General features: G+C 42.1%; 6 protein-coding genes, 1 long non-coding RNA gene and 1 pseudogene across 29 annotated transcripts; 4 read left to right on the top strand and 4 right to left on the bottom strand.

The window, feature by feature from the left end:
• The first annotated feature begins 13,711 nt into the window (after positions 1 to 13,711).
• LAMP2 (lysosomal associated membrane protein 2) lies at positions 13,712 to 51,484 on the top strand. 3 transcript variants are annotated; one of them, XM_044763096.2, is made up of 9 exons: positions 13,712 to 14,094; positions 24,915 to 25,033; positions 25,953 to 26,166; positions 29,759 to 29,917; positions 30,869 to 31,074; positions 31,858 to 31,980; positions 35,630 to 35,693; positions 36,097 to 36,261; positions 48,441 to 51,484. In XM_044763096.2, the coding sequence occupies exons 1-9, from the start codon at positions 14,031 to 14,033 to the stop codon at positions 48,581 to 48,583; spliced, it is 1,257 nt and encodes a 418-aa protein (XP_044619031.1). In that variant the 5' UTR covers positions 13,712 to 14,030; the 3' UTR covers positions 48,584 to 51,484. The 3 variants fall into 3 exon arrangements, with proteins under 3 accessions (XP_044619031.1, XP_014686832.2, XP_014686833.2); XM_014831346.3 differs by having other exon boundaries at positions 13,794 to 14,094; positions 45,649 to 51,195; XM_014831347.3 differs by lacking the exon at positions 48,441 to 51,484 and adding an exon at positions 38,790 to 41,252 and having other exon boundaries at positions 13,798 to 14,094.
• Positions 51,485 to 60,308: 8,824 nt separating this feature from the next.
• Positions 60,309 to 62,539, bottom strand: LOC123282655 (testis-expressed protein 13D-like). Its single transcript, XM_070501784.1, has 2 exons — positions 61,667 to 62,539; positions 60,309 to 60,758 (listed from the first exon to the last, which is right to left on the bottom strand). Exons 1-2 carry the CDS (start codon positions 62,537 to 62,539, stop codon positions 60,309 to 60,311), a joined length of 1,323 nt encoding a protein of 440 aa, XP_070357885.1.
• A 22,088-nt stretch (positions 62,540 to 84,627) lies between these two features.
• On the top strand, positions 84,628 to 89,839 carry LOC139042673 (chloride intracellular channel protein 1 pseudogene; annotated as a pseudogene).
• A 144-nt stretch (positions 89,840 to 89,983) lies between these two features.
• ATP1B4 (ATPase Na+/K+ transporting family member beta 4) lies at positions 89,984 to 111,223 on the bottom strand. Of its 10 annotated transcripts, XR_011499677.1 has the most exons (10): positions 110,971 to 111,223; positions 106,772 to 107,027; positions 102,564 to 102,692; positions 102,199 to 102,303; positions 99,079 to 99,275; positions 98,377 to 98,433; positions 96,068 to 96,163; positions 95,219 to 95,345; positions 94,998 to 95,094; positions 89,984 to 90,250 (listed from the first exon to the last, which is right to left on the bottom strand). XR_011499677.1 is itself a non-coding variant. In XM_044763970.2 (9 exons), the coding sequence occupies exons 1-9, from the start codon at positions 111,031 to 111,033 to the stop codon at positions 95,072 to 95,074; spliced, it is 1,053 nt and encodes a 350-aa protein (XP_044619905.1). In that variant the 5' UTR covers positions 111,034 to 111,223; the 3' UTR covers positions 92,071 to 95,071. The 10 variants fall into 10 exon arrangements, 9 of the variants coding, with proteins under 9 accessions (XP_044619905.1, XP_070358491.1, XP_014686849.1 ...); XM_044763970.2 differs by lacking the exon at positions 89,984 to 90,250 and having other exon boundaries at positions 92,071 to 95,094; XM_070502390.1 differs by lacking the exon at positions 89,984 to 90,250 and having other exon boundaries at positions 92,071 to 95,094; positions 106,784 to 107,027; positions 110,971 to 111,147.
• Positions 104,916 to 210,224, top strand: TMEM255A (transmembrane protein 255A). 9 transcript variants are annotated; one of them, XM_070502383.1, is made up of 13 exons: positions 104,916 to 105,991; positions 126,831 to 126,955; positions 163,704 to 163,813; positions 172,263 to 172,405; positions 180,483 to 180,523; positions 180,696 to 180,758; positions 182,953 to 183,042; positions 188,036 to 188,104; positions 189,544 to 189,615; positions 190,025 to 190,113; positions 197,777 to 197,939; positions 203,233 to 203,376; positions 209,959 to 210,224. In XM_070502383.1, exons 1-13 carry the CDS (start codon positions 105,841 to 105,843, stop codon positions 210,115 to 210,117), a joined length of 1,419 nt encoding a protein of 472 aa, XP_070358484.1. In that variant the 5' UTR covers positions 104,916 to 105,840; the 3' UTR covers positions 210,118 to 210,224. The 9 variants fall into 9 exon arrangements, with proteins under 9 accessions (XP_070358484.1, XP_070358485.1, XP_070358487.1 ...); XM_070502387.1 differs by lacking the exon at positions 104,916 to 105,991 and adding an exon at positions 111,246 to 111,382; XM_070502384.1 differs by lacking the exon at positions 189,544 to 189,615.
• On the bottom strand, positions 190,128 to 225,626 carry ZBTB33 (zinc finger and BTB domain containing 33). Of its 4 annotated transcripts, none has more exons than XM_044764273.2 (3): positions 225,489 to 225,626; positions 219,978 to 220,332; positions 190,128 to 193,443 (listed from the first exon to the last, which is right to left on the bottom strand). In XM_044764273.2, the coding sequence occupies exons 1-3, from the start codon at positions 225,557 to 225,559 to the stop codon at positions 193,432 to 193,434; spliced, it is 438 nt and encodes a 145-aa protein (XP_044620208.1). In that variant the 5' UTR covers positions 225,560 to 225,626; the 3' UTR covers positions 190,128 to 193,431. The 4 variants fall into 4 exon arrangements, with proteins under 4 accessions (XP_044620208.1, XP_070358483.1, XP_014686839.1 ...); XM_070502382.1 differs by having other exon boundaries at positions 225,480 to 225,615; XM_014831353.2 differs by lacking the exon at positions 190,128 to 193,443 and adding an exon at positions 212,613 to 217,605.
• Positions 225,627 to 225,633: 7 nt separating this feature from the next.
• Positions 225,634 to 232,341, top strand: LOC106824846 (uncharacterized). Its single transcript, XM_070502396.1, has 2 exons — positions 225,634 to 226,233; positions 232,226 to 232,341. Exons 1-2 carry the CDS (start codon positions 225,634 to 225,636, stop codon positions 232,286 to 232,288), a joined length of 663 nt encoding a protein of 220 aa, XP_070358497.1. The 3' UTR covers positions 232,289 to 232,341.
• A 5,362-nt stretch (positions 232,342 to 237,703) lies between these two features.
• On the bottom strand, positions 237,704 to 242,766 carry LOC139042674 (uncharacterized). The gene is made up of 2 exons (XR_011499678.1): positions 242,458 to 242,766; positions 237,704 to 241,456 (listed from the first exon to the last, which is right to left on the bottom strand). It is a non-coding gene; the product is annotated as an uncharacterized lncRNA (long non-coding RNA).
• Positions 242,767 to 253,819: the final 11,053 nt, after the last annotated feature.

The following is a 253,819-nucleotide window of genomic DNA, read 5'->3' as shown; positions in this document are numbered from 1 at the left end:
TGTACCACCCTGAGCTAAGGAGAAGGGGGAGGGGTCTGGGGCTTCAAAGGGGAGGAGGACAATTCACAGGAAGATGAGAAGAGCAAATGTTTGGTAAACAACTGTCTGCCATGCCACGCAGATAAGAATTTCTGTCTCTGGTAATAGCTCTCTTCCTGGTACAGGAGCCCTATCCAAATTCTTTCTGGCAGTTAAGGGAGAGGTAAAAAGCTTTTCCTGAGTCTGCTCAGTTTTAATTGCCTTCAGCTCAAGACAATCCACATGCCAAAGTGGCACATTTTGGGGTGGCATGTTTTGCTCCCCCTCATAAGTTTTTGAATTCTTTTTTTGTTTAAGGTAAAGCACGCCTCAATTTTTTTCTTTAAAGTTTGGGAGTTGAGATTTGCCTACAAATGTATGTTTGAAAAACCCCCAAAACTATTGTTCTAAGCATCTTTTGTGTTTTATCCAAAGCGCTTCAACATCCCATATATCCATAAGTACCTAGACCAGTAAGAGGAGTACTCTAACTCCACTCCCACTCATCCTTTTCCACTGAATGGAGGAGAGAAACGTGGAGAGAACGGGCAGCCACTAGAACAGCAATTAGGATTGAGGAGGAGGGGGAGAAAGGGAGGGAGCACCAGGGGACTAGAGGGAAGTAAGAGTGTATGTGCCCCCAAGTGCTTACAGCTCGGCCAGTCAAAATGAAATCAAACCTGGGTGCAATATTAGACAGGCTGATTCGAAGTCGCACAATGTCTTATTCTTTTGTAGCCCTCCCCCGGGATCTGCTCTAGCATTAGCACAGAGAAGAGAATAAATTCATTCATTCAACAACAGTTACTGAGTATCTAGTACGTACCAGGCACTGTTCTTGGTACTTAGGAGATATCAGTGAACATAACAAACATGAATCCCTGCACCTTGTGTCATTAGCATTTTAAGGGGAAAGACAGCCTCTAAACAATAAACAGAGTAATAAATAAGTTCTATTTTATGTTAGGAGGAGATAAGTGCTATGAAAAAATGAGCAGGAAAAGAGAATTTGAAAGTGTGTGTGTGTTTCAGTGTCAAATAGGGTAGTCCGGGTAGGGCTTATTAAGAAAGTTACAGGTGAGCCAGCCCTGATGGCCTAGTGGTTAAAGTCTGGCATGTCCAGGTTCGTTTCCCAGTCGTGGAACCACATCACCTGTCTGTCAGTAGCCAAGCTGTGGCAGCAGCTCACGTAAAAGAACTAGAAGGACTTACAACTAGGATATGCAACCATGCACTGGGGCTTTGGGGAGGAAAAAAAAAGAGGAAGATTGGCAACAGATGTTAGCTCAGGACGAATCTTTCCCTGCAAAAAAAAAAAAGTGACAGGTAAGCAAAGACTTGGAGGAAGTGAGAGACTTAGCCATCTGGATATCTGAGGGAAGAATGTTCCAGGCAGAGTAAACAGCTAGTGGAAAGGCCCTGGAGGGGACAGCTAACACGGATGGAGAGAAGCAAAGCTTATTAGTTAAATGAGTCAATGGCTAAATATATCAATTACAAAACAAGGTGTTAGCAAGTATGAAAAATACCCTACCCATACTGCAAATTGAAGGTGCGAGTGCTTGAGCAACTGCTGAGTTGGAAAGAAGTTATCAGATGAAGATGGTTCTAGGTAGGCTTCTTGGAACTTGAGTGGTGGAAGGGAGGGGAGGATGGAGAGGGCATATAAAATGGAGCCAGGGCCTCAAACTGTCTCATCATCATTGCCCAGACTTGCAGGTGTCTAAAGGGCTAGATGAGAAACCTAAGTCTTGAGACCATTGAAAACTGGCATGTGCTCTTATTCTGGGACTTTTAAGGCAAAGGAAGCGAACAAACCTACCAAAAAACAAAAATGACAAACTACATTTTCCATCAAAATCTTATAAATCCTAACTTCGGGGCAAAATGCTCAGGGATCCACCTCTTCTTCCCTAAAACCTGCTAGTCTTTCATATAAGAGTGGCAATAATTTTCTGTTGTTGCTTTGACAGATTACTCCAAACTTGGTGGCTTAAAACAACACAAATTTATCATCTTACAGTTCTGGAGGTGAGAAGCCCTATAGTCAAGCTGTCAGCAGGGCTGCATTTCTTCTGGAGGCTCTAAGGCAGAATGCATTTCCTTGGCTTTTCTAGTTTATATAAGCTGCCTGCATTCCTCATCTTGTGGTCCTTTTCCTTTTATAATATTGCTGCTTTTTGTTTCTTTATTCACTGTAAATTCCCTCCTCTAACAACTACTGAGGCACAAGCAATTTCAGAAAGCTGTGGGATCCAAGTTGGTAGAGGGCTTAGAGTTCATCTTATCTAACTTTTCTTCCCATGCTGAAACTCATTCTACATTTTCTAGGCAAATGCTCATTCAGCTTCTCTTTAAACACTTATGGTGACTCAGAACAAGTCACTATGAATTACTACTCTTTAAGGTCTTCTTGTTAGAAACTCTTCCTTCCTACTCAACTGAATCCTGGCTCCTTGTAACTGCAAGCTAATCTTTCTATTTTCTCTCTGGAGCTCCACAGAATGCTGTCTTCCCTCTTGCCTGTGTTCACCCTATCGGTATTTGAAGATGACTACCCCACTAAGACTTCTGTTCTCCAGCCTGAGTATATCCCCGTGGGGAGATTTTCCAGTTCCCCTCCATTCTGGTCTTCCTTTCCTGGAAGCTCTTTAGTTTAATGTCCCGAAACCGTGGCACCCAGAACTGGATATATGACTGGGGCAGAGTCCACCAGGATACCACCTCCTTTGACTCGAGCTTTCTACCTAAGTGGCCCAAGCTTGCACTTTGCACCTTCTTTATTAAAAAAAGATTCACACTGTTGACTCATATTGAGTTTGTCGGTGATAAGAACCTGCAGATCTTTTTCACATGAGTTTTCACCAAGTATGGTCTCTTCCATCCTGTACTTGCGAAATAGACTAAAAAAACTAAAACCAGTCTTTATCTGTTTAGTTTCATCTCACTGGTTTGGACTCACTATTCCAGCCTGTTCCACATAATTAGAAATCTTGATGCATTTGAATTTGAATCATTAGAATAGCCTGTGCTCTTAGATTTGGATCATTTGCCACGTTTATGCTCACTTCATGTTCAGGAAAGTGTCCCTATCATTTGAAACATGACTTTCTTTTTCTTGTCCACACTTATACTTACTTCTTAACACATTGGAAATTAACATTGTCTTTCAGTGTGAATCATCAGTTTAACACTAAACCAATCTTGTTTCTTTCCTTTCTTTAGAGCAGAGGACCATAACTGTTTTTCTTATATCTGACTTATAACAGCTACAGATTAATTTTCTGTCAAAAGAATATTTTTAAGCCAGTGAAAAATGGAGAGAGAATTTTCTAGATATAATTTCATTTAGAACAGAGTTTCTGAAAATGTAGCCCACACACCACATACATCTGAATAACTTGGCTATTTTCTAAAACTGCAGATCTTGGGCCCAACCTAGACTCTTAGATTCTCTGATAGTGAGGCTCAGCAATTATCATTTGATATAAACCACAGGTTATTCTTACGCACACAAGTTTAAGAACCCTGCTTCAGGACTTCGACACAGTGATCTATAGCAGTGGGTCTCAACCCCGGCTGTACATTAGAACCATCTGGAGACCTCTTAAAATCTCTGATGCCCAGACCACACTTTGTATTAAGTCAGAAGATCTGGGGGTGGGACCTTGACATCTGTATGGTTAAAAGGTTTCCCAGGTGAGTCTAATGTGCAGCCATTATTGAGAAACACTGATTTATATGTTCCACAGTATAGATTTGAGGGTTAAATAATATTTAATAACTTGTCAAATCTCAAAAAACACTTTGAGTTCATAAAATGTCACCTGTTTACTTTGAACTTTGAATAACAGGTTTCTCCAGCAATCTGAAAGTTCACTTAACACCACTTCACTTTTATGAAAAACCTACATTAGTACCTGTTTTTGTTAACTGAAAGAAATCTGAAGATGATTTTCGCTTTCAGGAAAAAAAAGCGAAAGGTGAAAATAGCGTTCAGGGTTTGTTTTGCATTGCGCCATTATAGAGGCTAAGCAGTCAAGCACACTGTCAGATTTCAAGCCTTCTACATCAGCCACATCGGCCACAGCAAACGACAAAGCTCGGCCTTTGACATGGAGGCAGGCAGACATAGAAGGTGTAGACGTTAGTGACCTGCCTGCCCTGATGGGTTCAGACAGAGATGAGATGTTAAGAGATGACCCTCTTCCTCTCTCCTACACCTGTCTCCAGTAGCTGCCACCACCCCTACCTCCAAGGACTCAACCTAACACAACGTCACCACCACCACCACCTCGCAGCCTTCCAGCATGCTTGCTGTCTTCCCAATTCTGGTCAGTGAACATGCGCTGTACAGACATTATTTCTACTTTATATAGGCTGAGTATTTATCATATCATTCCTGCTTTACTATATGTTAGTGTTATTTTAGGGTTTATGTGTTATTTAGTATGATTTGGTAGGCTATTTTTTGGGTACAGGAATGCTCAAAATAATTTTTTTTTTTGCAGGGGAAGATTCACCCTAAACTAACATCTGTTGCCAATCTTCCTCCTTTTTCTCCTTCTTTCCCCCGCCCCTAAAGCCCCAGTACATAGTTGTGTATAGTTGTAAGTTCTTCTGGTTCTTCTATGTGAGCCCCTGCCACAGCATGGCCACCAACAGATGAGTGGTGTGGTTCTGCAACTTGGAACCAAACCCAGGTCACCAAAGCAGAACGTGCTGAACTTTAACTGTCAGGCCATCAGGGCTGACTCTTCCAAAAATTTTTCCCATATAAATTAATGGGAAAATCCCATATAAATTAATGCCATTTCAGCTTACAAAAGGTTTCACAGGAACACTCTACTTTCAGATAGAGGGGGAAGCCTGTACTTGTCCTAGAGTGAAAACAAACTTATCATTGTGAGGAAAGATGTGAGATGCCTCTTATTCAGCACTAAAAGTTCCAATAGTAATTGCCATCGTTATTATTCAGATAAGTAAGTTTGGTGACTACTATAGGTGTAGCACAGTGTCAGGCTCTCCTGGCAGTGCTGGAGATAAATACACTAGTAGAAGCCGTGTTCCTCAAGGAACTTCGTCTAGTTGGAGAGTCAAAATGAACCTGAGAGAAGCTAGTGTGAAAAGTTAAACAAAACCTCATTGTAATGAAGTACTGAACTGTAGGGCACACGTTAAACACTAGTTCCGAAGCTCAGCAGAGCAGGAGGTGGATGAGGTCTGTAGGTAGGGTTTGAGTTGTGTCTTGAAAACATTTCAGGATTTTAATTGATGGTAGAAAAAATGGACAGCTTCCTGAACGAAGGATGTTAGTTCAGATGACTTCAAATGCAAGCAAAAAAGTTCTCCAACTAACAGTGACTTAAGCTCATGTGGATATTTATTATCCCACTTAGCAAGAAGCTGGGATGTGGGCAGTCCCAGGGTTTGTGTAGCAACTCAATGATATCATCAATATTTTTGTCTTTTTGCTCTGACATCCTCAGTGCAATACTGATATTTTCCCATTATGTTTCCAAGATGGCTGCCATAGCACCAAACATCACATCTAGTATCTCCAAGAAGAGGTTAATGGAGCCCTTTGCCACATTCATCTTTTTCAGAAAGGAAAAGTCTCTTCCAGAAGCTCGCCCAGTGTCCTCCTCATGTCTCATTAACCAGAACTAGGTCACTTGGTTACCCCTATATCCATCATTAGCAAAGACTTGCACGACTGGCTTAAAGCAATTGTAATTCATCTCTTGGAGCTGAGCACGTTTTCACCCATAACATAATCAAGGTTCTGTCACTAAGGAAGTAGGAGAAATGAGTCTGATAGGCAACAAGCCGTGTCTGCCACAGATGTAGTGTGAATGAAAACTTCTGCAGCAACAAGGAGACCAGCCAAGGTAGAGCAGAGAACACATAATGTGAAAATAAGATTGGCTTGGTAGAGAGAAACTAGATTGCGAAGGCCTTAAAAGCCAACCAGAAAAATCTAGAGCTAATACAGTAGGAAAGGGAGAGCTATTGAAGGGTTCTGAGTGGAGGAAGATGTGATAAAAGCAATATTTGAGGAAGAACAATGTGACATTGGTGTGTAGGATGGATTGGAATCAAAGAGACCAGTTAAACAATGAGGGCCTGGTCTAGGGTGGGAATAGAGTGCTGAGGACGGATTCAAGAGAGACAGTAAAAGAACAATCAATAGAATTTGCTTAGTAGCTAGTTTGGGGTATGGAGGCTGATTAAAGATAACGTCAAGACATTAAAGAGAATGTCTAGAAATCTTTGTAAGGACAAAGGAAATTGAGAGGGACACTTGTCTTGGGAAACAAGAGAAAAAATGAGTTTCATTTAGGATATATTACGTCTGAGGTGATGGTGAGCTATTTGAGTGGATATGTTCAAGCGGCAGATGGATTTTCAGAGATTAGAAATAGCACAACAGTAAAATGGCTAGGAACATGGACACGGAAGCTAGACTGCCAGGGTTCGAAGCCTGGCTCTACCACATACTAGACATGTTACCATGGCAACGTTATGAATTGAATGTTTGTGTCCCCCCCCCCAAATTCCTATGCTGAAGCCCTAATGCCCAATGTAATGCTTTTTGGAGGTGGGGCCTTTGGGAGGTGGTTAGGTCGTGAGAATGGAACCCTCATGAATGGGATTAGTGCCCTTATAGGAAGAGACATGAGAGAGATGATCTCTCTGCCAAGTGAGGACACAGCAAGAAGGTGGCTGTCTGTAAACCAGGAATAGAGCCCTCACCAGACACCAAATCAGTGGCGCCTTGATCTTGGCCTTCCCAGCCTCCACACCTATGAGAAATAAGTGTTTGCTGTTTAAGCCCCCCAGTCTATGGTGATTTGTTATAGCAGCCCGAAGTGACAAAGACAGGCAAGTTATTTAAACTTTCTGTGCTTTAGTTTCCTCATCTGTAAAACAGAGATAATAATACCTACTTTATAGAGTTGTTGTGAGAATTACATGAGATAATATATGTAAAAGGCTTACAACAGTCCCGTGCGTATAAGAAGTGCCAGCTATTGTTACTTTTTGGGTCTCGTCAGCTTAGAGGTGATCCTAGAGGCCTGCTATGGATGTGCTTTTTGAGTGTTTTGATTTGAGCTGCTATTTTTAGAGCAAAATACACCAGAATCTTTCATTCTCAGCCAGCCCTTTTTGGAAACCCAGAAATTCCCTAGGATTTTAGACTGTTACAGCTGACAGTGATCCTGGTGATTTTCTAGTCCAATGTTTCTTGTAATTTTTTAGCCACAGAGAAAACTAGAGGCATTGTGGTTGGTGTGGGGTGAAAGGCAGGATGTCCTGCCCACCTAATCTCCTCCTCGCCCGCTCTGAGATACCTCCCCTGAACCCAAGGACTCCATGGAACACACTTCAAGAAACACTAATGTGGTTCAAACCCTTAGACATTAGAGGAAAGTGTCATTAAGTGGCCAAAGAGATTAAGTGGGCTGAAAAGATCACAGAGTGAGTAGCGGCCAAACCGGGATTAGAAAGCAGCTTTCCTGGTTTCTATGCTGAGGAGAGTGAGTGACTGTTAGGTGCAAGCACCATGCTAGATGCGGCAGTACAGGGGAGCCACCTCAGGGCCCTGGGAGACCCATCACCTAGGTTTTATCTGGGTGGTTGGTGTCTCCATCCTGGTTTACAGGTTTTCAGGTGGATGTTTCTGCCCCTGGAAGCCACCCTGGCTCTCGGAAATCACTGTGTCTGGGGAGAAAAGATGGGGAAATATGGATGGAATGAAAGGGGTGGAATCAAGTGAAGTGTACTTATTTTTCTTGACTTCTATTAAATCCCTAGTGAAGGGGTTGGCCGGAAGGACCGTCTCCCTTAAAGCCCATTGTAAAACCAGCAAGCACTCATGTGAACAGTCAGCCGGAAAAGGGAATAAATAACATCTGGAAGAGTGAAGTTGCTAGGAAACTTACACATGTCAGTTCACACGAGTGCTAAGGTCTCCATCTAATAAATTCTGTACGAGAACTGAACAGGGCCCTCAGTGTTTTCCTGGCCTTTCTCACTGAGATGAAACTTTAATGACGGGGGCCTTTTAGAGCACAGGATTTGAGCCAACAGAGAATAGAGCACTAGACAAGAAATACAGAGGTAAGAGCTCTATGCCCAGCTCTGCTGTCTACTTAGGCAAGCAACTTGATCTCCCCAGGCAAAATGAAAGGGTTGAAGCAGACAAGGGCTCTTCTGATTTTAAAATGTCTATCATTCCATATCAAAAGTCTGCAACAAGTGGCTGCCATCTTATGCCAAAGAGCTGGCTGTAGCCTTCTCAGTTACAGGTGCAGTGTCAGGTTGTTGTCGTCATTAATAGTGTCATAAATGGGAGGTAAGAATTTCTGAATCTGAACCCTCTCCTCCAAACCCCTACTGCAAAGGAAAAGAACAATATAAGACTATTTCCTAAGCAATACATCATTTCACAATTTTGTGGGTCATAATGTCCCGAAATCACTCTCCTTCATAATCTACTGAGTTGAAAGAGAATGTGGGGATTACAGTGGAGAGATAAGTAAGGCTGACGTGCAAGCGTGTTTTTGAGAGAGAGAAAGAGAGAAAGGGAGGGAGAGAAAGCGACAGAGAAAGACTCAGAAAGAAAGAGAGATAAAGAGAGCCATACAGACAAGGAGAAAGTGGTAGAAGCAGAAGTCAGAAATTTGTCAACGGTCAGCTGGCTGGTCTAGTGGAAAGAAAGCTTGAATCTTGCCACTTTCCCTGATGTGACACAGAGGGAGAAAACCTGGGAAATATTCTACTGTGGAGATCATTCCGCCAGCTCAGCACTTAGGTCTCCAAAAGCCAGAACCTATTCTTTGATCTGCCATTCATTCATGAATTCCATAAACATTTACTGAGCACTTACTATGATAATAGATTGGTGAAAAAAAATGCCCATGTCCTCTGCCCTAAAGACGCTCCCAGGCTACTCTGGGGTCTGGGCCAGTGAGCAGACAATTACAGCGTGATGAATGCCCTGATGAGGGAAGTCCAGGATATTAGGGGAGAATATTGGTGAACTCCGCCTAATTCAGCCTTGGCTGGTTAAAGAAGCCTTCTTTGGAGGAAGTTCTGTCACCTGAAGGAGAAGCAGAAGCCAGTTTGGTGTTGGAAGAGGTTGGAGGAGAAAGAATGTTCTAGGCAGAAGTAGGACTACAGATTATTTTAATTTTCTTCTTTGTGCTTAGCAGTGTTTTACAAACGTTCTTCAGTGGACATACATTGCATTTATATAGAAAGAATTTTAAAATAGAAGGACAGCAATGGCCCTCCTTTAATCAGTGAGCACCAATGAGAACTTCCTTGGGTCTGTGACACACTGACAGAGAGAGAAGGGAACACTGCAGTCACGACTACTACTAACAGCAACAAAAATATTTCTTGAGTGCTTACTACATGTCAGCGTTTCCCATGTACCTCATTTAATCCTTACAATAATCCTACATGATTGGTACTACCATTATCATCTCCATTTTATGGTTGAGGAAACTGAGGCCCAGTGGTCACACAATTAGTAAGTGGTAGAGGCAGGAATCAAATCGAGGCAGTCCAATGCCAGAGCCCTGGCTCTAACTACTACACTATTCTGCCCCTCTTTAAATGATTAAAGCAATACACACAAGAGCCCAACTAGTGTTTTAACTTCGCCCTCTTCTAAGAAGCAACTTCTTGCCATCAGCTGATTATGCCCCTCTCTCCTCCAAGTCCGAGGGGCGGGGCAGGGGAGAGTCTTCATTTGTCTGTGAAGCGAGAGATCAGATGTACGAAGAACATGAAGTGACTTTCCTAAGGTTGCATGATCCTCTGATTGCTGAATGGGTTCCAGAAATCCACTTCAGCATCACAACTTCTGGGCCCCCCTTGGCTCTGGCCGCACGAGCAATGCTTATGCTGTGGCAAGTTTCCAACCTTCAAAACACCGACGTAAGTCTGAATGGTTTATTAAAATTCCCTTCTATTAATGGTGGTGTTCTGGGCTACAATTCCTATGTTGACCACGTGGTGATGCTGCAGGCAGATCTAGGGATTTGGGATTTGAGGAGGGGTTTAAGAATCTTTCTATGTCTATGAAGTGTGGTCCAGTCACACAAGGACAGGTTACGCAGCCATTTAAAAGAATGAGGTAAAGCCACCTGACTTTCAAGGAACATCTTCAAGATACGCCACTAAGTGAGAAAAGCAAATCACTAAACAATGTATAGAGCATGCTCATATTTGTCTAATTAAAAAAAAGAATATAAATATATATATTTATATTTCTGTATATAGGTACATGCATAGTTTTTTCCCTGAGAGTATGAAAACAGAGGCTGTTAGCGTTATTACTTTGAGGAGTTGGACTGGGATCCAGGGGAGGGGAAAGGGGTTTCCTTTCCATTTTATACTTTTTTAAATGGATGTTTTTAATGATTTGCATTCATTAATTTAGAGATCACTATTGCAAAAACAATCCAATTGCTGTAAAAATTTAAACCCTGTAGAAGTTAACAAAAGTCCCTTCTCATCCACCCCTTAGTGCCATTCCCCGGAGGACGAGTAACCACGGATACAAGTTTGGGACTTTGTTACTCAGATTGTGGTTTCCAGAAGAGCAGCATCAGGATCATCTGGGAAGTTGCTAGAAATGCAGATTCTCGTGCCCCACCTCAGACCTGCTCAAACTCCATAGTGGGGCCCAGTAATCTGTGTTTTAAAAAGCCCTTTTGGCTATTTGGATGCATGCTCAAAGTTGAGAACCATTCCATTTTAGCAGGTTAGACCAGATCTTATGGGTGGTGGTTGAGACGAATCCTGCTGGGGAAAACTATAACTCAAAATGGCCCGTCTCCATTCACCCAGTGAGCCCTAGCTCAAGGGTTGGCAGCCCCTGGAGCCCACTGTGACCTCTCTGTTGAGGTTGAGCATCACAGTTTGGAGGCATTACCCAGAAAAGGTGGAAAAGGCTAGAGAGAGAAGAGTATAGGAGAGGAGTGCAGGAGAAACCAAAAGGAGAGTGAGTAGGGAAAGGAATAATGGCAGAGAGAGAATGCAAATTAAAAAATAATCATATGATGGCAAGTAGATGACAGTAATACCTCAGGGTACTCATTCATTTATTTAATAAGCATTTATGTCCATTTCCTTCCTTTGACCCACACATTTCATTGTCTATCATTTACGAAGTCTGATCGGGTTGTTATTCCTCACACCACTCAGTGTGTCCACGTCTAGGGAAGTTTTTGCCAGTGATTCCCTGCTCCCTGGCCAAAAAGTCATGAGCTCTCAAAGCTTCTCAAAAGAATTATAATCTACCTATGGTGGTAGGGACCTGGGGGCTAGGGGTGGGGTGGGGGGGTGACTGAGGAGTTTTGCACACTGGGGAGGTATGAGGAGGTACGGTAGGAGAGGAAGTGCACAGAAAAGCACACTGGATGCAGCAGTATCAACAATCAAGTCAACAGATGTGAAGCTCAGCTCAGAGGGGAGCTCACAGAGCTCCTCAAACACCGCCCTAGTCCCACATACAGATGTGCGTCTACCGCAGAAGAGCCTGGTGCAAGCTCCTACAGCTGGGCTGAGGTAATGGGAGACAGTGGGTACAAAAGACAGTAGTTCTCACAGTGTTTAGGGGAAAACAGTAAACTACTGTGAGTATGGAAGCTCAGACCAAACCAAGGTTTGAGAATTTTTACTATTTATTCTGACAAAGTACTCACCATTTACCTACCACTTCCAAAACATGGTTCTGTCTAAGGAAGATCCCTGTCCCGGTCAAGAAACCAGATTTATTTTTGTCAGGGGAAAAGGCTGTGATGGGGGATTTAGCTTATAAGGCTACTCATATCTTACTGTGCTCCAGTTTTTTATTTGATGACATCTGCAAGAGGTTAAGGGCAACAATTTACTAAATCTGATATTTGACTAATTAGCATTTACTTTATAGAATCCTAGAACTGTAAAGCAGGGGCCACCTTAGAGATCGTCTCTGGCCCATTAATGTTGCCTTGGGGAGTTTTGAGAAAATACTATGCCTGCGGCCCACTGCATACCAACTGAATCAGAATCTCAAGGGGTGGGACCAAGGGGCACCTCTAGTTTTAAAGCCCTACAATGATTCCAATATATAGCCAGGATTGAGAAACAGCTCTAGTCTCACTATGTTATTTTACAGATAAAGATACAGAAGCTCAAAGAGATGAAGCTACTCACCCAAGGCCACGCAGCTAGTAAGTGGCATCTCACACCCAGCTCTTCTGACTGCCAGTCGGATGTTCTTTCTACTCTGCTCTTTTGTCTCTTCTTCTAGAATTTAGGGTTTTGCTGAACATTAAAGTTATGCAATTTACAGTTGAGGGAGAAGGGACAGAGCCCATCAGTAAGGATTGGCGGGCCGACTCCTGAGCGCTCAATTTAATCATGGGTTCTCCAGGACATAGCTCCTGCCAAGTCTTATTGATGGTGGGGCAGTCAAACGACCTTCTCTTGCTAAAGGCAGTGCCTAATGCTGTTGTGTATATTAGTTCCTCATAGAGCAAGTCACTTGCTCATGACTCAGTTTCACCCACGAAGGAAGACATTCGTCAATAAGTGTTCTCACTTTCAGGAATTAATCACATTAAAGCAAATAATAGTGAGGGTAGATCAGTGGTTCTTAACATTTGAGCCATGGAGGGTGTTAGGGGGAGGAGTCACAGGTCCTGTTAGAACTGGTAAAATCTATAAACTTCCCCAGAAAAATACACATACATAAATGTTGCATGTACTTTGTGAGGATTCACAGACATCACCCCCAAGTTCATCCACTGACACCAGATTAAGATCAGGACTAGATGATTTTGAAACTCTATTTTAGTGTTTCTCAAAGTGTAGTGCAGGGACCATAGGAATCAGAATCACTCGGGGTGCTTGTTTTAAAAAAAAGCAGATTCCTAGGACTGCCACTGACCTACCATTTCCAAATCTATGGAGAATGAGGTGCAGGAATCTGTATGTTATTAAAAATCCCCAGATGCTTCTTTTAGAAACCGGCATTTGAGAATCAGTGCTTTATCCCAGTTTGAGATTTTTATAATTTTTGAATGCTTTCATTTGTTGAATATTTTAGGTTTCATCTGTTCAACTGTCAAGTATGCCAAATAGTATGTTTAGTACGAACTCATTAAAGAATGTTTACATGTGTATATACATAGGAAAAACAACTAGAAGGGTGAATGGATGGGTAGATAATGTTTCTCTCTAGGAATATGGACGATCTTTATTTTTTTCCCTTTATCCTTCTATTTTATTTCTCTTTCTCATTTGTTTTTCTTTCTGTGTTTAAAGAAGACTTCCTCTTTCTGAGTTCAATTTCGCCATCTGAAAAACAGGGTGTTGTAACTAGATGAACTTCAAGGCCACATCCTGCTCTGGCAGTCAGCGACTCTATACTACCCTCTAGCTCCTTTGTCCATTTCATTGCATGAACTACATAGGTAATAATAGTGTTTGGCGAATAATCATGTATTGTTTTCGTATGTATTATGTTGTGATGCCTAGCAACCATTTTTACTCCAACAAAATTATTCTCTTCTTCCTCAAGGAGTCGGAACTGAAATAATCTCTACTGTCTACACCCCCCCCCCAAATTCATCCTGTCTCTGTTGCCTTAGAAAAGGCCGTCCGCGCTTCTCTCTTAGGAGCATAAGAACGAATGTGAACCAAAAAGCCAGGGCGTGGTCTCCCCGCCCACCGAGCCTTACAGCACCACCCCTCTCGCCGCTTTCGAGCGCAGAGATTGGCTGAAGACAAGAAAGAGCCACGCCCCTAGTCTTGTGACCCGCACTGGAGCGCCTAGTCCTGGCTTCTGCAGCGTTGTGGTCGGTGGTCAGCGGCAGTCTTTCCTCAGTTCCGGCGAGCCTTTTTCCTGGTGTTGCTGCTCTCGTTGCTGTTGCAGTTGCCGTCGCAGTCGCTGCCGTCACCGCCGCCGCCACAACCACCGCCACCGCCACCTCCTGATCTGCGGGATCATGGTGTGCTTCCGCCTCTCCCCGGTTCCGGGCTCGGGGCTCGTTTTGCTCTGCCTCGTCCTGGGTGAGTTGTCGGGCCCTCCTGCCTAGTCCCCCAGCCTGGGCCCGAGGGCGCCTAGTTCAAAGGCCACAACCTGAAAGACTGGTCCGGGGGGAGGGGTTGAGAGGCTGAACGACTGACACTGGGCGGCGGCGCTTGGCCCCGGGAGGCGAGCAGTGACCTAGAGAAGGCCTGACCAAGGGCTGGCGGGGAAGAAGGGCCCGTGAGAGTAGGAATGGGCTGGTAAGGGGGGTGGTCGCCGAGGGAGTAGGTAGGGAAGAATGAGGAGTGGAGCAGATCCGGGTAGAAAGAGTAACTTGGGAAAGATACTAAGCAGTGAGCGTAGGAGGACAGTACGTGCAGATTCTGGGGTGGCAGAGACAATTAGGAGAGTCCTGGTTTCCTATGATCACGGAAGAGTTTTGAAGATGGTGGAAAACTGTGGGGCCAGAGAGAAAATTGGGAAGGGAAATGAGACTGTGCCTGCATGGAGAAGCTCGAGGGAAGGGAGGGGCGGATATGATAGTAGAGTCTGAGGGGCAGTGAGAGGGTTGGGGGCTTTTGTGGGTAGGAATTTGAGGCTGTGGAGGAAGGGTGATCAAAGAGATGAGGAATGATGCTGGATTTGAGTTGGGTAGTTGGAGTTTTGAGGGAGAAGAGACTTAAGGTGGCTGTGGCAATTTCCAGGCGAGAAAACTCGGACCCAATCTCTGGAGACTGAAGGGATCAGTGGGAACTTTGGTGGGGAGTGAATATCTGCCTTGGAGGTGTTGAAGGTGGTGGTATTCTTCCAATTTTGTTGCTTCCTCCCAGCCAGACCCAGACAAAAAAATCCCCAGATGGTTCGGTTGGGCGGGCCTCCCAGATTTGAGGTTTGGAGGGTGCTATATCTGTCTTGTATATTGCCTCTTGGCCCTCAGAAGCTCATTTTATTCTTCCGTATCACACAACTGGCCTATTATCTCGTTTTTGGAGGCGGAGGGTAGGTAACGGCCTAAGGATTGGGTTGTTTCCAGGTCCTAAGAACTGGCGCCTTGCGCTTTGCCTCCTGCCACCCCCTCCCCCGCATGAGCAGTGGTTCCCTGCGGGCTTTAATGCCTGAAGGGTGAACTTTGATCAGAAAGTCTCTTCTTGACTTGATTCCTCCTATGCGTGTCGATGCCCACCCACACTGGCACTTGGAGTTTGTGACCTAGTAAAAGAACAGAAGGAACAAACCAAATGGAGTGGAGAGGAAATAGATGTTTTAGGGATCTGAGAAGGCAGTGAGAGGTGCACGTTTTGTAATTCACATTTCAGTAGGACACAATCAGCACCTTAGGACAGTGGATTCTCAACCAGGGGGCATTTGGCAATATCTGGATGCATTTTTGGTTGTCACAACTGGGGATTGCTTTTGACATCTAGTGAGTGGAGGCTAGAGATGCTCCTGAACATCCAACAATGCAAAGAGCAGCACTCTCCCCACCCCCAACATACAGCAAAGAATTATCCACCTCAAAATGTCAGTAGTGCCAAAGTTGAGAAATCTTGCTCCAGAGCCATGGCGTTGGAAGGGTTCTTGATGTAATCTAGTGATTCTCAAGGATCTTTTCTGGGAGTCTGTCAGATGAAAACTATTTCCAAAATACTATTAAGAAGTTACCTGTCCTTTTCACTCTCATCCTCTCACCAGTGTACAGTGGAGTTTTCCAGAGGCTACATAATGTGTGATGACATCATCACTCTCATGGCTCTGATGTTGTGTTTTATTCACTTCTCAGCTTTAATTTCTGATATGGCAAATACCAATAGATAGAACTTACATAAACCAAAGCTCTCCGAGGTTCTCAGTGGATGAGTAAAGGGCTCCTGACAGCAAAACATTTGCGATTCCCTGATCTCGTGCAGCTGTCCACACGGTGCCGGAAACTTCTGTAGCCCTTCTGAAAGGGGGCCATGGAGGCGATGCTCAAGCACAACTGGAAGCTTTAGCGCTGCCGTGAAGCTCTTCCTGAGGGCCGAGCCACCCTAAGAGAGCATTGTTTGCAACGAAAAGCACCTTATCAGTGACTCGAACACATCTGACCAAGACATCTGTTAATCAGTAGTTCACTGCCAGTTGAATCTGCACAAACACAACAGTGTTATTGTTTAGAGAAAGTGAAAAAAAATAATAGTTGTCCTACTTGTTGGCTTTCGTGTCATTAAGTTTTTTTTGTTTTTGAATGAAAGCTTTTTTTGTTTTGTTTTTACAAAAGCAATGCTTGCTCATTGCAGAAAATAAACAGGCAAAAAGCACATAAAAGAATCCGTCGGCTCATCTGCTAGTTTGCCATTTATTGGTTGGGACTAACTAGATTCATGCGCTTGGAAGATTTCCAGGATTGATTCTCTCCACTTACAAGTTCAGAACAGGATTTGGAGGAGCAAAAGTTAATAATGTACGTAGATCAGATTTTTAAAAGGAACCAGGGTAAAATAGAAACCGTCTCTTCCACGCAGCTGCTTTTTCTGACAGCTGTTGGTTCAGTCTGGAGCTCAGGCTCCTTCCGTGGCCTTCTAAGAATTGAGCAGGTCTTTAACTGCCTGGTAGATTTTGCACGTTACTTTTATATATTAAAATGGATACCAAGAGTAGGTGTTTGAAAACTTAATACGTATTTGTAAAGCACCTCTTATGAATCTCGTGCTTTTCCTGGGTACTCTGGAGGGTACCAGTGAAGAAGGATCTGTCTTGAATTTATGGTCTGGTTAAGATGAGCGCTCTGGCGGTGCCAGTTTCACTTCGTAACTGTCTGTCTCTAGCCCAGCTCCAGCGGTAACTTTTAAAAAATAGCTGCTTTAGAGTAAGTATAGAAAAGACTTCTTAGAGTCTATGTATTGGTCTTTTTCTCAGAGATTAAATTATGCTGATATTTACTTGAATGAATTATAACTGACTAGAGAACTTTCTGGAGAAAAGCTGTATGATTTTTTTCTGAAGAAAAGCCATATAGAGGCATTATAAAGAGAGTGGTCAATGAAAATCCTTTCCTAGTGTTATTGCCTCACTGTGTTCCCTTTGTGATAATCATAGATTTCAGAATTCTTCTATGGTTATTGATTTTTTTTTTTTGTGGGAAAGATTAGCCCGGAGCTAACATCCGCGGCCAGTCTCCCTCTTTTTGCTGGGGAAGATTGGCACCGAGCTAACATCTGTGCCTATCTTCCTCTATTTTGTACATGGGACTCCCGCCACAGCATGGCTTGATAAGCGATGTGTAGGTCCACACCCAGGATCCGAACCAGCAAACCCTGGGCCGCTGAAGCGGGGTGCACAAACTTAACCGCTGCGCCAGTGGGCCAGTCCCTGGCTATTGATTCTTATAACTAATTTGACTTCTGGTTTTTATAGAGTTAAGGCTTTTCTGTGTGGGAAAAAACCCATATAAATATCCTGAGTGTGTGCTTCACTGGTTGGAGCCCCTCCCTCCCACAAAGGTTTATTAAATGCCTGTTGTGTCCTAGCCACTACACTAGGTGAACGGGATAGATGGAGCAATGGATAAGACAGATGAGGGCCCTCCTCTCATGGAGCTTACATTTTAGTAGAAGACAGCCCCACAGGTAAATAATATAATTTCAGATAGTGATAAGCACTGTGAAGAAAATGAAGCAGGTAATGAGGAAGAAGAATGAGCAGATGATAAGAGTGGGTGAGAGGGGATGACCCTTGACAAATAAAAATGGCAAGCAATAGGATATATTGGAGTATCTGAGGAAGCCATTTGGTATAAACCTAATTCAGCCTGACTTTGCTTTTTCCAAAAGGGCTTGACTGTGGCCGAGGAGCATGCATTGTATATACATTTCCTATGGCAAGAACAAAGGCCCTTGAGATAAAGGTGCAACTTCCCTCCCCCTCCCAGCATCGGCATTTCCTTAAAGATTACGCATCTTTCCTTAGGCTAGGAGCTGATTGCAGTGCTCACCTGTGACCACTCAGCTGGAGACAACAGACCTGCCATCCTGCTGTGTTCACAGAGACAGCAGACCTACCTGCTATTTCCATCAATTGCTGTGCCGACAGAGCATTCTCACGACTATTGTAAAAGGGCCATTCAATCCTGTGTGAAACATCCTGTTTGGGGGTATATAACCACTCTGCACCCCACTTCCTTGGTGTTCTTTCTTCCTTCAGGAAGAAAGGCCCCGGGCCATGGTCCTCAGATTTCAGCTCAGAATAAACTCACCCAAATTTTCATTTATAGATTGGTTATGGGTTATCTTCGTCCACACCCTCCTTTACAGTATGTAGTCGGAAGGCCGTCTCCTGTTGTGGGACGTTTGAGCAGAGACCCGAGGGGTGGAGGAAGGAAGCCAGCCAGGTGACCATCTGGAGGAATAGGAGTCAATCTTGTCTTTCCCAAAGTCTTAGGTTATTAGGCTAGCCTGTTTTCCACTCTTTTTTTTCCCTTCCAGTACTAGTCAGGCCTCCCTTATGGTATTAGTCTTTGAGAGCGGAGACTATCTTGTGTACTATTTCCCATTGCCTGCCTACCGCAGGGCCTAGTAGATGGTTAACCCTCAGTAAATTTTTGTTGAGGGTGTACATTGGTGGGCATTGGGGACATGATGGTGAACTAGACCAACTTGGTCTCCTTATTCTTCTGTGAACCTTAAATTATGTTTTGCAAGAAGTTTTTTGTGTCTTTGGCTTGAGAACTTCAAGGTTGGTGCTAAGCAGTACAGATAATTATAAACCAATTTACTAAAGTATAATGTCATATAATAATGCTAGTATCTTGCCTTTGTACCCTTTCAGATATACCAACATAGTAGTGAAGGTTCACATGGAAACCTAGGAAGTCCTTGATGAGAAAGAGAATAAGGTTTTCATAAAGCATCAATGTCTCCTTTTGGAGGTGGTGTAAAAGAGAGAAAATGTGCATTGAGATTTTTCTGTGGCCTTACCACATTTTGTTAAAGTGATAGCTTTGATTCCAAAGTTCTAAAATTATTCTAGCTATAATAGAGATACTTGAAAGGACAGGCTTATTATTCATCCATTAGTCATTGGTTATCACATCTGCAGGGATTATAGATAGTCCAATGGTTCCCACAAGTGCAGCTTTCTTCCCTTGTGTCCCTGGGTGGAATTTGAGGTCAAGGATTGTCTCCCAGCACTGCAGCTGATTTAAGTGATCATTGGTGCAGGAAGGCTGCTTCTCCTCATGTAGTCACCAAAGCATCCCAGTCATAATTTCCTATTGAAGTGATCAGAGATCTCCTCAGATCCAAGAGTGTACTTCATAAACATTGTTGGTATGCTGTGCGTTGCAAAAGAATTCTGGAGATGTGCCAAACACCACTCAGCAATAAGCACTTTCCGTTAGTTGAATACTGTTGAATCTTACTTCCTTACCCACTCTCTGACCTTAAAAAAAAATGAAATTATTTTGTGGCTTAAAATTTTATTACTTTTTTAAAAGAGATTTACCAGAACTCTAGAGTATTAGCAAGAAAATGTGGTGATTGCACCATATTAGGAATTGTAAATGAGGAACAGTTAATCTGATTTAACAAACCTATAAATAGAGAAGAGAGTAAATAGGTATTGTGTGCTTATGTCCTGCTTTGTTTTTTTAAGACCCTTTGCTCAATATCATTCTGAATTGACAAGTTTGAGGACAAGAGTCCATGCCTTGATGTGCTGAAAGTAAACATATGCCTAAAGTTTGGGAAGGATCCCTTTAGGTGCTGTGTTTACTGGAAGAGAAGCTTGTAAGCTGGATTCTGCTATTTGCTTGGCAAAGTTAAAGTTCTCTTAGCTCTGAAGGGTTTACATGCTTTTGAAGAACCTATTCGAGAGATCCACACTACAATCCTTAGCAAGGTTGACTTGCCCGGAGTCTCACAGCTAATAAATTAGACTGCTTGATTTGAATTCTAGCTCTTCACCTCCAGGGATGGGGCTTTTTTTTTCTTTTAAAGATTTTGTTTTTCCTTTTTCTCCCAAAGCCCCCTGGTACATAGTTGTGTATGTTTAGTTGTGGGTCCTTCTGGTTATGGCATGTGGGACGCCGCCTAGCATGGCCTGACAATTGGTGCCATGTCCGCGCCCAGGATTTGAACCAGGAAAACCCTGAGCCACCTAATTGGAGCACGTGAATTGAACCACTTGGCCACGGGGCTGGCCCCCAGGGATGGGGCTCTTAATCGCCTCATTATATTGCCTCTTAGATCATTGTTTGTTTTTTTAATCAGTTTTGTTTTACCATCAGTAAATTGGTTTTGTTTACCACTACCCCATCTTGTTTACAAATGTATATTTTTCAGCTACATTGGGTCAGATAGACTTGTAAAAATCTAGTCATTTTTTGCAGTATGTCATGCTTGGAGAAATAATTTCTGAGTTCTAAAAGAACTTATAAATGATCTCTTTGGAAACAGGATCGAGAGGATATTTGAATTTGAGAAAGTTGATTTTGAGGTATGCCTTTTTCTTGGGAGAATAAACTCTCAGCTCTATAATTACACACTCTAGGATATATTCAGCTGTGGCTTTTTAATGTCATAAAGCCTTTTAAAAAAAATGGTTTGGCTATTCTAAAATCAAGCACAGCAGTAGGGATGGAAATGGCTTGCCAGAAGTTTTTTACCAAAGTGTGAATGTTTCAACTATAAAGTTACCTTCTGGGAAAAGCATTATTCCTAGCTTGAAATCTGTGTCAAAATTTGTTGAGAAAATTGACTCAACAATTTGAGTTGAGAGAGTATCCAGAAGACCGATAGGGTAGGTTCCTGATTTGGAAGAGCGAAAAGATTGGCCTTCCTGTAATTAGATTAAGCCATATTTCAGGTCTTTATTGCAGGGTATTTGACCTTGATATAATCGATCAGTAGTTATTGAGAATCCAATATGTATTCCACACTACTAGGAAGAATAGGAGACAGAGGAAAGATAATAGACATGGTCTCCCCCACCATGACACTATGATGGATGATATTCATATAAAAGACACACTCCTAGGGGCTGTGGCATAGATAAGATCTTCTGTTTAAGGGAGCATATTAGAATTCAAATGAGTGGCAGAGACCTTATCAAAAGGGAATCTTGAATCTATCCATATGTATCATTCATTCATAGACTTTGGTACTTTTTTATTAGTTAACAAATCACTTGCTGTATACTATAATTTTCCATGGCACATCAGTTTGTTGCAAAGTGACAGTTGAAAACTGCTGTTTTGGAGCTTATGACAGTAGGGAAGACAGGATTTACATGCGTAAAATAACTGAATAGTTCAGGATAGTATAAAATATACTGAAATGTGGGGACATGCACTGTGACTGCTGCTGGAGGGCCTCTCTAGTCAAGGAAATCTTTGTGGAGAAAATGGCGGCTGAACAATGGAGAGCAGATCAGTCCAGGTTCTTAATTGTAAGCAACAGAAATAAAATCTGATCCATTTTAAGCAGAAGAGGAATTTATCATTATTAAAAAGATATTGAGACATGCATACTCCTTTGACCTCACAATTTCATTCCCAGATATATACCCAACAGACAGCCATACACGTGTTCACTGATGTGTCCATTTTAATAGAACCAAACTGGAAACTGTCCAAATGCCCATCAACAGTAGCATAGATAAGGAGTGGAGTATTCACCCAGTAATGGAAAGCTATACAGAGTGAGAATGGACCAACTGCAGTTACGCACAACAACCTGGGTGAATCTCACAGACAGTATTGACTGAAAGAAGCCAGACACGAAAGAGAGCATAGTAAAAGATTCCGTTTACATCAAGTTGAAAAGCAGGCAAAACTAATCTATACTGGTAGAAGTCAGGATCGTGGTTGCCCTTGTGAGGGAAATAGTAACTGGAAGAGGGAATAAGGGGACTTCTTGGAATGTTCAGTTTCTTGACACAAGTGGGTTCATTTAATGAAAATTCTTTGAGCTGTATACTTGATGTTATGTAAACTCCTTTCCATATGTTATGCTGTGTACTTTTCTGCTGCATGTTACACATCAATAAAATTTTACTTTATAAAAAATATATTAGGTAACTCAGAATTACTGGAGCTCCTAGCTGTATATCCCAAAACCTGGTTCAGTACCTCAGATCAAGGCTACTGAACTGTACTGCCACTGCCAAGCATTGAGCTGCAGCTTGCAGCGCTGGCCACGGCCACTGCTAGCTCTGCAGCCTTGTTCCCTGGCAGCTTGGTCCTGCTGTAGCTACTTCCACCTGAGGTGATAGTTCCATTCCTGGCTCCGTTCTGTTGCTTCCTATTCAAAATCTGGGGTGGATGCCTTTGTTAGGCAGAGCCTAACACAAGTGCCCATCCTTGCTACAAGACAGGCTGGGAAAGCTAGAATCCAGCATTTTCAGCTTTTATAGTGGGTGGTGATATCTGCCAGAAATTTTAAAAAAGGCAAGGTGGGAGGGTGGATATTTCGGATTTTGGGGAACCGAAAAGAGTGAAAACCTTCCTGAGGTTGAACATTTAGGTCAGTAGAAGAAAGTAGATTTCAAATGTTGGGAACAATAAAAGCCTAGGGGTAGAGGTTGAATAGAGCATGGCACTGGGGTCCAGTGGAACAAGTTTAACCAGATCAAAGGGTGTGTTCTGGGAAGATGGTTTGAGAGAAGTTGAAAGACTAAGATGGGACAAGATTAAGGATTACTTTGAAAGTCAGGCAGAGGAATTTAAATTTAATACGGGAATTTGGGAGCTAGTAAAAGTTTTTGAACAAGAAAGTGTCCTGGGAGGAAGAGGTATTTAAGGACCATTAAGGCAGCTAGGAGGCGTCTGTGGTAATTTAGGGCTGGAATGGTGGGGTGGGAGTAGAAATAAAGGTGAAGATTGGATTTAAGAGAGAATTTGAAGGACAAAAATCAGTAGGACTTCAAGAAGCGAATGAAGTAGAAGCTAATTCTCAAACTTTTGAGCCCGAGTGACTGTACGTGGTTCTGCCTTTCATTTAGAGCTAGAGAGGCTGAGAAGGAGACCAGTTTGGAGGAAGTAGAAGGGTGAATTTTAGTTGCGAAATTGTTGAGTTTGAGATGATATGTATTTGAGTAAAAGTGGTCCCTGTGCCGTTGGAGATATAAACTGGGAAGCAAAGTAAGCTATGTGAAGTGAAAAGCTCTCACAGGGAGAGAGGCTGTGATGGGACTGGAACAGAATGTGCTGAGCCCTCAGGGCATTTCTCAGTTCTCATGTATTATGGGTTGGCAGGTAGACTATTTTGAATTTAATGTAGTGGTAAATTTGAAGCACAACCTGTGCCTTCTACTTCATAAAGCCTCACTTCTCCCACCTGGGCACACGTTGATACCATTACCATTTTATGCTAGTTTCTTTCTGTTACTCTAATATCTTTGGAAAGGAAATGATTAATACATGTGAGACTTTTCTTGGTTATTTCTGATAGCTTTGAATACAGGGAGAATATGTTAAAGCTAGGGACTTGAAACAAGACAGAGAGACAGCATATGAAAAGCACATCTCCAGTTGTTAGAAAAATTCTAAGCTGGAGTTCTCAGCACCACTACAGGGTAGCCTTGGATCAGTGATGACAGCTCCATTTCATATTGTACTTCGTAAAGAAAGGCTGTAAAACCTACTTAGGCCTCACAAGGTCTTTTCGAGCCTTAGCCAAGATATTTAGGCACTGTCAGTAACCACAAGCTGTAGCATAATATTCAGGCTTGGCAAGGCAGCCCGGTCTCCCGAGCATGGTGGTAGGCTTTTGTGTACGACTTGAAAGCTGTTGCTGAGGCACGCCTTCTTGGTATTCCTCTTGGGACTTGATTCTCTGTAGTCTGTAGCATGTCCTTGCTTGTAGATGACGCTGGATTGCTCAGATATCATTAAAGGATCTGTAGCTGTCTTAACAGGAAACAGCTCACCCCTTGGGGAGTGTGTAAGACAGTGAAGAAAATCCTTCGGTGGTGGCCCATCATTTATGGCTGCTGGTGTGTTGGCTGGTATCTAGTATTTTGAGTCCTCAAGCTCTTCAGTTTACTAGGTAATGTCCCCGTGTTTAGCCTGGTTTGGAAGATCGGAGTCAAGTTAGCTGAAAAGTCCCAAGGCTTTTCTGTCCCCGAAAGGTTTCTCTGCCTAAAGAGGCAGCAGGTTGAGAACGTGGGAAGTGACTTTGAGTCCATGTCGAAAGAGTCATCACCTTTTTTAATCAACTGGATTTTAAAATGAAATAAAGTGATGAATGCTGCATTTATTATAAAAGTTAACCTTTTGCTTATGGATCTAACAGCTTTTGTAACTCTGTTCCTTTGGTCACACGGTACACATGCTAAGAGCTATCCCACATCTTCACCTCAGAAAAAAGCGGATGCCAGGACATCCGTGTGTCATAGGTGATGTAGCTTGTGGCAGGATTTAAAACAACAAGAGCGTAGAACATCTATCATTTCTGTAGAGAAAGTTTCCCCAGCTGGTTTGAGAGAAGCAGGAGTTTAATATCCCTGTCAAGCTTCCCCTTACCTCATTTACCTTAGAAAACAAAAGTCCTAGCAGACAAACTATAATTGCCTAAAACAAAACGAGTAAGGCACGGGTGAAGGTGGAAATGATTATTGGGAGGCAAACGGCAAATGTCACCAGTCTGTGCCATTACCCAAGCATCCTAGGTCGAGTAACCATTCTCTTGAGAAGGAGTGATGCTAACTTTATCAATAGGATTCTGCTAAAAGTACAAAGAAAAACAATCACCAAGATGCCATATATATTAAAAATCCTGTTTCATTTTAGAGCTTATCACACTTGAGTGGTAGATAGAGCTTGTTTTTATTTTATATATGTTTTTGTAGTACAATTTTAAAATCTTATTCTTTTTAATAAATCTAGGAGCTGTCTCATCCTATGCACTGGAACTTAATTTGACAGATTCAGAAAAAGCCCTTTGCCTTTATGCAAAATGGCAAATGAATTTCACAATACGTTATGAGACTACAAGCAAAAGTTATGTAAGTATTTTTCTTTGAGTTTTATAGTGGGAATTTAATTCTCTTTTTCATTCTTTACATACATTTATACAAATAAGATTTCATATGTTAACTGACTTAACACTTAAATTTTCTGGGTTTTTGTAAACATAGACACTTGAAGGTATTCTGTTTGGTGTTGGAATGAATATTTTAATTCATTAGTTCTTTGGAGTTTTCTTGGAGTTGATTTAGGACATGTGACCTGAAGACTATATAGTGTTCAGGTCTAACTACTGTAATGTTTTTTACAGGTACTAACATCAAAGCTTGTCCTTTTTTAATTTAGTTATTTATTTTTGCCTGAGGAAGATTAGCCATGAGCTAACATCAGTTGCCAAACTCCCTCTTTTTTTTTTTTTTGCTTGAGGAACATTAGCCCTGAGCTAACATGCATGCCGGTCTTCTTCCACTTTATATATGGGTTGCTGCCACAGCATGGCTGAGGAGCCATGTAGGTCCATGTCCGGGATCTGAACCCACGCTGCTGAAGTGGCGCATGCAGAACTTAACCACTGTTCCACAGGGCCAGCCCTTTGTCCTTTTTTTTTTAATAGCTTGCTATTAAAATCTTTTTGGGAGGTATTCTCTCAATCCTTTTACCTTCTTATTTTCTTTTAGTTAAGGTCCTGCCTGCTTACAGCCTGATTTAAAAAAAAAAAAAACAACTTAAGAAGAGAAGTTCAGGCCCATTTTTCTTTTCCTTTTAGACATACATGAATTTGTCCAGAGGATTGGTGTGTAGCTGGAGAATCTGAGACTGCTTTCCACAGCAAACCAGGCAGAGGGCAAGCTGGCCATGGGGGATGTGTGATGTAGGCTCAAATGGCACACTCTGCCTAAATGCTCGGTGCTCAGTACTGTCTGTCTGTGCCTTACCCCAAACTTCTTTTTCTTTTAGAAAACTGTAACCATTTCAAACCTTGGCACTCCAACATACAATGGAAGCATTTGTGGGGATAACCAGAATGGTTCCAGAATAGCGGTGCAATTTGGATCTGGTTTTTCCTGGATTGTAAATTTTACGAAGAGTGTGTCTGTTTATTCAATTGACAGCATCTCATTTTCCTACAATACTGGTGATAACACCACATTTCCTGATGCTAAAGATAAAGGTAACCTTAAAAATTGGATTTGTGTTATGTTCTCTTGCTCTTTATTAATAATAAGAAAAATGTAAATAATCGAAAAAATCATCCTTATGCATGTCTGTCTTCCTAACTAGAATGGAAACCTCATGTCTTTGTATCCCCCAGCCCCACGTGTAGCACAGTGTTTGACAAGGTGATGATGATTTGCCGTCATTGTACAAGGTGATGATGATTTGCCGTCATTGCTTGACTACTTTACTTTGTACCAGGTAGCACCCTAAATGTGTTACCGGCAGTGTCTTGCTTAGTCCTTAACAGCAAGCCTGGGAAGTAGATATTATCCTGACTTTACAGGTGAAGCAAATGAGGCTTGATGAGAGTAAGTGGCTTTCTCAGAGGTCACACAAGCTAGTAAGTGGGTGAGCTGGTGTTTGAACCAAAGTCTCTTGAGCTACAGAGTTCATGCATTTTATTATTATTTATCTTATTCAGTAGTGGGCACTCACCAAATGTTGTGTGAATGAGAAAATCCTTTATACTAATGACTGTTTTAAATGTGTACAAGTTCAGTAACTGAGACCAGCAGAAATGCTTCATCTTCAAATCTTTTTACCATTTAGATAGGATTTTGACTGAAAAGTTAATGATGATTAATTAAAGGTAAAATGACTGAAGTCAACATTTACTGCTATTTTTAGACAATTTCAGATCAAAATGAACTTGAGAAAGCATTGACAATTAGGCCATCCTAGTAACTACTAGAACTGAAATGGATATTAAGATAGTTTGAAGGCATGGATAATAGAGATTTCAATTTTGTTAGGGATATAATTCTCTTCTTTCTCCCCCCTCCATCGAGATGGGGTTATGGTGTTTTTAGTAACTTAGCATTTCTCACAGATAGTATTTCATTCTGTCTCCAGAAACATAGGTAGATGAGCTTCAGTTGCCTAGACCTGGGGATAAATGACTCATTTGGATTTATGGATATCAAAAGATCATATTTTAAAGACCCAGAAGTGAATGAGCTCATGTAAAACTTGGAAGGTATTGCAGACTTAAACTTGGAAATCTCATCCTAGTTTTTTTACTTATCTCTTAGCTTGAGAGGATAACTAAAGCAGGTTTGTTATTGCATATCTTATATATTCAGCTTTCTGGCCTACATTGTCTTTCAGAACTAGTATAAGATTTGCCCCTCACTTTCAAGGGGCTTAAAAACTAGTTGGAGAGGCAAAGTGAAATTGTTTTCCTAAGTTATATGGAAACATTGGAAAGCATTGAGATCAGTGTAAATTGTTGTTGTTTGTGTTTGGGGGGTGGAGGGTTCATGCATCTTTTCTGACGATGTGAGGGGAGCTCTAGACCCTCTCTCTCAAAGTACAGAGTAAACTTTGCATATGGTACATAGTCCCTGAGTCCATCTGTGGATGCCTGTGGTTAAGAGTGCCTGATTTAAACGTTGTTCTCATGAGTGGTCCTGATTAGGAGCAGAGAGAAAGGAGAGGTCCATGTGCGTTGGAGGAGTGAGAAAGTTTGGTAAAGTAGGACCTGAGCTGAAATTCGGCTAATGATAGAATTTGGGTAAGCAGAGAATTTTGAGCAGAGTATTTCCAGCAGGGGGAAGCATAGTTTGTGCAGCGGTCATTGGAGAGCTGCCTGATTTTAGAGGCTGTGCGTGTAGCAGAAGGAAAATCAAGTTGGCTAGGTGCAGTGGGTCTAAATTATAAGGGGGCCTTGGAAGCCAAGGAAAGGCATTTAGCTCGATGGGGTAGGCACTGGGGAACCATTTAGGTTTTTAAGCAGGAGAATGATATGACAAAAGCAGAGACAGTAGTTTATAAAGAATGTTCAGCAAGGTGAATTTGGAAGTGAGGAGACGGCAGGCAGAGATGCCAGCTTAAAAGGCTGTTAGAGTAATTAAGGGATGATGCAATGAGTGCCTGGACCAAGGGGGTAGTGGGAAAAGCAGGTGGAGTTTAATCTGACAGATTTGATGGAGAAACTATGGACTCTAAAATGTTAATGCCTATCTCTCCCCCTTTTTGTTTTAAACAAGGGAGGATGCAATTTTTTATTACTAGCTTCTGTGTAATATTTGAAACTATTTGAAATTAAAAATGGCTTCCTAAATGGACTGTTGATAATGGTTTTTGAAATAATTTAGTGTTTTATTTTTAAGCATCTGATAATTGAAGTGATTTTAAAGCTCCTGTTTTCTTTTAAAAAAATTTTTCGTGATTAAAATACAGAAAAGTAAAGGGAATAATGTAACAGACCCATGTGTACCCATTACTCAGAATTAATGCCAGTTTTCATATTTGCCTCATCTTTTTATTTATTTAAAGAAAGAAAATCTTATACTTGGTTTCCTCTGTACCCACACCCCACTGCCATTTTCCTCCCTGCCTCCCAAGAGGCAACCACTCTGACAAATTTTGGGTGTAGCCTTCCTGTCTTTGTGTTTATATTTGACTAATATATATGTTTATCAATAATACATAGTTTTAAAATGATATAATTTTATAGCGTAACTCCAATATATCTACAACTTGTTTTTTTCAGCCATTTGTTTTGAGGTCATCTATATACAGCCAGTTCATATTTCTCTTCACTTATATTAATGGAGAGAAACAGTTTTAGAGAAAAATGCTCTAATTCATTGGTTAAAAAAAAGATCTCCTTTGGCCATTAGGGGGTGCCAAGGCAGCATTACTTGGCTGCCTTGCTTCGTAATGGAGAGGCACAGAAGGCAGCCTATATTAAGGCCCGTGAATACCTACCTTCCTTGCTGCTTCTCCAGAAGAAACTAAGCCATTTCGGTGGATAAGTGTGATCATGATCTTTGGAAATTTCACTATAGACATTATAATAAAAACTCTGTACAGAATGGCTGTAATTTATTGCTTTCACATTCTGAAGATTTCCTGAAATTGAATAGTCTTTAAATTCTATCCAGGAAGATTCCAAAAACTCATTTTAGTGACTTTAACTTACTTTAGGATGGTAGCACAAAAATAAGGATTTATTATGAAATCCTTGAAGAATCCATCTCTCTTCCTTGTTTGGTCACTAAGTCCTATCGATTCTCCCTTAGACGGGTGTTTTCAGTTTGGCCTGTTTGTTGTTTTCCTATGGTCCCTCACCACCTTAGTTTAGGCAGCACCCCCTCGCGTTTCACCTTAGCTAGGTCATCAGCCTCCCAACGAGTTTCCCTCTTAAATGACTTTCCTTAAATTTTTCTCTTCTGCCTATCCTCTACAATTTGGGTATCTTCCTTAAAATAAATTATATGTGTGATACTTATTTCCAGCTTTAAAAACTGAAGGTAACCTTTTATTGCTAACAAAATAAAGCCCAGCCTGTCCTTAGATCATAGAAGATGCTTCAAATTGTGACTACTTGCAACTCGTCTTTCCTTCCTAACCCCATCACATCTTTCCTCTTAATCCCTGTTTGAGCCGCAGTGAGTTTGTCGTTCCCTGAACATGCTATGTCCTTTGTCACTTTGGGGATGGGATGGGGAAGACAGAAGAGGAGAAAGTCTGATATATATTTATATTATTACTGTTCTCCTACCTTCCTGGAAACAGCTATTGTTAATCTTGTTTTACAGGAATTCTTACTGTCAATGAGTCTGTGGCATTCAAAATTCCATTGAATGACATCTTTAGATGCAATAGTTTATCAACTTTAGTAAAGAATGGTGTTGTCCAGAACTATTGGGATGTTCATGTACAAGCTTTTGTCCAAAATGGCACAGTGAGCACAAACGGTGGGTAAAGTATTTCCATACTTGGGTCCTGATTTAAGATTGGGGTGTAGCTGGTGGCTTTAGTTGAAGTCGTTGTCTGAAAGCATTTATATATTCAGACTTATTCATAGCCTACATTGGACTGTAAAGTTTTTATAAATAGTAGTAATTCTTATTCTTGTGGAACTTGCTATTTTAAGTTTATGATGTACATGTTGTGGAGTGGTCTTTTAAAATGCTCTACCTATAATGTTTTCAGCTGATAAAACCTAATCTTTGAACAGATCCTCAAATAGTTTGATCATCAGCTCTTTGGCTTTTGATGATCCAAGACCAAAGCTTAGAAATTAGATTTCTGTGTTCTAATCTTGAATTTTATAAGTTGATTTTGTAACTTATATATGACTTTATGGAAATGCAGTAATTTCTTATTCACCAGTTCTGGAAAACTACCAACACTTTGTAAGAAGAGGTTGAATTGCCTGTGATTTGCTTTAGGGTAACATAAATAAAAGGTTCCTTTGTATTTAAATCCTTTAATGATTTCTAAACCTTTTTTCTGTTAAACACTATGCTTCCTCATAGTGGTTGTATACCGGCAAGAAGAGGGCAGGCTTACATAGGGGTGAAAAGTTTTCAGACTTAAATCTCTGATTTTCACATCAGAGGCAGGTGAAGTTCTTTGGAAATAAAGAGAATTAAGGGTCTGAAAAGATGAATGTGTGGCCATGTGTGAGTAGATAAAGTGTATGTCTCGGAGCTTGTCTGCTGTGTCATAACTCTTAGAGATTGCCTGCATATGAAGCAGCAGTTTGAGAACCTCTGCTTCATCTAGTTGAAAATAGCCTGCCAAGGTATTCCCTTCCCTTAGTATAACCCTTTTGGACTTCTATTGTGAGAAACATTTTTCTCTTCCCTGGCCTTATGATCGAAGGAAAAAATCTACGTTATTTTGTCCTTTGTTTGTTTTAGAGTATCTGTGTGAGAAAGATAATACTACAACCACAGTGGTCCCCATCGTTCCCACCACCGTGCCATCTCCTACTACAACGTCATCTCCTACTACAACACCCTCTCCAAAGGAAAAACCAGATGTTGGATCTTATTTGGTTAAAAATGGCAGTGATACTTGTCTTCTGGCTACCATGGGGCTGCAGCTGAACGTCACTCACGATAAGGTATGCTTGTCTATTTTTATTGATACGTTCTTTTTGTATCTCCTTTCAAATAGGGTATATCCTACTTTTAGTCTAAGAGTAGTGTTACTAGAATGATTCCATTTTAAATGGAGATTTGATGTTGACTTGTTGAGGTATGATTAATTTGGAGTTACTGTAACCATGAAGAGTTAATGTCGCTGTCAAGGTATTGTCTTGGCTAGCAGGAGACCTAGCAGTTTAAGGGACTCTTTGGGGTTTAGATTCTGTTTACCATCAGTAGATCAGAGTACAAACAGTTGATCTTTATTTCAGTCAGTTTAAAATACAACTCCTTCACACTTTTATCTGCAATGCGCTGTAGGTTGATACGCAGAAGCAGTGCAGCTCTTTCTCCAGCAATTCGATGACTAGGACCGTATAGATATGCTCAAGTACACAACAGTACGTCTAGTTGCAGTGTCCCACTGAGGCTACAGAGGGCGTGCCAGTGAGCAAATCCCGTTTCCAGAGTCCTGCGACTGAAGCTAGACAGATGGCTCTTGTGTGCCATAAAAACTGTGTGTTTTCATTTAGCTCTTTACTGAGGAAGCTTCTCTCTTGTTTTTCTTTTTTTAAAAAGTCGTCTGAGTCATAGCTTGAGGGCCTGAGCCACTTTGTTTGAAAGTAAGACACCATAAACTTAAGTATCCAGACAAAAGGATTTTTTGTTCTTCACTGAAATTGGTCTTATTAGAGTGTAAGGTTTTGCTATATAGACTTTTATGATGAATCTGTACCTCCCCCCTCTCTTCTTCCCCAAAGGTTGCTTCAGTTATTAACATCAACCCCAATGTGACTGGCTACAGTGGCAGCTGCCATCCTCAAACTGCTCTACTTAGGCTGAACAGCAGCAACATCAAGTATCTTGACTTTGTCTTTGCGGTGGTGAGTAACAGATTTTTCTAAAATTGAGTTCATGCCCTTAGAACACGTCTGAAAGTCTAAATAGGTGTGTGTGTGTGTATGTGTCGGGGGGATGTTTAGCTCTGTTTTCCATTTCAACACTACTTATCTATAAAATGTAGTCCATCGATTCCTGTTAATATCTTAAGGTCACCTCGATGGCCTGTGGGCTGGACTCTTGTATTAATGTTCACCAAAAGTGGCTGTTCTGTTGTTGTATAGACCTAAGGGTAGGAACAAGAATTAACCCACATCAAAAAAACTGTCTAATCCATCCATATAGATATGTGTAATAATGAAGTGTGTGTATATATATAAAGTATCTATGTAAAAGATATACAGTAATTTCTACAGTATTTTTCTCTTTTATTGGTTGGAAAACTCATGTTTGTCTGTTATAATACTTTAGGTTTTTTGGAGGCTATACTATTTGTAATTCTATCGGTAATAATAGCTAACATTTATTGAGTACTTGCTATGTACAGGGCTCTGTGTAAGTACTTTGCATGCATTAATTCATTACATCAGGATAGTTTATAATGGCAGCATTCAGGTTTTTGTTGCTCATGCTTGTATCAAGGGCTGAGCCCTAAACAGAAGGTTCCAGGTTAAGTATGCATGTTCTACTTCTTGTAGCATAAATTAATCATCGAGGACCTTTATTTCCACCTTCTTAGAAGCAATTATTATTCCCATAATTTTCTGAGGGGGGTGTGTACGCGTGTGTGTGTACACATTAGAGCAAATGGGAATGGGAAAGAGAGGATAGCTATTGGTGAGGGAAAATGTTGAGCTACCAACAGTTCTCAAACTAAGAGTTATTGTTAAGTGGATAAAAAACAGTTCTACTTTTAAATCAGATTACCGTATCTAGGGATGGGGAAGTACTCTTAACATCTGATATATAAAAAGTAGGTATATTGTTATTTGTTTCATGTCTGAACTTGGTATCTTGAGTCTAAAACCTTTGTTCTCTATGGAATATGTGCTGAGTAATTGAGGAGTATATTAGGCAATTATAGTTTAGAAAGGTTTACAGAAATCTTCCCTTTTCCAGCACTTAAATCATTCCTCGGTTATAGTACATGCATGGCCAGTGAATTAGTACTAAAAACGTCTAGTTAGGCTTGTCCTCTTCAATGCAGTAAGAGCAGGCCTCCCCAGACACATTCTCTTTTAAAGTTATCTCACAGGGATTACATTGTAGTCAATATGAATGAGGAAAGTAATATTTTAGGTTCATTCCCTTTTGAGTGATTGAGTTTAATCTTTCTAGCTGTGGTAGGATCCTAAAAGGAACATGATTTCTCCTTAATCTCATGGGGAAATATATAATAATTACAATATTTAATTTGCCCAGCAGGCTATTTTAAAATGCTATCCAAAATAGTGACATTTTAACCATGCTACAAGCACTTTGAAAACCCAAGAAACTCCTGCAGTGTCACCAGAGTTCAGTGGGGCCCATCTCACCTTCAACCCTGTCATAATAGATGCTTCTAAGGAGAATCTATTGAATTCGAGTGTGTTCTGTGCAGGATGCTATGGTGGGATACAAAGAAGAAGGCCTATATCTTTAAGGTGCCTACACTTTAGTGGTAAAGATAGAAATATATAAATAATTACTGTTTTTTTGTAGAAGCCTTGAATGCCACGCTGAGGCTTTGGAACTTGATTCTGTGAGCAATTAGAGTACTGTGGAAGGTACATACAAAGTGGGAAGAGTGCTAGACCAGGGGAAAATACAAAGTGCTATGGGAGTATTGAGGAGGGAGTGGTTAATTCTGGCTCGGGGAGAGTCAGGAAGGTTTAATGAAAGAGCTGGCATTTGAGCTGGACCTTCAAGGATGAGTCAGATTTGTATGTGTGGAGATAAGGGGCCTAAGAGGGAAAGTACAGGTTATCCCTGGATAAGGGAACACAAGACCAACTGGGAGAACAAGGCTTGCGGCGTGTTCAGTGAAAGATAAGTGTGGAAAAGTAGTTGAGACAAATTGTGAAGAGCCTTGAATGCTGCGCCAAGACATAGGCTAAGTAGGGGAGAGATGTAGTGAGGTTGTCAAGTCGTCCTTTATGTTTCCTCCTGAAATTTTCTGAGTCTCTCCCCTCAGTTTCCTTTCCCACTGCCTTCGCCCTGATTCCAGCCTGCAGTCCCTCTTACCTGGACTGTTCACACAGCCTCCTAACTAGTCCCTGCTCTTTCTCCTCTCCCCTAATGTTCTGCATCGGTTTAATCTTCCTGAAGCACAGCTCTTCCTCCAAAACCTTCAGTGGTTCTGTTTTGCCAACAAAATAACATCTCAATTCCATGGCAGGGTAGTTCAAGCCGCCTCCGCCCCCTGTGCAGTGTAGCCTGCATATCCAGCGTCTTGTTTCCTTCTCTCCCTCTTCATGAATCTCATGCTCCCCTCACCCTCTTCCCTGTGCACATCCAGTGAGGCAGGAAAGCATAGTAGTAACCAGTACGTAGGCTCTGCAGCCAGACTTCTTGGGTTCAAATCCCAGCTCACTGACTACTAACCATATAGCCTTGGGGAAAGTTACTTAACCTCTCTGCGCTTTGTTACCCCATCTCAGGATGGGGTGTTGTGATTGTTCAGTGAAGCCTCATATGTGAAGTTTTAAGAACAGCGCTTGGCACTCAGTAAGTTCTCAAATGCCGGCGTACTTGTGATTATGCTTATTTTCTGACTACCTTTGCTCATGCTGTTGCCTTCTCCAATACCCTTCTCTGCTTGTTTCCTAATTGAATCCTACCCAGTTCAAATGGCTCATCCCTAAGCTTGTATTACTTTTTTTTTTATTAAGATTATGATAGTTAACCTTGTGAAATTACAGTTGTACATCATTATTAGTCATGTTGTAGGTACATCACTTCACCCCTAGTGCCCTCCCCTCCCCCCACTCCCCCTTTCCCCTGGTAACCACCGATCAGTTCTCTTTGTCTAGATGTTAACTACCACCTATGAGTGGAGTCATACCCTAAGCTTGTATTACTTTTGTTCCTCCCCTAGTTAGAAGTAACTTATCTCCTTTTACTTTTCTTAACTTACTTTCTTTTTTGTAATATGGTTATTTATTTATGTGTTTATCTTATTTTCCCTGGCGGATTGCAAACACGGTGGAGGCAGGATCCCGGTCTGGTTTGTTTTGCTAGCTCCCTGAAGCACTAGATATGTTACCTTGTGCATGCTAAGCCCTGAAATTACTAGAATGACAGGTTGATCAAATGAGTGCTTCAGAAAGATAATAGCAGCCAAGGCGAGATTCGAGCTGGAGAGGCTGAAAGGCGGGGAGCCCAGTTACAAGGCTCTCCTGATCCAGACTAGAGGGTGGTGAGGGCTCAGCAAGTGACAGGACGAATGAAATGGAGGGAATAAATTGCCGAATGTCTAAGAACCACATGACCACGCCTCTGGTCCAAAAATTGGAAACAAAATGCAGAGAGAAAGGGTTTCTGTCACGGTTTGCATTCTCTTTACTTGGTTGCAGTTGTATTAGACTGGCCCAGGTCTAATACCGGCTTTTATCTTCTGGGTAATAGTATTAGATTGCTTTTCTTCTGTAGATATTAACTGTGCCTGTAGACAGTTGTGATGTGTTGATTAACTGGAAGCTCTTTTTCAAACAGAAAAATGAAAACCGGTTCTATCTGAAGGAGGTGAATGTCAGCATGTATTTGGCTAATGGCTCTGGTAAGCAAAGCATTGACCTCGGGGAAAAGAGTGTGGGTGACACTGAAGGAATAGAAACCATAATTGTCTTGTTACCAAATAGTGCCTTATTTAATGGAACAGAAGATTCCATGGGAAGATTGTACCTTGACCACAACTTAAAAATCAGTAACTTAGAACTATGAGGCACTTCTGCAGCATCCCATATTTTCAAAGTATGGTAGATAATGGTTAAGGGTGGGACTGATTTTTAAAGTATAGAAACATCTATAAAAAGATGAAGAACCTGGTGATCATAAGAATTGCTTTTTGTGGGTAGACCCTGTACCCCAGGCTCCCATACTTCATTGAAAAATCTTGAGGACTGTCCCCCTTTTTATGTTGATAGGATAAGAAGTTACTAACATGTTTCTTTTCTTTAAAGTTTTCAGCTTTGCAAATAACAACCTTAGCTACTGGGATGCACCCCTGGGAAGTTCTTATATGTGCAACAAAGAGCAGACTGTTTCAGTGTCTGGAGAATTTCAGATAAATACCTTTGATCTAAGGGTTCAGCCTTTCAATGTGAAGGATGGAAAGTATTCTACAGGTAAGAGTCAAGCAAGGTTTATTAATAATTTATATCCTTATGTTGACCAATAGGCGGCTTTCCCTTTGAGTCTTGGCAACTTAAGCATTGAAATAGAGAAGTAGAAATTCACCTCACCTCTGTTGTGGAGTTCTCATAGCCTGAGCAAGTTGTGCAACTATATTTGGCTCATCATTTTGCTCCAACCAGATTTTTTTTTTGTGATCTGAAAACGGTTTGCAACAAAGTTCTTAAAGCTAAAAACTGACAGAAGCTTTAAGTGAGCTTTCGGGTAGAGCAGTCCCTCGTAGGTTTTAGTTTGTGAGGAGGATGGCACTTGTAAGCAACAGCTTTGAGCATCTTACATCTGCTTTCTTACGGCCATCTTCTTGCTGGAAACATTTTCATATCCAAATAAAAGCAGTTTGGTGTTATTTTGTTAAGACAAAAGATTGCGGTAGCAAAGCCTCAAATATCGTGAATTATGTTTTGACCAGTGGATTGATCTGGAGAGTTTTAAAAGCATGTGCCAATATGAGTGAGGCTTTTTAAAGATCTACTCAGGGCTAATGGTGGTATTTATCAGATTTTTAATGAAACCTTTGTGAAGGGCTCATTACAGGATGTTTATACGAATATGAAAGATGCATTTGGCATTACAAGATTAAAATTTGCATGAAGAAAAGAAAGTACATAAAATTCCTTAATTGACTTGTCCTTTTAAACTGATTACTTAAAATTGGGGGTTTATGGATCGCAACGCTGCTGAGCAGAGCTATTCCAGTCATCCACATCCTTTTTAACAATTAATTCTACGGTTTTGAAGGAAATGTGGAAGCTGTGTTTCAAAGTTAATATGCTGTGAGCCATTCAACTGCTTTTGCGATAGTGCTGAATACCTAGCCTCACTTGGCTGGGCCCAGATAAATGGGACTCTTCACCCTACCGTTCTTGTGACTGGAGAGGTTAATCACGCTTAAAAAATTTTTTTCAAGAATTCATTTTCCCTTTTGTCAGTTTTACTTATGTACTTCAATTATTTTAATCATGTAATAGTTTTATTTTTAAGTCTTTATCTAGCTTCCCTACATCATTGCCCTAATTTTAGGCCCAGATTTGTGTTTAGAATTTAAAATTATTTGCAGTGTAATATCAGCTCAAGCCTGTTGCCAGCTGTAGTAGAGATGAGCTATGTTCTTTCTCGAATTTGAAACTTTGGTTTTTATGCACATAGAATTAAAAATGTCGGTCAAAGGAGTATACATTTCATACTGATCACAGAAGCATAATCTATTTGTGGAACTAGGTTCTTGACTATGGGTGCCTAGAAATACAACACGCTGTAGTACTGGACTGCGTCGAGGAGGAAATAGACTCACAGCGAGGTGAAAGAGTGCTGATTAGATTTCACTGGATCGGACTACTCTCTAGAAATAGAAAAGAATAGTCCCTGTGGGCAGCCAGCCCCAAGCACATTGATAAATGTAGTGAACACACTCAAATTAGTGAGAGGTCCCAGTTTCTTGACTTTTGCAGCCACCAAAATCATATACTCCAAGTCAGGGATTTACAGACTTTCTCTGTAGAGGCCCAGACAGTAAATGTTTTAGGTTTGGAGGCCACACGAGCTCTGTCACAGCTGTTCAGTTCTGCTGTTGTAGCACGAAAATAGCCATAGGCAGTCAACAAATGAGTGTGGCTGAGTTCCAGTAAAACTTTATTTATGGATACTGAAATTTGAATTTCATGTAATTTTCATGTGTCACAAAATATTCTTCTTTTGTTGTTTTTTCCAACCATTCAAAAATGTTTAAAAGCCATTTTTAGCTCTTGGGCCAGATTTGGCTCATGGACTATCTCTGCTCTAAAGGAGTTCAGAGCCAGCCTGGCTGTTCTGATCCCATGATTAAACCTTCCTGATCTGTTCCTAAAAGACATTCACTCTACTACTAAGAGGTTACTCTGGCTAGATTAGCTCTGTTCATTTCCAATAAAGTAATACCTCACTTCTGTTTTGGAAAGGACTTGGAATATAAACAAAGAAACACAAATACACATGTATTTGTTTAGTCATAGATATAAATGAGTAAATATGTATTCATATATATGAATATCTGTATATGCACATACATGCATAATGAAAGGACAGATAAGTTTTAGGATTTTAATTCTAGAACAATCCATAGTTTTCTGTAACTTTATCATTAAAATACAGTCATGGGACGCATAACAACGTTTCAGTTGATGATGGACCGCGTATATGATGGTGGTTCCATCAGATTAGTACCGTATAGCTTAGGTGTGTAGTAGGCTATACCATCTAGGTTTGTGTAAGCACACTCTGTGAGTACATAACGACAAAATCACCTAACGACGCATTTCTTAGAATGTGGCCCTGTTGTTAAGTGACCCATGACTGTATACCTGTCTTAATTACTTGAAGTTGATCTTGTAAGAACATTTCTGACTTTTGAATCAACATCTTTTACTTTTGGACATTCTTTTTTGATTATACTCATTATTTGTTACACACTTTTTCTCACCTACAGCCCAAGAGTGTTCGCTGGATGATGACACCATTCTAATACCAATTATAGTTGGTGCTGGCCTTTCAGGCTTGATTATCGTTATAGTGATTGCTTACCTAATTGGCAGAAGAAAAAGTTATGCTGGATATCAGACTCTGTAACACTAATCCATCTCTGGATTAGTGATCTCTGTTACAAAACAATAAAGCAAGTACAAGTTCCAGTATGCAATACTGTTCAATTTAAGGTATATTTAGTTGCAGTTCTGATCTTAGAATGGATGGTATGGGGGATTTTGAACTTAAATAAAAACACCCCCAAAACTATAAACTACAAATTAGTCACGTGATTTTGGGTTTCCCCTACCAAGGAATTTAAAGCTGTTATTTCTACAGCAAAAGGCATGTGCAAAATCACCTGGATTATAGGTTCTATTTTATTGTCTTGAATTACTACTTCGGTGTTTTCACTTTGGGTATTCTGACTAGAAATATACAGTTGAAGAAAACCAGTTTTTAAAAAGAAATTATTTCTTGCATGTAGTCATATTGAGACGACAAATTCTGCAGTGGATTTGTACTTGCTCCTTTTGCTTTTTTTTTGGTGATTTTGTTTGCAGGTGAACTTAGCTGCTTTGGCATGGCTGCGTATTTGACCTATGAGAGATAGGCCAGTAGGTTTCAACAGGGTCTGGTCTAGTAGTGTTATGTTCTTAGCAATGAGTGCTTTTCTAATGCCTTTTGAATACATTTGTATTCAATGTGGCTATAATGACAAAAGATAAAAAAGCTTTTTAAGTTTTAGAATAGGTGTTAATCTTATTGTTTAATCCTTTTTAAAAAAACTGGATATTTCAATCTTTTAAATTGCAAGACACAAGACTATTCCAACTGGGCATTTCAATCCATTTTCTAGGTGCTTTAGAGATAATTGCTAGGCAGTGCCAGTTTCGGGCATTAGTCCTTTGTACCCGTAAATTGGCCTCTACCTGCAGTGCTAAGATTAATGTAGGTTTCTCTTTAGCCTTCCAGTATCCTTGTTGGTGGTAGTATGTTTTCTTCTTTTCTTTTCCTTAAGAAGAAATGCCAGTATGTCCTAGAACCTAGATAAAGAAGTGAACTTACACTTCTTATAAAGTAACTTGCACCTAACCCAAAAGTCTTGGTCTTCTCTTAGTCCATTAAAAGGTAGTTCTTTGTTTCCAGCTTGCATTGATTGCCACAACATTTACTAATTTGGCTTTCACATTTAAGTGGTTCTGTGCTAATCAAAACTTACATTATTATTGTTCATTATGGTAGAGTCATTATTAATTCATGTATTTTGTGTTCAGTTTTGTGCTCTGGGGAGATGCACCAATTGTCCATTTACTGTGCACCACCTAATGTTTATATGAGAAAGCAAAACATTTCAGCCTGATAGTTAACACATCAAGTAGTTCTTGCTGCTTCTGAGAGATCATTTTTATTATTGGAATGGCTGAGCAAATATTAAAAAATTGTTAATATGCAGCATATATGGAAGGTTCCTGTGTTTTTGTGTGTGGGAGATTATGTGTGTCCCCCCTCCCCCCCATTCACTAGAAAATGAGATCTCTGGGTTCCACGATATTATTGATGTTGAATTAATTTGATAGATTACCTACATGCACACACGCGTGCACACACACAGACAATTGCGTATTAGCACATGTATGTCTGTAACTATCTTTCGAGTTATATTGGTGTGATAAATATTTTCTCCCACTTAAATTTGCTCTCCATTTAGAGTAGCCTGAAAATCTTACTGACTCAGGATCAGACTCTGACTAGTCTTTCTCTTAAAGCTACATTGAGCTGCGTTGCCAGCTTAAGGTACTTTTTAAAGACTAAATATAAATCTAATTTTTAAAAATTATTTTTTATTTAAATAGTGTTTTAATGTAAGATTGTTAACCTTATAAAAATGGATAATGCTTATGAGAACGTGGGCCTTAGATATTTCTCATGAGTCAAAACAAAGCAGCTTTTTTTAAAAATAAAAATTGGAAGCACAAGTGGGTGGCACTGGCTTTACGCTGTTAATGTTTCTAAAAGTTTCTAAATTTAGATTACATACCTGATTCATATTAAAATACCTCTAATTAGCACTGTTTTATAGAAAATCTGACTTCATTGAATATTTTTGTACTTTACGTGGGCCAGTTTGTATACTGTTATTTACACTATTATTTCTTATAGCCACATTCTTTGTACCTTTTGTAGTTTTCTTTGTTTTAGTGGGTTTACACCTTGATAATCTAACATGCTATTTAGTTCTAGGTGTGTTTCATGTTTTAGCATTTGTATAAAGAAACTGGTCCATGTAAATACTTCTCATGTTTCTTTTTCAAATGTTTAAACCACTAGTTGATGTATGGTATTTCTCTTTAGATATTTGCTTGTTCATTTGCTCATCATATTGCTTCTAAAAAAACAATAAAGGTTCGTTTATTTCGTAAGGAAATTTGCTCACATTTTTTCCTGTTGGTTAAAGTCAAGATTTTGTATACTACCTAATGGCAATTTCTTCCAAAAGGAAAAACTTTAAAAATGCTTAGAAGTAGAACTAAATTATTTGCAAAATGTTCTGTGTATTGCTGTCTGGAAGAGTCATCCCATACATAGGTCTCTACTGATGCTGGGCTGGCTCCAGAATAAGAATCTCACCTGGGAAACTTGTTATAAAAATTCAGATTCCAGGCTCCATTCCTAGAGGATTTAACTTAGCAGGTCTGGGACAAGGCGTGTGCGTGCGTGTGTGTGTGTGTGTGTGTCTGTGTCTGTGTGTGTCTGTGTGTCTGTGTGTGTAAGCGCCCTAGCTGAATCTGATGTGTAGCCAATTAGGGAACCAGTGATCTAGACTATTTATTTCATAGTAAAAGCTTCAGAGTATCTCTTTGTACACTTTTCTCAACTCCTAAATTTAGACTACTTATAGTGTCTATACATAGCAGCTGTATATTGCAGCCATGCAAACCAAACTGTTGATCCGAACCTAAATAGGATTGTGGGCAATCTCTCTCTCAGATCACCCTAAAATACTTGAACCTTCCAATTTCCAAATACTCCCAGTCACCTTAGCATATTACACACAAAAAACTTAGCAACCTGGCTAGTAACTTTCCTCTGGATTACCCAGTTAAGCCATGTGACTACCAGTTAATCATCACAGCTCCCGACTCTGCTACCCTGTGACTTTGGTCCAGCTTCTTAACTTCTGGGGCCTCAGTTTCTTCATCTGGGGGCTGAGGGCTTTAAAATCCTGTTACTCTTGTTTCTTTGAGTGATAGTTTCCATTGCAATGAAGATCTGAGTATTTTTAGAAGGGATGGTAAGAAGCTACTTGTTATGTATCAAGAACATACTTTACATACAGTGTAAAAATGCACCATCTGAAGTTTCTTGCATTTTTCAGGAGGAATTCTTATCAGACTCAGATATTTTTAAGATTATAGCATTTCATCTCAGTTTACTCAGGTAGATGATGTTAAATTGTCTTGGGTTCATCTTTCTCCCACCCATCTCCTTATCTTTTACCCTGCTAGCCAACTTTCTGCATCAATAATTACCATATCTTGTTTTTGAAACTAGCATAGACATGTTTGGTTGATACTGGGTAGCTTCAAGTATCTTTTCAGGTTCATGTGATATACTTCAAACAGTTTGACTATAGATCAAAAGGTATGTAATATAGAATAAGATGTCACTTAAGAATGTGGTTGTTAACGCTGATTCTTCCAAAGAGAAATTTTGACAGTTGGTTAAGAGGAGTTTTATATTTTGTTAGAAATGTATATCTCAGTTTTCCAACTCACACTGAAAATTGTATTTGAAAAATTTCTGAACTAACAGAAAATTGAAGATTAACAGTATTTTTTAATCTACGTGAAACTTTTCATTGAAATTTCAATGGCCGTGAAACTTATCTTTAAAAATCTTCACTGCTTCTGTGACTGTTAAACTCTTCCACAAATACACTTTTCCTTTCTCCAGAAATATTTTCAATATGGTCTCAAGTGTACATTAGGCAAATGATCAGAATATAGAATGAAATTTTCTTTTCTTCGGGATGTGAATCTATTAAAATTCTTGTTTCACCAAAATTTATTTCTGTTACCTAAAGAATTTTTTAAAGTTGAATTCATAAAATCCATAGTTATTATAAATTAATACTTCATACTAATTGAGAGCATTTTAAGTAAGTGACAGCATCTGGAAAGATCTTTATATTAGCGGATTGCCTTTTTGATTTACTCTGGGAATATTTGTCTTACATGAAAGCCTTATTGGCAGTATTTATGAAAGTCGTTTTAGTACTAGGGCAAATACCCAATTGGAGAAAGAGAGGACTGTGAATCTGTTGCCAGAATAAGAAATTAATCTACTAATGAATTTTTTAAAAACCAAGTTATATTAAATCCAAGGCATAATACTTTATGGTACGTGTCACCTAATAGTTTATATGCTGGGTGGTAATTTGGGAAATTGAAAGGGAGGAGCTAACTAGGTGCTTTTAACATCATATATTCACAAGTCGCATCTGGCAACCTCAGCTATCTGGATTCTTGACAGAACCAAGAAGCAAGTAAAAAAGATCGTTGAGCTGGCGGCTAAAGTCAATGTCACAAAGTCCATGAACTCCAGGATTGCATCTTGTTCTGTTATTGCCCCAGTGGCTAGCAAAAGCCTGGCACATTTCTTAAATGCAGGCACAAGCAGAAGTGCCTTGCAGCCTATTCGTTCTTATTTTCGACACAATTCTAATAAGCGTAATTATCTGATTTATCAATCCCTGGTAGATTGCAAGCTAGGAGGAGAACTGGGACAATAAAAAATAAGGAAATGGAAAATAGTGAGAAGTGGTGGTTCAACACCTTAGCCTCCTCCCTTCTCTGCAAACATCTCCATCTGCACCATTCCTTCCTCCTCTCCAGTCTCAGGAGGTTTTCTTTTCCTGGTCAGTGCTTCTGGAATCCCATTTTTCCTCCCTCCTAGGAGGCCTTGTACCGTTCAACATCTTCAACCTATAAAGTGCTCATGGCTCTTTCCCTCATGCTATAAACATATTTAAGTCTCTTGCAACTTGAAGATACCCTTTCTTGACAGTGTCCCCCTTCTAACTACCTCCCTATTGTCCTCTCTTCTAAACTTCTCATAGTAAGTGTACGTTCTCTATCCCATGTTCTTGATCTCCTAACCAACCACTTCCCATTCACTCCTAAAGCTGCAGCAATTTGACTTATAGCCCCCCACCCTCCATATTGCTAGATCCAGTGGACATTTCTCAGACTCCTCTAATATTTTACACTATTCTGCCATGCTAATTGAAACTGTTTCTTTCTTTGGCTTCTGTGGCACCATTTTCTACCTGCCTTATCTACTTCTTTTCCTGCTCCTTTATGCCTCAAGTATTGGTGTTCCCAAGGGTTTTGTCTCTGGTCCTCTTTTTGTTCTATTTGCCCTTGCTGAGAAATATCTTTGTCCCTTGTTTTAACTACCACTTAGGTTCATCAACCACTTGGTTGGGACACAGGCCTCCTAAACTCAGCAGATCCAAAATTGAACTTCTCTCTCTTCCACATAGGCCTCTCCACCCTCCCCATACATACAAAAACAGAACAGTTAAATGAAAAATCAACCCCCCATGAAAACAACTACAAACAACTGAAATGCATATATTTCTCCTGTATTCCGCGTCATGATGAATGGCACCAGCATCTACATAATCACTCAAGCATGGAATTGGAAACCATTCTATTATCTCCTCTTACCACATTGCCTATATCCATGTGATCAATTCTGCCTTCTAATTGGATCTCTAGTCCGTCCCTTCTGCATCTGCACCTTGCTAACCCAGTTCAGGACCATATTATTGGTCATCTGGCTTCTAGCAATAGAGCTGCCACCAGTCTTCCATCTGCAATAACTTCTGAAATAAATATCCTGCTGCATTTTTTTTTCTCAATAAGTATAAGGCCAAACTACCTAGCATACAATGCCTTTGCGAGCTGGTCCTAGTACTCTTTTTCTGCTACTTTTCCAGCCAAGAGTACCTCTTGATCCATTGTTCTAGCTATGCCAACCTGCTTGCATTTCCCCTGAAGTGCCGTGTTTTCTCACCCTCCATATTTTTGTCTGTGCTATTTTCTATACCTGGAATGCCTTTCCCCCATTACCTGCGTAGTTAATTCCTACTCATTCTTAAAAACTCAGCTGCAGTGTCACCTCTCTCAGAGTATGTCTTGTGTAACAAAGCTGAGTTGAGTGTGCCTCTGAAACACTTCCATGACACTTTGTGTGTTGCCTGCCCCTATTATGGCACATTTTGAAATTATAACCATTGATTTTCTTGCCTGACTCTCACACTAGACCGAACATTTGAGGCAAACAGTTACATAATCAGGGCCGGTTTGTGTCTTTTCCCATACTAAATGACCGTAGATTGCTATGCATTGAGTTCTTATGTCTGCTTTGTGTAGTTTTCCTTTGGTTCCAGGTACTGTGCTTCTTTAACATCATAAGCTTGCCTCTGAAAGCTGACAGCCCTGATCATCAAGGAAAGGCTAATTATATTTATCCATTATCTTCTGTTTAAGATATATGGGAAGTATGTGATCATTTTGTATATCTTTCATCTAAAATGACTGCATTTTGGGGGTACTTAAAAGTGTATGATTTGGTTATTTGGAAAATCACTTTTGTGGAACATCTCATTTGCTCGTCACGAATGCCAGTGACTTGTTACCTTGGTGTAAAAAACAAATGTGTGTGTTGGACAGTGCTGTCATTTTAATTTAAAATTTACAGATTTGAAATTTTGTCACTGTTTCTGTTCTCAATTGTCCTTTCTCCACATCTAGCTCAAGACTGCAGAGCAGATGACGACAACTTCCTTGTGCCCATAGCGGTGGGAGCAGCCTTGGCAGGAGTACTTATTCTAGTGTTGCTGGCTTACTTTATTGGTCTCAAGCGCCATCACGCTGGATATGAGCAATTTTAGAACCTGCAATCTGATTGATTATATCAAAACACATGCACATAACAAGGTTTTCTTGCCTCTCACTTTTGAAACACTTTGCTCTTTAAAGATTGTGTTGAAACTTTAATTCTTAAATCAGTCCCAGCATTTTGAGATAAGTCTTTATTAATAAAAACTGTTCTCTTTGATCAACTTAAAGTAAAACATTGTATTTATTGGTCCTGAAGACAAACTTGTTAAAAAGAACATCGGTGCGCAATGTTTTAAGGTCTATTTTAAGAAGCCTTGGCCAAATTTTGATCCTAACCTAAGATGCCTTAAACTTATTAACATGGCCATTATAAGAATAAAATATATAACTGTCTCTTAATTGAATTAATAAATATTGTCTCACTCCCGGTGTTCTGTTTCAGTGTATAAGAACTATCCTGATTTGAACTCAGCGCTGTGCCTTTGCATAGTTCATTAAATAAATCTTGACGCGGCGTAAACGCCCATCAGATATGCTCAGACTTGGTTTTCGGTTGACTGTCCTCAGGACCATCAGCATTTTTTAGGTTACGTGCTGATACCTTTGAGTTCAAGCTAAGGATGAAGTCAGTATCTCAGGCTTGTGATTTTTTCCTAGGTTAAAAAACAGACCCAAGAGGCCACAACAGAACTTAAACTAGCTTCAGAATTAGAGTCTTAAAAGTACTGTTTCTTTTTCAGCAATATAGACTGAAGAGATTCAAGCATATTTAACCACTTGCCTTTTTTCCCCTTGTGTTTTTCTCTTTGGATGCTTGATTAGCATTGAAAGATAGAAATATTCTATGAACTAATTAGGAGATTGTGTTGTGTTTCTCTACCTCATCTTGTTGATCTCTAGAGCATTAAAATCTGTTTAGTGTTGTCATCAGACTGGTACTTAGGAAATGTAAGCTAACAGCAATCTCAGAAGGGAGGCAGTGAAGCATAGCACTAGCCTCTCGCTTCTTCCAAACAGCCCCTGTGGGGCAGAGCATAGATGGGAGTGTAAAGAGGAGCTGTTGGCATCAAAACGAGCTTGGTAATCAGCCCCCGTTGAAGCATATTCCGTGTTATAAGTGCGGCACAGATATTGAATGTATAGACATGTAAGAAGGAAGCTTAATAGACTTGAGGAGAGTTTCACATTGAAGTGATTGTTCTGTTAATTCATTCTGTGTATATATTGGTTCGTTCAGGATTTCTGTAGCTCACTGATTACAGGATCTTGGTACCCAGCTATCAGTCTCTGAAGGCTTTCAGTAAAATATATAAATCCTTTCACCAAAGGCTAAGGTCACTGAAATTCATATTATATACTCAGAGCCTTAGCAGCTTTTTTAATGAATGACAGAAGTGCAAGGGGAGGAAAAAATAAAATTAGAGGAAAATGCAAGTTATTATTCAATCATAAATCACACCAAATAGCACATTTTATTAATTGCATTAGACTTATACTGGAAAGGACCTTAAAGATTATTTACTCTAACCCCATAATTTTACAGAATGGGGAATGACTTCACTGAGGTTACATATCTAGTAGGCAACAAAACCATTATTAGCATTTTGATAAAAATTAACCCAATGAAATCTAGTTACTCACTAGAAAAACTAGTTTAAACTTGAAATTATGAGATCAGAATTGGACACTTTGACTAAATAACACGATATCAGCTTTGTTTGCGTAAGTATTTTTTAAAGTACTGCATATTGACTTTTGCAGTAATAGTGCACTGAGACACTCCTGTTTTGATCTCTGTTTGCTACTTCAAAACCTAAACCCCCTTGGATGAGATCACAAACATGGGAGGAAAAAAGAAGGGAATGGACACTTGTTGACCACCTGATGGGCATCAGATGCTTTAGAAATATAATTATATTTAATCCTCAAATACCTTATGATTAGGTATTATTATCCCCCTTTTACAGATTAGGAAAGTGAGGCCTAGTTTAAATAGCCTGACCAAGGTCCTTTAGCCAATAACGGAAGGAGTCAAGATTCAAACTCAGTTCTGTCTGGATCCAGAGAATCTGCTGCGCTGCACATTGCCTTCGTGGTGGTCCGATGGAATGGACTGCTATGTATTGGATTCTGCTGTCATTCTTCCAGGGCACTGCTTAGCTGCAGAGGATTCTACATAACCTGGTAGCTACCTAATGCCCCAGTGAAAAAAATTATGCTGCACTTTCTTGATCCTAAGTCCTTTTTAACTTAAATTTTATTACTCATACAGAATTCTTATTTATATTTTAATGATCGTTGCAGCGAGGGAGAGAGGAGTGGGGGAGATACACAGGCATGGTTGTAAGTGTCGATGACAGCTCTTTTCCCTGGTGCGCTCAGACAATTAAACATGAAATCTTCCAATATTAGGGAAGCTCAATTCTGTGTTTTGGACCCCTTCCTGTTCTTCCCTTCACTTCTGTTTTTTGTACTGAGGAATTAGGTGTGATTTGAGATGAAGTGACAATGAGAGATATAGGAGAATCAGTTGCTTAGAAATATTTGGGTGGATATAGAGAAAATAAGAAAATTGGCGTAATGCTATAAAAGACTAATCTGTGTACACTTTCAAAATGCTTGTTTCTTGTTTGCTTGTTTCTGCCTAATTGCATTCCTTACTAATTTCCTTTCTTTGCTTTCTGTCTGTTCTTTTCTAACAGCTGAAGAATGTTCTGCTGACTCTGACCTCAACTTTCTTATTCCTGTTGCAGTGGGTGTGGCCTTGGGCTTCCTTATAATTGTTGTCTTTATCTCTTATATGATTGGAAGAAGGAAAAGTCGTACTGGTTATCAGTCTGTGTAGTCAATTCAATCTAGTGCTTTTTGTTTTTGTTTTTGTTTTTTTTTCAAACATCACCAAGCTAGATGACAGCCACATTTATTTATTTTGAGGAAGATTAGCCCTGAGCTAACATCTGCCTCCAATCCTCCTCTTTTTTGCTGAGGAAGACTGGCCCTGAGCTAACATCTGTGCCCATGTTCCTCTACTTTATATGTGGGACACCTGCCACAGCATGGCTTGCCAAGCAGTGCGTAGGTCCGCACCTGGGATCCAAACCAGCGAACCCCGGCCTGCCAAAGTGGAACATGTGAACTTAACCGCTGCGCCACTGGGCCAGCCCTAGTGCTTTTTGTTTTTGCCATCAGGAGTTATGTTTCCATTGGCTAAAAGCCAGGAAATGCTGTGCAATTGATTAAGATATGCAGACTAACCTCAGTGAGTTGCTAGCTAACTTGGGCGTGAGTGGCACTTATTTAAGAAAAAAATGTATTAGGACCGTTTTTTTTTCTTCCTTTGTTAAAGTGTAATTGAAAGAAAAATTGTGGTGTAGAATATGTTTTTTTTTAAGTAAATAATGATTTTAAGCCCCTGGATCCAATTATGAAAGCATTTCTGCTGAAGTATAATTTTATATGTTGTAGTTACTTGTATTTTGCTACTTTGACATTACTTGCAAAATCAAAGCTGTTAGAGAATTTAACTTCAGAAAATAAATTCAAGAATAGAATGAATTATTTTTCATTGATGGCAAACATAAAATTTAGTTTGTAATAAGATTTCCTCTCCTCACCTTCTAATCAGGATTATTTAAATCTATTTAGTGTTTTTTCTGTCAGTTTAAAAAAAAAGGAAGTGGCTTCACAGTATTGTGTTTAATAGCAAAAGCCTGGCTGTTTGCTTCATTACAACTGTATTTTAACAAGAATGTCTCTTTTTTCCTTCTGGAGTTTGGAATATATTGATTATCTCAGACTTGACATTTTTTTTGCTGAAAGATGAAGCAAGATCTTCACCTTTTCATTAAGGTGTTGATATAGAGTGGGTTATGGTTTTTTAGGGTTATGATTTAGATTTTTGTTCCCTTGGAGCCTTAACTTGTTCACAAAGTTGATTCATCCTCCACTAAAAACAGAACAAAAAACAAAAAAACTTGTACACTTTGTGTGCCTCCTACACTCTCCCATTCCCTCTGTGAATAAGTTCTGATATTTTTACTGTGTTGCTTTCTTTTTGCTCACAGCAGCAAGTGCTAGTTCTAGAGGCTAGTGCGCCCTGAAGTGTCATCAGTCAGATGGCTGCCAGCCAAAGCTGGACTGGGATTATTCTGTAAATGTGTTGGTCTTGATATAGATTTATATCCATGAAGGCACCTCTGATGGCTCTGGCCTCTGGAGTAAGGTACTAGAGACCACTCATCCCGGTGTCTGCTTGATTGGCTAGGCTGTTGAATTGCCCTTTCGTTTGGAAGCACAGTGTCGTATTTCTTGGGGTCCCACATGATTGCTTTGCACACCTGTTATTAGCATAAGGCAGACGTTTATCAGGCTATTTTATCTCTATATGACTAAAACCAAAAGTTTCCAAAGATCTCTGCTTTTAGCTCAAAATGTTCCATGGATTAAAAAATTAAGCGTAAACCTTAAATAAAGTTTGTTATTAAATCCAAGGATTAAGTCCCAAACTACCTCTCAGCACAAGGCAGATGCTCGCCACTGTGTTGGTGCCATTAACTGATGCCAGAGCTCTTTGCCAATCATTGGAATTAGAAACTTTTGTTAAAAAGAAAGAAAAGACATCAACATCTTTCTTCACTGTTCGTCTATGTGTTCATCTCGAAAGCATGTGTTCCAAACTGGAGTAGCAAGTCAGATTGCTCAATTACACCTCCCTTAGAACGCTCTAGCTCTGACTTGCAGACTCAAGCTCTCCACGATTTGCTAAGTATATAAAGAGTGTTTTCTTTTAAAATCTCCTGTGAAAACAATTGCTTATTTGTTATTTGGTCAAAATGATGGCACCATAAAGAACAGTGGCTTCATTTCAATAAATATTTTTGAGATGAATGTCTAGAAGCCAGATTATTTAAATCAGCTTGTGACCTTGTTAAGTATGTGAATTGGAAATACAGATACATTCAAAATTATGGGTTCATTTAAACGTTTTCTGCCATTTGGGTAGGAGACTAATATCACTAATTCTTCATTAGGTATCCTGGCTGTTATCCTAGAGAATTAGCAAACATATGTTTAATTCTTCTTTGAGAATTAAGATTAAAATACAAAATATCAACAGAGTTAAAACAAAAGCTGCTTCAACTCCAATAAAATACGGGAAGCCCCAAATCTATGACCTGAGTATTCAATTAGCTAGGCTCAGTGAATTCATTTTTATGTCAGTACAGCAGTGGATCAGACAGTAGGACTTTGAACTCATGAATATAAAGAATTGGTTTTTACTGAAGCTTCTTTGGAAGAACTGATCCTTGCTGCTGCCTAAAGTTTTGGATATATCAATTTAGTGAACTAATTAATACCTGCAAAATAAAGCATACTGTGGTACTCCTGTTTGATCTGATATGTATGATTTTTAGATTAATGGATTAAAAAATAATAAAGATCATACAATCCATATCACTATGGATAAGTTCATTTTTCTTCCATGTGCTCAGCCTTAAGAGCTTGGATTGATTTGTTTAATCTAAGTTTCTCAAATTCTAGTCTCTTGAATTGTCAGTAGGAATCATATGATCTCATAGGTCTGCAGATTAACCAAGCGCCGTCATTAAGAAGGCATTAGAAGCTTTAGTACAAACACTTCAAATATGGGGGCCTATGTGGCCCTGAAAATTCCAAGAAAACATTGAAAATAAAATATGGAAACCTAACGAATGTAAGAGCTTTCTAATAAATGTACTTTCAGCAATGTCTGTGTGCACTGATGAACTGTACTCATTGTTGAAGTTCATTCCATTCTGAGCAAGATATGCCTCAGGGATAAAGCAGGGCTAGAGGGAGAACTGTCCATTCTCTGAAAATTCCTGACAACCCGGCCTAATGATCAAAGGTTATATGATTGGATTAAATGACAACACACTTCTTTTTATGTGAGGGAGTTTTCTGATTGTTAGACGTTTAACGGCTTCTAATTAAGTAAAAAAAAAAAACGGCCACACCTTGCATTTGTGGGACTGGTGGGGGAGTTCTCAATAGAACCTGTCTTTCTTGTCTCAGCTTCTTCACTGAGCTTCTTCACAACTCTGCACCTCACAGGGCCTCTGAAAGATTACTGATGGCGAAAAGCGTGCTTCTCTGTATGTTGCTGTGAGACTTACTGGATATCTAAAAAGTCAACTTGGAGGCTTTTCTTTTTAAGTTCAACGTGTATACTCTGAATGCTAGAACTGCCTTTAGAACCTGAGGAAATGTTTTACTTTCTCTTTGCTTTTACTGTCTTACTATTTTGCATATGTATTTTTTATTTTGCATATATATTTTTTTTGAGGAAGATTAGCCCTGAGCTAACTGCTGCCAATCCTCCTCTTTTTGCTGAGGAAGACTCGCCCTGAGCTAAGATCCATGCCCATCTTCCTCTGCTTTATCTGTGGGACGCCTACCACAGCATGGCTTTTGCCAAGTGGTGCCATGTCCGCACCCGGGATCCGAACTGGTGAACCCCGGGCTGCCGAGAAGCGGAACATGCGCACTGAACTGCTGCGCCACCGGGCCGGCCCCAGCCTATGTAATTTGATGGCGGTGTAAATTTAAGTCCCTCTGTTTCAAGGGGTAAGCATAATGGACAGGATGCATCTGCAGTAGGAAGAAGCAGCTGCAGTTCTGTTAAGCAGTCACCATGCTGTGCACTGTACACGCATTCTTTCATTTAATCTTCACAGCAACTCTTTGAGCTTGGGTGGTATCATTCCCAGTTTACAGATGAGGTAACTGAGGCTTGAGTTGGTTACTTAACCAAAGTCGCACAGGGAGTAAGTGACAAAACTGACATTTGAGCCCAGCTCTGTCTACCTTCAAAGACCATGCTCTTAACCACTATGCATCTTGGTTTCTAAGAAACAATAAATTTTTTAAAAATGTACACCATACGTTAAATGGTAACAGAAATCTGACTTCTGTACCCTTCTATCCTGTACGTAATCACCCTGTAAATGTTCTTCAGTATTCTTAAAATAACTGGCGTTTTGTCCAGCTCACTCAAGGGACGGATGGATGTTGTGGCAGCATGCCTTTTGAAAGATCAAACCAAGGCCAGTTTGTGCTGTGCCTCATCAGTAATGTTAAGCCTTGAATGTCACTTTTTTCACAGTAGCCTCATCTAATTATTCTGATCACGTATCATTATCATTCTGCCCTCAAACTGTTCTACACCATGAATCATTTTGACTGTGCATTAGTGTGTTTAAGAGACTAAGTGGAACTGTCTCTCTCCTCGCTTTCGCTCAATTAATGCCACTGCCACCCGCTAGCTGTCCTGTAGCTCCCCCCAGCTTTAAATGCAGTGTAGCCATGACACTCAGCAATCCTTGCTAGGTGGTTCTGAGCCCCAATACGCAGTTCCTATTCAGATCTAGAGCCTTTTGAAAGGATTTCAAGAAATCCTTACCCATATACTTAAAGTTTCCAGCCATAATCTGGAGCGCTCCCCCTCCCCACCTCATCTACTTTCCTGTACTCACTCCACTCCAGCCATACTGGCCGGTGCTCTCACTTCAAGGCCGTTGCGCTTGCTCTGCCTTCTACCTGGAAAGATCTTGCCCGAGCTGTCCTCATGGCTCACCCTCCCATCTCATTCAGGTCTCTTCAAATGTCACGCAGTCAGTGAAGCATTCCCTGACCACCCTATTTAAAATAACACTCCCACCCCTCACCACTTTCCATTCCCCTTACTCTGTTTCACTTATTACTTATTACCTATCACCATCTGATGTACTATGTATTTTCCTTGTTAATCTGTATTTCATGTGTGTCTTCCACTAGAAGGTAAACTTCATGAGAGCAGGAATTTTTGCTGTGTTTACTACTCTCTTCCAGTCCCCAGAGGAGTAGTTCCTGGCACATAGTTCACATGGAATAAATATTTGCTGAATGGATGAGTGGTCGTCTTGTGTAATAGTTAAACATTTATTCAGCCCTTTAATACCTTGTTTTATCAAATCTAAGATGCCATCAATTGTAAGATAAATACTGCTAATTGAACTGGTTGTGAGAAGCCTACTGGTTTCAAAGATGTTAAAATGTGAGAAAAATGTGTATCTTAGAATTGCTATGTACCAGGAAGTGTGGAGCCTGCTATACGTGGATTCTGTCATCTGCCGTTAATCCACTGAGTGCATCTGGGTTTCAGACCCAAGCAGCCAGGGCCAATGTCCTTAAGCACTCTGCCATTACAGCCTCCCTTTAGTACAGCATATTGGTTCTTGTGTCATTTTCAATTCCCAAAACAGAAGTCTGTATCTATGGTTGCTATAATTTTCCATTTTAAAGCGGACAGAATATTTAATATTCAATTTTCTTTCTTTTAAATGCTATATAGTGTAGCATGGCAGGTGTGTCAGAACAGAATGTGAATCCTGGCTTTTACCACACAGTAGCAGTGTGAGCTCGGACAAATTACTTAGCTTTTCTGAGCCTGGGTGTCTTTATCTGTAAAATGGAGATGATACAACTACCTATCTTGTAGGATTTTAAAGAGAATTAAATAACATGATGCCTCCAAATACATAGTAAGCAATAAACACGAGCTTTTTTTATGATACACATCAGGATCTTTCTAAAGATGATAGACGTCAAATGTTTAGACAAGATCACGGAAGGAGGAAGTGAAGAGAGAATAGGGCTGAGATAAAACCTTAAGGAACAGAAATCCACTCAAACTAGGTTTAAAAAAGAGGAATGAATTATGAGGTTATAGGGTTGCATAGAATCCAGTTGAAGGAAGTACATCTGGGACTCAAAGGAATAGAGTTATAAAGCTTCAGCTGAGAGAATAAACATGTGATGAGTACCAGGCAAGTTTAGAAAAAGATGAATAATGAGTGATAACTTACACTGCATTTATTAAAATGTGTTAGAAAGCCGGAATCAAATGTTAGATGGATATAACAATAGACCAGTTTAACAGACAAGATACACACACAAGCACACACATTAATATCAATATGTGTGTGTGTAGTTGGTATTTGATACAGATGTTCTTTTCAGATCAATGAGGAAAGAACGGTGATGCTGAGATTGTAGGTGAATTATTTTGGAGAAAAATACATTTAGACACCTACCTCACAATAAGTACCAAAATAAATTCAAGGATGGTTAAAGAGTTAAATTTTTTAACTATAAAAGATATAGAATCAAATGTAGATGGCTCTATATCTTATCTCAAAATAAAGAAGACCTTCCTAAGAAGAGAAGAGAAAGAAGAAATGACAGTGGAAAAGAAAAGATCTTCATATGTAAGAATTTAATTCTCCTCACCATCAAGATGCCACCAGACACAAATTTGAAGATAAACTACAAACAAGAGAAAATACTTGTCATCTTAGGTATGACAAAGGGTTAAGTTAATGTCCTTACTATCAAATAGTCAGTCACAAAACAAGATAAGATGAATATTCCATGAGTAAACTTGAATAAGGCATGACAGCCAATTCATAACAGAAGAAATACAAATGGATGACTTGAAGAAATGTTCCATCTTCCCAGTAAGCAAAGAAAGAAACATTAAAACAAGACAGCTTTCAAACTGATTAGATTTTTTTTTAATGATAATAGTCATTCTTGGCCATGGTAAAGAAAACTGTGCACACTAACATAATGTTGAGAGTGAAAATAAAAATTTGAAAACAATCTAAATGCCCAATTAGAACTAGTTAAGTAAATTGAAACATTGACATGACAGAATGTTCTGCAGCCATTTAAAATCACAGTCTCAAATAATATAAATATGAGACTCTGCTTGTGTCTGTTAAGTGAAAAACAAATGTTGGAAAGAAATATGTACCATTATTCTGTTTTGGTAAATAAATCTATTTTTAATCCTGGGCTGCCAGAAAGATGAACAAGTGTGTCCTAGGGCAAATTAAGCCTGAACTCTCGCTGGAGGCAAAAGTGACAAAACTGAGGCTGTCCTACTTTGGGCACATCCTGAGAAGGCAGGACTCTTTGGGAAAGACAATAATGCTGGGATAAGTAGAAAGCAGCAGGAAAAGAGGAAGACCAAATATGAGATGGACTGACTCCATAAAGGGAGCCATAGGCATGAGTCTACAGGAGCTGAGTAGGGCTGTTGAGGACAGGACATTGTGGACATCACTCATTCATAGGGTTGCCGGGAGTCTGAGCCGACTTGGCAGCGCGTAACAACAAAATAAATCTATGTCTACATCTATACATCTATAGCTGGTCCTCTGCCGCCCAAGAGGTGCTTCTCCCCATCCCTACACCTTCCCCCATGCTGGGTGCAGAGTCCACCACAGGAGGGGTAAAGATTGGAGCTACTACTACAGTTGAGGAGGCTAAAAAAAGTATGTACCATATCCTGTTTTGTTATATATGTATATGCATATATGTGTATGTGTGTATACAGAGTTATTACATTAAAAGATAAACAGCAGTCACCACCAGGTTTTGGGATTGTGGGTGGTTTTAATTGCTTTTCACATTTCTGTTTTGGTGAATCCAATTTACTTTGATAATCAGAAAGGACCGCAAGAAAATGATTTCCCAAGGGAGTGGGTTTTGCATCTCCTTGCCTCTCTCTTGCATTCTGCTCATAAATGAAAGTTGGATCCGTGAGAGGACAAAGCTTCCACTCCTACCAGATATCAGGACTCCCCCTTCATTTAAAACATGTTTTTGTCAAAGAAAAAATCCTTTGTTTTACATTGTTTATTAGTCCAGTCACCTGGCCTTTACCATGCATCATTAGCTCTCTTGCCTGCCAAGGGATGCAGAGGCACACTTGTCATTAGTCTGTTGTTGCCCCCAGTGACACCTGAGAGGCGCTTCTCCCCATCCCTACACTTTTCCACAGGCTGCCTGCAGAGGCCCCCACAGGAAAGGGGCCGGTTGGAGCCACTACTTCTGTAGTTGAGACGAATGAGAGTGGAAGTGTTGCTGGCAAGGGGCTCTGTGGAGGTGAGGCAGGGAGCATAATCAACCACTGCATGCTGCTCCATCTTCTGCATGTCTGTCTCTGCAGGTTTCACCTGGCTGACACCTCTAGGAGCCATGTCCACAAACCTCTTCTTCCAACACCTTCTTTTCTAGCACCAATACTCCACAGCGACCAAGTCTGACTCTTTTGCCATCTCCACCCACTTTCCTCTCCACCAGACTGCCCCTGTGACTCAGAGTCCTTCCATTATAGTCAATTCTATTGGTCAAGGTATTGACAGACCCTGTTACCTGCTATTAATTGGTAAGGGTAACAATTGGAGGCACTGTGATATAGTAGAAAGGCCATGGAGTTTGGTGCCAAGCAGATTAGGGTTAGAACCCAGGCTTCACCAACACCCAACTGAATAACTTTGGGTAAATTATTGAGTTGCCATATCTGTAAAATGGAGTAAAACATCCTCCTTGAAGAACTATTGGTAGATGTCTCTATTATATCCATAGTTTATAGAGCTGTGATGGTCACCAGTGGAATAATGGCCACACAGTGTCACATGGTAGGTGCTCGGTGGTATGAGTAGGCACTCAATGGGTATCCTTTATACCCATGAACCCATCATCACAGAGCAGAACCCTAAGGGTAGGGAAAGGGAGCCAGCACTTTTTGGGGATCGGAGCAATTCAGTAGCTTGTTTGAGGTCGCACAGCTAGTAGATGGCAGAGCAGGTATATAAACCAAGGTCTCTCTGGCTCCAAAGCCTAGGCTCTCCCCTTAAACAACTTACTGGCTTTACCTGCACGTGCCCAGCCCAGAATGAAGGGATAACTGACAGCCAACTCCAACGATTCTGGCCAAAGATCCATGCAGGTTGCAATGAAAAAAGTCAGTCCTGAAATATTGGGTAATCACATTGAGCTATGGAAGAGCTGTGCCCGGGGATGAGTCTGCTTTCATAGAGATCTACAGACATTCAGTGGACATCAGAGTGTGTTGTGAAGCCCTAAATGAATCAACCTGGAAGAGGTCTGGGGTGATTTTTTCACACTACACTATGAGTTACAAAGGTTCTCAAACTTCAGCGGGCATCAGAAACACCTGTTAAGTCTTCACCCCGAGAACTTCTGAAGTCAGGAATTCTGACTCAAGAATTTGCATTTGTAACAACTTCCCAGGTGACCCTGATACTGCTGGTCCAGAAACCACACATTAAGAAGCCCCAGATTAGGGGCTGGCCCCGTGGCTGAGTGGTTAAGTTTGTGCGCTCCACTGCAGGCAGCCTAGTGTTTTGTTGGTTCGAATCCTGGGCGCGGACATGGCACTGCTCATCAAACCACGCTGAGGCAGCGTCCCACGTGCCACAACTAGAAGGACCCACAACGAAGAATATACAACTATGTACTGGAGGGCTTTGGGGAGAAAAAGGAAAAAAAAAAAAAAGAACCACCAGATTAAAATGTACTATAATATTCCCAAGTCTCATCTGGTCCCATCCTCCCTAAATTCCAGGGAGCTATCAGCACACACAAAACCAGTCTCTGACGCAGAAAACCTACCTCTAGGCTGACGTCCCTTAATGGTCCCCTTCCTCCCCAGTGCCCTCCCAAGTAACCAAGGCCTCCTGGTCGTCAGGGCTCCAAGATAAGAGAGTAAGCTGGTGGGACAGGATCACTTCTGTTCTCTGCCCCATCCCTGACTCTATACCAAGCAGGTAGCCAGACTCCACCCCACTTTGTCCTATGAAATATTTATCTCATCAGCAGACCATCTAAGCTTGGCTGTTTTCTAGAATACTGAGCACCGTGATGGGGTTATGCATAGGAGGGAAGGAACAGTGCCTTGCAGGGCAGAAATGCAGGAAGGAAATTTCTGCTTGTGGGGCCTCTGGGAGACAGGGCTTCAAGAAAACGGCTTCTTGGTGCAGATAAGGCGGCTTGACCCCAGGCATTAGGGCTCCCAGTCTAGGCAGAAGTCCTCTCCCCACCTCACCGGTTGTGTCCCACGAGCCCAGGAACTGCCGAGATGCCCACCTTCAAGGGACCATGAGGACTTGGACAGTGAGGGGAGCAGGGACAATCACAATGAACTGAAGACCCCATAGAAGCCCCTCCCCTCCCATTCTTTGGTAACCCACAGGAAGAGGGGGGGCCCTTCAATAGTGAATGAGATTGAACTTTCCTTGACCTCAGTGGGATAAAAGGGAGATGCAGATTTAAGCTGCCACCTCTGAGCAAACCTGCCCTGAGAGGCACACTACACAAGACACAGCAGGCAAGCGCACACTCTTTATTACTAGCTAGAATCAGAAAACTCCTGACAAAGGTTGAGTTTGGTGAGCCGGGATCTCATGGGGGAACTCAGGACACCTTTTGTTCAGACTGGACGCTGATCTAACTCCTCCCAAGCCCCTGGGCTTCACCTGCCTCGGGGGAGCCCACAGAGAACACACCAAGTGCAAGAGAAGGGGCCCAGGGGCGTTCTCAAGAGTGCCTGTCCCAGTCCAGTTCTGTTTTTAATCCAGTTAGTCCTCCCAAGAGAAGCACCATCCACAGCACGATGTCAGTCCCAGGAATCCATTTCGTTCTTCATCCACTCTTGACTGGAAAGGACCTTGGGATGGTGGTGACCTGAGCCTGAGGGCTCGAGTGTGTAGCCAACACTCCTCCGGCACTGTCCTTTAAGGCAGTCACCCATGGGAGCTGGTCCAGTGGCATAGTGGTTCAGTTCATGCACTCGACTTCAGCGGCCCTGGGTCCGCCGGTTCCGATCCCAGGCATGGACCCACACACCACTCATCAAGTCATGCTGTGGCAGCATCCCACATACACAATAGATGAAGACTGGCAGAGATGTTAGCTCAGTGACAATCTTCCTCAAACAAAAAGAGGAAGATTGGCAACAGATGTTAGCTCAGGGCCAATCTTACCAAAAAAAAAAAGTCATCACCCAGTGGTCTTTCAGACAACCAAGAGAATAGCTGTCCCTCTCAAGGGAGGAAATCAGCCGAGTATCAGAAAAGTCCTGCCTGCACTTTTGTTAGGCTACTTTCTCCATATTTGCCATTGCCCATTCATCTCCACTGGGAGTAATCTGATGAGCAATTCAGTCATTCAAGTCCTGCTATAAAAGTCTCTTTGACATTGCCCCCAGAATTGTAGAAATGAATCTTGACATTTTTTCAATTGGATTCACCCAATAGCCACACTACATGCTAGGCAAAGAAGACACCTGGTTTTCACTGTATCTCAAATTAGGCTCTCTCCTGTCATATAACCAAACTCATCCAATTGGGTTATAATGTGTGCACCAGATAATAACATATAATTGTAGTTCCTAACACATACTAGGCAATCAATAGCTATTTGTTCAGTGAATTAATGAATGAAATTCAAAAACTTGCTATAGCCTCTAAAATTTAACACTATCCTTCCAGCCCCCTTTGAACTCTGCTACATCAATCCCTTTTCCACAACAGAAGGACTAAGTTCTAACAAAATCTGTCTGCTCTCATTCCAAGATGTGTGCCAAAATGTCTCATTTTCCCTGATTCCTTCACATTCTTTTTAGCTCTAGCCAGTTGAGGTCTCACTGAAGTGAAAGCTGCTGAGAGCCAGAAGGTATTTCATGAGGATTCACACACTGGGAGCTGGAGCTTCTTCAGCTGCAGACGTAGTTCCTGGAGCTTCCTCAGCTGCAGACAAAGTTCCTGGAGCTTCCTCAGCTGCAGACGCAGTTCCTGGAGCTTCCTCAGCTGCAGACAAAGTTCCTGGAGCTTCCTCAGCTGCAGACGCAGTTCCTGGAGCTTCCTCAGCAGCAGACAAAGTTCCTGGAGCTTCTTCAGCTGCAGACGCAGTTCCTGGAGCTTCCTCAGTTGCAGACAAAGTTCCTGGAGCTTCCTCAGCAGCAGACGCAGTTCCTGGAGCTTCCTCAGCTGCAGACGCAGTTCCTGGAGCTTCCTCAGCTGCAGACGCAGTTCCTGGAGCTTCCTCAGCTGCAGACGCAGTTTCTGGAGCTTCCTCAGCTGCAGACGCAGTTCCTGGAGCTTCCTCAGCTGCAGACAAAGTTCCTGGAGCTTAGAGACACAAAGAAGAGGCCCTCACCTATGAATGTTATAAAAACAAATCAAGAAAGAAATATGAACACTGCTGCAGTTTATAGCGTAACAATAGCATTCTCAAGGAAAAGCAGTGTTCCTAGATACAATGTATACAATGTATCTCATGTTCTAAAAGCATGGTTATTTTCAGCCAAAGACCTGGTACTGTGGGAGAGAAATGGTTAAGGAGAATATAGAAAGGAGAAAAAGAGAATGTTTCATCACATCAGCCTCTCCAGGGTGTCAACCAGTCGGTAGCAGCCATCCTAAGTTCACCACTTGTGAACGCAAATGCAATTGGAGAAATTTTGCTTTAAAAGATTAACATATTCAACAGAATGTCATCTTTCTATAAAACAACACACGTTATATACACACATACATGTATAATATGAAGCTGGGGAAAAGAAATCCCTAGTGGAAACATATTAATGTGTTAAAAAATGGTTATTGCTTGATGGTAGGATAATGAAAATTTTTGTTTCATCAGTTTTCAAATTTTCTATGATGTAAATAAAAGAGTTAGTTTTCGATCAGAAGGGGGCCTCCAAAAATGGATTTCTCTTTGGAATATATCTCCATTCTCTTTCTACACCCCTCAGTTCAGTGAGGAGTTTGTTTTGGATCAAGGCTTCCCACCTCACTTAGTATCTAGATTTTCTTGCATTTGTCACAAGCCAAGTGTCAGGAAAAATTAATCATGCTCTACACCATAGGCAGTCCCAATCCCTCCTCCTGAGGTCTGGGACAAGTTTCTCCTCCTGCTGGGATTCAAAGGCTTTCTTACCTTTTGGTGGCCTGGGCATCTGTCCCTGAGGTTGTTGGTTCCTTGGGTCTCCTTGGCTCCAGCTGTACACTGAGGGGTTTATGAAGTGGGGCATCACAGGACCTTCCTTTTGGCCTTGGCTGCTCTGGTGCCACTGCAGGGCTGTCTCCTCCTGGAACCCAGCTGCAGGCCACATGCCAGGTGGGTAGATCCCCCCGTTAGGCATCCGGGGTGGGAATGCTGTTCCTGCTGCTGCTGCTGCTTCAGAGACTACTCTGGGTAGGGGAGGTGGTGGGTATGGCAGTGGGGTGGGGAATGGCATTGGCAGAGAGGGTTGAACGACCTGGGCCCAGGGACTCGGGGGTTCTGGCACGTAAAGCACACCTGTTGTGGAGGCCATCTGGGCCTCCTCCCTCTGGGACTCGTGCCAACGCTGAGACCTTTCGGCCAGCACCTTGTTCCGTTCCTCTGCAGTCATGGGCCATACCTCGATCCCGAGCTGCGGGGCTCGAGACCTGCGTGCTACCTCCTGGGGCAACCTCTTGGGCTGGAGCAGCTGCCCGCGCAGCACTTCGCGCTCTTCCAGCACCCGCCGCAGGTCATCTCGCGCGCAACGCAACTGCGAGACCATCTTCTCGCGCTCCGCCCGCAGCTGCTGCAGCTGGGAGGCCAGAGCCCAGACTACCGTCTCGCGCTCCTCTACCTGCTCCTGGAGCTGCCGGACCCGGCGCGCCTGCTGCTCCCGCTGCCTCGCGGCCACTCGCACACTCAAGGCCAGCGCGCTCCAGGCGCAGGCCCTCTTGATGGGAAAGGGCACTTGCGGGTCGGCCAGGATGGATCGCAGCTCGTTCTCTATCTCGTTCCAAGGTCTCGAGCAGAAGGTCAAGTAGAAGTCTGGGCCACCGCCATTACTGAGTACCTCTTCGTTGATAAACACGACTACCTCGCTGTGCTGGAAACCGCTCCTGTGGTCCCCTAAGTCCACGGCCATGGCCGCCGTGGCCTAGTCAGCGGACTTGCAGCCGCGGCTGTTGTAAGCGGTGGCCGCCAACTTAATCCGCTCTCACGTCCTGCCTCAGTCCTACTTCAGTCCTTGCCCAGTCCTGGCCTCCTCTTGGGCCTCCCTCCTCTCTCACCTACTCGCTCTCCTAACAAAGAGTGAAGCCGATTCATTTATCACATCAACCCCTAACTTACCACACCAATCCCCTACCCGGGCGACGGGGTAACACGTCAGAAGTATGGGCTCTGGGTCACGCCGCAAAGCGTATTGGGACAAATCTCCCTGGGCAAAGCGCCCCCTGCTCCGCGGGCAAGTTGAGAGGTTGCACTGGGCTCTGCCTGGAACCTACTTTCCTTGGCACAACGCCTCCTACAGGACAGGTCGGCTAAGTGACTGTGCTGGGGACTGCGGTGAGCCCAGAGACAACTCTAGTTTCCAAAAGCCTCTGAAGGAAAACACCCAGACGCGTAGAATGAATTTCTAACCTGGGAGTCAGGTGAGTGGACGCATGGGTGGGCTCTTTTTGGTTCAGCTCCCTCTCCCGTAACTCGCAGTTGTTATATCAAATTTTCTATTGTTGACCTTAAACAAATAGTTATTTCTCCAGCAAAAATGGGTTAATTCCAATCGGCAAACAATTGCAATTTGGGGTCTGCAACCAGGGTGAGCCAGTGCAAACCCTGAGCAACAAGGGGAGGAGAAACTTTTATAGAGGGGAATAGGAACTTGAGAGAGTTATTGTAAACAAAAAGTTCATTGGAGGAGACTGAGAGTTCAAGAAGTGTAATGGCTTTTCATTGGCTGAGTTGTGACGGTCTCTCATTAGCTGAGCTGTTGCTGGGCAAGAAGAAGAATCTTTCTTCTTCCTATCGGGCTCTGCAATCTGGTAGGGCATGCGAGCTCCCCCTTCTGGCCTCCTGACTCCATTTTAAATGAGGTTTCTGTTTATTAATTTTCACGCTATACAGTCTCAAGGTGTCTGCGTTCTTCCCTCCTAGTCCCAAGCAGATGACTGGAGTTCCTCTTATCAAGAAAACCAAGTGACTGAGCCTTGAAGTCCCTTGGCTTTCCTTGCTAAACCTTGTCTTCATGCTCTAGATCCCGGTCCTTCCTATTCCATTTGCTCAGGGACTTCAGTATATCTTATTCCTCCTGTATTTCCTACATCTCTCTCATCCCTTGTGCTACAGGATAGTTTTCTCCCTTATAGAAAACCTGTTCAAGTTTCCTCTGTGCTTAGAATAATAGCCTCCCTCTACCCTGTGTCCTGACCTCTCGCTCTTCTCATTAGAGATTGGTCTAAACTATGTCCACTTCATTGCACTCCCTTCGCCATTCAGTCTGCTGCACTTTGCTTTTCAGCTTCCAAAACTTGAGTGAAAATTCTCTGATAAGGTCACCAGCAGTCCCTACCTCAGTATGAAAGTGAATGGATACTTTGAAAGTTAGTTGTCACATGCTTTTTCAGTAGGGTTTGATTCTGTTGACCACTCCCTCCTTGACACTCCAGCCTGTCTTGGTTTCTGTGACATCAAATTCTACTGATGTTCCTCCTGTCCCTCTGGCTTATCTTTCTCAGTTTCTTTGAACTGCTTGCTCTTCTGCCCACAGCCCCCAAGTTGGTGTTTTCCCAGTTTTATCTTCAGACCCCTCCTCTTTTCATTCTCTATACTCTCTTCAGATAAACTTATTCACTCTCATAATTTTAAATACTACCTCTATCACAACTCTATATTTCTAACTTAGACTTGTCTCTTAATCATCAGATTCATACATTTTTTTTTGATAGGTACTGAACACATGGTAGCTTCACTTGACAAAAAGTGGTGAAAAATACTGGAAAGTTCCCACCCCTCATCCTGGAAAAATAAATGAAAAAAAGTAAATAAATAATCAAGGTAATTATAAATTGTGATATGTGTATGTGCTATCAAGTTAATATATAAGTTGATGTGAGAGATAGGGACTACAAAGGATTTGAGATTGTCCCCTGTAAATAAGGAGTTTAGGGAAGGTCTCTGTGAGAAGGTAACATTTGAGCTGAGACCCAGAACTCCAGTGGCAAAAGTCTTGGTGTAGAAAAGCTTCAGCTTTTCAAGGAATAGAAAAGATCCCGGTGTGAAGAGAGCGTGGTAAGTTAGGAAGGGAGTGGAATGAGATGAGGTTGGAAACAGACAAAAGAGTCATCTTGCATGGGCTCAGAAGCAATATTAAGAAGAGTGAATTTTATTCTAGGTATGAGGGGGCAACATTGTAGTGTTTCTAGTGGTAGTGTCAGATCTGAAAAGTTTTACTCTGGGTCTTGCATAGAATAGAGATTATATGGGATCAAGTATATAAATAGAGATAACAGTTTGGAAGCTGTTGCAGTTGACCAAGCAAAAAATGATTGTGATTTGGCTTAGTCTGAAGTGGTGTTAGTGGATATGGACATAGGGAGAGAGATTGAGAATATATTTTGAAAGTTAAATTGACAGGTATTATAGATTGTTTGGGTGGGGGTTGTAAAGATTGAGAGAAAGAAAGGAGGCAAAGATGACCCTTAGTTTTTAGGCTTGAGCAAGTGGGTGGATAGTGGTACCATTTCTGAGATGGAGAAGACTGGGGGAAGAAAGGAAAAAGCAAGAGTACTGCTTCAGAGATGTGGTCTGTGATGTCTCTTAGTGAGTAGGGTGGAGATATCATTAGGTCTTCTGGGATATACAGGTCTGAAGCACAGGGGAGAAATTGGATTGAAAATATACATTTGGAAATCAACAGTGAATTGATGGTATTTAACAACCATGGATTTGAATGAGATCACTTAGGAAGAGGGATGAGGAGAAAACAGAGGACTTAGTCCTGGGGCACTCCAACTTATAGAAGCATAGCTAGAGTATAGTCAGTCATTAAAAGCACAACAATGATTCCATGCTAATTCCTATCTGACCTTTAAAATCAGATAATTATGATGTATGCCATTTCAGTCATATAAAAATATGAAAAGCCCCCCAGATCATTTTGTATAGCCATTATAATACCAATGAGAAAAATATATTACCAAAAAGAATGCTATTGACCCATCTTGTTTATAAATATAGATGCAAAGAGAGTGTATCAACATTTCTATGTTACTTTTGGTTAATATCCAAGAGCAATTCCTTGTTGTGAGATTCTTGCATTATACATGAAGGAGTATGATAACTCTTAAAGATATATTATGATAAGTTAAAGATGCATATTGTAAGTTAAAGATGTATATTCCACACCACAGAAAAAGTGGATAGGCCCCCAGTTCATTTTGTGAAGCCAATGACATTTTATTTATTATTTATTTAAAAGTTTATTTGACAGTAGGTTATCTATTTATTTATTTATTTTTGAGGAAGATTAGCTCTGAGCTAACATCCACCACTAATCTTCCTCTTTTTGCTGAGGAAGATTGGCCCTGAGCTAACATCTGTGCCCATCTTCCTCTACTTTGTATGTGGGACGCCTGCCACAGCAGAGCTTGATAAGCGGTAGGTAGGTCCACACCCAGGATCTGAACTGGAGAACCCGGGGCCACCAGGCCGACCACCAATGAGATTATTCTTATTTTTTTTGAGGAAGATTAGCCCTGAGCTAACATCTGCCACCAATCCTCCTCTTTTTGTTGAGGAAGACTGGCCCTGAGCTAACATCTGTGCCCTTATTCCTCTACTTTATATGTGGGATGCCTGCCACAGCGTGGCTTGACAAGCTGTGCATAGGTCCACAACCGGGATCCGTAGAGGCAAACCCTGGGCTGCCGAAGAAGAACATGTGAACTTAACTGCTGCACCACCAGGCTGGCCCCCGCCAATGACATTTTAGTAGCCAATCAGAAAAATAGTGTACAAAATAATATAGTACTAAACACACAGACCCATCTGCAAAAATTCTACAGAAAATATCTGAAAAGGGATTGTATCAACATTCCTGTGGCAGATATTGTTGGTTAATAACCAACAGCAAATCCTATTCTTTTTCTTGCCCACAGAACCTCTACATTGCTTAGACAGTGATGTGTCAAGCTGTGGGCAGTTCTCATGATTGATCTCAGCCAATCTTTTTCCCCTTTGTCAGTGATTGGTTTAGAGGTGGGCATGTAACCCTGTGCTGGTCAATGAGACATATCAGGAAATTTGCTTGATGTTTCAGGGAAAGATTTTCCTTTGTGATTAGATAGAGGACCAATGCAGTGAAAACCTTTCACTACAAGCCCTCATCCCTGGGATGCTGGGATGAGGATGGGTTGTTTGGAGTTGCAGAAGTTACCATGAGGGGAGACATGGAAGGCACATGTTGTGACCATCATGCAAAATCAGGGTGAGCCCCCACCCAAAATTTGGTTCAGACGTCAAGACTGATGACACCACATACATGCTAAGAGAGTATAAAAATGTTTATTACTTATGTAATGGAGCTTTCTGGGGAGAACAGCCAGGCCTCCCAAGTTGGTCCAAAAATGGCTTGAGAGAGCAAGGAAAGGAGACTGGCTTGGGATTTTAACTGTAGTTAAGGTTGGGGCTGGGGTGACAGTTCCTGTGTGTGAGCAGGGGCTTGTGTGGTTTGAAACTCCTGCTGGCACCAAAGGAGGAAGCAGTCAGGCTTTTTTATTAGCTTGTCCAGATGTGAGATGCAAGAGGAGAGTGCGAGTTAGGCTTAAAAGCTGTCAGTAGTCAAACATCAAAAAATGGAGTCAGGCTCTTCATTAGAATTCACCCCTGATGTTTGAGTGATGACAAAAATGTACCATGATTCATTTAATTGAATTTGAACTGGTTTAAATAAGCCATTATGTCACTCTATGAGGCCTCTAGTCTATAGCCTCTATGGAAGGTGAAAGTTCCATTGAATGTCCTGTTCAAGAGCCCAGTATTGGGTATTCTGAGAAGTGAAATGAATGCCTTGGTCACTATCAGTAATGTCTGGAACTCCAAAGAGGATAAAGAGTGTTCTGGTAAGGGCTTCTATTGTGGTTTCAGTATGTACAGGCATATGTGACCTTGATTTATATTTGGGGTATCTATGAGGCAAGAGTTCTTTACCCCAAAGGGGAAAACCTTGGACAAGGAATTATTATTGCTGCCATTGGCTGCACCAGAGAGTCAGACTGTCAGCAACAGTCTAAGAGTTTGTAAAATGGCACAAATGGGACAGATTTTTGGCCAGGGAAAACAGTGCTAAGATGCATGCCTGAAGTTTGGCCAATTGTGTTGACCCTTAGGTCTCATCCTTTATCAAGGATGTCCTGGTTAACGGACGTAAAGCAGTAGCCCTCCAGTGGACTTCAGCCACATGTGATGGTGACTACATCATCTGCAAAGTGCGCCAACTTCCACTGTTGTTCACTCAGTTGATCCCAAGGACCTCCTCAGGTAGCCAAGGGGTTTGGTAGAAGGGTGACCTCCTCCAGTACTATGACATCTGGCAAGGAACTGAGGACAGGGGAGGTGAGCCCTCCTGCAGATGGGATATGCCAGAGGGCCTAGGTTTGGTTCTATTCTGTAGCAAAGGAGGCCTTGGTAGCCATGGCAAGCTTGTGGGGTGCTGCTCCCGTGACCAAATGCATACTGGGCAGCTGAATATGGAAGGATATGGACTCAGGGCCTGTAGGACCTCTGTTTCCAGGAAAGCCCAATATGTAGCCAGTAATTGTGGCTCTAATGGCATGCAGCACAGGGCTGAGGGGTCAGTCTTTTTTGCATCGGAAGCCCATAGGTAACTTATGGCCATTATGGGTAGTCCAGAGATTCCAGGGGGCGTGAAAGAAGACTGCTTAAGCTTCTACCATGAAAGGAGTCTAGTGGAGGGGCACTACCAAGAGTTTGTAAAGTAGAGTAGCTGTTGTATTGCAGTTTTGACAGAATCTAGCGCCTTTTGTTGGAAGGGGCTCCATTCAGGATGGGCTGGTTTGCAAATAACTGTGTAAATGGGTTTAAATAAAATTTGTAAATGAGAAATATGTTACTTTCAGAACCCAAAAGGCCTAAAAAATGTTTGGGTTGTTTTAACACTGTGTGAGTTGAGAGGGTCAATAGCTGTTTCTTGACAGTGTTAGGTATGGAGGGACTCTCGGTTTACCAAATAATTTTCGGGAATTTACAGAGGTGGTGGGGCCTTGCACTATGTGCACCCTTTATTTTGAGCCCCCTTGGGAGTATTTGTATGTCCTGAATAAGCCAAATGAATATCCTCAGAGGAGGATGTCATGAATATAATGCCATACCTGTGCCCCTGGAGAAAGCTGGATGTGGTTAAGATCATGTCTGCAAAGATTGTGTGCGATGGCAAGGCTGTTAAATTACTCCATAGATAGCCAGGTAAAGGTGTATCATGTCCTTTAGGAGGTGAATGCAAACTGCAAGTGAGAGGCTGTTGACAAAGGCACTGAACAGAACATATTAGCCAAACCTTCATTTACCACTTGCTGATTGAATGGAGTCAGTAATTTCAATAATTTTGAGTATGGCAGCCTTAATGAATGGGACCACAACATTGAAGCTGCAGGCATGTACTGTGGGGCACATTCATTCTTTCCAAGTTTAAGAACCAGCCAAATTGGATTGTTAAATGAAGGAGCAGTGGTCACAACCACTCCTTCTCTAACTAATTTTTTTTTTTTTTGAGGAAGATTAGCCCTGAGCTAACATCTGCTGTCAATCCTCTTTTTGCTGAGGAAAACTAATCCTCCTCTTTTTGCTGAGGAAAACTGGCCCTGAGCTAACATCCGTGCCCAGGTTCCCGTACTTTATAGGTGGGACGCCTACCACAGCATGGCTTGCCAAGCAGTGCCATGTCTGCACCCGGGATCTGAACCAGCGAACCCCGGGCTGCCGGGAAGCGGAATGTGTGCACTTAACCGCTGTGCCACCAGGCCAGCCCCTCTAACTAGGTCTTGTATAATGGGTTTCAATCCTTGAAGGCCCTATTCAAATTTACATTGGACCTTATTAACTACTTTAACAGAGACAGGGAGAGGAGAAGGTCCATGTGGTCCTATTTTTTAAAGCCAATTTGTAAGTGCCAAAGATTTAATTTTAATTTGTTACTCATTGGGTCAGAGTGTCCATGCCCCCACTATGGGATATTTTAGGGCAATGGGTGCTGCCATCGTGGAGAATTTAGGTAAGGCTATTGTTCTGATAGTTAAGGTGAGGCACAACTGTTTATCCTCTATTTTATGTTACAATAACTCCTCTAAGATTATAGGGGTTATGTTATTCAAATTTAGAAGAATCCTCAGGTATCACTGTAATTTGAATCCAAGTATTCATTAAAGCCAAGGTTTGCCAATTGGTGCATTTCAGCAGATATTAAAGTTAATTCAGAAGTTATGTTGTAGAGGCACAAAAGCAGATCAGTACACTTGCATCTTTTTGTTTTATAAATTATTTTGGTTGGGGCTGGCCCAGTGGCACAGTGGTTAAGATTGCGTGCTCTGCTTCTGCACCCTGGGGTTCACTGGTTTGGATCCTGGGCATGGACCTACACACCACTCATCAAGCCATGCTGTGGTGGGCATCCCACATATAAAAAGTAGAGGAAGACGGGCACAGATGTTAGCTCAGGGCCAATCTTCCTCAGCAAAAAGAGGAGGATTGGCAGCGGCTATTAGCTCAAAGCTAATCTTCCTCAAAAAAAAAAATTCTTCTAGTAAATTTTGGATTTCCAATTGGGTCAAATTGTGGACCTCTGTTTACTTATTTTGTTTCCTCCCCGATATCCAGATTCATCCCTCCCTTCCTCTCTTCCTTCTTTCCTTCATTCCTGGCTTTCTGTCTTTTCTTTCCTTTGTTTTGTGATTACTGGATATATTTTGGGGAAGTTCTCTCTACCCTGCTCATATTTATAAATTTCTTCCTCCAGAGAGTCTCAGATAAGTATCATCAGTGTTAGGGCCTCTTCCATGGCAATGGTTGCTTTATACAGCATAAGGACCTCAAGCTTAAGTTGAGTTAGAATTTACCCCTTCACTGTGCCAGAGGGGTACCATAGGTGGTTTTTCCTATAACCCTGAGGATCAGGATCTTTGTTGTGGCATAGGCAGCAGAAGCTACAACAATAGCAACAGCAATAAAGCCGTTTTGTAGAATCCTAGTGAGCCCTCTGTCTTTAGGAATGTGGATTCAATAATTAAAATATTCAAATAATAGCTGCTTTTCAAATAGTGACTAATCTTGCTCCACATGAGCAACCACCCAATGGACTAATATATTGTACAGGGGATAGTCTTTCCCATGAGTGCTTTAAAGAACAGTAGCCGAGGCCTAGTTTAGGCACACAACCAAATGGTCTCAGGGTAAGACTTTCCCCTGAGCCTAGCATTAGTCACAGCTTCTGCTGGAATCAAGACAGATGATTCATTCTAAGACACACAGATAGCTTTGGGCTAAGACATACAACTCAGGGTCACTTTAAGGAGAGCCCTGATCCCATAACTCCTGTCCCTAAATACCAATTAATTATTGAAACTTCTGACATAGGTCAGTTAAATCTATAACGCGCTGAATAGAACTCAGCAAATACAGCACAAAGCAGCACTACTCAAAAGGCAAGCTAGCCAGCAGCAAGGAGAGTCAGTTAGCAAGTCAAAGCAAGAGAAGACAGACCCCTGGTGATGGTGGTCATTGTTGCAGCATCCTGCTCACAGTATCAATTGTGGACACCCTACAGAAGCAGGATGGAGCTCCACGCAAAATTTGGTTTGGATGTTAAGACTGACATATATCTAGAGGATATGAAAAGTTTATTACTTACACAATGAGGCTTTCTGGGGCAATCAGGGCAAGTATCTCAAACTGATCTGAAAATGACTTGAGAGAGCAAGGAAAGAAGACTGGCTTAGGATTTTTATGGTGGTTAAGTGGTGGGCTGGAGTGAAGGTTCCTGGGCGTGGGATAGGGCCTGTACGGTTTGAATCTATGGCTGGTGCCAAAGGAAGGAGAACCCAGGCTTTCTTATCAGCTTGCCAAGATGTGTGGCACTAAGGGAAAAGGGAGGGTGAAGCCTAAAAGCTGTCAGCAGTCAAACACTGAAAAAGAGCATCAGACTCTAATCCAATATGCTTTTGATGGCAGTGTGGAAAAGTGAAAGAGCTTGGGTCCTTGAGGATGTTATTCAACCTCTGAAAAGACCTTGGAACCACCTGCTCCAAACTTGTAGTGTTGCTGAATAATTCAATGTCTTTATGGTTGGGGATATTTTTAGCTAGGCTGTCTGATACTTGCAGCCAAAATAATTCTGAACTGATACATTGTCGAAGATATAATCAATTATTGTCATTTTTTATATATTCAGAGAATGCAAAAGTGGTTCAAATATAAATAAATCTATCATTGCAATTCATAACAAAATGAATTAAAGAAGAATATTATAGGACATATTAATAATACACTTTAACTGCTTTCATTAAATTCAGCAACTAGCCCCAATAAAGACACAAGGTAAAAGAGAATAGAAAGCACTTACTTAAATACTCCTTACTAAAAACTAACAACAAATATCTTTCCAAAGGGTGAAACACTAAAAACATCCCCAAGATAATCAGGAATTACACAGGAATGCTATTACAATTATTATTTCACATATTCTTGGATATTCCAATAAATGAAATAAAGGAAGAAAATGATTTAGTATAATAAATGTTGAAAAAAAGAATCATAACTTTTTCTGTTGTGAGTATATACCCAGAAAATCCAAGAGACACTAATGAATACTACTACAATTAATAACATTGTAAAGGTTGCTGGATACAATTAAATATAAAAGAAAAATGTTTTCTTTATAGCAGGAATAAATGGAGATCAATAGAAATGGGGGAAATATTTCATTCACCAAAATGACAAATTATAAAATGCTTCATGTCGTAGGTTTGTAATGTGTAAATTTCTTTAGGTTCAGCTACATTTCCCAGAATTTTCTTTCCTTTATATGTCTAGTTAAGGTGGGACACAGAGAAATTATTGTGGGAGACTTGGAGGACACGAGTGAAGTGGTACCCATTTTTGTAGCTTGAACACATTGCCGCTTTCCTCTGACTCACCTCATTGATAAAAGGTAGCAGCTGGTTTGAAAACTGCTCCACCTTCCCCTGGATTATCCTTTAGCTCCTCTGACTCCTGGGCTAGGTGTGTGAGTTTAGTTCTGTGACAAAGTGTCTTGGCCTCTGCATGATACTCATTCCATCAAGGTCAGAGGAAACAAGAACTGACACAGGTTTCAGTCTATCCTTGGTGGCACCAGCTCATGCTCATGGGTTCCAGTTTGTTTTTGTTCTCTCCCACTTCACATCTATGTCCGTCTTGCTTTCCTGACTATCTGCACTGTGGACTTCAATTTCCAGTATCAGATGTGAAGACAACAGCCTTACAGAGACTTCTTAACCAGTTCCCACAATTGGGTAAGGTAAAATCTCTGTAACAAATCCCTTAAACACTATATACATACACTCATGTGCATGCGCACACACACACACACACACACAGAGTAATTCTGCTACTTTGATTGAAGCCTGACTGACACACTTTGAAATAAAATTTAACAAAAAGGGAGGTAGATTTCCACTACTGGCCAAGATGGTATAATAGAGACTGGATTCACTCTCCCACCAGAAACAAAAATTTAAAAATGGACAAAAGATATGAAATAACAGTTTTCACGTCACTGGACATCAAGTAATGAAGGACAGTGATCCCTGTGAAATGGAAAAAAAAATGAGGTGAGCCCCATGTTTGCTCAGCTTACAGCTTGGAGAGAGTTTCCAGGCCATGGCATAAGGAGAGGGAACTCAGGTGGAACATGAAAGACTCCATGAGTTGAGGAGATGGAGTGGAGAATCTGGGGAGACTAAGGCAGGTAGAGTTTGCAAGACACTACCAGATAGGAGAGATGTATACATAGAAAGAGAACTTCAGAGACCTGCAGAGAGTACCCCTGGGTACTGATGTGTGCTCATATGTGAGGAAACTACCCAAGGCTAAGGAATTAATCACACAAAAGGATTGGAACACAAATAGAACTGGAAATGGTGCCTGTTCCCTTTAGCCAGACTCATAAAATCTCATAATTCATGGAACATTGGGTACAGTACTGAGGTTCTTGCCTTGGTAGCGGAGGATATTTAGACTCAGACTGAACACATTTCTCAGTCCACCTAAAATATAAAAGCAAGATCCTAAAAGACCCAAGTGTTTCCATGTAATTTAACTGTGTCTGAGAAAAAAGCTTGGTAATATATATAGGATTACAAAAACAACCAGTATCCAAGAAGTTAAAATTCACAATGTTGGGCATCCAATAAAAAATTACTAGGCATGCAAAGAAGCAGGAAAACATAACTCATAATGAGGTGAAAAATCAGTCAATCAAAAGGCAACCTGAAATTAACACAGATGTTGGGGAATTAGACAAGGACATTAAGACAGTTATAACTATATTCTATATGTTCAAAAATTTAAGATGTGGACTATATAAAAAGATAGAAATCAAATCTCTAAAGATGAGAACTATGTGATTTGAAATAAAAATATGCTGGATGGGATTAGCAGCAAATTAGACATTGCAGAAAAAAAACAGTAAACTTGAAGATATAGCAATGGAAACTATCCAAAATAACACATTCAGAAGAAAAAGCATCCAAAGAAATGAACAAAGCATCAGGGAGCTGTGGGAAAAATGTATTTGTGTAATTGGAGGCCCCAAAGGAGGGAAGTACAGAAAATTTCCCCAAATTTCACGAAAACTATAAATTCACAGATCCAAGAAAATCAAAGAATCTCAAGCACACACAAAAAATTTGAATAACACTACACCAAGGCATATCATGCTTCAATTGCTCACAATGAGTGACAGAAATATCTGAAGAGTAGCCACAACAAAACATATGTTGCATAAAAGGATGACAGTAGATTTCATATCAGAAATAATGTGAGATGACAGGGCAGCAAAATCTTTAAAGTATTGAAATTAAAAAAAATGATTGTCTACTGGAATTCTATACCCAGTGAGAATATCATGAAAGAAGGTGAAATAAATGTTTATTCAGATATACAAAAGCTGAAATAATGCATTATTAGCAGACCTATACTATAAGAAGTGTTAAAGGAATTCCTTCAGGGGCCGACCCCGTGGCTGAGTGGTTAAGTTCACATGCTCCACTTCAGCGGCCCAGGGTTTCACTGGTTCAGATCCTGCGCGCGGACATGGCACCACTCATCAGGCCATGCTGGGGTGGCGTCCCACATGCCATGAGTAGAAGGACCTACAACTAAAATATGCAACTATATACTGGGGGGATTTGGGGAGAAAAAGCAGAAAAAAAAGAAGATTGGCAACAGTTGTTAGCTCAGGTGCCAATCTTTAAACAAAAAAGAACAAACTTAAAGGAATCCTTCAGGCAGAAGGAAAATGATAGATGGAAATATAGATTTACACAAAGGTACAGAGATAATCATATTATATATATTATTTTAATAATAAATAAGATTTTTCTTATTTAAATCTCTTTAAAATATAGTTGACTGCTAAAATAATATTAATAATGTAGTGTAGGATTTATAATATATGCTGTATGACAACAATAACACAAAGGCCACGAGAGGAGAAATGGAAATTTACTATTGTAAGATTCTCATACAATATGTGAAATGGTGTAATATCACATTAAGGTAGACTGTGATAACTTATAAATGTATACTATAAACTCTAAAGCAACCCTAATTAACTCCAGAGCACCCCAATTCAATCAGAGATTCTCAGAGAGTGGATTTAAAAGCAAGACCCAACTATAAGTTGTCTACAAGAAACATACTTTAAATATAAAAACACAAATAGCTTAAAAGTAAAAGAAGGGATGTGGCAATGATTTCTTGGATATGACACCAAAAACAGAGGCAACAAAATAAATATATAAATTGCATTACATTGAAATTAAAAACTTTTGTGCATGGAAAGACACAATCAATAGAAGGAAAAGGAACCTCATGGAAAGGGAGAAAATATTTACAAATCGTATCTCTGATAAGGGGTTAATATCTAGAGTTTATAATGAACTCCTACAATGCAATGATATAAAAAACAGCCTGATTAAAAGTGGGCAAAGGGAATAAGATGGTGGACTAGGAAGTTACAGGCCCTCCTTCCCCTACAGAGACACTGGGTTAACAACAGTATACAGACCAGAATACCTCAGTGAGAACTCTAGAGATCAGTTGAAAATCTACAACATCTAGGCTGTTGTAAAATCAAGAGGGATTCCAGTGAAAGGGATAGGAAAAGTTGTGGCATTTGGTGCCCCCATTCATTCTGCTCTCCCTATGCAGCATAGTGCAGAGTAACCAGGAGGAAACCCTTCATACTGGAGCTCTTCCCTCCAGAAGGAATCAAAAGAATGGACCATGTGTCCAACATTCTGGCTTGTCTGGCACTGCCAGAGGGACTAGTTTCTGTCTTGTCTGTCTCAGAGCACTGATAGGACCAGCGCTAGAGTCTGGAAGTCACTGAAAGTAAACGAGAGGGGCATATTTGAGCTGTAGTTCTGAAGGCAGACACCAGGGGGAGCAAGAGATCAGAAAAGGTTTGAGAGGTCCTAGAGCCTCCAGTAAGGATAATTGGCGAAGATCTTCCCCTGTGAGAAGCCAGCACTAGAAGATTGGGAGAGGTGGTTGTTCTTCAAATGCCCCAATCCAAGTCCCCCCAAAATTATAAGGTATACAAAGAAACAGGGAAACATGATCCAGTCAAAGGAACAAAATGAAACTCTAGACATCAACCTTAAAGAAATACAGATCTATGAGCTGCCTTACAAAAACATTAAAATAACTATCATAAAGATGCTCTCTATAGCTGTATATGTGTACGTTAAAAAAGAAGAAAGATCTCAAATAAATAACCTAACTTTACACCCCAAGAAACTAGAAAAAAGAAGGACAAACTATATCCAAAGTTTGCAGAAGTAAGGAAGTAAAGATTAGAGCAGAGGTAAACAAAATAGAGAATAGAAAAACAATAAAAAAAAACCCACAATGAAACAAAGAGTTGACTTTTTAAAAATATCAACAAAATTGACAAACCCTTAACTAGATTAAGAAAAAAAGAGAGAAGACTCAAATAACTAAGATCAGAAGTGGAATGGGATATTACAACCAATGCCACATAAATGAAAAAGATTATGAGAGTACAATGAACAGTTTACCTACAAATGTATAACCTAAAAGAAATGGATAAATTCCTAGAAACACACAACCTACAAAGACTGAATCATGAAGAAATAGAAAATATGAACGGACAAAAAACAAGTTAGTAGATTGAATCAGTAATCAAAAACCTCCCAATAATGAAAAGGACCAGATTGCTTCACTGGAGAATTCTACCAAGTGTTTAAAGAGGAATTAACACTAATCCTCCTGAACCTTTTCCAAAAAATTGAAGAGGAAGGAACAATTCCAATCTCATTCTATGAGGCCAGCATTATCCTGAAACCAAAGGAATAAGATAAGGATGCCTGCTCTTACCACTTCTATTCAACATAGTATTGGAAGTCTTAGCCAGAGCTATTAGGCAAGAAAAAGAACAGGCATCCACATTGTAAAGGAAGAAGTAAAATTATCTGTTTCCAGATGACATAATCTTATATGTAGAAAACCCTGAACACTCCACACACACAAAATGTTAGATCTGATAGATGAACTCAGCAAAGATGCAGGGTACAAAATCAACATGCAAAAATCAGTTGCATTTCTATACACTTACAACAAACAATTTGAAAAAGAACTTAAAAAAACAATTCCATTTACAAAAGCATAAAGAAGAATAAAATACTTAGGAATAAGCCCAACCAAGGAGGTGATAAACTTGTACACTAAATCTACAAAAACATTGCTGAAAAAAATTAAAGAAGATACAAATAAATGGAAAGACATCCCATGTTCATGGATTGGAAGACTTAAATATTGTTAAGATGTCCATACTACCCAAAGCAATTAACAGATTCAATGAAATCCTGATCAAAATCCCGATGGCCTTTTTTGCAGAAATAGGAAAATTCATCTGGAATCTCCAGGGACTCTAAATAGTCAAAACAATCTTGAAAAAGAACAAAACTGGAAGACTCATACTTCCTGATTTCAAAACTTATACAAAGCTACAATAATCAAAACAGTGTGGTGCTGGCATAAAGACAGACAAATGGACCAATGGAATAGAATAGATAGCTCAGAAATGTACCCTTTCATATATGGTCCAATGATCTTTAACGAGGATGCTAAGACCACTCAGTGGGGAAAGGACAGTCAGTTCAACAGATGGTGTTGAGAAAACTATATATCCACATGTAAGAGAATGATGTTAGAACCTTATCTTACACAATATACAAAAACTAACTCAAAATGAATTAAAAACCCCAATATAAGACCTTCATCTATAAAGCTCCTAGAAGAAAACATAGGAGAAAAGCTTCATGATATTGGACTTGGCAATCTTTTCTTGGCTATGATACCAAAAGCACAGGCAACCAAAGCAAAAAGAGACAAGTGGAACTACAACAAACTTAAAAACTTTTGTGCATCAAAGGACACAATCAACAGAGTGAAAAGGCAACCTACAGAATGGGAGAAAATATTTGCAAATCATATATTTGATAAAGGGTTAATATCTGGAATATATAAAGAACTCCTACAATTCAACAACAACAACAAAAATAGCCTGATTAAAAAGTAGGCAAAGGAGTTGAATTTCTCCAAAGATGATGTACAAATGGCCAACAAGTATATGAAAAGATGTTCAATGTTACTAGTCATCAGAAAATGCAAATCAAAACTACAATGAGCTATCTCCTCACACCTGTTAGCATGGCTACTATCACAAAACCAGAAAATAACAAGTAATGGCAAGGATGTGGAGAAACTGGAACCCTTGCGCACTGTTGGTGGGATGTAAAATGGCGCAACAACTATGGAAAATGGTGTTGAGGTTCCTCAAAAAATTAAAAATAGAGCTATCATATGATCCAACAATCCTGCTTCTAGGGGAGAATTGAAAGCAGAGTCTCCAAGAGATTTGCATGCCCATGTTCATAGCAGTACTATTCTCAATAGCCAAGAGGTGGAAGCAACCCAAATGTCCATTGATGGATGGGTAGATAAACAAAACATGGTCTATACATACAATGAATATTATTCAGCCTTAAAAAATAAGGAAATCCTATCACATGCTACGACATGGATGAACCTTGAGGGCATTATGCTAAGTGAAATAAGCCAGTCGGAAATAGACAAATACTATATGATTCTACTTATATGAGGTATCTAAATTCATAGAAACAGAAAGTAGAATGATTGTTAGCAGGGGCTGTGGGGAGGGGAAAAAGAAGAGTTGTTGTTTAATGGGTATAAAGTTTCAGATTTGCAAAATGAAAAAGTTCTGGACATCTGTTTCATAACAATGTGAATATACTGAACACTATTAACCTATACACTTAAAGTGGTTAAGATGGTAAATTTTATGTATATATTTTTTTACCACAATAAAAAAAACTCTCCTAAAGAAATAATCAGAAGTATGCAAAGAGATTTTAGCACAAGAATGTCCATTGGTATATAATTTATAATATCAAGGAAAAAATGGGTAACAACTTTAATGCACAATTTGGAATTGGTTGAATAAATTTTGATGCATCCATACGCTGGATAGTACATAATACTACTTAGCTATTAAAAGTCATGTTGCAAACAGAAAAAAGGTAATTGGTTAAAGCAAATATAATAACAGTGTAGTGTGGTGTTTATAACATATGTAGAAGAGAAATGTATGATAATAGCACAAAGGTGAAAATGGAAGTATATTGCTGTAAAGTACCTATACTATACATAAAGTGGTATAATGTGACTTGAAGGTAGACAGTGATAAGTTAAAGATATCTACTATGAACCCTAAAGGAATGTCTTAAAAAAACCAAACAAATAAACCAAGCAATATAGCTAATAAGTCAATAAAGGGGTTAAAGTGGAATTATTTTAAAAACTCAATTAATTCAAATAGAAAGCAGAAAAAGAAGAAAGGGAGAACAATGAACAGATGGGACCAACAGAAAACAAATAGCAAGATGGTAGGTTTAAATACAACCACATCAATAATCACATTATATGTAAATAGTCTAAACAACTCAAGTAAATGGTAGAGATTGTTAGGATAAAAAAAAAGCAAGACCCAACTATGTGTGGTCTACAATAAACCCACCTTAAATATAAAGACACAAATAAGCTAAAGTAAAGGATAGAAAAAAAAATACACCATGCTAACACCAATCAAAATAAAGCTGAAATGGCTGCATTAATTTCAAACAAAGTAAGAAGCAGAGCAAAGAATATTACCAGAAAAAAACAAAATAATTTCATAATGATAAAGGCATCAATTTATCAGAAAAACATAACAATCCTAAATTTTTATGTAACTAATATCAGAGGTTCAAAATACATGAAGCAAAAACTGATAGAACTGAAAGGAAAAACAGACAAATCCAAAGAAATTATGGTCAGAGATTCCAACACCATTCTTTTAATAATTGAACAATTATTAAACAGTTAGAAAATCAGTAAACATATAGAAGACTTGAAAAGTATGATTAATCAACTTGACTTAATTGATATTTATAGAACGCTACACCCACAAACATCAAAATACATATTTCGAGTGATCATTTGCCAAGATAGAAAATATTCTGAGTTATAAAATAAATCTTAATATATTTTAAATCATTTAAATAATGTGAAGTATGTTGTCTCACCACAATGAAATTAAATTAGAAATAAATAACAGAAAGATATCTGGAAATCCTCAAATATTTGGAAACTAAATACTACTCTTCTAAATAATTCATGAGTCAAGGAAGAAATCAAAAGGGAGATTAATGTTTTGAAGGGAGTGAAAATAAAAGCACAATATATCAGAATTCTTGCTAAAGCATAAACTTAGAGGGAAATTTGAACATGTTTAAATCTAAACATACTTGGAAATTTATAGAACTAAATGCTTACATCAGAAAAGAAAGTCCCAATTCAATGACCTAAGCTTCCACTTTAAGAAACCAAAAACCTAAGAGCAAATTAAACCCAAAATAATAATTAAAAAACAATAAAAATCAGAACAGAAATCAATAAAGTAGAAAACGGTAAGACAATAGAGGGAAATCAATGAAATCAAAAGCTGGTATTTAAGGAAATCAATGAAGTTGATAAACTTCCAGCCTGACTCATTAGGAAAAAAAGGCAAAAAGCCACAAATTGCCAGTACAGTCATGCGCCACATAATGACGTTTTGGTCAACGACGGACTACATATACAACAGTGGCCCCATAAGATTAGTACCATATAGCCTAGATGTATAGTAGCCTATACCATCCAGGTTTGTGTAAGCACACTCTATGGTGTTCGCACAGTGATGAAATCACCTAACGACACATGTCTTAGAATGCATCCTTGTTGTTAAGTGACACATGACTGTATAAGGAATGGGAGAAAAGATATCACTAGAGATTCATACAGACGTAAAAAAATTATAAAGAAATATTATGAATTATGCCACTAAAGGTGACAATGTAGACTATATTTTGACATACCAAGATATACTGTTTCCTCTAAACCTGGAGCTGAATGTCATGGTTGGTGTTAGAGTTTGGGTTATCCAGAAACAGATGCTAAAATGGAGTTAGGGTGCTTGATGTTGTTAGGTATCAAGGTGAAAGGCAGATGAAGAAGGATTGGGCCAATGGAGAAGCCAAAATATGATACAGGCCAAACAAAGACTTGGGTGACCCAGCGAAGAGCTCTGGAATGAATATTGTCAGAGTGGTCCCATGTCAAATTCACTCAGTTACTAGATGTAGGCTGCCCAGGAAGGGTGTAACTTGGGCAAAGTGAGACTGTGCAGCTGAAGCACACCCTGAAGAAGCTGATAGCTGCATATGGTCTGCTGACTGCCCTTTCCGGAGCTGAGCAGCAAGTCCTTCCTTGAAGAGGGATCTGGGTAGTCTATCTCTTTGTCTACTACAAGGCACCACTTGTGCCGCTTGGATACATTTCTCTCTACGTATATTGGGGAGCAGATTCTACACAACTCTAGAAGGCCTTTCATACGGTGGGGAAACTCAGAAGCGGGAGGTTAACATTACAAACTACAACCGACACTATAGAAGTTGGTCTTGGGTTCACAATTGATAGTTACCATTTTCCTCTACTATCCATTCTAAATTCCTTTCACTCCAGTTACGACCTCTGCTGCCTCAATGGCTTACCTGGACCTTCATCCTTAAAGGGCCTGAGTCTCCTCACCGCCATATCCTTCTCAGACCAGGATTGCTGTACCTGTCCATTTATACTCATAACTTGGAAAATTAGTATCTAGAAATGTTCAAATTGATCACTTGGGTTCCACACACGTTCCCGTAGGGAAACAGCTCAACTATGGCACCCTAGCAGGCTTGTATATATCCACATAGGCCATATAAGCAAGGCTCAATTGGTCTGACTTAAAGTCTTGGCAGAATACCCTGTGATCCTCCCAGGAACATGGCAAGATAGCAATCTTGTGAGGAGCTGTCACAAAGCTATTTCTTTTTTTTTTTTTAAGATTTTATTTTCCCTTCTTCTCCCCAAAGCCCCCCGATACATAGTTGTATATATTTTTAGTTGTGGGTCCTTCTAGTTGTGGCATGTGTGACACTGCCTCAGCATGGCCTGATGAGTGGTACCAGGTCCATGCCCAGGATCCGAACCTGCGAAACCCTGGGCTGCGGAAGCAGAGCATGCGAGCCTAACCACTCGACCACAGGGCCGGTCCCACAAAGCTATTTCTTATCAGCTTCCCTATTTTGTAGGAGGATGCCATGAATCAAGTTCTCATCTACCTCTCTGCTTCCAGTGAGGCATGGGATTATCTATCTTGGCCTCCTTAGTGTATAGCTGCAGGCTATAACACCTCTTAGCTGCAGTTTAGAATTGGCTCCTCCACAGCAGAGTGATCTCTCAGTCTGTTATCTGACCCCTAAGGTTCAAGTGTCATCTTGTGAGTTTAGGGATGTGGGGAGCTGACACTGTGCTGATCTTGCTTATACTACCTATGTAAGTAATAAATAGTGTGTTTCCTTTTGAGCTTTTTTCCTTACTGGCCAAATCTCTGACATAGTATCAAGCCAACCTAGCAGCTGCTTCTGCTTAGAGTCTACTTGATCCCCTGACAATCCCTCCCTGTTTTCATGTGTAACAGTAACCTTACCTCCTCCTGATAATCAGGGTCAATTGACCAAGTTAGGATGGTGACTCCTCTTCTTGCCTGCTGTTTCCTGGGCACAAGGAGATCAAAACGCTCAGATAGCAGCCACAAATTGTAGTTCAATATGAATCTCTTTTTCTCCATTGGATAGAGCAGTGGTTTTCAACTTGTGGCAATTTTGTCCCCCAGGGAGTATTTGGCAATATCTGGAGACATGTTTTGTTTGTCACAGCTAGGAAGAGTGTGCTACTGCCATCTTTGGGTAGAATCCAGAGATGCTGTTAAATATCTATAAGGCACAGGACAGCCCCTACGACAAAGAATTATCCAGCCCAAATGTCATTAGTGGCAAGGCTGAGAAATCCTGGGGTAGAGTGAGCTCCCTTCAGGGCCAGGACCTCTAACCCTAGAAAGTTCAGAATTGCAAAGATGGCAAACACCAAGTCCCCCAAATGTGTCATTGGAAGTGATGGTAATGGCTATTCCTTTTTCCACTTCTTGGTTCCTGAACCCATGTATTCTTATTGAGGACACACACCATGTAAACATGCTCAATTCAATGAATATGTTTTCTGGAGAATAGGACCCTATCCTCAGGGTATTTACTTTGAGTTAGCACTTCAGCTGTTCTTCATCAGGCAATTCTATTACTTTGTCAGGATATTAGCTTTCTGAAAGGTGTCATATGGTATGGAACAAGTAGATCCCATCATCATAGGTCCACTCCTGTATCTCCTTTGCTGTAAAATGCATCCGCTGGTCTAATGCAATGTTATGTGGTATCACATGCCAGTTGATCAAATACTCTGTAAGGTCTCAGATAGCAGTGTGGACTGGGACCTTGTGGTTAAGAAAGGCAAGGCCATACATATGTCCATTTCTGTGAAAACAAACTGCTGGTATGTCCAGGATAGAAGTGGCTCATTGTAGTCAACTTGTCACCAAATGATCAGTTGGACACCTGAAGTGATGGTGCCATACCAGATGCTCCATGTTGGTCTCCTTTGCTGGCAGGTTGGAGACTCAGAGGTGGCAGAAGCTAGATCAGGCTTGCAAAGTATGAGTCCATGCTATTGGACCCATATTTAGTCTTCACCTCTGCCCCTAAGGCCACCTTGTTCATGTGCTCAACATTCCAGCATTGAAGTGGCTGGCTGATGTCAACTGACTAAGTCATTTTGTTTATTTGTTTTTTTAAGTACCTCTTCCATGGTAGACACTCTACGGTGAGCATTGACATGTGATACAAAGATTTTCATACATACTTTGTAACCATTGCCATATGTTCTTTCACATCCCAGACTCTTCTGTCTGCAATCTTCCAATCTTTTTCCTTCTAGGTCCCTGACCAGTGGGCCAGGTCATGTACCACCTCCCATAAATCCGTATATTGTCTAATCTTTTAAAAAAGCCATTATAAATGTATGGGCATATGAATATGCTCAATAAACTAGAGGGAAGATTGAGCATAATTAGTAGAGACATGGAAGATATAAAAAAAACCCAAATTAGGGGCTGGCCCCGTGGCTGAGTGGTTGGGTTCGCGCGCTCCGCTGCAGGCGGCCCAGTGTTTCGTTGGTTCGAATCCTGGGCACGGACATGGCACTGCTCATCGGGCCACGCTGAGGCAGCGTCCCACATACCACAACTAGAGGGACCTACAACGAAGAATATACAACTGTGTACCGGGGGCCTTTGGGGAGAAAAAGGAAAAAAAAAATAAAATCTTTAAAAAAAAAAAAAAAACCCAAATTAAACTTGTAGAAAAGAAAATGAGAATATATGAGATGAAATCAGCACTGTATAGATTAATGATAGATCACCAATTGTAGAGAAAAAGATTGGTGAACTTGAAGACATAACAATAGAAAATATTAAAAATGAAACCCAGATGAAAAAGACTGAAAAAAAGATCAGAATATCAGTGAGATGTAGGAAAATTTCAAGCGACCCAATATATATGTATATTTGGAGTCCTTGAATGAGAGGATGGGGTGGGGAGAGTAGCTGAAAAAATATTTGAAGATATGGCTAAGTACTTCTCAAATTTAATAAAAACTATAAGCCCACAGATCCAAGAAGATCAATGAACTCTCAGCACAAAGACCATGAAAACTATGCCAAATATATTATCTCAATTTGCTTAGAAATAATGATAAAGAGAAAATTTTACAAACAGCAAGGGGAAAAAAGGTTGGTTATGTGCAAAGATTAACATCAGATTTCTTGAAGGAAGAAGCCAGAAGACAGTCAAGCAACATCTTTAAATAAGTGAAAGAAAACACTTTCAATCAAGAATTCTATATTCATCAAAATATTTTTTGAAAACAAAAGCAAAATAAAGACTTTGAGGCATACAAAAACTGAAAGAAACCATCGCCAGCAGTTCTGTACTACAAAACATGTTAAAGGACATCCTTCAAGCAGAATGAAAATGATACTACTTGGAAATCTGGATCTAAAGAAAGAAATAAAGAGCCTTGGAAATGGTAACTACATGATTAAATATATCAGACTTTTTTCTTAGTATTTAAACTCTTTAAGGAATAATTGACTGTTGGTCATAACCATGGCTGAAGAACAACCGCAGGTCGAATTGTTCGTGAAGGCTGAAAGTGATGAGGCCAAGACTGGGAACTGCCCCTTCTCCCAGAGACTGTTCGTGGTGCTCTGGCTCAAGGGAGTCACCTTCAATGTCACCAGTGTTGACAACAAGAGGCAGACCAAGACTGTACAGTAGCTGTGCCCAGGAGAACGGCTCCCATTCCTGTTGTATGGCACCGAAGCGCACACGGACACCAACAAGATCGATAAATTGCTGGAGGCAGTGCTGCGCCCTCCCGGGTACCCCGAGATGGCAACTCCAAACCCTGAATCCAACACAGCTGGGCTGGACATATTTACCAAATTTTCTGCCTACATCAAGAATTCAAACACAACACTCAATGATAATCTGGAGAAGGGGCTCCTGAAAGGCCTGAAAGTTTTAGGACTTGACATCTTTAGGACTTTAGGACTTTAGGACTTGACATCTCCCCTCCCAGAAGAAGTGGATGAGACCAGTGCTGAGGATGAGGGCATCTCTCAGAGGAAGTTTCTGAATGGCATTGAGCTCACTCTGGCTGACTGCAACCTGTTGCCAAATCTCCACATAGTATGGGTGGTATGTAAGAAGTATTGGGGGTTCTCCATCCTGGAAGTGTTGGGGAAAGTGCATCGGTACTTGAGCAAGTATGAGCAAGTGGCCCCTCCTGAGGCTCCCTCTCCCCCCTCCACTTTCTCCACGAAGGCTCTGAGTGGTTTCCACATGGCTACCCAATGGACACACTCCAAAATGGCCAGTGGGCAGAGAATCCTGGAGCACTTATGCAGGGCTGGCTAGGGGGATGAGGGAAAAGGATGGAGGATCTGGGTGAGATTTTTATTGTGGGATGGGGTGGGTAGGGCAATATTTCAGTAACAAAATACAGAATAGAAAAAAGAAATAATTGACTGTTTAAATAAAAATAATAACAATGTGTTGTGGGGCTTATGACATATGTATAAGTAAAATGTATAGTAATAATAGCATAAAGGCTCAGAGGGGAGAAATGAAAGAATACTAGGGTAAGGTTCATTTACAAGACATGAAGTGGTATAATATAACTTGAAGGTAGATGGTGATGTTAAAGATGTAAACTCTAAACCAGTGGTTCTCAATCAGGGGTGATTTTGACCCCTGGAGGACATTAAGTGATGTCTGGAGACATTTTCAGTTTCCCAAACTGGACAGTAGCAAGTGTTGACAAGGATGTAGAGAAATTGGAATACAGAATACATTACTGGTGGGACTGTGAAATGGTGTAGCTGCTTTGGAAAACAGTCTGGCAATTCCTCAAAAAGTTAAACATAAAGTTGCCATGTGACCCAAAAGTTTCTCTCTGTCTATATATATAGATTAGATAGATAGACAGACAGACAGGTAGATAGATAGATAGATAGATATCCTCATCCCCACTAGCAGTCATTCTCTATTCCCCCTCCTTCTAGCCCCTGGCAAGCACTGACCTATTTTGTGTCTTTATGGATTTGCCTATTCTAGACATGTAATATAAATGGAGTCACACATGTGGCCTTTTGTACCTGGCTCCTTTTATTTAGCATAATGTTTTGAGGTTCATCCATGCTGTAGCATGGATCAGTATTTCATTCTTTTCATGGCTGAATGATATTCCATTGTATGGATATGCCACACTTTGTTTATCTACTCAGCAGTTGATGGACATCTGGGTTGTTTCCATTTTTGGTTAGTATGAATAATGCTGCTATGAACATTCATGTACATGTTTTTGAGTGGACATATGTTTTCAGTTATCTTTGGTGTATGTCTAGAAGTGGAATTACTGGGTTGTATGGTAAACTCTATTTTTAACCTTCTGAAGAACTGCCAACCTGTTTTTCCAAAGTGGCTTCAGCATTTTACATTCTCTCAAGCAGTATATATATGAGGGTTCTAATTTCTCCACATCCTCAACAACATTTGTTACTGTTCTTTTTTGTTTTTCTAAAAAAATTATTATAGGCATTGTAGTGGATGTGAAATGGCATCTCATTGTGGTTTTGATTTGTGTTTCCCTAATGACTAGTGATTTTTAACATCTTTGTATATGCTTATTAGCCATTTGTATATCTCCTTGGGAGAAATGTCTATTTAGGCTCTTTGTGCATTTTTAATTGGGTTATTTGCCTTTTTATTGTTGAGTTGTAAGAGTTCTTTATATATTCTGGATACTAGTACCTTATCAGATATATAATTTACAAATATTTTCTCCCATTCTATGTGTTGTATTTTCACTTTCTTGATAGTGTCCTTTGAAGCACAAAAGCTTTTAATTTTGATGAAGTCAAACTTATCCATTTTTCTTTTGTTATATTTAAGAAATCATTGTTTATTCCAAAGTCACAAAGATTTATGTCCATGTTTTCTTCTTTTTTTGTGTGAGGAAGATTGGCCATGAACTAACATCTGTTGCCAATCTTCCTCTTTTTGCTTGAGGAAGATGGTCCCTGAAATAACATCCATGCCAATCTTCCTCTACTTTGTGTATGGGATGCCACCACAGCATGGCTTGATGAGCGATGTATAGGTCTGCACCTGGGATCTGAACCTGCAAATGCTGGGCTGCCGAAGCAGAGTGTATGAACTTAACCACTACACCACTGGGCCAGCCCCTATGTTTTCCTTTAAGAGTTTTATAGTCTTAGCTCTTACATTTAGATCTTTCATCCATTTGGGGTTAATTTTTGCATATGGTGTGAGGTAGGTGTCCAAATTCTTTCTTTTGTATGTGGATTGTCCCCACTACATTTGTTGAAGAAACTATTCTTTGACCATTGAATGGATATAGCACTGTTTTCAAAAATCAATTGACCATAGGGGCTGGACCTGTGGCCGAGTGGTTAAGTTTGCGCGCTCCGCTGCAGGCGGCCCAGTGTTTCATTAGTTCGAATCCTGGGCGCGGACATGGCACTGCTCCTCAGACCACGCTGAGGCAGCGTCCCACATGCCACAACTAGAAGAACCCACAACGAAGAATACACAACTATGTACTGGGGGGCTTTGGGGATAAAAAGGAAAAAATAAAATCTTTAAAAAAAAAAAATCAATTGACCATAGATGTATGGGTTTATTTCTGGGCTGTCAATTCTATTCCGTTGATCCATTTGTTTATCCTTATGAGAGTAACCTTATGTTTTAATTACTCTAGCTTTGTAGTAAGTTTTGAAATTGAGATGTATAGGTCTTCCAGGTTTGTTCTTCTTTTTCAAGATTATTTTGGCTTTAGCATCACCTTGTCAATTCCTGAAGAAAAAAGGAAGTTGGAATTTTGAAGGAATTGTATTGAATTTGTAGATCAATTTGGGGAGTATTGCCATTTTAGCAATTTTAATCTTCTAATCCATGAACACAAGTGTCTTTTCTTTCTTTCTTTTTTTTTTTTTGAGGAAGATTAGCCCTGAGCTAACATCTGCCAATCCTCCTCTTTTTGCTGAGGAAGACTGTCCCTGAGCTAACATCCATGCCGATCCTCCTCTACTTTATATGTGGGACATCTACCACAGCATGGCTTGCCAAGTGGTGCCATGTCCGCACCTGGGATCTGAACCGGTGAACCCTGGGCTGCCAAAGCAGAACATGTGAAATTAACCGCTGCGCCACTGGGCCGGCCCCCAGGTGTCTTTTCATTTATTTAGTTCTTTAATTTATTTCAATAATACTATGTGGTTTTCGGTATACAAGTCTTGCATTTCTTTTGCTAATCTTTTCCTAAGTATCTTATTCTTTTTAATGCTATTATAAATGGAATTGTTTTGTTAATTTCATTTTTAAATTGTTTACTACTGGTGTATAGAAAGACAACTGATTTGTGTATACTGATCTTTTATCTCGCAGCCTTGCTGAACTTATTTATTAGCTTTGATAGTCTTTTAGTAGATTCCTTGGGATTTTCTATATACAAGGTATCATCAGCTGGAGGATTGGAGAGGATGGAAAGGATGTCATCCTCATCCTCCTTCTCATTTATGAACAAGGTTTTTCCTGATGGAAGTCAAATACTTTTCTGATTCAAGTTGACTGTTTTATAAAGGTTGTATCATTCTGTTCTGGAAAGAAAATGTTTTATGCAAGCCAGACTTCTAATGCAGAGTTGAATTTTAGAATTTTTTGTAAAGACAAAGCAGAATTAATCAAGGTGGCTTCTTTCTCTTTCTCTCCACCCTCTCCTTCTTCCGAGCAAAAGGTGTCAACAAAATGCTAGGGTAGGGTGAAGGGTGAAAGGGCTGTTCTTTGGTGATCTTAATGTTAAAATTTTGAAAAGATTTTACTCTAAAAGTTCAGATACAACCATAAGTAGGTGTAGGATTTGACTGTTTGACAAAATGTTGTGGACATCTATTCTATCTTCCACTTCACATCCATTCACCCTTCTTTGGTAACATCACTTCAATTTTCCTCAAGAGAACCACCTCTCACTGACTTTCAATTGAGGCAGATTGAGTGGTACTGATATCACCTCAAGCTCTATGAATGAGCATGTGATTCAGGCCTGGCCAATTAGAGAAATTTCTCTCGTCCACAGAGTTTGGTTCAGCGATGGGCACAGAATCCAATTCAAGCCAATGTGAGACTCAGAATTTTTATTTGAACCATCAGGGAAGAGAAGCTATCTTTTCAAGTGAACATTAGCCTTTAAAGATGTAGGCCTGGCAATGCTGGCAGCCATCTTGCTTGTCTTGATTTGTGGAGCCTGAGAATGAAGCCAACATGATGGAGAACAGAATAGAGAGATGGGTTCCTAATGACATCTTTGAGTTCCTGGACCTGGCTATGCCTGAAGCCAAAGTACACCTGGATTTTTCAGTTACACGATTCGGTAAATTCCCTTTTATCTGTAAGTGAATTTGAGGGTTTTAAATTAATTTGTTTGTTTTGTCACTTCAAGCAAAAGAGTTCTGAATGATATACCAAAGGATACCAAATTTGGAACATATGAAGGAGGAAATTTGAAAAGGGAATGAATATTAAAGAATAGAGAAAGAGTTTCTATAATGGGAAAGCCTAATGCCTGTGATCCCATAGACCCAGAGCAGAGTATGTGTGCATCAAGATAAAACAGTCCCAATTACTGGAGTTGGTTCAGTAGATGGTTCCAGCATTGTACCATGTTCCAAGGGGTCTGCTCACAGAACCTCCACTTGGCGGCTGTGTTAGATATTTCCTATTTGCCCCTCCAAATGTACTCTTCGCTGTTCTATACCCTGCTTTCTTCCTTGGGAGGCTGACCCATATGGACCACAACAATGGGCTTCCTTGCCCTCTGGCTTTTGATTGGGTTTGGCCAATGGAAATTACCAGCAGGAGATCAGAGGGAGGGAGAAAAATCGAGTCGAGGTATTTATTCTCCTGTTTCCCTTCCTCACCATGGGCTAGCTTAGTCCTTCAACAAGGTCACCACTCCTCTCAAGGTAGCCAACTGTACACAACTCAGTCCTTCCAGGTTCTGATAACCACTTCCTACCCCTGTCCCTTAGGGTCTAGGGATGGTAATAGTTCAGTTTCTAGTAGCCTGGGTTATGGTGCTATTCTTTATTGTTCCCCCTACGTCTAAACGTTATAAGTAATATCTTTGTAAATAAACCTCCCTTCCAATTATTCTGTTTTGTCAAGTGCGCTATATATTTCTCGTTGACAAGTATGCTATCTATTTCTCATTGACTGATGCTATGGCCGTACAAGAACCTGCAAGGAAGTAAATCCTGGAGAGTAAACCGCCAGACTGAGAGACTATCACATCCTTCTTAAACCTTTTGGATCTTCCTATCAGGTTTTCTTCCCTCCTAGCCTGCAACGGAAGAACTTTGTGAAGTAGGCAGGGCTATTTAGGCTTTCAATTCCTTTTTCCTTGCCCTTTGCCTCCATCCCTCCTATCTCCCCCAACACACACACAAATGAACACCCAAACCTCTAACTACTGCCTGGATAAAATCACAGTGTAAATCATACTTCTGTATGATTTGGTTAAATTATATTATCATGTTCAAGTATTTTAAGAGAAAATCAGTAACGAAAATGACTCTAATGAAGAACCTAGATGGGGAGAAATATATTGGGATCACGGACCTCCCACCAATCAAACCATATCAGCCTTGTAGTCTTGGGCCAGGGCAGCTTCCAAGGAAAGAAGGGATTCCTTCTGTAGGCTAGCCTCTGAGTCAAATAAGAGAGTGGAAATATTTCTGTCTTACTTGCAATTACCACTAGAGATTTTCTCTGGAAGACAGTTTGTGGCTAAATGTGCCCTAAAGTCACTTAGCCAGGCTTTCACTAAGCAATCACAGAGTTTGTCTTTGGATTTTGGTTCCTTCTCCTCCCCTCAAAGTTTCTCTTAGTGTTCTTCTCCAACACAAACAAACAAAACCATCTATACCAGGACTCAACCTTGATGAAGAAAGGAAGTTTGCTCTGACAAAGTAGTCTTCTGAGAAACCAGAGCATGGATACTGCAAAGTAAAAATGCTCAGAAATGAAACAACTTTTAGTTTTATCTTCCTGTGGCTGAACCCCAAGAATAAAAAAAAAAAAGGTGGAGAGGGGAGAAAAAACGTCTTACGCTAATGGGCTGTCAATTGTCAAATTTTCTGCCCACGTGGCTGCCCAATATTCCTGAGGGAAAATCAGTGGTACAGTCTAGAAAGAGGAAATCATACACTTCTTTTTTATTTCAATTTATTGTTGTCAACAACTCCCCAAAACAATATTAATGTTTTCTACAAGAAGATTCCCAGCAAATAGATGCCTAAGAAAAGTTACTTTAGGATAATGATTTCAGAGGGGTGAGGGATGAAAAACCGTAAGTCTAGCATGGACAAAATCATGAAGGCTTTTGGAAGTTGTATTTCTCATTGACAAGTAAACCAAGTGCATTGCAACAGATGGTATACAAATCAAATCCTGGTACAGCACAGTATAGGGGACTATTTAAATTAATCCACTAGAAGTTTATTGAACTGTTAGATCCAGTTTTAATGAATATATTATAATATCCAGTCCTGTATAATAAAGTGGTTTTTTCATGTCCCAGCTGGCAACCCAAACTATCCTGGTACTATTCAATACTGCTTTGAAATTGTGGACACGATGGATTGCATGGAATGAGAAATACTGTATGACAAAAGATTCATAACTCCTTGTCTGTTTAACAGTCAACGTATTTGACAGGATAATGTATTATGTATAAAGTATAGCACCAGTAATTGAATTCCTGTGAAATGTTAACTGTTCTAAGTCAGATTTGACATATGTTTCAAACTGTTTGGAATATCATTCATTGATTTTTAAAAAGATGGTACTTCCTGGTAAGCAGCAGCTCAGAGTAGAAAGAGCACTGGACCTGGAGTCAGATGCACTGCAGGTTGTTTTCGCTAAACGCTCTCTAATATCCTTTCCAGATCTAATGTTCTATTATCTTTTACTACTGAATCTTGAGAGTTTGGCTATCTGAGGTAATTTTTAAATGGCTTTAAGGTTGTTGTTTTCAAGTATTTTGTTTATTGCTTTTTAAACGTTAGTTTTAAAAATCGAATTTGATAAGGAAAGGGGTTGGGAGGAGACAGTTTCATTGTTTTTTGTATTTTCCAGAAATCTGCTGTTGCATATCTTCTATCACTTGTTAATAGCTGTCAGCCCCTCTCTACTCTGTCAATAAGAGTCGGAAGGAGTTGGAAGGTGTCTAGGAAAGTGATTCCAGAGAGCAGCAATAGTCCTTTCTGCCACAAAGCTTAGAGAAAACACTATCTGAGAGACTAGATTGGTATGGTGTGTTTACATAACTGGCTCAAATTCCCAAGATTAAATAGCTTAGAATTTCTTAAGAGAGTTCACTTAAGTAAATGTTGCTTTTGTTCTCAGGTTTCCTTCTCCCAAACCCCACTGTGCTTACATCTCCACATCAATGTCTGACCAATAAAAATCACACGCCTAAAATATCCAAAATTGATCTCAACATCTTTCTCTCCAATCCTGCTTCTTTCTTGTATTCCCAGTCTTAATCAACAATATCACCAGCCCATCGGTTCTAGTCAAGCTCAAAACCTTGGAGTCAGTCTTGACTCCTCCTTCTCCCTATTGCCCATTTCTCCATCTTGGCCCTCTCCAATCCACCCTTCACATTGTGGCTGCCAAAGTGCTCTTTCTAAAGTGCAAATATGGTCACAGAGCTCCCCAGATTAAAACACTATAATGATTCCTTTTCATCTACTGGATAAAACTCAAAGTCCTCTTGGTACCTGCATATCTCTCTAGCCCAATCCCCTGCCACTTTCTGCCATTCCTCTGAGCCCTTTACACTCCAGTTACATGAACTGCTCACAGTTACCCAAACACACCATGGTCTTTCGTGATTGTGACTTTGCATGTGAAATTTCCTCTGCTACTTTCTCAGCTCCAGTTAGTTACTTTTCCTCATGTTCCCATAGCATTTCCACATACTAGTTTTATAACTCTTCTCACATTATATCGTAATTACTTCTTCACTTGTTTGTCTTCACTACCAGACTGCTAGTTCCCCGTTTTGGGAGAAGGTAAACATTGTACAGGAGATTCAGACTCTGGATGCTTCTAGATGGCATTTAAGCTTGCTTTGGACCCTGAGACATTATGCTATCCTCTGATGCTCGCTTTTTCTCCTTGTCCCAGTCCTCCCTCTGCTGGAGGTGTTAAGAAGCAGTGGAATGATCATGTGGCCAAAGATAAGACAAAGCAGCCTGGCTGATCCACAACCTGGATAAACATCTGCCTCATATCATTTTTTAAGCAAATGAAAAGCTGGCTAATGGACCTTGGATTTAAGGTGGCCTTGCAGGAGCTTTTTGTCTTGCCATGTGTTAGTTGGCTGACCCTGATTTTAATCCCCAGACCTGTAGCTAGGGGTCAATACACCTATCCCTGATGGTCTCAAAGAGCATCACACTACTGTCAAACAAATAGCCCAAGAAGAGTTAGCTGGCGGAGATCTTCTTCCATGTTTTCTCCTCTGCCTGAAGCTGAAACAAACCTGTTTGCAGGAATGTTTGCCTTTTGGATGATTGCACCACAGAGCAAGGGATCAAATACCAATCACATCCATGTGGTGGGTCTTCTTCCCAATTGCGGTGGGTCCCACCTCCCAAAAAAAGTCATAGGGAAGGTTTTCATCTCTATCCCAGAACAATATCCAGTTAGCATTGCTTTCTGTCCTAGTGGAAGATAACCTAGTCTTTTAATCAGTATTTAGTTGCCCATGTAAGGCAGCCGGTTTCTCAAGCACCCCTGGATATAGAGTTCCCTAGGTACGGTGGCTCTAGATATATTCTGGGTTGATCTGATTGGTGATTCCCAGGGAAGGACCTTGCCAGGCAAATTAAAAAAAAAAAAAAAAAGGTTATTTATCAGCCTGGTTGGGAGAATCTCACCTCTAAAAACAACAATGTTTTAGAAAACACACGAATTTACAATCATCATAGAAATTCTCTTTCATGGCTATCGTAAATTTTATCAGATACTATGTTTACACTACAGTGAGACTTCTAGCAGCAAGAATGGGTTTTAGTTTTAAGTTGGGAGGAAAGGAAATTAATAGTTGTCATCAGGAGAAACTACCTTTAAAAGATCAAATAGCTCCCACAATGTCCTTTCATACATATGTCAAAGGCAAGGAACGATGATCTGCTGTCTTAGGTGTCCATCTGGCTGTGTCCTGATTTGAAGAAAAATAATTCAGCTGCTACCAGGTGTAACATGAAATAAAACAGAAACAGAACAGGTGGGAGTGGCCCCCTGAAGTTCTTAGGTTTCTATATTCAGAGTAAAGATTACCCTACCCACAAAACGATCATTGATGACATCATTTATGATGCCTTTGCCCTTCAGTTGGCACTGCACAGGCACCGCTTGGTTCTTCACCACATCTGTAAAGTGCATTGCCACCAGCGGGGAGGTGTAGTTAACCTGTAGGTGGAAGAACAATGAATTCTAAATGTGAGAAGGGGAGGGTGTATGGTGGGGGAGGGGTAATAGGAAGAAAGTGATCAAATATTCAGTGCAGAATGGGATAACCTCCACGAAACGAACTGAGTAAATCCCATGATGCCAAGTCACAAATGGCTAAAGCAACTGACATGCTCTCTCTCCCCAGGACAGTGGGGAAATTACACATTTCTCTCATAAGTCACTGCCAGATGTCTGCTTGTCCTCTGGGGAAAACCAGTTCTAACTCAGTGTGATGTGATTTTCTGGATATCAGACCATGAATCAAACCAGAACTAGTATCTATCAAGTCTTTATGCTAGAGATGGAGTCTCCACTGCCCCAAGGCTTCAAATGGGAGAAACATGGAATTATGCCCAATTATTTGGGCATAACTGAGTGCAATGACAGTGATTTGTTTGCTCCCGGCTCTGCCACTAATTAGCTATGTGACATTGGACAAGACACTTCCTGTCTCTGAACCCTACTTTCTCCATCCGTAAACTGAAGGAGTTAGACCAGACCATATCTGAGATTCCTCCGGATGTGGAAAGGAGTGGTTGTGACAGGAATTGGTAGAGGGACTTCCTGATTCACCCCTCTGTTACTACCTGCTGCTCCCTAATCCTCATAGATCCCAGCCAGCTCTTCCTCTGTCTCTGAGCCCTTTCTGACAGCAAAGACTGAAGGAGATACAGGCTTACGTGAGTCAGTTTGCCGTAGTAAGGGTAGTAGCGGAGGTCAAAAGAAGCCGACTCTGGATAGTAATTGATGGATCGGATGTCGTTTTCATCACCTCTCTGTAAGTAAAAGCAGGTATATGTGGAGTGCTGGGTCACTCAGTGGGTTGGAGCCTGAGCTAAAGGGGCCTGTGCTCCAGGTGAAATCACTGTGTGACACAAAACCAACAGTCCCAAGAAGACCACGAAAGCAGAATGGGGCACAGCTCAGCCCAGACCTATCCCCAGAGAAGTGCTTCAGGGAGAGACTGTGCCTTGGCTTTTCAGTTCAAAGAATACCAAACAGAACAGGCCTGGACTGAGGAGGCCGAAGGTGCTCAGTATGGCTCTGAGCTGGCTCTTAGGGGACCCAGATAGAAGAGCTCCAAAAGGCTTGCAGCACCTCATGCTGCTCTGGTAAGAGGGCCTACCATGCCAGCCCCTTTCCAAAGAATCATACCGGGCCTAGCGCTCAGTCTTGAGCTTTGGAGTTGAGGCAGGTATACGTTGGAACATGTTTAGTAAATCCCACTTCACAACAACTTGCACACTGGATTTACATCTATTGGAAGTCAAACCAGGGGCACAGGGACCTGATGCATGGGGATGTCACCTATAGCGGGCTCACCTAAACTCATGTCTCTGACCACATTCTCTGTAGTGCTTAATTACAGTAGGTGGAGTCAGGAGGATAAGCAAGAGGGGCTCGTTACTGGAAATGATTCAATAAACAAGTCTACCCTCATTATATCATGTCAGGTAGGGGACTGCCCATTCTGCCTATGCATTAGGCTCACCCTAAATAGCAGAGGTCTGGGGGCTAATAAGGGACAAATAGCGCATCACTACTAGCAAATCACTCACTAGGGTCATGTGATTACTTCTGTCAATATAGTACAATCGTTTTTAGTATAAACTGAGCTCTCCTTAATTTATTCTAGTAAGTACCCCATCCTGCTTTCCACAGTGGGTGTGCATTTGGCCAGTATTGATTATTATAGAATGTATAAAGACTCTTAATATTTCTATCTTTTTAAAGGACAGTTCTCAGCAAGGTTCGATGTAAGCTGAAAAATGAATGGCTTCCACTAGGGAACTATAAGTAGGACTCAAGTCAATTAATATGCTAGTTTAAGGCTGAGTTGGTCTTTCCGATTTATTTACATATTCTTCTAAAAAGCAATGAAATTCATTTTTCATGAATGGTCTGTCAAATCAATTCCACTAGTTTGTAGTTACACCCCACATGTGTGCCTATTTACACATACTCATGTTCACGTGAACAGAATGAATGTTCTTACCTGTTCACCTGGCAAACACTCCCTGACCTTTCAAAGCTCATCTTCAGTGTCACCACTTCCCATGTGGAACTAACCTCTCCCTCTTCAATATCCCCACTGCACCTTTCATAGCACCTGTAATACTTGATTGCCCTGATTTCAGAGACAGACTCATATTTATCTTGGCACCCCTACACCTAGCAAAGTACCTGGTGTATAATAAGTGATCAATAAATGCTTGCTGAATGTGGACTATTGGATGAACAAATGCTGCATTTTGCTGCTTTCTGATCACCATCAAGACTGGAGTTTTAGGTATTTCTAGTACTGAGAATGGGATTACCTGGCTTCACATATTTGCAAGACAACTATCCAAGGCTGGGGGTGCAGTTGATGTTATCAAAAAGGAGGGAACCACTGCCAGTTTAAGAAACAGACCCAAGATCTAGGGTTTTTTCCTACAAAGGAGCTAATTGGTACGGATGAGATAGGAGTTAATGGTCCCTGGAAGGACAGTTAATTAGCATATTAATGGAGTTCTGTTTATACTTCCCTTGTAGTCATTTGTTATTGCAACACCCAGTGCCACTGGTCATTGCTGCAAAAAGTGAAATTCAGTTTTAAAATCAGGGACTAATGACTCTAATGAAAGCTGTTTGTTTAGTTCAAAGAAACAAGTAATTAGAGCTAAAAGCAAAAGTGTAAACAGAATCCCAATTAATGGCTTGGCACATTGTTGTTCCCTGCTGTGGCCCTTAGCTGAGGTTCAGTCTTTGGCTTTCACAGGCATAAATCAGCACATACACACACACACTGCACACGCAAACGCACATGAACTGATTGCTTTCTGGAAATAGGGAGGCCTGAAGTTACTAAAGAGAGGTGTAGTTATGAAAAGACTGACCTTTTCCCTAACCCTTAGCCAATCATCCATGGTAAAGCCCTTGGAAGTGATGAACCACAGTTTTGCATGAAACAGATGCACTAACAAGGCTCACTCAAAAGGCACTTTACCTGGACTTTGCAGGAAACCTTCACAGGATCTCCAAGCTCAGGACGAAAGCCTACAATCTACCAAAAGAAAACCAGTGTGTTTTTGTTTTTTTTAAAAAAAGCAGATTTGACAGTAAAAATGGGGCTTTTCTAAATTCCCCTGAGTCATCCCTTCCTTAGGCATATAATCTAGTTTACCCTCTCGGAAATCTTACAAAAAGCAGAAAATATCTTCAGAGCTGTGCACCTCAGCTTACTCCTTGTTGTATTTGTGCCTGATAGTCATAAAATGGTAACTGTAGCAAGATAACCCTGAAGATGTAAAGAACTTTCTGGTTTCCAGAGGGGTGTGCCTGCTAAGGCTCTGCCACACCTAAGGCATGGCAGGAGAGAAGGAAAATGCATTTCTTGATATAAGAATTGTTCCCCACCCCACCCCCATGTCAATCCTCTATTTCAAACAGCTCAGGATGTCATTCCTGACAGAGGGCATCAAAGGGTAGGTTTAGGGGTGTGGGAGAACAATGGAAATAGGATGTGTTCAGGGAGAAAAAGGAATTATTGCTTGATAGGTTTGTCCTGTTGTTTGTATTACTGATGCTATCAGTAAAAATGGCCAAACTTGCAGTATATGAAGATAGAGCCCAAGAGAAATGGAATGAGCATAACCCTCCTACCCAGATCATCCTCTTATCATCGCCAGAGTATTAAGGGCCAATATACCCGGTTCATCTTTAGAAGGATGCAGGGCTGTCCAGTAGAGTAGCCAAAAGTAGGGTCCTCCAGGCCAGAGCAGTTCTTCAGGAAGGAGCGCTTAAATTGGCAAGCTTTCTTGTCCTCATCCTCATTGCCATCTTGAATGAAGTACTGCCCCGGAGGACAATCTACATTCATTTCCTCTTGAAGACTGTCATTATAACCTAAAGTGTGTGCAGGTGGCAAAGGGTCATGTTAGACAGGTGCTACAGGGGAAGGCCATGTTTTCAGTAGCCCTCCTCCCTAGTTTCCTTTCTCCAGCTTGCTTGTGCTCCTCTGAAAGCCCACTCAGTCTGTACTAGGCCCTGTGACCCGGCATTAGGTGCTCAAGGCTCTTCACCAGCAACATCCTTCCAGGAAGCCTTCCAGGCTCCTCTCCTCCATTCACTTTGATTGCCTGCCCCCTTGCTTCTCATTCCCTCGGAACTTCTGAGTATCTATCTCTAGGTCATATGTGGGTTATTTTATTACTTCTATTTTCCATTATTTTTTTCATATATGGTAAATTGTAAACTTGGAGGGCTGCCTCTTCTACTTCTGGCAGAGGAATAGGCACATACAAGACAGATTTTGGAAAAGAGACTGAATTGTGTCAAAGCATGTCATACATAAGGAGGTGAAGCTCCTGGGTTAAATCTCTTGGACAGATGTCCCTTTGAGGTCAATGAGATGCATCTGATGCGAGAGAGTGAAAAGTGTGCGTTGTGGAACAGGAGGAAGTGTGTGTCCTGGGAGGAAGAGGAGGAGATAGACCAGCTCCTCATTCTTTACAGAGGGAAGTTAGCACTGCAAAATAGAAGCTTAGTTTGAAAGACAGAAACCAATGACAACCATAGGGTCTCCACCGAGAGGGTGAGGGGGCGAGATCTTGTCTACTGAGGCCTGAGGCACTCAGTGTTCGTGTTCCTTTACATTGGATGGAATGCAACCTGTGTTCAAGGTACACATATCAGAGAGAGCGCTGAGAGAGGTTATCTGTGAGCTGACTCTTTTGGGTACTAGATGCCATAGAACTGGTCTTTGGAAATTACTGCCTTAGATTCAATTTGGTTCTAAATGATGGAGTCCAGTTAGTCCTGTTAGATCCAGCCCCCAAGCATTCATGTTCCAAGTAGTTCAGTTTGTCAGAGGAGATTGTGCACCTATGATCCACTAGTGCTAAAACTCCAATGTACTACGGGACCCTCATCTAGACAGGCTGTGACTTGGGTTTCATATTATCAAGAAGCACCTGGGAATTTTAAATGTATTCCAATTATGGCTAAGCCTTTATTTTTTCTTTGATAAAACTACATTCAATTCAAAGTTTTGTTTTAATCTTCTTTTTTTAGAACAAGAACGATGTTCAAATAATAACTTTCTAAATAGAAGCTCTAATCACATGCTCATTGTTTCTCCTGAGGTAGTCCCATTAAAAATAATGTGACATGGGTATGACCCTTATTGCAAAATCCCAGTCCACGTGGGAATGAAATTGATACTCTGGGACATCTATTTCAGAGATGTGTTCCTTTTAAACAGGGCATATTTTCTACACTTTAGGAACTAAAACCCCAATGCTTTTCCTAATGTTCCCCACCTCTGCCATCAGGTCAGAATTGGTATTCCTCCATCTACTAGCTTCTCAGAGTGATTTCCTCAGCAGAGATTCTGAAAATGCATTTGCAATAGCTCACAAGCATTTTGAAAGAAAAGAAGATATTGTGCTGGCTATGATGCCCCAAACATTGTTTTTTGGCCCAAATTGGAACTAGATGGACTCAGAAAGAACCCAGCTCCCCTCGTTTTACAGGTGAGGAGTCTGAAGATCAGAGTTACCCAAAATAACAGTGAGCATTACTGATACAAAGCTGAGTTTCTAACTCCTGGTCATATGGCAACAGCAAAGAATTATGAAAAGCAGCACTTCTCAGGCTTTAAAGGTCATACAAATCACCTGCAGATCTTCTTAAAATACAGACCCTCACTCAACAGGTCTGCGGGTGCCTGAGAGGCCATGTTTCTAACACACTCCCAGATGATGTTGATGCTGCTCGCCTCCAGATCATGCTTTGAGTAGCAAGGGTGTCAAGAACATGGATGTGGGTTTAAACACTGGTTCTGCTGCTGTGAGACTTTGGTCACGTTACTTCCCCTTTCTGATCCTCAGTGTCCTCATTTGTAAAATGAGGATGATAGACTCTGCTCTACAGAGGGAAAGTTAAATGACAAAAGTTATGCGTTTAAACAACACTTCCCATCACATAAGAGATTGTTTTCCTCTTAATTTAGTGCACTTTCTACTGGCCACTCCTATCCCCCATTTCAGCCGGGCCAGGACAACCAAACCAGTCTAACTGGCTTTTTATCCACAAATAGGTGCAGCAATGCAAACCCACTAGGGCTCCTCTTTGATAGCTAGATAAATACAGAGCCTTGTGCTCTGTGTTTAACCTTCACCAAGCTGCTGTCTCAGTTTCACCCTGTGGAAGGGCTTCTCAAAAAGCCACTCATTTGTCCCTGAAAATGTATCTGATGATGCTCTAGAGCTAGGCATCTTGAAAACCCTTGCGATCAAAATGTTGGAGTGACTGCCGCCCAGAGATTCTTCCTCTAATTCCTTTCTGAAATGCTTTTCAATAAAGACACTTACTCTCTTCCTTCAAGATTGCTCATCTTCAAGAATTTTCTTACCTTGAGAAAGTAGAGGAGGTAGGAATCTTCCAGTTCTGGAGAACATTATTCTCTTCTCACCACTACCTCCCCCCAGAATTATCTTTTACAATTGATCATTATTGAGCCATCTGGATGTGCCCAGGAGATAAGTAGGTGCTGTAGGATGTTCAAGAAGAGAAAACAAGTTCTCTGCCCCAATGAGCTTATCATCTCTCTGGCGATCTGGCTTGTATGCTTTCAAGGCAATGTACGATAAGAAAAACTAGAGCAGTTTTCATTGTATCTACAGGTGCTGAGGGGGATGCAAGGTAAGGAAGGACCAGGATGGGCTGGGGTTAGTAAGTGTAGGATTTCTGAGCCAGGTGAATTTTGAATTTTGAATTCCCACCCATCACCTTTCCAAAGAGATTTCCACCAATCAGAGGAACTTACCCTGGAGAAAGCCATTTAGGCTAATCACATAATGCTGCCAAGTGTCAGGTTCAGAAACGTTGAAGTTGAAGTTAAGGCTATGGGCGAAGGGTCTGATCATAACTCCTGGCAATGAAAACAGTTCTTGGATATATTAACCCGTTCTTGGGATAATTTTTTTGTATCGATTCCCATGAAACCATTTCCCCCCAGGCAATCAAAATGAAAAGGACCATAATTTGCCAAGTACCATTATACTTGAACTCTTAATAATTGAATCCCTAAGTCATTACCGGGAAGAGCCAAAGTTAATTGAGGCTGAACATGCTGTGCAAGCAGATTTCTGTCCAGCAAGTTCTGACAACACAGGGCATTTGGGCACTCACCAGGAGGCTTCACCCTCTCAGTGAAGGTCGGCATGTAAGGACTGATGGTCAGAAATAGCGTGTACATGCAGAGGGTGATCACAGCAGCCAGGGAGGCATAGAAAAAGAAGTAAATGACTAAAATCAGGCCTGCAGAACAATCAGAGACGAGAGTGGTCAGTGTTTGCCAACAAGCCCTTCCTCCTCACTTGAACTCATGAACCAGAACCAACTCAAACAAACACAAGAGATGGCCTTTTTAATCCCCAGATTCAGTATGTCCTTGCTCATTCAGATTTCACCAATTTGGAATTGGTGAGAATTGTGTCAGAGGTCTAATTGATCACAGTTTACCTTTACAGCATCTCCGATGGAAGGGCTTGCTGAGCAAGTGATGACTGTGAACAAGATTACAGGGGAGTGGAGTTTAGAGTACTGCAGAGGGCAAACTGCTTGGGAGTTCTCTGGGCAACAGTTGACGTCCTAAGTACAAATCATTCTTCGCTATTCATTAAAGCAGGTGCCCTGAAGAGTCCTAGCAGCTTGGTTCCAGTGATTATATGTATTTGCAAGTGATGAAGACAGCGTTTCTTTTCACATAGCCTATAATTCAAACTTTTGATTAATTTCCACTGGACTTGCCTCTAATCAAGGCAAAGTGAGATTTCACCCTACTTATTTTAAATCTTATTCATCTTTAGCAAAAGTTTAAGTGGCTCTGCTTTTCAAAAAGAGCATTAACACAGGGCGGGGAAGGGAGGAGGAGGAAACCATACTTAATTATTGACACTTGCTACCTGTGAGCTCTATCTGTGAGCTTGGGCAAGTTACAGAACCTATCTGCACCTCCAATTCCCTGCAGGTAAAATGTGAAGAAGTTTAGCACTTATCTCATATCCTTCTCTATATCCATAACAAAATCTAAAATTCTGCCTTTCCTTACATCCTATCCTGACCGTACCGCTTCCCAGCTGTTTAATCTTAGACATGCTGTTAGACCTCTCTGGGCCTCAGCTTCCTCATCTGTCAAATGAGGACAATAACAGTACTTACTTCTTAGTATTGAATAATTCATATAAACAGCATAGCACAGAGACTGGCAGATACCAAGTGCTCTATAAATGGCAGTCATCATCCTTGTTATTATGAATATTTTTATTGCTATAGGACCAGAAGCATAATTGTGTGAATTCCTCCTCTGCTGGCTGTATTAGGATTAGGTTTGCCCCTAGACTAGGCAGCACAGGGTGAGGTGAATGAGCTGGTGAGAGACTGCCGCTGAGAAGCTCTTTGCAAGTCCTCCTTACGGCTCCCTCAGGCAACAATATCTGGCTCTGCTCGCAGCAGTGACATGATGTTGGAACTACAGATTTGAATTGAATCATGAACCAGAAACTGGAACAAACCACATAATTTTGCTGTACCCCAAACCAAATTCAAATACTAATGTTTAAATTGAACCATGAACCAAGTAAAATTAACCAAGAAAAAAAAGAGTGGAGGGAGGGAGAAAAAACTTCTTCATAATCCAACTGGAGATGGAACTTTTACGTTTCATAAGATGAACTAAAGCAGAACTGGAACATGAACACATTGTCTCAGCTGGAGTCCCTGGAGAGGAAACAGCAGCACCTGCGTGCCTGTGATACTTGGCCACTGCCCACTGGATGTCCTAATGGGATGTGCCCTGTGCCTCCTCCTCCGTTCCTCTACCGCCATCCCTGTCTTGGGAATGGATCAACAGCTGGAGCCATCTTGGGGGACTGGAAGACTCAGTTTTCTGGATGAAAGGAAATCAACAGAATACAGGTATATTCCCTTGGAGATATCTTCCTTCCTGTCCGGGGTGTGTTGGTAGGAAGCTACTGATGGGAGAATGGCACTAACAATGCATCCCCTTAGCCTTACCCAGGAGTCTGTGCCCTGGAGTCTGTGATGGGCTAACTGTCTCAGCCACAAACACACACACACCTGGCAAAATCAAGCACCGTATCCACCTGAACCCACTGATCCCTCCAACCCTTTCTGCTCCAGATGTCCAAGTTTTAATTGGGCCACTCCTCTAGGTAATCCAGCGTTCTCTCCTGAATGCCCCACCCAAGCTTGGATAGACCTGGATATCTTGGATAGATTAGGTACCCGTGATCCTAACTCTTCACTCCTCCCACCAAAACACCCCATCAGGTCCTGAGGCCCTACTCATCAGGGCCTTGTTCATTGCTAGAGTTCTTGAAGATGATGTGGTGTTCTGGCAAGAGAATGAACTCTAGTGTTCATCCAACCTGGGTTTGAAGCCCAGCACTGCCACTTATTAACTTTGTGACTTTAGATAAGTTACTTACCCTCTCTAAGCCTCAGTTTCTGCATCTGTAAAATGGGGATAATAATATTACTACCTCATATGGTTCTTTTCAATATCCAATAAAATAACATACAGTTCCTAAGAATAGAGGTTGCCCAGCTACCGAAGGAAAAGCCCAGAATATAATAGAAGTCTGGGCGGATATGTTGGTTATGTTGATGTCCAGGCTGGGATAGGGTTAGTAAGTGCTCAAGTGGGCACCTAGTTCTCAAGCAAGAGGACAGCAAGGCACATGCTTGGTGGCCTAGGCATTAACATCACTATTTGCCCTTTGCTCAGGGGTAGCCGAACAGAAGGAAGCCTGAGTTCTTGGACTCTCCTTAGACCTGCTACCCAGAGGCCAGGATATGGCCTATGGTGCAGTGTCTCCACTCTCATATCTTCCTTGGGCACTTGAACCTTTGTGCCTCATCCTCATTTACTGGCCTATTGATTGTTCTCCACAGGAACAATTTGGATCAGCTCATCTGGTGAAGTTCCAATGGCTGGCTGTTTAGGAGTTAATGTAGGGCTCCTTCTCCCAGAATCACACTTGCATTTCACAAGGCCTGTTTTTCCAGTCCTCTTTAGGCAAGGGAGAAACAGCTGTGCCCCCTTTGGACCCCCCCCCCCCCAGTGAGTGTCCAGCATTTGCCTGCGGCTTCCAGAATGTTGGAATGTTCCTTGAATGGTACATTTGTTCCAGTTGAGAGTTCGAGGGATGGGCGGGGTGGAGCTGGGAACTGAGGAGGGGTGAAGGGAGGTGGGTGTTATTCAGAGCCCCACACTTGCTATTCCTAATTCCAGGAAGCAGGGCTAGCTGTTTCACTCTGACTGAGTTGAATTAGAAGCATAAACTACAAGGGAGAGAATTCTCAGCCAAAGGGACCTTTAGGAGGCATGACTATCAACTTCAGCAACCTAGACCCTTGGCACTAGGGTACTTTTATTTTATCCATGGCATCCTCTATTTTTTTCTTTTCCTGTGGGTTAAAGAGTTCCAAACAAGCAGCTGCTCTTTTCCTGGGCTGTGCAGAGTGTGGCAAGTGTGAATTTTACCACAGGCTACATCTCCTGAGGAGAAGGCTCAGCATTAATAGTTCAAGAGGTGAGTAGGACCCTGGGAGAAGAGTGCCGGGGGCGGGGGGAGGGTTGAAGTAAAAGTGGTGGAAGCATGTGATACAAAGAGGAAATGCTAAGGAATGCAATTCTGCCATTGATCAAGCAGTATGGGGGCTTAGCTTTAATTGCTAGAAATGATCCCTTTAAACCTAATTTCTCTGTATACACCATGGGAGTGTAAAGCACCCACAAGCTGGGGCCAGGGGCAGGGCTCCCAGCTCTCCTTCTACTAGATGAAATGGTGAGGCTTTATAAACCCTTGGTCAGGTTAGCAGGGACTTGGGTTTCATATCTTAGAAATAGTCTTCTGCATAGTACTTTCGATTTAAGATTTTAACATCTCGTTGGAACTTCAGGCTGAGCCTGTGAGAGAGGCAAGGCAGGGATTGTTTCTCTCATTTGGCAAGCGAGGAAACTGGGGCTCAGAGAGGGTAAATGATGAGCCCAAGGTCATACAGATAGAAAGTGCCAGGGCTGGGACTTAAAAAATATTCTGTGCCTTTTCAACTTGTTCTTACCGTCTCTGCATTGCAAATGATATTGAGCTCAGTGGATTTCAGCTATGCAGTCAAGTTTGTTCACCTGCTTGGAGTTTGTTCTGATGGGATCTGCTCATAGTGCAGGCATTTCCCTAGGCATTGATCCCTTCACATGAAATCTAAGAAGTTTTCAGACAAGCCCATCCAACATATGGTAAAGGAGTCCTGGACACCAAACCAAAAAGCGAAGGACACCCGACTGGGACATTGGGACAACTGGGACTTACTCCAACTCTGACCTGTTCGGGCCAGAGACATCCTTTTCTCCGGATCCCACAGGTGTTCGTTCACTATCTGCAATTTCTGCCACAAGGCATTGCTTGTTGGCTGCCCCTGACCCTCTTCCTCCTCCTCTTCCTCCTCTTCTTTCTCCTCCTCTTCCTCCTCCTCCTCCAAATCATGTACCACCATCACCCGGGCCTCTTCTTCTGCTTCTTCCTCTTCATCTGCTAAGTAGTTCTGGTTCACTTCATCCTGATCGTCCTGGAACAGTGACAAAATGCAATCCCCTTTTTAAAAAAAATTTCCAACAGCATATCCCACCAGCCAAAAATAAATGGAAAACGACTCAATATTTGGAGATGCTTCAAATTTCCATTTCCCCATAAACATACCCATTGTTACAAGAGGCAAATTTTCTTTCTCTCTGTTCTTTTGGAGGAAACGTCTTTTCTATGACCCATTTTAACCCAATATTCTTTCCATGGAAGTACAAGTTTTATTCTGAGCTTCAGGCATTTTGGTTCTTCCCGTGGGACTGCTCATGTCACTACTCAGTCCTGGGGCCTTGGCCTCCTGCTTAACTTTGTCTGGCCTGTCAGGGCAGAGCTGAGGTCAACACTGGAAGATGTAGTAGTTTTAGATACTTGTCTCCATGATGGCAAATTCCCCATCCAAGCTTCATCCTAACACTCTGTATACTTTCAGCTGCTCAACCTCACCATTCCAAGCTGTGGCTAAAAATAGCTTGGGATAGACATCAGGAGGAGAGCCCAGCTGCCGTACCCCTCCTCAAAACTTAGACTGCCTTCCCGACAGAAGCAAGAGATGGGGGGTCATTTGCTGCTTCTCTGACTGTTCCCCAAGCTGGAACCTCTTCCTGCCTTAAGCTGGTTGAACAGACCACCCGAGGGCTGGGACCCCAAGTGATACTTTCTTAGTCTCCCCTGCCCCCAACTCCATACTCTAGGCAAAAATCTGGGCACGTAGTAAGTGCTCAGCACATACTTTTTGATTGATTGATTGCAGCCATGACTTGAGATCTGAAACTGTAATCTCTGAGTGGTTCTAAGAAAATGAAACGAAAAAAGAAAAGCCCAGACTTCACCAAGTGGTATTTCAAATGCCTCCCAGCCATAGGCTGGAGAGTTGGATCTTTGCTCTTTGTGGGTCTGCCAATGCTCACTGCAGCAGAAAACAAGGCCACCCTCCCTTCTCTCTGCTGTCCAAATCTGAAGAGTGGCGGGGCCTGTGCACCTGTTGGGGTTGGATATGTCAAATGATAGAGGCCAGGGGCTGCCCCCTCCCTGCCTGATTCCTCAAAGGCCGTTTAGAGGACACTCAGCTAAAAATGCTGCCATTAGTCAGGGGAGGGGGGTGGCTTAGAGAATTGGATTGTTTAGAATCAGTAAAAGTGATACGAAATGACAAGGCTCTACTCTCAGCATTCAGTCTGCCCAGCACTATCTAGCTCTTGATTATAAGCACTCTTGAATTGTTCTCTAATTTGTTCCAATGTACAGCTTTATATCACACATCATATCAGAACTGACAGGGCCCTTGAAGATTCACTTGTCCATCTGAGGCTCAGAGAGGGGACAGGATCTAGCCAAAGCCACACAACAAGTTCATGATAGAGTTGACTGTCTCAGAACCTAAGTCTCTTGATAACCTGGTCAATGATGTTTCTCCTCTGTCACATTGAGCACAAGTGCCTAGAGGTGGTTTGCAGATTTATGGAGCACAACAGTGTGTTAGATTCTGTGTTCCCAAGAGATTGTAGGTGCTTATAATCAAGGATTTCTGACTCTGACATGGACTCACAGTGTAAGGCTTAGGAGAATAAACCCCATAGCTCAATGTTGAATGGATTAATAAAGGTTCTTAAACCTCTTTCACTTGTGTGTGAACATATGTACACATGTGACCTCCTGAGCTACATTGTGTGCACTGAGTGGGCAGGGACCATATTTTTCTAACTCCTGATGGCCCTCCACAGTGTGGTGCCCACAGCTAGGTAACCAGTGAATACTGAACAAATGTCAATGGTAACTGCCTGACTTAAAACTCCTGAACCAGGACTCTGGGGGACTCTCACAGAGCATCCTAACCTCAGCAGTCATGTGGACGGTAGTGGGTAGTCATCATGGCCCCCAGAGAATCTACTGCAACTGAGAATCTCAGAGAATTTGAAGTGTAACATTTATTTGTGGAGGAATGTATATTCCCTTTATATTTTCTGAACAACTTTCTTTCTCTCCTTGTTGCCGATATGCCTGCCCTCCACCTCTGCTCCACAGAAGAGGCAGCTGGCTTTGGCTTCAGCCTCATCTTATTTGTAGATATGAGCTCTCCTGATAATCCCATTAAAGATGGCTTGCCATTAAAGCTTTACCCTCCCGGGAAGAATTAACCTTCTCAGAGCTAATTTCCCTGCGGCTCTCACACTGCTGATCTTCAGGAACCTCAAATATCGTTTTTCCTCTCCTCTGCTTCCAGGCATAGGAGGACCCCACATTGTGCAAAAGAGGCACTTTTGTGCAACTAACTATTTAACGGAATCCAGGAGAGAATCCTTTGGTAATGAGAGGGTCTGTTTTTGTCACTTTCCTTAAGTGGCACTGCCCTCATGTGATAGTGCGTGTGAGTGTGCTGGGATATAGTAGTGGGTGTGCGCTGGGGCCATCACGTTGCCCTAAAAGGGAAGAGTCTGAAGGGCAGAGGGTGGCTCCATTTTGAGCACTCTAAATATATAAACATATAAACAAATATATAAACAAACAGTGTGACCCAAAGGATCAATTTGTGCCCTGCATTGAGTAACACCCTGTAAACATTCGAACGGTTGGTTAATTTTAAAAGAGAAATTAGCACACAATTATTCACTGCATCAAATAATTTCTTCTTAAATTTAATCAAGTATTTCCTATAAAGAGCAAGATCCTCTGATGCATTTAAAATCCAAACTAGTTGACAAATAAATAAATTACACACAACACTTCAGCAACATTACATAGAAAGGAAGCCAAGTAAGAAATAGTTATACATGCCCTACAGATTATGACTGCTTTGAGAGCTGGAAGGGACTTTGGGGATGTCAAAAGAATGATTCTACAAATTGTGGCTGGAAAGTTAAGGGAAGCCCTCCGTAGGTTGATATGCGGTTAGAAGAATTCGTGTTTTCCTCTGCTGACTATTGACAGTTTTCACTTAACTCTGTGATTATATAAGTGGCCATTTCCAAAGAAAAATGGATTAAGCTTTGTTTCCTCCTGGGGCTCAGATCACAATCCTCTCTGTGGGATATTTCAGAATATACCTACCCCCCAAAAAAGTACCATGTATGGCATATATTAATGATTTATAGCAAAGTAAATGCATAGAAACTTTGGGTTCAAAGAAATTTGTAATATACCCTGGAGACAAATGGTGACATCAAAGGTGCGTGTGTGTGTGTGTGTGTGTGTGTGTGTGTGTGTGTGTGTTAGGCAGAGTGGGATGGCAGGCAGGGTAGCAATGGGTGGTGGAGGATCAGAGGGTTAGGGAGTTGCGTACTGCAAATATAATGGAAAGAGCACAAGATTAGACGTGAAGAAACTTGCATTTCACTTTGGCTCCTCCACTAACTTGCAAGTCACTACTGTGCTCTGAGCCCCAGCAGCCTCCTTTACATAAGGAGGGGTCTGGAGAGATGATGCCTAGGATTACTCCCAGCTTCTATCTAGGATTCTATGATTTTAGCTATAGTTTGGAATTTCTGCTTTAGAAAAAGAACAGCTGGGTTCATAAGAAGCTACTACCCAAAGGGATTGAGACAGCTGGGTAGGCAGTGCCTTTCGTTTCCTCTTCCCCTTCCCTTCTCACTTGGTTAAATTTCTCGCTATTGAAATGAAACCTCTACTCCAAGACTCCAAATGGTCTGAATTCTAGACTCTCAAGAAAAAAGTTTAGAAGACCTTTTATTCTCTGGCATCTTCCCCTTCCCTTATCTTTGTTCCCCAGGAAGAGGGGCTTCTGCCTTCAATCCAGCAATTTAGGGTGCAATTAGGTGCTGGGAGTCACTGATCACTCTCGAAACTTTGGGCTTCCTTAAACTTCACTGTTACTGCCCATCCCAAGGAGAAGCAGCCATAAGCCAAGATCTATACAACCCCCAACCCACCGCACTAAGAAGGGACAGCAAAATATTCTGCTCCCTGGGACTCACAAGTCTGTAGCGATAACCGTAAGGAAAGGCCGGAGCCCTTCTGGACCGGAGCTGCCTTCTCATGGCTGTTCAGTGGGCAAAGACGTGGCAGAGGCAGGCAAGTGGGTGAGAGTTCTGGAGCTTCTGCTGGTACAGGAGACACTGGTTGCTGGGGACACTTGGCGCATAGTAAAAGTGAACCCTCCTGGCATGAGCCCTTCCCCAAAATAATCTGACATGCCCTGCTCTCATTGGTTGGCCCCTTCCCTGAATCAAAGGAAAGCCCTTATGGAAAAGCAAGCTCATCATTACAGGGAGGGGGAGATATTCTGGGTCACGAGGATGAGCGACTCACCACCACCCCCAACTTCGCGTCTCTTCCCACCCTCTGTCCTCCTCTAGTGCCTGAGATACTATGGGCCCAATGGAAATCGTAAGTTGCATTCTTCTCAATTGAGAGTTGGATATCAGTGTATGCAGGGGGTGGGGCATGGTTGGGAGTTGGGGGTGAGGGGAGATTGCCAAGAATAACTTTCTTTTTTCATAAGGCTGATCTCATGCAAAAGGATCTAGGGTGTCAGGAAAGATTCCCTTTGCTCTCCCCACCCCCCCTCCCCCCACACCAAGCCACCTACAATATTCCTTATTTGTGTCAGTCTACAAGCCCCTTCTATGTGAATTATGCATTCTTATTTTAAAGGCCAGGCTCCTGCTTTACCCCTCCTCACACCAAAGAGGGTGTTGGACATAAAGAAGCCTTTTTCTAGTCCACATGTCAGAATGGCCTCATCAGTCACTGACCCTCACACACACACCCCTTGGAATCCTGGCCAAATTTCTGTAGTGGTTGAGATCTATATTTATCCCTTAGCATCAGGGCAGGGAACAAGCCAGAACTTTGCAGTGTCAGTTTCCCAGACATATATAACTCCTGAAGCTAATGTGGGAATCCAACAAAATAAGAATTAGTAGAAATAGCCAAAACATTGTATAGCATTTTTGGTCTGTTTGGTCCACCCCCCTGGAGCCTGGGTGTCTAAAAGGCCTGGATGGAGTTTGTAATCCTTCCTTCACAAATCACCCCTCCCCCATTACACCCAGGTGGCAGAGAATGTTGCAGATACTGAGATTCTGGGCATGTTCATAACCAAGAAAGCCAGGACAATAGCTTAGATAGATAGATTTATTCATAATTCCATGTCTGGGCTATTCTGATGAAGACAGCTTCAATAGTGATTAATTTAAAATAAAAACTCCATTTACTAGAATGTTACTAATTGGGACTCTTCCTTAAAAGAATCTCCCCCCATACCCTTATGTGAAGAGAAAAGGCTACTCGCAAGAAAATAGAAACTCTTTTCTCTTTTTGGATTTCGATAAAAGCAAAATATATTTCAGGGGATAACCTGGTTTCAGTAGATAGTGAGTTCTATCTCTTATACTCTTTCCACTAGAGCCTTTTGTGTGATTCTTTTTCTTTCCCTAAAGATTGGCACATGAGCTAACAGCCATTGCCAATCTTTTTTTTTTCCTGCTTTTCTCTCCCCAAATCCCCCCAGTACACAGTTGTACATTTTAGCTGTGGGTCCCTCTAGTTGTGGCGTGTGGGACGCCGCCTCAACATGGCCTAATGAGCCGCGCCACGTCCGTGCCCAGGATCCGAACCCTGGGCTTCCAAAGCGGAGTGCGTGAACTTAACCACTCAGCCACGGGGCTGGCCCCTTTTGTGTGATTCCTGATGTTACGTATGAGAATCCTGAAGCCCTTGGAAGCCACAAAAACAAACAAAGGCTAGATTAACTGGTCTTGTCTTACTAAGGCAGAAAAGAGTGTACAGACATGTTAGCAAGATTTCAAAAACCAAGAGCAGGAGGCAGCATTATTCACAACAGCCATGGTATGGAAACAAACTAAGTGTCTGTCAACAGATGAATGGATAAAGAAGAGGTGGCACATATATACGATGGAATATTATTCAGCCATGATAAAGAAGGAAATCCTGCCATTATTGACAACATGCATGGACCTTGAAGACATCATGCTAAGTGAAATAAGTCAGATAGAGAAAGGCAAATACTGTATGATCTCACTTAGATGTGGAATCTAAAAAAGCCAAACTCATAGAAACAGAGAGTAGAATGGTGGTTACCAGGGGCTGGGGGGGTGAAGGAATCGGGGAGATGTTGGTCAAAGAGTACAAACTTCCAGTTATAAGATGAATAAGTTCTGGGGATATAATGTAAAGCATGGTGATTATAGTGTATTATATGTGATATATAATACTGTATTATATACTTGAAAGTTGCGAAGAGAGTAGATCTTAGGTATTCTCACCATAAAAAAGAAATGGTAATTATGTGACGATGGTGGCGTCAGCTAACGCTACAGTGGTAATCATTTTGCAATATATAAGTATATCAAATCATGTTGTACAACTTAAACTTACACAGTGTCATATGTCAATCATATCTCAACAAAGCCGGGGGGAAAAACCCCCAAGAGTGGGATGACAAAGGGGTTTTGGAATAATGTGATCTCAGGTAACAAAATGTTCCATTCTCCAGAATCTCTCATTCCCTAGCATTCTGGGTAATTTGGGGTTTGCTATATACTTAATATATTTGCAATGTATTTTGACAAGAGCCCAGGCTGTCTTCTGGAATGCCAGCTGTTGGGTGGGGTAAAATAACAAAATCCCATAGGATCTCAAAGACAGAAATCTTTATGAGTTTGCACTCAAAAGACTCTAGCTAAAGGAGAAACCGTTACTGCCAATTTTGGAAAAAAAGCAATCTGCTTAACAGTGCAGCAGACTGGAGCCAGAAGTGGCCAATGGGGCTGCAAATGAAGCAGTGGCTACAGAGACAAGAGAGGAGGGAGAAAGGAGAGTTTTTGAACTTGACAGCAGATTCAAAGGCAAATGATTCAAGACTAAAACTAAATATACCTAGTCCTTTAGCACAGGTGTTAGCAGCTGCTTCTATAATCCCCTTTTCCTGGTTGCCTGCTCTAGTAAAACCACATGGTTGCTGATGAGGAACAGAAACAATCTTATGGACTGAGTCTTCCTGTTCCCAAAAGAAGGAAGAGATGATAGCACTCTTCAGAGAATATGTGCCTCTACCACGAGATGGGCTAGTTTATGGCATCTGTTCTTGTGGGCCATTTCCACAATTGTGGGGTGGAGGCGGGGAGTGTGTCCCAGAGTCATCAAAGAGCAGTTGTGTACTTTCCCTACCTAGAGATTGGCTAAATCTCTAGAGAGTCTCTGGAAGGTCATGTGCAGTGGAGCTTAAGAGTTGTTTGCCATCAGAGTCACATCAGGCATTGTTGAGTGCTCTCTAGAACTCCAGTCCCTTCCAGCATTAGTGACCTTGTAGACCCTGAAGTCATGGGTGAGGAATCTCTAGGCCAGCCTAGGGCCTGAGGCTGCCCATGAATGCTGCTCAGCTAGGGTGTCATCTTTGAAGTGCATGGAGGAGGGGGAACTCATTTGGGGCTGCAAAGATCAGGGAAGGCTTCCCGGAATAGGCGGGGTTTGGGCTGGACCTTGAAGGGCAGTCCTTCAAGCTGGAACAGCTACTGCTCAACTTTGGTGATGCCAGTATGGTCCCCAGTGCCCAAAGTTCCACCTCCTGAACAGCTAGCCTCTGAGTAGTGGCCAGCAGGCGTGGCCAGCAGGCTCACTTGCTAAGGCCAGAGGGTTTCCTTGACCTGAATGGTCCAGATAATGGCCCCAGATCCCGACTTCATTGGGTTCCAGGAAGAACCCTTAGCGCATCACATTCCTGAACAGAGTTTCCATCTGTCAAGTACAGTTGTACAGTGAGAGATGCTTTCATTTCGAGGGACTGAGGGCCATGGGTTTGTGACTGTATAAGCTTAGACCCCTAAGGAAAAAAATGAAGGCTTGGGAAATTGTGAGGTCCTTGTGGAAATTCAAGCCTATTTCCAGTGGTTAAAAGGCACTAATGAGTATAATGCAGGCAAGAGACATTGGTTCAAACAAACAACTAATTGGAATTAAGAGAAGAAGTGTGCAGAGGCCCCTAATGAATGGATATGCTAATTGGTCTTCTTTGCTAGCCCCTTGGGCTTTGGCTGTGACATAGACTAGCCTATTAGATGCCTGCTCTGTAATAGCTGCTGAATGCTGGGGCCCTTTATTGCCATGGTAACATTGATGTCTAGAGTCTAGCTGAGCCCCGGATCTCTTAATTTACTACTCAGGCGGCTACAATTCTTTGGGTTTTATTATTCTTCATGCCCCGGGTGCCAGAGTGGCAGTGAATCATGCTTATTCATCCTCTGCACCGCCCACGGTGTCTTTGAATAAGTCAGGGTGTCTCTTACTGTGTGTGATGAGCAGATTATTAAGTTAGAGCCTATTTCTGCCTTAGCTAGACTGATGCCTCTCTGAAATCCAATGCATTTCTCTAACCGCTTGCTTACCTGCTGCATCAAATGGCTTTTGGCAAGCAGAATGATGGCACTGCAATGGGCCTGCAGAGGCCCAGCCTCCCAGAAGCCTTGTGCTTGCTTGGTGGGCAGGGAGGAGCAGAGCAATATAGAGGGGGCAGCACCAACCGGGAGAATGAACACTGGAGACAATATGCCATCAAAAAGGAGCAGTTGGAGGGGGAGAGGAGCCATTGTAGAGAGGGTGCTGGCTGGGAACTGTGGTCCTAGAAGTTTCAGTCCCTCTGGGGTCAAGGGGTAGAGCCTGGGTGGAAAAGGAGTAGTATCCCTTGTTCTGAGCAGCTCCAGAGGGAAGAAGTAGCTCCAAAAGGCTAGAAGATGCAGGGGATGGATTTCCCCTTATTTTATAAAAGACCTCTGTTAAAAAAAAAAGCTGGTCGCAGAGACCAGCTGCTTCCGAAAGTTAGTAAGCAACTTGACACTGGAGCTGCCCAAACTTCGATATCTCAGTATAAAGATGTTCTAAGCATGCACGGCCAGGGGGTAAGGAGTAGGATGGAAGGCTTTGCTAGATGACCTCTTAGGACTCTTCCAACTTTGAATCTTCTGTGTCTATATCTGATGTTGTTTATTATTAGGACATATGCTAAACTTGGATGATACTTTATATGTACATGTGCTTGCTTCAACAGCACATATGCTAAAATTGGGATGATACTCTATATGTGCTTGTCTGTGTCTATCTCCAGACATAGATGAAACTTTGCAACAGGTGCAGAGATATTTTCCTGACACCTCTGTCACTAAGAAATGGGCAACCTGAAACTAAAGATAAATTGTGCAATGAACCCCCAAATTGCAAATGATTCTTGCTAGCAAAAGAGAGTCTTGTTTTTTGTGGTTTTGTTTGTTTTGTTTTTTCCATTTCACTGCAGTGTTTGACTGGGCATTCTCATAGGAGAATTCGTAGACCAAAGAAAACTGTGGGCTACACAAATTTGGAACACCTTTACAAGGCTTTTTTGGTGTGTTTATTGGGAATGGGGTGAGAGGTTTTCTTGAGCTAACTGGAATCAAAAAGGTAGCATTTTTCCCTCTGACAGCCTGGACAGAGAACTGTAAACCTAACGACAGTCAATCAAGGGTGCTAAGCACAGAAGGGGCTGTCAGGCAACACTGGTCTTTTCTACCAAACCCTGCAAACCTGTTTATTATCAAGCAGCAGCATTTTCCCACACAAAGGACAGAGATTTAATCCAACCTGAACCCACTCTGGATTCGGCAAGCACCAGTCAGAAATCGCAGTGGCTCTCAGCTGCCTCTTAAATCAAAATCAAATTCATAAGCAAGAGCTTAAGGTCTCTCCATCAACAGCCCTGCTCAGTTACTCACTTGTTGTAAGACCACAGGAATGCCAATTGATTTTTCTGTTGCACCATCTCTCCACCTTGAAAGAAAATAAGTCCACTGTCCCTGCTTCCTCAGTCTCAGGAATGCTGTGGGCCTAGAACTCTTTAGAAAAAAATGGTGAGAGAATTCTGAAGTCAGGTGGAATTATTGCTCATTAGGGAGTATAGCATAGTGTTTAAAAGCATGGGCTCTACAATTGGAACTGGATTTGAATCCAGTACCTACTCTTAATAGCTGTGTAACCTTGGGGAAGTTACTTCACCTCTCTGAGCCTCTGATAATAATACAAACAAAAAAAACCAACCAACCAAACAGAAATACCTTGTCCTTTTTCAAGGGCTCTTCCTCACAAGGCCAATGACCTGAAGGGTAAAGGGAGCAAGGTCCCTTGGGTTGGAGGCAATGCCCCCATCTGGCTTACTAATGTCTCCCATGCTGGGCACTTGGAGCCGGGCAAGAGGGGGCAGGTATTTGGAAATGGAGTGGGAGGCAATGGTGAAGGCAGACACGCAGAGCCTGGGGTGAGTCAGTATTTTGCAGGTAGATGAGGTTTTTGAGGACCCTCATTCACATCACAACAAGTAAAACAGTGGTTCAAGCTTCAGTGCGCTCAAGAATCACCATAAGACCTTGTTGAATATGCACATTCTTGATTACTCCACAGATTACTTATTAATTTCAAAGAAAAAAATGTACCTTTACAATGAAGAGTTCTAGAAAACACCACCTTAAATAAGTGATCAAATTTAGCATCACCGATAACAAGCAGTGGCATGTGGCCCTCCTGATGTGACACAATGGGAAGTAAACAACATTGTCTCTGAAGCATTCTTGCCGGAGATATTTAATATGAATCTAATCATGAGAAAGCAATCAGAAAAATCCAGCTTGTAAACAAGACAACTGACCTGGACTCTTCAAAAACATCACTATCATTAAGAAAAAAAGCCAAAGGTACTGTTCTAGAATCTAGATTAAAGGAGACTAAAAAGAAAAGACAATCAAATGAAATTCATGATTTTTTTTTTTTTGAGGAAGATTAGCCCTGAGCTAACATCTGCTGCCAATCTTCCTCTTTTTGCTGAGGAAGACTGGCCCTGAGCTAACATCCATGCCCGTCTTCCTCTGCTTTATATGTGGGATGCCTGCCACAGCATGGCTTGCCAAGCAGTGCATAGGTCCACACCTGGGATTCGAACCGGCGGACCCAGGGCTGTGGAAGCGGAACATGTGAACTTAACTGCTGCGCCACTGGGCTGGCCCCAAAATTCATGATTCTTGATTGAATCTTGTATCAACACAAACAGCTAGGATGTTTTGGAGATAATTTGAGAAATTTTAATATGGACTCGATATTGGATAATATTATTCTATCAATGTTACATTTCTTGGATGTGAAAATGGCATTACAATTATGCGAGAGACCGCTTTTGTTCTTAGGAGATACATGCTGAAGTATTTATGTGCAAAGTGACATGATACCCGCAATTTAATTTCAAATGTTGCAGTCACATTCACACACTCTTGTATTACAGATGTGTAAATATGTATATGAAGAGAGAGAGCATGTGTGCAAATCTAAAACGTTAACAATTTCCAGGTGAAGGATACGCTGGTATTCATCAGAGTTTACTTTCAAATTTTTCCAAATAAAAAGTTGAGGGTAAAACCTAAGCCCTTTCCTGTAGCTCCATCCCAGACGTGCCTTCTCATATTCTCAATACTTCTCTGCACCCCAGTTATTAATCTAATATCCTTCATCTCATAGCAACGGGAGATAGTTGGAGTTAAGGAGACATGAAATTAGAGAAAGCTTCAGGAAGGCAGCTACATTTGAGCTTGGCCTCCAGTGATGGGTCTGGATTTTGCCAAACAAAGATAGCAGGGAAAGAACTTTCTAGAAAGAGGTGATGATTCAAATGAAGCTTGAAGAATATAGAGCAGAGGTCCCCAACTTTAGTTTGCACAGAATTACGTGAGGAGCTTGTTAACCATGAAGATTCTCTGATCCTAACTCCAAAATCGTGATTTTGCAGGTCTGAAGTAGGGCCCAGAAATTTGAAGGTTTAAAAAGCGCTAAGATGAATCTGATGCAGGGGTTCGACGACCATGTCTTAGGAAACACTGGCATGGACAGTTGCCTATTCCACATACACAGAGAACTGGCCCTGTCTCTCTCCTTTTCAGCTGAATCTTTCATAGCTGAAATGTCACCAAGGCTGACATAAACCTTCATAGGGAAGTCCTCTGTACTAGACCTGAGATGTCCAATACTCTGCTCACTATCTCCTGCTCAGGAAGGCAAATTGAGTTAGTTGTGGCATAGGGGTAACCTTGACTGTACCAGGAATGGGCCCCACAACTTGGTGACAGATAAGGTAGCCAGATACAAAGAGCTCTGCCTAATAGGATTGATAGTAACAAGCTAAGCCAATCAGACCAGCACTCTGTGGAACTGTTCTTATAGACTATGAAGAGAATTTTCCAGTCAGTGGCAAGAGGAGAATAGAGCAGACTTACAGAGGTAAGCAGGGACATTATATAAGAGGAAGAGAACAAGATGCTGATGACTAGAGCTGTTTTGGAATCTAGTAGTTTTCCAGGCTATGTGTATCGTCACCATAATCTTTCTTTTCTTGAGGTATCCTAAGTGGACCTGTGTTTCTATGATAAAAGGATGAAATTAATGCACCTTCTATGAGGATCCAAGTTCTTAGAGAACTCCTAATGCCCGCACTAAAAAAGAGTCTCTAGGGCATGTTGCCGCTCACCTGAGGAGCTGGCAGGACAGAAACAAGCTGATTGTTTCCTTGTCTCTTGCCTCTTCAAGCAGAGAAATCCTGAACCCACTTTCTCGAGACACTCTCTATTTTATAGATGATTGTGTCCCAAATGCCTCCCTTTCCTGTTGATAGTCCTTGCTTGGTTTAGGATGGTGGAACCTCCAACTTGTGTAGTCCTTTTCTGAACTGTTTTCTCCCCACCGCTTCTGGCTCCAACCCAAGCAGAGCCCAGCTTGGTAAATCTATGCCCAGAAGTCAAGAAATGAAACAATCATCCTCTGTTCAGACAAGGGCAACAGCTGCTGGAGGAGGTCAAGAAGGGGATGGATGAAGGCTGTGGGGAGGTTATTTCCACTGCTTGAAACTCTGCCAGTGGGCCATTCTGCCAGGGGGACCAGCCATCTGTCTGGACTCTGAGGGGGGAAAAACTACTGTCTCAGGCCCAAAGATACAGCCACGTTGTAGATTTTTGATGCAGGGAAATGAAATAAACATTCATGGCCCCGTCAGACTCTGGTACTCCCAGTCCCCAGCTCTTTGCAGTACACCAGGCTTATGCCACTCCTTCACCCTGCCTTTGTAGAAGGAAGCGTGACCTGGCTTGGCATTGACTTTGCCCTCACCTTTGCCCCCTGAGATTCTGTCTTCTAGGCAGGATGACCAGAAGCTGTCAAAAGGAAGAATCCTCATCCTAATGTTCCTACTCCTCTGCCTCCTTGAAACCAGGGTGCTATCCTCTGAATTCACTAAGTTTCCAGGGTAGGGAGAGGAATTCCAGCCCCAGATCTGCTATATGCACAGTATGATGTTGGACTAGTTAGTCACTTAAATTCTTTGGCCCTGAGTTTCCTCAAAGGGCTGTTGTGAGGATAGCATGTAATCACGTTGGTGAAAGTGCTAGACAAGTCATCAGGACTTCTGGTAGAGCAATCCTCTGGGGGCATAAGTGGGAATGGCCTCCCTCCTCCATAGCCTCCTATTTCTCCTCTCCCCGACACTATGCTGGCAGCTGTTGCTCCAGCTTTAGTGAACAGAGTGAATGATTGTTTAACATCCCAACATTGTTGAAGGTAAAAAGAGTTTGTAGATAATGAAAGCAAAAAAACCTATGTGAACAAAAGGGATACTTGGGACTCCTGAGATTAGAAATCTCTACTGAAACCACTTTATACAATTAATTTGGGGGTTAGAAATATATGGAAAACGTGATCATGGGGTCCCACCATTGTACACCCCCTGAAATACCGCCTATGTGGCCCAGGAAGGATATAGGAGGCCTAGTGCCTTTTGATGTAGAGTTTGGCAAATATCCCCAAAGAGCTAAAACTAGCTGGTTATTTATGAAGTATCTAAGGTGTTCAAGTTGTTGTATCCTCTGAGCAGTTCTGTCCAGCAATATGAATCTGCCTGACAAAAGCCTGACTATTACAAGAACCATAGCCCTGGGAAAAGAGCACGACTAAGAAGACAGGATGATAGATTAAGGACTTCCATTAACCCAGAAGGCAGAAGGAAAGACAATTAAACTGATACTTTAAACCCCTTCTCTGATTAATGGGACACCCAAATCATCCAACTTGAAAAGTAAAGTCAGGTCCGGTGACACATAGGTATGGGGGAAGGGCAGAGGGGAATGACATCATACGATGCAGCAACTACCCCTGAACACAGTTCAGGAAGCAACGCCATCCTGGGAAAAGAGTATGGGTTCTGGAGTCAAATAAGTATGGGTATAATTTCTAGTTGTGATACTTTTCACCTGTGTGACTGTCAAGAATTTTGATGGTTCTGAGATTTTTTTCTTGCTTGCAAGCTAACAAGTTAGCTTGCCACATTTTCATGGATGTGGACAGAAGACGTGAGACTCCTGGGTCAGAGATAAGGGACTTTATTTTTCACAGCAATAGTAGTAACCAGAGTGTGAGCATCTTCCTGTGTCAGTTCCCCTTGCCCCCAAGTCTCATAGAAGCTATTAGAAAAGGGCCAGGTGACACCCACACATGCTGTGGGTTGTGTTACAGATAGCAACACTGAGATTAATGAATTTGAATCTTTTATTATGGGCAGTAAGTATGCTTTTCCTTTGCTCCAGAGGGAGACGCTGTATCTTCCAAAGCTGTTCACTATACAAACATCCTTGAAAAAATAGTCTGGAACAATGTCAGTCAGTGTCTCTGCTCAGAAGACGTGCAGAAACATGAGAGATCCATGGGAAATTGTCTCACAATAGTGATTATGAGCAAATTAACTAACCTCTTTGAGGCTCTTTTTTCATCTGTAAAGTGTGTATTGTAATAGTACCTACCTCATGGAATTGTGAAGATTAAATGATTTCATACATGTTAAAGCACCAGACACCTAGAAGATGTTCAACAAATGTTAGTTTTGTTCCTCTCGCTCTCGCTTTCTCACTGCTATTACTAGAAGGCTCTACTGTTCCACACTTCCTGTTCTGGTCCTGCATTCATTCCATGGCTCCCAACAAAGACCTCAGTTTGTTTCTCACCACCTTTTCTCACTCATTTGCTAGTTTCCATCCACATCCTGTCAGGATTTAAGTCTCAGTTAACTAGTTAATTAATTCTTCATTCCTTTAACAAATATTTACAGGACTGCGACTATGTGTCAGATACTATGCTAGGTGCTGGGGATACAGCAGAGAATGAAAAAGACATGGTCACAACCCTCATGGAGCATGCCTTTTAGTTGGGAAGATAGACATTAAACAATTAAATAAAAAATTATTGGTCATCAGGAAAGCATAACACAGAGAAGAGAGGATTATCTCCATTTCCCTCATTTGATCTGTGCTGCCTCACTGAGAGGCACTGTCCACATAAGAGCATATCTCTTAGGACTTTTCCTTGATGGAGTCAAACTTCACTCCTGGGCCCTAACTAGGCAAAAGTTCAGTCTAAACTTGTGGACCAGCTAGGATGCAGAACACTGTCCAAGGAGTGGAGTCCTATTACTTTCCAAGACAGGCAGCAACACTGGTGATAGAAAGGAGGGTCAGGGAAATGAGGCTTCTAGAATCTGCTGAGGACTTGAAAGAACAGATCCCAGGTGACGTTAGCAGAGTCATTCTTTAAGAGAAAACACAGCTGCCAAAGGAGTGTTTGAAAGCAAATCTGTTGGCTTTCACCTTTAAGGAACCTACACAGTGCCCTCATTTTTCACAATTAATTAGCTACACAAACCTTCCTCCCCTTATTCAAAGGTCAGCCTCACCTCTGGCGTAAAAGGAAATGATCATGCACTCCAAACCAGTGAGACATTTCCCTGGTTTGCTACCACCCTTCCTCCTCCCAGCTGAATATTTTTTTGTCTCTCCAATAGGATTGTAAGAAACTTGAAAGTAAGGCCTGTACCTTACACTTCCCTTATAACCCACTTCCACTCCTTTCCTTTCCAGCAAAGGCTGCATCTGTTCAGTGACACAATCTGTTCTCAAAAATAAATAAATAAATGAAAATAACTAGCTAAAAAAAGGAATGATGGTGTGGAATGGTATGGTGTTTACAAACAGATTCATGGTTATTTTATTTATAAAAATTCCCAGACTTCTCTGGTCAGTCACTCTTACGGTATCAACAAAACATTTTTTCCCTAGTATTTTGTGAGCCCAAACAGATTGGTCTCCCTAGTTTCACAGTTAGAAAGTCAGGTGTTAATTTGAACCAATCCTGTGCTAGTACAGTACTGCTAGGAATAGAAGGAAGGAAACATTATCCCTAACTTTCTCTTTAATCATTAGCTTGGCGTCTTTCTTAGTCTAATCCCCTTGATCATGAGTCAGAGACCTTTCCAAGTGGTATGCCAAGGCTTCTGTCACTGTTCCGTCCCTAGGGTACGGGGCAAAGGGTAATTGACTTTAGGGGAGGGCATGAGGGAGGAGGTTGTTACCTCTCAGCTACTGTAACTTGGAAGTCAAGGGGAGAAACCAACTCTTTGGAGAGAAGAGGACTGGAAGGAACTTTCAAATGTAGCAGCAAGGAGACCCTCACAAGTAGGGAAGAGGAAGAAGTTATGACAACTGTAAAAATCACCCCAGGCACTGAATCTGGCTGTTCACTTAACAGGACTGGACCTAGGAGACCTTGAGAAGTCAATAATTCCTAACTTGATTCCAGAGAGGAAGGATGGTGCAATGGGAAAAGCATAGAACTTGAGCTTTGACAGCCCAATATACTTAATTACGTCTAAAGTTAGTGTATTGAGGTACCTTCTAAAAAATGCAAGAAACTGAGAGCACTATAACTGTAATCACTTCTCTCTAGATATTTCCTCCTTTAAAAAATTGTGAAATATAATATACATACAGATTTTTAAATAGACTTCAATTTTTAGAGCAATTTTAGGTTCATTGAATGAAAAGTACAGAGAGTTTCCATATACCCCCTGTCCTCCCACCAACACACACACACCACCTTCCCCACTATCAACATCCCCCACCACAGTGGTACATTTGTTACAATTGATGATCCTACATTGACAAGTCATTGTCACCCAAAGTCCACATTAGGGCTCCTTCTTGGTGTTGTACATTCTACGTATTCTGACAAGTGTATAATTGCATGCATCCACCATTAAAGCGTCATACAGAATAGTTTCACTGCCTTAAAAGTCCTCTGTGCTCCATCTGTTTATCCCTCCCTCTCCCCTAACCCCTAGCAACAACTGACTTTCACTGTCTCCATAGTTTTACCTTTTCCAGAATGTTATATAGTTAGAATCATATAGTACGTAGCCTTTTCATTGGCTTCTTTCACTAAATATATGTGTTTTAGGTTCCTCCATGTCTTTTCATGTCTTGATAGTTCACTTCTTTTTAGTACTGAATACACACAAATTTGATGCAGAAAATATTATTGTGCAGCCTAACGAAAACATTTAAAAAGCTAACACGATAGGGAAACCACTACTCAGGTCAATGAATAGATGATTGACAGCACCCAAGAAATAACCCTTCCCCCATGTGGATTTCTAAAAGACAGCTAGTCTAGACTCTTCAAGATATCAGTGAATAACATGAAAAGAAAGGTTGAGAAGTCTCTTTTAAGTTAAAGAAATCTAAAGAGACAAAGCAACAAAATGCAATATGTGAACCTTGTTTGGTTATTGTTTCCCCACATCCCCACCTCCTAAAAAAGATCCATAACGGACACTTTTGGAGAAATTTGAATATGGAATGTTTATTAGATGATACTATAGAATTATGTTAATTTATTCAAGAATGATACATAATGGTATTGTCGTTCTATAGGAAAATGTCCTTATTTTGGGGAGAGGCATTCTGAAGTATTGAGGGATGAAGTTTCCTGATGCCTTCATCTTATTTTGATATGGCTTAGCAAAAAAATATATATGGGGGTTCCATTTCCAGCATGACAACGTGAGGAGCTAGCTCTGCAGAGAAACTGGTGAAAATTATGAAAAAATACATACAACCATTAAAAATCTCTGCAAATGATTCTAAGGACATAGAGCAAATAAAGAAACATCTCTTCAAGAAAGTGGAGTAAAATTTGGTGAGAACATGGAGAGTCTGTGGTATTTGAACCAAGACCCATTCCCTCCCTCCCCCTTCCTAGCTCTGTGGGAAGGAAACTTCACTCCAGATTGGTGTAGCCAAGAGTACATGGCTCCACCTTCCCCTTGCTCCCCAATTTGAAGGCTGTCTTCTCAGGAGGGGCAAAACATGAGCATTTCTCATCTTACCTTAAGCTACTTGTTGCTGAGGCTAAGATCCAGTGAGTGTGGCCAAGTGTGGCTTCCTTCTTTCACCCAGCCCCCACTCATGGATAGAGGTTCTGCCTTGGGCATGGCACCACTGAGAATACTGGGGCTTGTAAGGTAGTGGTTCCATGCTGGGAGAAGCAAGCCTAGAAAACCTGAGCCTACCGCCCACCATTCCACTGAGCACCAAGCTCCTAGAGTGGGAGTGTCACTCAGAGAGAAGTGTACCATTATCCTTACCCCCAGCTCCAGAGCCAACCGGCTCAGAGATTTTGCCTGGGGGCAGAAGCAGGTCGTAAACAGAGAGCTCTGAATGTCTTCCCAAACGAACTGACTTCATTTGCAGCAGAGTGTGGAGAAATTCCAGTTTAAGGGGGCTCTCAAAAATAGTAGCAGTTGTGGGGAAAGGCAATTGGCAGGAGATTGGTAGAGTCATTGGAGATATAGGCTAAACTGTGGTGCTCCTAGTTTGCTGGAGAGAACCTGGAAAAGAGACAGCTGGGAGGAGCCCTTTTGGGGTCAGAACAAATTTCAAACACTTACCTCAGGAACTGCCCTTTCTTAATCTGGTTGGATCAGTCTGTGGAACAGTTTGTGGCCCAAGGCATTGTTGAAAACAATAGAGCAATCAGCTGACAATTAGTGAAGCTTAACAGCTACATATGGTTGGGGAAAAAGACAAAAAGAACCCTGTGCAAAGGGTGACTGCTGGAATACCCAAGGCCGCACCCCCTTGAGGAGTAACAGCAGAGCCTTCACATCATGGTGGTGATGGGTGGGAGATAAACTTCACGAAACTAATTCAGATGGCCACTAAACCAACAAACAAACAAGCAAAAAACAAAAAACCAAGCAAATACAAATAACAAGCCCTCGAGGGGGGACCAGTACCCAGAGTTGCTACAATGGATTATCTAAAATACCCAGTTTCCAACAAAAAATTATGAGATATGCAAAGGAATAGTATGTATGACCAACACACTGGGGAAAAAAACGCAGGCAGCAGAAACTCTCTGTGACAGTGTTGTGGACTGAGCGTTTGTGTCCACCAAAATTCATATGTTGAAGCCTTAATCCCCAGTGTGATGGTATTTGGAGGTGTGAGCTCTGGAAGGTAACTAGATTTAGAAAAAGTCATGAGTGTGGGGCCCCCATCAGGAATAGTATCCTTATAAAGAAGAAGAGAGACCAGAGCTCACTGTCTGCCATGTGTTTATTGCAGCATTATTCATGATAGGTAAAATGCAGAAACAACCCAAATGTTCATCAACTGATGTATGCATAAATGAAATGTGGTAAATCTATACAATGGAATATGATTCGGCCATAAATAGGCATGCAGTACTGTTATAAACTGAATTGTGTTCCCCTGAAATTTATATGTTGATGCTCCAACCTCCACTGTGATTGTATTTGGACATAGGGCCTTTGAGGAGATAATTAAGGTTAAATGAGGTCTTAATCTGATAGGACTGGCATCTGTCTAAGAAGAGGAAGAAATACCAGAGATTTCTCTCTCTGTCTCTGTAGGCACACAGAGGAAAAGCCATGTGAGGATACAGCAAGAATGCAGCCATCTGCAACCCAAGGAGAGAAGTCTCACCAGAAACCAACCCTGCTGGCACCTTGACCTTGGCCTTCCAGTCTCCAGAACTGTGAGAAAATAAATTTCTGTTCGTTAAGCTACCCAGTCTGTGGTATTCTGTTATGGCAGACCAAACAGACTAATACAACTACTGATACATGCTATAACATGTGTGAACCTTGAAAACATTATTCTAAGTGAAAGAAGCCAATCATGAGATATCACATATTATATGATTCCATTTATATGAAATGTCCACAATAGGCAAATCTACAGAAACAAAGTATATATTATTGCTTGCTTAGGGCTGGGAGGATGAGGACATACGGAGTTGATAGCTAAAAGTATGGAGTTTATTTCTGAGGTGATGAACATGTTCTAAAATTGAATATGGTAATGGTTGCATATATCTGCAATTATACTAAAAATCATTGGAATGCACTCTAAAAATGGGTGAATTGATAGGATGTGAATTATATCTCAGTAAAACTGTTTAAAATATATATATGTATGCATGGAGAGATACAAAGCAAAATGCCAAAATGCTCGCAATTGTTACATCGAACAGGAGAGTACATGTATTAATTATATTAGTCTTTCAATTTCTCCTGTATGTGTGAAAACTTCCATAATAAAAAATTGGAAAAAATAGAAGAAGATTCCCATTTGTTCCTTCCTGATCACTTTCACCTTTCTTCTTCCACGAAATAACTAATCTCCTGACTTTTGTGATAATCGTGTCCGTGCTTTTCTTTACAGTCCTGCCACCTGTGTGTGAGTGAGTCCCTAAACAACATAGTTTAGTTGTTCCTGTCTTTCAACTTTATATACATGGAGTCATACAGTATGTCATATTTGTTCCTGGCTTCTTTCCATCAATATTATGTTTGTAAGATTCATTCATGTTGTTGCATGTAGCTGAAGTTCATTAATCTTCATTGCTGAATAGTATTGCATTGTATGGGTATATCACAATTTTTATCTTTCCTACTGCTGATCAACGTTTTGGGTTATCAAGTGTAAGGGCTATTACAACAATTCTGCTAAAAACATTCTTGTGCATGTCTTTTGATGAACATGTATACACATTTCTGTTGAGTGTATACCTAGAAGTGGAATTGCTGGCTCACAGAAAATGCGTTAGCTTCAAATCTACTAGATATGCCAAACTTTTTCAAAGTGGGCGAATCAAATTCCATCTCCACTAGCAGTGTGTCAGAGTCCCTGTTGTTCAACATCCCTGCCAACGGTTGGTATTTTATAAGAATTTTTTTTAAAAATTTAGTTATTCTCGTGGATGTGTGATGATATCTCAATGGTCTTAATTTGCATTTCTTGAAAGTTGAGGACATTTTTATATGTGTATTGGTCATTTGGATTTCCACTTTTGTGAAGTAACCATTTATGACTTTTTGCCCATTTTTGTTATTTTCTTATCATTGCCCAGCAATTCTGTATATGTCCCAGGTCTTAGGATGTTATTTTCTACACATATACTTTGTGCAAATATCTTTTGCTACTGTATGGCTGAATTTTTAATTCTCTTAATGGTGCCTTTTGATGAACTTTTTAATTTTAATGTGCCCAAAGTTTTCTATTATTTTCACTTTATGGTTACTAGTTTGTGTACTGTTTAAGAGGTTCTTCACTATTCCAAAGTTATGAACGTAATCATTTACATTTTAAAAGCATAATTTCACCCTTCAAATTTAGATGTATAATCTACTTGTAACTGATTTTGGAGTATTAATTGAAGTAAAAGTCCAATTTCTTTTATTTTTCCATGTGGGTACCCAATTGTCCCAGCACAACTTTTGAAAAGAACCATCTGTGCCTCTTGGCTATTCTTTCAAGAAGAACTTGCCATCCAGCTGCAAGAAGTGCAGTTAGCTGTCAGCCTCAAGCTGCAGCACCTTTGGATATACTAAAGCATTTAAACAGGAGCCAACCTCTTCCCAGGCAGCCTCTAGCTATGACTGAGCATAGGAAGCGTACTAAGGCCTAATCCTTTCTGCCTAGTGAGGGGTTTCTCTAATGGACTCTTCATCCAGGATGCCCAAACTTTCACACTCTGAGATTCTCCATGCCAAATTTTGCTTACTCTTCCTTTGTCTTTCACAGATGTTACCCTCCAATAAACCACTTGTACTTGTAAATCCATCTCAGTGTCTCCTTACCAGAGGTCCTAAACTAACAGATCTGCTACCAGGAGTGATCCAAGAAACCAGGCAATAAAATGGAGTTTGGAGTTTGGGAGATGGGATTACTCACCACTGGGCTGTCGATGTGGACCCCATCCCCAGTGGTATGTGGGGTATGGATTTGCCCAGGCACAAGATGGTGGCTCACTTGCTAAAACTTTCACAGGTAGTGTCTTGGGGAAATGGTCCATGGAAAGGAACATGTTAGTGCAATGATTTAGGCTTTTGGGAAATGAGTCAGGGGGAGAAGAGGGAATCATACAAAGACAATGAAATTTGCCAGCTCTTATTTAGTTGCATTGATACCCTACAGCAGAATCATGAAAAGGTGAGGGCTGTTAACAAACAATAAAAAACTAACCGTGAAATCCACAGTGCCTCTTTGGTAGCTTACACAAAAGCTCTTGTCTTCTGCAGAGGAAGAGCAGAAAAAAATCTGAAGACCAAACTCAGGATTTTAAAGAATGGAGGAGCTTCAAAGATGATTGAATGTTCGGCGGAGGCAGGTCTGTTATGCTAAAGGCAAAGCCTTGGTTGGGAAAACTTGAGATACATATGGCTGAATGATCCTGAACATTTTGGCTCCTGTCTTAGTTCATTTGGGATATGATAACAAAGTACCACAGATTGGGTGACTTATAAATAACAGAAATTTATTGCTCACAGTTATGGAGGCTAGAATTCTGAGATCAGGGTGCCAGCATGGCCAGCTGAGGGCCCTCTTGCCAGGTTGCAGACTCCTTGCTGTGTCCTCACATGGTGGAAGGGGCTAGGGAGCTTTGTGAGATCTCTTTTATAAGAGCACTAATCCCATTCGTGAAGCCTCCACCCTCATGACCTAATCATCTCCCTAAGACCCCACCTCCTAATACCATTACAGGGCATAGGATTTCAACATGCGAATTTGAGGGGGACACAGACATTCAGACCATAGCAGCTCCCCAGGCTAGCATTGCCAGATTTGGCAAATAAAAGTTAAAATTTTGCATGGGATATATTTATACTAAAAATTTATTCATTTATCAGAAATTCTAATTTAACTGAGTATCCTGTCAATTATCTGACACTCTTACCCCAGGTCCCTCTGCACCCTCAGAACTTGCACAAGTGGCCCATTCTTTTCTATTAAAAAGTAGCAGCACTCCAACAATGAGAGACAAAGAGGGACAGGGTATAATGATAAAAGGGATACTCTGCCAAGAGGACATAACACTTCTAAATACATATGCACCTAATACAGGAGCACGAAAGTACATAAAGCAACCATTAATTGACCTAAAAGGAGACATTAACAGAAACACAATCATAGTAGGGGACCTAAACACCCCACTTTCATCAATGGATAGATCAACCAGGCAGAAAGTCAACAAGGAAATAGTGGAAGTAAATGAAAAACAGGACCAGATGGACTTGACTTAATAGATATATATAGAACACTCCATCCAAAATCAGTAGAATACACATTCTTCTCAAGTGCACATGGGACATTCTCATGGAGAGACCATATGTTGGGAAACAAGGCAAGACTCAATAAACTTAAGATGACTGAAATCAGGGCCAGCCCAGTGGCACAGAAGTTAAGTTTGCACATTCCGCTTTGATGGCCCTGGGTTCGCCGGTTCAGATCTCAGGTGTGGACCTACGCACTGCTTGTCAGGCCATGCCCACATATAAAGTAGAGGAAGATGGGCATGGATGTTAGTTCAGAGCCAGTCTTCCTCAGCAAAAAGAGGAGGATTGGTGGCAGATGTTAGCTCAGAGCTAATCTTCCTCAAAAAAAAAAAGAGACTGAAATCATATCAATCATCTCTTCTGACCATAATGCTATGAAACTAGAAATCAACTACAAGAAAAAAGCTGGGAAAGTGACAAACATGTGGAGACTAAACAACATGCTACTGAACAACCAATGGATCATTGACGAAATTAAAGGAGAAATAAAAAAATGTCTAGATACAAATGAAAATGAAAATACACCATACCAACTCAGATGGGATGCAGCAAAAGTGGTCCTAAGAGGGAAATTCATAGCAATACAGGCCCACCTTAACAAACAGGAAAAATCTGAAATAAGCAATCTTAAACTACACCTAGCAGAACTAGAAAAAGAAGAACAAACAAATCCCAAAGTCAGCATAAGGAAGAAAATAATGAAAATCAGACCAGAAATAAATGAAACCGAAAGAAAAAAACAGTAGAAAGCATCAGTGAAACAAAGAGCTGGTTCTTTGAGAAGATAAACAAAATTGACAAATCCTTAGCCAGACTCACTAAGAAAAAAAGAGAGAAGCCTCAAATAAATAAAATTAGAAATGAAAGAGGAGAAATTACAATGGATATCACAGAAATACAAAAGATTATAAGAGGATACCATAAAAACTATATGCCAACAAATTGGACAATCTAGAAGAAGTGGATGAATTCTTAGACTCATACAACCTCCCAAAACTGAACCAAGAAGAAATAGAGACTCCGAATAGACCAATCACAAGTAAAGAGATTGAAATAGTAATCAAAAACCTCCCCAAAAATAAAAGGCCAGGACAAGATGGCTTCTCTGGAGAATTCTACCAAACATTCAAAGAGGATTTAGTACCTATCCTTCTCAAACTATTCCAAAAAATTGAAGAAGATGGAACACTTCCTAACACGTTTTACAAGGCCAATATCACCTTGATCCCAAAGACAGACAAGGACAACACAAAGAAAGAAAACTACAAGCCAATATTGCTGATGAACACAGATGCAAAAATCCTCAACAGAATATTGGCAAACCAAATACAGCAATACATTAAAAGGATCATACACCATGATCAAGTGGGATTTATACCAGGGATACAGGGATGGTTCAACATCTGCGTGTCAGTCAATGTGATACACCACATTAACAAAATGAGTAATGAAAACCACATGATCATCTCAATAGATGCTGAGAAGGCATTTGACAAGATCCAACATCCATTTATGATAAAACCTCTCAATAAAATGGGTAGAGAAGGAAAGTACATCAACATAATAAAGGCCATATATGACAAACCCACAACCAACATCATACTCAATGAGGAAAAACTGAAAACCATCCCTCTGAGAACAGGAAAAAGAGTGCCCACTATCACCACTCTTATTCAACATAGTACTGGAGGTTTTGGCCAGAGCAATTAGGCAAGAAAAAGAAATAAAAGGGATCCAAATTGGCAAGGAAGAAGTGAAACTCTCACTATTCACAGATGGCATGATTTTATATATAGAAAACCCTAAAGAACCCACTGGAAAACTATTAGAAATAATCAACAACTACAGCAAAGTTGCAGGGTACAAAATCAACTTACAAAAACCAGTTGCATTTCTATACTCTAATAACGAACGAACAGAAAGAGAAGTCAAGTATACAATCCCATTTACAACCATGACAAAAAGAATAAAATATCTAGGAATAAATTTAACTAAGGAGGTGAAAGACCTGTACAATGAAAACTACAAGATATTATTGAAAGAAATAAATGACGACATAAAGAAATGGAAAGATACTCCATGCCCTTGGATTGGAAGAAGAAACATGGTTAAAATTTCCGTACTACCTAAAGCAATCTACAGATTCAGTGCAATCCCAATCAGAATCCCAATGACATTCTTCACAGAAATAGAACAAAGAATCCTAAAATTCATATGGGGCAACAAAAGACCCTGAATAGATAAAGCAACCCTGAGAAAAAAGAACAAAACTGGAAGCGTCACAATCCCTGACTTCAAAATATACTACAAAGCTATAGAAATCAAAACAGCTTGGTACTGGCACAAAAACAGACACACAGATCATTGGAAAAGAATTGAAAGCCCAGAAATAAAACTACACATCTATGGACCGCTAATCTTTGACAATGGAGCTAAGAACATATAACGGAGAAAAGAAAGTCTCTTCAATAAATGGTGCTGGGAAAACTGGACAGCCACATGCAAAAGAATGAAAGTAGACCATCATCTTTCGCCATACATAAAAATTAACTCAGGGGCTGGCCCCGTGGCCGAGTGGTTAAGTTCGCACGCTCCGCTGCAGGCGGCCCAGTGTTTCGTCGGTTCGAATCCTGGGCGCGGACATGGCACTGCTTGTCAGACCACGCTGAGGCAGCGTCCCACATGCCACGACTAGAGGAACCCACAATGAAGAATACACAACTATGTACCGGGGGGCTTTGGGGAGAAAAAGGAAAAAATAAAATCTTAAAAAAAAAAAATTAACTCAAAATGGATTAAAGACTTGAAGGTAAGATATGAAACCATAAAACTCCTAGAAGAAAATATAGGCAGTACACTCTTTGACATTGGTCTTAGAAGGAACTTTTCAAATACCATATCTGCTCTGGCAAGGGAAACAAAAGAAAAAATAAACAAATGAGACTTCATCAGACTAAAGAGTTTCTGAAAGACAAAGGAAACCATGAACAAAATGAAAAGACAACCCACCAACTGGGAGAAAATATTTGGAAATCATATATCTGACAAGGGGTTAATCTCTAAAATACATAAAGAACTCATACAACTCAACAACAAAAAAACAAACAACCAGATCAAAACATGGGCAGAGGATATTAACAGACATTTTTCCAAAGAAGATATACAGATGGCCAACAGGCACATGAAAAGATGTTCAGCATCACTAATCATCAGGAAAATGCAAATCAAAACTACAATGAGATATCACCTTACATCTGTTAGAATGGCTATAATTAACAAGACAAAAAATAACAAATGTTGGAGAGGATGTGGAGAAAAGGGAACTTTCATACACTGCTGATGGGAATGCAAACTGGTACAGCCACTATGGAAAATAGTATGGAGATCTCTCAAAAAATTAAAAATTGAAATACCATACAACCCAGCTATTCCACTACTGAGTATTTATCCAAAGAACTTGAAATCAACAATTCAAAGAGACTTATATACCCCTGTGTTCATTGTAGCATTATTCACAATAGCCAAGACACGGAAGCAACTCAAGTGCCCATTGACTGATGAATGGATAAAGAAGATGTGGTATGTATATATAATGCAATACTACTCAGCCATAAAAAAGACAAAATTGTCCCTTTTGCAACAACATGGATGGAACCTGAAGGTATTATGCTAAGGGAAATAAGCTAGACAGAGAAAGACAAACACCGTATGATTTCACCCATATGTGGAAGATAAATACATTGACAAAGAGAACAGATTAATGGTTAACAAAAGGGAAGAGGGTTGGGGGTGGGCTTAAGGAGTAAAGTGGCACATATATATGGTGACTGACAAATAATAATATACAACTGAAATTTCGCAGTGTTATAAACTATTATGACCTCAATAGAATTTAAAAAATAATAATGGGAGAAAACCTGGAGTCTATGATGTGCCAGGAAAAAAAAAAGAAATAACACTCCGCCACCCCCCTATGTGAGGAGACACTGCAGAGGCCTCTCCCCCTCAAGTTAACAGGAGACTCCCTCAAGATCTGCCCCTACCTCTTCTCCTGTGGGCAAGCATAGCAGCAGCGTAACCCATCTAAGAACAACCTGGGCCTGATAAGGAAGGACAGGGCCTATATCCCAAATGATCTTCACAACTTAGCTAGAACGTGTCAGCAGGTGTCAGAGGAGTGTTCATGGGACTTGATTTTGGGGGTGCTCAATCAAGGGAGCCATATCATAAGACTGAATAAGGGAGAGTTGATTGATTTGGGCGTACTCTCTGGGGATACAGGATTCAATACTTGTAATAGTTAATTTTATGTGTCAACTTGACTGGGCTAAGGGATGCCTAGGTAGCTGATAAAGTAGAATTTCTGAGTGTGTCTGTGCGAGTGTTTCTGGAAGAGATTAGCATTTAATTAGGTAGACTGATGATGAGATCCACTCTCATCAATGTGGACAAGCATCATCTAATCTGTTGAGGGCCCAAATAGAAGAAAAAGGTGAAGGAAGGGCGAATTCCATCTCTCTCTTCTCGAGCTGGGATGTCCATTTTTTCCTGCCCTCAGACATCAGAGCTCCTGGTTCTCGGGCCTTGAGACTAGACGAAATTATATCACCAGCTTTTCCGGTTCTCCAGCTTGCAGACAGCAGATCATGGGACTTCTTGGCCTCTGCAATTGCATGAGCCAATTCCTACAATAAATTTCCTCATATATATCTCTATATATGCTACTGGTTCTGCTTCTCTGGGGAACTCTGACTAATAAAGATTTTGGTACCTGGAGTAGGGTGCTGCTATAACAAATACCTAAAAATGTAAAAGCAGCTTTGGAACTGGGTAATGGATAGAGTTTGTAGGTAACATGCTAGAAAAAGCCTACATTGACATGAACAGACCATTAAAGACAATTCAGGTGAGGGCTAAGAAGAAGAAGAGAGTTGTAGAGAAAGCCTCAGTCTTCTTAGATAATACGTAAGTGGTTGTGAACAGAATGTTCATGGTATGACATTGTAGAGAGGGTAAAGGTCATTCTGACAGGTCTCAATGGAAATGAGGAACATCTTACTGGAACTGGGAGAAAGGCTATCTTTGTTATAAAGTGGCAAAGAGTTTGACTGAACTATGTTCACAGCCTGATGTTTTGTGGAATATAGAATTTGTGAGCGATAAAATTGGATATTTTGTTGAAGGTATTTCTAAGCAAAGTGTTGAAGGAGCAACTTGGCTTCTCTTGAATGCTTGTAGTAAAATGAGAGAAGAGAGAAATAGTTTAAAGACAGAAATGTTAATCAAAAGGAAAGCAGAAATTTAAAATTTGGAAAATTATCAGCCTACCCATATTACAAAAAATGAGAAAGAATGTTCAGATGAGACCACTTAGGGTGTGGCCAAGAGATACTTTGCTAAGGAGACTTGTATGGGTGTGAGCCATGGACTTAATCAGCCACCCTAGCAGGAAAACAGGCAATTTGAACTGAAGGAGGAGACAGGAAGGAATGAAGGAAAGTTGTTTGACTTAGATTTTACAACAAAGGATGATAGAGCTATTCAGCTGCAAAAGTGTGAATATTCTTCAAGACAATGAAAGAAAGACCCAAAGGCAATTCAGAGATCATCAGGGCTGCCTCCTCAGTTTCAAAGAGGGGGGAGCATTTCCCAGGTTTCAATAGGGCATACAACTCCCACCCAAAGCCGTGGGGGCCATATCCTTGCCCAGTGGAGTCCTGGAGGTAAGGCCACCCCCAAAACCCAGAACAGTAGAGCCACGAGCATGTGATTCCAGCCAGAGAGAGCTGCCGTGTGGTCTGTGTCCAGCAAAGCCATGGGGGCCGAGCATGCTAGTGTGTCCAGAAGGCAAGACTCTGGCCCCAGTAGGTTCAGAAGGCGGGACCTCCATCCCAGAGGGCAAAGCATCAGGTTAAAGATTATTCTCAAGCCTTAAGGTTTAATATTGTTTGCCTTGTTGGAATTTGGACTCACTTGGGACCTGTCACCTCTTCCTCCTTCTGCCTTTTGGAATGGGAATGTCTGCCCTATTCTGTTCCCACCATTGTATTTTGGAAGCATGTAACTTGTTTGATTCCATAGGTTCACAGCTGGAAGGGAATTTGCCTCACAATGAATCATACCTTGAGTCTCACCCATATCTGATTTAGATGGTATTTAGATGAGGCTTTGGACTTCAGACTTTTAAGTTGATGCTGAAATGAGTTAAGACTTTTGGGGCTATTAGGATGGAATGAATGTATGTGCATGCGAGAAGGACATGAATTTTCTGGGGCTAAGTGTGAAATGCTGTGATCTGAATATTTGTGTTCCCCCCAAATTCATATCTTGAAATCCTAATCCCCAAAGGTGACGGTATTAGTAGGTGGGGCCTTTGGGAGGTGCTTAGATCATGCGGATGGAGCCTTCATGAATGGGATTAGTGCTCTTATAAAAGAGATCCCAAAGAGCTCGCTAGCCCCTTCTATCATGTGAGTACACAATGAGAAGGTGCTGGCTCTGAACCAGGAAGAGGGCTCCCACCAGGACACAAGCGTGCTGGCACCTTGATCTTGGACTTCCCAGCCTCCAGAACTGTGAGCAATAATTTTCTATTGTTTATAAACTACCCAGTCTGTGGTATTTTGTTATAGCAGCCCAAACAGACTAATACTCCAGCGAGGACCTTAGATAATGATGCAAACTCGCTGCTAGGGTGACTCCTAGAAACCTGTAGAAAGTGGTGACCCACACTGAGTGAGGTAGAAATGCCTGAGTTGCTATGGGAGATAGTGAAGGAATGGATTAAAGGGCCCAAGGAAGTGGGCATGCTGGAATGAATGTGTTACGTGAGGCTCATAGACCCACTGGAGGCTTATGTTCCATGTAAGGGCTCATGGAACACATCATTCACTAATGCGGTGGGGAAAGTGCTGGTGAGAGGGGCAGCAGCATTACTAGGAAGTTAAGTGGTGGCTCTTCTCTGAAGGCTAGGGCAGATGGTAAAGGATTTGGTTATAGAGCTGGGCTTGTTAATAGAAGCCAAAGTAACAGGGGCCAGGTGGTTGTGTTTAACCACCAGAAGCCAGGAGGCCTCCCTTACCATAAAGCCTGATTAAGTCAGAGGAGCAGCAAGGGGGCTTGACTCTCAGGGAGTCAAGAAGATTAATAGAGCATGGTGTCCCTAGGGGAAAAATAGCCAGCCAGCCAACAAGGATGTATATATAATACATGAGCGATGAATGATCAGGAGTCTGAGAAAACTATGATCCCTCGTCAGGATCCTTGGTCAGGACCTGAGTCAGTTTTAAGACCCAGAACCCATTGACTCAAGAGGTGGCTAGGTCCCCAGAGGGAAGGACCCTAAATCGCCATGGCAATTATACACCATAATACTAACTCCAGTTCTTCCCAAAAGGGACCTATGGCCATTTACTTGGGTGACTGTACACTGGGGAAAGGGAAGACATTTAGAGGACTACTGGACATTGATACTCAGGGACTCAAAGTGTCATCATGACCCCCTTAATAGAGAGAGAGTTATAGGGACATCAGATAATAGAGTCTTGGCAAAAATCCATCTTATAGCAGGTCCACTATGTCTGTAGGTGGTCATTTCCCTGGTCACTGAGTCTTCATTGGGATTGACATATTTGGCAGCTAGAGTAACCTCCACATTGGATCTTTGTCCTGTGGCATAAGAGCTACAATAGTGGAAAGGCCAAGTCAAAGGCTCTGAAACTGCGGCCAACAGCTGAGATAGTAAATCAAAATCAACACCCCATCCCCTGCCCCAGGATAGAGTATGGCAGAGATTGGTGCCACCTTTAGGGATCTCAAGGATGAAGAGATGTTGTTCTCCATTTGATACACCAGTATAGACCCTGCAGAAACTGAATAGAACTTGAAAAATGACTGGAGATTACCGTAAGCTCAAGCAAGTAGTAGCCAATCACAGCTTCAATGCTGGTCATGGTATCTTTATTAGAGCAGATTAATTTGTCTTCAGACACGTGATATATGGCCATTGATTTGGCAAATATATTCTTTGCTATCTCAATCAAGAGAGAGGATCAGAAAGAGTTCACATTTATGTGGAATGTATAACAATATTCATGTACAGTTTTCTCCAGGGATATGTTATTTCTCCTGCCTTCTGTCATAATATAGTTCAAAGAGATCTGGCCTCTCTGGACATCCACAGAACATCACATTGATCTATTACATCGATGACCTCATTGTGCTGATTGAACAGGACAAGCAAGGGATGGCTAGTACTCTGGAGACCTTGGTAAGACACATGTGCTCCAGATTGTAGGAGATAAAGCCTATAAAGATTTAATGAAGTTTTTAAGGCTCCAGTGGTCAGGAGCATGTGGGGAAAGCTCTGTTGAAGTAAAAGACAAATTGTGGCATTTTGTAATCCCTACCACAGAGAAGAAAAGGGCAGCACCAGGAAGAAGTATTTGGGTTTTAGAGTAAGTCATTCCATAGCTGAGAATACTGATCCAGTCCATATACCTGGGGACATGGAAGTCTACCACCTTTGAGTAAGTCAGAGCAGGAAAGGGCTCTTTGCAGCAGAGCTGAACAGTAAAAGCAGCTCGATGCTTAAATCATATGATCCAGCAAACACTATGGAGAGGAAAGAATAAGGAAGGAGAAAATACGTATTGTAGAGTTTATGGCAAGTCCCAGTGGGCTGCTGTTACAAAGTGGGGACAGGGTAGAATATGAATGGGGCTTATGTAATCCGTTTGGACAACTCTTGCTACTCCTTTGTCTTGCTCCATTTTAATTGTTCCATTGTGAATGGACAAGTGCAGCAACCCCAAATTGAGGTGTGTGTGGTTACCAGGGGCTCAGGTTTCTCAGTAATGAGGGTTTTACTGACATCACCAAGTAAGCCACCGGGACCAGCAGAGGTGAGAGCTGAAGGTGAGAGAAGTTTAGGATGGATAGTGAAGGAGGGAGACAATATATGTAAAGCAACCTCAGAATTTTTAACACATACCACTGCAAAAAAAACCCAACTACCTAGAGCACACTACTTGTTTACAATTATTTTGTTTTTAACTTGAGGGAATATAGCCAAAATATTGTGTTCAGAAGTTTCTGGGGTTCGTTCTCTCTCCAATCTCAACTCCTAAAGTGGTTGTGTTATTTATTTGAAACACTATTAGTTTCATTGTTCTGTTTGTGTTCTATTTGGGGTTTCTGCCCCGCCCCCATACTTGTGGAACTTATTTAGTTAGTGAAAGTAGAGCAAAACAAATGACTTTGTATCTTGCTTTTGTATCCAGCAACCTTGCTAAACCTCTACTTATTTTCATGCAATTATTGCTTTGTATTTTCATTGTATTATTTTTTAATACCACCAATTATATATTATTTTTAACCCTTTTTGTTTGGATTTACCCACATGATCAGCAATTCTTTCTCACTATTTTTTTGTGATTTAGACCTTTTTGATATCAAATTTTTGCTTGAAGTACGTCCTTTACAAGACCCTTTACTAGACTTTCTAGGTGTTTGTTTATCTGAAAATGCCTTTATTTCACCATTGTGCACGGCAGATAATTTTCCTGAGTATCAGTTCAGAATTGGCAGACTTTTGTCAGCCCTTTGAGGATATCATTGCACTGTCTTCTGATTTTCATTAGTGCTGTTGAGAAGGCAGCTGACAGTCTGTCTTTCTTTTGTAGGCGATCTGTATTTTCTCTCTGGCTACATTTTTTAATTAAAATTTTTATTGATAGAATTTTAGATTTACATATAGTTGTAAAAAATAATACAAAGATTTAGCTTGTGCACTTTGCCTAGTTTCCCAATGGTAACGTTTTGCAAAAACAATAGTATTATATCACAACCAGGATATTGATATTGATACAATCCACTGATCTTATTCAGATTTCACCACCTTTACTCACATTCATTTTTGTGTATATGTCTCTGTGTGTGTGCATATTAAGTTCTATGCAATTTTATCACCTCTATAGCTTCGTGTATCCACCACCACAGTCAAGATCATAAACAGTTCCAACACCACAAGGAGCCCTCGTGTTGCCCTTTTATAACCACACTTACCTCCTCCTACCCCCTCCCCCATCTCTAAACTTTGGAAATCACCAATCTGTTCTCCATTTCTGTAATGCTGGCATTTCACAAATGTTTTGTAAATGTAATCATATAGTATGTAACTTTTGGAGATTGGCTTTTTTATCACTCAACATAATTCTCTGGAAATTCATCCAAGTTGTTGAGGGTATCAATAGTTTGTTCTTCATTGCTGAGTAGTATTCCATAGTATGTGTGTGAAGTTTTTTTATACTTATTCTGCTTAGGATACATTGTGTTTCCTATACCTATGGATTCAGATATTTCATCAGTTTGGAAAATTTACAGCCGTTATCTCTTCAAGTATTGTCTCTCCTCAACTCTTTCAATTTGCTCTTTCGGAAACTCCAATAAAATTTATATTGGACTTTCTTACTATCTTCTATCTATTTTAACTTCTTTCATATTTATCATTTCCTTGTCTCTCTATACTGCATTCTGAGTAACTTCCCAACTCTATTCCAGCATTACCCTGATACCATAATCATACAAAGACATCAAAATAAAAGCAAAGTTCAGACAATCTTTAGGATCCTAGACCCATCAGGAATATCGATAAAAAACTGAACAAAATTTTAGCAAATAGAGTCCAGCAATATATAAAAAAGGATAAGACACCATCACTAAATTAGTATTCATCCCAGGAATCAAAAGTTGCTTTACCATTTGAAAATCAATCATTATAATTCATCATATTAACAGACTAAATGCAGAAAAAATATTTGACAAAATCCATCACCCATTCCTTATAAAATCTCTTAGCAAACTAGGAAGAGAAGAGAACTTCCTCAACCTGATGAAGACAATTATGGAGAACCTATAGCTAACATCAAAATGAATGGTGAAAGAATGAATTATTTCCCCCTAAGATCAGGAACAAAGCAAGTATGTCTGCTCTCACCACTTCTATTCAACATTGTACAGAGATTCTAGGTCATGTAATAAGGCAAGAAAAAGGAAAAAAAGACATATGGTTGGAGGAAGAGCTACAACTCTATATTCACAGGCATCATGATGTCTGTGTGGAAAATCTTAAGGAATCTACAAAAAATGTTATTAGCACTAACAAGTGAGTAGCAAGGTTGCAGAATATGAATTTAATATACAGAAAATAATGGTATTTCTATATATTAGCAATGAAGACCCTAAAATTGAAATTAAAAACAATGCCACTTATATAAGTAACATCAAATATGTGATTTTGACATAATGAGTTCACAAAAGATGTGGAAGACCTGTGCACTTAAAACTATAAAACATTACTGAGATAAATAAAAGAAAACTTAAGTAAATTGTGAGATATATAATATTAGTGGATCAGAAGACTCAATATTCTTAAGCTGTCATTTCTTTCCAACTTGATCTCTAGATTCAGCATAATCCCAATCAAAATCACAGCAGCCCTTTCTTTTGCAGAAAATGACAAGCTGATTCTAAAACTTATATAAAAATGCAAAGGGGAACTAAATGTCCAAGACAACTTTGAAAAAGAACAAATTGGGAGGATTTACACAATTTGATTTCAAGACTGATTATAAAGCTACAGTAATCAAGACAGCATGGTATTGATGTAAAGATAGACATATGAATCAATGGAGCAAAATAGAGAGTCCAGAAATAGACCCATACATATATGGTCAATTGATTTTTGACAAAGGTGTCAAGGCAAGTCAATGAGAAAAGGACTATGTTTTCAACAAATGGTTCTGGGGCAACTGGATAATAATATGTAAAAATTTGTAATGAACTTCATTCCTTATTTCCACCACATACAAAAGTTAACTCAAAGTGGATCGTAGGCCTAAATGTAAGAGTTAAACTGTAAAACATCAGAGAAAATCTTGGTCACCATGGGTTTGGCAGGAATTTCTTAAACATGACACAAAAATGCAAATCCTATAAGAAGACTATAAAAGAAAAAACAATAAATTGGACTTCATTAAATTAATTTTTATCTTCAAAAGACTCTGTTATGAAAATGAAAAGGCAAGCCACAGACTGGGAGAAAACATTTGCTAAACATACATCTGACAAAGGAATTATATGTAGAGTTTATAAAGAACCCTTACAGTGTGATAATAAGACAAACTACAATTTTTAAAAATAGGCAAAAGAGGGCCGGCCCGGTGGTGCAGCGGTTAAGTTCGCACGTTCCGCTTCTCCGCGGCCCAGGGTTCACCGGTTCGGATCCCGGGTGCGGACATGGCACTGCTTGGCAAGCCATCCTGGGGTAGGCGTCCCATGTATAAAGTAGAGAAAGATGGGCACGGTGTTAGCTCAGGGCCAGGCTTCCTCAGCAAAAAAGAGGAGGACTGGCAGTAGTTAACTCAGGGCTAATCTTCCTCCAAAAAAAAAAAATAGCAAAAGATCGAATAGACACTACCAAATAAGAAATATTAATGGCTAATAAGCACTTGGAGAAATGTTCAATATCATTTGTCATTAGGGAAATGCAAATTAAAACCTCAATGAAAAACCACTACACACCCACTAGATTTATGAAAATTAAAAAGACTGACCATACTAATTGTTGATGGGGATGTGGAGCAACTGGAATCCTCATACACTGCTGGAGGCAGGGATGTAAAATATTACAACTGTTTTGGAAAACAGTTTAGTAGTTTCTTAAAAAATATATTGTATACACCTACCATTCAACCCAGCCATTCCAATTCTAGGTATTTATTCAAAGGAAATAGAGGGATATGCCCACACAAAGAATGGTACACAAATGTTCATAGGCACTTTATTTGGCATAGCCCCAAAATAGAAACCACCCAAATGTCTATCAACAGATGAATGGATAAACAAATTGTGGTGTATCCATACAACGAAATACTATCCAGCCATTAAAAGGAACTAACTACGGATACATACAAGAACATGGATGAATCTCAAAATAATGATGCTGACCAAAAAGAGCACATGCTGTATAATCCCACGTATATAAAATTCTAGAGTGTGCAAACTAATCTAGACTGACAGAAAAACAGGTCAATCATTGTCTGGGGATGAGGGAAAAGATATGTATTAAAAAGGGGCATGAGGAAACTTTGGGTGGTAATGAATATGTTTACCATCTTGATTGTGGTTGTGGCTTCACATGTGTATGCATATTTCAAAACTCATCAGATTATATGCTTTAAACATGGGCGAATTTTTGGGGCTGGCCCGGTGGCACAGCGGTTAAATTCACACGTTCCTCTTCTCGGCAGCCCGGGGTTCGTGGGTTCGGATCCCGGGTGTGGACATGGCACCGCTTGGCAAAAGCCATGCTGTGGTAAGCATCCCATGTATGAAGTAGAGGAAGATGGATGTGGATGTTAGCTCATGGCTGGTCTTCCTCAGCAAAAAAGAGGAGGATTGGCAGTAGTTAGCTCAGGGCTAATCTTCCTCAAAAAAAAAAAAAACCAATAAAAATAAATATGTGCAGATTTTTGTAACCAATTTTATCTCCATAAGGTGCTAGCTATAGGCATAGATACAGACATAAACATAGACATAGATATGGTTATAGATAGTGGTGAAAAAAATAAAAAGAACTTCAGGGAGCCAGCATCAATGACACACATTGCTCTTTCTCTAGTTCACGTCAGGAGGCTTCATGGAGGAGACAGGATTTGAACAGCAGTTAAAAAGATCAGTAAAAGAGACAAAATGAGGGCTGGTAGACCTGATACATGACCAGGAGTCTCTGTCCTGGAGTGGAGAATGGGGCAGTTTTACGCATCCTGCTGGTCTCAGGCTAGGTAGATACACTGAGTATTCTATGTCAGCAAGAAACAAGATGGGAACTACACTGGATTTCAAACCACAGAGGGCCTGGTCAAGGACAAATACATTCTCAAATCCAAGTTTTTCTGATTTCTCTTACCTTTCTTATTGTGCCTTCTCAATCTTCGGGGTCTCTAAATGACACTTAAATATTGTGGTGCCTTACAGTTCTGTCCTAAGATTTATGTTCTTCATATTATACAAATTCTTCCTGAGTTACCTAATCTACTCCAGTGTTTAAAGCTATTCTGACGTCTTCCACGTTTTTATCTCTATACCAGATTGCCCCTTTCTCAGGGAAAAGCTTCCTACTGGATATCTTTACCTAGATATTCTACAGATATCTCGAACTCAAAATGTTTTGTTTTGTTTTTGAGGAAGATTAGCCCTGAGCTAACTTCTGCCAATCCTCCTCTTTTTGCTGAGGAAGACTGGCTCTGAGCTAACATCTGTGCTCATCTTCCTCTACTTTATATGTGGGACGCCTACCACAGCATGGCTTGCCAAGCGATGCCATATCTGCACCCAGGATCCAAACTGGTGAACCCCTGGCCTCCAAAGCGGAACATGCACACTTAACTGCTTCGCCACCGGGCTGGCCCCCAAAATGTTTGAAATTGAATTAATTAGAATGATGTCAGCAATAACGGTGTAGTAAGGACCTCTGAAAATACTCTCTTCCACAAAAGCAATGAGAACCCTGGTAATAATGGTCAGAATCAACTTTTTTAGACCTCTGAAAATTCACTAAAGGCTTGCAGGAACCAGAGAGTGTTTGTTGAAGAAAAACAGCTAACTTGTGGTAAGAACATCAAGCTTGGTGGCATTTTAACTTGCTCTATGCTCATCTCCTTCTCTCCAGCTCTGCAGTATCCTTTAAAACTGACAACCCACAATCGTGTGGAAAACCAAGGGTCTGGCAGCCACTGGAGGAGGCAGAATGGGGTTAGAACTCCTTCAAAGCCCTATACCCATATAACTGTCATTATTTGACTTGTCTGATGGTTCCCTGGAAGACCCCACTCACAGGGCTTATTTTTATTTGACCTGACTCAGAGCTCGCCCAGTGTGAACAGCCTTTTCCCTGAGGGCATTTGTTGAAAACAGTAAGTGGCAATTATTTAACATCATGGCTATTTGATGCAATGGATGACAGTTGGGGCAAACAGTAGGCTAACCGAAATGCTTAAAAGGGAAAGTGGGGAAATGAAAGTTCCACATGGGTTTTGACAACCTCTGACAAATTCCTGGGAATCTAGAAGGCCAGATGCATGTGTACAGCTGTGTGCAGTCTCAGGAAAGGCCTGGAGAGGCCCAAAGCGCCCACCCCTGGCTCATTCTGAGATTCTACACAAGCAAGAAGTGAGGGCTAAGACAGAGTTTCTAATTGTCTGGCTCAGTGTTGAATGCCGAACACAGAACCCCTCAAGAAAGACTGGGAGACATTGATTCCAGGCATTTAAGGAAATCTCTGTCGAATCATTATCTCATCAGTAAGCTAATGAAGCAAAGACTTCAGTGGTCATACATGACAAAGAATACAAACTTTACAGAATTACTTCAGAAAAGTCATTAAACAAACAGCAACAATAACAAAAACAAACAGGAAAACAAAACAAAACATTAAACACAAAACAAACAAAATACCCTAGGCATAAGAGAGAATCTAATTTCAAGAGTTGCCACATTATATTATTGAAAATACACAGTTTTCAAGAAAAAATTATGAGACACACAAAGAAACAAAAAAGATTGGCTCATACACAGAAGGGAAAAGGCAGTCAATAGGAACTGTCTCTGAGGAAGCCCAGACATTGGAATTACTAGAGAAAGACTTTAAATGAGATGTTTTAAATATGCTCAAAGTAACCCAAGTCTACAGAGCTAAAGCAAAGTATGAAAATGATGTCTCACCAAATAGCAATTATCAATAAAGAGATAGAAATTAAATAAATGAAATCGCAAGTATGGAGTTGAAAAGTACAATAACTGAAATGAAAAATTCACTCAAGGGCCTCAAGAAGACAATTGAGCAGGCAGAAGAAAGAATCAATGACTCTGAAGACAGGTCAATTGAGATTTTTGAATCTGAAGAGCAGAAAGAAAAAAAATGAAGAAAAATGAACAGAGCCTCACAGACCTGTTGGACGCAATGAAGCATAGGCTCAATGGGAGACCCAGAAGGAGGGGAGAGAAAGAATGGGACAAAAAGTATATTTGAATAAATAGTGTCAGAAAGCTTCTCAAATTTCACAAAGAAGAAAACATGAAGCTACACATCTGAGAAACTAAACAAATCCAAGTAGGAGAAACTTAAAAAGATTTCACACCTAGACACATCATAACCAAACTGTCAAAAGACAAAAAAAAAGAAATCATCTTGAAAGCAGCAAGAGAGAAGTGACTCATTAGACACAAGAGTTGCTCACTAAGATTGATAGCTAATTTCTCATCAGAAACCGTGGAGGCCAGAAGGCAGTAAGAGGAGACATTAAAAGTGCTAGAAGAAAAAGACCATCGAGTAAGAACTCTATATCCAGGGGCCAGCCTGGTGATGTAGTGGTTAAGTTCGCACGCTCTGCTTGGCCCGGGGTTCACAGGTTTGGATCCCAGGTGCAGACCTACACACTGCTCATCAAGCCATGCTGTGGTAGCATCCCACATACAAAAATAGAGGAAGACTGGCACAGATGTTGGCTCAGTTAAAATCTTCCTCAAGCAAAAGGAGGAAGATTGGCAATAGATGTTAGCTCAGGTCCAATCTTCCTCACCAAAAAAAAAAAGAAAAAGAATAAAAGAATTCTATATCCAGCAAAACTTTTCTTCAAAAAATGAAGGAGAAATTAAGACATTCCCAGATAAACAAAAGCTAAGAGCATTTATTGCTGGCAGACTTGCCATACAAGAAATTCTAAAGGGAGATTTTCAGGCTTAAGTGAAAGAACGCTAGAGAGTAACTCGGATCCACATGAAAAAATAAAGGAACTGATAAATTCAATTACATAGGTAAATATGAAAGACAATATAACTGTATTTGTATTTTTTTATTTATAAATCTTTGTTTTTATCACCCCCTCTTCACTCCGTTGATGAAGGATGAATTCCCCAGCCTAGGGTTATGGGGATGGCTGAACATATAACACCCAACACTGGACAGTTGAGATAGACAGCAGTTTATTACTCACATATACTCAAGACCCAGAGGAGGAGGACACCACATGCCATGCAGGGCCACTAAATGGTTGCACTTGGGAACAGAGTGAACAAACAGGGTCTGTAGACTTCATAGTATCAAGACTTTGTGGTATCAAGAGGGTGAGGTGACCCTTCGTTTCCACAGAAGGATGTGATTGGTTTGTTTGAATATTTTCATGGGCTGGCAGCAAACTGAGGCCTACTACTCAGGGATAAGCAAGAACTGTGCTTGGTCCCATGATAAGGAGAGTTCTTGGTGAGGGGACCTTATCCATGGCAGCAGAATGAAGAGGGGAATTTGCAGTCAGGCTTTTTGAGGCCCTTCTGATTTTACCAGCTTGTCAAGACATCTCTTAATATTAATTTAGGGCTTACATCACAAGTGACGTATTGAATGTCTGGATGTCAATTTAAATCTTGGTCATGATCGAGACTTTTAGGGAGTAGGAGAAGTGCCTCCCTAGGAAGTGAAATAGGCACTTGGCCAGGAGGAAGAGGGCCACATGGTGAAGTGATGATCAAAAAACATTAACTTAAGAGGTGTTCCCCTTTATGGCCATTAAAGGCATTTGAGGGACCTGTGTGGCATTGGTGCAGGGAATGCATGTCCCCAGGGGGCATGAATTTAGACTAATCAATGCTTGTGGCAAAAGTGACACCAAGTGGGGGGTCCATTTGCCACTTTGTCACTTAAATAAGAGTTTTCTGGGGAGCTCAGTGTGTCTTTCAATTAAACCAACTTCCTGGGGCCTATAGGAGAGGTGGAAGTTCTATTGAATGCCTTAAGAGTCAGCATTATGTATTCTGAGAAGCAAAATGAGTATCTTTGTCACTATCAGTGATGTCTATAACTCCAAAGGAGATAAGGAGTATCCTGGTAAGGTCTTGTAGTGTGGCCTTAGAATATGTAGAGACATGTGTGGCCTTGATTTATATTTTGGGTATCTATGAGGCAAGAGATTCCCAGGGTTCTTTACTCCAAAGGGGGCAACTTTAGGCAATGGCCCAAGAGTTTGTAAAAATGTGCAGATGGGACTATTTGTTGGCCGGGGCATCCAATGTTAAAATGACTACCTTAAGTGTGGCCAATTGCACTGACTCTTGTGTGCCATCCTTTTCAGGGACATCCTGGTTAAGGGATGAAAAACAGCAACATTCTACTGAACTCCATCAAGTATGATAACGCAATGCCATCCATAAAGTGTATGAACTCCCATTATTGGTCACTCATTTGATCCTAAGGGGGTCTCCAGGCAGCCAAGGATCTAGGAGATGGTTGATCTCCTCCAGCATCATGGCATCTGGCAAGTGACTGAGGACAGAGGAAGCCACCCCCCCTGTAGCTGAGATCTACTAGAGGGCCCAAGTTTGACCTCGTCCTGTGGCAAGGATGCCTCTTCAATAGCTGTGATGTGTTTGTGGGGTGCTGCTTCCATGACCCAAGGCATAATGGGCAGCTGAGTATAGAAGGTTATAGGCTCCAAGACTGTGAAAGCCTCTGTTTTCAGGAGACCTCAGTACGTGGCCAGCAGTTGCTATCCTAATAGCATACAGTGAAAGGTCTATTAAGGGCAGTTTCTTGCATCAGAAGCCTATAGACAACTTATGGTCGTCGTAGGTGGCCTAGAGATTCTAGGAGGCATGAAAAGAGGTTGCTAAAGCTACAACAAAGGAGTCTCTGAGGGCACTAACAGTAGCGCTTGTTGATTTCAATTTGGACAGATTCTAGAGCTCTTTGTGAGAAGACCCCACTCAAGCTGGGCCAACTTGCAAGTAACAGCATCAGTGAGATAAAGTAAAATTTGTAAATGAAGACTATGGTGCCTCCAGAACCAAAAAAAGACTAAAAGATATTCGACTTGTATTAACATTGTGGATGCTGAAGGGGTCAATAGCTGTTTCCTGACAGAGTCAGAGATGGAGCAGCCCTTGGTTTATCAAATAATTTTCAGGAATGTAACAGACATAGTGGGGCCTTACACTTTATGTGTGGCAGTGGTCTATCTCCTTTTTGTGAGCTCCTTTGTATTTGTATGTCCTTAACAAACATGTCAAAGAAATTTCCTTGGAGGAGGATGTTCCCAATGTAATGTCATATCTGTGTTACTAGAGAAAGGTAGATGCAGTTAGGATCTTGCCTGCAAAGACTGTGAGATAGCAAGGCTGCTGAGGTACCCCATGGGCAGCCTGGAAAAAGTATATTGTGCTCCTTCAGAGGTAAGGCCAAATAGCAGTTGAGAGGCTGTTGAAATAGACACCAAACAGAATTTATTATCAATATCTGTAATAGCAAAATATTTACCAGTTGCTGAGTGGATGGAGGCAGTAATTCCCAAAGCACTGGGTATTGGATATGGGAGCCTTAATGGATGGGACCACAGCATTGAGGTTGCAGTTATCTACTGTGAGGCACCATTCATTCTTTCCAGGTTTAAGAACAGGCCAAATTGGGATATTAAATGGAGGAGCAGTGGGGATAATCACTGCTTCCCTAATTAGGTCTTATATAATAAGTTTTAATCCTTGAAGGCCCTGTTTAAGTTACATTGGGCCATACTATTTTAACTGGGGAATCCACAGCATCTCATTTAGTCAAGCCAATTTTTAAGTTCCAGAGACTTTATTTAATTTTAATTTTATCATTGAGTCAGAGTGTTCATGGCCACTACAGGATATTTTAGGGAAAGGAGTGCTATGACCATGGGGAATTTAGGCAAAATAATAATTCTAATGGTTAAGGTGAGGCATACCTATTTGTCCTCTATTTTATATTCAGTAACTCTCTTAAGATTATAGAAGGTACCTTGTTTAAATTTAATGGGTCCCCAGGTATAACTGTAACTTGAGACCAGTATTGATTAAATCCATGAAGGTTTGCCAATTGATGCATTTCAGCAAATGTTGAAGTTAATTCAGAACCTATGTTGTAAGGGTGAAAAAGCCGGTCAACGCACTTGTGTCTTTTTGCTGTATAAATTCCTTTAGTAAATTTTGGATTTCCAGTTGTGTCAAATTGTGGACCTTTGTTTCAATTTAATTTTTTTTCCCTGCAACCCTGAGGACTGAGCTCTTTGCTGCCATGGAGCCATAAGCAGCAGAATGGGGCAGCAGAAGAGCACTAAGGCCACAATTCTGCTATGGCCCCACTCTTTCCCCTACAGGGGCTTCCTTTTTCTCCCCCTCTTTTTTCTCTGTAAAAACTCCCTGATAATAATTTATATTTCTAGCCACATAAAGCCACTGCTGTCAGTTTCTGTGTCTGCCCAATCACCTGTGATGTGGACCTCCTGGCGGTTAAGGTTCAGGGGCCCTGGGGCCTGCCTCATAGGCAGCTGCCTCCTCCTTCAGGGAATGCCAGTCATTCTTCCCAGAGTTGAGGTCCACATCCAGTAAGATCATTTTGTCTATGGCCTTGATGGGATCTGTCAAGCCCTGTGATCATAAGTTTAGCCCTTTGGTGTGCTGGTAAGCAGCAGCACTAGGCAAAGCCCAGGTGCTTGGCTAAGTGTTATGCATTGAGAGGGCAATTAAGTATGAAATACTCCTTCCCATTTTTTAAAATCATCAGTACTTGGGCCATGGGCCACCGTGGACATGCACCTCCATATCTTTAGGGGTCAAGAGAGTATACACGACAGCAGCAAGAGAAGCAGCAGCACAGCAGAGAAGCAAGGATACTACCCTTGCCTGAACAACAATGACTATTAGGCACCTGGGATGCCAGGCTTAATTCTCCCCAGAATGGTGTCTCCTTCCTTTCCACAAACCTCACAAAGAGGTGTCCCTGGGGCTGTCCTGGCAGTGCACAATCACAAACAAGTTTTGCATGGCTGCCCGAGCAGCTAGTGACAGTAACCAGGCTAGACAGTGTGACCAGAGAGCTATAGCCCCACTCTTGGCAACTGGGACTCAAGTGCCAACTGGTTAGGATGCTGTGTGTGCTGCTTTCACAGGCGGGAGCCTCAGAGACTGCCTGTCAAACACAGGCCAAACCCAATGGCATATCATGGTGTGGCATAGTCAATTAGCAACAATTCTTATCTTGAGGATTAGAACATTTACAGTGGGAAGAGATGACAATACCTGGCAAAGACAACACGGTGCCAGGCAAGCCAAAGTGCAAGTCCACCAACAACTAGCAGTTCTGTCCCAGACAGCATTTGTCATGTGATGGAACCAGTTAATTAGCCATGAACAGTTAATTAAAGTTGACCAGGTGTCCTTGGTCGTGGTTGGCCCATCCTGTTCACGATGCCAATTGTTTTGGTCACCTCCTCTTTACCCAACTGGTGAGGGAGAGATCCAACCCTAGGGTTATGGGGACGACCAAACACACAACACCCAACACTGGAAAGATGAGATTGATAGTAGTTTATTAGTCACATGTACTCACAGCCTGAAGGAGGGAGACCCTGCACGTCACACAGAGCCACAAGGGGTTTGCACTTGGGAACAGAGGGAACAACCAAGGGTTGTGGAAGGCAGGGTTTGTAGTACCAAGAGGATGGGGTGACCCTGGTCCCCGTGGGAGGATGTGATTGGCTTGTTTAAATAATTCTATGGGCTGACAGGGAAGTGAAGCCCACCACTCAGGGATAAGCAGGAACTGTGCCTGGTATCTGTGATAAGGAGGGTTTTTTGGCTAGAGGACCTTATCTGTGTAGGCAGAGTGGGGAGGGGAATGTGCACTTAGGCCATTTGAGAGGCTCCCAATTTTACCAATGTCAAGGCAACACATAATATTAATTTTAGGCCATATGCCGCATTCCTTTTTTTTCTCTTTCTGATTTAAAAGACAACTACATAAAGCAATCATGACAAATCTGTGTTGATGGACGTACAAGGTATAAAGATGTAATTTGTATGACAATAACAACACAAAGGAGAGGGGAGCGAATGGAACTATCTTGGAGCAAAGTTCTTAAATAATATCGAAATTAATTTGGTATTAATTTCAACCAGATTTTTTTATAGGTTAATACGTGAATTGCAATCCCCAGGGAAGCCACTAAGAAAATAACTGAAAATATAGTAAAAGAAACAAGATAATTAAAATGGTAGACTAGAAAATAATCCATTTAACACAAAACAAAGCAGTAATGGAGGAATTGATGAACAAAAAAGACATGAAATACAGAAAACAAATAGCAAAATAACAGACATAAATCCTACCTTTTGGTAATTACATTAAATTCAAATAGATTAAGTACTATAACCAAAAGGCAGAAATTGGATAAAAAAGCATGATCCAATTATATGCTGTCTACAAGAGACATGCTTTGAATTCAAAGACACAATTAAGTTGAAAGTACAAAGATGGAAAAAGATGTATCATGAAAACAGCGAGCAAAAGAGAATTAGAGTAGATATACTAATATCAGACAATATAAACTTTAAGACAAAAATTGTTACTAGAGACAAGGAAAGACATTTCATAATGAAAATAGGGTCACTAATTCAGGGAGATATAACAATTATAAATATATACATACCTAAAAACAGGACCCCCCCATATACATGAAGCAAAAACTGACAGAATTGCAGGGAGAAATAGACAATACAACAATAATCGCTGGGTACATTACTACCAGCCTTACAGACTTTTTTAAAAAAATGAATACTGTGGACAGTTGTATACCAACAAATTAGATAACCTTGATGAAATGGACACACTTTTAGAAAGACACAAGTTACCAAAACTGACTCAAGGAGAAATATGAACTCTGAACAGACCTATATAAGTAAAGTGATTGCATCGGTAATCAAAAATTCCCACCAACAAAAGCCCAGGACCAGATAGCTTCACTGGTGAATTCCACGAAGCATTTAAAGAAGAATTAACACCAATCCTTCTGCTTAAGCTAGAAATCTCCCTTGATTCTTCCCTTTCTATCACCCCTCCCTTATGTACCCTAAGTGCTTAATACAATGCTTGGTACATAGTAGGCATGTATTCATTTATTCAATGAATATTGAGCTCTTACCATATTCCAGGTACCGTTCTAGGCATTAGACCTACAACAGTGAACAAAACAATTCCTAACCTTGTGGAACTTACATCCTAGGGAACAAATGAATGAATGAGTAAATCTTTTAAGCCTTAAATCAGGCACCACTTCCTCCTATGCCCCCTGCCTGGGTTAGGAACCCCTTCTCACTCTTCTTTCGGTATCCAGCATACACTTTTGCCATTGCACTTCATTTTCTGTTCCGAAATTATCTTTTTTACAAATTTCTCTCCCTCGCTTAACTGTGAACTCCTTGAGAACAGGATCTGAATCTTGTTTATTTCTAGGACTTGGCACATAGCCAGTGCTCAATAAGGGTTTGTTCTATACCATTCCTACCCTCTCTGGTTCGATTCCACCTCTAGACTCTCCCACACACACACACACACAACTTAGTGTGGTGAGGAACACTGGTCAGTTCTTTGTTTTTCCTTGATTCCAGGTCTATTTCATACATAGGACACTGGGGTGGTGCCCCTCAGGCAAAGCCTAGGAGTCTTTTTTTTTTTTAAAGATTGGCCCTGAGCTAACATCTGCTGCCAATCTTTATTATTATTGTTCTTCTTCTCCTCAAAGCCCCCCCAGTACATAGTTGTATATTCTAGTTGTAGGTCCTTCTGGCTCTGCTATGTGGGACGCCACCTCAGCATGGCTTGATGAGCGGTGCCATGTCCCTGCCCAGGATCTGAACCGGCGAAACCCTGGGCCACCGAAGCAGAGCGCGGGAACTTAACCACTCGGCCACGGGGCGGCCCCAGCCTAGGAGTCTTGAAGCACTCTCAACTGCCCTTGGAGAAGAGTCTGCTCAGCCCTTTCTTTGAGTTTAGAGAGGGTTGTTGCAGTCATCTCCCTTTTGATCCTTTTGGTCCTGAAAGGCTACCCTTTCCACTGTAAACTGGGGCCTTAAAAATTCCAAGCAGTGCCCTCATCCTGGGTCAGATCCCTGTGGTGATTCTGGGGTACACTCCGGGGGCCTGAGGTGGAAGTTTTTCAAATTGAAGAAACAAAGATCAGCAAGAAAGTGTGACTAGCTCATTCGACCTGTCTCTACTACTGGGAAAACATCTCGAATCATAGATTTTGGTGAGGAAGGCCAAACATAGTCAGCTTGGATGTAAAGTACACCATGTCATTTGAGTATTTGAGTGGTGGGACATGGCAGTCACCTAGGTCTCTGCTGCATTTCCTACCTGTTAGGGAGTATAGTACTGACTATAGAATTTCCGCAAGTCGGTATAATAACCTCTGTGCGTCTAATGGAAAAATAGGCCAAGAAGGGTTAATTACACCAGGGGACTCCAGTCACTTTGTGAGGAGAGGCCATTTTTCATTTCACCTAAGCCTTGAGAACACCTAAGCGGGGAGGGGAGGGATATATGCTTGTGTGTGTGTGTGAATGTGTTGGAGGAAGCTGTCAGTGAAGGCCTTGAAGCTGGGAGGGGGGCACTAAGAATGCTGGATCTAAGGGGATTCAGAAGGTGGATAATAATGACAGGAGGGGGTTAAAGGAGCCGACAGGGAAGACCCTAGGGGCGAGAGGGAGGCTGACAGTAAAGGTCTTTGGAGTGGGGAAGAACTGACAATCTGACAGTGATGACCCTACACAGAGCCATAGAGGGGCTGCTGCTGTTTGCTGAATTCCCTTACTATTTGCTCCAGTGTCCTAGTTGGGGCCCCTGAGCTGGACTAACAATGTACGTGCCCCACTACAATGCCAACACATCAAACAAGCCACCATTAGAACAGGATCATTTTCCTCCAGGCAGCTGCTTGCTGCAATCATTCTGCTGATTAAATTTCATTCTGGAAAGTACTGCACAGACATTAATCAGGTGTCACAGGCACTCCATCCTATAGAGCCAAAGCCTCTCTGACCTTTAAAAATACACCAAACAGTTGCTAGAACACATCTCCCTAGGGAGGACAGGTCCTCGGGCCAGCCCACAGATATCATGCTGTCCTCGCCCCCTTCTAACCGATCTTCCTCTCCCCTGGAGACAGAAAAGGGTAACAGAGACCTTTCTGACGTTTTTGCCTCCGGGACTCGGGTCAGCCTTCCATCTTGATGGTGCCAGCGATGCCCTACATTATGTGGATTTGAAGGTCTGGAAGGGCTTCCCCATCTCAAAATAACCTCCCCACTAGCCTGCTCCACTGCCTGACATTTTCACTGTAAGAAGCACTCCTCCCAGTTAGAACATTGTAGTCTCTAGAAATCCCATTTAAACAAAAGAAAATAAAACTAGCTTATCTGGAAGAGAGAATCCATAAATAATAATGGCACCTTACAATCACAGAGCACGTCTCCTTGCTTTCAATGTACTTTGCCATATGTTATCTCATCTTTACGTCAACCCTGTGAAGAAGATATTATAATTATCCCCATTTTGCAGATATCAAAATGGAGGCTCAGAGAGATTAATTAATTTGGTCAAAGGCCTAGGGTAGAAAATGGTCGCCTGATGCCAAGCCTTAAGCACTCTGTCATGCTAACACAAATCAATACTGGCAACTGAGAGTTCTAAAAAGAGATGTATTTTGATGGGAGTTCAAGCAGTGGCTGAGGTCACCTCCAAGTAGGGTGTTAGAGAAAGGGCCCTGGAGACAATGAGGGTAAGAGGAGGCAGATAGGGAAGTGAGGGAGTGGAAAGCAGCCTGGTTTCCTTCAATTCAGATATTAGTATTAGTGCTCTCCTATTTCTTTGCCCCAAGCTGGTAGGTGGCAAACAAAGTGCCTTATTTCTAGTTGGGCCATTCTGCCAGAAGTAGTGGAGAGCTCCTGGATAGTGGAGGAGGGAAGGTCACGTATTTGTGTTGCCCTGGGTTGGTCTGCCCTTGGTAATGTGTACCAACAGCCTCTGGCTGCCCACTCTCTTCAGGCGGTGCCCATTCAATTCCAGGGCATTAGCATTAAGACAGAGCATTATAACATTGTATCAGTAATGTAAGACAGTGCCCTGTCCTTAAAGCATGTCATTTAAAATGCAGTGTGTAGTAGACTGCAACTTAATTGGAAAGGATGCTTTGGACCATTCGGGATGCTACAGAACATTTGGCATAGCCATTAAAAATTGTTCTCCAGAGCCCAGGAAACTAATTGCAAATGGTTAGGTAATGCACAGCTGATGGAAAGATTTTCCCTTAAACTGATTTCATGGTATATTTACAGGGATGTTTATTGCAGTATTGCTTGTAACCATGAAAAACTGGAACTAAATTAAATGTCTAACCATAAGGGGTTAAATAAGTCTGAAACATTCACACCGTGGAATGTTATGCAGCTGCTAAAAAAAAGGAGGTAAATCTCTATATACTGACATGGAAATATGCCCATGAAATAGTATTGAATTTTTTAAAAAGTAAAGTTACAGAATAATATTTATAGTTTGCTTTCATTTTTGTTCACTATCTATGTGTGGGACTGTGTGTGTGTGTATATATGCATACACTTATATATGCATAGGGAAAGTGGGAAAGTCTGGGAAAATATACAACAGACTTTTAATAGAGATTACCCCCAAAGAGTGAGATTGGTGAGGAAAAGACTTCCACTTGTTAATTCATACACTGCCGTATTATTTGAAATTTAGGTGCATGTTTCACTTTTGTACTTGTTGGCTATTTGTTAAAGGAAGGCAGCTTTTATTGAACAGCCCCTTCCTCATTATAGCAGGATTCTGGGTTCCTGGGCAGAGCTGAGAGGCAGGCATGGAGTCAGGTGCATTTCACCTTCAATAGAACTTCTTACAGGTCCAATTGAACTGCAATGCTATGTTTCTTTTAAACAGTTAAGACACTAAAATACAACCTTACCAAAGGAACCCTCTCTAATAAACAAAGTCGATCCCTCTATTTTATCCTTCTGTTCTGTCTATCCCTTAATTTCCCCCCACCCCACTGCAGGCAGAGTTCCTTTTGTCTTCCCAGACAGGTCAGTTTCCCAGAAAGCTGTTCCTTTCAGGCAATCCACAGAGTAGACAGCCCCCTACCGGTGTAACTTCTGAGGCATAGAAAGAGCAGGACCAGAAAAAGTACTTGCCCACCTGCCGGCACCAACAAGCTTTAATCACACAATGAAAGAGAAGTAGAAATTCCCTTGAGAGAGGAGACGCATTGCCTGAAACTTGTGCTCAGACAAGGAAGACTAAAAGCAGAGCCGTGTGTGTGTGTGTGTGTGTGTGTGTGTGTGTGTGTGTGTGCGCGCGTGTGTATGTGTGTGAGAGAGACAGAGACAGAGACAGAGAGATAGAGAACCAAAGTAGGAGGGTCCTGAGCGGCCCCAAACACACACTGCAGACAGGACAGAGTGCAATTTACAAAACATTCACCTGTTTATTTAATTTGCTTATAAAATAGAATTTGGAGGGTATGGGGTTTTTTTTTTTTTGCTAATTTTAATACTAACACATGCTCATTGAATATATTTGAAAGATACAGAAAAGATAAAGAAGGTAGTCATCTGTAATTCCACCTCCCAGAGATAACTACAGTGAATATTTTTATGACTTTCCTTCTAGTCATTTTCCCCTGCATATATATGCAATTTTAAACAAAATTGGGATCAAACTATGCAAGCAGTTCTTAGCCTACTTTTTCACTCATTATTATGGATATTTCTATGTTCTTAATACTTGAAAACACGAGTGTAATAGCTGTATAATATGTGCATCATACGGCTGTGGTATCATCTAGTCAATCATTCCTCTAATTCTGGGCATTTCAGGTTTTTTCCAATTTTTCTCCTTATTATAAATAACATTGCCATATACATCCTTCCACATAAATCTTAGTCTGGATTTCTCTTTCCTTAGTACAGATTCCCAGAAGTGGAATTACTGGGTCATAGAGTGTAAACATTTTTAAAGGCTCTATGGAGCAGTTTGAACTGGGAGCAAATCTATTGATTCCCAGAAACTACTGAACACAGAAATCCTCTCCAGTCCAAACCAGAACCAAGCAGCTGGACAGACACACCCCCGCCTGTGACAATGCCACATCTAATTAGGTGTTTAATGAATGTTTTTTGATGGGGATAAAGGAAAAGGATGTACCAAGCTCTGTAATTAATTAGAGAAAGGAAACAGGGAAGTTACAGCTTAACTGTATCCTATTCGATCATCCTCACCAACCACCATCTCTGGCAGGTAAACCAGGGCATGCAAACTTTGAGACCCACCAAATGATCCCCCAACACGTTCCTGTGGAATTAAGGCCACCCACCCTCATCTCCTGCCTCTTGTCTCCTGATTAAAAAGTCATACATATGATGAATTTTTCTGTATGGATTTTTTCCTTCAGTAAATAGTTTACTGTATAAAATATGTTAATTATGTTTACTCATTGACTGACCTTGCTCTACCCTTAACATCTTGTGATTATTAACCTCTATTACGTTTATTCTAAAGTTCAAAAAAGCGTTATCTAGCCTTTTCGAATATCAAGATTTCCCTACTATATTCATTGCGGCATGCATTATTGTTCTTTGTTGCTGCTTTATGCCTTCAAATTAGGAAAATGTGAAATTCTGTGGAAAAAAAAGACTTTGATCTTAAAAAGAAACTACCTCCTTTCTGTAGTGAGAAACAGATTGTTTGTTTTCCAAAACTTTCCTATCAAGAATTTACTTGTAGAGTTGGCCCAATGGCGTAGCAGTTAGTTTGCGCACTCTGCTTCGGTGATTGGAGCTTGGCTCCCGGAGGCGAATCTATGCACTGCTTATCAAGCCATGCTGTGGCAGGTGTCCCACATATAAAGTAGAGGAAGGTGGGCATGGATGTTAGCTCAGGGCCAGTCTTCCTCAGCAAAAAGAGGTGGATTGGTGGCAGATGTTAGCTCAGGGCTAATCTTCCTCAAAAAAAGAAAAAAGAATTTATTAGAAGTATGTGTACCTGGATCATTTTGGTGTTTTGTTAATGTTTCCAATGTACTTTGAAATCAGAATCATTTCCTTATATTCATTTTCATATAATTCTCCTGATGCTCTTCATCACACATTAGTGATCAGAAACAAAACGTAATTTCCACTCCCTGCCCGTCGGAGCTAAGTAGGTCTCATAATATAAGTTGAAGGGAGTTTCATTGTGCAAGAATGAACTACTGTTGGGTTTGATTGATTGAAGATGGACTTTGATGTAGTATATTTGAAAGCTATTAAATGCAACTTACAATGCTTAACAAAAATATATTATTTTATTATTGAAAAAGTTTACTTTTTAAAAGGAGCATCTAACTGTGAAAACAAATAAACAAACAAAAGTAAAAGTATGCATGGAGAAAAAAATCTGGAAAATGCATTCCAATCTGTAAACTGATGTTATCTCTGGGGAGCAGCCTTGTGGGGGAGAAGGTAATCTGCTGCATCATGCACCTCTGCAGTTTGGGGAATTTTTACAGTGTCATGTTTTATCTCAGGAAGCAGAAAAAAAGCAATAGATAAAAAGTTTCACGTATTCAACAAGTAATTTAAATGCCTACTATGTACCAGGCATAACTAAGTGATCTTTATAGAAATCGTGAAAGCTAAATAAAAAGAAGACTTTGGGTATGTGCACAGAGAACAATAATGAATACAACAATGAAAACCACGGAGCAGTTGGAGGTCCTAAGGCAGTTGTGGACTGTGACACGGTGTTGCCTGCCTGCCTGCTGGGCCTGCCCTTAGCCTCTGGCTCTTATCTGTGGCTCCCACTGGATGTCTAGCATCCAGCTGAACTCCAATCTGGCTTCTTGACTGGCCCTTCTTGTCAGTGACTGTAACCAGGTGTGTCTTTTTTTTTTTTTTTGAGGAAGATTAGCCCTGAGCTAACTACTTCCAATCCTCCTCTTTTTGCTGAGGAAGACGAGCCCTGAGCTAATATCCATGCCCATTTTCCTCTGCTTTATACGTGGGACACCTACCACAGCATGGCTTTTCCCAAGGGGTGCCACGTCCGCATCCGGGATCCGAACCCATGAACCCCAGGCCGCCGAGGAGTGGAACGTGTGAACTTAACCGCTGTGCCACTGGGCCAGCCCCACAGGTGTGTCTTAAGCACTAAAACATCTCCTTTGCAAAGTAAAGCCAAGAGGCTGTGAGGACGCAGGCACTTTCACATGCTGATGGTGGGAATGTACTTTGCTGAAAATATTTTGGAGGACAATTTGGCAATATGTATTAAAAGTTTTAAAAATATCTGCCTCGATGATAAAAATCAGAATAGTGGTTACCTTTAGGAGGGTTACTGGCTGGGAAGGGGGCTCAAGGGAGCCATCTGGGATGTTGGAAAGGTTCAACATCTTGATCTGGGTGGTGGTTACAACAGTATATGTATATGTAAAAAAAATCATCAATATGTACACTTAAGACTTGTGTACTTTAATATATGCATTGATAAAATGGTTTTTGTTTGTTTGTTTTGCTGAGGAAGATTCACCCTGAGCTAACATCTGTTGCCAATCTTCCTCTTTTTTGTATGTGAGCTGCTGCCACAGCATGGCGACTGCCAGATGAGTGGTACAGGTCTGCGCCTGGGAACTGAACCTGGGCTGCCAAAGCAGAGCATGCTGAGCTTAACCACTAGGCCACCAGAGGCTGGCCTAAAATGTTTTAATTAGAGAAAATATATTTGGAATTTTTGAACCAACAATTCCACTATAATATTGTATCCTATGGTAATAAAAATGCAAAGGTTTAGTTCACTGTGTTATTTATAATGTTGAAAAGTTAAAAACTTTTAAAATATCTGATAACGAGGAATGGTAAATAAATGATGTTCCATCCATTTAAAATCATATTATCAAAAATTTCTTATTGGTATTGGAAAACACTTATGATATAGTATTTGGTAACTAAAGCAGGTCACAGAATAGGAAGAAAACAACAATAAGGTAAAGACAAGAACCAGTTTTGTTCCGTGGTGCTGTGGCGATTTTCCCAGTACCCAAAGAAAATGACTGGCTGACCATGGGAACCAATCAAGCTTCATGGGCAAAATAACACCATCAACTATGGTTCTCTCAGTGAAGATTCTGCTGTTCGTGGTATAGGCACTGGGTACCAGGCATTGACCTAAGGTAGTCTGGTGGGCACAACTCCAACCTCAATAGAGATGTTTGGACTCATTGAGGTTCTCCATTATTCTGAAGCTTCCTTTCTACCCTTGGTCAACTCAAGTCTAGGAGCTGAGAGGTGGGTGATGATAACCAGGGTGGAGACAGAATGGTTGGGATGTATATATAGTATGCGTGTGTGTGCATTTGCGAATACTTGTGTGGCTACCATTTCAAATATGCATGAACGCATGTACATGTAGGTATCCGTGTAGACATGATCCCTTTAGCCCACATTCCCAAATTTGGAATCAGGAAGGTGCTATGGTGGTTTAACTAGTCAAACTGATCATCAAAATAAGGAGATGATCGAGTGCTGTGGCCATTCTCAGGCTGACCGTGTAGAGACAGAGTGCCATGTGGCATTTCTCTAGTGGTCCAAAGGCTTCTGGGAAGCATGGTCACCATTGGTCTGAAGAAGACAGAGAGAAGCAGGCTGCAGCCCCATCGGCAAATGTGTCCTCATGCTATAAAACAGTTTGCAACCTAGGGCAACATTGTATATCGATTAAGCTTGCAATGAAAAGGATTTATTTTCAGCCATCTTAATAATTTCTTCTTTATCAGAAGCTAACCAGGCAGTTTTATAGTAGCCCTCACTGGCATGAAAGACCTCTGCCTTCATCCAGGTGGGCTGCCTATTGGTAAATTTTACTATGAGCCTATTAATGTATAAAATCCACGTGTGTTTTGACATGAAGAAAACCAGAATGGAGCCCATGAAAAATCGCCTCTTGCTTTTTAATCGTCCAGCTCATTCTGAGTTAAAATAAACTTTCTTTTGGAGGAAAGGGGGTCTTCGTGTCCGGCTTGGTTAAAACGTGGGCTTTTTTTTTCCCTTGTCCCCATTCTAGGCCCTCTGCTTGTCCCAGATCCTCTGTCCAGACAAGCACACCATCTCTGCAGAGAAGACTGCTACTACTCTCTGAGCTGCTGCAGCAGCTGCTATTGTCACTGCTACTGGTCTCGAAGTCATTTTTAACTTGACTGAGAGCCTGCTGTGTTCCAAGTCCCATAAGATACCCCCAGAGACAGTATGAAGGAAATATACAGTACACAGTTCTTTTAAATAGCCAGCTCTTCTCATACTTTTTAAAACAGCATTTAGTTTGCGCGCAGGATTCAAGAATATGGATGTTGCATAAAGCAAAGCTCGTCTCCATTAAGGGCACCTCACTCATTTATGGCTTTGATTATAAAGGTCAAATTACATATGCCCTCTGTGTCAATTGATGGGTAATGTGTTTCTCTCTAAAGCGAAAAGGCCTCATTCTGTCCATCGAAACCAGCACAGTAACAAGTTCCTATCTGGCTTCTTTGGGGATCTCTAGCTGTATGGTGGCTGTCAGGGAGCCAAAATCTCTACAGAAGGTGTAAAACAGTCTTTTCCAGCCTGTATAAAAACCTCTTTTCTTCAAGGCTACTTTCACAGAAACAAAATCAGTTAATTATGAAGTACTCCTGAGAAATCAGTGCTGGTTGCTGGAGTCCTTCACATTAAATATATAAGACATTTAGAGTCGCGGGAGGAAGAGATAAGCAAACAGAACTGAAAACAAACATGGTACACCTATAAATACGGGATTTCTCTCTGCCTTTGCGGGGCTTAGGGAGACTCTGACACATAAGCCAAGCATGCTTAAGACGCACACCTCTACAATAATGGTCATCTTGTCTCTATCTAGGACATATATCACAGAGTTCTAAACTACATCTATCTTGTAGGGCTGCTAATAATACCTGACACAGCATTCAGCCTGGCCCCAGGGGTGCCCAAGTTCTTTACAAAGGGCTACCTTTTTAACCTTCAGGAAGCATCTTTTCTTCCCTTGGAAGATGGGAAAGGGCAAGGGCCCTTGGCTCCACTTTCTGGATAAGGAAACGAAGCCTCACAGTAGATTAGCAAGCCAGAGCTGGAAAGAACTAAGTACTCTTCTTCATCCCATCGCCTCTCAGGAGAGTTTTATACTTGATTTTGGCTTTCCTTTTGTTTTGTTTTGGCAAGGGGACATGGAGAGAGGGCTGCAGCAATCAGCAGGCGGAAGTGGTTGGAAGGAGACCTGGCAAGCAGAAGCTGGGAGCTCTCACTGGGACAGAATGGATGCCGTCAAACAGGTAAAGTCCCTGGGATGCCAGGCCCCGAGGGCTGAGTTTCCAGAGGGAGCTGGAGCCCACTGTTAATACCTTGCTCACCTTCCACCTCCTTTGGCCACCAGGCAAGTGTCTTGGGGCACTCCAAGGAGGCCTCATCCTGTTCTGCTGCTGTTTTGAGGACATCAGAACCACCCTTTGCGCCAACAACATAGTAATTGCAGCCCAATATCCTAATGGGGTCCAGAAGGAGGGGTTGGGGAAGGACTTGGCTGTCCTCCAAGATCAGGGACATTCCCACTTCATTCCCAGTTTCCCTTAGCAATCTACAGTGGATCTTTCACCATGACTTTTTCACTCTTTCCAAAGCTACTTGTGTTTTCATCCTGTTGCACTTCTTGGGTCTAATGAATTCCTTAGGTTTTCAGTATGCTATATAGAATAATATTCTTTTCAGCTGCGATAGTGGGAAGAGCATTGACCTGGGGGTCCAACAGATCTAGGTTCAAATCCCACCTCTGCCACTTACTAGCTCAGTGACTACAGGAAATTCTCATCCCTTTTCTTTCTTTCTTTCTTTCTCCAATGATAGCTTCTTTTGTTTTGTTTTGTTTTAGTGAGGAAGATTGGCCCTGAGCTAACATCTGTTGCCAATCTTCCTCTTTTTTTCTCCCCAAAGCCCCAGTACATAGTTGTATACCCTAGTTGTAAGTCCTTCTAGTTCTTCTATGTGGGACGCTGCCACAGCATGGCTTATGAGCAGTGTGTAGGTCTGCACCCAGGATCCAAACCAGGGAATCTTGGGCTGCCGAAGTGGAGCATGCAACTTAACCACTAAACCACCAGGCAGGCCCCTCATCCCTTTTCTAAGACTCAGTTTTTTCATCTGTAAAATGGGATTATTGATATGTCCTCTTCCGGCTTTGCATGGCTGCTATGATGAGAAAATGAGATCCTTTGACATGAAAGCACCTGGAACAAATGCACAAACTGGGGTGCTGATGCAGAATCATATTTGCTGTAGCTGAATCTCCTTCAGAGCCCCCTAGCTCTTAGGGGGCTGTTGGTTCTAGAATTCTCAGATCTGGTGAGTAAGGCTGTGTTCCCTCTCTCCATCTCTGCATAATTTTATACACTCTGGTCACATCCCTTCCCAGCCTTCATCTTTCTAGACTAAAGAGTCTGCATTTGCTTAATCTATCTTTATATGGCTGCCCCTCCCCCCTCTCCCATCCCCTTGATTATAGAGTGGCCCTTCTCTGGATCATCTCCAGCTCCATTATGTCATTCTGAAAGCACTAAGACCAAACCTGCACAACTGTGTGTGTGTGTGTGTGTGTGTGTGTGTGTGTGTGTGTGTGTTCCTCAGCTCTGAACCTCTGACTCTGCCCCCTCCCCAATTATAAATGCTAGAACAGGATGCTTGCTCAAGACCCTCTCTCCAAACTACAGAGAAGGCCCGTTGGCCCCAGGCTGTAGCTTCCCCCTCTTTCTCTGCGCAGCCCTGGCCCCAAGGGGCTAAAACGGCTCCCTGTCTGGCTTGGGAGGCTGGGAGGTGGATAACTAGGATGGGGCGGGGGGGCCGACAGGGAGGGGGGGTGGTCTTGCGCAAGCGCACGCCGCTGCTCCGACCGCCAATGCTGCTGCCTCCTAGAGCAGAGGGAGGCAGGAGAGGAGGGAGGGAGAAAAGGGTAAGGGAGGGGGAGGCAGCACTTGGGCTGCAGCTCGCAACCAGAGGCAGTCTTTCTCAGCTCTCGGAGGGACCGGGAGCGCAGCCGCGGAGTAGGATGCTCTGCGGGGCGCCCTAAGCTGGGGGCGCGTGAAGCAGCTTCGGGGCCGGGGCAACAGGGCAGCTTTCACCATGCATCAGTCCCTGACTCAGCAGCGGTCCAGCGACATGTCCCTGCCCGATTCCATGGGTAAGTCTAGCTGTCCTGCCTAGGGGCGGCCGCGGCAGGGGGTGAGTGCGCTGCCCTCTGGACTGTGAGTGTCCTGGCCGCCCCGAGAGCCAGGGAGCTGGAAGTGGGGCTAGGGGGGTCCACGCGCCTCAGCGTCTGGGTCGTGGACCAGAGCCCCAGGGGAGCGGCCCAGAGGGGGCGGGGGCGACGCGCGGAGATCTGAGCGCCAGGCTTGCGTCGGAGTATCCCTGCCCCGGAGTGCGGGTGTGTGCGTGTTTGTGTGCGTGTATCAACAGACTTGAAGCCGGTGGTAAATCCCAGCTGTTTGGGGATCAAAACACTTGCCTGCAACCTGCGCCTTCGCTTTCCATTCGACGCTACCTCTTTGCAAAGTCCCCATCACTTCTAAGATCTCACGACTAACGATAATTAGAAGAAGCAGGGTCCTTGCCCCCTCCCAACTCTATCGAAGCTGCCTTGAAATTCAGAGCTGCGGGGGGGGGGGGGGCGCGGCTGACTTGCACCTCGCTGATGGGGGGGTTTACGCAACCCTGGGGGATGGGCGGACTGGCGGAGGGGAATTCCTGAGGAATCGCTCAAGACAGCCAGCCCTGCGTCTGCAGCGGCAGGATCAACATTCCTTGAATTTGATTCCTATTCTGCTCCAAATGCACGGAATGTGCGTGTGTGAAAAAGGCGGGGCGGGGTGGGGGGTGGGGGTGGTTCGAGTGAGAACGCGAGAAGGAAAGAGCGAGCGCGAGCCCGCGCATCTTCTGAAGTCAAGCTTTTCCTCTCTGGGTAGAATGGAGGGGGAGGGGGGCACCCACTAGCCTGATTTGGTTCAATACCTTTCTTCATCAAAACTGGGGGACAGCTACCTCCAGGCACCAACTTGGCTGCCCCTTGAAGCTGCTTTTTGGTAGTTACAAACAAAAACCAAACCCAGTCCCCTTCAGCTGTTAGGCACCTTCCCAAGCCCTGTGATTTCACTGGGCGGAGAAATTCATTTGGAGCCCAGGAGAGCGGGAGGGGATTGTCAAACCATGATCCCACCTAATCTCAAAATTCGCTTCGGTTACACTTTAACGAAATTGAAGTCTCTCTTTCCAACATACTTTACATTCTGCAAAATCCCTCCGTCCCTAATTCCTGCCATCCAGTCTGCTCAGGTCTTCTCCGATGAATTTGCCGGAACATCTGGAGGGGAGGGGCCTGGGAGAGGGTTGGACCCCCTATGGCAGCTCCCTACTGCCTACAAACGACTGAGTCGCAACAGAATTCGTTCACCAGAGGGGTCCCAGAAAGTGTTACCTCCTAGATGGTAGAAAGATCCGTATTTTCAATGGTTTTGCATGTTCGGTATAAGATTAGCTCTTTTTTAAGGGCATAGTTATTTGCAACGTGGTACAAATGAGGCCAAGGACTCGGGTCTGAATCCAGAACCCGACAGTACCAGATCCCCCTCCCTCCTGCCAGCTTTCTCTCCGTAACACACGCGCGCGCGCGCGCACACACACACACAATGCACTCCTCACCTTGGCCAGCTGTGGCGCCAACGCAGCCCTGGCTCCCCCGACGCCAGGCTGTGCCCGATGAAGGGCTGGGTGGAAGAGTGCGAGGGTTGCGCAGCGCCCATTCCCGCAGCGGGCCACAACCACCTGCAAACCCGGCCTCCCGCGCTGGGCCGTCTGCCTGTGGGGGAGTGGGCAGGTTAGTGGCCCAGGGCTTAAAGTGTTGCTACTTGCATACAGCTCTGTAGGTTGGGGAACACGATGAAGAAAGTTCTTTCTTGGGCTCTCAGGGGCCCTCAGCCAATCTTGAGTTTCCCGAAAGTTCTGCGCAACAAGAAGCTGAGCGGGTTTTGCCCAGCCCAGACTCGACGCTGAGGGAAAAGAATCATAGATCCCATATAGATGCGCGAGCCTGCTCCAAGCATCGCCTTTTGTAAAGTCCGCAGACCTAGAACACCAGCAAATTCCTAAATGGAGTGATAACCGTGAGTTTCCACAGTTTGGACAGGGGAGTCTCCCTGGAGTTCCCTGGCTCTGGTCCCGCACAGCCCAGGCCTGAATCAGCGTCTAGGCTACGTAGGAACTACTCTTTCTTAACTCAGCTCTGGAAACGCCACTTTCCCTTGCATCGGGGGAGAAGTGTTGGGGGGGGGAGGGTCGAGGGGTTAGTGTTTCAGCCACCAAGGTCAGCATTTCTGAGGGGATTCCCTCTATAGGCAAGGCACAACCGCAGCCAAAACAATAAAATTTGAAACACGTAGACACACTGCACCAGGGTGCCTGCACTCTAGGCTTGCTTCCTGGCTGCCTGGGGATGAGAGCTTAGTCCAAGGCTTGGAGCGGAGCAGGGACTTGCTTGGCAGCTTGAAGATGGTAATTTGACGCCAGCGCCCCTTCATCCCCCTCCCAGCAACCCCCTTCTCTCTTTTGGCAACACCGCCCCCAGGCGCTAAGGGACCTCTACTACAACAGGGCACTCGTTCCCTCCCAACTAACATATTTGTAATTCACCGGTGGCCTCGGATGTCTCCGGTCCAAAAATTGCCAAAAGTGGGGGATTTCAGCACCTTTAAGGAATTTTTGGGAGATTGGTAGAGCTTTGAGGCTCTTGTGTGGGCAGCTACCTGTTTCGACGGATGCACAAGGCTGGGACTTCCTGAGACCCTCCCTGTGTGGCAAAGCTAACTCAGGTAAGCAAATCCCAATCGGTTCAAAAGATCAGCCTGGAGACTTAGCCAGTCATCAACAAGGTAGTGTACAGGACAGGATCCTGCGCCCCCGTCCTTGCTGACTCGGATAGAGAGTACACACCCTATATCAGGGGGGTAGTCAACAACATGTACAGGGTAAAACAGAGGTGAGCAGAGACAATCCTCCTGCCTTCTGGCAACCCACATCTGAGTTCCTGTCAAATACATAATCCTGGAACTGGCGGACATCATATGGATTGTGGACCAGACCCACAATTAAAATCGCAATTGTAGCAGTTACAATTAACATACTTATTCGATAAGGTATATAGGAACTGAGACATGAAATAAGGAGTGATTAGAGTAGAGTGAACTTGATCAAGAAAAACTTCTTGGAAGAGGTGAGTTTTGAGCATGTTTCAAAGGAAGGGAGAGACTCAGATTCAAAGACCGCAGTGCAGGTAGGAGCTCTGACCAGGGGGTGAACCTGGAGGAGGGAGAACCTGGCTCTATTTGGAAGGGTGGAGACAGCAAATAATGGGTGCTTCTAGAGCTGAGCATCCTGGACGTCATGAATCCGGAGTGGAGGTGGGGCACTGCAGAGAGGGAGGGCTGCAGTAGTTCTGCAGGGAGGCTGCTGGGGGCGGAGGGGGCAGGCAATGCCAATGACGAGATTTCAGACTCTCCCACTGCTGTTGGTTGCAGGGGTGGTTGTTGCTTAAACAGAAATACACGGGTGCCAAGTAGCCAGGCTAGTGAGAAAAACTGAGATTGTGACGCTAGTTGGCCAGAAGGCTTTCAGGTCTGGGGAGCCCTCAGGTGAACCCTATTTTAAAAAATCAATTCTATCAGCGTAGCCCATATGTGTTCACTCAATTCCCCCCACAGCCTTTTTTATTAGAAGGGAAGCAATTCTGAGATGTTGCCTCTTGTTTATTCAACAAGTATTGGCCGCTCACTAGATATCAAACACCGTGATAGGCACTGTTTTCAACTACCTGCTGCTTGATTTAACTACCTCATAATGGCCGAGGTTTTTTGATATGTTGATTTACGAAACAAAATCAGAATAAGATGTTCCTGTGTTTAGGGAACATCTAAGGCAGTCCCTAAGTTGTACTCTAATAAGAACAGGGCTCTACTTCTCCCTTCTAAAATAAAACCACCAGGAAAATGTCCTAAGCAGACACATGAGCTGCCTTTTAGGAGCCTTGGCCACGCCTTCAGAGAACAGGTGCGTCTTGCTCTAAATAGATGTGAATTTTAAGTCAAATTGACAGTAAAGATAAATGGAGGGGTGGTTCTTCACTTTTCAAAAGGATTCACCGGAGGTTCCTTAAAATGGCCAACTTCCCACGTGCAACTAGAAATAATTTCATTTTATACAATTATGGTCCTTAGAGTGTAAAATAAAGGATGGCTTGGAGGAGGGCGTGAGGTGACAGAGATAGATATTCAACCCACTGGTGGGACAGTTTTCTTAGGAATTTTATCCAAAGCAAACCCTTTCTGGAGGCAAGGCCCCTGTAGAGCTATGGGATCTTTGCCTGGGTTTCTCAACTGACTGGATTTTCAATTCAGGTTCTAAAGCAGGAAAAAAAAATAGATTTCCAAATGACACCATGTGGTTTGCTGAGTCACTTTTCTGACCTGGCTCCTGTGCTTTTAAGAGTTAGAGTGATTATTTACAAAGGAGACCCAAGAGCTGTGAATAGGATCAAAAGCCAGTTGGCGGGGGAAGGAGCAGGCAAGAGACACAGAAACAATTAGAAAGACTGTGCACACACACTCTCCCCTAATTGAGTCTCTAAGGTTACATGTTTTCCGTGTGAGGCATTGAGACGCTTTCATGTGTCACAAAGATACCCTTAGTGTCTCCAGATGTTCCCTCCCTCTCTTTTGCCAGTTTGGGGCAGGGAAGGGCTGGAGGTGGTGTGAGTGACAAAAGAGAAAGGCAGACAGAAACAGGAGGAGATGTTGGTAAGTTTATGTTAAGAACCCCTCTGTGGAACGTGCGGATTCACTGAGAACTATCTAACATCAAGTGGACTTAGGGCCCCTGGAAATCAAGAGAAAGGATAACTAACTTTTAGGTGAATTGGAGAAATAAATCCTGTTCCCCTACCCCACCCCAGTCTGCATCTCCCAGGCTCTGCTCCTCCTGTTTACCACCAGTCAGCTCGCAATCTGCATCCCAAATAGCCCTCTCACACAAAGGGCCCTGATGTCACAGGTGTCTCGAGTGGTCCTTTATGTTTTTCCCAGGGAGGCTGGAGTCAGGCCCCACAGGAGGAGTCTCATTTCCCAACCCTCCTTACTTCCCCTCCCAGGGAGCGATATGGCGCTTTAGTACGTGGCTGCCTATAAACGCTCAAGCCACTTCTACATTTCAATGTAAAATAGCCTTAGAATAGTATCGTGTTAGAAATGACCCTGATAAGTCACATCCCTCACTTTCGAGGCTGACGTCAGGGGAGACCGCCAGCCCCTCCCACCTCCCTTGGAGCCTTCAGCAGGGACCGCACTGGGGAAGACAAGATGGATGGTGGGGCTAACCCAGGGTGGCACTCCTGACGCATTTCTTCCATAGAAGAGGGGATATCTGCTGGGGGCGGCAGGGCCAGCCACAGCCCCTCCCTCTCACCAATACCAGGCCTCCTGGGTCTCGCTGGTTTTCTTGCCTCTCTCCCTCTTCCTTCATCCCCTCTCCCCTCCCTCCCAGTGGTGCGGTCTGGGCGGCTTCAATCGGCAGCTGCTTCCTGAGGCTGCAGTGAGGCCTCCCAGAATGACGGGGTCCTATGAACAGACCCAAGTGGCCTCTTTAGGCTCATAAATGACAGTCAAGCCACCTGGGTGGGCGATCCCATCATAAGGCTCCCGACTGCTTCATCCTCCCTCTGGAGAACTGGACTCTCTTAGCATTCCCTTATTTGCTTATTTTTAGAGAACTCCTAGGTGGTACTCATCCCTGGTATTTCCTGTTGAGGGCCCTCCCCATGCCAGAGAAATACACGCGGAGTGTGGAGTGGTGCTTGAATCCTTTATAAAAAATGAAGTTGAAAAGCGAGTCTAGATACCATTTTTCTATCTGACTTAAGCCTGTTTCCGGAAAAAAAAAATTGGTTTGCACTATCATGTCTGATAAGCACTGAGTAGGACAACAAGCTTCTCATTATTTATATTTATGTCACCCTCATGTAAGCCTAAATGTATATGAGTTATAATCCTCCCGTCTACCTGCCCCGATACATATCTTTGTGGACTAATAGCCTCCAAACACTTACTTTATTACACACATTTGTTATGTGACAAATCTTGCCAACACACCATTTTAAAGTTTATACATGAGGTGGCAAATGTCAGAAATAAATGGAAAAAAAATCCCAGTACCTGGCTTGGTTCTGATATTTACACTGAAAATGAAATTTCATATCTCCAGCTTATAAAAGCCCTTCTCAGTTTCATATTGGCTTTAAAATATTTTCATTTAATACCTCCACATGTATACTTCCCATTTATCATACACCTTATAATTTGGCCTAAAAAACCACTCCACTAAGTGGGTATGACACATCTTTTATAGAATGCCGAAAGCACAAAAATTTGGTTTGTTTTGTTTTTCTGTAACTGGTAAGAGTTCTTCTGTTCTTTGTTTTCAAACTGGATATGTATATGTATGGATATGTAATTGTAAACTTGGCACCTGATCACTGCAAAAACTAAAGCTCCTTCCGTTCCCCGTAATTCCGCTCCCCAGAGATAACCCCAATTACCAGTTGGAGTAGGAAAGGAGGACCTTCCAAGTGATTTTTGCTTTAAGTCCATCCCTTCTCCAGCCAAAATGAGCAATTTCAGTTTCTCTGTGTGCTTTCAGGAGCCTTCAATCGGAGGAAACGAAACTCCATCTATGTCACCGTGACTTTGCTTATTGTGTCCGTGTTAATTCTCACGGTGGGCCTTGCTGCCACCACCAGGACCCAGAATGTGACCGTTGGAGGTTATTACCCGGGAGTTATTGTAAGTATGAAAGGCATAGGTAGGTCTCAGGAGCTTGCTGGCTACAGACACTCGGGTTCTACTCTGATGGCTTTCAATTCTGTTTGAGTTTCTAGTGTTTGCTCGGTTTTCCTCCTTTATATATCTCTATGTTTATATAGAGAGGCAACTCTGGGCCCGTTAAGAAAAACACTGGACTAGGAATCAGAAGAATCCCAGCTCCGTCCCTGACTAGCAGGGCAATCCTGAGCAAGTCAGCTCGTTCTTGAGGACCTTGGTTTTCTGGTCTCTAGGAGGATGTTACTAACCAGCACTGTTAACCTTAGGCTAAGGTCCTTTCCTCTCTGGGCATCTGCTTTCCTATATATAATAGAGGTCACCTGATCTTACCTGAAATCTGAGGACCCTTGCAGCTTGACACTCTGTGACCAACAGCGCTGATCTCCAAAATGACCCTTCACTCCTTTCAAGAAAATTATGTGGAATATGTACTCCTAAAATATGTATATTTATTCATTTATAAATTATATACATGTTCATAAAACATACAAAAATGGAAATTCAAAAATTATATAAAAATGAAATAAATAATAATTTTGAATATCTTCATACTAATACTAACTAAAATTTCAAAGAATAATAAGCACTTCGTGTGAAGTCTGTCATTAAAGATAGTGGCTATAAATCCTTATTTCAAATACCTACTAGGTAATTTTGAATATTTTTGGCTGACTTCTTATCGGATATAATTAGATCATTATTGGCATCATTGTTTCTTAATGTCGATCTCACAATGTGACTGACAAAAAGCTCATCCTGAGAGTTAGAATTATCAACTCTACCATTTTCTTGTTGCTCACTTGTGCTTACATTATTGGGGTCATCTTCAAATTCGTGCTTTCTCAACAGGAGTCTTTCCAAACCACCTGACCATTTTGTCGGGACTAGTTTAGTTACAACTAGATAAGACAATCTGGGCACAGGTAAAATGCTCCACCTTCAACCCTTTACTGCTTGGAACTTGCCCTTCTCCCACAGGATAGCTCAACTTCTCATCTGACATTCACACTGAGGGGATGGCGCCAGGAGTGGTCTATTTATTGAATATTTGTAACACTTTCTTTCTTTCTTATTATTTTAGATAAACAATATATAGGAAACAAGAGTTTGAATAGTTTCTTTCCAGACTTCAGTAGATTGTTTTACCTACCCCGAGGGTGCATGCAATCCATTTTGGAAACTGCTGAACTCTTTGCATACAAAACCTCATTTTATATCAAATCATCACGTTAAATATAACCTTAAATATATACAATTTTTATTTGTCAGTTATACCTCAGTAAAGTTGGGGAAAAAGAAAAGAAAAGAAAAACAAAAACCTCATTTAAATCTACACACACTACTGTTGAACCCAAAAACCTAACTCTAGAAGTTGAATCATAATTTTAGTATCAATTAAATGACTTCCCAATTATAATTGCTGGAAAGCAGGAAGGAAGTTTAGGATGGTTCATTTTTTAATATATTTTAGGATAGCGAAGAGGTCAGATGTATTTGTTATTGTTTTGTTTCTTGTTTTCTTTTCTTTTTTTTTTTGGAGAAGTGGGGGTTGGAGAGAGAAGGAAAAGGAGGGGAAGGGGTTAAAGATGGATGCCTTTGGCAAGCCCGTGCTGTGAATGACCAAGCCTGCTGCCTGTTGCCTAGGTCACCGATTCCACAGTAAGCCTCCTCAATAGCCCTAGCTTGCTGGGCCATGTGTGATGTGGGCTGGCCCCCCACGAGCTGAAGGCTGCCTGGGGAAGCTCCTCTGCAGCTCTTGGGCCGGCAGCTTAGGGCCCCAGCCGAGGGCAGGTGTCCCACACACACCGTTTGGTGCCCTCTGTTTAAACATGTGATGTGAGAACTCACCCAGTCCACTTCCTGTGGTGAGGCAAGAAAACCAGTCGTCAGCAGAATTGAGTTTTATTTTTAAATTCAAGCAGAAGGGAGGAAAGGTGGGGGTAAGATTGCATTTTGGTGGCTTGGAAAAGCAATTTATAGGGTCTGTGTGACTTTGTGTGCTTCAGGTAGCTGCATTTAGTGAAATATTTTTGACTGATGAGCAAATGCTCAAGATTCAGGCTCTCCATGGGTGAGGGAAAGGTACGCTCTATATCATTTAAGAGTAGGAACTCCTGTTCATGAACCGTGGCTCCAAACCTTCTCTGTAGAATATCTGACTGTGGGTGGCTAGGTTGGAATACATTAACAAAAGAAAGAGGGTGCATGATTGTTGTTATTCGAGTACCTGATGTTCAGCTAGCACTGGAAGTTGAAGCAGTGGGGGCGTGAGTCTGTGTGTGTGTGTGTGTATATTTCACTAAAAGCTAAAATGGAAATGCTAATAGGAGAGCCATCCTGAGAGTGAGCCCCATGGTTTAACCTTTAAAAATTTGCTCGTATAGTTCCTGTAGATTGTTTCTTTAAAACGGGTTTTAATTATAGAAAATGAAAGGGGAAGATTGCAGATTGAAAAGCAGAAAAATCCATTTGAGTTTATAGGTCAGATCATGTTGTAACAAATACAATAACAACTCATACCTCTGAAATAGTAAACACCTGAGGATCCAGATTTATCCATGAATGGGGTACTTCCACTAATTGAATAGTTTGGCTATTAGAGAGTTACTATATAAACTCTAAGCCCATGATTTCCCCACCTTGGTGTGCATATGAATAACCTGGTGAACCTGTAGAAATTGCAGACTTCCGCTCCCTACCCCCAGAGATTCTGATTCAGTAGGTCTGGGTGGGACCCAGGAACCTGAACTTTCTTTTTATGAGCTAACCTTTGATTGAAAAAGTAATACATGCTGAATTTGCGTTTTAATAAGCACCCCAGGGGAATCTAATTCAGGTGGACCAGCAACCATCTAGAGAACTAAAACACAATAATTAAAGTATGCTTAGCAATAAAACCAGAATGAGCATAATGTGGCATTTTATGATTCCGGACCGTCAAATTGGTCGCTTTAAATATAAATTACCATTGTATAGAACTGTAAAAAAATTTCAAGTTATTTGGGACTCTGCTATTTTTGGACTCTGGTTAAATGTGTTAACAATACATGAGAAGTTAAATTTTCAAAACAAATTAGGGAGTGGTTATTGGATTAAAAGAAGACACGGTACAATTTATTTAAATATTGAGATCTTAGGCATTTTAAAATATAATTGTATCTGCATAACTCTAAGTCATATGAAACTTTTCTGAGTCATCTTTATTTTGCCAAATGAGATGCCCTGTACAGTGAGATGCATTATGACGGTGTTAGCTCCTCTGCCTGAGCTAGGATGTGGGATCATCATCCTAAGACACACATGCACACATACATCTTTAAAGGTGTGCTCATCTGTACAGGCTGAAGTGTAAAATTTTTCAAAAATTAAAACCGACAAAGAAAGACAAACTGGCTTAGGATTTTCACTGTCCTCGAATATTCAAGACGTAGTCCGTTCCAGAAGCGTTCTGATGAGCTTTCTGCTCTGGAGGCCTAAAAGAACAAGAGCCTCGGTTGTTGTATAAAGCTGAAAAAGGCAGGGGAGAGGGCCTGCTCCTTCTGTGTACCTCTCTAACCTTAGATCCAGGAGAATGAGACCTCTAAATGTGTTTCCTAAGCAACCCACAAGATGGGGTTGGCCACCTGATCAGTGTGGAAAGCCTTTCATTCTAGCACCTTCTCCCCAGCTGTTGTACTGTTAGAACTAATACCACCCTGGGTTTTTTTTTCAGGAAAGAAACCAGGACTTTCTGCCCTGTTTCCTGGGGAGGTCAGTTAATGGAAAATTATATCAGAGTTACCGTGGGATAGTAGGAGACAGGGACAAGAGGGATCATTCAAAACGATCAATAGTCCAGAAACCTTCTCTAGGCCAGTATGGCTTCAGCTTCACACATAAAGACTCTTTTGATAAATATGTCAAAGTTTGGACTAACTTGAATGCTCAGGAAGTATAAATAGCCTTGGATAGTGTGATTTTGTGGTTTACTATGAATTAGGCAGAAATTCTGTTCATCTCTTGTTGAAAGTGTTTCTAAAATATAGGATCACTCTAAAACAAAGTTCTTACCTTACTTAGTGCATGCATTTCAAAGATGAGACCTGAATCTTGACTTGTTAGATGAGACTTATAATTCTGTAAGGTTCTAACCTTCATTGGCTCTCTGCTGCCTCCTTGGCGTTGTCATTCAAAGCTCTCCAAAGATGCCCTCAGCCTGGTCTCCCATTACCTCTCTTTTGCCAAAATTGTCAGTTTATAGTCCCCTGAACATAACGTGGGCTTTTCTACCTTGATGCTGTCACTCTCCTTGTTCCCCCTGGCCTGGAATGTCCTCCCTGTACGCTCTCTCTGTTTATCCAAATGCTCTGTCCTATCCCAACTTAAAGACACAACTGGGACATTTCTCATCTACTGGGGTCCACGGTGGTGTCTACCATCTTTGAACTCCCTACCGTAGATTCCTCCTACTCATGGTTCCTGGAGAATATTCACATACGCTTTGTGGCATCTGCGGGGGTATATTCTCATTTAGCTTTGTTTATACAGGTTCAAATCCCTTATGTGAACCCTTGGGCCAGATGTGTTTGAGAATTTAGACATTTTTTATTTTAGAAAGATAATACAGTGCATATATCATGTATTATCTAACATCCCAGTGGGGTCTTGAGAAACATCCCATAATCAAGCACCTTCATCTTTCTATGATAAAGTGTGAATTTTTACACTAAGTAGATAAAGATTATAAAATAACCTCACATCAGTTCAAGGTCAGGTTTTGCCACCAAGTTAGTTACCAAAAAAACCTTTTGGTTTTAAGAGCTTTGTGGATTTCAGGATTATGGAAAGGAATTGTGGACCAGTTTACCTAATTATAGCTCCTTGAGGCTGAGTTTCATTGGTCTTGATATCATACCCCACTCCACCTTCTGGCCACCAAATCACAGATCTAGCACAGTGCCTGCCACAGAGCAGATGTCCAATTAATATTTATTGAATGACTAATCCCTCTGAGCCTCAGCACTGGGTGTCCATGGCAGTGGATGGGCATAAGCATAGGTTACAGGGCCCAGTCCAAAAAGAGCCCTTGAATCTGACTTCAATTTCTAATGATTTGTCTTTTTCTTCTACACATGGAGGGCAGCCAAAACAAAGCAAACTGGTTATTTATTCAGGTAATGGGGAATCAAGATGGAGGTCCAAAGGTCTGAACATCCCATGATTCCATGTAGTTCTCGAGGGATGACCACAGAGCTTACCTTTCTGAGGCTTCAGGAGAGCAAACAGTTGATTAGAAGCAGCTGCCCATTTTCAGGAAATTCTGTTGGTTTTTCCTTCTTTATTTTCCACCCCTTAGCTTTTCCTCAAATAGGTCTTTTCACTCCATCCCTGCAGAGAACTTCTTCCGTGGGGGGCAGTGATGAAGACCACTATTCTACTAACACTGGCCACAAAAGCAGCAAAGTGTGACTGAAGGAACACCAGCTGTTAGGGGACCTGAGAACTAGCCCTGGCCCTGCCATTAACTTGCTGTAAGAGGGGACAAGTCCATACAATTCTCTAGGCCTCCATTTTCCTATCTATCAAATGGGAAGGATGTAAGCTCCGCCAAACTCCATAGCATTACTGTGACCAAGATGGAAGGCAGGCAAGTGCTTCTTTAAGTTAAAATGCTTTTCAAATGTAAGGTAGTTTTAGCAACAGTGGTGAGTGCATCAACCTGTCATCCGGGTGAGTGAATTCTTCCAGCCATGACTCAATAGATATTAGTTCCTCACCCGGTAAACTCTACTTATCCTTTGAACCCGTGTTAAAATGTCTCCTCCTCTGTGAAATCTTAGAGCTACCATGTATTCAGTAGCCTACGTTATGCAAATCACACTACATACTTTATCTCATTTACTCTTCACAGCAGCCCTGTGTGGTAGGTACCATTAGGATTCCCATTTTATAGATGAGGAAACCGAAGCACAGAGTGGTTAAGGGACTATCCCAAGGTCACACAGTTTATAAGTAGCAGAGCCTGGAATATAATGCAAAATGAATTATTCTCTGCTCCTACAGCACTATTTATACTTCACCTGTGGTCCTTAACCCACAGTCTCTCTCTTCCTAACTGGACTGTGAGCTCCTGGAGGGCAGGGGCCATGTCTTCTTATTTATCTGACAGATGTACTTAGTGAATGTTAGAAAACTGAATGAATTGGAATGGAGTAGAATGGAATGGAGGGAAAGAGGAGGAAACTGGATGAAGTAACTTGCTGTCCTGGGATTTTTGGTCCCGGAGTGCCTTGTCTTTCCAGTCAATTCCACGAGGCTTCAGCCCACCTCTTCCAGTCACTGACGTCAGAGAGTGTCGTTTAAGAGTGTCAGGAATAGTGAGTGTCTTTGCTTCCCATCTAAGGGCAGAGACTGCTGTTGGGGTTCAGGAGACATTCAGTGAATTTCTGTGGAAACTGATAAACTGCTGAGTAAAAGGACTTATTTGCCATGTAAGGAGCTGCCTCTGACTTTCTCTCAATCTCCACAAGTGGCCCAGAGTGCCATAAGCACAGACTATTCGTGGAATTCTTCCTAAAAAATAAAAGCTGTGGAATATTTTGGAGAGGGAGATAAGATAAAACACAAAACTCTCTTATAAAATAGAGCAGATAATGATAGGATTTTCCAGCTTAAATCAGATTAGAGCTGCTCGCAAGTTAAATGTCTTTAAAAATTGTAATAATAATCACCAGAACAAAAACTAACATTTATTGAGTACTTATTGTGTGCCAGGAACTGTGCAAATTTCTTTGAATGTATCATCCTAGTTAATCCTTACAAAAACCCTATAAGATAGCCATTATACTGTAGTTCCCACTTTCCAGATAAGGAAACTGAGGTAGAGAGAAGTCAATCAGTTTGTTCAAGGTTGCACAAACATAAGTGGAAGAGCTGGGGTTAGAAGCCAGACTAGTCTGATAATGAGGTTTTAATCAGTATACTTTATGACAACACATTTTAATTACACTTAAAATAAGACTGAGTGGGAGACAGGTATAGTTTAACTGTTGAGTGAGGATGTTCTCCGTAGCGTCTTGGATGGCATGGATATGCCCTTATGTACTTTAGCTTCTATTTCCCAAGAAGGGTTGCTGGCTGAGTGGCTCTGCAGAATGAGTCCTTAGAAATTTACATTCCTTCCTTCCTTTCCTTCTCTGGTTTCGGAGACAACCACCCAGTCCCCCTACACTGCCCCCCCGCCAAGCTTTAGCCCAGCACTTGAGTCCATTACATTTTTAAGCCTAGGTGTAAGGCTTGGGGGCCTCAGACTGAAATAGATGCCCCTGTGAACAAAGGTGAGGCTGCAGATGGAAACCCAGACCATTAGTGAGGTTAAAGAGAAATGTAACTACATCGCTGAACTTGTGTTAAGATTTATTGGTCCATTCTCACTGCTTTTTACTCCTTCCATTATTCATCCCCATCAACAGCCATCGGTTAGTGATCGTTTTCAGTTGAGACTGGCAGACTCAGTCCACTAATGGCAAAACCAAAAGGAAAGTGGGGTCTGCTGCACTGAACCATCATCCCAGCCACTTAGACAGGGAAATTGTTGTTCAGGGTTTTACACTGCCATTTCTGTTCACCCTTTAATGAATGCTTTCTGTCCGTAAATGAAGCAGAGATGGAAGAAGAGGTGCATAAGTGCTAACATAAATTACAGTGGGTCAACCACAAATATAGGCTTTCAAAAAGAAGGTTTTGGGTTTTTTTTTTAAGCCTAGGTTAAGGTGCTTGCTGATTTCTAAAGTACTTCCTGGGTTTGATTAATGTGCCAGATGTGTCAAAATTTGCTATTTCAAACCTTTATTTTGAAATCCATGCATCAGAGCGGAAGGTCTCTTTTCAAAAAAATGATAAAGATCCGAATATAATGCGAGCTTTGCACCATTATATGTCTCTTACTGACTCACCAGTCACATGCTAGGTAATGGATATTGAAATTGAAATAAGCAGGCTCTGAAAAGCTATGGTTGACCTTTACTTTTAGTTTTTGAGCACATGAGTTTCTTTTTAGGTGTGATTCATATCTACAAGGAAGAATCGGCAAACGGCGGGGTAAATACTTTTATTGCACGTACTATCTTTGTGTAAGTAACAACTGCATGTGGCTTTAGCGTCTATACCCCAGTTATTCTCCGTGATCCTGAATCACATCCAGGAGCTGGAATGATTGTGTGGTCAGGCTGACCGTCTTCCCACATGCTATGTATGCCACGTTGCTTTGCAGCTCGGCTTTGGATCATTCCTTGGAATCATCGGATCAAATCTTGTTGAGAACAAACGGCAGATGGTAAGTTTTCATTGCTGTAGAATCAAGTTCTTTGTCTGAAAAAGCTTGACATTTATATGAATAAGTAATATATTTCTTAAGGTTGCCCAAATTGGGCCACAAAAGAAACTGCTACTTTGCCTTTTCTCCTAAGCCTCTAGGGAACTTGTTTTAAAGTGACCCTATGGAATGGGACTTGTTCTCATCTTGCCTGATGCTCCCTCAGTGGCATAGCTACTCTCCTTAAGGTACAGGAATAGAATATTCTGGATCTTGCCCTTTGCTTTCCTCCTTACTCCCAAAGGAATACTCCAGCCCATCCAGTCAGGCTATTGTCCTCGCCTAGAATGCCTTTGCTTCTGTGATTTCTGTTGCTGCAGCCCTGGATTATTGGTGACCCTCACAACTTCCTCTCTGATGCATAATCTTTGGGGGAAGTTTTCTCAGAGGGTTCCTGCCTTTTAGGAGATTACAGTCTAGGGGATGTTGACTAAGAGAACAAATATACCGGGGGCACACAGAAGACAAAATAAAATTATGAAGCCAACCTAAAGTATTTCCATTACCCGTAGTTCAAAGCTAAGCATGTTGTAAGGTTGAAAGAAAGGATGAGCATATAACAGGAGGTAAAACCTAGAAATTTCTGTGTCCTAAAGGAGGACCACAAGGGCAAACTGCTGTATTTTCATGGTTCAGCCTGAGAAGCCTTCCTGGAGGGCGAGAGAAGAAGGTACAGACCGAATTGCAAGCATATTGCAGTTTTATAGGCTAGTAAATCAAGACACCTGGTGAGTGGTCAGATGGTGGACTGATTAGGCTCCCCACGTACAAGTCTCTGTGGCATTGAGACTTGGATAACTGGGTCTATTTAACAGAAAGTTTAATCAGATAACGTAATAGCTCCAGTGACAGGGAACTCTAACCATATGTTCTCCCCCAGCAATGTGGGGAATCACCCTCAAGGGAGTTCTAATAGTTCTCTTCTTCTGTTTCACCTGGAGTCCCCCCTGCAGTTGTGTTTGCACTTTGGGCTTAAATTATTCAAAATAACAGGGGAGTTTTAATTGTAGAGCTGAGCATAGCATAGCTAATAATGCCAATTTCATGACATCGTTCATCCATTATTTACCAATTCTCTGTAGTGCTGTGAAGTGAGGTTTATAGAGAGAGGTTTCTGAACAACTCCCAAAGGAGATATTTCCTCCTAACCTGTTAAGATGAGAGAACCTTAGGGTGGCCTTGACTTTTGATTTCCTCCTCCTCCCTGGAGAGCAACTCAATGCCATGCTATTTCCTCCTTGTGTCCCCCAAACACCTCAAGGAAGAAAAACACTGATCCCATCTATTTCTGAGGGTCAACACAGGCAGATGGTGGGCTCAGGCAGCACCTAACCCTGCCCTGGAAACCCCTTGAAACACCTGCCCCCGCACTGGGTTGTAGTGTCACCCTTGTAATGGAAGACAAATTATTAGGAAAATTTCTGTTATCTGACATGATCAGAAAATAGGGCAGTCTGGCTCAAGCAAACATTTTTCTTACTCCAGATTTTTCATATATAACACACAGAGTTGATCAGTTTCAGAGACTTCAATCCTTGTAAAATGTCTTTGACATTTCAGTCTTAGTAAGTTGCGTGTTCTCTTTCTTCAATGCAGAAGGCATGTTGGGTTGTGTGGGACCTCAGAATCATTCCTATCTCCATAGTGCCCACTACGCCATCAAGTAGTGGTATGAGGGATTTAGGAGAACGTTGGACGACGAGTTGGTGAGCACCAGGCTCTTCCGTAGACTAGATGGTGACCCTGGGCACACCACTTACCCATTCTGAGCCTCCAATTCTACAATAAATAAAATAGGGGGTTGGATTACATGATGTCAAAGGTCCAGAATTTTTCCGAGTCTGAGAATTGGAAGAGTCAAATTCCTCCACGGACAGCGTGCTGGATACCAGCAAGCCTCCTCTACATTTGGCGCTCACAGATTCACGGAGTCAATTTCTTAGCTTGCCCTGAAAATGTAAAAGTGCTCCAGTGGCCCCTTCTCTGTCTCCCCGTCTGCCCACTCCCACTCATCCTGCATGACTGAAAAGAGCATCCTCATGGAGTGGCAGGCCAGAGTTCTGCTTTGGCTGGCAGTCTCTTGGGGATTGCCTGGTCTCCAGAAGCAGCAAGAGTGGAAGGCTAACAGACACTTTTGTTTTGTTCCCCCCCACAGCTGGTGGCTTCTATCGTCTTTATCAGCTTTGGTGTGATTGCAGCCTTTTGTTGTGCCATAGTTGATGGAGTCTTTGCTGCCAGACACATTGTGAGTATTTTCTGGGTTAAAGTAAATGTGCAATACAGCAAAGTTTCGTTGAGTATGTACTGGATATGTGCTAAGTGCTGTGAGGGGTACAGAAGAAGGAAAAGACAGCATCCCTGCTTCCAGGAGCATACAGTGAAGATGAGGGCACTGATGGACACACAGGCATCTAGAGAACTGGGTCTAAGCTCAGGGTAAAAACTCTAAAAGCCGGAGTGGTTTATCTTGGACTCCAGAGGTCAGGGCAGGCTTCCCAGAGGTCGTAGGGCTGGAGCTAAGCCTTTGACATGTGGGTGATATTCGGAAAGGCAAAGACAAGGTCATTGGGGCCAGGGGAATGGCTTTGAATTGATGTTGGGAGTGAGGAGATAGGGAGAGAGGAGCAGGAAGCCACATGACTTCCTGAGAGCCTTGAAGGTTTCAATAGCTGACCTCTCTCCCCTTCAACAGCAACAAGAGCAGACCATGAGGAGAGAGTCACCTTTTCTCAGATACCTGAACTTTGCTCTCCCTACGACAGTAGTTGGATAGTAGTGATGTGATTGGGGTCCAGAGAAAGCCCCAGAGCTAGAAGCCTCCGCTCAGAGCCCAGTCCTGGAGTTAAGGTGCCAAATACTTCCTACTCTGGAGAAGCTGTGCCTTGAGAAAGGCCATTTTACTCCTGAAACCCAAACCTGGCCTCTTCTCTGGGGAAGCCTGGGATTCAGAGCATTCCCATGTGGCTGTCCACAGGAGCCCTCACCCCTTTTCCAGTGCTTTCCATTTCATACTATTTCAGACTTCTGGCCTAGGGCTGACTTCTCCATTAGGCACAATAGGCACAGTGCCTACAACCCATAGTACTTTCAGCGTCCCATAAAAATACTATCATTTCTTTTCAAATCAGAAGAAAAATGATGAACTTTTAGATTGAAAAAAACTTTCTCATAGAATATAAATATATTTGTCTTTATACCCAATACAGTCATTAGATCTAATTAAAATAAATAAAATATAATTTTCAATATCTTTTAATGGAGAAAGGGCCCACAAAGGCAAAAATGCCTAAGTCCCAGGGAAGTCATAACGTAGCCCTGATCTGGCCCACAGACCGAAATCAAGAGTGAGCTACCACAACTTACTGAGCCCCCAGAACAAACACAAATACTCATTTTATTCCAACTGGACCAACATTAAAAATGAAAACATCTCATGAACTCGCTGGAAATTTCTTGTCTTCTAAAACAATTGAGTTAAAGCAAAATTGTATTATGAGAATTTTCTGTGGATCAGTGATATTATATTCCATTTCAGTCATTGGCTAATAGTGCAGGTCATCCTAAGGGAGTGTCATAGGTATGGTTGGATCTGGAGAAGGATGATTTGCGACATTATTATTTCAATTTCAACTTGTTCTTGGACTTTCCTCCAAGACATAAGGGTCAGTCCCTTGTTTGCCAAGATCAGAGGAACTCACATGGTCAGTGTTGCTACCCAAGCAATTTCTGAAATGATATCTCAGGCGATAATTTCTGGGCAGGGGAAAGTAAGGGGTGTCCAATTTCCTTTCAGGGCCAGGAACATAAATGTAGGACCCTATATCAGACCTATCCCTTCTGATTTCGGTTGAGAGCTGCCATCTTTTTCTTTTTAAAAAGGCAAATGACACGTCACAAACTTGCAACATCCCCAATCCTACCACACTAATATAGCAATTTTTATCATTTTTGCTTGTTACCCTCGGAATGTATACCTTTTCTTGTAGCATGATTGCAGTCACTTATAGTATGCATGCTATTTTGTATTCAACAGGAGTCATCTTAATAACAATAATTCCCTGTTTTTGTGTAGTGCATTTAGCTTTGCAATGTGCCTTCATATCTATTATCTCATTCCAGACCCATAGCAATCCTGTGAGACAAGTAGGCCAGGCATTATTACTCCCATTTGACAGGCAGTATTCACTCTGAGGCAGTCTCCATGGCAACACAGGCCTAGTGGCCAAGAAGCCTACAGTAGATTTTGATGACATCATGAGCTAAAATGGCTTCCTCTTTTTCCCCTCCTCCTCCCACTCCTAATGTTTTTTTAACAGCTTTACTGAGATGTGGTTCACATTCCATATAATTCACCCATTTAAAGTGTACATTCAGTGGTTTTTAGTATATTCATGGTTATGCGCAAATTATCACCACGTCAATTTTAAAAGATTTTCATCATCCCCAAGAGAAGCCCCATACCCTTTAGCTATCACCACCCTATCCCCCAATTCCCCCAGTCCTAAGCAACCACTAATCTACTTTCTTTCTCTATAGATTTCCCTATATTAATTAACATTTCATATTCATGGAATCACATAATATGTGGTCTTTTCCCACCTGACTTCTTTAACTTAGTATAATATTTTCAAGGTTCATCCACGTAGTAGCATGCTTCATTTCTTTTTGTGGCTTAATAATATTCCATTGTATGGATATACCACACTTTATTTGTCCATTCACCAGCTGGTGGACATTTGGGTTATTTCTATCTTTTGGCTATTATGAATAATGCTGCTATAAACATTCATGCACAAGTTTCTGTGTTGACATTTTCATTTTCCTTGGGTATATACCTAGGAGTGGAATTTCTGGTTCATGTGGTAACTATGTTTAACCTTTCAGGAACTGCCAGACAGTTTTCCAAAGTGGCTGCACCATCTTACATTCCCACTGAAAGTGTATGAGGGTTCCAATTTCTCCACATCCTTGCCAATTCTTGTTATTATCTGAGTTTTTCATTCTAGCCATCCTAGTGAATATGAAGTGGTATCTCATTGTGGTTTTGATTTGTTTTTCCTTGGTACTCCTAATGCTTTTGATCACTGGCCTCAGGCAAAGGTGATGGGGAAAAATCCAAGTTATATTTACTGGAAGTTTCCTCTAATGACCACCTACCTGCCTCTGACTCCAGGCCCTCCGTACCTCCTGCAGTTAGCGGCTTGCTGTAGAGCATTTGATTCAGGAGTTTGGGGCAAGGCTGGATGAATCTTTAGGAAAACTTTCTGCTTACATTGTACCTGTTCTAAGACATCTGCCAGTCCTTACTGACACCCAGAGAGTTTTGAGGAAGGAAACTTTATTAATCTATGGTGATATCTGTTGGCTGGTTTAAATGAAAGGCACATTTGGACCCTAGCACCACTTGGATGGGTTAAAACCAGCCTTTTCTGTTGTTGAGGACCTTTAATATCATCTTGTCCTGTCCTTTGGCTTAAGGGCATATGAGCTTCCTCTCAAAACCTACCTTCTTACACATCCCTCTAAATGTATCTTGTTCCTTCTTCCTCTTGTCTCTGATTTCCTTCCTTTCCTCTCTCCCTAATATAGCCATTAACTAGCCGGGAAAGTCACTTTACCTCCTTATACCACAGTTTCTCCTCTTCCAAATGGATATAATAGTAACCTACCTCTCAGGGTTAGCATGAGGAAAATATGAAATAATGGGTATGAAATGCCCTAAGAGGGTAGACACTCAACATAAGGCAATTTCCATTTCCAGCCCTTCACTCCAACGTTGGTAGCCCTTTAGATTAAAAAGGTTCTGAACCCTGGCTGAGTGACCTTTTCCTACCTCCCACTTGCACGGGTGTGTTCCTCCTCTGGGATCTTAATGCAGACCAGTAGCTAGAGGCAGCAAATGGGCAACCATCACACATGTCTGTCTTCATTTAGGGCAGTTGGTGACCGGATGCTTTTTGCAGAACCAGGAGGTCAGGAGAGCTATGACCAGCACGTCAAGCCTCCCTTTCCTCAGGATAAAAATGACTTCTGTCATTCCCCAAACGTAGAAAATAAACTTTGCCGGGTGTGAACATGAGAACCCTCATTCCTTTCCAACCTGACTCCAGGCTAAGCCAATAGGGCAATGTACTTTCAGAACATTGAGCAGCCAGGAGGTTCATGTAGAAGCAGATGATAGAAAGTTTTAGGTCCTTGATGGGGCAGCAGGCTGGGAGGCAGGAGGCATTCGGGTGCCAGGTAGAGGAGATGCTGAATCCCATGTGCGGGGAAAAAGCAGCCACTAGGATTATTGGAAGTGGCGGAGAAGTGGAGGCAGGAGGGAGGGGGGCAATAGGTAAACTCCTTCTGCCAGGGTGCCTTGGTCAAACCCCTAAGGTCAGTTTGCATAAACTGCTTGTCCTGCCCTAACCTGCTTTTTGGCTGAAGCCCTCTACCGCTTGGGGGATGTTTAGTGTCACCCTGAGAGCGAACAACATCCCCTGCCTGCAAGCTTCCAGGTAGCACTGGCTTCTGTCTGTCTGTTCTACCCCAACCCCCCGGCCTGCGAGCTCCCTCACCAGGAAGCTGGCCAAGCCAGCAGGGTAAATCAACTGTCCTTGAGCCCCATGTTAGTTTTCTGGGCTTTAGCAGTATTTTTGGAGTTCACTGTCTATCTCATCTGCATAATTGAGTGAAAATGGCTCATAGTTGAGTTAAAATCTCAGTAGTTGCCTATCCCCCTGGGGCTTGCTTCCTCAGGCTTTCTTCCTTCTGGAAAAGCTGTAGCAATGACAGCAGGGAGTACACGTCAGCCAGCCCTGGCCCTGTCCCCAGGTGATAATGAGACCTCATTGTTGGAGCTGGGCTCCCTCTATATGGGAGTGCGATGTTGCCATAACCTGGAATTTTGAATCGTGTTCCCTGGGGACTCTGCAAGAAGACAAAGACTAGAAATAAAAGAAAACCAGAGAGGAAATTTCAAGAAACCTATTTCTCAATCAATTTCCTAATTTCTCATAACCAAGTTGCCCAATAGAAAGCAGTTATTAGAACATTTTTATCTGATCCTCACATTTGCAGGCTCCCTAGGTGGGCAACTTTCAGAAATTAACCCAACTTACTGCCTGCTCTGGTGTGTGTGTGTGTGTGTGTGTGTGTGTGTGTGTGTGTGTTCAAATCTTTTATTACCAAGCAGAGCACTTGCTGCTTTATTTCCCAAGGCCAAAACCCCTTCGGTTTGGTGTTTCCCTTTCCAGGATCTGAAACCACTCTACGCTAACCGGTGCCACTATGTCCCCAAGACATCCCAGAAGGAAGCTGAGGAGGTGAGCCAGAATGAGGCTGCATGTCTTACCTTTCGGGAAAATCTACTATTCTGCCTGAAACTCCCTTTCTTTTACTCCTTTTCATGCGCCTAAGGCTTGCTGCTAGGTATCTGTAGTTGATTTCTTCAGTAGGTCAGAGCACAGGCCATGGTCATAGGTTGGAACTTCATGAGGCCTAATCAGATTTACTTTGTTCTGTGGCCACAGGCTGCCCCTCTGACCCCAGCAGGCAGCCTCTCAGTGTGTGGCTTTGATCCCAAGAGGGACAAATGAGAGTGCAGAGGCCACAAGGCAGGCCCCTCCCCTGTCTCTGTGCCTGATGGTTCAGTTGCCTGGGCTCAGTGCCCAGCTGGAAGAAAAGTGGGAGCCCCACCAAGGCAGTAGGCCGGGACAAGGGAGGCAGAGCCTGAGCCCCACATGCAGGAGGGATCAGGAAGCCAAATGAAGGTAGTTGAGAAGTTACCATTGGTCCACTTGGAGGCTCTGGGGAGGCTCGGACTGCCAGCCTGGCCCCTCTCATGACACCTCAATGAGGCCAGTGTGATATTGCTTGAGGGGGCACATGAAAGCATCTCGCTCCCACCCCACACAGTTCTCCTTGTGTTCTGTTTCACCTCATGCAGAACGAGAGGCAGTGGGCAGTGAGGTGAAGCACGGCTGCAGGTGCTTTCGGAGAGCTTTCATTTCAGTACACAATAATCCCTCCCCAACCCAGAGATCCCTTTACTATGAAACTTTACTGTGTGCTTCTGGGAACCTTGACAATTTGGTACTCTATTAACCTCAGGTTGAAAGTTACCCCTCCACCCCTGAGAATAGTTAGAAAAATGGTAAACTTGTGATTGGGAGAAAAGAGAGGCAAGTGGATATAAAATGGCCTCTGCATTGCACAACTTCAGGGGAAGCCGTTCTACAGAAACTATAACGTGAATGGTGCCCTTGGAGTTAGGCAGAGCGATGGCCCTACTCCCAAGGCATCGGAACGAATGCTTCTACTATGGCTCTGCCATCCACTTACCCTCTTTCTCTTTCCCCAGTCACAAACTTACCATTTTTCTAGCTATCCTTGGGTTAGGAGGGAGGGGTAGAAACGTGTGTGCACCAAAGGCAGTCAGTATTTGGATGAATGAGGCAATATAGAAAAAAGTGCCTGTTTACCATGAATATTCTCTACGACACAGCAAAACAAATTTACAAGCACTTCATTGCATCCATATGGGGAAGAGAGCGTAGAAAATTTCTTACAAGTAAAAGATGGTAAATGGAAACTAATCTAAAAATATTTTTGCAAACTCAAGATGAGTAAAATGTCATTGCTATTCTCTTGAATTTCGTCTTGATCGCTTTCTTGTGTTAACTTGGTGACTGTAAAAATATTAATGACTTCCATAGGTTCACTTGTAACCCTGGTCCCCCTAACCCTATTTTTCCTGTATAAGGTCATAAGTTCCTCAACCAAAAATTCTCCTTCCGCGAGGGTTATGAGGAACCTTACCCAGGCAGCTAGAGAGGTACTATTGTACTTCAGAGTGCATGTGATGGTCCCTCTGTCTTCCTTCCCACCTGAGCCCTTTTCTTCCTGTGCCCAGATTCCCCTTCCCCTCGTATCCTTATTTCCTACCATCCATTGTTCTTCCGTCCGTCCTTCCATCCATCCTTCCACCTCTCCATCTCCACCTTTCAGGGATGGGGCACTGAGGGTTGCAGCTGAGGCGGGACGCAAGCCCAGCTACACAGTGACTTGACTCATGCACAAGATCAGCCAGCCCCTGCCCAGCCCCATCCCTCTCATGCGTTGGTGTGTTCATTTCACAGCCATCCTTACTGTCTCCATCAGTCACTAACTCACATTTGCAGTCCCAGAGGGTCCTGCCTCCCATTCCAGTGCCAGCTAATTTCCGCACTGTTGTGTGCCCTCAGGTGAACTGCCCTCACCTCAGTCGTGGATTCTGCACACCTCGCATTCGGGGAAACACTTGCTTCTGCTGTGACCTCTACAACTGCGGCAAGTAAGTGCTGAACCCGCAGACACGAGAATAGTGGTTTGATCACAATAGGCACTAGAAGGGCTAGGATAGGGGAAGGGTACAGGGTAGGGATCAGAGAAGTAGAAGACATTGGTCTGTCAACAGATTTCAGCTAACATGCATTACCTGCCTTCTCTGTGTCAGGCATCATGCTAAGTGCTTTCAAATATTTGATCTCATTTAATTCTTACCTATGATGTATGTAGAATTATTATCCTCATTTTACAGATGATGAAAGTGAGGCTCAGAGGAAACAGAAAACTAGCACAGGGTACACAGAACTTGAAAATGGTAGAGGTAGGGTTCAAACCCAGTTCTCTCTAAGTCCAAGTTCAACAACATTTAACAAATAGATAGGTATTGAGCACTTTTTCTGTGCCTGGCCCTGTTCTAGACACTGGAGATTCAGCAGCAAACAAAACAAAAGTTCTTGCCCTCACACAGCTTATATTTTATTAGGGAAGGCAGAAAATAAACACATGAATATATAATTTGCCAATTGTTGATCAAAGCTCTGAAAAAAAATGAAGTGAAAAAGATAGATAGTGCCAAGGTGAGGAATGTGTATGCTATGTTAGATAGAGTAGCTTGGGAAGGCCTCTTTGAGGAAGTGACATTTGTGCAGAGACCTGAATGATGTGAGAGGGCAACCCAAGTAGATACTTGGGGAAAGAGTGTTTCAAGCAGAGGGAATAGCAAGTGCAAAGGCCCTGAGGCAGGAGCAGGCTTGGTGCTAGTTCTGCTACAACCACTCTGGCTCTCTGCCCTCTAATTGTTAAAATGTCATTTATTCTTTCTTTCAAAACATATTTAGGTACTAGGAATACAGAGATTACTGCTGAGGAGCTCATAGACTAGTAGGGAAGACAGACTTGAACAATTGATTGCAATACAGTGTGATAAATGCGGTGGGGAACCAGTGGATATACTGGGGACACTGGCGACTCAAATGACTGAAAGTCAGAATTGCTGGAGGAACAGTGTCAAGGAGGAGGTGATGTGGGAGCTGAAACTTAAAGGATAAGTGGGGAGTTAGGAAACAAATTGAAAGGGCATGGAGGTGGGGAGGGTATTCCCAGCTGTTGTGAGGTGGGCGTAGTTATATAAAGGGGTAGTTATACAAGGTAGTAGGAGCTGAGGCAGAGCTGTAGTCACAGGTCAGATCATGGAGGGCTCACTGGCCATAGGAATGCCTTTGGACTTGACCCAGTAAGAAGTTGGGAGCCACTGAAGGGTATAGCATGGAAGCTGGATTTGAGAGTGGTTAGAGACTGGAGGCAGCTGGGGGACCACTGTAAGAGTCCAGGCCAAAGAGGATGAAGCCTAGATTAATTTGGTTTGGGGACAATAGAAAGCAAGGAATACCTTTAAGAGCAATTTAAAAGGTGGAATCAACAGTCATGCGTCACAGAGCAGGTGATGCAGAGCATAAGTGAACAGCCCTGCCTGTGGGATGTGTCAGCCAATGCCTGCTCGTGCACATGTTTTCTTTAGACTCTCAGTGCGGGAGTGCTGAGGGCCAGGAGACGGAGGGAGGACGGGAGGAGTTGGTAGAAGGGCCTGGATGGAGCTAGACGGAAAGGGGTTAGATGGATACGGCCCCCTCCTCACCCACTCTCCCTACTCTCAGTATTAGGGATCCTCTGGTTTGAGGATTAAGACCTGACTGTAGGCAGGGAGGAAAGGAGTGGGAACTCACACCAGTCCTTTACCTTCTTCGCTAGCACCAGTCTCATTTCTTGAAAAGGTCTGGCAGCGGAGGAAGTCAACTTAAAGACTCAAATGAGATTTGGGGATTATCTGGGAGGTTCAATTATTCATGTTGTAATAATAACTAACACTTGTAAAGGACTTCCCTCCTTAGCAGCAGTGACTGAGAGCTGGCTGTAATTGCACTTCCTGAGCCCATCCTTCCAAAATGATCAAAGGAATGTAAAATAGGTCCTAGGGGAATTAGGGTTATTTTGCTATCTTTCCTCTTGCCTCCCCTTATTCCTCCCTCCCCTGCTCTGTCTTTCCCTCTCTTTTTACCTCCCCTCTCCTCTTGACATGGTCCTCCATTCTTCTTACTGCTCTCCCGCCTCCTCTGGCCTGCTCCCCTCTCCTTTCCCATTTCATGGCCTCCTGGGGCGGGAGCTGGGAGCTGGCCAGAAACAGGCCTGAGATCAGAGAAGGAGAGAGGAGGCTCGCTGAGAGGGCTAAGTGATTCCTTACAAACACACCTTCTCTCTGCAATTAGGTATGTTTCTGAAGGTTTGAACAAACTATATCCTACTTTAAATTCCATTTAGCTGAGCCCTCAGGTGAATGTTTTTCTGAAAGTGGAGACTCAAGCCCAATTTATCTTCCTGTCAATCTGAACTTCATAACTGACTTTCTTCTTTTCTTAAAGCAAGTTATGCCAGTATTGTCTTCAAGGCTCTAAAGGAATTTTATGATGTGCTGTGCTAAACTCTGGGCTCCCTAAAGGCAGCGAACATGACTTAATCTTATCTATATCCCAAGGCCCCAGCACAGGACTGGGCATGAGTAAAGACCTGATGAAAAGGGAGTAACATTTGTTGAAAAGGAACAAAAAGAGGAACATCCTTTTTACCAGGAAAATAAAATATTGGACTAGGCAACTAAGAGGGGTCATGGGGACACTGACCCTAAAGATCTTCAAGCCTGGAAAAGTTTCTTGCGTACCTGATGCTTGGAGGCCAGCCCTGGGCAGCAAGCAAGGCTGTTCCCAAGTCTGTAGTGCTAAGATTCAAGGGCAAAGCCACTTGAGCTTTTCATCAGGAAACAATCCCATTAAGTCATAAACCAAGGCCGTGAGACTTAAAAGGCGACAATCCTACAATAGAGGGAAAAGATTTTCCTTGACCCGAGGCTTTTTCCAGCCGGCACCGGAGAGACCTAAACTCCAGGCCTAAATATAGCTAGCAACAAGCTTTCTGAGGCACAGAGACTTTAATTTTGCCGAATGCATATTTGTTTTCCTCACACGAAGCCTATTTTTAATCAATTGCCAGCTCCTCCAGTCCATTTCCTGGAAAGGAGGCCAAGAAAAAAAAAAGTGGGAACAAAAACATCAGGCAGTCATTTGTACAGTGCTACGGAAACAGAGCTTCTACTGTCCCCACAAACCCGCAGACCTTCTTTGACGTCAGGGACAGTGAGGTTTTAATGCCGAACTTAGATGATTCCATTTAGCCTTGTGCAGGAAGGTGGCTTTCTCGAGGACACAGCTCCTCAGCAGCTGCCTTTCAGAGTACTTCACTCAGCTTTGAGAGGTCAAGTCAATATCACTGGTTTTCAGTGTGTGACCTAAAGGAAATGAAAGGAAATGGGAGGTGGTTTGTGAACTGCTTCAGCTGGTAATAAAATGAAAGATGATAGCTTACTTTCATTCATTCCTCCCTTTGGCAAACTTTTATTGAGCTCCCACTATGTGCCAGGGACTGTTCTAGAAGAATAGGTATCAATAAAACATAATTTTGCCCTTAAGGAATTCAGTTTACCAGGGGGGGATTGTGGGGAGGGGGTTTTAGACTGATACACAGAATACATATAGTGAGAGAGATGTACACAGAGGTTGTCCATTGCCACTGCCTGTCCACCAAGAGTTGGTGAATGGTTCCAGGCCCCTACTGAAAAGCAGAAGGATGCCCTTCTGCCTTATTCAAGATCTGTTACCTCCTACTTTGTTAATGGGGACTGAAACACAGAAAGGTTATCTGTTTCTCCAGGCACACCCAGTAAGTTGAGAGCAAGGGGGTGAAAGCCCATATTGGGTAATCAATCTCATGATCAATGCAATGATCAGTCTTTGAACTCAATTACTCATTCACCAAGTATCTATTGATGACCTATAATGTTTCTACCACTGTACTAGGTAGTGAGGGAGACATAAAAGAAGTATAAGAGATGACCCTTGCCCTTAGGAAGTTACAATTAGACAGAGACATCATGTCCGCCTTCGCCTTGGTCGTAGCTTCAGCACCCAGCACTGTACTCAGCTTTGAGTAGGCACTCAGTAAACATTGGATTAAATAAATTACTGAATTATTGACATACAAAGTGCCAAACTAAGAAGAACAAACTGTCTGAGGCTGTGGGAGTCCAGGGGAAAGCTAATGAATGGGCACTGGAGTCCCTGAAGAAGGCAGTAGAGAGGTGAGTATTGAAGCTTTGAGCAGTGGGAGAGATTAGGACAGGCAGAAAACAGAAGGCAGTATCTTCCATGCAGGGAGAGAAATCTGGGCAAAGATTTGGAATAAGTACCTAGCACGGCCAATGTGGGGCTTCTGAGGACTGCAGCCTAGTTGAAATGTGGAGTCCATTTTGGAGTCAGATTATGACAGACTGAGGAATTTGGACACTTTTCCCAGAAGGTAATGGGGAGCCATTGAAGGGTTTTGATTAAATGAATGACTTAGTTTTAAAAATATGTTAGGAAGCTTAATTAGGCAATGGTGGGGTCTGGCAGGAGGGCCCTGCAGTCATGGAGGCTTGAGGGTGGGAGCAGTGAGAATGCTAAAGATGGAGTTTCAGAGGAAGCTCTGCCCAGAGACTGAACCAAATGGAATCATGAATCTCAAACAGAAACAAACCGCATTAATTTGCTAAGCCCTAAACCAGATTTAAGTATGAGCATTCTTTTGCTTCACACTTCAGTAAAAAGTATTTCAATAGCTGCTGAACCTGCTCAAACGGAAACCAAACGTATATTCTCTACAATTACTGAGTATTTTAAACAAACTACTAACCTATCTCCATGGTGTGGTCTGTGACAGTAAAGCATTAATGCCTTTAAGAACAAGATTCAAGGGTTTGAATCATGTCCAGAGACTAGCTCTTAGAAGGGAAAAAAATATAGCTACAAGTTTTGCTGGGGGCTCTTATAATGTGCTGGAGTACTGCTTTCATGCATTCTCTCATTAAATCCTCCAGGCTCAGAGAGGTTAAGAAAGTTACTCAGAGTCAGTCAGCAAATAAGTGACAGAGCCGGAGTTCAAATGCAGTACAACTCCAGAGTCTGCTATGCCATACCGCCTAGCCATATGTACTACTAGCCTGTCTTCAGTGAATTAGGAGGTAGGCAAAGATAATTTGAGGAAGTCAGAAGCTGACTCTCAAGCCTCTCCTGTGCCCCTGCAATCCCACACTCACCCCTGCACACAGGCCTCCCCTTTTCAGGGGATAGTCTTTGTACAGCTGGGCCGTTTTTTTGGGCAGTAAGTTATCTGGGCATCCTCCCTGCACCATCCCCAGGACTGAGTACAGTGCCCACTAATAGGAGACAATGTATGCTTGTGGGTGGTCTCTTCAGCTATGTTCTTGAAAATACTGAAATCCCATTCAAATTCTGATGAATTGAAACACCTTTAAAATTCTACTATGGAAGCTTACTATTTAAAACAATGGGTCTCCAATATCAGTGAGCTTGTTAACACAGATTCTACAGCCTCCCCCCAAGAGATTCTGCCAGATTCAGTAGGACTGGGGCTGGGCCTAGGAATCTGCATGTTTAACATCTCTTTCTCAAAGGTGAATACACACACACAGAGACACCCACAGGCACACAAATAATACACTGAACATACAGGCAGTCACGCATACACACAAACACAGGTGATTCTGATGCAGTCTGTCCTGTAACCACACTGATTGCAATTCCTTAAAGAAACACTGATTTTAAAGGATCCTAAGAGAAATCCATCTGTGAGGTTTAAAAGTCTTTCTTGTGTGAATAATTCCTCCCTGATTCATTTTGGAGGTTCACTTTTTTTTTTTTGAGGAACATTAGCCCTGAGCTAACTGCTGCCAATCCTCCTCTTCTTGCTGAGGAAGACTGGCCCTGAGCTAACATCCGTGTCCATCTTCCTCTACTTTATATGTGGGATGGCTATCACAGCATGGCTTGCCAAGCAGTGCCATGTCCGCACCCGGGATCTGAACCGGTGAACCCTGGGCCGCCGAAGCGGACAGTGCACACTTAACTGCCGCACCACCAGGCCGGTTCCTGGAGGTTAACTTTTAATTTTTCTCTTTTTCATTTCAGTGTTCTTATAGCAGGGGAGTCACATGTAATAACCATCCTGATGCCAGGGTATTTGGTTGTGACTTTAGTTTTAAGAATCGCAGTGTTTGAGATTCATTATAGATTCCAGGGGCGAACTTGTAAACTAGTTTGCAACATCCTGGAGGACAGGAACTTTCATGTAATTCAACAGGTATTTATGTAGCACCAACTATGTGTCAGGCCCAACAGTGAACAAAACGAATCAAGTCGCTGTCCTCACAGAGCTCACATTCAAGTTGGGGAGATAGACAGTAATGAAGCAGACACATTAGTAAGGAATGAGTGCTACAGAAGAATTAAAGAAAGGAAATGTGTTAGTCAGCTTGGGCTGCCATAACAAAATACCATAGACTGGGTGGCTTAAACAACAGGCATTTATTTTCTCATAATTCTGGAAACAGGAAGTCTGAGATCGAACTGCCAGCATAGTCGAGTTCTGGGGAGGGCTCTCTCCTTGGCTTGCAGACGGCCACCTTCTTGCTGTGTGCTCACGTGGCCTTTCCTCAGTGTGCAGTATGGAGAGAGAGATCTCGCGCTCTCTCTTCCCCTTTTTATAATGCCACCAATCTTGTCAGATTAGGGCCCCACCCTTATGACCTCATTTTACCTTAATTACCTCCTAAAAGTCCTTCTCCAAATTCAGTCACACTGGGAGTTGGGGCTTCAACATATGAATTTTGGAGGGGGACATAATTCAATCCATAGCAAGCAATGTGATAGAGAGTGACTGGGCTGGGTAGGAGGGGAAGGTGTCTTTGGACAGAGTGGCCATGGAAGGCCTCTCTGAGGAGGTGATATTCGGGTTTTGTGCAGCAACTCAGCTTAGATCTTTATTGGGACATTGTTTTTTGTTTGTTTGTTGTTGTGTTGTGTTTTGTTTTGAAAGAGGAAACACTGAAATCTTTGAAGCCTGAATTTAGATCCCAGCTCTACCACTTATGACCTGAGCAAGTTCCTAACCGCTCTGTGCTTTAGGTTTTTCATCTATAGAACAGGAATGGTGATAGTACCAAGCTCACAGGCTACTGTAAGGATTTGCAGTACTGTCTAATAGAACTTTCTGTGACAACGGAAATAGTCTGTAATCTGCTCTGTCCAGTACAGTAACCAGCCACTAGTGGGGCCCTTAGAAGTGTGGCTGTTGAGCACTTAACATGTTGCTGGTGAGACTGAAGAACTGAATTTTTTAAATTTTTCTTAATTTGAATTAATTTAAATTTAAATAGCCACATGTGACTAGTAGCTACCCTATTAGACAGTGCAGATTTAATGAATTCATATATGTAAAATGATGCTGTGCCTAGCACACAGCAAGTGTCAATAAATGTTATCTGGGATTAGTGTTAGTGATGATGTGTTTCTCTGGTAGGTAGGAGCGGTTTTCTTTTTTTTGATAAAGAGCAATCACACTTTGATTTATTGTAGTGTCTTGCTCCCCGAGCACATTCATGGCTATGATGTCCCTTATGATAGCTCCCCACCTGCCAATCTTTTTGCTGAGTTGCATGGTAGCCAAAGCCCTAGGGGACAGCCTGCTCCCTGGGGACTGACTAGAGTGTGCTTCTCCCTGTCCAGCCGTGTGGAGATCACTGGTGGGTACTACGAGTACATCGATGTCAGCAGCTGCCAGGATATCATCCACCTCTACCACCTGCTCTGGTCTGCCACCATCCTCAACATCGTTGGGCTGTTCCTGGGCATCATCACTGCCGCTGTCCTTGGAGGCTTTAAGGATATGGTAAGGAATGAACTGATCTTCCATTCCACACAGGCCCCTATCTGGAGCCTGGTCAAGGCTAGGAGGTTGGGAGCAATGGGGACCCATGTTGTGAAGGGAAGAATCAGAAGCAATTGCTTCAAGAGTGTAGCTGCCTTCAAATATCTCAAGTTGAGGGAGCCAGGTCATACCATCAGTCTGCAAATATTTCTTGTTACCATGGGTTGCCTGTGTTCTTGTGGCACGTTCTAGGGGCGCGTTGGGGAGGGAGAAGTGTTCTCAATTCTCCTGTTCACACTGGTTATGTAAACGTAGCCTTTCATTCTCCCCACTCCCTTTTAGGAGAAACCTTTTTCCCTAACAGACTTTGGGAGAAATGGAAAGAAAGAGGGTTTTTAGCTACAAGTAAGAGTAATGCTATTCTCCCTCTCCCTAGGAATTCCATCCTGGAGTTTCTCCAGAAAGAGCATCTGGACTCTTTTTTTTCTGCATTTGAAGGGCCACTTCTAGGCTAAGCTTGCCAGGTCTTGGCCTCAACCTCCACCTCAGTATCAGCCTCCCCGCGTTCCCTATCCTCCCTTTCAACTCTTCCGTATTCATGTGTGTTTGTGAAGGCACACCAGGACTCAGCACCCAGTAGGTGCTCCATAATAGTGGGCTCCTTTTTTCTTTTGCTTTTAAAGCATTTCTAAGTATTTATTTGCTTATTTAATAAACCTTGAACTCAAATTATGGAGATAATAGCTTTAGAGCTCCCGTTGTCAACCTGGCTTCCTAATAGAATAGAGTCACCTGAGGTGCTTAAGAAAACCTGGGCCCCTCCTCCACAAAGTCTGACGTAATTGGTCTAAGTTGAAGCCCCGGTGATTCTGATCTGCAGCCAGGGGTGAGTACCACTGCTTTAAAGGAATGTCCCACATGTGTTTAGGGAATTATTTTGTGCCTTAAAGGGGTTTTCCTTTGACCCTAGAAATGAGGCAGATATCCCCTAGGCCCTTGGCTGTTTCTGTCCCATTTTGAGGTCCCTGAGGAACAGAAACCTGAAAGGCAGTTTGTAATTTGACCCTGGACTGTCAAAAGGGTTAGTGATGGAAAGTGAAAGGTGGGGCAGGACAGGGGTAAAAAAACTCTGCAGTTTCGGGCAGCAAGTCCCCAGCAGAACCTGGCTGACTGGAAGTATTGAGTGTTCCTGCTGGTGAACCCAAGCCCAGAGAAATCCTTCCCTGCTCACACCCAGTCTGTCTGTCTGTCTCTTTTTCTCTCCTTCCCTCATACACGGATTTCTCATTCTCTTGCCCCTCCTCTCACTCTGGAAAGCCCAAGCACTGAGGAGTGACGGAAGCATCAACATAGGTGGGGCCTTCAGAGGGAGAAGGATTTCCTGTAAGTTTGGGCCTGAGGGAGCTTTGGGGTGAGAGAGCTTTGGAAAAACTGTTTCTGGGTTGGGGCTTCTTTGTAGAAAAGAATGCCCTTTGTTCTTGGAGATGTTCCCCAGGGGGCAGGTGAAAGCAGAGGCAATGTGTAGCATCTGACCCACTCTGGCTGGAAGAGAAGCTCCCAGGTTGGCCAGTTGAGGAGACGGGACATCAGGACAGGTGTTAAGAGTTCTCTGAATTGTTCTAGAGCTTTCAGATTTGGGTGGCAGAGCTACCCTGATGCACACATGGAGTGGGTAGTGGCTACTTGGTAGGCTCCGTGGGGTTCCTGCAAGGACCTTTGTCAAGAATCAGTTGACCATTGATGTGTAAGTTTATTTCTGGACTCTTAATTCCACTGTGACCTTTGATCTCTATGGGAAAATGGGGTCTGTTAATGATCTGTTGCGAGAGGTGACAGTAATGGCCTTTTACTCTCTATAAAGGGCTTTTCACTCCTCACCAGTACTACTACCTTGTGAGGTAAGTATTACTGCCCCCACTTAACAGATGAGGAAACAGGCCAGCAGAGGTCAAGTCACTTGCCCAGAGCTAAATAGCAGAGCTGGGACTGGAGCCCAGGTTTGTCAGATGCCAGAGCCTTTGCTCTTTTGACTCCATTCCAGCTTCCCCTAACTACCATTTGGATTGCCCTTTCTGGTTGTACAAGTGTTTCCACAGACATTACCTCCTTTGTTTAGTTGCTTAATTAAAAAAAATTAAAAGTGAGATGTTTCTAACTGTTGGGAGCTTCTTTAAAAGTAAAGAAGGAGAGCAAGGGAAGTACTGAGCATCATCAAATGCCAAGCCTAGGAGCTCAGTGCAGGACCAGTGAGGAAAATGAAAGATGAAAGCAAAGATCAAGGGGCAAGATATTTGATTCATGAGGTGAGAGAACACCAGTGAGAGTATAAGATGGGGGCACCAAGGAGGAGCCATTACTTAGGTCACTTTATTAAAATTTCTACATGGTGTAGAAAATCCTAGAACATCAACCAGCTGAGCCAGTCTTTGGCCTAGGTCCAGATGTGGCTAGTGACTGGTGGTGTGCCTCCTCCCTGAGTAGAATGCCCTGGGGTCTGCAGGGAGGCCCAGGGGTGCTGGCTGATGAAAGCCATTCCTAGGGAGTGAGGACAGGAGCCAAGGACTGTGAGCTGGCAGCCTTCAATAGGGTCAGCTAAAAGTCACCATTTCCAGAGTTGTGGGATCCTGAAAGGAAAAAGGACGTCTTCATTCCCCGACTAGAGGTGCTTGATGAAAAGGACCTTTAAGAAGTGTTCGTTGACCAAAGATATAAAGATTTGAGATGAATCTTTAAAAAGCGATTATATCTTGCCAATTTTCTCCTAATTGGTTTCTCTGGTTTGGAGTAAAGTGGGGAGGAATAAAAGTGGCATTCTTTCCAAAGTCCACAATCACTGTCTCAGAATAGACTCAGTTTTGTCCAGGCAAGATTGCTTTTACCATTTCCTGTGCTACCTAGTAACCTTTTGTTTCAGTGGAACTCAGAATGCTCCTGATCAATAATGGGGGTTCTCATAACTTAAGCCCCTGAATTTTAACAGAAATACACACATACTCCTATATGCACACACAAATAGAGACAGAGCCCAAATTTATTGTAAAATCAGAATTATTGATTTAAAACATAACCAGACCATTATTTGGGGGCATCTCTTTTGCTCCTTCCCCGCCCAACTCCTCACTTCATCTCCCTTTTGCTCCCTGGATAGAGAGGGACTGCCCTGTCCATTCTCTCTACATCCTCAGCCCTTGACTCTCTTCTCTTCTGTGGCTTTCCTGTGCTTATTCAATCTTCTTCTTGTGTTTCTTTCTCTATAATAGTCAACTTCCTTTCGAATATTATCCTGACCCCTGGCCTCGCTGAACACACAAAAACTTTTGTAGATATAATTTACATTGTGTGATTATTTCTCTATGGTTAGGCTTAGTTTATTTGCATAGAAGAACTGGTTTCATTTTGCAAGAGCTGGAGGGTGTGTTTTTAATTGACAGAAGGCCAAGGGAGCATGATTTCTAGGCCTTCCTCAGGGATGAAATTTCTTCTTAGAATTCTGGTAGAGAGGTAAGCGCACTTCTGAGCATTCTTCCTCTGTAAAGCGAGCCAGCCCTTGGAATGGTCAAGATCTCAGCCCTCTCCCACACAGTAGAGAGGTTGACAAACATTTCTCTGGTTGTCTGTGAGCTGCATCGTAATGACTGAGGTTTGTAGCTCTTCAAACCTCCTAGAGATGTAAACAGTAACCCACTCCCAGGAAGAGAGCAACAGAACTGTGTTGAAACTTGCTGGAAGGGAGTTTCCCCTGCCAACACCTCAACATGGTTGCCTGTGCCACTGCCAAAGCCTGCCCACACATTGTCATCCCTTGAGAGGAAGCTTCTGCTCTCTGTTAATGCGGAGTAGCTATGTACCAGAAACAAGACACATTGATCTTGCAGACAGCTCTCAATCATCCACACGAATGGAGGAAACATCAATGACATGGAAAATGGCAAAAACATTTAGCCCACACCTTGATCCATGTGGCGCTCATAAGGTACAAAGCACAGTCCTGCTTGGGAACTAATGAGCAATGGTGACTTCCTTGAGTAGTGCTTTGGCCCTGTTGAGAGCAGGACTTCCATCCTGGGTGAGATTAGCTTTAATCCTTGATGGGCTACACATATCACCAAGTTGCAAAAATTATATTAAATTCTTTCTCCATTGTTTTGTTTGCCAAAAAAAAAATCAATGTACACTGCTTAGTCTTTCATGGTTTCTGTGCACTACTAGGGTTTTGCCTCCAGCCTGCAGGGCTGAGGAGAATAAGTACCCTTCATCTTTGCATGAGAGTTCCTTAGCAAAGTTGGAATCTGCAAGAATCCTCACGTCTTTTACAAACTCTTTGTGATTCATCACATTTCTGCCACAGCAAGAGCAGTAGCCTGTTTGGCCTTGTCTATTTGACGTTTTGTATCTTATTTTGTTCTTTTTCTTTTTTGTTTTTAAAAATTATCTAAATAAATGACTTCAACTTTTGTATAGGTTTGAATTTTTCGAAATAAGTTGGGGGAAAATGACACAAGTAATATACATTATAAAATCTTCAGCTATATAATAGAAAGAGAGGCATCCCCATTTACCTCCTAATACTACTCCCTTCCCCGGAGATAACCAGAGTTAACAGTTTGTTGGGAATCTTTCCAGATTAACTTCTTTTCATTTACAAACATACATACATATATAATTATCTAGGCCTTTATTTTTATATAAATTGGAATCATGCTATATTAGTATAACATGGTGGCTTCTTTTTCTTAAAGACTTTATTTTTTTTTTAGAGCATTTTTAGGTTCACGACAAAATTGAGAGGAAGATACAGAGATTTCCCATACACCCCCTTCCCCCACACAGGCACGGCCTCCCTCATTATCAACATTCCCCGCCAGAGTGGTACATTTGTTACCAAGGATGACCCTACACTGACACATCATAATCACCCAAAGTCCATAGTTTACCTTAGGGTTCAGTCTTGGCGTTGTACATTCTATGGGTTTGGACAAGTGTATAATGACACGTATCCATCATTATGGTATCACGCAGAGTAGTTTCACTGCCCTAAAAATCCTCTGTGCTCTGCCTGTTCATCCCTGCCCACAACCCCAACGCCTGGCAACCACCCATCTTTTTATTGTCTTCATACTTTTGCCGATGGCTTGCTTTTTGTTTTTAACTTAACAATTTATCCTGGACAACTTTCTCTGTCACTAAACATAATTCCACATCATTATTTATCAATAGCGACATGGTATTCCATAGTATGGATGTACCACAGCTGATTTAAACATTCTCCTAAGGGTGAACGTTTATGTTGTTTCTTACTTGTGTTTTTCTGCAGAACCCAACTCTCCCAGCACTGAACTGTTCTGTTGAAAATTCCCATCCAACTGTTTCTTACTATGCTCGTCCTCAAGTGGCATCCTACAATACCTACTACCATAGCCCTCCTCACCTGCCACCATATTCTGCTTATGACTTTCAGGTAGGTTTTGAGAGAAAAAGAACTCTCCATTACCCTTGCTCTGGCTCATGCTCTTATTCTCTCCCTAATTATGGAACCACACTAATATGTATGAGGTAGCCGGGCTCTCTATCTCTGATGGCCTTTAGTAGCCTGTGGGTACCAGTGACTAGCTTAAGGACTATGTAGGCAGGCGATGATTGGAGAGATGGGGAGGGTGGGAAAGACACAAGAGAAGAAACAGAGAGATGGATGAAAAGGGGAAAGAAGGAGATAGGATCAAGGTGTCCCAAATTGCCTTGACCTAAACCAAAGAGAAGATGGTACTCACCAGTACATTACGTGGACCCCTGTCCTGTTTAACAGTGACTTTTTCTATTCCTCTGCCACAGGGAGAGACCTAGTCCTATTCCTTAGCACAAGAGCATTCTGAGCCACGCAAAGGTTTGGATCAAATCTGTAATGAGGAAGAAGCACCTGCCTTTTCTCCAGACTTACTAACTAGGACTACACAGAGAAAACATTTTTTATAACACCCCTCCTCCCATTTTTTCCCTTGTTAGCACATGGGTCAGAAATACTGTTACCAAATTTGCACTTTCCCCTTTTCCTTTTGAGCTGAGACTAAGCACAGAAAAACAAAACCAAAAAAGGCACTTAATTAAAAGGAATTCTTTGTGTGCAGACACTGGACTAGGCACTTCAGGAAAACAAACAAAATCGTCTTTTAGGCATTTACAGTGATTGTAAAGCCTTGACCATGGCAGACTGGGATTACACTAAAATCTGGTTAATTCAAAATTTGGGGACCAAAGGACATACCTTTTAAGGGAGGGAAGCTCATACTGAATTTGCTTCTATTGACTAAGAGCCCATGAATGCTCCAAGGGGACATAAAAGCATGAGTGTTTGGGGGTGCTTCCAATTAACTAGCCAGTTTAGAAGTACAAAGCCCTTGGGCAACCTAATTTCAGCTGCAGATTAACAAAATAGTTGAAACTGAAAAGTCCCACGTAGTTGAATAAAGTGCAGTTTTGTTTGGTTTGGATACTGTTTGGGGAAGTTGAGGACACTACAGTGCAATAGTAACATATATAGTGTGAACATGGACTTGTTCACTGTTATAAAATACAGTACTAGAACAAGGCATCCATTAAAGCTTGGAAAAAATGATGTTAGAACTTGGTGTAAAGCCTACTGTATTCACAGGTAGACAAGCCAGGGAACTTGTTACCCAAACCAGTGATATAGACTAGAAAACACAAATATGTTAGAAACTGGCATAGACAATTTCAGTAGTGACAGAGGCAAAAAAGGAATCCTCTAAGAGACTGCAAGGATGTTGAAGCTCACACAAAGAGGGTCACCATTCTCTTGGGGCCCCTATAATGAAAAGTCATCCTGGGATAGAGGGGCCACACATGGGTCCAGCCCAAGGGCTGCCACCATTTTTTTATATCGAAGTAAATGTTATTGATCATATTGATTTTAGGAATTTTCACTTTAAAATAAATCCCTGAAGTAGTGATGGTTGCTGCAAAATCTAAGTTAGGAAGCCCCTCTTTAGGGTATGCAGCCATCTCTCTTTGCATCGTTCCTCATTCGAACACTACCCCAGGGATGAAAACAAGACGGACCGTGCCAATGGTGACTCAGGCTGTTGGTTTCAGTTCAATGTTGACTCTGCGTTCCCATGTGCCAGGCTGTGTGCTAGGAGCTGCGGATATAGAGATTGAATGAGACATAGGCCCTGCATTAAAAGAGCAGTCTGGGGACTTGAGGAGGAGTAGTCGGGGCACAGCAGTGGGGACAAAAAAGTAAATCAACTATCACACAGAGTGCTATGGAAACCCAGCAACAAGGTAGCTAACTCAGCAAAGGGATCCAGATCTAGCCACCAAGCCCAAACCTGCACGGTGGGCTTCGAGCAGGGCTGCAGGGATTTGTGGAAGCCTCTACTTTTTAATAACAGCTCCTAGTCATTGAGCACTTACTGTGGACCAAGCATCGTGCTAAGTGCTTTACATATGTCATCTCATTTAGTCCTTTGAGGGAAATACTCTTGTCATTGCCATTCTTAAGATGAGATGACTGAGTCATGGAGAAAGTGACTTCCCCAAAGTCACAGAGATGGTAAGGGGAGGAACAAGCATTTGTATCCAGGTCCGTCTGACTCCAGAGGTTGGCTTGAGGAAGTCTTTGGAGAGAGAAGCTGTAAATCTGAGCGCAGCATGGTTCTTTTCCCAGTTAATTTTAGGATATTTATACTTTCTACTGGTTTAAATTATGGGCTTCTGAATCATGACTCAGAAAGGGTCTCTTTGCTCTCGCTGATTACATTACTAAATTGCTCCCCACTCCAGGGGCTACTGGGGCACTTCTTCTGCATCTCCTGGTTCTTTCCCTAGATGCAAGCTATCTTTTCTATTTCTTTTGGGAGCCTTTATAGTTGTATGGTGTGGGTTTTGAGGGGTATGTTTTTAAGTGATTTGTTTTCCTCTAGAACTTAAACAGTGTTTCATTTTAGTGTTTGAGTTGAGCTTTCTTTTGTTTACCAATTTCCATTCCCTTATGGTCTCATAGGAGGAAATACCAGTCTTTACCCAGGAAAGCCAAGAGGATGGGGGAACATCTGCTTATGTTCCCAGATAAATAGAAAGCAGTCAGCAAAACGTACACCAGCTCTGACAGTAAAATCACCAGAAGCACAGACGTGCCAAAAAAAAAAAAAAGCCAGAACTCCCTTATACTCTTCTCAGATTGTAAAAGGACCCAAATTATAGCAGGAAAACTGACCTTTCTAGACTTTCTCCTGAATGACTTCCTCATTCTGTTCATTTCCAAATAGGACTATTTCTGTGACTTTGTGTTTGAAGACTTCTGTTTACTTTTTACCCTGAAGCTGATAGAAGGAAGAGGAAAGAGATTTACAGTGTTTTGTTTTAACCGCTCAAAGTCATGCCCCTATAGGGTAGCTGTCCAGTTAGGGAGCTTGGGAAGCGTTTCTTGTGGTCAGACTCGAGCGAGGACTTGGGTCTGGTCAGCTGGCCCTAAGGATGTTGTGAGTGCTGAGTTTGGAGAAACAGGACTCTTTCAAACATTGGACTCTTCCTTCTAATGAACGCCCCATCCCCCAAGGCAGGAAGGATATAAGCTGAGACTACCTTTGCCTCCTTGCTAATCTCCCCAATGCTCACTTCTCTTGCTTCTCACACTCATGTCCTCCCTCACTACTCATACCTCAGCTTCAGCCAAGTAGTCCAAATCCTGTAGCATCAATTTCTACTTTTGCTGGGAAATTGAACCCAGTGTAGCTCTATGTAAACCCCTTAAGGATTCCAGCCATACTTCCCAGTCTGGTCTACTGTGCCAGTCCCCCTACATCACTCTAACCATGGACTAGTCCTTTTCCTGTCCATTTGGTGAATTGCCAAGTTTAGCCTAAAACAAAAGTCTCAGCCTATGCAAAACGCAAGTGCCTCTGTTTATGGTCTTTATTAAATCATGTGAGAATACACCAGGTTTCATCTTAGCCACGGAAAATGACCCATTATAAATTGAGCCCATTTCATGAAAGGATTGCTTTAGTCCTGGGGGAGGCAGTGTAAGGCATGGGTTGCTGAGAGCCATGGAAAGCTTTGCTGCTGCCACTCAATTTTTTCTCTTTATTTTCCTTCTCCTGACAAGTTTTTCCTTTCTTATCCTCCTTTCCCTTGTTTCTTATCCCCCCTCCTTTTTCTTCCTCTTCAGCTGTTCTCTCCATCTCCCCTAGCTTTGCTTTCTGGGGCAGAAGCAGAGGGGGGATGCAAAGAACCAAGAGATCCTGGATTTTACCCTTGGGACACAGCATCTTTTGCTGGTAACATTTATCTCCAGGTCAGTTCCAGGGCTCTTTTCGGAGTTCCTGCCTCACAGTACTCCTGAAGAGAGAAGCACGCCATGATGGAAATGCACCTTGGTCTTGAAGAGTGTGGGTCAGCCATCTGGCAGAGAGGGGGCAGGCTAAGGTGGGAGAGGAGAGCTGTGTGGGTCCTGAAAAGGTGGCGCTCCACTTGTAGCACTGTCAGCCTGTAGGCCACCCCAGCCTCTAAGAAGCAGCTCAGGAAGCTCGAGCTGACTAGGCCCAGCGGGAGGCTATTTAGATGCTTTTCATGCTTTTCATGCTTTGTGGTGTGCAAGGATTCAAAGCTCTGTTCTTCTGAGCTGCCTGTCCCATTAGTAAAGTCGACTCTTAGGCAGGAACCAAAACTCACTAGGCCAGCTCCCCAGCTGCAACAAAGCTAAATCTTTCCCAAGGTGCCTGCCTGTTGCTAGGAAACTATGCACTGGTACTGTGGGCCCTTTTTTTTCGCCCCAAACTCTAAGGGTGTGTGGATTGCAGCCAGTTATCTCCCTAGCTCTGCCAGGAGCCCTTCGATTTTATCCTTAAGACTCCCAGCATCCTCAAAGGGAAGAGAGAATCATCCCACCCCCTTCCCCCCAATACGGCCCAAACACAAAACTGAGAAGTGAAAACCGAAGGCCGTTGTAGCACCCCTTTTATTATCAAAGTGTACAACTGCCACCCACGGCAGCTGCTGCCCACAGAAGCCTTTGATGCCTCTCAGGACAGAACTGCCTTTAGCTCCACTGTAGGAAACATGCCCCTCCCTTCTGTGGCTGGGAACACCTAAAACTGGCCTCCCGACTCTCACCATCCTGAAGCGGGATTTAGAAGGGCAGAGTGCCGCATCCCCGGGCATAAAGATCTTGTCCCTGCTGGGTTTTTGCTCTCCTCTCTGGTGAAGAGGAGAGTGTTCTTAGTTGAGGAAAGCAACAGAAGAGAAGGAAGGGAGAGAAGGAGAAGGAGAGTTCTGACGTGTGGAGTGGAAAACTAGGAAATCACAATACTGATGTCTTAAGAAAGCATATCTTCCTGGAGGGAGGAGAAAAAAATCGAGACTTTAGGAAGGAATCTGCCTTGTCTGGAGTCCACTACCTCAAGTTGTTTTGCCTTTAAAGGCCCTGCAGTTTCTATGACCCCGTCATTCCCTCACTCAGGGTGAAACAATGGATGGGGTCGGGGAGGAGGGTGGGTGATGGCAGCTGCAGTCTTGTCTCCATCCCAACATTATGTGGCAAGAGACAGATATTTCAGGGTCTGAAGCAAGACCTAGAAACCTGGCCATCCCTTTCTAAGGAGTGCAGAGGTCAGGACTGGGGATAAGGAGAGTCAGCCAACTGGTCTCAGGCTCCAGAAACCTCATGTCAAGGCTGATTCTAGGTTGCTCCAGGCCTGGAAAAATGACATGATCTACTCGGACTCAGGCCAACAGAACAAAGCAAAGGCATGACCTCTCCAAACAGCACTTAAACTCTTGAGAAATTTTGGTGTAAGTGGATTTTTTTTTTAAATATACCAGTTCCTCCTAGAGCTAAGACACAACAGAAAATTGTACTTTTCCAGTCCTGTTCATTGGCTTATGTTTGCTCTTTCTGAGAGCCTAAAACTGGCCTGCTCCCTCTTGCCATCCCTATAGGTCCCTCCAGTCTTCAGGCCTCAGCCATGCTCCACCACTGGAGCAAGGCAATGATACCCACAAGGTGTGATCATACTCTTTGAAAATACGTTTTAGTTTTACAAAACATGTCAAGTTCATCTTGTATACTCCTGAAGTCATTGTCACTCATTCAACATTTACTGAGCGTGTGCTACTTGCTAAGCACTGTTCTGAGCTTGGGGTGGGGGGACACAGCAGTGAACAAAACAGACCAACTTGCCTTAAGCAGGAAAATCACTAGGGTCAAGGGTATACATGGACCTTGGAGGGAGAAGTGGCAAATGACTCCTAACATGCCGATTCACTGGGTATTTCTTCAGTCCAAATCTGTTCCCTTCCCAAAGACTACAAAAGTTAGACAACAGAGTAAACTTGAATCCTCAGTGTCTCTGCAGCCTCACACAGCGCTCCTCATTCTTATCATTGGTATTCTCATCTCCATGCCTTTGTTCCTCTCTGCTCTCCAACCTACCCTGCATTTGGTGGCGGGGTGGGGCAAAGTTAAGATGAAACAGAAATTGTTAGAAGATCCAAGAAAGCCATTTAACCTCTCTGACCTTAGTTTTTGTTTTGTTTTTTGTTTATCTATGACATGAGCTCTGTGATATATTCCTGTAGCAAAAAACTTCCCGGGTATTAATGGTTTAACCTCAAATGTTCTTAAGGCCCAAACTATCTTTTTGAAGACTGGCTGGGATGCTGTTGCCATAGCTCAAGGGAGAGGTATTGAAGGCTTGAGTTATAAACGAGGAAAAGGGAGTGATGGATTCAGGGGACAACACGGAGGTGGGAGCAACAGGATTCTGTAACTGACTGGATGTTGGGTTCAAAGGAAGAGGGAGGAGGATTTCAAGGTATGTTTGCATGAGTCTTGCAGCCTAAGTGACTCGGAGAAAGTGGGACCACCTCAGTTTCATGCCCCTCGTTAACTTTGTGAGGTTTAGGAACTCTTTGTTGTTCCAAATAGAAACTTACTTGGTCCATATTCATTTTTAAATGACAGACTGACTTGGGGGAATTGCAACGTGATTGCCTAAACTGATGTTTTATTTTTATTACACAGCATTCCAGTGTCTTTCCATCCTCTCCGCCCTCTGGACTTTCTGATGAGCCCCAGTCTGCCTCTCCTTCGCCCAGCTACATGTGGTCCTCCAGCGCACCACCCCGCTATTCTCCACCCTACTATCCACCTTTTGAAAAGCCACCACCTTACAGCCCCTAAAGAGAAACGCCTGCTGGCTATTGAGATCATTGTGGCTTTTGTATTTCTGCTTTAGTGGAAGTGTGTAGGGTACAAAATTTTAAGTGTGATTCTTATGCATAAAGTTTTACAAAAGCCTGCCAGGCTAGGGAAAGATAGGGATGCTTATTCGTTATTAGTGCAGAGCAGGGGTGGCTAGGCCAAACCCAGCACTTCCAAGAAGGGCAGCACACACACTCTAAGCAAGGCTGGGGAGTCATCCCAGCAAGCTTGTCACGTTTGGACCTGTGTTAATCCTATGGCTCCACCTCTGTATTCAGCAGAAGCGTGGTTTTCCATCTGTTTCATTTCGTGTAAATAGAGTGTTGTCCTCAGGCCCTTGGCAGACTGCCACTCTAGCATCTTGGTTGAAGCACCTGGCTTCTAGGCCCTATCTTTCCCTACCACTAAAGCCAGTCCCTAAGGAAAATTTCCCAGATGATGGGGCTACATGGTGGTTCCAACAGAGAAAGTTCTGGCTAAGATTTTGTTTGCTTGTGTCTGGATGTTGAAAAAAGCTGCCCATCTCTCTTACTCCTTTCTTCTCTGTGAGTATTGTAAAAATGGCTGTTGTGATCATCCAGCGCAGCTTTTGTGATTGGTGCCTCCCAAAGGGAAAAGTGCAATATTCCCTCGAGTAGTGGGGAACAGGATTGGTCGTTCTGGAAACACTGAAGTACACGGAGCAACATGTGAGATGTTTTAAGTAGATCTCAGTTATACATCTGATAACTTAGGAGACACTGGTCCTACTACGTGTTGCAGTATTACAAAATACATTTGCTACAGGAGATAGAAATCTTACGGTTAAAATTCAGAGTTTAAAAATGCTAGATTAGGTTCTTGGGTCGTAATATGAATTGTTAGTAATCTTTGTGACTATTTAATCTTCAAATATTGTGCTTCAACCCCAGCAAACCGCACGTATCCTGCACCCCACCCCAAAAGAATCATGTGTATTTTAATGCCACTGCTCTTATTGGTCCCTTTTCTGTTGAGACCAATCATGACAGCGTTCAAGATTAGGAAAGTTACAACGCCGCTTTAAGTCGACAAAACCTCAAATGCAGCCAACTTGACAAATTCTTAAGTGTTATCATAGATTTAAAACCCATCTGGCACACTGTGGTAGGCATTTGTACAGTTCTTTTAATTACATATAGCTTTAAACAACCAACCTGATGAATTTAACACTTTGGCACCCATGCCTTCACTTCAGAATAAACACTTTCGCTGCGATCTTACATTAACCTGAGAACTGACTGATTTAAAGGAAGACTGATAATCCTACACTTGCATAATGTAAAAATACAGGGGCTACAGGAGGGTACCTAATTAGACAGTTCTGCAAACACAGAACACATACTGGAAGATTTTCCAGTCAATTTCGCTACCTCCCGACTTGATGGATTAGAGGTAGCAGGCATACGCTGGTGCTCCCATCTACCTTGTAGACACCCAGCCATCAAGAATTATCAAGGCACAATAAGTGCACTCATTGTTCACAGTAAACGTTTGCAAAATTCAGTTTACCTTTCAGTATCACAAATGATGTCTCATCCAGATTTCAAATCTGAAAAACTATAATCCTTTTGCGTTATATAAAATTACTATTATTTTCTACACTTCTGAGCATATTAAAATTCTATTGGATTTCAAAGAGGGGCTAATAACCAATTGACTTACTATACAAATATCAACTTGTAATACTCAATGAAATTTTTTGCTGTTTACACTTTACCTTTTGCTTTAGTGAATATTTAATTTTTTAAAAGGCACCATTACACAGTATATCCTACATTTATCACATTTCTTAAAGTGTTAAGATTCTATGACTCATTTCTATGTATTTTTCTTACTTTACAAAATAACTTGAAACAGTATAGATTTTGTAACACTTAATTTGAGCAGCTTCTTTTTTTATTACATTGAATTATATAAAGTGCATGTTACCTTAGAAAAATAAATATTTGCTGCTTTACTCTTTTGCAAAACATTTGCTGTAATGAAGGAATTTGTATTTCCAATACGTACCTTGACTGCATTTTGTAATATTTACTGCTTTATTCCTAATTCTGCTTTAAAGTATTCAACTGGGCATGAAACATTAAAATACTAATCCAGAACCTGTATAAACTGGATGTTGCTTAAAATCTGTATCACTGCCATGTTGGAAACCCAGATTGCTTTTGTGATGTTTCAAATTAATAAAATTATCCTTCTCCTTAGCCATTACATGTGTCTTCATGGAATCTACAAAAGTATCACAAACGCTCTAAGCAGCTGACTCATTTTTGACTATTATGGTTCAAGATACAACGGGCATGCAATTAACCAACATATAAAACCTAAAGGTAAATTCTGTCATGCTGTCAGAAATACAGCTCCGGTCTCCTGCTACAAAAACTGAAAACCAACAGAATATAAAAGTCTATATAATTTCTGAAAGATAATCTTATAAAAAATGCACTCAAAAGTCAGAATTAAAACATTTTATTTTTGCCATAAGAAGCTCTATGAACTAATATCAGGTAACGGTTAATGTAAAAAGTAGAACTTAAAGTCATGATAGGGAAGATTGTACAAGTATGAACATTACAGTATTGGGTGGAAATGAACAAGGTTTCATATGAGTGACAGAGGTGAGGAAGCCAGTACTACTGAACTAGCGTTTAATTCTTTAGAATATGCATGCCTTGACAACACATAATACCTTGATCGTTTTTACCATTCACTTTATCTTTTTGGTACAACGGAAATAATGCAGCATCAGTTCCTCATAGTGTATGTGGGGGTTCATTACCACTAAAATGATAATGAGCAAGTTTAAAATATATTTTAAAGTGAATCTTGCAAGATTGTTATGGCATTTTACAATCTTTGCTTAGTTTGAACATTTTCATTTTCTGTCATCTCTTTTAACAAACTACTATTTCAAACAGTTCCTATCCAGAATATTTAGAGGTAATTTAGCATAGGAACAAATTTGAAGCCAACTTGAAAGAAAAAAAGGAAGTTCAACAGTCAGAAAGCTAAGTATAAAATAGAAAAACCCCATGATAAGTTTTAAACAGCGACTTGCTACAGATTTCCAACCCAATCAATACTGGAACTGAAAGGTTTTAGCCCCAAAGGAGTATTCCACATGAATTCCGAACTTTGGATGCAGAAAATTCTAGAAAAACTGAAGACCCTGACATACATGCAAGTAAGAGTCTTCTGGCAAAAATACAATTTAATTTTCCAGTTTTCCTCATCCCAAAAAAACTCCAGAAGATACCTTCAGTAGGCAGAGAGTTCAAATTTCACACTCAGAATTTACATAGAGCACAGCAGCAGCAAATAATTATACCTAAAATATTCAGAATGGATAGTTTTCCATTATAGAATTCCTGGTTTGTCATAATGGCCTCATAGATACTACCAAGTTTTATTATGACAAACTAATTTACCTAGCAATTAAGTCTGAAAGGTCTGGAAGCTCTGCTGGCATCAGTATCATTCCCACTTGTAGAAGTACTTATGTCTAACTGGTGAAATAGCATTAATGAAAAACAAATTTCCACTGAAAATATTTCAGAGTGCACCCTACAGTCAAAGAATAATGTTATCAATATCTACACAGAAAGGAAACAGATATTGTGATTCCAGAGATTGCAGTCTTAAGTTATAAGGTAATTTAAAATTTTCCAAGGATTAGTTTACAGAATGGTTTGAAGGTCTAGACTCACAGAAAACAGAGGCACATCATTCTAGTCCCTGGTAAGCAAAGGATTATGCTATTGTTCTTTCTCCTTGCATTATGGCAAATACTGATGCCTGATACCCTCAGCTACCAACTTAAACACTGAAACCACTGTCTTTAAATCCAGCTTACCATCAGATGAATGATGTATACATGAGAATTTGTGATTAAAGCTTTAAGTTCAAAGTCAAGAAATAGACTATTTTAAAAAATACATGGTTAAGGAGAAAAAAATATCTATGTTGAATTAAGAAATACTTAAACAAGGTTACAAATGACTAATAACTATGCACAACAATCTTTTTCAGTATCTATTAATTTTTTTCCTTTGCAAAAAGTCATTTACAGAAGTTCAACAAGTTAATCCTGTTATAAATGCTAGGCTATATATTTGTTCCGACCCACTTCCTTTTAGTACTAGCACTTCAATAAGTTTTGACTTTACTTTCTAAGTGTTTAAATATGTCATTTTGAAAGGAAGAAAGGTGGTATTTATTGTTCTCAAGATAAATGGGAATCCACAAGCCTATATAACATCCCATATATAGTTTCTGATTGCTATAATTGCAGCAATTTGCAGATGGAATGGAACTTATTTTAGAAGGGTAAAAACCTAAAAGGTCTTGCTGAAAGGAAAATACTAGATCACTGATTTGACTACTTCAAATGAAAACTTCCTATTAGAGATTCTAAGTCAGATGAACATTTAAAAATATATGCCGGTAGCTTCCCGCCCAAAATATGTAGGAGTCTCATTTATGGAATCTATCATTTATAAAAATTTACACATAATTAAATATCTATTTGGTGGTTTTCAGAATCAAAATTTGAAAATTTTCATGGGACTATTTTTAACCATAATGAGCAAAAAAGCAATCTCCATTCACTTCCACTCTCTGTCTCCGTCACGTCAGAGCACGGAATTTAAAACAAAAGCCAACAGAACTTTTCACCTCCTCCTGTCTGCATTATGGAGATTTGTTTTCCATTAGTATTTCTGCCCACAGAGACCACACTGCAAAGGTATATATACAGTAGTCCAGCCACCAAAGTCTTTTCCAGACTATGGCAATAAAAGCAGGATTTAATTCTAATTAGCTAAAACTAATTTATGCTTCAGATGAGAGATTTGTCTGCATGGCCATTTTCATGGGGGGAGGGAGGCAGGAGGTTGCTATCCATTTGGACTAGCAGAATACACAACCAAGCAGAAATTTATTCTGAAATTTTCCAGAACAACTTTAGAAGTTTTTGTTTACTTTTTATGCCATGTACAGGACACAACACATATTTATAGTCTCAATATTAAGAAAACTGAGAATTCAGCAGTAAAGTGCTAACATGGAAGGGGAAAGTTGTTAAGATATACTAGGGTATGCTAATAACTCCAGTTATTTTCAAAGAACATTCAGACTGCTTCAAATTCTATTCAGGAAACTATCTCTCCAAGCTCTTGTTTTGCCTCTTTTAAAGGAGCTCAAGCTAACTATATAAACAGTTACTCGGGAGGAAAAACTTCTCAATCTCTACCCAAACTTTCAGGATAATTTGCTTCTAAAAATTATCAACAAATGATCCAACTAGACTACCTTCAGATGACGTGGCAGGTCAAATTAACTTGTTTCCACCTTAATTTGTTTCACAGGTCTTCTGAAAGCCCTGCCCCTTAATCCAAACCAAAACTTTCTGTCATTTCAAAGGAGTTCAATAAGATTCTGGTATTATAAATTCAAACTCAGTACTGCCATCTGTTACATTCTGTTTAAAAATTGAATCATTTTCCTGCTGAATAAAAATATCTTCCCAGGTCATTGGCTTGTTCTGAGGAGTAGATGCGGTCCCTACTGGAGGTTCTTTCCCAGCATCAACCTTATACCCAATACCATCATCCTTCATTACAGGCATAGTGCCTGACCTATCAGAAAGGTATGCATATTGTCTGATCTGTAAAGACCTGCATGGATGTAAACGATAAAGCTTCGAGTCTCCAGAAGGATCTTGACTGTGAACTGACTTTATGTGTGAAGACATAAACTGATAGTTGATGAAAGATTTGCCACAGGCCAAACATTGATACCTTCGCTCCCCTGTGTGATGAATTTCATGCTTTGTGCGATATTCTGCAAGAGGAAACACCTTCTCACAGTAACGGCAAGGATACTTCTTCTCCCAAGAATGAATGTTAAAATGTCTCCGCAAGCTTGTCAGACAGACATATGACCTTTTGCATACAATGCAGATATAATAGACCCTTCCATCTACTATTAACTCATAGTGATCATCATGTTTTACTTTCATACGTTTGTTTGCCGTCTCACTGCTAGATGTTTTTGGTGTCTCATTCTCAAGTCTGGCCTCCCCTTCGTCAGGGTCATCTTTGACAGGGATCACTATGTCATAAGTGTCTTCACCAATATTTGCATAAACCTTGCAACCCGTCGACAAACCTTCAATTTCAGTAGCTGTATCTAAAGTAATGATCTTCTGACCCTCCATTAGATGTTTTGATCCTAAACCTGGATCGTTAGTGTTTCTAGTAATTATATCTGAAATTTTTAAAGAATTGGAAAGTGGCTCTTGCAGAAGTGTAGGAATCTGCATCTTCTGTATCAATGATCCATCAAAAGTGGTATTTTGGGGGATATCAGCCTGTGGGACCAAAGATGTATTACTGACCGCCGAATCTGGACTGGAGCTAATAGTGTCATCATCATCGTCTATAATTTCCTCCTCCTCCTCTTCATTGGCCTTGTTTCCTGTTAAAACAGCACTGTTTGGTGTCGGCTGATTCTGCACAAGTAAGTTGATTGAAGGAGACATATGATTTGGAAGTGAAGAACTGACATTTGGTGGTGTAGTATGTGATGCCTGATTTAACAAAATAATGTTGGGAGTCAGATGTGTCGGAGCTGAAGATACCAGCAACTTTTCACTTCCTTGTGTTTGGCTCAGAGTTGCCTGATTCGCAGAAGTAGGAAGTTTCTGAGTAGGTGTGATATTTGTTAAAGGGGGAGAGTTATTGCTAACACAAGGTGCAACATCTGAAATAGCAACGGCGCCTGGGTTAGGCTGGACCTGTGCCACTGCATTGGTACTCGGCAAAGTCTCCTTTGCAGGCAGAATCTCAGAGCAGAAAATGACGTCATCATCATCATCATCTGAATCGGTAACAATAATCTTTTTTGTCTCATAATCTTCAGCAGATAAGGAAAAAGACTCTGTTATAATAGGCATTATAGTGGCCCCATTATCTTGGGCTTCATCTTTTGATTTTTGTATTTCAAGGTTCTTGTCACTAGAACCAGGAGGTAAGGTATCTGTATTACCATCCTGAGCTGTACCTGAGATGCTTTTCACCTGTGACAATGGGACACCAAGCTCTGCTATAAACTTAACTCCTAATAACTGCCCTGATTTAATTAACTCATCGAGTAAATCTGATCGAACACGAACAATTTTAGAACTATAGATATAATTGAGAATTTCTGCAAAAATCTCTGCTCTTATAAAGCTCAGTTCAACAACTTGCCCGGCAACTAAGAAGAGCTGATGGAAGTAAGTACTAGAAGCTGAAAGAATATTCCTGTGGGCCCGGAATTTTCGGTCTTCCACAATAACAGTAACATCACAGAAGAGTCCATGGCCACGCTGCTCGTTCAAGGAGTTCAACAGACTGCCAGAGTATTGAATGTCTGTAGCAGAAATCAGTTTTCTACTCTCCATGCCTATAAGAGAAAGGGAGGACGAGGGGATGGGAGAAGATTAAGAAAGAAAAACAAAAGTACTTTATAATTCAGAATTTAAGCTATAGCATCATTAAATAGTTTATTCAAGTTTTAACCAAAGTTTGGCCTAACTTTTTATATCAATTGTTCATACAGGCTGGTTTTTGGGCCATGTGTCAAATCTCATGACTTCCCCGAGAAAAGAGAGGTTTAAATTGATCTACAGATTTAAACACTAATCTCTTCCTTTGAATCTCAGATACATGCATCACCACTAAGCAACTTTTAAAGATTAGAATTAATTTTCTTAGTTCCAATTTGGGGTTTTTTTCCTCAAGAAGAGTTAAGAGTTAATTTTTAACCGTCTTAAAACTTTTTGAAGAAGAATCTTCATCATGAACACATAAGAGTTATTTCAGTGTAAATGAATGATTTAAACGTCAGAAAACCTTGGTGTGTGCAATACCGAGTCTGAAATACATACTCTTCCTAAATTTTAAGTTATCTTTAAGAACATATTCAAAAGCTACTCCCTGTAGCCAATGACCGAATCAGCATTACCTCTACACTTTCCACTATTTTTCTGTTCTTATTTAAATTGGGGTGGCTCATCTAGATAAACTATGAAACACCTTTCTTACTCTCTCCTCTTTCTTCATCTTCTCCTCCCCTCCCCTCCCCTCTACCCTGACAATCTCCAGAGGGAGAATGTCAAACAGAGTGCCAAATGAAGTCAACAGCTGCTATTGTAAAAAAATTATGACAAAGGAAAAGGAAAGTTTACCATTTCTTAATGCTTATTTGCACGAAATATTTCATTTTGCTGGTAAAGAATTATGTGTATTGGTATGAGAACTTTTTACAGTAAATATGTTAGTGAAAATGAAAACAAATTTATTGGAACAGTGCAGACATTACTAATGAAAAGGAGGGAGATGTTATTAAAAAGCATTATTGTGTACCACCCCCAAAACATTTTCTTTGCACTTTGCAGAAGATATTCCCAGTATCAATGACGCTGAGTTTTAAAAAAAAACACCACACATATATATGTATATAGACTAGCAATTAGCTGACAAGTACTTTTGGTAAAGAAACACTTTTATTGCTACTATTCTTTCTCTTTAAAGTTACCAAAAATAATACCAGTGTCACAGTGCTTAAGTTATATATATTTGGAAGGGAGGGCATCTCAAAAATCTTCTAAATCTTTGAAAATGATAGCTTAAAAACAAAAAGTAGGCGAAAAGTCTAGAAACCAAGGATTTAAAACATCCTCTGTTACAAGGCATTGCTCGTTAACAGTACCAAGGGATTCCAGGTTACCATAAAGGTACTCATCAGAAAGGATGACCTTTGGACAGGAAGCTAGCAACCAGGGCTTCCGAAATATGGGGATTTCGACAGAAGTCACTTTTAAGTGAATAGATAGGTTTACTGAATACGGTCCCACAATTTTTGTCATTTGCAAACGGGTTTTTCCAAAGGGAGAATGCATTAAATGTACGTGTCCAGGTGACACTAGGACTTGGTTTCATTTTGTTTAGGTTTCCTCCTCTTCCCCGTTAAGGTGGGCCCAGCAACAGCACAAATCGGTCTGAACCCACCCCAAGATTTACGACCTGAATGTGAAAAAGCCATTCCGCATCACTGTGAGACAAACCCTCGATCGAGGGCAGGTGAAGGTGGAAAAGAGAGAAACGCCATCCGTGAGAGAGTGAAACAAACCAACACGCGGCTCCCTGCGGCAGCTGAACCCCATCTTCCTCCCTCCACCCCCTCTTCCCCATTTGCACCCAGCCGGCTGAAACCGAGGTTTTTAACCCCAATTCATGCGAAAAGGGAGCTTCTTGCAAACAGAGATGGAAGTACAAACAGCAGAGCGAGGGCGGGGGTACTAAGGCGAGCCAGGGAAAGTAGAAGGTGGCGAACAGGAGGGTGGGGTGTTGGGAGGGGATGAGGCCAAGCAGGCGGCATTGTTATGGCCTGGGAAGGGGACAGAAGGGGAGGATGGGCCTGGCAGAAAAGCTCTAAATCAAAGTAGGGGCTAGGAGGCGAAAAAGAGGCACAAAAAGGAAAGCAGACGGGCGAGGAAAAAGCCAAGGGGGTCTCTGTGGTGGGCTCCCCACGCTCCGGGCCTACCCAGGGCACGACAGCCCCTCGGCCCCTGACCGCGAAGGGGATCGCGCCGCGGCCCTCCCGGCTCGTCGCCTCCTTCGCTCCCGGGCCCACACAAAGAAACGGCCGGAGGAGCCGAGCCTCCGACTCCGCCGCTTCCTGGTTCAAGTGAGGAGAATGCAGACGCAGGCGCGGCCCAGGCACGGAGGCAGCCGGCGCGCTCCCTCGCCTCTCCCGGCTCGGCCGGTCCTTACCTGCTTCCCGGCGCCGCCGCTTCTCCTCGTCGGGCCGCGCAGAAGGGTGGGAGCCTTCCAACAACAAGAAGCCGGACTCCACGGCGATTCGGCTCCTTCTTTAAACGTCGCTCCAGTCTTGGTCGACGTCGACGCGGCTGCCGCCACCGCTGCTACAGCTGCCCGGCGCCGCCGACAGAGGGCACAGCGCGGGGGCGAAGCGCTGAAGTCAAAGGCGCCCTCCTCTTCCGAGCGCAGTTCGGCTCTTTCCGGAAGAGCCCGAGCGCCGGCGGCCCCGCTTCGGCGCCCTACTCTGCCTTCGGCTCCTTCCGCAAGGGGGCGGAGGAAGACTGGGAAGCTCCAGGCGTGTTCGGCCCTTTCCGGAGGGCGAAAGGGTGGGAAAAAGAAAAGGGAAAGATGGGGTAACGCAGTCACGAGTGGTTGGGAGGGGAGGGAAGCTATTCGCTTTCATCCAAATTCAGCGTAAGCGAGGGCGTAAAAACTTTGAAAGAATATACGGGTTTCATTTCTTTTGCAAGTTTGAAACCGCTTTCTTAGCCTGTTTGTGAGATGATAAACCACCTTGAAATATAATCGGAATAAATATAATCAAATAAAATTCATCAACTCATTATGATATATGATAATTCAAGTTCTAGAACGCAAGATAGCAACTACATTAGAGTAACTACTTTTAAGAAAAAAATCTGTTTAGACAAGTACTATCTTCTTAATCGAATACTAAATGATGCAATACTATGTTAATTCCTTCATTTCAACTATCGGTTACTGACCACCTGTTTGATCTGTACCAAATCTTATGTGAGGTTCTGTGGAATACAAAAATGAATAAGCCAAGGTCTCCACCTTTTCAAAAAGCTCAGTATATAGGTACACAGACATGGACAAAAATATTTGTACAAGGTACAAAGGGAATAGCAAACTGCATGTGACCATTTGAGCTATATCTTGAAAGATGAATAGTATTAACACGTGCATTGTTAATTTATTATTTTTACTTACATACCATTTCCTCCTCAGAGGGCTGTAGTGTCTGACATAGAAGGTATTCAATAATTGTTTAATGAATGAATAAATGAATGAATTGTGGTAATTTTTAAAATCCTTTTGTAATACACTTCCGACTGAGTAGCATGATGAATGAAGCAACAGAATGGGTGTTTGTTTGGAGAGCAAAATATTCCCCTTTAGGCTGGTTACTGATAATGTTCAACTAAGGAACCAAAAAAGTAGCTTTTTTCTTCAACAATTAAAGCCATTCTCTACCTTCATTTTCCTTTTAAAAATATGTATAGGATAATATTGCATCAGTTTCCAAAAACTTGAATTTGTACCTAGTTACATTTCAGTACCTTTCCCTGTGCTTCCTTCTTACAAAAGTCTTGCTGAAAATGTTCATCAGGATATTTCAGAATGAAAACAGATCTAACTATATCTCATTTTCTTCAACATGAAATCAGACATTGATGGTATCCATCCCTAATCTATTCTACATTCTCCTCAATAAAGTGAAGCCACATAGTAAAACATCAAAGTGGTATAATACAGTTGTATTTTCACACAGAAATAAGAAATTCACATGAAATTCCTTAACTCTTCTCCAAGATTTTGTATTGTGGGGAAAAAAACTTGGTAGAAATTACTGCATTATTGGTTTTTGATTAGGACTTAAAAGTATGAAAATTTCATTGTTTAACATAAAGACATTTCACAGGAAATAGGTGTGCTCTGCTGTAAAAGAAACTAAAGCAGATGGTAGTATATTCCTGGGAACTGAGCACTTAACAAAACTAATTAGCAGATTAATGACCATTTTTCTGAGTCATCCTCCCCCAAAATTTAGTAGCCAAAAAAAAAAAAACTTAGGAAATAAAGTATATCTTGAAAGTTTAGGATCTATTTCTCTTTCAGTAGCTTAGTTCACTAAAACTAAAACACGGCATATCTTTGAAATACAGATCACAGTGGCAGTAGCTGCCACTCTTGATATCAAGTATTTGTTGGTTACCTCTCAGTAAATTGGAAGACTCAATACATTTTCTTTGCAGCAGCATTAACAGCACCAAGGCTGCCAACAGGACTGTCTTGCCTTTGTCCCCGTCCTGAAAGGGCTTTGAAAGTGTGGAGCTCCACACATGTGTATGGTGATGGATAAAAACTAGACTACTGGTGGTGAACATGATGCAGTCTATACAGAAACTGAAATATAATAATGTACACCTGAAATTTACACAATGTCAAAAACCAATATGACCTCAATAAAAAAAGTATGGAACCCCAAATGAGGTCTGATGAAAACCTGATAAATCAATGTGCAGGAAACCTCTGCCCTTTTGTCCATGTCGCTCAACCCCTAACCCAGCAAAAACTAAACTAAAATTTAAAAGCTACCTATAATTAAAGGGGATCCAATGATCAGGAAAGGAGCTCTCTTGGTAGGAACAGAGCAGCTCAAGAAACTTGAGTGGCCTTAATAATTGCCTTTGGGACAAGATCATGGGAAAGGTTCATTAATTTGCTGTTTCTCAACAAGTTATTTTACCTTTCACTTTCTTTTTATCTGCAGGCTTAATCCTACTTCAAACAACCCAGCAGATTTTAAAGATAAGAACCTATATCAAATGGATTTGGAGTATCAATTGTTTCACATTCTAGACAGGTTTTTGATTGGCTGATAATGGAATCAGGTTTTATAACCACGTTGTCAGAGCTTGCTTGCCTTGTTTGAACTTGATTATGAATTCTATGGGGGCAGCAACTGTCCTCTCCTGTGTTAAAATGCCAAGAATCTTGTGAGTGTTTAATATATATTAATTGATGATGATAAAAGATAAAAAATGATATTCAGGGGCCAGCTCCGTGGCTGAGTGGTTAAGTTCGCGCGCTCCGCTGCGGCGGCCCAAGGTTCAGATCCTGGGCACGGACATGGCACCGCTCATCAGGCCACGTTGAGGCGGCGTCCCACATCCCACAACTAGAAGGATCTGCAACTAAGATATACAACTGTGTACAGGGGGGGTTGGGAAGATAAAGCAGAAAAAAAAAAAAGATTGGCAACAACAGTTGTTAGCCCAGGTGTCAATCCTTAAAAAAACAAAAAAAGAAAGATTGGCAACAGTTGTTAGCCCAGGTGCCAATCTTAAAAAAAGAAAAATGATATTCACTCACTCCCACAGCGCTTCCTCTGAGTTATTCTTAGCTTCACATGTTTAGTAAGGTATAAGAAGAAACCAGTTAGGTATAAGAAGAAACAAGTATAAGAAGAAACAAGTATAAGAAGGAAACACAGTAAGGTATAGTGGAAAAAACAAAGACTTGAGGAACAGATGGGGGTGGGTTGGGATTCTGGTACTGCCACTTAATAGCTGTATGACCTTGAGTCTGATTCTTCATCTATAAAATAGGGATAATAATACCTTCCCATAGAGTTGTTTTGAAGATTAAATGAATTAACTACATGTAGTGTCAAACCGCTTACAGTTTCCAAAATGTGGCATGCTGTTTACTGCCTCCAAGTCTGTGCCTGGAACCCTGAGCCTGGAATAACCATTCCTTTTGTATCCACGCTTTGCTTTTCCCGTTGTTTGGCAAGTGACTGATCTTCCAGAAAGATGCAACTCAAGCACTAACTTATTTGTAAAGCCTGCCTTGACCTGGTAAATGGTAAATATATATGGTTACTACTGTTGAATGAATGAGTGTCTGGATCCCAATAAGTGCTAAATATATGTTTGCTTTTTCATCACTATCCCCTTTTCTGTTTAATCCCAACAATTATTTAAAGTGACTTGTTTGATATTGTTGATTCTCTTTTTTTTCTTAAAACCTTCCAGAGTCTGGGAAAGAGGGAGTAGATAATTGCTAACAATAATACAATCTACCAAAAAAAAAAAAATCCAACAGGTAGCTTATGTCAAACATGAAAAAAATTGAGGGAATATACTACCCATGAGTCCTTTGTGGAAAATTACTTTGCAATATGAAATCAAATCAAATGAGTCAAAACAAAGAATTAAGAATGGACATTTTGCAGCGAGCCAATCTATTTAAATGGAGGACTAAAACCAAACAACAAGGTTGATTATGAATATGTGACAGAATGAAACTATTATAAACCCTGACACAATAAAAATCCATTCATTCATTTATTCATTAATTACATATCATTTAGCACCTACTATGTTCCAGGCAATGTTCTAGGCACAGTGGATATAGCCATTATCAAGATGAAGTCTCAGTCTTCATGTAACTTAGATTATAATGGGAGAGATATACAATAAACAAGTGTATATATTATCTAAATATATAATATCAGATAGTAATGAGTGCTACAATGAAAAATAAATAATGCAAATGGATAGAGAATGATAAGGGTGCTACTGTAAATAATGTGGTCAGGGACGGCCTCTCTGAAAAGATGTATGAGCGAAGAACAGAATGAAGTAAGGGAAAGAGCTATGCAAATATCTGGGGAAGAGCTCTCTAGGTAGTGGAACACGTCAATGGCCTTCAACCAAAGACTACCTGGAACATACCCATGCTTGAGAAGTTGGGTTTATTATTCTTTGCAGGGAGGGAGAATGCACGCCATAGGGAACTGTGGGGTTTCAGTAAGAGGATGTTAGAAAGAGCCTATTGCAGTATTTAGGTGATGGTGGGGAGGGGTCTAACGAAGCGAGAGTTTCCTCTAAATCAGATGCTGTCAGAAAGCAGTGGCAATTGTGTGATTGGGCATCTCAATAAATCTTATCTAGGGCAGACTAGAGCAAGAAAAAAAAGCTGTAATTGGTAAAGTAACAGTCACCCATTTTGGCCAAAAGAGGGGGTGTTTGGTGTTTTCTGGGTAGCACAGTGACCTTTTCTGTCTGTGCTTAGACAAAATTATGAAGTGGTCTTGTTTCACTTCATCAGTCTCCTAGTGACCTTGTCTTAAGTTGATGTTCTGTGAGTTTACGTCCAACATAAGAACATGGCCTAACTGACTGCTATGCCAGCTTCTGGATATCAGGGGCTGCCTCCCCCGCCCCCTTCTCAAACAGCAAGTGAAAAGCCTTAGAATATAAAGAATAAATTTTAGAGGTGGTGGAGAGGAGGGAGGTGGTACAAAGGTGGCCTTCTCCTCGTTAATAGAAAAGTCATTTAATACTACATTATTATTGTATGAGACATACTTATACTAAAACATTATTTGTTGTTTAGCTGAAATTCAAACATAAGTGGGCCTACTGTGTTTTTTCTTTTTGCTGTATCTGACAACCGAAAATAAACAGTCAGCTGCGTAGGAAATACTTTGTGCCTTTCCTTTAGATTTTTCTTTTAATTCAAGATAGACTCAGAAAAAAAATGTAGTTCGACTTGAGCCATTCATATATATTCTATATGTACATATATATGCACATATCTGTGCATATATTATGTATACATACATATATATACACATACACATCTATGAGACACAGTAAGCACCCGATATTATAGACTATGTAACACACACACACGCACAGAGAGCACCTGAAACTCAAGCAGCCTTGAGTGTGTTGTTGATACGGCCACTCTGTGAAATGTATCTTGTGGTCTGTCATCCTTGCCTTCAGTTATTTCAAGTGTGAGTCTGAGAAAGATATGGTTCCGATCCAGTTTAGATCTGGGGAGCCTCATGCGGAACCCGAAGGATGCGCGGAACCGATTGCAGCAGCGGCTTATTTACACGGATACGCACACTCCTTTCACTTCGGCTGGAGGCCACGTAGGCGTGGGGAAGGGTTCTGCCAACGTACCCGGAACGTGTCCACGGCTTCCTCAGCTTCAGGGGGTTGTGCCGCGGCGGGGTCTGGGCGCCAAAGCGACAGAAGTCTGCCCAGGCTCGGGGGAGTGTTCTCTGTTTTCGCGGCAGCGATGGCTCCCGTGTCTGGCTCGCGCAGCCCGGAGTGGGAGGCCTCGGGGTCCGGGGGGCAGCGACGCGTTGGCCCAAGAGCTCCGAGAACAGCAAATCCGCCCGCTCCCCGCGGGGCCGCCACTCCCGCTCGCGCTCTTGCTCTCGGTCCGGGGACCGGAACGGCGTCAGCCACCAGCTGGGTGGCCTCAGCCAAGGCTCCCGAACAAGCCCTACCGCTGCTGCTTGTGGCGTCGTTCGCGGGAGCGGCCCTCTAGGCCGCGGGGCACGCCTTCCCTTCTGCCTCCCGTTCCGCCTGTTGCGGCCCCTACGGGAGCGAGGAGCCACGCGCGGCTTAGCCTCCGGGACCAGGAGAGGGAGGAGGTGAGTGAGGGAAGGCACCTTGGCTCCGAGGAGCCCGCCTGCCTTCAGAGTCCGCCTTGTCTTGCTTCCCGCTTCTGACCGTTCGCATTTCTCTCCCTTCTCTCTTCCTCGCGCCCGTTTTCATCTTTTTCATCAGTCTATCCATGGCAGCCCCTTATTCACCCTTTTTCTCCCTTACATTCTCACTCATTCTTGGGCCCCTTCATACAGTGTCCTGGTCTCCCTCCACCTCTGGTCTTGCAGCGGATATGGCCAAGAGTCGCAGACCTGCGTATAGCAATTATTGGCTTTGTGTTATCATTTGTGAGCATGTTATTATTCTCCACTAGACTGAGTTCATGGAAAGGAGGAGCCCGATTGTATTCATCGCAGAATTTACAGTGCCTGGCACTTAGTAAGAGCTCAACCATTGTGTGTCGAGTGAATTAACAGATCAGTTTGAGATAACAGGATAGGTAAGTGGAAATTCTTTGTAGGGGGTTGGAAAGAGTTGAGATTAAGGGTTTAAATTGGAAAGAAGGAAAACCTTTCTCCAAGACATGATTGGATGAATGTAGGAAAAGCGATGTGCCAAACTGCAGATGATGCTACCCTGAGAAAGGTCCTATTAAGTGGCCTCAATCTTGACCTTGAGGAATGAGGGGAGGATGAAGTCAGTTTTCCTCTCATGAAAGTGAGTATTGGAGTGGGAAAATAAGAAGAAGAAGGAAGAATTACAATTATTGCTGTGGAAGTATTCAGATCTAATGTTGATTGAATGTGTCAAGTAGCATACTAAGTGCCTTGAATGTGTGATAAAATGAAAAATTTAAAAACATTACAGGCATTGAGGGGTAGGTTGAAATTACAACAGTTGGGAGATGTCTTGATGAGTCTTTTTCTTCCAGCAGTGAGAGCTAATAAGGTCGTGAGGAGGAGGATAGTCGCTGGATTCAGACTGCCTGAGTTTGAAGCCCTGCTTTGCCACTTAATACCTGTGTGACCTTGGATGTCAAAGAGTTTAGCTAAGCTACTCCATAGTATTGCTGCCTTGGCATCCATTTTGTTTGGCCAAGTGGCTTGCAGGGACCTGAAACTGACACTAGCCCCCTCATGCAAGCACATGCCCTAGCTAGCAAGCTGCAGAGTCAGAAACAACTCTAAGTTCCTGTTCTGACTTCCCCAGCAGCCCTCGTGATCACCAGTCTCCCCTGCCTCCCAGCGCCTGTGTGCCTTGTGGGCCCCTTAGATGAGACCCTCGTGGGGCTTACCAAATCCCCACTCTTTTGGTTTAAATGGACTCATCTCACCCTAGCCTGGGAACTCCAAAGCCCTCCACTCACAGACCCTAATAAAGGCAGGTGTCCCAGGTCCTGCCTCTCTTTGCACTCTGCCTTGACTTCCCCTTGTGGCCCCTGAGGCATGCTGTGTACTTCCTCCAGGACCTGTGAGTAATAAACTACTCTATTTCAATTTCTCTAGTGGCCTGTTGTTGAACTTTGGCTACCATCTGGCACCCTGTGCTCCACTTAACAAATTGTTAAAAACATTGGGCACTTATGTTACTTAACCTCTCTAAGCTTCATTATTTTTTTTTTGAAGATCAGCCCTGAGCTAACATCTGCCACCAATCCTCTTTTTGCTGAGGAAGACTGGCCCTGAGATAACATCCATGCCCATCTTCCTCTATTTTATTTGTGGGATGCCTACCACAGCATGGTGTGCCAAGCGGTGCCGTGTCCATACCTGGGATCTGAACCAGTGAAACCCAGGCTGCCAAAGCTGAGCACGCAAACTTAACCACTATGCTACCAGGCCAGCCCCTAAGCTTCATTTTTTCACCTGTATAAAGGGGGATAAAAATAGTGCTGACATTTTTAGGGTTGTTGTAATGATTTAATGCCTGGAACATAATACACATTCTGTGTTAGCTTTTAGGGTTTCATGTCTGGGAGCATAAACAGTAAGAAATAGCCCTGAGTTACACTGGAGACCTACCTCTCCAAGTTAAATGTTTCAGAAAGATTCCCCCCAGTCTGTCAGTCAAAAAACAAACAGCTTCTTAATTTAGAATCCTAACCAAAAAATGTAAGAACAGCCTGGATGAAATTTGCACTTGTGCATATAGAAGATAATTTGTCTTGAGTACAGATGAAACCAGGTAGTAGCAGGGACTCTTTTTTTTTTGAGCGTCTATTTGTTTAATCAGCATCTTGTAGGATTACAACATCTGGCTGACATTTACTGTTTGTCCCTCCAGTCTTTTTCACCTATGCATGTATTTCTTTTTAATTAATAGACTTTATTTTCCAGAGCAGTTTTAGTTTACAGAAAAATTGAGCAGAGAGTGCAGAGTTCCCACATGCCCTCTCTCCCCCACATCCTCCTCCACCCCCAGTTTTCCGTGTTATTAACACTATGCATTAGTGTGGTGTATTTGTTACAATTGATGAGATGATTTTGATACATTATTGTTTACTAAAGTCCAAGCTGACTCTAGGGTTCACTCTGTGTAGTATATTCTATGAATTTTGACTGGTGTGTGATGACACATATCCACCGTTACAGTATTGTACAGAATAGCTTCACTGCCCATCTCTTCATCCCTCCCTGTGCATGTCACTTTTAAGCAGAGCTCATACTACATATATTAATTTCGCATCTTGGTTTTTTAAATTAATATTATATAATAAGCATTTTTCCATGTCAGTAAAACTTATTATAAACACAATTTTTAAAAGCTTGAATAATATCCTATGTGTGCATGGATGAACCATAACTAAATTAACCTATCCTATCCTCTGTTGTTCAGCATTGAAGTTGTTTTTTTTAAGTCCTGGGGTTGGGGTGACGGATTCTTGACAATTCAACCCAGTGTCCTTAATTTTTTTTTATATTAGGATTATGATAGTTAACAACCTTGTGAAATTACAGTTGTACATCATTATTAGTCATGTTGTAGGTATACCACTTCACCCCTAGTGCCCTCCCCTCCCCCCACTCCCCCTTTCCCCTGGTAACCACCAATCAGTTCTCTTTGTCTATATGTTAACTACCACCTATGAGTGGAGTCATACAGAGTTCGTCTGTCTCTGTCTGGCTTATTTCACTCAACATAATACCCTCAAGGTCTATCCATGTTGTTGTGAATGGGACGACTTTGTCCTTTTTTTATGGCTGAGTAGTATTCCATTGTGTGTGTGTGTGTGTGTGTGTGTGTGTGTGTCTGTCTGTCTGTCTGTGTGTGTGTGTATATATATATATATATATATATATATATATACACACACACCATATCTTCTTTATCCAATCATCAGTTGCTGGGCACTTAGGTTGGTTCCATGACTTGGCTATTGTGAATAATGCTGCAATGAACATAGGGGTGCATGGGACTTTTGGAATTGCTGATTTCAGGTTCTTAGGATAGATACCCAGTAGTGGGATGGCTGGGTCATAAGGTATTTCTATTTCTAACTTTTTGAGGAATCTCCATACTGTTTTCCATAGTGGGCACCAGTTTGCATTCCCACCAACAGTGTATGAGGGTTCCTTTTTCTCCACAGCCTCTCCAACATTTGTCACTCTTGGTTTTGGATAGTTTTGCCATTCTAACAGGTGTAAGGTGATATCTTAGTGTAGTTTTGATTTGCATTTCCCTGATGATGAGCATCTTTTCATCTGTCTATTGGCCATCCGTATATCTTCTTTGGAGAAATGTCTGTTCATGTCCCCAGTAGCAGGGACTCTTTTAATGGGCTCCTATTCAACTCTGTTGGTGAGGGAGGAATTCCCTGCCTAAGGTTATGGGGCAGCTGAATGCAGGACACCTGACACTGGACAGATGCGATCCACAGGCTGGCAGGGTACTGAGACCCACTACCCGGGGATAATCTGGAACTGCGCCTGGTCCCTGTTATAAAGAGGGTTGTTTGCCTAGGGGACTTTATCTGCAGGAGCAGAGTGAGGAGGGGAATTTGCAGTTAGGTCATTGGAGGCCCTACTGGTTTCCCCAGATGTCAAGGCAGCACATAATATTGAAACCACTAAACAGTTAGCCATTGGTGATTAGGTAGCTAGTAACTAGAGATTTTTTTCTTTTTTGCAATTACTGATTACAGCTTTTAGCTGTTTACCCGCCCACTGTTAACTGTTCAGGCAATATGCTATCTGACTCCCACTAGGCTCCTATAGATAACGTCTCCCTGGAGCCTGGGTCACCATGGTAATGGGTGTCTGAGCTGTTTTTCAGGAATTAGGACCCCCTTGTCCAGTTCAGGCTGGTTGAGACCACCAACCCATCAACTGGGCCCTCACAGATGCCCAATAAGTGACCATTGGATGTCAAGAGGCTAAAAACTCCACCCTCAGATCATGCTACCGCCACCGTTTTGTGAGCATGCGTCCTGTGGAGAGGCATGAAGTCTGACTATGCTTGCACACATCATCAACTACCTCACCTCTTGTCACCTCCAAACATCTATCTCCACATTTCAGACCACTTTGCCCCCTACCCCATAAGGCCCCATTTTTGAGGAGGCGGACTTGAGACTTGTTTTTCCGCTTCCTCAATTGGCTGCCTTGTGATTAAAACCCTCTCTGCTGCAATTTTGGTGTTTGGCTTTCCAGGCGATGGGCAAAAACAAACCTGGTTTGGTAACAGTATTGGGCCTTAATTTTAGGCCTTACACTACAAGGACTGTGTGTCTTTACAGTGTGGCAGCCATCGTTGGCCCCTATACTAATATATTCCAAGAACTGTTGTTTGTATGTTTACTTTTAGTTTGTCGGTTTCTTGAAGTGGGAGACCCTCTGAGTCCAACTCTGCATAGTTATAATACCATTTCCCCTGAATAAAAAAGTAAAAAGTAATTTATGCAAATAATGTAACCAAATATATTTCTTTTGTAAGGATTTTTTTAAAAACCAAATAGAGATATAAGCAGCTAAACTTTGGGGGAATTGAGCCTCTGTTAGTTGTTGTTTAGTTTTGTTTTTTCAGTTTATGAGTAACAGCAAAAATTAGAAGAAATGACAAACATTATAATAAAACAAAAAAATTTTCACTGTCCTCCACAGAGCAGATGGACAATGTGCTCCTTTTCCAAAAAGGGGCTAAAGGGAAGACACCCTGAATCTCACTGAATACAACTTTTGTCACATAGAACTTTTCAGAGCTCCCTTTATTTTCTGCTTCTTTTAGTCCTTCATTTTCTTAAATTGTCTTTACTAATTCCCGGATTTCTGAAAACTAAAGTTTTAACCAAATTGAAACAGACTTCTTTTTCCTTTCATAAAAATGTGTAAACAAATGAAGTGATTTCCACACGTGAAACTGTTTCTGTCACATACTGCAGGTGAAATGAGCAGTTAGGAGCTTTGTCCTGCGTGCGGCAGAAGGGATGCACTGGCCAGCCTCCCGGGCTGCGTTTCTAGCCTGGATGCTCAGGCTGTCTGTAATCTGTACCTTTTTTTTTTTTTTTTTTAAAGATTGGCACCTGAGCTAACAACTGTTCCCAATCTTTTTCTGCTTTTTCTCCCCCAATCCCCCCAGTACATAGTGGCATATTTTTTTTAGTTGTGGGTCCTTCTAGTGGTGGCATGTGGGACGCTGCTTCAGTGTGCCTGATGAGCGGTGCCATGTCCACACCCAGGATCCGAACCGGCGAAACCCTGGGCCACTGAAGCGGAGCGCGAGAGGACTAGAGAATTGGGAAATCCTTAAGAATGAGGACTTTCTCCAAAGAATCCTTGTTATAGACTGAATTGTGTCCCTCCAAAATTCATTTGTTGGAAAAAAATATTCATTTGTTGAAGCCCTAACCCTCAAAGTGACTGTATTTGGCAATAGGGCCTTTAAGGAGGTAATTAAGGTTAAATGAGGTCATAAGGGTGGGGCTCTAATCAAACAAAACTGGTGTCCTTATATACGAAGGGGAAGAGACACCAGAACTCTCTCACTCTCTATCTGTCTCTGTCTCTGCCTCTCCCCTCCTCCCTTTCCACCTGAGCACAGAGGAAAGGCCACATGAGGACACAGCAAAAGGCTGCAGGCTACAAGCCAGGAAGAGAGGTCTGACCAGAAACCAACCCTGATGGCACCTTGATCTTGGACTTTTGACCTCCAGAACGGTGAGAAAGTAAATTTCTGTTGTTTAAGCCACTGAGTCTGTGGTATTTTGTTAGGGTAGCCTAGCTGACTAATATGGTCCTGAACCAGAGTAAGTTGTTAAAAAATAGACTTTAAAAATAGAACATTTGTTAAATCCAGAGTCTGTTGTCAAAAATTTTAATGGGTGAAGAACATTTAAGTACATCTCACATTTTACCTTCTTGTGATTTATCCTTTTATATCCCTTAAGTTTTAAAACATAGAACATACCTAAGAATTAAAACATGTTGCCAGTGGATTTTAGCATGCTATTTGTTCTCTTTAAAGTCACGGAGCGCTAATTTCTTATTCATAGAAGGGTTCAGTGTTAAAACAAATAATACATTTATATTATTTTGAATTTTTTTCTCCACTAACCCAATAGCAGATTGCATTCCAGAGTTTAGCATTATAAAGGGATTTTTAAGATGAATATGCCAGTATGGTTTTGTTTAGTTAATTTTTCTACATCTAATACTATTTGAAGGCTTAATGCTTCTTTTTCCTTGTTTCTTTTTTCTTTGCTGCTATTCATAAGCTGCTCCTCTATTTCTGTCTACTTTAGCTTGAGTTGAGATAATATGCTTGATAGGTAGACTTGTAATTTGTGATAGGGTTATGCATTATTTTCAGAAACTTGTTCTTACAGATACTGAACTCAAAGAATCTGAACTCAAAGAATTAGAGTTGGAAGGCACCCTAAAAATAATTTTCTAGGCAACACCTAAATTATTCTAGCTGTGCTCTTCAGAGGAAAAGATTCTATGACAGAGGAATTCCCTTTCTAAACGATTAGAGAATTTTAATAATACTCATTTTCAGGATTCTCTACAACAGAGTGAGGTCTCTTTATACTGCAGAGTGTTAAGTTCTTTCTGCTCTGGGGAAACGGAACACTTGCTGCCCTACTGTATGTCCGTTACACACGTGGAGTAAAATTGTGACTGAAGTCTGCCCTCAGCCTTCTTGTCTCCAGTTTCTTTCATCTCTCCTTCTGGTTCCTCTTTGCTTACTTTTGTCCTTTGGTCTCTTCGGAACATATAAATCCTCCATGCCGCTGCCAGTTTGAATGGCACTTTGTAAACTGTAAAGCCTTATGCAAGAGTAAATGATTCTGTTATCACGAAGGGGGCAGAATCTTGAACTGGACTCTTACAGAAGCGCTCCAGTATCGCTTTTAATGGTCCTTGGACAATCAATTTGCTACTGAAAAATTTTAATTCCATATTTTTATACTCTAGGGTCCATATGTCATCACTTTTCTGATTCTTACAACCATTTTCTTTAAATTTGGCTCTGATTGAACATACACCAGTAGAGGATGAAGAAACAAAGAAAAGCACCACTTCAGCTTTTACTTCAGAGAGTATTTTTAAAATACAGTGGTTTTTATATTGGGAAGTTAAAAAATAAGTTTATAAATAGTTGAACATTAAACTTTGCTTTGACTCAATTTGCCCATCATTGATACTCAGAAATACTCCTTTAGAAATTTGTTTTTTATTTGTATTTTATGTAGAAGAAAGGAAAAAGTCCAGTCTTTCAAAAGAAAGGTCTAAGCAAAGGAGAAAGAAAAAATCACCTAAAAGAAAACACAAGGAGTATTCTGAAGATAGTGACAGTGACTCTGATTCTGAAACAGACTCCAGCGGTAAGAAAACCATCCTTCTGCAAGCCTTGCTTCAAAACTAGTTGTACTTCTTAAAGCTTATCTTAGAAGAAGGTTCTTAAAAACAATAGTAATAGCCAAGCGTTTTTAAACAGTCACTGACTTCGTGCCAGGCACCCCGCTGAGGGCTGATACTCGTTCTCTATTTAACGCACACAGTAACTGTAGGCTCCATCTTAGAGACGGGGAAATGGAGGCGCAGAGCAGGTTATAAGTACCACACTCCAGGTCACACTGGTGGGATTCAGTCTAAGCAGGGTCACTCCAGATTGGTTGTGTGTAGTTGTACAAGGCCTGTGGCACCAAACTAAGTTGGGGTTGGTCTGCAAGACGCGTGGTGCCAAACCGAGTCATACAAGCCTGCATCAGCCCCGTAGAAGGGCTCTTTTGTGTAATTCTCACACTCCCTGGGCACCTTTGTGCAATTTTCAAAAAGGCACACCCTAAAGGACCCCCTTCAGGCTGGCAGCTCATTTATGGAAGACACGGCCTGTGGGCTGGCGCATCACAAAAGCCACCTCTTTGTGCCTTCTCCTGGGTGATGACTGACAGGGTACCTCCTCTGGGGACACATCACACAAACGGGCCCCTTCCTCTGATGTCACCTGGGTTTCCTGGCCCCCGTGGTCACTTTTCTTCCTTATTGCTGGAAGACTGAACTTTCTTAAAGCACACACCTGAGCGTGTCAGCCCCTACTTAAAATCCTTCAGCAGCCTCAGGGTAAAGGTCAGACCTGACTGATCCCCCTCTAATCACATGTACCCTGTGCTTCCCTCTCACAGCGTCCTCTGTAGCCTGAGAACGGCTTCTGTTTCCTCAGTCTGCCATCTTCCTTCTCTTGACTCTTACTTGGTGCCGAGAGCCCGTCTGCCTGCAGTGTCGTCTCTCCCTGCGCGCGGCTCGGCTTACTCATTCAGCGGCGGGCACGTGTTACTTTCGTAGTAAAACTACTTCAAAGAAAACTAGCTTGAGTCACCTTTTCCTGGTCCACCACTCCTCAACCACCCTCCCCAAATCGGCCTGATTTTGAGACTCCTCTGTATACCCGGAGCACCCCGCGCTTCCCTCTCTCACTGCAGATTCTAATTCTCTGTCCACTTCTGTCTCCTCCATTAGCCTGAGCTCCTGGAGAGCATCCTCCCTGAACACATACACAGAGTTTTTTATCTTTTCATCATGAAAAGGTTCAAACATTCAGGAAAGTAAAGGGAATAGTATAATACTACATACATACCAACTAGAGTTTAAGTTGTTAGTATGATGCCATATTTGTTTCAAATATGGATTTTTTGCTGAGAAATTCAAAGTAAATTATAAATATCACACTGCCACCCTAAAGATTTCTGTATGCAGCTCTAAAAAGTAAGAACATTTTCCTACTTAACCATAATACCATTATCTCGCCCAATAAATTAGTAATAATTCCTTATATCATCTAATACCTGGTGTGACTTTAATTTCTGTGCTTTCAGTGCCTGGCATAGTTCCTGACATAAATGTTGAACGAATTAATTTCTCTTTAACAACAAATGAGACAGCAGCAAAAGCATGTTTATCTGCTCAAGGTATTAAGGTTTTAGAGGTACATTTTTTTCTTTAATTTTATTATGGGAAAGGTCAAATATATATAAAAGTACAGAGAATAGAATAATGATCTCCCATGTACTCATGACCCAGCTTGAACAATTATCAACTTGTGCAAAGTTGCCACCGCCCCCAATTATTTTGAAACAAATCCCAGATATCATCTCATTCATAAATAATTCAGCATGTTTCTCTAAAAGATAGACATTCTTTTTTTACAAAAAACAACCACAATACCATTATAATGCCTAAGAAATTTAATGGTAATTCCTCAATTCTTATCACAGTCTTTTTTTTTTCTTTTTCTTTTTCTTTTTTTTTTTTTGCTAAGGAACATTAGCCCTGAGCTGACATCTATGCCAATCTTCCTCCATTTTCCGTGTGGGTTGCACACAGCATGGCTGACGAGTGAGCCAGAGATGATCCACACTGGGGATCCGAACCTGCGATCCCATGCCACTGAAGCAGAGCGTGCCAAAACTTAACCACTACACCACGGGGCTGGCCCCCAACAGTCCATTTTTAATTTTGTTGTTTTCTAGCCTGGCAGTTTCACATGAGGAAGACAGCATGAAGAAAGCCAAGGTCTGACTGCTTCTTTTCAGTGATCCATTAATCTAGAATATTAATCAGGGGACCATCTCCATCCTCTTGCTTCCAGCAGCACTAAACCAAAAGGTTCCCGCCTAGTGTTTAATCATCAGGAACCAGGGTCCTCTCAAGGATGTTGAATGAGACAAAATGCATTTGAAGGTGTGATCATCACTTCTGGGCCAGGGAAGGCACAATAACAGCTCCTGTGATGGGAGGAGGGGAGAAAAGGGAGAGGAGCCTCACTGTGGCCTTGATGGCGTCTCCTTGGAAGCAGCAGGACCTTTAGGCCAGAATGGTTTCTGTTCCCCTATGTCCTCCACAAAAGGAGGGCAGTGAACAGAATTTGGAGCATACTAGATGAATGTCTGGGTGCCACCTTCTTGTAAAGCCCTATGAGTAGCTTCTTAGGCAGACTCCTTTAGAGTGTAGGTTTGTGCCTGAGCTCCTTAGCGTGAATGGAGCTCTGCCCCGTCTTGTAACACGCTGTTTTCTCACTAGGGACTTACCCTACCCTGTCTTGCACATGTGTGTGTCTGAGAAGTACAGGGCCTGTTGATAGTGACTCAAGGATGTCACCTTATGAAAGGAGGCTTCCTTGCCATTCCTTAGCAGTTCCTATCCATACACTACTAACCCCACTTGGGTGGCCTGGGTGTTCTGGGCTGCAGTGGCACCAGAGGAACCCAACTCCATTTGGGCTCCAGAACAAACATGGCATTATAGAGTCCATCCAAGATTATGATGACAGGGTGACCCATGGCAACGGGTGACATAGTTCTGAGGACTAAAGCCCTCTCATGTCTCCAACACTTGTCCTTCCTATTCTTAAACCAAACCTAAAATCAGAAGGAAAAAAGGGGTTGGTTTAGCATATTGAACAGGTAATGTCATAACAGAAAAACACAACATGCAAATCTATTTGCTGTTGAGATTTTAAACCACAGTGGGAGAAGCTATTTCATTATTGCTAGAATATCTTAGGAAAGTTAATACTGCATTCGCTCCCTTCAGCGTGGACCATGTGCCAAGCTCTGGTCTCAGCTTATTGCTTTGTTTCCATCCTCTCACTTTTAGTATTCTTTATTTTCCAGGTCTTGTATGCAAGACTAGCTAGTGGGTTGCACTGTGTCCTTGCTGTTAATGCTATGCCTGGTAACAGGATAGAGAAATGTTAGTATCCTAACAGCAGATCATCAGCTGTCGTGCTGCTCTGCCCCCTCCTCACTAGAGACAGTGTCTAGTGATGGGGTGATGGGTGGGGTGGGGGGAGCTGAGCATGGGGAAAACTAGACTCCTTTTAAAGTCATACTGAGGAAAATAGCTCCCTATTTGAAAAGCCCATCTTTAGTCTGAAGTAACTAATCAAGAGGAGCACATAGGATTTTTAGCCAGGTTTCTTCAAGGATGACTAAGGGGTCATTCATCCTCTGAACCCTCTTGAGAGTTAAAAAGGTAGTCTGGCAAGGAGGCCAGAGGGGTTTGTGACTTGTCTTGCTGGGACATGAGAGTTGCTGAAGCTCTGGACACTGCCTTGATATTTCAGCCTTTTTTTTTTTTTAGAAATAACATCCTCCCTTTCATTTTTTTTTTTTTTAAAGGCAAGGTGTTTAAAGATTTTATTTTATTTTTTCCTTTTTCTCCCCAAAGCCCCTCGGTACATAGTTGTATATTCTTCGTTGTGGGTCCTTCTAGTTGTGGCATGTGGGACGCTGCCTCAGCGTGGTTTGATGAGCAGTGCCATGTCCGCGCCCAGGATTCGAACCAACGAAACGCTGGGCCGCCTGCAGCAGAGCACGCGAACTTAACCACTCGGCCACGGGGCCAGCCCCTATTTCAGCCTTTTATGCTAAGGAAAGTTCAGCCTAACTAGGTTCAAATTCATTAAAACTTAATTTCTTCCCAGTCAATAGTGTGGAGGGAAAGAGGCATACCATTGTCAATTCTGCATGCACCAGCCTGCCTCCAAGCTTCCTGGGTTCAGGACACCGTCAGCTAACCCTGTTCTAGCTACAGGTCAGGATTCTGGATGGAAGGTGATATTGCCTGGAGTAGTGGAGCCCTAGGCCCTGCCAGCGCTACTCCTCAACTAGGAGATCCCAATTCCATCACCAGTTCCTAAGGCAGGAGAGTGGAAGTAGGCATTTTAGAACAAGGTCAACAACAACATAGCACCCCCATGTTCATTGTAGCATTATTTACAATAGCCAAGATATGGAAACAACCTAAGTGTCCATCAATGGATGAATGGATAAAGAAAATGTGGTATGTGTGTATTATATCCATATATATAATACACATAGACACAATGGAATATTATTCAGCCATAAAAAAGAATAAGATCTTGCCATTTGCGACAACATCATTTGATGGCATTATGTTAAGTGAAATAAGTCAGACAGAGAAAGAGAAACACCATGTGATCTCACTTATATGTAGAATCTAAAAAACAAACCAACCAAGCACATAGATACAGAGAATAGATTGGTGGTTGCCAGAGGCAGTGGGGGTGTGGTGAGAGAAATGGGTGAAGGAGGTCAAAAAGTACAAACTTGCAGTTATAAAATAAATGTCACAGGGATGTAATGTACAGCATGGTGACCATAGTTAATAATAATACTGTATTGCATATTTGAAAGTTGCTGAGAGTAAGTCAATTCTCAGGAAAAAAGTTTTTGTAACTATGTATGGTGATGGATATTAACTAGACTTATGGTGATATTTTGCAATGTATACAAATATCAAATCACTACGCTGTCCACCTGAAACTAGTTTAATGTCATATATCAATTATACCTCAATAAAAACTAATTAATTAAAAAAGCCAACAACAATGTGGAGGCAGGGGTCACACAAAAGGTTTTTCCCTAAATGCCTGGCAACTATTAAAAAACAAAACAAAGTCATGTCAATTAAACCTCTGTCCACTCAGCATCCTAGTTAATGGGATTTACATTGCATTTAATCCTTTGGAAATTCCCAAAGTACAAATTGTGACGCTGTGGGCCTCCTCTCCCTGCCTGCCTCCTGGCTTTTGCTCTCCGATTTGAAGAGTTTGGATCCTTCCTCTGCATGAGTATACAGTCTAAAGAAGGCCAGTGTAATAGAGCTTATTTTGGAGAGATTCAAATGCACCAGTGGTCAGACCTCCCTAAACAGCCAGAGCCCACAGTGGGCTGTCATCTGGGCCAATAGTAGGTCCCTCTTCCCAATACTGGTTACATAAAACAGGTCTACCATATTTGCAAAAGAGAGTGGGAAAAGCACATAAAGAGTTTCTTTGGAGAATTCATGCTGTAGAGTTTGGAAATGGATGAGAAGATTTTCTTTCCCTTATTTATTTCTTGTGGCTCCTTTTCCCTTCAGAGCTCCATTAAGAGACCACTATGTAAACCCAGGAAAAGCAAGTCACCTAACTTTTAAGTTTTTCTTAAAAAAATTTGCTTTGCCTGCTTGCAAAAGTAGAGGCCTGGTCCTCCCAAGCCCTGGCCAGACCTGACTGTGAGCCCAGCCCTCGGCCTCAGGACGCCAGCACTCAGTGGCCTGCTTTGTTGGGCTGCTTCTCAGACACCCCGTCACTAGGTCTGCAGCCCGTTTCCATCACTGCCCTCACACACGGTCTCTGCAGCAAAGCATAAGCCGATCCTATCCTGATCCCCCCCATACTTCTTTGATACAACTTACGGTTTTCTATCAGCTCAAGTAGTCACCTTTTGATCCCATGACCTACAAATAAGTTATCACTACTTAGAAAATGAAAAAGTACTTCAGATTAACACAGGTACAAATCTACCCTGAATTGACAGCCACCCCACCAGCACCAAACAAATTCCACGAAACCCACCTGTTATAATTGTACCACCAAAAGGGAAAAAAAATCCTCAGATCTCAGAAATTCCTCAAGAGAATATTCACTTAAGCAGTTAGTAGTTTCATAACATTGAATTTGTGTGCAATGTGCAAGGCATATTTTGACTGTACATTAGAATTCTCGTTTTCACCCTTTTTAGGTTAATGGAATTTTATTCATAATTGTTCTTTTTTTGTTTTGTTTTTTAGACAAATTTAGGGATGCCACTCCCTACATTGCTTTACCAAATGCTTAAAAACAACAGCAGGAGGACTCGACTTTAAGCTAGCTCCTGCCGTCAGTCTCAGTGTAACTACATAGCCATTAGTTATTCAGATAGTGTGCTCTGTGGACGAGTTACTCCCTTCTGCCAGTGGTGAGATATTTACACAATTACTCATTTTAGCTCAGAGGTTATGCTTGGTTTTAAATATTTTAAATAGTATAATTGAGCTCTCTTATAACCCAGCTCCTTAGTGCATTAATTTGAATACTTCCAAGTCAGACTGAGTCCCAACATGACTACATAGAAGAAAGAAGTATTCCTTTAGGGAGGGCCAACATCTTCCCTAAAGAATACCTGTGTTAGGAGGTATTGACGCAAATAATTAAAAATCATTCTATTGTAAAAGAAAAGAAGAGAGTTTTATTTGAGCCAAACTGAGGACTATAGCCTAGGAGTCGCAGCCTTCACAAGGGAAGAAAGCGCTCTGGCTAAGAGCGATTTTCAGCACAGTTATATACCGTTTCAAAACAAAGAGATGTACATCGAGCACGACAGGGGTACATTCCTTCAAGGAGATCTTTGTTACAGATTAGCATGGGTACAGCGGGTCAACATGACCCTGGCATCATAGGAAGGGAGGCATTAATTCTTATCTTCAAAAAGTGCACTCTGCTTTAGGGTAATGATTAAAGCAGATGTACAATGTATGTTTGACAGGCCGTAAATCAGACTTCTTTGGTTCAAATGAAATTCAGGTCAAATCAAATTCAAACCAGAATGGCTTCCCCATATACTTTAATATAAAAATTTTCTTATATCAGAGGAGTTGAACTTTATTGTAAAATATATATATAAATGTGGTACAGGTATAGGAAAAGTGGTTGTGTTCTATTGTTTTTTTCCTTTAGGAACTCATGTTCCCACTGGTAATGGGCAATTTCCATAATCTGAAATTTACTTATCCCATTTTGTTTCCCTTAAAGCTCCCCAAATTCAAAACTTATTTTCCAGTCATGGAAAAGACAATAAAAACAAACCAACATGAGAATGACCAGGACAGAGGTGTCCAAGTCCTGAAGCAGGTTTCAAATGGCTGCCCTGCCGAGCTGCTTTGTTCAGGTTTACTCGCCTGCACCCTGGCTTCAGTCACACTCATGCACAGTGCAATCTCCTTTCTGAGAAGACAAAAGCACAAATGTCCAATATTCAGATATGTGAATGGAACTAAATATATGGATGTTATTTCATGCTTGTTTTAAAATTTCTCTCCCTCTTATGCCCCCCACCCCAGCAGAATTTTCTGTAATACCCAGTTCAAGGCTTGCTTTAGGGGGTGGTCTTCCTTCCCGCACAAAATTTAATGTGGCACCAAAACAATCAGTGATCAAGATAATGTTTTAACAAATTTAACAAGTATCAAAATGAATGCAAAAATAATCCATGATGAAAAAATTATCAAAATTTAGATATAGGTAGGATCTGACCCTGCACTTGCTCCACTGTGCCTCGTGCACAGTTCCAATAAAATGTTATTTACAAAACAGGCCTCTGGCCAAAGTTTCCCTCCTACTTGATGGATTTAAATCCTGCATGAAAATATTTACCTTGATTCCCAGTAGGTACTGCCCCCACCCCAGAGTCCTGCGGGAGGGGGCCTTGGTGGCCTTGCGCCCACTAGGCTACTTTTAGCTCTGAAGAGGAGAGAAGGGACTCCGGAAGAGAGCCCGAGGCATCCAGAGACCCCGAGACCCCTGGAGAACTAGGCACCTCCAGGAGCAAGCCGTATACAGCGGGAAAATGTCGGGGTACTCAGAGCGGTGTAAAATGCTTTCCATCTGCAGCTGCAAGGGGGTGAACGTGGTGCGGTAGAGGCACTGCTCCCTGTCCCCTGGCTTTGTCTCCTGAGGGACCTGGGGAGGTCAGCTCCTGCTGCTGCTGCTTCCTGGGCTCCTGGCCGCCACCACCTCCTCCTGGTCCTCCCCCTCCCTGCCCCAGTTCGGACCATATTTCCTCCTCATCTCCCGCTACAATCACTGAGATCATGGGAGGCTTCATATCTGGAATGGGGGAAGGGCCGCGAACTGAGACCAGCGGCGGCGTCCTGTAACCTGCCTCTCCCAGGGAAAGGACGCTTCCTCGAGTTGGCCACAGCACCTGTCCCGGGCCAGGCACTCACCTTGCAGTTCTTGCCAGAGCTCCTCAACTCCCAGGCTGCGGGAGCCGGGGTCTCGGCGGCTGCACCCGGGCGGAGGCTCCCTGTCCCGGGCGCTGTCGATGCGGCTGTGCTCTGCTCCGAGAGCCGCCGCGATGCCCGGGTCGGCTCCTGCTGCCGGTCCACAGCGCATCTGCCTCCGGTTCAAGGTCTGCAGGCTCTGGGTTAGAGGACCGCTATTCCCATCACGTCCAGTCGCGCGGTGCGTTGGTGGGTGGGACCTGCGGGGACGCGCACGCGGCCAGGGCGGGACCGAAAGGAGGTGGAGCGCGGGACGGGAGGGGGACGGGAGGGGGACGGGAGGGGGCGTGTAAGGGTGGGGCAGGGGAGCTGCACCCCGCAGCTTCGCCGCCCTGCTCCCGTCTGGGGTGGGGCCGGGGGACTGGCCTGAGGAAGGGGCTTTGCCGGACGGTGCCAGCCGATTGGGGGCGCGGCTAGAGCCGGGGGATACGAGATGTCACGCTAAGCCCCTTAGCCCTGGGGGAAATGTTGGGAGGACGTCTCTCCGCCTGGCCCTCGAGCCCCGCCCGTGGGCGCGGGGCTCCTGGCCCCGAGGTCTTGAGGAGCGAGAGACGCAGACCTGGCGTTGGAGCAAGCGCCGAGCCCCTGGCGGCCCCAGCGCGCTGAAGGGAAGGGACTTTCTCTCGCCTTGTGGGCTGGGAGCGGGACGCTCCCCTCCAGGAAGTCCGTAACCAATGAGGAATGGGACTCTGGTTGTGTTCCATTCTCCCCCAAAGTCCACACATCAGCCTAGGGGTTCCGATGACACAATAAGCTAGGAGACTGCTTGCTGGGTGGTTGCCAGACGCGCTGAGAGCGGAGCCCGCCTTGCTCGCCACCGGTGCGGGGGAGCGGGAGCTTGGGGCTGGGTTTGCAGAGCACTCTCGCTGCTCAGATGCACTGCACGCTGCTGGAAACCCAAGCCGTCCCTCGCCAAAGCAACAAGTCCTCCGGGTCTGGAGGAAGGAGCCCAAGTCAGAGTACAAGTGCAGAACCCTGCCCGGTGTTCTGTGCCTCCGAGAATGCTTCCACTGCACCTGGCCCTTCCTTTGGCCCTGGTGGCGACTGTGGAGCATGCAGCGTCCGCTGGGCTCTGCTTCGCACCTCTGGCTGCAGGCGTCCTACAAAAGTGCATGTTTGCCCTTTACTGGGCCTGTGTTCTAGCCCGGGGAGAGTTTCCATCTTGCCTACTGCCGCCTCTTTCTCTTATACTCTTATCTTTCTCCCTTCCCTCCCCTCCGTTTCCTTCCCTTCCCTTTTCTCTCTCTTTCTCTCAACTATCTTTCTGAATTCTTCTTCCCCACTGGGAAGTGTCAAATAAGAGCCAGGCCACATTGAGGGCTTTATGGTTCTTCAAGAAGTGTTTACAGGTGCCCTGGAACGTGTTAATATCCTGAATGTTGAGAATAGCTTCTAACCATGGGTCCTATGCTTGACACTGCACGTGATTTATCCTATTTTCACCCACACAACCATCATTATCATCATCCCCTTTTTCAAAGAAAGTAAAGCAGGGTGGAATAGCAATGCCTCACTCACAGACAAGCCCTGCCCTGCCTGAGGACAAAGTGGTTCCACGCTTTGCAACCCAGCCAGGGCCCCTCCTCCACGAGTGAGTTGGAACAGAAAACTAAGAGCAGGTAGACAGGGCCTGGGCTTGCCGTGTCAGCAAACATGCCTTTGATGGGACAAGGGAATTTGATTAAACAGCCTCTTAGGTACCTTTATCCTGGAGGACATTAATCATTTTTGTCACTAATTAATTGCGCTTATAAATTCTTTAAATTTCTCCTTCTTAATGACACTTTAGTGCCAGTGTGGAGGAGAGGAGGTGACGTGAGATTTGTGCAGGCATCACTGATGTGCTCTTTGGAAGTTTGTCTTTGAGAGTGGTGGTTACTTACACCATGGGCAGTAACACTTTCGGATTGAATATTTCCAACAAAACTTTACAGAAGACCATACCACACTGCTTTATATTTACTATTTCAGTCACTTGCTATTTATTTATTCGTGAGGGCCCATGAGAGGAGAGAGAGAGTGTTATCCTCTGGCAGTTTGCAACGAGGACAGGATGTTTTCTTGTGAAAATAATGTTCCTCCTCACCTTTTGTACCTGTGTGCTTCAGTCAATAAGCCTGTGTTGGCTGCTGGGTATACAGGGCCGTGTGCCGGGCAGTGTGGGGAATGTCACGATGCCTGACTCAGCCATCGTGCTGCGGGTTCTCACGGTCTGGAGAGGCACATCAGCCCACACCAGGGAAAGAAGCCACAAATTATGGGCAGATTGCCCAGCCCCATCATTTATTTGCTCTGTGACCCTGGGAAAGTAGGCTGGGCTTCTCTGCGCCTCAATTGCCACATCTGTAGAATGATACCTGCCCTATGATGTTGTGAAGTTTAAATAAAGTAATAAAGATAAGGCCCATGGTGAGCACTCAGTCAACATCAGCTGGTGCTGGAATTAAGGGGTCAAGAGTGGGGTTTGTATCCAGGTCAAACTGGAACCTGAAAAGATCCACTCAACCCAAGAGGACAAACTAAAACCTGTGAAGACATAGTGGAAGCTACATCTGCCTCTTCCTACCTCCAACCTGGAGAAGGAGCCAGCATCCTTTGCCATGGCGGTGCACATGCACCTGGCCCAGGCTATGGAGACGCTGGAAGAGGAGATCTTGTGGGAGCTAGAGTTGCTGCGGGCCCCACTGCTGTCCCACACCAACAAGGTGTGCCAGAGGACCAGTGCCAATATACGCCAGTGACACTAGCACCTGGTCTTACACTAGACTTCAGAACACCATGGCTGCTGCTTCACTTCCACCTCCCACATCCTGCTCCAACTTTTCTTCTGGCCAACCTTAACTCAGAGCCACACAGGGAAGACAATCCTAGGAAACTGTGTTTCTGGCCTAGCGAAGTTGACACAGTCACTACAAGTGTGAAACCTTAGGGTAGAATGTAACTGGTTGCTCTTGGAAAGAAGGATGGCATACCACAGCAAAGACACATCGGGGTCATTCTGTGCATCAGTTATAGGCAAGGACTTCCCAGAGTTTGGTGCTCAGATTCAATAAAAGCGGTGTCCAGGAAGGACTCATTTACACAGCCACATTCACTCCACCAATCCTGCTGAATGTCTTTGTACGCGATGGTCAATGGAGCAGAAGAGGAAGGCACAGTAAGCATGGAGCTACCGGCAGCATTTTGGAAATCTTTCCGTCACTGTGAATTTTGGTCACTGACCTCGGACTTCTGAATTTGGCCATCCAACATTGAAGCTTCCACCCAGCTTTTTAACGATGGTGAGAGTTTCCTTATTTTTGACAACCCTCAGAGAATAGGGGTGGCGTGTGGTTGGATTAGCTGTATAGGCTTTGGTAGGAGTAGTGATTAGTTTCCAAAGCTTCAGATTGGAATATGAACCTGAAATCTGCCCCAGCGTGACTCTTGGATATCTTCCCAGATTATAAGCAAAGTTTCAGAGATGGCGACTCCTGCTTCTGTGCTCTCACTCACACCTATTAGGAATATAAAATAGTGGGGGCCCATTAATACAAAAGAAAAGCAGGCGAGAAGAGCTTGAAGGCTCTGAGAAGCTGCATGGGTGATAGCATAGATATTCTGCTTATTTTATGGGATAAGCTGTGCTTTGATCATTTTCCAAAGGAGAAAGAATCGACAGTGGCTTTATTTATCACAAAACAAGAACCTTCAATGAAAAGCTATGTTTTTTCTGTTTTGAATGGCGGTAAGCTTTATAACAGAACATAGTTAGTAGGTCTACAGCCCGCATTTCATTTAAATTTATTATTTATCCTCTGGATAAATTAGGTTAGAAATATTAATTTAGCTACAAAAGTTTTACATCTAAAAACTTCTTCAGGAAACTCCAATTACTCTCTCTTAAAGAGTAATAGAAAACTATGGGAGTTATTTTGAAGAATCAGTCTTCCTCAGGGGTTGTGGCAATAATAATAGTAATAGCTAATATTGATTTAGGGCTTGCTATATGCTAGGCACTAACCAACTATTTTACATGCATTATCTCATTTAATCCTCCCAATACCTGTAGGCCTCACTAGTATGATTGCTTCCACTTAAACATGAGAAAATTGGAGCCTAGAAAAGTGGTGATTTGTGTAAAGACACACAGTCAAGTCCAGAGCCAGAGTTCAAACCCAGCCTACACCATTGCACTACATTCCTACAAAAACTCACACTGATCAGTAGGTAGACACCATTGTGACAAAAGATGTATAGAAAGGAATGTTCAGCGCCGCATCTTTTCTAAGAGTGTAACATTTGAAAAAGCTTGTATGTCTATCATAAGGGACTGATTAAACTTATGAGGGCACGTCCATTCAATGGGATAGTTATGCATCTGCTAGGAATTATATTGCAAAGAAGTAGGGATGGTGTGATCCAATTTTAGCAAATATAGCATTTTACCAGTATTCATATATGTGAAAAAGTCTGGAAAATTATATAGCACAAATACTAACTGATCATTTTGACGTGGTAGCAGTCTAGGTAAATTAAAACATTAACTTCTTCAATAATCATGAAATAAAGAATAGAATACAATCTTTAAAAATCTCCCTACTGTCCTTTTACTGAGCTACATGGCTTCCCCCTTGAGCTCCAGACTGGAAATGAACCCTGACTGCCCTCAAGTGCTCCGTGACTTTGGGTAAGTCACTGAGCCTCTCTGGGCCTCCTGTTCCACATATAGAATAAGGAGAAGCCGGGTTAACTTCTGAAGTTCCTTCCAGCTCTAACATTCCTGGACTTAATCTCATCCCTAGCGAAGTTCTTTAAAAAAACAAAAACGGCATGTGGGGATTTAAATGTCGACAGCGGGACTCTTCACACCTTATCTGTTTTCTTTGGCATATGAGGTTGTTGTTCCCATTATTCCCTTCCCATCAGACTTTTGCGAAAGGAACGTTAATGCATTTCACCAGAAATGTGTCAAATCACTCTAGAAAAATAAGGATTTTTCCCAGAAAGGTAATTCTTAACCTATACGTTAAGAAACAGAAACCACTACATGCTGAAACAACACATCCTGCAACCGAAGCCGAAAAAGAAACAAAAGCAAACTATCCAAACACAATCCCTAATCCCGTCCTTACGCTGTAGACTCTTGGCTTCTTTCTTAAGATCACCGGTTACCTATATATCCGATAAAGGATAATAATAATAATTATCATTATATCTAGCCTTATTTTACAGATATCCATAGGGCCATTTTAACTGTTCTCACAGAGAAGCGCAGCGAACTCACTGCCGAGCAGAGGAGGGCGAGAAGAAAGAGGAACCTGATTTTTATTAGAAAGGCGGCGGCCGGCTCCATGGCTTAGCGCTACCCGCCAGTACCTAACCCGGACGCCGAGGCGACCCCGCGCCAGCGCGGCCCGGCGGGCGGGCGACGAGAGGCTCTCCGGCGCCCTCTCCTGGGCAGTCGGCTCCACGCCGCCTCCGCCCGTGGGTCCTCCAGGCAGCGCGCGGGACTCATCCCACCCCTGCTTTCCATATTTGCTTCCCGCCGTTCAGGGGGTGTTGCGAGACGGCGAGGTGATGTGAAGCCTGAGGGGCGATGTGGGTTGAAGTGGAGTTTGCGGGGGGCTGCGGTGGGAGGCGTGTGGAGTCTGGGAAGTAACGTGCAGACGACGGGAGTGAAGGCGAGTCTGTGGGGCGGAGGAGGGGTGTGGAGCCTGAGGGGGAAGGGGGTGGGAACGCGCAGCTTGTGAGTTGCTCTGTCGCCAAGACCCAGTTTCCCCCATGCGAGCGTGGTCCTCGCACAACCCGCGCCCCGACGTCTCCCGCACCCCGCAGGCTTTGCTTTGTTTTGGGAAAGGGTGGAAAGCCCTTGGAGGTTTCCTCGTCGTCTTTTAAACCTGCCTCTTTCCGACAAACCGAAAAATCTGCCCTTAGAGGAAAAGTGCTGCATTTTCTATTATCCTTTCCAGTCAGGGCAGCCTTTCAGCAGTCTGTATTATGAAAACAGAAGAGATTTTTCGACAAATGTAAAATGCCGAATATGGGTCTTGCACGTTCTCGCCTTCCCCCTCCCCTGGGGACCATCTCCCTGAGCGTCACTGGTCTGGAATCTTCTCACCTGCCTGCTCCACACCTCACACCTCCTCCCACCCCTACTTTCTATCCCCTTAGCAAATACTCTCCTAAATGGTGTATTCACTTAGGAACTGTAATTCTGAGGTCTCATTCATTTATGTCCACTTGCTAGCTGTGTGACAGCAGATAAGTCACTAAACTACTCTGAGCTAATAACATCAACCACATAGAGTCCATTCCTTTATTCACTCATTCATCGTATGTCAACTGAGCACCTACTCCAGTTGGGCCCTGAGATGAGTGCTGGGAATACATCAGTGAACAAGACAGATGCTTTTCCTACTCTTATGAAATTTGCCATCCAACTGGGGACCCGGACAGTAAACTAATAAATACACAAATGATGGTAAGTGTGTCAATATAAGGAACATGGTACCAGGAGAGAGAATACGATGGATTCTGATTTAGGTTGTGAGATTAAGGAAGGCCACTCTAACTATGGGATGTGAAAGCTGAACCTGAGGGATAAATAAGAATAAGGCAGGTGAGAGGTGTTGGAAAGATCCTGAGTTGGGAAGGTTTCATATATTCCAGGAGAGGCCATGTGGCAAGATATCAGGAGCGAGGCCCCAAAGGAGCTTGGAGAATTAACCAGGGGACTCTTGGTGGTGTACATTCTGTGGGTTTGGACAAATGTATGACATACATTCATCATTATAGTATCATGCAGAGTATTTTCACTGCCCTAAAACTTTTGTGCTCTTCCTATTCATCGCTCCCTCTGTAACCCCTGACTACCACTGATCTTTTTATTGTCTCCATAGTTTTTCCTTTTCCAGAATGTCGTGTAGTTGGAATCATATAATATGTAGCCTTTTCAGATTGGCTTCTTTCACTTAGTAATGTGCATTTAAGTTTCTTCCGTGTCTTTTAATGGCTTAGTAGCTCATTTCTTTTTAGTGCTGAACAATATTCCATTGTCTGGATGTACCACAGTCTATTTATCCATTCACCTACTGAAGGACATCTTGGTTGCTTCCAAGTTTTGGCAAATATGAATAAAGCGGCATCATTACCTTTGTTTATTTTGAGGAAACTTACTTGTTGCCTTTGGGACCCTAATGAGCAGAAACAATGGGCTAGATCATATATGAAGGGCAATCAGGAAACCAGAAAACAAATAACTTTATACTCTTGAGTGTGCTCTAGAGATGATATGAAGGATTGTTTGCAGAAGCTAAAACCCCCAGCGGAAGCACAAAGTGGCTCTCATATGGTGAATGCACAGTGGAACTGGGCCTAGGCAAAGTGAGGAATTCATTTCAGTAAGCTGGCCACTCTAGTTCGGTACATCACGGTGAAGAACAACAAAATGGCTCTAGTTTGATGCAAAGTTTGAAGTCCAGAAACCCTAGAAGATGATACCAAAGGCAACTCGAATAAGTGAACGTTGTCCCCATCTGACTTCCAAAATCAAACCATGATAGTCTTTGAAAGTGAAAAGCACAATCATATTTTCCAGTGCTTGTATAATCATAAGTGTACATTTCCATAGATGTATCTTATATTCCCAGTAAAACATTTTGCTAGTGCTGGTGCATTAAATGTGGGGTCTAGTGGCCTAAGGTGGGAGAGGCTCCTCTAAAAAAGGAATTTTCTAGCACCAACTTTAGAATGCTCATATTAACAGAGAGGATATGAGTGGATCAAAAATCATTTTGATTTAGCTTTGGAATGTATTCACTGTACAGTCAGATGTACATGCTCATGAATTTGTTTTTCCTCCTGTGCCTGGCTCTGACCCTTTCTTATGTCTTATCCTGGCAGCTTTAGTAAAAAGGCCCTGGGTTACTTTGCATAACTGGTGGGGTGGATAAAGAATGACTTGAAATCCCTACTCACTGTATTTCCTTGGAAGAGAAACCAGTTGAAATTGGTGGAGGCAAACTTCCTCACCCCCGGGAGGAGTTTCCTGCTGTCTCTGTTCCTCTGGCCAGCCCATCAAAGCCTACAGCCCTAAGGGCACTTTCCTAGGCCCTAGGAAGCCCGGTTAGGTGGGAACAAGGGAAGATCAGGGATTTCTGGCTCCACACCCTCCATCTGTAATCCAGTGGACACAACTCACTGTTCCCATGTGGAGGGGTGTTTAGAGCATGGTGAAGATGGATTCATCTTATCTCTAATTGCACTATTCTTCCTTCCCTAGTCTTTTTGTTCCTATGCACTACCTCAGATCTTAGATTTTCATTATTTATCTTATTGCTTTTCTTCCAATACCAGAATATATGGTCCATGAGGGAAAGGACTTTTGTTCAATTCTCAGTCCCTAGTCCCTAGAAATGTCAGGTAAACAGTAGATGCTCCATAAATATTTTTTGAATACATGAACGAATTTATGCTCTCTATAGCATTATTTTTTCCTTTGTAAAATAATATTTTTATTGAGATATAATTCACATACCATCATGTTCACCCTGTTAAAATGTACAATTCAGTGATTTTTAGTATATTTGCAAATTTGTGCACCAATCCTCACTATCTATTTCTAGAACATTTTCCACAACCCCAAAAGAAATTTCATAGCCATTAGCAGTCACTCACCATTCCCCCCTCCCCAGGCCCTGGCACCCACTACTCTTCTTCCTGTCTATGGCTGCCAACATTCTGGACATTCCTAACAGATGAAATCATACAATACACGGCCTTTTGTGCGTGGCTTCTTTCACTTAGCATGTTTTCAAGGTTCATCCATGTATCAGGACTTCCTTCTTTTTTATATTGAGATATTTCACATATCATTTTAAAGTGCATAATTCAGTGGTTTTTAGTATATTCACAAGGTTGTGCCACTCCTCAATACTATCTAATTGCAGAATATTTCCTCATTCACAAAAGAAACCCCATACTTGTTGTAGTTACTCCTTATTCTCCCTACCGCCAGGTCCTTAATGGACTTACCTATTCTGGAATTTCTTATAAAGAGAATCATATGATATATTTTGGCCATTATGAATAATACTGCTATAAGCATTGACATACAAATTTATGTGTAAACATATAGTTTCAATGCTCTTGAATATATACCCAGGAGTTGAATTGCTGGGTCATATGGTAACTCTATGTTTATTTGAGTTACTGGAAAAAAGGTTTCCAAAACACTGCCTTATTTTATGCTACCAACTTGGGAGTGTTTATTCAACAAAAATGGCTGAATCTCAGTGAGAACAATAGGCTTTATGGTATTTTAGATTGCCCTAGTCCCATCTTCCACTCCACAGCTCTGTGTGGTAGCCTGAAAAAAATAATAGCCCACATTCTCAGTACATGAGGGAGCAGAATGGTCCTCTTTCAAAGCCTCATTCCCAAAGACTATTTGTTATTTAACCTGTCTGATGGTTCACTCGAAGACCGTACTCCGAAGACTTGTCTTTATTTGAACTGACTGGGAGCTTGTCCAGTGCTAAAACACCTCTCCTTGGGGGCGTTTACCAAAAACATTCCCTAGAAAGTGTTTTAGTGGAGGATGCCTAAAGCAATAGATCACACTTGAAAATAGACTAACCAAAAAGCTTAAAAGAATAGGCTAGGCAGCTAGATGTCCATAGGAGCTTTGAAAAGCTCTGACATCTTTGAAAACCTCCTGGGACTCTACAAGGCCAAGTACATGCTTAGGGCATTGTGCATGCTCAGGAAAGTGTGAGAAGGCCCTGAGTTCTCACCTCTGGCTGACCTTGAGGCTAGTGAAGGTTAATGCAGAGTTGTAAACTGCCTGGTTGAATGATGAAAACATGCCCCAACATACACACAGAGCCTCTCAGAAATGACTGAGACATTTATTTGTTCCAGACATTTAAGGAAATCTCTGTTCATCATTATCTGGCCACTAAGCTGACTGAGCTGAGACTTCAGTGGCTATACACAAAAAAGAATAGAGTCTTTACAGAATGGTTTCGGGAAAGTCCTGAACAAACAATAACTACAAGAAGCAGCAACAACAAAGGCTGGCAGGAGGGAAATCTAACTTCCAGAGTAGCCTCATTATAATATTCAAAATGTCCAGTTTTTAACAAAATTTTATGACGTATGCAAAGAATCAAGAAAGTATGGTCCATATACAGGGAGGAAAAAGCAATCAATGCAGCTGTCCTCAAGGAAGTGTAGGCTTTGGGATTACTAGGCAAAGACTTTAGATCAGATGTTTTAGTATGTCCCAAGAAGCGAAGGGAAACAATGTCTAAAATCTAAAGGAAAGATTCCACTCCAACATGTAAACAGCTTGCAAGTCATCACTCCCATCCTCACAACAAGAAAAAATATGAACAGATAAAAAATCAATGACTTTTCTTGGATACATCAGGGAATTGAGGTCAACAGACAAATTGCAACCCCAAAATTGGAGAAAAATGCAATTATAGAGGTTACAGATTATAGCAAATACTGTACGCCTGAGGCAGAAACTGCTGGAGTCCATAACCAGGACTTCAATGGTAACTTCAGTGAATTGCTAGTGGCTGAGTGTGGATAGCTTGAGAGTTAAAAACTCCTGGGGGTGGGGGGGTGGGCTGGCCCCGTGGCCGAGTGGTTAAGTTTGCGCGCTCCGGTGCAGGCGGCCCAGTGTTTCGTTGGTTCGAATCCTGGGCACGGACATGGCACTGCTCATCAGACCACGCTGAGGCAGCATCCCACATGCCACAACTAGAAGGACCCACAACGAAGAATATACAACTATGTACTGGGGGGCTTTGGGGAGAAAAAGGAAAAAAAAATAATAATAATAAAATCTTTAAAAAAAAAAAAAACTCCTGGGGGCCTAATCTAAGGGAGTCCCCGCTGCACACAATCATGGCGTTTACCCCTAGGATCCTCAATAGATTTTCTTGGCAAAAATCAGAGAAAAATTGCCCCTGTTTGGCCAGGGAGAGGCGAGAAGCAAGCATTTTGAAATAAGCTAGGAGCATTCTCCACAACATAGGCCTACCCAGCAAGGGAGAAGACTTTACTAGAGCTTTATTGGACTTGAGGTAAGGGAAATTACCAAACTTCAAATGCTCTAGCCTTCCCCCTTCACATAAGGGGGAAGAAAGCTGAGAAGCACTTGTGAAGGTCACAGCCCAGGGGGACACTAAAAGACTGAGACCTAACCGCAGGATTATAGATTGCTTTTCCTCAACCCAGTCTTGACCGAACATCAATAGGGCTCCTGTATAATATCTGTGGATTACAGCTGAGAGAACTGCAAGGCTCAAAC

Source organism: Equus asinus, chromosome X (genome assembly GCF_041296235.1).
Source record: "Equus asinus isolate D_3611 breed Donkey chromosome X, EquAss-T2T_v2, whole genome shotgun sequence".
Classification (NCBI taxonomy): domain Eukaryota; kingdom Metazoa; phylum Chordata; class Mammalia; order Perissodactyla; family Equidae; genus Equus; species Equus asinus.
This window is presented reverse-complemented; position numbering and strand designations above follow the sequence as displayed.

What these genes read in the sequence shown, in the direction of transcription:
- LAMP2 (XM_044763096.2), top strand. Translation starts at nt 14,031, where the DNA reads ATGGTGTGCTTCCGCCTCTCCCCGGTTCCGGGCTCGGGGCTCGTTTTG. An exon ending in TTGACTTTGTCTTTGCGGTG is followed by an intron (nt 31,981 to 35,629) that starts GTGAGTAACAGA and finishes TTTTTCAAACAG; the next exon opens with AAAAATGAAAACCGGTTCTA. An exon ending in GGATGGAAAGTATTCTACAG is followed by an intron (nt 36,262 to 48,440) that starts GTAAGAGTCAAG and finishes CTTTTCTAACAG; the next exon opens with CTGAAGAATGTTCTGCTGAC.
- LOC123282655 (XM_070501784.1), bottom strand. Translation starts at nt 62,539, where the DNA reads ATGGCCGTGGACTTAGGGGACCACAGGAGCGGTTTCCAGCACAGCGAG. An exon ending in AAGGCCAAAAGGAAGGTCCT is followed by an intron (nt 60,759 to 61,666) that starts GTGATGCCCCAC and finishes TGTGTCTCTAAG; the next exon opens with CTCCAGGAACTTTGTCTGCA.
- TMEM255A (XM_070502383.1), top strand. Translation starts at nt 105,841, where the DNA reads ATGGCATCCTCTATTTTTTTCTTTTCCTGTGGGTTAAAGAGTTCCAAA. An exon ending in TTGAGAACAAACGGCAGATG is followed by an intron (nt 180,759 to 182,952) that starts GTAAGTTTTCAT and finishes TCCCCCCCACAG; the next exon opens with CTGGTGGCTTCTATCGTCTT. An exon ending in GACCTCTACAACTGCGGCAA is followed by an intron (nt 190,114 to 197,776) that starts GTAAGTGCTGAA and finishes CTCCCTGTCCAG; the next exon opens with CCGTGTGGAGATCACTGGTG.
- ATP1B4 (XM_014831363.3), bottom strand. Translation starts at nt 111,033, where the DNA reads ATGAGAAGGCAGCTCCGGTCCAGAAGGGCTCCGGCCTTTCCTTACGGT. An exon ending in TCCTTCTAAAGATGAACCGG is followed by an intron (nt 98,434 to 99,078) that starts GTATATTGGCCC and finishes TTCTTTTGGTAG; the next exon opens with ATTGTAGGCTTTCGTCCTGA. An exon ending in AGGTTTCCTGCAAAGTCCAG is followed by an intron (nt 96,164 to 98,376) that starts GTAAAGTGCCTT and finishes TTTTACTTACAG; the next exon opens with AGAGGTGATGAAAACGACAT.
- ZBTB33 (XM_014831353.2), bottom strand. Translation starts at nt 217,603, where the DNA reads ATGGAGAGTAGAAAACTGATTTCTGCTACAGACATTCAATACTCTGGC.
- LOC106824846 (XM_070502396.1), top strand. Translation starts at nt 225,634, where the DNA reads ATGCGGAACCCGAAGGATGCGCGGAACCGATTGCAGCAGCGGCTTATT. An exon ending in GGGACCAGGAGAGGGAGGAG is followed by an intron (nt 226,234 to 232,225) that starts GTGAGTGAGGGA and finishes ACCTGAGCACAG; the next exon opens with AGGAAAGGCCACATGAGGAC.